At 46.1% G+C, this 288,358-nt stretch overlaps 1 gene segment (V, D, J or C); it reads left to right on the top strand.

Annotated features, from left to right (window-relative positions):
* The first annotated feature begins 84,418 nt into the window (after positions 1-84,418).
* Positions 84,419-218,806, top strand: LOC138296148 (immunoglobulin lambda constant 3-like). The segment is given in 3 exon segments: positions 84,419-84,532; positions 120,138-120,247; positions 218,345-218,806. Coding segments are annotated over 2 exon segments (327 nt in total).
* The last annotated feature ends 69,552 nt before the right edge of the window (positions 218,807-288,358 follow it).

The raw sequence follows: 288,358 nt of genomic DNA on the forward strand, positions 1-288,358 counted from the left end.
GGGATGGGGGCCAATCACTTTGACGGTGCAGTTGGTAATAACTTCCCTTTTTCCCCTGTACATTTCATGTAGGTCAGCGCCCACCAGAAGAAAGATATTTGGCATGCCATCGCCAAGGACGTCTGGTCCCTGGGGGTCTACCACAGACGGAGCACCCACTGCCGGAAAAGATAGGAGGACATTCGCCGCTGGAGCAAGAAGACGGCGAAGTCTCAGCTGGGTATGGTCTCCCAACGTGGGAGGGGTGCCCGTCGCACCATGACCCCCCGGATGTTCAGGATCCTGGCGGTGGCCTACCCGGAGTTGGATGGGCGCTTGAGGGCATCACAGCAGACACAAGGGGGTGAGTACACTCTCATTCTGCTGACTTTGCGCGCAGTGGAGCAGTGGAGGTGTCTGGGTGGGGGAGCTGGGCTGTGGGTTTCCCTAGGCTAGGACGAGTTCCGTAGGCAAGGCCCCTCCGTAAGGCAGGCCATGTGGCAACCCAGCCCACCTCTGTAGAGAGCCAAGTACAACTAGTCATGCCCCTGTGTCATCTATGTGTGCAGATGTCGTCCATAGCCTTGTAGGCCATTTCCCAGAAATTTAATAGTGGAGCCCAAGAGTGCAGCGTAGTGCAGGGGGCTTTTGTGTCTGTCGTGTCCGCCAACGGTAGCGGTAATGCATGCCCTCAACATGTCTTTCTTCTGTCTCCCCCCCCCTTTTTGTGGTCTCCCTGTTCTTGTGTGCATTAGCATCATCAGGTGGAGGAGCAGTGGCTCCGGAGCACAAAGGAGCTGCATCTCACAGGGCCCTGGAGGGCGACACCACGGAGTCTGATTTCACCAGTGGGATGGAGGGCGAGGGGAGCTACACGGCGGGGGACAGGAGCTGACACCAGCGACACGGACTCGTCCTCTGATGGGAGCTCCCTTGTGGTGGCGGCAACATCTGTGTTCCCCGCATCTACAGGTACAGCCCCCCCTACCAGCACCGCCCTCCCAGCAGCCCCTCAGTGTTTGCCCCGTGCCTGCTCACCCAGGAGGGTGGGCATCACCTTTGCCCCAGGCACCTCAGGCCCTGCCCCAATCACCCCTGCTGCCCTCAGTGAGGAGGCCATTGACCTCCTCAGGTCCCTCACTGTTGTTCAGTCTACCATTTTGAATGCCATCCAGGGTGTATAGAGGCAGTTGCAACAAACCAATGCATTCCTGGAGGGCATTCATTCTGGTCAGGCGGCCCTTCAGCAAGCTTTTCAGACTTTGGCCTCAGCAATAGTGGCAGCCATTGTCCCCATCTCTAGCCTCCCCCCTCCAACTTCCTCCACCCCGACCCAATCCCCTGTACCTCAGCCTATCCCAAGCATACCTACAGACCAACATGCACACACCTCAACACCCAAGGGAAGCTCAGGCAAACATAAGCACCACACATCCCACAGGCACTCACGCAAGCATCACACACATGCTGACACACCAACATCCACTGCCTCCACTGTGTCCCCCTCCTCGTCTCCCTCCTCCCGCCCAGTCTCGTCTACACTCACACCTGCATGCACTACCTCTACAGCCACTACGTCCCTCTCCAGCACACCCACCACCACACCCCGCTCATGTGCAGTTACCACCCCCACTACCATTCACACGTCCCCTGTGTCCTCTCCCAGTGTGTCTGTGACGCCCCCTCCCAAGATACACAAACGCAGGCACACACCCACCCAACAGTCATCCACCTCACAACAGCCTCCAGCGCATGCACCTTCACCCAAAGTCACCAAACGCACACCTCCTACAACCACCACCTCTTCCTCCACTCCCAAACCCCCTCCAGCTACCCATCCCAGTGTGTCAGAAAAACTTTTCCTGTCCAACCTTGACCTCCTTCCCACACCTCCCCCACCCCGTCCATCTCCTAGGTCCCGAACTAGCACCTCAGCCACAACATCTCCGGGACCAGTGGTGCCTGTAGTCACCGGAATCTGGAGTGCACCGGCCACCAGGGCAGCCAGTGTGGCACAGAGCCACAGCACAGACAGTCCCCCACCTGTGAAGCATCGGAAGTTGGCCAGTGCCCGAAGGGAGAGGGGGAAGACTCAAGCCACCAAAGCCACTCCCAGGGTTCCCGTTGGGAGTGTGGAGTCAGCTGTGACACCTACCAAGGTGGGGAAGTGCCACAAGAAACCCGGAAAGTCTGGGAAGGGCAGCACGGCGGAGAAGACTGCCATCAGCCCAGCTGCCTAGGAGGACGCCGCCAGCACCAGCCCAGCTGCCCAGGAAGCCACCACCAGCACCAGCCCAGCTGCCCAGGAGGCCACCGCCAGCACCAGCCCAGCTGCCCAGGAGGACACCGCCAGCACCAGCCCAGCTGTCCAGGAAGCCACCGCCAGCACCAGCCCAGCTGCCCAGGAGTCCACCGCCAGCACCAGCCCAGCTGCCTAGGAGGACACCGCCAGCACCAGCCCAGCTGCCCAGGAGGACTCCGCCAGCACCAGCCCAGCTGAGCCATGAAGGACCACCAGCAAAAGGCCCGCTGGGCCATGAAGGACCACCAGCCCCGCTGGGCCATGAAGGACCGCCAGCAGCTGAGACCCTGCAATGGAGATCGCCATCTCAAGCACCGCTGAAAACGGCACCACCATCTCAAGCACCACTGAACAGGGCACCGCCATCTCAAGCACCGCTAGCCCATGAGCAGTGGGGGCACTAACGCAACTGAGTCCGTCACGTGGTGAATGATCCACTCTGGGCACTATGCCCCCTCCAGAACCAGTGGAGAGATACATCCACTACCTCTGTCCTTAACAGGATGAAGCACTCTGGGCACCATGCCCCCTCCAGAACCAGTGGAGACTGTCATCCACTTGTGAGACTGTGGCTTTGCACTCCCCAGGATGGCATAGTGGGCAACCCACCCACTGTAGAGACTTGTGAGACTGTGGCTTTGCACTCCCCAGGATGTAACAGTGGGCAACCCACCCACTGTAGAGACTTGTGAGACTGTGGCTTTGCACTCCCCAGGATGGAACAGTGGGTAACCCACCCACTGTAGAGACTTGTGAGACTGTGGCTTTGCACTCCCCAGGATGGAACAGTGGGCAACCCACCCACTGTATAGACATGTGAGACTGTGGCTTTGCACTCCCCAGGATGGAACAGTGGGCAACCCACCCACTGTAGAGACTTGAGAAACTGTGGCTTTGCACTCCCCAGGATGGAACAGTGGGCATGTGGCCCCCTCGTGGATTTGGCGTCGTGCACTCTAGTGGCTGAGGTGCCCCCCCCTTCCCCTCCCCCTTAGGTGCCTGTTTTATTGGTATCTGATGCCCCTGCAGTGTTCTCTCCGTCATGGTCGGGGATCTTGTGTGGGCCTCGACCATACCATGTGGTCCCAGAGTTCCACGGACTTTCTTAGTGCACTACCTGGACTACTATGCTTGGTATATAATTTGTACATGGTGTATATATATATTTCTGCCTACTTGTTTTTAATATATTACAATGGTTACGCTAATTTTCTATTGTTTTTGCATTCTTCCTGGGGTTTTGGGGGGGTGTAACTGTGATGTATTGATATGAATTTGTGTGTGTTGTAGTGGGTGAGGGTGGGGGTGTTGTATGTGTACGTCCCTGTTTTTTGCCTCCCCCCTCCCCTGTGTCGTAGGTGCAGAACTCACTGTGGTCTTCGCCGCCTGCGTTCGTGCTCCTGGTAGAGGAGCAGGAAGACTATCGCAGGTAGAATTTGGAGTTCCGGGTCCATGGTGTCCTCGTTCCTCATGGGGTGTGTGGAGGTGAGCGTTTTCCCTTCGAAATTCCTGTTTCCGCCGTGTTTTTATCCGCGTTGAATCCGCCCCGGAAAAGGTGGAGGATTGGCCTGTCATAATAGTGTGGGCGGTACATTGTCCTCCGCCTGTCTGTTGGCGGTGACCACCGCACTGTTTGTTTGTACCGCCGTGGTGGTTGGAGTGTTAAAGTGGCTGTCTTTGTTGGCGGTTTCCGCCACGGTCTTAATTGCAATTTTTTTACCGCCGGCGTGTTGGCGGTCTTACCGCCGCTTTAACACCAACCGCCAGGGTTGTAATGACCACCTAAGTCCGAAGGTAAACTTTTGACCAAGGCCTCCCGCTTGCTGTATCCAAGCAGGGCTCCATTGTGGTCGGCTTTTAGCTTTGACTTTGTCCCGTCGAGGTGCGACCAGATATCCTGAGTGGCACTTTTAGTAGTTTGCTAAAAACATGAATTCTTAAAAAATTCATATCTCTGGTCCCTCCTAACCAATTTTATTCATTTTGGTTATAGATATAAATATCTTCTATTTTTATAAATTGTTTTTTGATTTTTAATTTGTTTCCTGTGTTCTATTTTTTTTACTGTTTTGTGATACTTGAGTGCTTTACACAGTTTGTGCTTCATTATGACCCTGGCGGTCATGAGACCACCAGAGCCGCAGTGTCACCGCCAAAGGGCCAGCAGTGAATACTGCGGTTTAGCCAAAGCCAAACCGCAGAGCCTCCACCCATCCCACCACATTACCACGTTCCGCTGAGCTGGAGGTGAGCACCTCCAGCATGGTGGATGGCAGGAGACAGCCAGCATTTTTCTGCTGGTTGCACCACCAGAAAAAGCTTGCCAACATGCACCCTGGCAACAGGAATATGCATTCAGGTCACCAGAATACACTCTCACACATGACCACATACCGGCACACATGCACTCACATACTCCCACAAACAAACACACCCCCACTCACCCACACACTCGCGTCATACACCCCCATTCGCACTAACACACATACACAAACACTGCACTCACACACGCATTCACTGCCCCTCTCCCAGTGCATACACGCACTCACCCACTCTCCCCGTTCACTCACACAAATACACTCCCCCACCCCATCCACTTACATAAACACTCACCCCCTCCCCAACCACTTACGTACACATGCACAGGCATACACGCACTCACACCTTCCATCCGCTCAATCGCACTCACACACTAAATCGCTCACACTCACGCACACACGCACTCACTCACTCACCCCTCCCTATTGACAAACACTCACTCACCCCCTCTCCCCTCTTCCCACCCACAAACACTCACTCACACACACAGACACACACCCACAAACACCCCCATCACCCCGCATTCATAACATTCACACATGCACTCACATACGCAGACACACACACATACACACCCTACCCTGTCGGACGATCCATTTACCTTGTCCATCAAGGAGGTTGTCCTAGACGGGACTGGTCCTGGCACTTTCACTGCTGTCAGCGCGTCACCATCTGGACACCGCACACCATATTATGGGTTGTAATACTGTGTGCGGTCTGTTTTTGGTGTGTCGGTACCAGTGGCGGCACCGCCTTTGCACCGCCCACCGTCAGCACGGCTGATTTCGGGCAGAATTCACAGAACAGTCATATTAGGATGGTCTTAAGACCGCCAGCTCTGGCAGTATTTCGGCACTGGCTGTTTTTCGAAGTCGTGATGAGGGCTTTGTCTCCTAAGTTAAGCCTTTTTACTTGTTGCCAAGCTACCAAGGCTAAGTGTAGGTACTTACCTGCCCTTCCAATATCCTACGTTCCAAAAAAAAAACATTTGGGGTGAACATCCATAATCATGTCAGGTGCTTCCTCTTGATTAGCCATGTAAGACAAAATGGGTTCTAGGTCTTGATAAAGTAAGTCATGCTTGGACTCATTGTCCAAAATGCTCCCCCACCTAATTTCCCGCAGATTGTTACTGACTGAAAGGACACATCCAGGCAATTGGGGAGTCCCACTCCCCCTTCGCTACCTCCACAGAGGGAGAGGAGAAGAGGGAGGTGGTAACTCTCATATCTAGGCAGGACTTCCATATGAATAAGATTTGCCCAGAATTGGACATCTAGTAAAAAGGAGTCAATACAGCTCTGGTACAGGTTTCTTTTAAAAGTAGGACCCAACTCCAGATCAGATTTAGTTCTGCCTTTGCAAGACCTCAAATGGCACATCATACAAAGATCCAGGATTTGTGGGGACACCTATGGGAGTAAGGTTAAGAATGGATTCGAAATTTGGGGATTACCCCAATATTAGTCTTGTTCAAAAGATGTTTCATTATAAAATGCTGATGGTTCAAAGCATACACTGAGAAACAATAACAATATCCTATATTCTAGTCTAAAACTACATATTGTAACAATTCAATTTAGCAAACAGATCAATACATGCTGTAAAATAGTTCTGTCTGAGGGGGTCATAGAAAAGGGACCACAATAGTACAGCAGGATATAATGCTTAAGGTGCATTAGCTTCTCGTTGTTGGTGCAAAAAATGTTATAACAAGTGGGATTAGGGCATCAAAATCAGATTTAGATTACAAATGTTCTGAAAGACTACAAAAAGGGACAAAAGGGTGCATAAAGGCCTACTAGCTATTTGATACTGTGCTGAAATGTACAAATTGATGATGGTAAAAATCAAGAATGCACTTTAAAGCACTGGAGTTACATATGATATACAGCTTTGCCCTCAGCATATTACCTAGATGTAATTGATATTTTTATATTGCCCACCATTCTGCTCTTGCGTTGACCATTTCTAAACGAAATTCCAAGTTTAAAACATATTCTTACATTGTCGCAATTCATCATAAATGAAAACAACTCGTTTACTTTCTTGATCTTGAGCTGTCCAAAAGTAGGAAGCAAAATCCTCCTTCTTTCTAGTAGAAAAATTGTGTAGAATATAATTAAAAGCTGTAGTGTGGCTGAGACTGTTTGACAAAGTGGCGTGTGATTACTCAAGTGGAACATTTTTTCACCGACATTTTTATTTCTATAAATAAGGGAATTTGCCCTAATCTCAACTTTAACACTCACACTTGATGTTTCTATCTTTATTATCTTTTAGATGTGGCTGTAGTTTCCCACAGAATTCTGTTTCCATCAGGTGAGTAAGTTGCTTTCTATTTCCACAGTTCAGTAGATCGTTTTTAATAGAAGACATTTTTACCAGGTGTTTAAGATTGTTATTGAACTGCAAGGATTAAGCATCACCAAGAATATGCTTAGATTGTCAAGCTGTGATACTGCCCTTCCAGACTGAAGGTGAACTTTTATCACACACACTTCGGTGGTTCCATGGCTGCTGTTACTATACAATACCAGTAATTCATTGTTCTTTGGTAATATTTACATTTTTATATTCATCAAGCCCAGGTCCAACCTTAGTGCACAATTGTCTGTGTGCCTTGTGAGATAAAGCAAGTTCTTCAAAATGTTAATCTCCACTTTCTGAATTCACTTAATGTCTTTCTCTTCTTAGATTTCAATCCTGTGCAACAACAGAGATACCTAACAGGGCTATCATGCAGTAGTTGTTGGGCATTCCTTGTAAGTACTTTTTATGGATTTTTGCACCCTTATAATGCCCCACTAGTTGTCAGGGGTTATACTTGCTTTAATAACTGCTTCATAAGACGAGGTAAGAACTTGAGAGCACAAGTTGGGGTTTATCTTTAGTATGTTAGATAGGCCTTTGGCATTATTAGTTTCTTTATTGGTTCTTCTGTCTTTTACTGCTGGAATCAAAGCTTATTCCGATACACTGGGTAGATTGTCATTTTCTTCTTTGATGAGAATATCCAAAATGTTATAGTTTACTTTTTGTTTTACTCTATACAATATTGATATATACTTAACACATACTTACTCCTCAATAGGATTTTCTTGTTGCAGTTCCAAGATGTATTGATTCACAGCCATCATGGTGGATCCTAAAACAGAGTCAATTCCAATATTGTCTGTACCATACACCTGATGGAAGTAAACATACCATCATCCAACAGTATACTAATATTTTCACTTGAGGAATCAGTTATATAAGGGAAAGGGACTCTTTTTTTCTTTTGAAGCCAGTACTTATTGAGTATTTTGGTTTTGTGTGCTACCTGCTTTTGGTATGGGGCTTGAATTATTCTAACTTCTCATAGTTCAAATTTGCCAGAAGGCATCAAGCAAAGGGGTGTATCCACCAAATCCTTTAGATTTGGAACACAAATGTTTTCAAAAGAGATTTATCACTCTCTATACTACAATCAGGGGAGACGGACGCTGACGGATGCTGACGCCATGCTACGGAGATTTCGCAGACGCAGGAGGATGCGGACGCAGTCACAGGCCTAGTCACAGCCCGATACATGGTGCAGGGGGATACTCCATCCCACTGCGACTTCCAGGAGGACAACGAAGAGGGGGGGCATGGTTTTTGAGCCGCTTTTGAGCAGTTTCTGAGCCTCAGGAAATGACTTCAGTTGCGGTTTGCAAGGAGAAACTGCCTGAGCTGCCATCCGCCTTGCTTGTTTCCTTTCCTGCGTGCGGCTGTTGTGAGCTGGAGATGCCGCGGACACCAACTGCACAAAAGAGGCATAAGGTGGCACAAGGAGGCCACTAGGATACAAAGACTCAAGGACAAAAAGGAAGACACAAGGAGGACACGAGGTAAGGGTCTGCGAGTTTGTGAACTTGCGAGCGCGGCAGGCTTAGGTGCCCATTGCAGAGTGTTTGTCCCGACCCCCTTGCGGAAGTGGCCCATCCAGGTCTGGTTGCATCTTGCGTGTGGGGGGGCCTGGTGAATCCTACTCACCTTAGTCCACAGTCCTACCTGAAGATCAGTGAAACTATGCCACACCAAGCCACACTAAGTAAAAGCTCAGCAATCAAACTAATCCAAGTGAGCAAGTAGGCAGCTAGGACACCTCTGCCACTCAACCACATTTGCAATCATCAGTTCTACCCCCATCCATCAAATATATTGGGAGTGGCATAAGAGAATTACTGTGTCACTGATGAAGGTAGCTGCATAGCCCCACCTCTGATCACTGTGGTCTTTTGGACTCCTGGGCCCCTGTAGTAGCTACTAAAGCATCTCGGACTGCCGATTATTGAGAAATTAGATCTGGTCAAATAAGAGGTAAGACCTAAACCTCAATCAAGAGGAAGATAAAAGAGGAGTCAGTACTAATGGTAAGCACTTCTTTATTTCATTTTGTGAGTGATTTCAGAATACAAGATCATCCAGGTAGCAACCATAACCCGCAAATAATTATAGTTAAGAGCAAAGTTCATATCCAGGAAGAATCAACTCTCTGTAAGGGTGAGCTCCGTTCTGAAGATTTAAAGAGACTAAATGGAGTTCCTGTTCGGTTAAAACACAAGCTTAGGAAGCAGTTGTGACCCTGAAAACGTGGCTAACAAACCTCAGAATGTAGTTGCCATAGGGGAATCATTCTCACAAAACCTTGTTAATCAATATTTGGCAAATGGTAGGTCTAGGGGTGCATACCTGGGACATAGTAACAACATACGTATGCCTCATGCAGTACGGTTGAGGAAATCGATGGTGAATAGACTTTTGAGGTAACTGCGGAAACATCTGGAAGATGGATCCATCCTAAAATCTCTATGGGAGGAAAGGAAGCTCCTAAAACCGAACATTTGGCTTTTAAAAAAATAGAAACAAGAAACGCTATGGGCAAAACTACATCATGCATCCGCATCGTTAAACTCTAGACACTTCTGGAGATTAGTTAATAGTATTGAAAATGGCCCTAGGGCAGCCAACAACACAAATATTAACAAGGAGTTATGGGTGGGATACTTGAAATCCCACTAAAGGAATCATCCTCGGCATATGCTGGACCAGCTCAATGGGACAGTGACTCTGGTGGGTCTGAGGCCCAGGACCCCATCATGTTTACCCCACTTGAACTAACTAAAATGATAGAAAAATCATGTACAGACTGTCAGTTGGCCCCAACGGTCTACCCCAGGCCCTGTTTATACAGTTGACAGCAAGATGTGTGGTTTTCTTTACTGCTATGTTTAATTACATATGGGCAACAGGTATAACCCCAGACAGCTGGAGGGGCTTGATAAACTATCCTGTTTATAAGGGAGGGAAAGCGTCCCAACCATCTAACTATTGCCTAATTGCCCTACTGGATGTGGATCTCACACACCTTCCCACAGGTCTTCTGCAGCACTTAGAACAGTGTGCCTCAGACAGTGGTATGCTCCCCATTAACCAAACAGGCTTTACTAAGAAGCAGGGTACTCTAACCAACCTTATGGCTCTTCATTTAATAATTAATAGAGCAAAGGCTACAGGGACGCCTCTTTATATGTGCTTTGTGGATTTAAAAGCCACATTTGATTGTGTTCATCGAAACATACTGTGGGAAAAATTACAGCAATGGGTGCTCCCGGAAAACTTCTTGAATGCCATTATTATGCTCTACTCAAATACCTGGGTAAAAATCAAACTTGGGGATGGCTCGCACCCTCTAGGTCTATTAAGACCACATCTAATTGAAGCAGGGTTGTGTTTTAGCTCCACTCCTTTTTAATCTATATGTAGCAGATTTATCTCCAGTCCTAGATAATCAGCCAGCCCTCTCCCCTTCTGTTTGCGGCCTCCAAATATCTAACCTGCTTTATCCAGATGACCTGGTGTTGTTTAGCAATTCTAGAATAGGTTTACAGAAACTTCTGGTCAGTTTAGGAGGATATGTGCAGGTCAACGATCTGGAAATAAACCAAGATAAAAAGAAAATAATCCCCCTTAACCGTAAACCCTCTCTATCTTATAAGTGGTGTTTAACCGGGTGCCATATAGAGGAAATGGCAGCACATACATATCTGGGGGTCAGGATCAACTAAAAAGGTACATTTGGGGGTGGGGCCAACCAACATGGCTGATCGGACGTGAGCTCAGTCGGTTCCGTCTAATTTCCCCTAGGCCCGATGCAGTGAGGCGGTGGGGAGACGTTGATGGGCCTCCCCCAAATCAGGAATCGGCCGCAGATCCCCGGGAGAGGCGAAACCCGGCGAGACTGCCGGTGGAGAGGGGGGTGACACGGCCCTGCGGCCCCACGCTGGACAAGCGGGAGCCGGCTGGAGCCGGAGAGGGGCGGCTGCCCCGAGGTGGAGGACTGACGGCGCGAGACCCGGGGACAGGGGGAGAGCGACACCCCGGACGCCAGAGACGCAGATGAGCGGCGGTGGGCCGTGTGGAAAGGACCACACCCAGCCGCGATAAGGGCGAGGTGAGCATGGGGAAGGCATCCCCTTCTACATGCGGGGAGGCGCGGCCGGGGGAGGCCCAGTTTGGGATAAGCGGCTGGAGCATGCGGAGGCCCCCCACCCGCTAGAAGATATAAAGCGACAACGGGAAGGTAACTAACACCTGAAATATTCTCCTGGCTGAGATGGCGAAGCTGTGCATTTTGAGGTCAGAGGAGGACTATTGGAGGCCATTTTGAGAGGCACTGAGTGGTAAAGCCTCCTCTACAGGAGACTCAGAGAAAGTAGAGTTTTCAAGGCGAGTGCGGGCCCTGACTGGCGGGTCATTGTCACTGGGGGCAAGCCCACAACGGGGGAGAGAGCCCACCGAGGAGAGAGGACATAGCTCTGAGACAAGGGAGAGGGGACATCCCTGCCCCCCAGACGTGTGGAGCGATGGAAGGGCGAGGACCCAGAGGGGGCCTCTGCAGTGAAGGAGTGTAAAGCGGAGAAGAGGGTGAGATCCCAATGATAACACCGGGGCCGGGCCCTTAACAGTTTCACATGCCATGACGCAAAATCCAGGCCAATCGGGTCTCCAGCTATTTCACGCCGGCTAGAGTGGAGAGTTCTGACCAGACACAGGGTGAGGAGATGGCGCTTACAAAGGAGGACCTCTTGTCCTCTCTCCGTGCCTTTAAAACCGAGTTGCGTGAAGAGCTCACAACAGATATCAGTGCGACACTAGAGGCCTTCCAGACGGATGTCAATGGGAAGCTAGCCACCCTCCAAACAGATGTGGACTCGTTGGGGTCCGCACACTGGACTTGGAAACGCACATACAGAACTTACAACAGAAAGTGGCCCCGGTGGAGACTGATCTGGCAAATGTAAAATCGCAACTACACCTCACCACAATGAAGTGCGGGTACTTGGAAAATCGAGCACGCCGAGATAACATACGGGTGAGAGGCCTGGAGGAGGGAGCAGAGGGGCCCAACCTAGAGGCCTTTGTGGTGGGGCTGTTTTCCTCACTACTGGGAGAGGAGCAAGCGGAGGTACAAGTGGAATGAGTGCACCGTGTGGGCAGCAAAATCATGGGCGACGGGAGGAGACCGAGAGATATTCTGGCTAAATTAAGCTAATTTAAAGTGAAGGAACGGATACTTCTAAGGGCGAGACACCAGGACCCGTCTCCTTCCAGGGTTGCCAATGCTCACTCTTCCAGGATATAGCGCCAGCAACTCTAGCTCGACGTCAACAGTTCCGACCAGTGGCGGAGGCACTGAGAGAGAAGAAGATAAAATATCAATGGACCTTCCCCTTTGGCGTAGCGTTTGAACTCCATAATAAAACGTGCCATTTCTTAACGGTGGATACGGCGGCTGCTGCACTGGGTCTAGAGACTAGAGGAGAGAGGGGTGCTACCGACTTTGAGGCGGGAGGGGTGCAAGAAGAAGATGCCCCTCCTGTTTCAGCGGACTAATGAAACAACAGAGGAGAGGTAAAAAGACCCCTAGAAAATGAAGCTGTGCGGTAATCCGGTAACGACTCGGACAGGGGGCGGCCCCGGTGGGGGACCCCCCGGGAGTTCTATAGAGACGGGGGAGGTCCCCCCCCTCGTCGGGAGGGGGTGGAGCAGGTCTGCTCACTCCGGATCCTGGTGTCGCTTGCTACTCAAGCATATTTTATCTCTGCTAGTCACCGGGGGTGTGGGGCCCCCGCCTTTGCGATGCCCGTTGGTGTGATTGGGCCTGGGGGGAGAGATGAGACGGAACTGGATCCTGTCCACGACATGAAGACTGTAAGACACTTGGCGGTTGTGTGCTGCTAGGATAATGTCTGTATTTCTTTTAAGAAATGTTTTCTCAAGTTGTTTGATGTTTACCATCCGTGTCACTGTTCAAGGAGTCAGGGGAAAGCGTCACAGCTGATGGAGTATTCCTGGAGAGGGAGGGTGAGAAACACGATGAGGGGCACTGGAGATTTTACTGGGGGTCTGGATGAGAACATTGATGCTACACAGAGATAATGCTGGAACTACTGACATGGAACGTGAAGGGCCTCAACTCCCCCAATAAACGGTCTCAATTGAAAAAATACCTTGAGGAGCATAGGTATGACATAGTGGCCCTACAAGAAACACATTTGAAGAGGGGGAGGGACACCGTCTTCGTCACAAACACTATTCTCAAATTGCCCTAGCATCAGCTCCCACAAAACACTGTGGGGTGGCGTTACTATTTAGCAGATCATTCCACTTTAAGGAAACAGGGTCCAAGAAAGATAAGGAGGGACGATTTCTGATGTTGAAAGGCAGCCTGGATGGGAAACTTTGTACGATAGCTACTGTCTATACTCCTAACAGTGGTCAAACCCAATATCTGTTATAATTTCTGAGCGAGCTAGAGGGCTTTGCGGGGGGCGAAGTTGTCCTGATGGAGGACTTCAACCTGGTGTGGGACTCAACATTAGACACAGCGCACCCACAGAGATCACAAACGAGTGCCTTTGCCAAATCAGTGAAAGCCTCTTTTTGCCGTTTGGGGCTGTTTGACTCCTGGAGGGCCCTGAAGCCTCTGGAGAGGGATTACACCTTCTCCTCACACACTCATCGCTCATACTCAAGGATTGACTATGTGTTTATGAGCAAACCACTGCAACAGATCCTTACGACGGTAACTATTAATCCAATTGTCATCTCAGACCACGCTACGGTGGTGGTAGGTTTAAATTGGTCACTAGCACGCAAACCATCCAAGCGTCAGTACTTTCCAGGGGTGATTACCCGGGACGCAACATCCCGCAAAGATTTGCGATCAGCGATTAGGGAATACTTCCAACATAATGGGTCGGGTGATACTAACCCCCATATCCTCTGGGAAGCCTTTAAAGCGGTTATAAGAGGTAAATGCATCACGCTCGCCGCTGCCATGCACAGATAAAAAATTAAAGACCAACTCCTTTTGGAAAGCGAACTTAGGGTGGCTGAACGCGAACATAAATCATCCCCGTCCTGGCAAGCTCAAAGGAAGGTGGTAACCCTCAAGGATAAATTACAGGCTATCTATACGAATAGGGCAGAGATGACCTTGTTGAAATTGCGGAAAGCCCACTATGACAAGGGCAATAAAATAGGCACCCCCTTAGCTAGACAGTTGCGAGTCCAACAGGCCAGCGACTACATTGAGCAGGTCAAAGACGAGCACGGGAACACTTCACTGAAGAGTGAAAGGCGAGGTCATTTAGACGATTCTATGAGCGTCTTTATCAATCGGACACGCCCAAGAGTCCTATTTGCGCTCAGTCCACCTACCGCAGGTCTCCCAGGAGACGAATTACATGCTAGAGGTACCCTTTACAGCGGAGGAAGTACAGGCGGTAATCAACGCCCTTCCCCTGCATAAGGCTCCAGGTCCTGATGGTTTTACATCCCTTTTTTATAAGACCTTCGGGGCAGAAATAGCAGGCCAACTCGCGATACTGTTTAATTATATACGGGGAGGGGTGCAGTGTCCACATCCATGGCGGAGGCCCTGATAACTCTCATACCCAAGGCCGGGAAGGACCCTCAACTCTGTGCATCATTCAGGCCCATTGCCCTGCTAAATCTAGATGCCAAAATATACTCTAAAATCCTGGCGCAGAGGATGGAGGATGTGATGCCAGAGCTGATACATCCAGACCAGTCTGGCCTTATTAAAGGTCGCCAGACTCATGACAACTTAAGGCGTGTCATATACTTAATGGAAAAGGTACAAAAGAAAAAGGTCCCGGCACTCTTATTGGCTTTAGACGACGAGAAGGCATTTGACAGGGTTGAGTGGTCCTTTCTAGTAACAACCATGAGATAGTTTGGATTTGGGGAACAATTTATTTCCACGGTGATGAGCAACTATGCCTGCCCCAGATCCCGCGTGCTGGTCAATGGGGTAACTTCTGAATTCTTCGATCTATCCCGAGGCACAGGGCAGGGATGCCCCCTTTCCCCTCTGCTCTTTGCGCTCAGTGTTGAGCCCTTGGCGGTGTGGGTGAGGGGGTGCACGGAGTTCCCAGGCATTACATTTGGTGCAGACTCCCATAAAATTTCCCTATTCGCGGACGATATTTTATTATTTGTCACTGAGCCCCGTGCATCCCTCTCAGCCATAAAAAAGAATTGACTCGGTTTGAACAAGTTGAGGGGTTCAAGGTAAACACGGGGAAATCCTATCTCCTAAACCTGACACTGCCCGAGGGTGTGATGACCCAGATAGCCTCCATGACCCCATTTACTTGGGCTAAGAAAGATATTACCTACTTAGGCATTCGGATTGTTCCCCAGGTGGCTGGGTTGTTTAGAGCAAACTACCCCCCTTTGATTAGGTCTCTACGAGAGGACTTCAAGAGGTGGTCCCCGTTATGGATATCCTGGCTAGGGCGCATCAATAGTATTAAAATGACGGTGCTCCCCAATTACTATACCTCTTTCAGAGCCTCCCCGTTGAGATCCCGCCAGATTTCTTTGTGGAGATTGGAACGCTTTTCACGAAATTTATTTGGCAGGGTACTAGAGCTAGGGTTTCATACAGGGCACTGACGCGCCCCAGAGGGAGGAGAGGGTTGGCGCTCCCAGATCTCCTGCTATATTATAGAGCAGCACAATTACGCGTACTAGCTGAGTGGTCCCTCCGAGAGTCAGATAAGATTTGGCTGCACATGGACAGAGCGGTGACAGGCAAGACCTTGTGGGATATTCCATGGAAGCCCAAGGGGGCATGACCACCAAACGCATACCTTAGCACACCCACCGCCACCACCCTCAGAGTGTGGGACAAAGTTACTAAACTCTATGGGCTTACGTCCTTTCCCTCACCATACATCCCTATCCACCTTAACAAAGCATTCCCACCAGGGGACCATTTGATCAATGGAGAGAAGGGGGCTGCTTATGCATTGCAGACCTATACCATGGAAACCAACTTAGGACCTTCAATAATTGCTGTAGGGACTTCCAACTCCCACAATCCGAACATTACCATTATACACAGTTAGTGCATTGGGTCACACAGCCACATATAAAGGAAGCAGCTACAAGGGATCTTCTACCAGTGGAGAGATTTGTGCAAAGGGGAGGAGCGACAAAAGGCAGTATCTACGCTATACTCTATATTAGCTACAGCACAAACAGCACCGACCCCTCGACACATACCCTTTTGGGAGAAAACCTTGGGTGTCTCGGTGGAGGAGGAGCAATGGCGCTATCTTTACCACAATATACTCAAGCACAACCGGTCCATGGCAGCTAGAGAGGCTCACTATAAACTACTCTATAATTGGTACCTGTATCCTGAGAAACTTAAGAAGCTTTATCCCCAGGTGTCAGATAGATGCTGGAGGGGCTGTGGCATGTTGAGAGACTTTAAACACATATGGTGGGACTGCCCATCGATCCACCCCTATTGAAATGAAATTCTCTTTCATTTTAAAGAGATGCTGTGTTATCCCATTCCGATCACGATGGAACATGCCCTCCTGGGCCTTCGAGCCCAAGAACTACAGCATCAAACATACGGGGACCGGGCTATCATGTGGCTGGCTTTAGGGGCGGCGAAGACAACTCTAGCCTCTTTCTGGAAAAAAGCGGACCCAAAGCCTATAACTCTGTGGCTCACGCGATTATGGAAAAGCCTTGCCATGGAGCGTCTGGTTGATAAAGGGGAGGGTACACGCAGAAGTTTTGATTACGTATGGGATCCCCTGGTCAGGTTCCTTTCCAGGGGACTTTCCCTCACGACTTGTAGCCCCAAACTAAGGGCCTTGCACCTCTTCCATATATAGAAACCGGAGTCTGAGACGGGGGAGACTAGAGAGGACCCCACATAGGCCCAGAGATGGGGGCACGCAACCACTGACTTCTCTTAGCTACTCTTAATTTGCCGAGAGACATATGGTTTGTTGTATGTTAACTTGTTTAATATCAATTCTTTACACTGTTTCATGTATGGTATGAGCTGGCTATACTTACAACCTTGCATGATGATAAATGTCCCTTAAAGTAGAGTATTCTTAGTGCACAATGTAACACTTACTCCAGCTGAGGACAAAAGACAAAGGAAACGGTGTTGTATGGAATAATCTATGATGCTTCTTGATTAAGTATGATTGTACTGTATCATAAAATGTCAATAAAAAGAAGATTACAAAAAAAAAAAGGTACATTTGCAGGCCACAGAGATGTAATTAGGGAGAAGGACCAAGCCCTAAATTGTGCTTTTGGGAATCTAGCAACATCACTCCTTGGGCACCCTCTTAAGCTGATGACCATGGTTATGAGAGCCAAATTACTACCTACACTCTCCTATGGTACAGAAATAATGAGGGGAGAGGAGGTGACCCTGTTAGATAGGCTATTAGTTAAATCATATAAACAAGTCTTATGGCCACCCCGATCGGCCTCGTCGGCTCAAATTAGATTGATTTTCCCTAGTAAAGCAATCCCTGGATAGGTCGGCCGCTTTTACTAAGGCTTGCTATAAATTATGTTATGTTACTAAGGCAACGCTAGCTAACTTAGTCTGGCAGGAAATGTATTTTGAAACAGGTTATAGTAACTTCAAGGAGCATTTGGAAAAAAGCATAGCGCATTTGGAGCTGGGTGATCTATGGGGTAAATCATTGCTGCCCTCTGCCTTTAACAAAGCAGTAAATAAATCAGCTAAAATCTTAAACTGGGAGCAGGGGATGCCACTCCATGCCAAGGTGTGCGAGGGACACAAATGTTTTTAAGATAAATTTAGGCAAAGTGGGGAAACAACCTACTAAACAACTGCCCCCAGCTCTAGAGACATGCTGAAGCATCTAAGAGAGGGCCAGGCCGCATTTTCAATAACACTGTCTTGGGGCACCAGGGCTTTTATTATGATTGTGTTCTTAATTATGATGAATTATTGTTTTAATGTTGGGTACCGCTGCTATTTGTGTATTGCATTTTGGTATTGTGAGAGTAACAGCCCGGCTTGCAAAGACCAAATGCAATTTGTAATGTTATAATGGACAGTGGGATCTCAGCCTAAGAATTGTTCCTCTGTTTTAGGTATTCTTAATATGAGGTATTTTTAATATGATTACGCTATGATATTTTAGTATGTACATGTTTGCTTGACACTTATGCACTTGCACTTTATTGAGTACAAGAGTTTTGCATATTCACAGAAGAGGGTTATGGGTGAATGGGCAAGATCACCCCTGGTATTGCTAACTTGGTCTGTCATTTCCAGGCATTTTATGGTTTTTATGAATTAATAAAGTACTTTTTCATTCATTCATTCATTTCATACTACAGTCAGACATTTGTTTTGGGGTCACTATAAGTGCCTTGCATTCATCTTTCCAATTGATTCAGCCCCCTAACTGATACTGGGTTCTACCTCTAAAGTTACTTGCTGTGTTTATGTTTTGAACATCATTTGCCATATGCCCCCATACTGCTGATGTTCCTGACAATTGAGGTATTTGTCTGTTGAAAAGTTGTTTATTAGAGTCGGAGTGTATTTCAGCCTGAACCTCAAATTGTTGTTTATTTCTCCCAGGCGTGCTTACAGTAGCCACCTTAATATTGTGGTTATGGTTTCAATCTCAGCTTCTAATTCTTGAGCCTAATTGTCATTAAAACACATTGATTTAAAGGTTAGAGGCTCCTAAGGTCCCTTTGCCAGACTCAATCACTTACAGGTTTAGCCTATTTGTGGCTTACCTTCCACATCTGGAGTTTCCATCAACATCAAATCTGGCATTTGATCCTTTCTAGTCTATACATGTTATTTTATTGGCCCTCTATTTATTGATTCTTTTACTTAAGTTCAGATTTTCCCAAATATTGGTATCATATAATCAATAGTGAAAATCTTTCTTCAGCAGTTATCTCTTTGTAGGGTTCATTTTCAGCTGGTGGGTGACTTTGAATCAAATCAAATCAAATCAGGGTATAAAAAGGGCAAATGCTCACCTGTAAGGGTCATTATTCATTGGTTCAACAGTTCTTGGGCCCCAAAATTCAGATGAGGACCTTTCCTGAGGACCCTAACTCCATTGAAAAAACAATATTTGTTTCAGATCAGGTTACCCTGTCTGGTCCATTTTCAAGCAGCCTTTAAGTTTCATCTACCTTGGGTTTTCTTTTCCTCAAACCATGTGTCTCTGGCTCAGCTTTACAAGGTTACTTTTCACACCCATGATACGCGTGAACTTAGTCCAATGCACCAATGATGGACGCGAAAGACAAGTTATTGTAGCGACCCATGTTTTTGGATTACTAACAGGGAGCAATGGTAATCCAGATAATAATTTTTTAACGATTTACACACTCAAATCACTAGCAATAGAATATATATTTCAACATACTTTTTTTTAAAATAGAACAATGCTGGAATCGAGCACATAATATTGGTATTGTCACAGAAGATGATAAAAAGCAGCTAAGCTTTCTGTAAACCAGTGAAAACTGGGAAAAATTGTGACGTCAAATTTTATTGCCCTTACACCCTCACTGTGTTATCTCTAAGCACTATGTGAGTTACAGCAGATGAATAAATAATATGGAAGAGTTTCAGGAGTAGTGCGCATACATGGACAACAGGGTTTGGAATAGCTTGTCAGCTATTTTGAGCACAAGGCCAACAGCTAAGAGACTATGCTCACGAAAGAAGACAGTCCTGGCCCCAGTTATTGAAGGCAGAATGGAATGCATTGCAGAGCTTTCAGGAGTCTTGCTTTAGGCTCTTTCAGTCGGGGTGGAATCTGGTGCCGTGCTCATCTGGATCTGATATCTACTTGTGTCTGCGACTTGGGTGAGGTTTGTTCCCTAACTAAGTGGTGACAGTCCTTATGTACTGAATCTTATCAGAGATTGGAATTTCTGACAAAAGTTGAGGAGTGTCTGACCTAGATTATGTGCTTCAAGGTTTACATTCCAGACGTTTCCTTATGGACATACAAGATGAAGGAAAGTCAATTTAGACTACAATATTTTGGCTATCGATGTTAAATGACCTTGGCAACGGCACCTGTCCAAGACTGATGATGCACTGGGGGTTTTGTTGATGTCTATATCTGAATGAATTTATATTTTCACAGTTCTTTGAAAGATAGGAACAAATTAGGTCTTCATCAAAGGCAGATATGTTGATAATTCTGCATATTTTGAGGAAATTGGCAGCCTCCATTGTCCAAAATGGCCGCCTCAATTACCTAGGATGGATTTGGGGCCTAAAAAAAACAAGCTGGACAGGCTAGCTAAAATGGTACCAATCTTGTATGTGTTTCAGAACCTAACACTAAAAGAAAGAAGCTTAAATGCAAGTGATTAACCCATTTGGGGTATCGTACGGCTTCGAGCCATCTGAGCACACGTTGGGTCCATACCTCATTTGATAACCCACAATCTGGAAAGGGCATTCTATTGGATGAGAGAGTTGGGCCATTGGAACTTTGCATCCTGAATCAACTGCGCACACTTTGGGCATTTGTACAGGGTAGCTTAAAGCCATGCTTGCACCCACCATGGGGTAGCACTGGTGCTCTCCTAGTGGGCCGCCCCTCTAAACCTCTTTTCCAGGGATGGCAGCAGAAGCGCTTCCGCTGCCACCCTGACCTCCTACCCGGAGCATCTGATGACATCAGTGCGCACGGTGCGCCAACATCATTAGAACCTGCTGGGAATGTCTGGAAGCCATTTCCTTCCACTGCATTGGAGAAGTAAGAAGTAGGTTTATCCTCTGGGAGGAATCCCCACTAGCCCACCAAGGATGTTTTTTGGAGGTTGTTTCTTGTTTTAAGGAGTGACTCCTCAGGAAAGGGTCACTCCCCTTTAGGGGTTTTATATTTTGGCCATTTCTGACCCCCTTTGGAGCAGATCGGCCATATTTTTAGCACAATCCACCCCCAAGGGGGACAGAAGCCACTAGGTCACCTGGGATGTTTTTTGAAGGGTATTACTTGTTTTGGGAAGGGGCCCATTGGGCAAAGATCATTCCCCTTTAGTGGGTATATATTTTGGCTGTTTCTGCCTCATTTGAGGGCAGGTCAGGTGTATTTTTAGGGGATCTGCCCCTGGAAGGGGGGGGGGGGCAGAAGCCACTAGGCCACCAGAGCTGTTTTTGGAGGCTGTTTTTTCTTTTGGGGAGTGGGCTCTTGAGCTAGGGTCACTTCCCAATAGGGGGTATATTTACTTATATGGTGGTGGTAGCATCCTTTTAGCAAGGGTCACTCCACTTTATATGGCCATGCATTTTTGCTGTTTCTGCCCCCCCTTTGGGGACAGATTAGCCATATTTGTAGGCTCACCTGCCCCCAAGGGAAGGAGTGGGAGGGAGGGGGATGGAAAGCTAGTAGACACCATGAATTGTACTTATTTGTTTTATATGTCGGGGCATGGCCCCTTGGCAAGTGTTGATCCCCTCTACTGGGACATGTATTTTGGCCAAGAACAAAGGCATCCTTCAATGGTCAATCCTTCAGAGCAGTAGGCTTAACTTCAGAGTTCTAGGTGTAAAGTATTTGTACCAACACACACAGTAACTTAATGAAAAACTACAAAATGACACAACACCAGTTTCGAAAAATAGGAAATATTTATCTAAACAAAACAAGACCAAAACAACAAAAATTCAACATACACAAATTCACGTTATGAATTTTTAAGGATTAAACTAAAAAATTGCGCTTAGAAACACAAAATGCTTCGGTGAGGTGTTAACACAGCGTCGGGACGGAGTCGTTCCCAACAAGCCGACACCAGCGGCGCCGGACACGGAGTCGCGTAGACCCCCAAGTACAGTACCTTTGGTGAAGAGTGAAAACAAGTCGATGCGCGAAGTCGGGGATCGCGGCGTCTGTACCAAACGTTGAATCTGTGCACTTCGAGCGGCGTCAGTCACGACGTGGTGCAGCGACTTCCACGGAGTCGCGGACTTCAGTGGGGCTGCAGCGGCAGTCGGGCCTGCGAAGGGCGTCGCATTCCAGTTAAGATCACGTAGTCGTTGCAGGCGGCGTCACCCGATTCCGCAGCAGCGACGGTCCGAAGTCGTCCAAAGTCGATTTCCTTGGATTTCCACCAGCTTTCCTTTCAAGGGCCCAGGGACTGGATAGGGCACCACTTGTCAGAGCAGGAGTCTCTTCAGAGACTCCAGGTGCTGGCAGAGAGAAGTCTTTGCTGTCCCTGAGACTTCAAACAACAGGAGGCAAGCTCTAAATCAAGCCCTTGGAGATTTCTTCACAAGTTGGAAGGCACACAAAGTCCAGTCTTTGCCCTCTTACTCTGGCAGAAGCAGCAACTGCAGGGTAGCTCCACAAAGCACAGTCACAGACAGGGCAGCACTTCTCCTCAGCTCTTCTCCAGGCAGAGGTTCCTCTTGATGTCCAGAAGTGATCTAAAGTCTGTGGTGTTGGGTGCCCTTCTTATACCTAATTTCTCCTTTGAAGTAGGCCTCCTTCAAAGTAAAGTCTCTCTTAAATGTGAAATCCTGCCTTGCCCAGGCCAGGCCCCAGACATTCACCAGGGGGTCGGAGACTGCATTGTGTGAGGACAGGCACAGCCCTTTCAAGTGTAAGTGACCACTCCTCCCCTCCCTCCTAGCACAGATGGCTCATAAGGAAATGCAGACTACACCCCAGCTCCTTTTGTGTCACTGTCTAGTGTGAGGTGCAACCAGCCCAACTGTAAAACTGACCCAGACAGGGAATCCACAAACAAGCAGAGTCACAGAAATGGTGTAAGCAAGAAAATGCTCACTTTCTAAAAGTGGCATTTTCAAACACACAATCTTAAAATCAACTTTACTAAAAGATGTATTTTTAAATTGTGAGCTCGCCCCCGAACTCCACATGTCCATCTGCTCCCAAAGGGAATCTACACTTTAATCAGATTTAAAGGTAGCCCCCATGTTAACCTATGAGAGGGACAGGCCGTGCAACAGAGAAAAACGAATTTAGCAATATTTCACTGTCAGGACATATAAAACACATTACTATATGTCCTACCTTAAAGGACTGCACCCTGTCCTTGGGGCTACCTAGGGCCTACCTTAGGGGTGTCTTACATGTTAAAAAAGGGAAGGTTTAGACCTGGCAAGTGGTTATCATGGATTAACCAATCAATAATACAATTTACACAGAGAGAATATGCACTTTAGCACTGGTTAGCAGTGGTAAAGTGCTCAGAGTTCAAAAGCCAACAGCAACAGGTCAGAAAAAATAGGAGGCAGGAGGCAAAAAGATTGGGGATGACCCTGCATAAGCAAAAAAGTCCAACAGTATCCATATCACAAAAAGTGAAGCTGAAAAATGTGCTATGTCCATATTGTGTTTTTGGCCTTCTGCTCTTGTGGGCACTAGGTCTACCCACACAAGTGAGATACCATTTTTTTCAGAAAATGGGGAATTCTGGGTAGAAGGACGTTTGTAGCTCCCTGCAGATTTTAGAACTTTCCATCACAGAAATGTTAGGAAAATGTGTTTGTTTAGTCAAAGTTTGAGGTTTGAAAGAGATTCGAGGCAAAAAACATGGCGAGTGCCATGCAAATCAGCCCACCCTAGATACCTTTGGGTGTCTGGTTTTAAAAATGTACACGTTAGCTATGTTACCCTATATGCCAGCTGAGCTAAGCCCCAAAACCTAGAGCTATCCACATTTGAAAAAGTGATTCATTTTTTTTGTGGAAAACTGCACTGCATCCATGCTGTGTCTTGTGTCATTTCATGTCACAGGCAATGCGTCTACCTAAACAAGTGATGTACCATTTTTATCAGGAGACTCAGGGAAATGCTGGGTAGAAGAAAGTTTGTGTATCCCCACAGATTCTCGAACTTTCCATCACAGAAATGTGAGGAAAATGTGCTTTTTAGTCAAGTTTTCAAGAGATTATGGGTAACAAAACGTGGTGAGAGCCACTTACTTGCAAGTCAGTCCACCCTGTGTACCCCAAGAGGTCTAGTTTTCAAACATGTACAAACTGGTAAGGTTTCCGTAGGTGCCTGCTCAGCTAGGGTCCAAAATCTAGAGCTACTCACATTGGAAAAGGTTTTTGGGTAGAAAACGTGATGCATCCATGTTGCATTTTGGGTAGTTTCCTGACACACTCACTATTCCTACCCACACAAGTGAGGTACCATTTTTACCAGGAACACTTTTGGGAGTATAGAATAGTAGAAAATTTGTTTCTACTAATTCGATTTTGCTGCATTTTTGCCTTTCAAATGTAATCCAGTAAATAAGAAAGATGACATTTTGAAAAATACGCTCCATATCAAATGCTAGTATGGGTGCCCACAAATTCTATTTCCACTTTGCCTATTTCGCTTTAAGACTTGGTCATTACTCAATTAAAAACCATAGTACAGAGCAGCTCAGTTTTTTGCTCTGGGTACCTTGGGTGGGTTCTTGGAGAACAAATCAATCAGTCAGTTTATCTGGAACACTTTTCCCTTTTTCTTTTAAAAAAACTCAAAAGTTTGCTACATTTTGGCTATTTTCTCGGTCGCTGCCTTGGTAATCCACAAGCCCTAGGTATCTTTAGAATTTGCTGGATGAAACAAAAGGATGCAAATTGGGCATGGATACACTATCTGGAAAAAAAGTTATAGAGCCCAAAGCACAAACTACCCCAAGTAGCTAAGAAAGGGGTCAGCACAGGTGGAGGCAGGAGGCCTAGCACCGAAGGGGTTAAAAAAAATAGAATTATTGAGGGAAACAGTTATAAGATTCATGACATTTCTGGTATAATTTCTAAGCCAGAGAGTTACTAAATTATCACTAAGTGTTTTTAATTCATCTTGCTTATCAGACATACTCATAATACATTTACAAAATAAAAGCATGTCAGGAACGTGTATTTGATGAGATAGCAATACATCACTTGTTACATGCTCAATGACACATCTTCAAACTGAAAAGAAAAAGTGGTCTCTGTGCTGAAAGGCATGATCCTTACAACAAAAATGTATGATAAACATTTTTGTTAAATTTGTGTCAAGTTCGCTTTTAACCCTAACAGGCTTTTCACTAAACATCTTTCTTCCATGTAACCACTTTCTAATGTGGATCCAGTAGTAGATATAGAGCCGTTAACTTTATCGGTTTTTGTGGACACACTCCTAGGTTTGTGTTTAACCATTATTTGACCTGCACCTTAAATACATTTCTAATCATGCTTCTCATCAGAGACACTGTTGCAAAAACATGAAACAAATTATTAACTAATCAAATTTTGAACTGGGCAGTGTATTATGATATTGGGATAATAACGGGTTGAGGAGTTTTTAGCCACACTACGCCTTGAAGTTGCAGAAAAATGTCTCATGGACCCTACTATATCCTTAACTCAATGGCACTCTATAGATATTAGTGAATATTGGTGTAATGTTGATTAGGTGTACAGCTAGTGACAACAGTTGTAACAATTGGTTACAAGAAAGTCTACGCTGCTCCATTATTAAGCCTCATCATACTCTTGTAAAGTTTTTGTAGAGTGTTTATCCTGATGTGTAACCCAGCATTTATCTCAGCATTTAACCAGGGCCTGTAAATGATGTGAGTGCCATTATCCAGGCGTAGATAACTTTTCATAGGCTGCACGGGTACTTCCTGCACCTGCTAACTCACCAACTATCTCCACAATCGTCAGTTGGTCCACCAACCTCAAACCCTCTGAAGTCCCCCCTTGCCCCTATAATATTTGCGTTGGCTGGAAGAGACCGGCAGAGTGGGTTTGTACACCACTAACTGGAAGGGAGGCAGTAGAGCTGCAGGACCTGGCAGGACCACACCAGTTCTGTGGTGCTCAGAGCCCATTCAGGGCACTCAATGCTCACCTGACTCACTCCACCACTCAGCTCTTCGGACTCACAGCTCCTCCAGCTCCACCGCCCCTTTGATGGGCCATGCTCACTCACCTAGCCAGTGCTGATGCTCCCTGGCTTCTATTGCCTCTTACCCCAGCTCTTGTCTACTTGCCCTGCCTAGCAGCTCTAGTTTGGACAAGCAAAACTGCCAGGTCCACCAGTCTGCTAGCCAACCATCTAGCCAGGGAACTTGAATCGGGATCTGAAGTGAGAACCAGCTTGTGACACAATTTGATTCCAAGGACTCCCGTGTCAGCGCTGAAATCCCTATCAATTCCTCCTCCTCACGTCAGCACATCAGCACTATGGGATGTTGGGATGGAGAGAGAATAGTAAGTCAGCACTCCTCAGAATTAAACTCTTTTCTCTATGGTAGTAGGTTTGGAGACAGAATAGCAAATCTGTACTCCCCAGAATTAAATGTTTTCCCCAATGAGCATGGGTTTGGATTTACAAACGTATATTGGAACTCCCCAAAATTAAACACTTTCCTCAATGGAGGTTGGTTTAGAGTTTACAATAATAAATCTAAATTCCCATAGGGTGTAAATGTTTTTAAAATGGAAAAGAAAAATGTTATTTTTTTTAGTTTTAAAAACGACAGAATTATAGATGCGTTCTATTTGTAGTTTGTTTTTATGGTTTGTCAATGTGTGTATTGTGGTTTAGATTATATTGGTGGTTAAACAATTGTTGCTAGTAGTGTTGTACTTAGCTGTTTGGAAGGAGTAGAAGTTTGATAGGTAAAATTCCATGCATTTGGCAAGCTTGTTTAGATGGTCTAGAGCTTGGACAAGCACATGCTTTTGGAGGGTCGTGTTGTGTGTTCTTATCTAGCCAGTTTGGATGAGGAGAGGAGTAGGACTGTTGTGTACTTTAGTTTCGTCTAGAAGCTGCGTCGCGAGGTGAGCGGGTCATGGTAAAGGGTTGTGTCTATCCTTAGAGATGGGTCAGGGTGAGTGATGTTGCATTATGCCTGAGTAATAGGAATAATTATGGTAATTTCGCAGTACTCGTTTGTTGCAGAATTATCCAAAATGACTCAATTACGTGTCATTGTTTAATTATGTGTAATTTGGTACAAAACTCCTACTGCAGGAGCACAGGAACAAGCAACTAAACAAGCGTGAATGGCTGCTGGCTGCTGCTGTTCATGTCCTGTTGCATTTAGCACTATGGGCCAAATGTATCAAAGGGTTTTACCCATTCTGTGTCTATGGGAAAATATGTTCGTACATTTGACCCTATATTCTTAAAACAAAATGTATACTCATTCCATTTTGGGCTCAAGGGTGTATTTTGTGCTTAAAAAAACAACAGAACTAAATTCCTGGGTCATGCTCCTTGTGTAAAGTGCATCTTGTAATGTTGTTGTAATTTTGGATAATTATGCCACTCCAAATTATGCGCATTAAGCCCACTCCTAGTCATGAGATCAGTGGAGTGGAGTTTTCTGCTTGTTTCATCTGGTGGTTATATCAGGAGGTGAATAAGGTTGTGCTTTGTGCTTTAGTTTCACCTTGGAGTAGTACTGCTACTTACTACATGAATCAGTGTGTGAGGTGCCGAAAGGCGATGGATTGCAGTAGCTGTTTTTTATTTCAGTTGGTCGAATAAAAAGGGTCAACATTTGGAGGCCTTTATCTTTTAAGGCCAAACTAACCTTGCATTTCACCATTCTTTACGTTTGGCATCCTCGGGTTTGTAGTCCTGCAGAAGGCAGGTAAACCACTTTAGGGCCTGATTACGAACATAAGTGCTATTTGTTGCACCTGCGAAATAATGATACCACTGGGTATAGTATTTACCTGGTGCCAAAAATATCACCTAGTGCAAGCTTCTGCAAACTGATATGCAGATGTGTGTGTTTAATGCACCAAAATCCGCATGATATGGTAAATACCAAATGCCTTTCCTCTGTTAAATTTCGGCCTAAATTTAACAAGGTGTTTTTCGCATCCGATATGTTTATCCGATGTGTTTCGGATTCCGGTCCCTGAACCAAGAAGGGTTTATGCAGGGGTCTGAAAATAATAACCCATTTGTAATCAGGCCCTTAGAAGTGAGACATCTTAGCCTTGTAGGGAGTGGTAAGATGTGGGCTTATAACCAACAGGTTTGCTGAGAGATCTTAAACCAACAGGTTTGCAGAGCTGTATCCAGTCAAAGATTCATCACCATGAGGACTGCAAGGGCAGTACTTTTTATACGTAATGAGTGTTGTAAAACACAGATTTTTGTGTTGTCTGTCTGTTTCTTCATTTGCTGGATGTAAGTGCTGCAGATGGAGCATAAACCTTGGGACAACCCTGATACTGTGGGGCAGATGTACTAATGTCAGGCAGCTAAAACTGCTGAGCTGTGTTGCGTGACAGGGAGGGAGCAGGAGAGTGCCATATCGCCAGAGGTAGGGCTCTCTGTCCCCTCTCTCTAGCACTGGTGCTGATTTAAGCTGCTATGTGCCACATACACACCTTTGCTCCATAGTGCAAGGGTGTGTGCGTGAGCCTAGCATAGGTGTTGTACAGGAAGGGTAACCTTTCAGTACAAAATACTTAGCCTAGACAACATTCAAAACTTTTCCTACTTTGTATATGTGCTGCACAGTGCCGCACACATGCAGAGTAGGAAAAGAAAAGAGACATGATAAAATTTTAACTCCTGGTTTTAAAAGGCATTATTTTTTTACACAAAACCCTGTCTCACTTTTTTGGTAGATAAAGATTTGCATCAAAAAGGGTGGGTAGTTGCATGGCAATGCCCATGTGACACCCCCTTGATGCTAATTCTTTTAGTTAATTTCCAGCGCAAAACAAGTTATGTGCTGGAAAGTAAATAATAAAAAAACACTGAGTGCTTGATTGCGGCACTTTTTTAACGCCAATCTAGTGCAAAATATTAGTAAATCACTCCCTTTGTCTTTTATTCAGTTCTGGAGCCCTCTTGTGGAGTGTTGTGTCCAGCTTTGGAAACCAAGTAACACAAGCAAATCGTATGTTCTAAATTACATTTTCATCTATCAATAACACTCCTTTAACCTTTGTTTTTTTCAGTGAATTTCTAAGGTTTTTTAATGTAATGTAAGATATAATTATAATTCCTAATTATAACTAAAACCTTTGTTTTTTCAGTAAATATGTATATGCACACACACAACTTGTACAACTCAATATTGACCACAAACTTATCGTAGAATAAGAATATCCTGAGAAATATCTATTTACTCATCAGTGCCAAGACAGTGACATTTGTGAGCATCATCACATACTACCAACTCTCTTATTCAGTACAACTACATGTTGGGCAATTAAATCTGTCTTCTGCATTTACACACTTTGCTCTATTGGACTAGTTATATATACATATTCTGGATTTTTTTTTGGTTCGCCATAAGTGCTGTATTTCCAAGGTACTCTAGTCACTATGAGCACAACGTTAGTGTGAACAAAACATCTGTGACTTTAATTTGGAAATTTGCCCTCCATTGTTCAGCTGTTCAGATATAAAATGGAATGCACAAAGTGCTTTTAACCGCACAAGGAAAGAAGTGAGAAATGCTTGCCACACAGCAGGACCCTCAATTGAAACTGATAGACAAGTTTCTAAAATGAAGGGGCAGATTTATGAAACGTGGTGCAGCTCCTAGTGCAGCGCCACTTTTCTTGCACCCCTTAGCGGCCCTCTAACGCCACCATGTGTGCGCCAAATCGGTAGTCAGGCGTACTAGCGTCATCATTTGTTACACTAATCCGGCGCTTCCCAGGATTAGCATCCAAAAAAATTTACGCTAATCCTGCAAAGCACCCAGAGGCCTATTGAAAACAATGGGAGACTCCTTTTAACGCCTACTCTTAGCAGGCGTGGAAAAAGGAAATAAAAATTACACAAAGAAATCTCTTAGATTTCTTTGCCCCATTTTTCCGGCTGCCGGAACGCCCCCTTGCATACATTATGCCTGGCGCAGGCATAATGTGGCGCAAGCGGTTACAAAGTGGCACAATGCAAGCATTGCACCACTTTGTAAATATGGTGCAGCATTTTTGGCCTCGCACAAAACCAGGTAGAAAGAACAGTGTTTAACAAGTTGGTGGCATAAATTAAGAATTTGAATATAATGATATAAACCCCTCCACACGCAGATGGAAGTAGCACAACCTATTGCTTTTAGCAATGTAACGTAGAAATGAACAGCAATGTGAACATTTGTTAATGTGATAATGTACAATTCCATGACTGCTTAAGATGGCAATGATGCAAATGTACAACCTGACTGACTCCCTTCCCAGCTCTTCAGGGTGTGAACAGATGGCCTAACGTTAGCATGTCTCCTTGGACTAGATTTAAATTAATTCAAGCCTTTGGCTTGCCCTTGGCAAGGGTGATATATGTGTGCAGGATTTCAGTTACTTTAGTGCAGATTCCCAGATGGCATGCAATCTTTTTTCAGGGACTGGCAAAGAAATAAGTACAGATGGGCTCAATTTTATTAGTTGTATGGGAACATAAATCTGAGGCATTCCGAACAATTTATAGAACATAAAATTACATATTCGAAACAAGGCAATCGCCTTACGGATGGAGGTAAAATCCACAGTTTGTAGGTTGTTTCTTAGGAACCCTATAGAAAGTTGGCAGAGACGGTGTTCAATGGAAAAATTATAGGGGACACTAAAACAATATAGTTTCTCGATGGACTATAAATCGTATGAGACCAAGGAAGTCAAAATTAGCACGCTGATGTTGCAAAGAAGCAGTTTTTATAGCAACAGGGAGAATAAAATCCATTTGTGCTTCAGTACAATTCTGAAAAAGCAAAACTATTGTTTTCAAGAAGGGACACATCTTGCAAGGAAATAATGGGGTGCATTCTTCATAATCTGCTTCTTTTTGACCAACCAGAGAAATACAAATTCACTAATAGAATTGAAATCATTTCCAGGAATGACCAACGTTTAGTGTTAGTAAAACATGCATTATTCTTCTTTTCAGTAATGTCCACAATTAGCCAACTAAATTGCAAAAAGGCTGTAGGGCGCTGGGTGCTGGCATCAGTCACATAGTTCCTCCACCAAAGACTCTCACCAAAGCAAGAAGGATTGAATAGTTGATATGTCAAAACTCAGGGGTTACTGAGCACAACCAAGATGGTTGAGGCCTCATACCCTTGATGTCCTGGGCCCTTCCTACTACTACCCATCAACTGGGTCAAGCACCCCCTTCTGCACCTCTCAGTTAGTACTGTAGCACAAGTAGCCAAGACTCCCTCGTAGGTAAGTGTGGCACAGATTAGTAAACATGACTCATAACTCAACGTGCAAACAGCGCACACAATAATCAATGTCCAAACAAATACTTATTTTGTTTAAAAGAAGTATTTTAATTCTAATTCTACATGTGCAGAGGTAAGCAGCATTCAAAAAGTAATATCACCTCTTGAGGTAGCCACTCTAGTAGTTGTCAGGCCACTCCCAGGCTACCTAGTCCTCATTTAACGGGTGTGTTGTTAATTACCATTCACACACGGCAACATACAAGAAATGTAAACAATTAGGTCCTGTTCATGGGTATCCCCCTCTCAGACTCAGTTGGTAAGTTGTAATCACTTAAAGTCAAGTAGGGTTGCAAAAAATCAACGGCAGCATATTCCCCAGGGCCTGGTAGGTCCAGTTCTCTGCTTATGTGCTCCAGCAGCATGAAACCTGGCATCGATGCAATACGGTCATGGCCCAGATCCGCAAAGTCGTGCTGCATGCATTCACCTGAGAACTCCTGGCAGGCGCTGGATTTCTCCTGAGCTGCGCTCACAAGCATCTTGATGAGCGGATTTGCAGCGGCTCTAGCCACACCCGGTAAGCCTTCTTCCTCCTCGCTTCAGGATGGGGACAGGCTGTTTGCTCTGGCAGGGCTCCTAGGGCATCTCTCTGTCCTCGAGCCTCTTCGGATTCAATGCCTTCCTCGTCTTGGTTGTAGTAGCAGTATTGAGTCATAGGCAACTGGACTTCTGGCCTCAGCGCTCCAAGTGGCACCTCCTGGCACACACCATTGCTCTGATGAACCTCACTGTCGGGTCACACAGGCAACAGGTTGCCTCTCCCACGGCCTCTCCTGTCATGCAGGGTCATGGCAACTTCCCACACATGGATGATGGCCTGACCGTTCCTTGGCACACGGAGAACCCTCCTGGCATACGGGGTCGCCAGCTTCCACAATGCTGCACATGGGAGACGGCCTGACTGATGCAGCACTTATCCTTGATGCTAGATGGCCCCTCCTGGCATACAGAGTTGCCGTACTCACAACCCTGCACACGGGCAACAGCTTTATCAATGCGGCATTGCTCTTCACACCCTGCTTAGGAGCCTTACACATCTGGGCTCTTTTACAAAAGGAAACGCCAAGCTAATGGAGTAATTAAGTACTTAAGAGTCTAAGAACTTTTAAAACTCTTCTTCCCTCTACACCTAATCAATGTTCTAATATTGCCACTTTTATTTTAGCAACAAATGTATCTCCTTCTATGGCTTTTAAATATGCTTCAAACATATCTCTCCAATCCTCCCATGCAATACTTGGAGGTCCTGGCTCCGGTAAAAATATAGGTGATGCCGGTATTGACTGACCTGTCCTGTTGTAAATTATCTGTATTTTTAACTTCAGCTTCACAAAAAAAATTCTATAACCCTTACCTCAATAAATACTCTACAAATAAACATATACCATGTCAAACAACAAACGTACCTAATTGAATTCATTTTGCAATTTTTATATATGAAATATTACTGTATTTGCGTGCAGTTTGAAAATAGTCACTTTTAATTTGTGAAATGCTATACCAGTAGCCACTGATTTACCACCATTGACTAGACAACTTACTCTCTGCCTCCAAATTCTGATGAGTTAGTGTACTAGATTCATCACATCTTCCAGTTCATAGGCTAATGATGCAAGATCACACAAAATTATTGATCGCCACATTCCACTGACTAATGGGTCCTCAGTCAGTATTACTTCCTCCGTGTGTTAACATACAAGTCTTTACCAGCGGCTTGATTATGCCCCCTGAATAATTACCAACAATCTTCTTCACCACAAACAGCATTCTAGTAGGTAGCTAATTGCCATGCACAAGTATGAATGCACAGCACCAGTCCATGACCTTGTACAATACTAGCCACACAATGCCGGCGCAAGCCTCAGTGAACCAACTCCCTGTCAAACTGCACTGACAGAAACTGTGCACCACAGTGTGAGCAGTTCCACACTCCCTTTCAACCTTCCTCCTGGAGGATGTCTGTCACAGTAGGCAGGGCTCTGAAGCTGATTAACCCACAACAAGGTTCACAGTAGTGACCAGAATTCACATCTGGATGTCAGCCACAGTGATGGGTGCATCAAAGGTTAATCCTGGGCCCTCAGCCCTGCCCCTTATGATTCTCTTGTCAGCCCCATCTCTCTCTTCCTGAGATGTCTCCAGGGCCCTTCCTTGTGATCTGTCACTGAGTCAAAGAGCCCTTTAAAATGCACAGGGAGAGCTTGTCTCCCCCTCATTCAGTGCTTGTCCTACCCAGCTTACTGGAATGAAGCAATATACAATTCTGCTTGGGGACATTTCTCTACTTCTCAAGGTCCTCCATGTAATGTACTAGTGCAGGCACTTCTGAACTCGTTGCACATTCACAGCACACTCCACTAATACTGGTGTGCCCATGTGCCATGCTACCTCCATCATTCCCACATGCAGCAAACAACCTCAATCTGCACACACTGTTCAATACTATAGACTGTACTGCACCAGAGTGTATCACTTTAACCATACACTGCCAGCGCACACACATTTGCCGTGTTCACACTGTTCCACACTGTACCCTCTGTGTACTGTGTCTTGTGTGCTCACATGCATTCAGCACATGTTATCATCATGCACTTCCATATCAACCTGATTTAGGCAGAGGGTGAGTTAAACGAACGGCAGCTGAACTTTTAAAAAAACTAGTGACTGTAGTACTCACACCAGTGACAGAGGGAAAAAAGGACCTGTTCACTACTACTGATCACTGAACCAGTCTTCCACCACTATACGGGTAGTGCTTTGGCCCCTCTACCGGCCCAACAAGACCACAGTCCATGAGACAGGACTATGTTATGGCACACGTGCATGACACATTTTCGCCTATGACAAGAAATCAGCATTAGGGATCCAGACAAAAATATAGTTGGGCTCTCAGGGCAGGCGGCCACATCTCTCACCATGCAGAGGGATTTTGCCATCCCAACAATACACAATAATTGTGTCTTTGTGTATGTGTGGCAATCAGCGTTGGTTGAAGGTATTTTAAATAGCTTATGGCTTGGATTCTGTAGAGCATGTCAAGTGAGGTTGAAGAAGAAACATCTTTTGATATAAATACTTCAAAGGCATCTGTTGGAACTTTCTTGAGTCCTTCTAACTTCATCTCTTGGTGTGGAAGTGATTGCCAGTTGGGATGTAAAATGTTTTAGAATGGTGGAGGTGTTACAATCCACAAACTTTAATGAGACTCTTTAATTTGAAACAAGTATGTTTTTTCTGAAGGTTGCGATTTCGCTACACCAGCACATGGTTAAAAGCTGAAATTTTAGCAGAAATACATAAAAGAAAAAATCAAACATTTTCAAATATTATTGTCCATATGTATCTGTCATTGTTACATCACCAACTAACACTTTCTATTACTTGAGCATAAAGTTGAATCATATATTGCATTTTACAGCACATTCACCCTAGCATACATATTCATTTTGGTGGTAATTACTAAAAGCATATTAGTAGTAGTTAACAAATTTCTAATTGTGGATCCTATGAGGCAGATTTGGACATATATGTGAACTTAGAGGGAACATTGCTATTAAGCCTTTGCTAGGCCCCAGGCTTTGTTTTAGTTGAAAGACTGATGAATAGTTTACAGCACTGTATGTGAATACCTGATGATGGGCAGCATTGGTAATAACTGGGCTCAAAGACGATATTGCTGTGGTGTGATATCCACTGAGGGAGACATCAATGGGCAGATATGGTTTTGAGGGCCGCACCTATAAAGAATGCAGCTGACCACATCTCACACTGGGTGACATAAAGAGGGTACAATGATTAATGGGGAACACACCAGGGCCCATATTACAGAAGTGCCCCTATGGCGTGACAGGCATTTGAGCCCGATTTGTGCGCCCCAGGGCACAAACATCTGTGACCCCTACTGTAATACAGAGATCGCTGGCGCACATGTAGAGCCAGAGCTATCGAGAGAGGGCATTCCCTCCTTTCCATGGGGGCGTGGCCCCATGCAAATGAGGGAATCTTTTTGCCCCTGCACCCGCACTGTCTTCCCAATGTGGGTGCGAAGCAAATATGCCTTTAGGAGGCGCACTGAAAGTGAGCTACAAAAGGTGGTGCACTTTCAGTGTGCCTCCTAAAGGCAGCCCTCTGGAGGGCAGAAAGAGAGTTCCATGCCCCCCCCCCAAGATATCCTCTTGCAGGCGGATGCAGTCGCTCACTGCACCAGCTGCAAGGGCATCTCTCTTCCCCTCTTGAAAGTGCAGATGGGTTGCAGCACGCACAGAGAAACACTGAGCAGCTTTTAAACAGCTGCTCTGTATTTCTCTTGAATGTGCTGGGGGCAGCAGGAGATCGTGGCTTCCCTGAAGGTAGCACGTGCTTCCTAATTGGGCACACTTTCCCTATTTGCACCCAGCGCATATACTTTAAGGTACACAGTGGAAAACAGGTTCATACCGCTTCAGTTTTTAGTCTTATGAAACATATTACAGTAGAAGGACAATGTAACATGAAATGAAATGGTGCAAAACTAGGCCTAGTTGGAAAGGTAATTCTGCTCACGGAGTTGGTGGAATTTCGGAATTTCATGCTACACATATAACACGGAGTTCCTGCTAAATTCTGCCATCCAGTGTGTGGCAGAATTAGTTTTCCATTCACACGTGCGACTCTTGTTTTGGAGCATGCTTGAGAGCACAACAAGATTTGTCGGGCAATAGCAGGCACAGGTGAGGTCTGCTGGCCAGGTAAATATTCTACATAAAAGGACCATTCATGTTGTTTTTAAATGAAAAAAGCCCTTTTTTAGTTTACTTTTTTTTCAATAGGAAAGTGACCCAGAGACCTAAACTTCCTCTTCCTCTACAGCAGGCTCCTCCCAGTGCTTTGTCCATCTCCTGGTCACTTGGAGTTTGAGGTAGAAGGATAATTCTCTCTGCAATTCCTGCTGCATACATACCATTGGATTTTAATGAATTTGATTTTTTGATATCACAAGTAAGTCTGAAGACTTTTGTAAAAGGGTGTTGTTTGTTTGATAGAGGACATTCACCAGAAATGTTTTGTATGTTTATTCAATGTTTAAATTTGATTGTGGTTGGGGAGGGTAGCCTGAAGTTTCAGTAGGGGTTTACTTATTGTTATTACTTTCCATTTTTTTTTTTTAATCTTTTGTAAGGGAAAAAGGTTGCACACTTCAGTACATTTTCTCTGTTTGTTAAAGTTGCACTATTAATGTATTTTACTATGTGGACTAGTCTGCCAATGGACCATCTTGCAAGTACTTGTGTTGGGTACATGAAAAAACTGTTTCTGAGGTATATGTTGTTTTGAAACATCGTTTAGGCCACGGATGACATTGGATTGAATTAAACATGTGTGTTTATTTGTATTTCACAGTTTTTTCTGCTAAAGGTGCATGTTGGTGGGGCAATACTTGATGTCTTGGGAAGATGTATGTTGTTTTATATTTTTTTAAAGCTCCCTTAGTTTTTGTTTTTGGCATTGCTGGATCAATTGCAGTGTTTTCGTCATTGTTACCATGCCTCCTTTAAATGGCCAGTATGTGTTTGGTTGCCACAGGCCACTATTTATCTTTGTTTATTCTCCATTCCCTGTGGCCAGGGGCCATTTTGTACAGTCAGTGTTCATAGAACTGCATGTGTTCTTTGTTATCCATGCCTTCTTGCTTGTTGGTTGACCATGTGGCCGGTGGAAACCAACCACAACCATTTTGTGGAGCCAGCCAGTGTGCTTTCCCCTTAGGCCTGCATATGTTCTTTGTTCCCATGACTCCCTGCTTGCTTGTTGTTAGTTGATCATGTGGCAGGCGGCCATTTTGTTCAGACAGACAGTGTAATTCTTTTTTTCCAGTTTTCAAAGCCATTTTTTGGGGAGATTAATAGGAGAAGGCTATGCCTTTTTGTTTTTGTTCATTTTTTAAAACCTTTCTTAGATATCAGTTTAACATGCTGGAGAATCATTGTAGCACATGTATGAACAGTGTTTAATATTATGTGCACTTTTTCTATTTTTCACCAGCCTCTCCTTACCTTCCAAATCCCAATGGTTTCCGCATAGGCCCTTAGTACAGCAGATTTTCTTTTTTTTAAAACATTTTATTATATGTTTATTTATTTTACCTTTTTAATTCCTCCATTCACCCACTGCCATGGGTGCCTGCCACACACCAGCATTCATTTTTAAGGATTGTCATGACTCATTTCCCCTGGACACCCTGCCTGCAAATAGGTGCACAGCCACACACACAGCAGTATTCTTTTTTTAAGAATTATTCATGTTTTCCCTGGACCACCCTGTCTGCCACAGGTGCACATCAGCATTTCATTTTTTTATTTAAGGATTATTCCATTTTCCCCTGGGCCCCCTGCCTGCCATAGACAGGATTATTCTATTTTTCCCCGCACCCCTGCCTTCAACAGGTGTCTCCCCTTAGATGCACCTGAAGCAAATGGCTACATCTGTATGTTGTTATCCTGATTGAAAGTTAAATCTTTTATGTTATGGTGGTTTGTCTTTGGAATGGATATACTAACCACACTGTATTATATAGGCCCTCATTATGACATTGGCGGTAAATCCCGCTTACCGCCACGCTGACAACCACCAACGTACCGCTGCGGCAGCGGTTATCCGTTCATCATATTATGACACACACACACCAAATGGACAGAATTCAGCCACAGACACAACTCCGCCAGACCAAAAGTCAGTGATAAAGTGGCGGTAACAAAACCCACACCGTTATGCCAGCAGAACAATGCCCACCACATTATATCCCACGAATCAGCACAGCAGACATTCAACGGCGATAAACCATTGGCAGTACATACCGCTGAGCTCACTATGGACACCCATATACAAAACAACACTACATTGTACAATTCACACACCTAACACCCATACACACACCACACCCACACCACTATAAAACACACACCCACATTACCCACAACCCCTTACGAATATAAATCAATGGCACAAGACTGACACCAAGACCACTGACACAACTACATACATACACCACATACACCCATCCATGCCTCACACACCCCACTTCACACACCCGAACACATTACCCAACACACCCTTACCAACACACATCACATAACACCCATGGTATTACAAAGGTACCCCCGTTTCACTTAGGAGGAGCTAAGGGTCATGGTAAAGGAAATTGTCAGGGTAGAGCCACAGCTATTTGGAGCACAGGTGCAGCAGATATCAATAGCCAGGAAGATGGAGCTATGGCGGAGAATCGTGGACAGGGTCAACACCATGGGGCAGCATCCAAGAACAAGGGATGACATCAGGAAGAGGTGGAACAAGCTACGGAGGAAGGTACGTTCCATAAAAGCAAGACATCAGCTCGCTATCCAGAGCACTGGCGGTGGACCCCCACCTCCTCTCCCACAACTCACAGCATGGGAGGAGCAAGTCTTGGCAATACTGCATCCTGAGGGCCTGGCTGGAGTCGGAGGAGGACTGGACTCTGATAAGTCAACTCTCTACTATTATCACCCCCCAACCTGCATGCCATCCCATACCCTCACCCTCACTCCCATCGCTCCACTAATTCCCACACACTCAACCATCACATCTCTTCAATCCCAATGCCAAGCCCTGCATGCTGTACCAATGCATGGTCACCCCCCACAGCCCTGCATGGACACTCATCACTAAGGCATGCACAGCATAGAAAACTAACAATACCACCATACACCAACATACACAAGTAAAAGCTGGCAGGGTAACACCAACCATAGAGGGGAAGCCAGGGATGTACAATATGTCATTCACATTAACCATAACACATCATTTACATCCCCACAGGTACCCCAGCCAATGTCACCGGAGAGGAGGTGCCAGCACTATCCAATCCCCCAACTGAAGAGGCCCACCGTGATGACAGTAACTCTGGTCTTCAGGATATGGATGATCTACCTGGCCCATCAGGGACCACTGGACAGCCGGTTACCCAAGCCCAGTCACAGACCACCACAGAGCCTCCCCCTTCAGGAACCAACATCATAGCACCCACCCAGCATCCCCAAACCTCTGTCCCCAGGACACGTCAATCAGCAGTGTGCCCACCTGTACAGGCCACACCTTGCACCCAAGACAATCATGGACCTGGGGTCGGTGGCATTGGGCACACAGTTTAGGGGACAGAGGCACAGGCCAACAGGGACACTGGAAGTACCACTGTGCACCAGGGGGAGGAAAGGCCCAGGGAATCGACTCTCCAGGAGGTGCTCTCTGAGATCCTGGGAGCCTATCAACATTCTCAGGACACGATGGGCCAGATCCTAGACAACGTGTAGGAGAACAGGCGGCTGCAGGAGGGACAGTACCAGGGGATCAGGAAGGACTTGCAAGCCATTAACAACACCCTGATCTTCATAGCAGGGGTGCTGGCAGACATGGCCAACATTATGAGGGAGGCAGTGTCACACCAGCAGACCCCTGCCACTAGCCAGTCATCTGAACAGCCTTCCACTTCCCCTGCCACTAGTGGCTAGGAGGCCCCGCCACAGGACTCACAGGCCACCAGCACCTGTTCCCTGCGATCCAGACAGAAGCCAGAGACACTTGCCAAGACCCCCACCAGGAAATGAGACTCTCCTGATTGTCCCCCTTGTGTCCCACTCAGTCACCCTGTCCACCTTGCACTGCCATTGCTCTCCTTCCTATGTCCCCATGGACAATGCACCTGTGCTACAAACAGACTGGAACAATATCCTGGACTTTCCTCCATCATCACCCCATCACTTTGCACATTTCCCTCTATATATTAGCACTACAATAAACACCCTTTGATATAAATCGATTTCAAGTATGCCATGTATTTCAAATATGTATTGATTGAAACAAGTACAACCATTGTGAATGAAATGTACATAGAATGAGCATAGAATTAATGACCTGTAGCTGTCTGTTGTGATCACACCAGGAGTATTTGTCAAATCATCAACATCTGCAAAATGAATAGCCAGAGGGAACAGTAAGTGGGCATAGAAGTGGGAAATACCAGCATGCCAATGCCACACAGAATACAACCAAAGTCACTGAAATGTAAAGTGCCATGTCTCACCTGTGTGTCATTGGAAGTACTGATGGATTACAGATGTTCTGTTGTCCATATCCTCATCCTCTGCCTCCTCATCCTCACTGTCCACAGGGTCAACTACTGCCACAAGGGAATCTCCGGTCACCTCCTCCTGCAGAAAAGGTACATGCGACTATGGAGGCACAGCTGGGGATGGCCTCCCAATGAGGAAGGGGTGCCCATCAAACCCTGACTCCCCTGATGGCCTGCATACTGGCGGTGGCCTATCCAGAGCTGGATGGGCACTTAAGGGCATCACAGCAGCCACAAGGGGTGAGTACAGTGGCCATCATTGAAGGAAACGGCTGGAGACGTGATATCCGGGTGGTGGGTATATGTCAGTGGGTGCCCCTAGGCCAGGCCAGACCTGTGGTGGCTAAGGCTCTGAAGGTGAAATACTGCCTGCCTAGCTTGTTAGCATCCACTACTGGTCAGGGCTGCGTGGGTCCCACGTGTGCTGCAGTTGGCGGTGTGTGCTCCTCCTCATGCCTTGGTGGCTAGCAATATCATTGGTAGTGAAATGCATAGTGCTTAGGCCTGTCCCCTGTGTGTGAGTGTGCTGTGTACGCCAATGGTGGTGTTAGTGCAGTCATTGACCCAGTGTATCCTTTGTCTCTCTCTCCCCCTTTCTTGTTTGGCATCCTGCCCTTATGTGCATTATCATCATCTGGCGGAGGAGCAGAGGCACCGGTGATGGAGGGAGCTGCATCCCACAGGACACAAGAGGTCCACCGATGCTGAGGGCACCAGTGGGATGGAGGGCGAGGGGAGCACCACAGCGGAGACCGGAGGGGACAATGCAGACTCTAAAAAGCTTTTCCTTTCCTAGTTTGACCTCTTCCCTACTCCCCCCCCCGGCCTGCACATATAGCAAGAGTATCAAGGACCCAGCCAAGCACCTCAGCCAAACAGTCCACGGGCCTAGTTTCATCAGCACCTACTCGTGGTTCAAAGGATTCCAGGCCACAAATACTGAAGGGGAAGGAGCCTGCACCAGCCAGAAAGAAGGAGAAGGAGCCTGCACCAGCCAGCAAGAAGGGGAAAGAGCCTGCACCATCCAGCAAGAAGAGGAAGGGGCCTGCACCTGTAGCTGTCACAAAGCCCCCACCGCCAGCCGTGGTTGTGCAGCCATGAGTGAGCGCCGGGGATGAGCAGGAGCCTCCCACTACCACCACCACCACCACAGTGAAGCCATCAGTGAGTGCAGGGACTGAGCAGGAGCCTTCCACAACCACCACCACAGAGCAGTCATCGGAGGGTGCAGGGGCTGAGCAGGAGCCTCCCACGACCACCACCACAGTGCAGCCATCGGAGAGAGCAGGGGCTGAGCAGGAGCCTCCCACAACCACCACCACAGTGCAGCCATCGGAGGGTACAGGGGCTGAGCAGGAGCCTCCCACTACCACCACCGCAGTGCATCTGTCACCGCCAGTGGACGCCATATGATCCAGCCTCCATGGGCTGCTGTGCGGCCTGCCACCACCAGAACCCGCCTGAGAGACTGTGGCCTTGCAGTCCCCAGGACCAAGCACAGGGCATGTGGCCCCATCCAGAACCAGTGGGAAAGTCACCCACTCGAGAGACTGTGCCCCATCACTCCCCAGGACCAAGCACAGGGCATGTTGCCCCATCCAGAACCAGTGGGCAAGTCACCCACTCAAGAGACTGTGGCCTTGCACTCCCCAGAACCAAGCACAGGGCATGTTGCCCCCTACAGAACCAGTGGGCAACTCACCCAATCCAGAGACTGTGGCTCATCATTCCCCAGGACCAAGCACAGGGCATGTTGCCCCCTCCAGAACCAGTGGGCAAGTCTCCCACTCCAGAGACTGTGGCCTTGCACTCCCCAGGACCAAGCACAGGGCATGTTGCCCCCTCCAGAACCAGTAGGCAAGTCACCCACTCCAGAGACTGTGGCCCATCACTCCCCAGGACCAAGCACAGGACATGTTGCCCCCTCCAGAACCAGTGGTCTTGTTTCTGCATCCAGCTGAGGTGCCCCTCCTCCCCCTGAGGTGCCTGCCTATTTGCCAACTGATGCCCCTGCAGTGTGCTCTCCGTATTGGTGCAGGGATCGAGTGGGGCCTTGGACTTTGCCCTGTGGCCATGTGGCCCCTGTGAACTGAGGACTGGGCAGTGTCCCTTTTTTGTACATTTGTACATATCCGTTGCATTGCAACATCGACTTATTATTTTTGATGTTGATCTTATTACAATCACTTTAGTCAATTCCTGTTGTCCTTGCATTATTCAGCCAATATACGTGGATAAATAGTTTTCTTGTGCAGCTGATTGTGTGTTTGGTGTGTGTGTATGGGGTGTGTGTTGTGCGTCTGTGTGTCACTTTCATTTTCCTCCCACCCTCCCTTGTGTGCTAGGTGGCTGTACTCACCGTCATCGTCTTCGTCGGTATTGGTGTTCGTGTTCGACCATAACGTAGAAGATCATCGGAAAGACTTGCAGTTCTGGTTCCATGTCAGTGTGGTTCTTCCCTGTGTCTCCAATGGTGAGTCCTTTGACTTCTGAGCTCTGTTTCCGCCAGGCTTTTGATGGCATTGGTACCGCCCTGGAAAAGGTGGCAGATTGCCATGTCATAATATGGAGGGTGGAACTTTGTCTTCCGCCTGGCTGTGAGCGGCTATCGCCGTGGTGACTGTTGTTTCCACCCTGGCGGTCGGTGTGGTACATTGGCTGTCTTTCGGGGATATCACAGCCGTGGTCATAATTTGGTGGTAGTTATCGCCAGCCTGTTGGCGGTATTACTGCCACTTTATCACCGACAGCCAGGGTTGTAATGAGGGCCATAGTCTCTACTATGAATAATTAAATCTGCAAAAATGTAGGTGTGGGCTATAAACTCTAGCCCGCAGGTGGCGTTTGCAGAGCTTTGCCATTCACTGAGTTTTGCAAAAACTCCGTCCACTGCTGTATAGCAGAGTTTACCGGAGCCCACTCCTACTTATTACAAGGCAAAGCGTTTGCAGGTGCAAAAAGATCAAGGCTCAATCGCAGTTGCTGCTGCTTCGGTCTGCCCTATCCTAACCCTAGGAAGAACAAAAGACCGGCTATCAAGGTAATGAGTCATCAGTATCAGAAAACACCCTTCAAAAGAAGCAGCACTTTCAAATGCACATAAACTAAAACATCAGTCTACCAGCGCCTCGTTAACCACTTACAGGGCAGTGATGAAGTCCCTCCCGAAGTAAGGAGGCATTTTCTTCTGGCCGGTTGAGCTGTCTTTCCTAGGCAGAGCCTTTCATTGTAACCAACTGCAAGATGTGTAGGGCAGTCCAGATGCCCACCTTCCGTAGTGTTGCTGCTTTGCCTGCCATAAGTGCCAACTAGCTTTCCATTGACACTCCCTGCCTTCAGAATTTAAAGTCATTTACAGTCGAAGGCCAGGTAGAGCCAATCAGATTTTAACAGATTCTCCGTCCAGAGGCAGGAGGTAAGCCCTATGCTTTGGAACCTCCTGCCTAGTTTGGGAGGCTTGTAGTGTGTGCCTGGGGATTACAGCATGAGCAGCTCTGTCTGAGTGCATGATTTGTCATGCCTGCCACCATTACACTATGCCATTGTATTTCACCCAAATTTGTCTCTACCAGACAGCCCTAGGCTGGGAGTTTGGCACCGTCCAGCACTACTAATGCAGTTGGGCATGTCATCTCATATCTGTTGTCATTCCTACACCACTGATGTGAGAGAGAGGATTTGATCTTGCCCTTAATACTGATCCGACTGTGGACATATACCGCATGAGTGTATACCTTCTTATTTCACCTTCATCTAAGCACCTGTAATGCACGAGGTGTCATGCACACTAAAACTTCCATTACCAGAAACCTTCATGTCTACTTGCGGCTATTGGGGACCTTTAATGCAAGTCATTGGTCTTATCATGCCTGCTTCCATCTGTGCAGAGGGTGGACGCCTCTCATCTTCTCCCTGCCACGCTCCGGCACCGGTAATGCACTCGGGTGCCATTCATGCCTTTGCATATTAAGCCAGTGCTAGTGGGGTATGTGGGTCTGTCACCTCATGCCTACCATCACCACTAATCCAAAGAGCAAAGCTTGTGCTCTCAATGACCTATGTGCAGTGACGACACCATGGTCAGCTCACTACAGGTGTCTCACCCGCACTTTCGGCAGTTTTGACACTTTTTGGGTTGGGGCCCACACAAACAGGGAGACTTCACAGATAAGGAAGAGGGTGCCATCCTAAACCTGGACAGCTACCCTAACCCTGAAGCTTCCGACAGCAAGCCCTGGTGGAAGCAGAGTGGAGCTAAAGCCAGGAAGCCTGTGCAATGGAAATGGTTGGCCGGTGCCGCACAAAGGTACAGAAAGGCAAGGAGCATCAACGTCTGGGGTGCCCTGTAAGATGCAGGATGTCACTGGGACTGTTCTCCGAGTAGCATCTAAAGAAATTCAGAGTAGAGAATTCAGTGGTTGTGAGCATGCAGCATTAAGTTTCTCACAGTGAACTCAGTGAAAACCTAACAATGTTTCCATCAATAGCAAAGTTGGGAAGAATTCTGCTGAGTTTTTATGCAACTCTGTGGAATTCCACAGAGTAAAGCTCCATGGGTTCCACCCACCCCTACACAAATGCCACATTTCACTAAATGTTTTTCTTGCTTATTTGCTTTTAGGTGCACAAGAGACATCACCTGCAGAGTCCTGCCAATGAGAAGGCTGCCACAAATTGTGACCACAACACGTGAGTCCTCCAGGATCTTCCACGTGTGCAGCTAAGTGCCACTGTCAACTGACAGAGCTTAAAGGTGGCCCCAAAGAAAGGTGCAGCCAAGAAAGTGGCCAGTGAGGAGGAGAGGAAGAAGTAGATTTCCACCACTGGAAACCTTTTTCAGGAAATGTGTGCCTGTCGTACTGTCCTCTGGCCAGCAAGCTGGGATCAGCACTCTCACATCCGTGACACCAACCTATCTAAGCCCAAGCCATGTCTCTCAGCGAGGCAGCCACTGAGAACATGGAGATGAGCAGTGAGCCTGAATTTGAGTTGTCTCAGCCACAAACTAGTACCTAACCGTTACAGGAAACGGAGCAAAGTGGGCAACAGGAGCTTCAGCCAGCAAGCCAGAAGGAGGAGCAGAACAGGAGATTGAGCTTCCTGCTGAGCAAGATGTACCTTTCTTGAACCATTGGCTTCCTGATCTCCAGCAAGAAAAAGGAAGAGTGCTCTACTATTTTTTCCAAGTCCCCCTTCTGATAATCTGGACATGGACTGGACCCAGCTGAGTCAGAGACCCGCGACAAGAGACAAGGGAAAAGGAAAGCTCCTGAAAGTCTTACAATTATATAAGGGGATGAGGAGGATGAGCCAGTCATTGTCGTGGAAGGTAGCTCAGAGGGCACAGACATTACCCCTCCTATTCAACCTGCTGCAAGGGATATGACACTGGTACTATCACTGCTACCAAACTCAATATTTGTAAGGCCCGAGCTGAGATCTGCATCCACCACTACCTCAGTTGAATTACACACTGCGGAGAGGCAATTGTCAACACATCTGCCTACCACCAGTTTTCCAGGCCAATGGTCCACTAAAAAAATGTTCCTCCCCAGTTTGGGACCACTTCACGATTAGCTAGCAGGAGGATAACACTGCAATATGTTCCATTTGCCACATGAAGAAGTGGGATTTTTAGAATTTGTGGCAAATTATCTGCCACAAATGGAAGGTTTCCAGTCTGATCTATTTTGCCAGAGTTGCTGTTTCAGTGCTCCTTCATGATGTGCTGCAATTGGTTTGGCAAGCTTTGCAGCAGAGTGCTGTTCACACTATCCGCCTGACAACAGACATGTGGAACAGCAGTCAAGCAACTGATTACATGTGTATAACTGCACACTGGATCTCTTTTGCTGGGATTAGGCAACAGCTTCCTATAGCTCTCAGCACTGAAGAAATGTTTAAGGGTGTTAGGTGGCATGCAGCAGAAGCCATGATTGCCATGGAGAAATCCTATTCATCTTGGAAGATTTTAACAGAAAGGTGTTGGAATGGATATGAGTCAGAGGTCTTACAATTGGATTTGTTGCCATGGACAGTGGTAAGAACATAGTCAATGTCATGGCATATGGTGACTATTTCACGGTCCTTTGTTTGGTGCATTGCATCAACCTGATTTGTGATCACTTTCATAAAGAAAAAGACATAGGCCCTGTCACAACTCTGTCACAACGGTGATGACTATCCCGTCTGCTGAAATATAAACCCCATAGGATATAATGGAATTAATATTTTGGTGGACAGGATATCTTTCACCACTGTACAGGAATGTAAGCTGTTAGTTCAAACAACATAGCCTTTCAGTCTACGTCCTGTCTGTTGAGCTTGTTAAGAACGACTATACCCCTTCTGCACACACAGTGTTACAAGTCAATACACAAAAACAGACTCACTTTAACAAAGCCAGATTGATTGGGTCTGACTGTATTATGGATGTTTCTTTGAAAAATATCCTGGACTTTTTTGCATTAATATCTCTATCTGGTGTGCATACACACCTCCAAGAAGCTAGCCACAACAGCTACTAAGGCTCACATGGAAGGTAAGTTGTTCGGTCATTTTAAAAACTCTTTTGCGTATATGATGCAAATCCTTCTATGTCTCACCTAAATACATTTTGTGGATCACATCATTTACAGTGGTTTTCAGATGACCTATTGCTTACCACTAGTTAGGTTAATTGTCACTCTCAATTCTTTGTTTGTTATTCAAAGGCTTCCCTTTGTCTTCTTGTGTTTATTCCGCCTATGGAGAATAGCTTCTTTGTCGCGCTGTTGTGACCAGATGACTTCCATTGCTCACCTTTGGGAACTACTTTTTAGGTTGACAAAACTATTGTCTTGCTGTGGACGTAAAGCCCACCCATTACTAGTCATTGGTTGGCTTTATTGTCACGCTCATTTGCTTGCTTGCCGTGCCTAGCTTGTGTTTTTTCCTCCCCTGGAGCACATACTCTTTACTTGTGTCTTTCCACCGCTCACTTTTAGGAAACAATTTTTTTCCTTTTGCTTAAACACACTCTACGAGAGTGCATGTGTTTTCCAGCTGTCTAATACCTTGTGTGCTTCTTGCCCCATCCCGCTCCATGTTGTCTCTCTTGTCCATGTATGCCTCTCCCCTCCACTCAACTATCCCTCATCCACGCTCTTTTCACTCCCCTCCCCATGCTCTGTGTTGCTCATTCCAGCCCGTGTGCTTCTTTGGTTTCTCCCTCTTGTGCTTCATCCCTGCCCTCTGTGTGCTGTTGTTCCCCTCACTTTCCCCACCTGTTCCGCCATAAACCTTCAAAACTTGCTGATTTTTTAAAATTTGCGCATTGGTGTAAACCCAAATCCAAATACTTACTAATCCAAATAGTTCCATGTTTGATCAATTAGTTAAAAGTTAAAGCAAATGATGCCTGAGTGATGCTATTAGGGTGGCATGTGTCCTGACGCATTTGTGCAGCAGTGGAATGACATGACCACCAATACGGCATTTTTTTATTTTAACAGTGCTGCACAGCAGCCAAAATCAATTGGAAAAGCCAATAAATCCCAAAGGTGAAACATATTAGAAAATGGCGATGTTTTCTCCCTCGTGTGTTGCTCTCCTTTTCCAATACTCGCCCCACACCCTCTATGTTGCTCCCCACCCCTCCCAGTTTGTTTGTGAAAACACAGCAACAAGGATATTTTTTGCCAGACTTTGAGGATTGTTTTTGTTTTGACTGTAATATAAACAGCGGCCTTAGTATTTGTATAAACAGTTATAGTTCTGTTCAAACACTATGGCCCTTATTATGACTGAGTCAGAACTCAAAGTTATGTTGGAGTTACCATATGTGGTAACTGCTGGATGCAAGTGTTAGTGTGTTTTTCATCCATCAGAGAAATCAAATGCTTCACTGTCGAAAAAAGAACATTATACTCTGATTCGTTGATCCAGTGGCACCTCATCACGCAAAAGGGCCAATGTCCAATAAAATTATTAGTGTGTTTTCAGGTCGTAACACTCTGTTTAATTCCCAGGTATAGCCTCAGATCATCTTCTCTTTCTGTGTGATTCCAAACAGTTTTGCAACAATTTGTTTTCAATTGAAAAATTCTGTTTTCTTCCCAGGGTTTATAATATGCTTGTCTCAGTCCCATTTGAATCTGTATGTCGATTGCAACAATTTATTTCACGTTAACTCCACAGGCCTCAATGTTCAGGACCAAGATCACTAACTAAAAGTCTCTGTGCGATTGAACAAAGAAACTATTGCTACTCATGGGAACGGATCCTAGTGGAAAAATTTACTTTGGAAAGAACAATGATTCATCAATTTACATGACTGTAAGTACGAGCTCTACAAACCTAGGCCCTCATTACGACTTTGGTGGATGGAAAAGCCCATCCGCCGAGGCTGTGCAGTCAGATAACCGCCAGTGCTGTGACCTGACAGCGAGGGATACTACAAGTTTCCCGCTGGGTCGGCGGGAAACAACCCACAACATGGACACCAGCTCATAATTGAGCTGGTGGCAATGTTGCGGTGCGTTGGGTGCAGCAGCACCTGTTGAGCTTTTCACTGTCTGCTATGCAGACAGTGAAAAGGGCAATGGGGCTGTCCATGGGTACTCCTGCACTGCCGATGTCAGGTGCATGGGCAGTGCAGGGACCCTCATGGGGCCCCCGGTGCCCCGTTTCTGCCGTCTTTTACATGTAAAATCCGTCAGAGAGGGGACACGTAATCCCCAGGGCAGCTCTGCTCTGGCAGATTGAGACCACCAAAAAAGTGGCGGTGTCGGCTGTCCGAACGTGGCGCATTCACCACGTCATAATGTGGAGGCCAAACCGCTGCATTGATTCGACAGCCACTGTGAGTCTGGCAGTCCTAGGACCGCCTGACTCATAATGAGGGCCCAAGTTATGCTTACAAAAGAATTATAAATGCATTAATATACTTGGTAATAAACACATATACATTCAACTTTAATAATATATCATCAGAAAGAATAAAACATTTCATTATACATTGAAAAACCTGTTAATGCATCATGTTAGATATAACAGAGATGTGCATTTCATTTTATGGCATGTCTATTTCAACTCATATATCACACAATAAGCAATAAAGATGCTAATTGATTTTGATACTAGCAATTAATCTACAATCTAAAATACATTTTAGCATTATTCAAATTCCTTTAGCTCATTGTTAAATCCAATAGGCACAATTGCAACCACCACAAATGTAAACGTGCACACTTTTAAACTACATGTCAGTGCAGCTTTCTAAATTAGGCTGTTAAACATGAGACATAATTTGTCACCTTCTGCTGACATCTTGGTCAATAAAAGCATTCTTAAAATTCACGCTACAACAGTCTCTCCTCTGACGGCAATCTATGCTGTCACAAAAAGGACGCACTCATTTCAATGGGACAACTCAAAGTCTTGATGTCTTTTGATGGTTTGGTCTGCTGTAATTCTCAATTTTCCTGAGATTTGAATAATAAACACTTCTCATCTCCATTTCAATCTCTTCCTTCCTCTGTCTACTCTTAGCTCTTTTCTCTTTCCATAATTTGTATAGTTTGTATGATCCAAGTGCAACTAAGGCACACAAACCTACAATCAACACAGGTCTCAAAATGATTGCTACTACTCCCTTTCGTAGATTTCCGAACCACTTTCCAATAGTTGAAAATCCATTACCTACTGCCTTCCAGGCACAAGTGGCTTCTAATCCTTTCAGATCATTTTTGAGATTTGTGATGTTAGAGATAAGCTTCCTTATCTCCTTACTGTAGTCTAGTGTGTAAGTGTGACAATGTTGCACATGCAAAACTTTAGAGACTCCTCCCTTTCGCCAATAAAATGTCTAACGCAAGACGATTTAGCAAAATCACTGATCTCACAGCAACCATCTCTGTATCCATTAAAAGCATAGCTCCAGCATAGTCAGTAACATTTTATCTACTGTTGTTGGCAACTTTCTAATCTTAATATCATTCAGGATTACTCCAACTGATAGAATAAGGGCACCAAATATATCTCCTGTAATCTCTGCTGCACTAGCTCTTCTTAACTCTGGAATTTGGTTTCTCTTTCCAGACTGGATTCTCAAAATTGTCCACACAATACATTTTCAGAAATACTACTCCCAGGTAACATGTCAGCCTTTCGGCAGATTGTAATACCATTACCAAAACATACCTCTATCCATTGCACACAGGCATTCCAATGAAATCAAGTTGCATTCTGTTGTGAGGACCTCCTGATCTACCTATGTGATTCAGGTTAACCACAATGCATTTCCCCACATGAATTTGTTCACGCTACACATCTGTGACACACTGCGTCTGCAGCCAATCTGAATTGGGGGTTGTACCATATTTGTCTGAATGTTCTGATCATTGTGTCTCTGTTTATGTGTGATCGTCCATGGTAATCTCTAGTCTTCGGAGACAACAAACTATTGAGCGACACTGTGTCACGGTTCACTCATCGCTTACGGCTAGGGCCAACTGGAAATGCAGGATGGTCTCGATCCTCGTAGGTCCTGCCTTAACCAAGGTAACGGCGGCCCTTTCTGGTAGCCACGGTGCTGCTGACAATGGGATGTCAAAAGGCAGTCTGTACTCTCCAGAAGGAGTTCTAGAGTCAAAACCCCATGGGAAAAAACCTCCATGACTGGAATTCCCTGGAACAGAGAATAAGCACAAGTAAAAGATAAGTCTTCCAATAAAAAGAAAATAATAACTGGAAGAAACTAGAGCAAGTGAAGAAAAAGGCTGGAGGAAAAACAACTGGCGTGTGATCACCACCAAAGGAGCACAAGGAGATCAAGAATACCACTCCTTATATACCCTAAAACAGGAAGTGACATACAGGAAGGTAAAAGATGTCATGCTGGATTGGGAAAGGACTATAGGAGACAATAGATGAAGACGCCAGTTTAGAAAAGGAACCTAATGCATTCAGGGAAAGAGGTAGAAGAAGGGCATGCTGGGAGAAAGAAGAACATGGCTCCTATTTGGAAGAATGAAGGAAAGAAGAAAAGGTGAAAGAAGAGAAAAGAAGACAGAGAAAAGGACAGGTAAACACCAGGTGAGGGGTGGTGGTGTGCCCAATTCTAATTTCAAGGGCTCACCGCGCCCTGAACTTGCCGAGGCCCGATGCCCGATGCCCAATCTAGGGCCTTGTGGAAGATGAGGTGGAAAAAAAGGACCGCGGCAAGCCCTGATGCCAAGAAAATGAACCGCTGCCCCAGCCGCGTCCCGAGCCGAACTTCCTGCTCACGGCCACGGTGTGCCGCGGCACGACACACTGCTTTTCCCAGACTGTCAACCTAAACATCTTCATCTCTCTGAAAACAACCTGCTCTTCTCCCACCCCTTCGTTCTTCTTCTGTCACTTCTTCCTGGAAGCTTTTAACTTGTTCCCAAGTACCATTTGGTCAGCATAGGCATTGCCTAACAAGATGTAGTCATTTGACTTTTAAGGTGCTGCACAGTTAACAACTGCAATTTTCACCAGTAACTGTAATGCTATCAATAGTTGGTAAACCCTGTCGCCATTTTGGATAGGTGATCCAGAAGAGGCCATAAAGCCTCTCTGGGACCAAAACTGTACACAGTCATGAATGACACCGAAACCATACCAGCTGTCAGTGAAAATGGTCACTTTGAGCTGTTCTGAACCGTTGGTGTACAAAGCACACTCACACACAGGGAACAGCCTTACGCACTAGGCAATGCACTACCAGTCAAAATGCTAGTCACCAGCCCATGGATAGGGACACCTAGCGGCAATTGCAGCATACCTGAGACCCACAGACCCCTGCCCAGTAGTGGATGCCTACCAACTTGGATGGTGGACCTTCACATCAGAACCCTGCACAACATGGGACCTACTCTGCAATGTCAGGCCTTGCCTAGGTGCACCAACGAGGCCCACACCCCCCACCCGGATACAACTACACCAGGCGTAAGTAGTAATGAAGGGCAATGTACTCACCGCCTTGCTGCTGCTGTGATGCCCCCAAGCACCCATCTATCTCCGGATAGGCCAACACCAGAATGCAGGCCATCAGGGGGGTCAGGGTTCGTTGGGGCACCCCTTCCTCGTTGGGAGGCCATCCCTAGCTGGGCCTCCATCGTCTTCCGTGCCCAGCGTCTCAGGTCCTCCAACCATTTCCGACAGTGGGTGCTCCGCCTGCCGTAGACCCCCAGGGTCCGCACGTCCTTGGCGATGGCATGCCATATACCCATATTTCGATGGCCGCTGACCTGCAGGGAAATATATACAGGGAAAGGTATTAGTCCGACCGTCCTGCCTGTCACACTTATGACCCACCTGCCCTTCCCATCCCCATTAGCACAGACGTGCCCCAGCATACATGGTGCACTCTGCCCAGGGCCCATTCACCAACACCCCCCTACACGAGGCCTTCACACAAAGCACGCCATGCATTCATGCCCCATGCATCGTAAACGCGGTGTACTCACCTGTTGGTCTGGAGGCCCATACAGCAGTCAGTACTGGGGTAGGACCCCATCCACCAGTCGCTCCAACTTTGACGAGGTGAAGGCAGGGGCCCTTTCCCCAGTTACACGGGCCATGGTAGGTTCCAGACACAGGTCACAGCAGCACATGCAGTGTAGGTCCTCTGCTGTTGAAAGTCAAGTAGTAAGTGAGTGAACAGATGGAAAATGGTGGCAACGTCTGCGGCGGTGCGTACCGTCACTGCTGGCGTACATCACCATTGGCCACTGTATCCCATAGGGTCCAATGATAACCAATGAGGAGTTGCACGGCGGTTCTCGACCGCGTTCCACAACGGCGCACAACGTCAGCAGAATTACCTCAATTCCACCTGTCCCTCCATACTGGACATGCGGATGCCATTTCAGGGGAGGGGCAGCCCATGGATCCTAACTGCATCACAGTACACAAATTCACATTCTGGACCTATAACACCAAAATATTGTAACAATCACAATATGCATTTAACTGTAGTGGTTACAATGTACAGACAATGACCAGCTGTTCACTCTTGCCACATAGACTGCAACTGCAGCGGATGAATAGGATATGGAGACACCCCAGTGTACAAACCCCTGGTGGACTTAGCAACAATGGAGGACAGGCACATTATCCTCACCTATAGACTTGATGGGGCCACAATCACATAGCTGTGTGCCCAATTGGAGCCTGACCTAATCTCTGCTATCCGTCACCCCACCGGGATCCCATCGCTTGTGCAAGCCCTATCTGTGCTCCATTTCTTGGCAAGTGGTTCTTTCCAAGTGACAGTGGGCTTGCCAGCAGGAATGTCACAGCCAATGTTCTCAATAGTGCTGACCAGAGTGTTAGCTGCCCTGTTTAAACACATGTGCAACTACATCGTTTTCCCACAGGTGGAGGATTTGGCCACAGTGAAAGCTGACTTCTATGCAATGGGACATATCCCCAACATCATTGGGGCAATTGATGGAACACATATTGCATTAGTTCCCCCCCCTGCAGGTGTTCAGAAATTGAAAGAGTTTTCACTCCATGAATGTCCAGATGTGTGCTTGGCGGACCAGTACATCTCCCACGTCAATGCAAAGTATCCTGGGTCGGTGCATGATGCCTTTGTCCTGAGGAATAGCAGCATCCCAAATGTGATGTTCCAACTACAGAGGCACAGGGTGTGGCTAATAGGTGAGCCCTGGTCCCCACCCAGTGGATGTTGGTCTATGGGTATGGTGTGGGCCCTAAGGGTGAGTGTGTGGCTAAATGTTGTCCCTCAATATTTGCAGGTGACTCTGGTTACCCAAACCTCAGATGGCTACTGACCCCTGTGAGGAATCCCAGGACAAGGGCAGAAGAACGTTACGATGAGGCACATGTGCATCCAAGAAGGATAATCAAAAGGACATTCAGCCTCCTGAAGGCCAGGTTTCGATGCCTCCATCTAACTGGTGGATCCCTGTGCTACTCACCCAAGAAGGTCTGCCAGATCATCGTGGCATGCTGTATGTTGCACAACCTTGCCTTCCACGTCCATGTGCCTTTTCTGCTGGAGGAGGAGGCTGGAGATCGTCGTGTGGCAGCAGTGGACCCTGTGGACAGTGAAGATGAGGAGGCAGAGGATGAGGACAACAGAAGTGCAGTCATTCGGCAGTACTTTCAATGACACACAGGTAAGACATGGTTATTTCACATTTCATGTACAGTTTGATGTGTGACATTGTGACTGGCAGGCTATGTATTCCTACTTCTGTGCCCACTCACTGTACCCTTTGGCATCTCTTTTTGCAGATGTTGGTGCCCCATTATTGCTCCTGGTGTGTTCAGTGCAGCCAACTACAGGTGTCTCCCATGTACACATTACTGTACAGTTGAATTGCAATGTTTGAACCTTATGAAACAATACATTATGAAATCAATTGACATACACCATACTTGTATTTATTTATAAATTCTGTTTATTGCAGTGATCTGAAGAAGAGGGGGTATTGGTATGGGCTGGGGTGATGATGGAGGAAAGTCCAGGTTAGAGTCCGGTCTATTTTTATCGCAGGTGCATTGTCCAAGGGGGAATAGGAAGGGGAGCAATGTCAATTCAAGGTGGATATGGTGATAGAGTGGGACACAAGGGTGACAATCAGGAGAGTCTTATTTCCTGGCGGGGGTCTTGGCAGTGGTCTCTGGCTTCTGCCTGGATCGCAGGGAACGTTTGCGAAGTGGTTCTCCTTCTGCAGGGGGAGGGGTGCTAGTGGCCTGTTGGTCCTGTGGCAGGGCCTCCTGTCCACTGGCAGCAGCTGAGGTGGAGGGCTGTTCAGTGTTCTGGCTAGTGTCAGGTGCCTGGTGGTGTGCCACTGCCTCCCTCATACTGTTGGCCATGTCTGCCATCACCCCTGCAATGGAGACCAGGGTGGTGGTAATGATTTTCAAGTCCTCCCTGATCCCCAGGTACTGTCCCTCCTGCAGCCGCATGTTCTCCTGCAACTTGTCCAGGATCTGGCCCAGCGTATCCTGGAAATGTTGGTATGCTCCCAGTATCGCGGTCAGTGCCTCCTGGAGGGTCGGTTCCCTGGGCCTGTCCTCCCCCTGTCGCACAGCAGTCCTCCCAGTGTCCCTGTTGTCCTGTGCCTGTGTCCTGTAACCATGTGCCCACTGACCCCTGGTCCCTGATTGTCCTGGGTTTGTGGTGTGCCCTGGGGTCCCTGCAGTGGTGGACACACTGCTGATTGACGTGTCCTGGGGACAGAGGTATGGCCCCGCTGGGTGGGTGCTGTGCTGGTGTTTCCCGAGGGGGGAGGCTCTGTGGTGGTGTGGGACTATGCTTGGGTAACCGACTGTCTGGAGGTCCCTGATGGACCAGGTTAGTCATCCAGATCCAGGCAACCAGAGCTGCTGTCATCACTGTGGGCCTATTCTGTGGGGAGACTGGATGGTGCTGGCACCTCTTCTCCAGTGACATTGGTTTGGATACCTGTGGGGATGTAAATGTAGTGTTATTGTTTCTGTGTGTGACATGTTGTGCATGGGTGGGTTGCCCTGTATGGTTGTTATTGCCCGGGCAGCTTGGCCTTGTGTGAGAATATTTATTTGGTGGGCTAGCTGATTCTCTCTAGTGTGCCTGCTGTAGTGATAGGTGTCCATGCATCGGTAGTGCATGCAGGGCTTGGCTGTGGGATGAGTGGGTTGTGATGGTGGGGTGTGTGGGAGGTGGTGGGGTGATGGGAGTGAGGATGAGGGTGAGGGTATGTGATGGCATGCAGGTAGGGGGTGTAAGTAGTAAAGAGTTGTCTTACCAGAGTCCAGTCTTCCTGCTACTCCTGCCAGGCCCTCAGGATGCATGATTGCCAAGACTTGCTCCTCCCATGTTGTTAGTTGTGGGGGAGGAGGTGGGGTTCCACCGCCAGTCCTCTGTACTCCTAGCCGGTGCCTTGATGCTCTGGAACGTACCTTACCCCGTAGGTCGTGCCACCTCTTCCTGATGTCACCCCTTGTTATGGGTTGCTGTCCCACGGTGTTGACCCTGTCCACGATCCTCCACCATAGCTCCATCTTCCTAGAAATTAAAATCTGCTGCACCTGTGTTCCAAATAGCTGTGGCTCTACCCGGATGATTTCCACCACCATGACCCTTAGCTCCTCCTCAGAGAACCTGGGGTGTCGTTGTTGTGCCACGAGTGTAGTGTGAGTGAGGGTGTGTAGGATGATGTGTTGGGGTGTGTGATGTAAGGTGTGTGAGTGGTGTATAGGTGACGGTGGTATGTGGCTCTGGTTGTGTGAGTGCTCTAGCTGTCTCTCTCTGGTGGCAATTGTTTGTAGTCATAAAGGGCTGTGGGTGTGTGTTTTATAATGGTGTGTGTGTGCGGGTGTGGTGTGTGTATGGGTGTCACGTGTGTGTAGTTTGAATTGTCCAATGTGGTGTTGTTTTGTTTGAATGTGTCCATTGTGGGTGCAGCGGTATGTACCGCTAATGGCTTACCACCGTTGAATGCCCGCCGTGGTGATTCGTGGGTCATAATGTGATGGGCGTTTTTCTGTTGGCGTAACAGTGTGGGTTTTGCTACCACCAGATTATCACTGACCTTTGGGCTGACGGATTTGTGTGTGTGTCTGAATAGTGACGGTTTGGTGTGTTTGTGTCATAATATGGTTGGCGGATATCCGCCGCAGCGGTGGTATGTTGGCAGCAATCGGCATGGCAGTAAGTGGCATTTACTGCCAATGTCATAATGAGGGCCTCAGTTTCTTTAGTTGTATAATAATTCAGTTTCCTCCTGAACACCCTAGCTGCTGAGCACTGCAGAAAAATCAGCAGCATAACTAATTTTTTAATGATTATACCATTTCCTCTTGACCACTTTATTGCCATAGGTTTTTTAAAGGATTATTCCATTTAACCATGCACTTCTCTCTGACTACCCCAGGTGTTTACTTTAAAACAGATAGAGATGAAGCAAAGAGCTACATATGCATGATGAACTGCCTGATTTGAAATTAAATTTTATGGCGTGGCGGTGTGGTCTGACTTTACAATGTTTGATTACATTTATATTTATTACATAAAAAAACAGCCACACAGATTGCATCTGTCTGTGCTATGTTAACCTGCAACAATGCCATGTTTCACTGATAGCATGTTTTTTTTTATGCTTGGTTGCTTTTAGGTGCACAATAGAAGATACCTCATATCACCAGAATACTGCCAAAGGGAAGATCTTACAGTTACTTCGGTCCTCCAAACTTTTCCAGTTTTGCATGTTAGAGCCACTGCCAACTTAGAGCTTATGATGGCCTCAAATAAATTTTGTCCCAAGAAAGTGGCCAGGAGGAACAGGCAGCTTTCCAGCAGTAGCGTGCCAACTGCAACCTTTTTCAGGAGACGTGTGCCTGCCACACTAGCCTCTGGGGAGGTAACTGGGAGCAGCACTTCCGCATCAACAAAACCACCCCAACCTAAGCCCAAGGCCATGTCTGTCAGTAAGGCAACCACAGCAGTCATGTCGACGGAGACAAGCAGTAATGTTAAATTGGATTTGTCCTTTTCCCAAAGTAGTACCCATCATTACAGAAACAGAAAGCAGAGCAAAGTGAACAGTAGCTGTAGTCAGCAATAGTAGATCTTCCCAAAGATAGAGCAGAACCGAAGGTCGAGCTTCCTGTTTAGCAAGAACCTCCTCTTTTAGAATCAATGGCTCCCAGATCACCCACAAGAAAGTGAAAAGGTACTACTCCACCATCTTCTCCAAAAAATACTTCTGATGACGATGATAGGGGAATGGACTGGAGCCCAGCAGTGTCCTGGAGATGTCAGACGAGGCAAGGGAAAACAAAAGTTCCAAAAAGCCTTAGGATCAAGGAAGGGGGTGATGATGATGGGGATGATTATTGTGAGCCAGTCATTGTGGAAGCTGGCACAGAGGAGTCCGACATTACTATCCAACCTCCTCCGAGGGATGTGGCAAAGGCAGCAACACAACCTCCTGTATTTGTAAAGCCCCAGCAGAGACCTGCACCACCCTGTACCTCAGTAGAAGTATGCACTGCAGAGAGGCTATCGACACACCCACCTACCTCCAGTACGTCTTCAGGTATTGGTCCAATAAGAAAGTACTTCTCTCCGGTATAGGACTATTTTATGATTAGCAAACAGGATGAGAAAATTGCGATATGCTCCATTTGCCAAACAAGCATTCGTCGAGGTAAGCCTGGTTCACATTATGCTACTGGAGGCCAGATAGCCCATATGAAAAAACATCACGCAATCTTTGTGGGAGGAAGACCTTAAAAAAATGCTGAATGTGGTTACGGTGGTGAAGGTGAGGAGAGCCAGGAAACATCAGCTACAACTATCAAGGTAGAAGGTAAGGAAGAGGGTGACACCCTAATGCAAAGCAGCCCTATTCACAGCAGTGTGCCAGAGTCATCCACCTTTGTCAGGTGGAGACATCACGGCATACGGTGACTGCCCCATGACGCACATTGAGTCTACCACCACCTACATCTCAAAAGTTACCTGCATCAGTGGACCCACAAAAGATGAAAATCCAGGTCATAGTTACGGGCATGTTTAGGCAGGAGGGGCCCAACGACCACAATAACCCAATGGCACGTTTGTATAATGGGAAGCTGGCAAAAATGTTAGCGCTGGACCACTTCCATTTTTCTTTTGTGGAAAGAGTGGAATTCTTAGAGTTTATGGCAGCCATCTGCCCAAAATGGAAGATTCTAAGTTGGGCCTATTTTGAAAGAGTTGCTGTTCTAGCACCGCATCACAATGTGCTGCAAATGGCGGAACAAGCTTTGTAGCAAAGTATTGTCCACACTATCCACCTGATGACATACATGTGGACCAGTTGTCAGTGGACGGAGTACATGTGCATCATTGCACACTGGATTTCTTTTGTAGGTGTAAAGCAAAAGCTATCTACAGATCTTGGCCCTGAGAAAAGTTTTAAGAGTACCCGGTGGCATGCAACAGTGGCCATGTTCGCCATGGAGAAATCACACACAGCTGCAAACATCTTGGATGCATTTAATACCAAGGTGCCTGACTGACTGCAGCACAGAGTTCTCCGAGTTGGATTGGTTGCCACGGACAATGGCAGTAACATAGTCAAGGCCATAGCAGGCTGTGGCTATTTCAGGGTCCTGTGTTTGGTGCACTGTATCAACCTAGTTGTGCAAGACTTTCTCAAAAAGAAGACTAAGACAGCAACACATTGACCACATGCAGACAATCTGCACTCATTTCAGCCATTTTTTTAAAGTCCGGGATATTTAGAGTGGTAACAGAATACCAGTTAAAGCCTTGATACAGGAGGTGCCAACTCAATGCTATTATATGTTGTAACTTCTGTTTGAGCCGTACAGACAGATCAATGAATATGTCATACTAAGAGGAGGGAATGCAATTGGGAAAGCTATGACCACAGATGCGGACAAATAGAGCCTAGTCAAATGCCTTACACAGAAGCTGCTCCCTTTTGAGGTTTTCACGGAGGAAGTTAGCAAGGAGGACAGATTGATGGGCCAAGCTATCTCCTTCTTGCATCCGCTACAAGACCTGTTAAAGAAGGTGTCTGAAACGTTCTCACTCGGAGGTGTGAACAAAAACCCAGAAGCGCATGCCTTGGTTGAGAGCTTAAGCTACTGCTTGACTTGTAATACAAGGCAGCAAAATGACATTATCTTGTCCAAAGAGTACATCTGTGCCACCCTACTTGATCAATGCTACAAAAAAAAAACTTTCCTCTTTCATTCCTTTTTCTGAAGGGAATGTTTCAAAATACAAGAGGTGAATTGTTGAGCAAGCCGGAGAAATGGAAGAAGAGTGGCTGGAACTTGGAGTCCCACTCCACAGTTCTGGGTTGCCGCCTTCAACTTCCAGAGAGGGCAGTCTTGTCTCACAGCAGCCAACGCTGGCAACAAGAACACCAGCAACAACAGTATCAGAAGAATTAGACCCAACCTCTGCAGTGAGAAGGACCAGTCTGTCCCCTCATAACATGGAGAGATTAACCATGATCAAAAGGAACCAACAATTAATACCACCTGAATATATTGTTCCCGAAACACCACAGGAGGAGGAAGAGATAATTGGTCGCGATCAAGTGTGTTTGCTGACCAACTTCTGGGGTGAACCACCTGAGTCTGAGGACGAATTCTACTTTCTGGACTGAGTATGCCAGTAACACCATACAACATTTCAATTATTGCTCATTGAACTTCTAATTTTCTTTCTTTCATTGCAAAATAAAAAATTGCTAGTGGAACATTTAGTTTGTGTCGGATTTATGATGTCCCACCATTTTCTAGTCACATATTATTAAATGGCCACATTTGAGTTGCACCTCTGTGCAATGAAGAAGCCACCACATTCCCTTCAGGACATTGAGATGATGCCTGACTCCCTCACATGCCATTGCCTATTCTTTTTTTTTTACAACACCTAGCAGGGCCGCCTCAGAGGATCATTAATTAAAAGACTGCCAGTGTCAATGCTAAATTCCAATGTGTTGCTACTTGCTACCAATGGAGGAGATGATATTTTGTTCAACCACATGTTTGGATTAGAAGAGGTAACTACTAATTATTGCACCAATGAGTAGTGATATATTGGGTGAATGTGAGTGATGAGTGATGATATATGTGACGGCTGACAGTGTGAAAGTAAGTTCAACAAATTTGTAAACTTGATTCTGATGACTTGTAAGGTTTGGGGGCTGATGGGTAATATTTATTTCCTGAAATAGATTAGTCTTTCAAACTTAGTGAAATATAACTGCAGGGTCCACTCCCTTTTTCTGATTCTCAGACCAGACTTTAGTTACCAAACACAATCTACACAAAATACTTAAGTTCTATTTCTCTAGTTGTTCTTCAACAGCAGTGCACTTGACTACTAAGGTCTACCTCGCTCGGTTTGGGACTAGGACAAAGTTCCTCAGAATCAGGAGGAAGAGAATAGAAGGACACAGGACGGGACTACCTCAACAGCAAGAAGGAGAAAAGTATTGACTTTAAAAAGAAACCATAATGATGGTGAAGACTCAGCTCTGTGGACTGGACAGAGGTGCATTGATTTGGGAAATGCTGCTGAGTGTGTGTTTGCTGCATTGGTCAAATGAAACGCCTCTTTATGTTCTTGCTCTGCCTCTGAGTCTTCTTGGTACACTCCTGACTCCTCATGAAGCTTACCTTGCTTCCTTTTACCTTTCTCCTTTACTCTATAATACAGTTACTGTTTTTTCAACAAGCAGGCCTTCTTTAGTCATCTGCTGCACAAACAAAACTTGGTGAAAGCACAAGACTCAAGCTTACCTACCTGACTGTTTCAACCAGGCACACAAGAGTGATGGACATTCCAAGAAGAATGGAGATGAACCGCCCAATTTGGCAATACACTATAATTTTCCTTTTAACAATCATAGGCCCTCATTAAGACATTGGTGGTAAGTCCCACTTACTGCCATGCCGACTGTCGCCAACATACTGCTGCTGCGGCGGTAAACCGCTACCCATATTATGACCCACACTTAGCAATCCATCATTACAAAGCCACACACAGAAGTCCGCCAGCCCACAGGTCAGTGATAAAGTGGCAGTAGCAAAACCCACACCGACAGAAGTACACCCACAGCATTATGACCCACGAATCACTGCGGCGGACATTTAACCGCGGTAAACCATTGGTGGTACATACCGCCGAGCTCAAAATACACACACATTCAAAACAACACCACATTGGACAATTTGAATAACACACACATGACACCCATTCACACACCACAACCACACACCCACACCACTATAAAACACACACCCACATTACCCACAACTGTTTACGACTCAGAAAAATTGACAACTGAGAGAGAGAGACACCAAGAGCACCCACAGAACCAGAGCCACAGAACACCATCATCCATATACCATCCAGGCATCTTACAGTACACACCCCAACACATCACCCCATGCACCCTCACACACACCATACACACTACACCCATGGCACCACAAAGACACCCCAGGTTCTCTGGGGAGGAGCTAAGGGTCATGGTGAAGGAAATCATCTGTGCAGAGCCACAGCTATTCGGATCACAGGTGCAGCAGACATCCATTGCTAGGAGGATGGAGCTATGGCGGAGAATCATGGACAAGGTCAACGCCGTGGGACAGCACCCCAGAACAAGGGATGACATCAGGAAGAGGTGGAACGACCCACGGGGGAGGTACGTTCTGTGTTTGCAAGACACCAGATAGCTGAGGACTGGCGGTGGACCCCCACCTCCTCCCCCACAACTAACAACATGGGAGGAGCAAGTACTGGCAATACTGCATCCTGAGGGGTTAGCAGGAGTAGGAGGAGGACTGGACTCTAGTAAGTCAAATCTCTATTACCATCACCCCCCTATCTGCATGCCATTACATATCCCACCTCCATCCCCACCCCCATCACCCCACCACCTCACATATACCCGACCATCACAACCCACCCATCCCAATACCAAGCCCGGCAAGCTCCACCAATGCATGGACATCACTCACAGACCTGCATGCACACCTATCACCAAAGCATGCACATTAGAGACAATCACCTAGCCCACAAAATCACTACTCAGACAAGGCAAAGCTGCAAGGGCAATCACACCCATACAGGGTAACACACACATGCACAAGATGTCACATGCAGAAACACATGCAGAAACACATGCAGAAACAATAAAACTGCATTTACATCCTGCAGGTCCCCCACCCAACGTCACCGTAGAGGAGGTGTCAGCAACATCCAGTTCCCCCACAGCAACATCCAGTTCCCCCACAGAAGAGGCCCACAGTGATGACAGCACCTCTGGTCGCCTGGCTCTGGATGACCAACCTGGCCCATTAGGGATCTCCGGACAGTCGGTTACCCAGGCACAGTCCCATACCACCACAGAGCCTCCCCCCTCAGGAGACACCAGCACAACACCCACCCAGCGAGCCCACACCTCTGTCCCAAGGGCACGTCAATCAGCAGTGTTTCCACCACTACAGGGACCCCGGGCAACCCTACAACCATAGGACAATCAGGGACCTGGGGTCAGTGGCAGTGGGCACACAGTTCAGGGGACACCGGCACAGGACAGGATATAGGCATCATGCACAGAGCCAGGATACTTTGCATTGACTTGGGAGATGTATTGGTCTGCCAGGCACACTCTCTAAATTCATAGATTGAAAGCTCTTTCGATTTCTGGAGACCTGTTCATTTCTCCTGAGGGGACAAATGCAATATGTGTACCATCAATTGTCCCTATAATGTTGGGGATATGTCCCATTTCATAGAAGTCAGCTTTCACTGTGGCCAAATCCTCCACCTGGGGGAAAACAATGTAGCTGCACATGTGTTTAATCAGGGCAGACAACACTCTGGTCAGCACGATTGATAATATTGGCTGAGACATTCCTGCTGCCAAGCACACTGTCGCTTGGAAGGAGCCACTTGCCAAGAAATGGAGCACAGATAGGACTTGCACAAGAGGGGGGATCCCAGTGGGCTGACGGATAGCAGATATCAGGTCAGGCTCCAATTGGGCACACAGCTCTGTGATTGTGGCCCTGTCCAGTCTATAGGTGAGGAGTATGTTCCTATCCTATCCTACATTGTAGCCAAGTCCACCAAGGATCTGTACACAGGGGGGATGTCTCCATCTCCTATTCATCTGCAGCGGTTAAAATCTAGGGGGAAAACGGTCAGCAGCTGGTCAGTAATCCATACTTCCAGACACTACACTGTATTGCATGTTGTGACTGTAACAGTATATTGTTGGATAGGCCCAAATGGTGCCTGTGTGTACTGTGATGCAGTTAGGTGCCATGGCCTGCCCCCACCCATGAAATGGTGTCTGCCTGTCCTGTGTGGAGGGACAGGTGGAAATTAGGTGATTCCGCTGAAGTTGTGCACCGTTGCGGGAGGCGGTCGAGAACCGCTGTGCAACTCCTCATTGGATAACATTGGGCCCTATGGGTTACAGTGGACAATGGTGATCTACGCCTGCGGTGACAGTACGCACCGCCACGGACGTGACCGCTATTTTCTATCTGTTCTCTCACTTGTGACCTGACCTTCAACAGGAGAGGACCTACACTGCAAGTGCTGTTGTGACCTGTGTCTGGAACCTACCATGGCTCGTGTCACTGGGTAAAGGGCCCCTGCCTTCACCGCTGTGGAGTTGGAGAGACTGGTGGATGGGGTCCTACCCCAGTACCAATTGCGGTTTGGGCCTCCAGACCAACAGGTGAGTTCACTGTGAGCACGATGCAAGGGGCATGGATGCATGGAGTGGTGTGTGAGGGCCTCGTGTAGTGGGGGTTGGTGGAAGGGTTCCTAGCAGTGTGCTGCATGTATGGTGGGCAATATCTGTGTGTAAGGGGATGTGAGGGCTATGGTGAGCCATGGCTGAACAGTATGACTTACACTTATTATGTTTCTTTTTCTGCAGGTTAGCGCCCATCAGAAAAAGCAAATATGGTGTGCCATCGCCAAAGGAGGTGCGGACCCTGGGGGTCTACGGCAGGCAGGGCACCCACTGTCGGAAACAGTGGGAGGACCTGAGGTGCTGGGCAAGGAAGACGGCGGAGGCCCAGCTGGGGATGGCCTCCCAATGAGGAAGGGGTGCCCGTCGAACCCTGACCCCCCGATGGCTCGCATACTGGTGATGGCCTATCTGGAGCTGAATGGGCACTGGAGGGCATCACAGCAGCCACGAGTGGGTTAGTACAGTTTCACAATGTACTACTTGCGCGTGGTGGGGTGGTCTCCGGGTGGGGGATGTAGGCCTGTGGGTGCTCCTAGGCCAGGCAGGACATTGCAGGGTAGGTCCCATGTTGGGCAGGGGCTGATGAACACAACCTCCTACCTAGCTAGTAGGCATCCGCTACAGGGCAGGGGTCTGTTGGAGTCAGGTATGCTGCTATTGGGGTTAGGTATTTCTGTCCATGGGCTAGTGATTAGCATTGTGACTGGTAGTGCTTTGCCTGGTGCGTAGGGCTGTTCCCTGTGTGTGTGTGTGTGTCGTGTTCGCCAACGGTGGTGTTGTTGCTGCCACTGACCAAGTGTATCCTTTGTCTCTTCCCTCCCCTTTTTGTTTTATCACCCTGTCCTTATGTGCATTAGCATCATCTGGCGGAGGAGCAGAGGCACCGGTGACAGAGGGAGCTGCATCCCACAGGGCCCACGAGGCGAATCAACCGTAGGTGAGGGCACCAGTGGGACGGAGGGCGAGGGGAGCACCACGGCGGAGACAGGAGTGGACAGTTCGGACAGTGAATAACTCCTCCGGTGGAAGCTCCCTGGTGGTGGTGGACAGCTCTGTGCCCACCCCAACTACAGGTACAGCTGCCACTCCCCGTACCAGCACCGCCCTCCCAGCAGCCCCTCAGTGAGTTTCCTGTGCCCGCTCACCCAGGAGGGTGGGCATCTCCTTCGCCCCAGGCATCCCAGGCCTTGCCCCAGTTAGCCCTGCTACCCTGAGTGAGGAGGCTATTGACCTCCTGCGATCCATCTCTGTTGGGCAGTCAACCATAGTGAATGCCATCCAGGGGCTGGCAGCCCATTTGCAAGAGACAAATGCATTCCTGGAGGGCATTCACTCTGGCATTGCGGCCCAAGAGAGATCAATCGAGGCTCTGGCCTCCTCCCTGATGGCAGCCATTGTCCCTATCTCTAGCCTCTCCCCTCCAACTTCCTCTACCCAGTCCCATTCCCCTGAACTCCAACCTATCCCAAGTACACATACAGACCAGCATGTACCCAAAACAACACACAGGAGTGGCTCAGGCAAACACAAGCATCACACATCATCCCACAGGCCCTCACACAAACCCCATTCAGATGCAGACATACCAACATCCACTGCCTCCATTGTGTCCCCCTCCTCCTCTTCATCCACCACACTCCCAGTAGGGTCTACACTCACACCTGCATGCACTACATCCTCCTCCACTACCCCCATCACCATCACGCCTATCACTACACACCCCTCACTGGCAGTCACCACCCCCACATCCATGCACATGTCCCCTGTGTCCTCTTTCACTGTGTCTATGCCCCGTTCTCCCAAAGTACACAAACGCAAGCACTCAGACACCCAACAGCCATCCACCTCACAACAGCATCCAGCCCAAGCACCTGCACCCAAACACAGCAGACTGACACCTCCTACAACCACTCCCTCTTCTTCCACTCCCAAACCATCTCCCTCTTCCCGCCCCAACGTCCCTAAGAAGCTTTTCCTCTCCCCCATTGACCTCTTCCCTACCCCTCCCCCTGTCCTTCACGTCGGGCCAGGGTGGTCAGAACCCAGGTGAGCACCTCAACCACCCAGTCCATGGCCACAGTAGTGTTGGCAGCTACTGCGGTTGGGAGAAGCTCCAGGGAACCAACCATCAGCACTGACAGTGTACCTGCACCAGCTGCCAAGGGGAAGGGCAAGGATGCACCACCAGCTGCTAAGGGGAAGGGCAAGGAGGCACCACCAGCTGCCAAGGGGAAGGGCAAGGAAGCACCTCCATCTGCCAAGGGGAAGGGCAAGGAGGCACCTCCATCTGCCAAGGGGAAGGGCAAGGGGCCTGCACCTGCAGTCAGGAAGGACAGGAGGCCTGGTGCTGGGACTGAATCTGAGCCCCCACCACCAACCATGGCGGTTCAGCCGTCCAAGGCTGCAGGGTAAGGGCTGGAGCCTCCCCCCACCACTGCCTGCACTGCCACCAGCACCACTGCCAGCAGCAGCAGCCCCAGTGGGCAGCCATCAGAGGCTGCAGGGGAAAGGCTGGAGCCTCCCCCCACCACTGCCTGCACCGCCACCAGCACCACTGCCAGCAGCAGCAGCCCCAGTGGGCAGCCGTCCGAGACTGCAGGGGAAGGGCTGGAGCCTCACCCCACCACCAGCATCACTGCCACAAGCACTGCCACTACTGAGCAGCCGTCGCCACCAGCGGGCAATGTGTGGTCCTGCCTCCACGGAATGTAGTGCATCCTGGACCCTGTAAATCATGTACGTGTGACACCCAGGTGGAAGACTGTGACCTTGCACTCCCCAAGTGCTGCATCATAGGGCACAATGCCCCCTCCAGAACCAGTGGAAGAAGCCATCCACTCAGTGCATCCTTGCCAGGATGAAGCATACTGGGCACAAGGCCCCCTCCAGAACCAGTGGAAGAAGCCATCCACTCAGTGCATCCTTGCCAGGATGAAGCAGACTGGGCACAAGGCCCCCTCCAGAACCAGTGGGCAAACCACAAACATGAGAGACTGTGGCCTTGCACTCCCCAGGGTCAAGCAGTGGGCAAACCACCCACTTGAGAGACTATGGCCTTGCACTCCCCAGGACCAAGCAGTGGGCAAACCACCCACTTGAGAGACTGTGGCCTTGCACTCCCCAGGACCAAGCAGTGGGCATGTAGCCCCCTCCAGGACCAGTGGTGTTATGCCATCTTCAGGCTGAGGTTCCCCCCCCGTTCCCTGTCCCCCTGAGGTGCTGTGTATTTTCGACCTGATGCCCCTGCAGTGTTCTCTCCATGTTGTTGCAGGAGTCAAGTGGGGCCTTGGCCTATGTGTTGTGGCCAGGTGGTCACGGATATTGTGGACTGGGCAGTGTCCCTCCATTTATATATGTATATACGGTTTTGATTTTGATGCACAAATTTCTATGATTTATCTTATTACACTGACTTTAATCACTTCCTTTTTATCCTTTCATTAATCCTGAGGGGTAGGGGTGTATGTGTAATGTTACTGCATCTGGTTGTGTGTATGTTGTTGGGGGTGGGGGTGTTGTGTGTGTGTGTCTCTCTCTTTTTCCTCACCCATCCCTTGTGTGCTAGGCGGCAGTACTCACCGTGGTTGTCTTCGCCGGCGTTGCTGTTCATAATGAATGAATAAGTATACCAGAATGGGGAAGATGTGCAACTCGGGCTCCATGGCATCGTGGTTCTCCCTTGTGTCTCCAGATGTGAGTCCTTTGCCTTCATTGTTCTGTTTCTGCCGTGCTTTTGATGGCGTTGGTACTGCCCCAGAAAAGGTGGTGGATTGGTGGGTCATAATAGAGTGGGCGGTACATTGTTTTCCACCTGGCTGTTGGCGGTTACCGCTGCGGTGCTTGTTGCTACCGCCAATGCGGGCGATGCGTTAAGGTGGCTGTCTGTGTGGGAGGTTTCTGCTGTGGTCATAATTCAAGTTTTTTTTACCGCCGGCCTGTTGGCGGTTTTACTGCCACTTTATCACCGACCGCCAGGGTTGTAATGAGGGGCAGAATCCAGTGGGTTAACTCCATAATTTTTATTTTTCAAACCTAGAAGACAACATTTAGAGATATACTATCTTGAGTCTCTCTGGGACAAAAGGACTGTTTGCAATGCATTTAACTGAACTGTGTCATACTTATCCCTTCATCATTTCCTTCTACAACAAATTGATGATGTTGTGCTGCTTCACGCCCCAATGAATATTGTCATGGTTTCTTTAGTGTTATGTTTGTCTTTGTCACCTCTTTCTCCAAATCCCCTTTCCCATCCATTAATTTACCCCCCCTAATCCTCTTCCTCCGGGCTGTGTGATTTATTGAGGTGTGAAAATTTTACATTATAAATGGATCACACACTTGCTGGGGCGGATGTGGTAAAAGCAACACCAACTCACTGCATGAATTTCTATTACTTGAGCAATATTCCACACCAGACTCATCAACATCATCGTTAAGGCCTATTGTGTCGTGTGTTGCATAAATGCTTAACATTGTCCAACCACTCTTGATTCTGAGTCAACTTCTCCTGACTCCATGAGTTAATCTTCAAAGTTTCGTTTTTAATACTAGCACCCCTCCATTGCTCAGAAGATGATGTTGCTAGTTTTTATTATCATGTCATGTAGTCTTTGTTGTGTGTCAAATACCTTCATTGTGGTAGTCTGGTCCCCCTAAAGTTATGATATATTGTAACCCACTACCACCCTGTTTTATTTCAATCTAGTTTACAGTGATGGATAACCCTTTGATAAATCCTGCAGTTGGAGTTCACCTAGGTGGGAATGGCTCCCTCTTTCTTCCTTGTTAGCACACTAGCCTGCCACTACTACTACCTCCCACTACCTTAAGATGCACCTTGGAAAAAACCCTGCAGTAAGAAGACTCCCTCGCTTCATCTATTCAGAGAAGAACAATGGATTGAAGTTAACTTGTTTAGTTGGTAATGAACTCCAATTGAAGAAGATGTTTTCTGTATCTAGGTTTTTGTAGGCAAAATAGGCAATGGCAACAATCCCCTAGAGGTTAATATAGTTGCAGAGGGCAGTAGAATAAGGGTATAAGTAAATGACATGTTTTTAAAAGATTTAAAAAACAGGCTACACTAAAACATAGCAGGGCAAACTAAAACACCAAAAAAACATTTGAGGCATACATCAAGTAAAATAAATTATCCCCTTTGTATTTTGAACAAATAAAAAAACACCCTTTCCACCCACAACAGGTCCACCCCTTCCCAAACAAATAGCCCCATCCCTAAAAAGTCCAACGAAAAGTCCAAAATGAAAAGTTTCTGAAAACCCCACCCCAACTCCCTTCCCAGCCTCCCCACCCACAACAAGTCCCTCCCACCAAAACAAAAAATTTAAAAAAGGCTCAAAAGAAGGCATTGTCTATATCGGTCTGGAGATTGTCTGGTTCCGGCTCAGTTCTAGAGAGCCGGTTTTCCACTCTGTCTAGCCACTGCAGGATATGGTGGAGCAATGCCCTGTCAGAGCGGGAGGAGGCGGCAGCAGGTGCAGTCAGGGACCTGGCAGCAGCAGCACCAGTGAAGCAGTGGCAAAGAGGCTAGGAGTGGCGTGCTGCTGAGCTGGGTCCTTGGTCCGAGGCAGCTATTTCAGTCTCTTCCTACTCCAAGGACCACCACCCACCAGTATTCGGCCTGGATGTTCTCCAACCTCTGCTGCCTTAGATGGCCGCTATCTCCTGCCTGGTTAGTGGTATTCCATCAGGAGTAGCTATACTGAGAAAAACAAAAATAAAAAAAGACAAATTGTAAACAGTGCACGGAACCAACACTTCCTCAAAAGTAGATAGTGGGTGGCTGAGTGGCACTGCATTGCTGGTTCCCTACGGACATTGGAATTTGATGTGCTTATAATTAGGAGAGTCACAGGGCCAATTTTATTTGTTTACCCACACATGCCTCACATAAAAATCACTGACTGTCTAGTAGAAAAGAATTAAGGCAGAATAACACCAGATTAAAAAAAAGTGATTTAATTTTTTTTAAAGGTTTCTAGTTAACAAAAAACAGACATTTTTAATGGAAAAAATGAATTACCTCTCAAGCATGATTTAGGCATTATGCACTATGGAGTACAAGTTGTGCCAAATTAATGGAGGCATGCTAGCCAGCTCTTCGAGTACTTTGCTGTCTGCAGCTGGAGCAGCTGTAGTTGATAATTACATAAGTCCAATGGCCCTGCTCATTCCCAAATGCCTTTCACTTAGTTTCTACCCTGACTCCAAAGAGGCAGATGAATAAATAGGCTACCTCACCCATGTCATGTAGAGAGTGCAGATATATGTATCCTGTCTGCTATACGTAGATGGCGGGGAAAAGGATGTACTGCACTACAGGTAAAGGAATGGGCTATATATATTGTATTTGGCATGTTTGTCATCGAATATCCCTTATACCAAACTTGAAAGCAAATCGGGCACTTACTGGTCCCACTTTAATCACTGGCCTTGCCCACCAGTACACATACTTTCCAACAAATTAATTCCCTGGACAGTAAGGAAATGAAACTTGACTTACTCAACTGCTGAGTAAGGAAAAGGCTGAAGGTAAAACTTTTGCTATAGATGAGAGGGGTGTCACAGATCATCGATTCATCGGGTGCCTAAGCGTTGGCTTATTTAGTCACTGTAAAGACAAAAGTGTAAAGGGAAAAATCTTAACAGGCGTAAAATAAATCTGCTATGGAAAACCATGAAATACATTTTGGAAACACCTCACATAGCCAGGTGGCACATGCCAAGAATGGATTTTTTAATTTGTTTGGTAGGCTGGGACAGAAGAACTTTGGAAAGAATAAAGTAGTGAAGTTCTAGGAGGTGACTGTATGGGCGAAGGGACAACAGCACAGCTTGTGGGTTCGGTTTGCAATGCTTTGAAAACCTTGTAAATGCTGCATTAATTGAAGCAGAAGCCCATTGCACAGCCAACACTGCAGGCACAAATTGAACCATACTGCATTTCTTTGGTCGTGGGTGGCGAAATGCCATGGGCAGGGAGGGGGTTGACGAATGATGATGATGGGTGTTCCAGGACTGGATTGGACTGGTATACATATCTTCCTTGTTTAACAAATACAGTGCATCAAGGGATTAGAACACACATTAAAATACCCCCCACTTTGAACCATAGCTTTGATAACCATAAAACACAAAGTAGACGAAGCAGGTGGACAGCATGCCCCTCTACCAAAGAGCTCCCTTGTTTATTCATCCAAGCAATTATTCAGTCATGCTTTCATCCTAATATTTTCACCCATAGCCACTATGATTTAGGTTTTGCCTTCTCTCATCCAGTCTTTCACCAAAATTCACAATCCATTATCCATCCATTCAATATCTATTTTCCACCCTTTATTTCAATCATCCTTTTACCCATCCATCCGTTTACCCAATACTCACCCATGCATCCTTTTACTCACCCACACATACTTTCCTTTCACTCATTTCACCTATCCTTTCTTTTAACCTTACGTTCTTTCCCATTTCCATAAAGCCATCATTTATAAAAAGATAACAGAAATAGATTAGTGGCACAGTTGATCTCCACAAAATTATTATATAACAGGCAAATGCAGTAACATTGTACTTAAATGAGTTCGCCTATGGTACTAGTATGATTGACTATCATTGAGTTGGCTATACTCCAAAAAATCCCTATTGCAAATTTCCTTAACAAAACCTACATTTGGAACTAATGCATTGCAATGAATGAGCTTCAAATCTATTCTCTTTTCTCAACACTGATAGACCAACTCATTCGCCCTTTATTGCAATGCGTAGATGCATATGAGTAGTGCACATCACTGTGAAATTGCTTGGGACTGTACAAGCTACATAAAGTGTTTTACAGAGAATGCTAACTCACTGATTCACTATGGTGACAGGAGATCAGAGGAGTCTGCATTGCAATGGCTTCTTAAATAATCAGCCAAAGCGAGTGCCTACGAGTGTGATGATGTAGTGCCGAGCACCTGCCTAGCTATAACGGGATCACATATTAAATAATATTCTTAACGTAAACTAAACATAACTTACCTCTGAGTGTGACCAGCATGCTATTAGGAACATAAAGTTAGCATTGTAGAACACAAACAAAATATTTTAGTTAATGCTCACGGAGCCCGGAATCTCAATGTATAGCAGATCAAGCAGGTCCTGCTCGCAGTCAATGATATCCCCCCATCAGTGCGCCAGTTGCTGGGTGGTGAGCTGGACCTGGATGGTGCTTGGAACACAAATGTGCAACCTAGCCCAATGCAGCCGATGCTTCCGCAGGGGGTAACCGCTTACAGCCCTGCCACCTGCTGCCAGCATAGATGGGCGGTGACGCTGCACATTAAAAAAAAGCAGTGCTGCCACCTCCTCCTCACAAAAGATGGGCTGGGGCTGCACCCCTTGATGAGGGATGATACCCCAAAACCAGTCCCAGGATGCTTGTTTCGGGTCCAGGGAGGACCTGGCCTGGCAGTTCGTGCTGGACTGCTCCCATGGGAAACAGGGCCAAGTCTGATTCACATATGGCTGGGTCCAAACTGGGATGGCATGGTGAGCAAAAGAAAGATGGATTTAACCCACATTTGTGACTGGGGGTGTTTGTAAAGTTTCAGCACTCTTATAACTGGGGTTTCTGGTTGGCTAGGGTATGCACCTAAGCCAGGCAGAACCCACCCACTCTAGTCAGGGCAAGGGAGTTACACGTCCAAGATAACCCCTGCTCACCCCCTTAGTAGCTTGGTACAAGCAATCAGGCCTAACACGGAGGCAATGTGTAAAGCGTTAGCACAACACACACGTGATGCAAGATGTACACCACAAAGTAAACACAACTCTGAGCTATGTAAAAATAAACTGTATTGCACAAAACATATTTAGATCAACATTACACATCAGTAATACCCTGCTACCTTAGCAGTTGTCAGAACGTTACACAAGATACTAATTCTCTGCAGTAATAAGCAGTTGTCACATCAGAACACGTAAGTACTTGGGATTCTGCAACATAAGCAGTAGTCAAGAATCACAGTAAATAATGTGTGCACTTGTCATAAAAAAAATCCTATATCTCCATAAAAGGAACATTACAAAATTATATGGCAAGTCATGAGCAAAATAAACATACATCAGCCTAACATACCCATAATAGGAACATATAGTCAATATATATGATTATAAAAACAACCCTGCAGCATACCACCCTCCTAGTGTCCCCAAAAGTACCTAATTTGGTGGAATAGGGCACTCCTAGTGCCTGGAAGATGAGCATGGGGGCTCCCGGCGCTCCTATGCGCCAAACGGGGGTGAGGTATTGCTCCTAGGGGAGAGGGGGGTCTGCACCCTCTCTGGTATGTATCACGGATCAGGGTCCCTCTGGGGTCCCCGATCATGGAGAATCCCTCTTGGTCCACTAAGACCCTCCAACCAAGGGGGGGGGGGGCGGAAACAGAACAAACACCCCATCACGGGGGGAAAGAAAAGAGGTCTGGTGGCGCGGGGGCCTCCGATGAGGCTTCCTCCCACCCACGATCTCAGCTTCTAGACAAAGGAGGCTGGGACGCACAGGACTCGGCAGCCTGGGACCGCATTCTCGTGGTCCGGCTGCACAGGAGGAATCCCAGCTCCTCTCCTCCTGCGGCGATGGCTCCCACCTGGAGCAGGTCCAACCGGTGCCCGGGGGGCACTTTTCCAGGCTCACATGCCTCAGGGGCATGACAGGAGCGTGCTCACTCCTTTCCCTTCATTTGGTGGTGCCCTGGGGGCACCGGGGGCAGCGCGGCTACGGCACGCTAAAATCAATAAAGCTGGGTTGCGGCGGTGATTTTGTCTAGCAAGGAGCGCTTACGAGTGCGGGGGCATTCCAGAAAACCCCGGGTCACTGCGGCGATCGTTATACCAACCACAATGCACTTCACACAGCACGAAAGGCACCATGTGGTTCCCGGACTGCGGCGGTGATTTTGGGCAGCCAGGAAGCACTTTGAAAGTGCATAGAGCAACACTGGTGTCCCGGGCTGCGGCAGTGATTTTGGGCAGCCAGGAAGCGCTTTGAAAAGCGCCTGGGGGCCACACAAGAGTGCTCTCAAAGCATTGAAGCCATCAAAGCAGCACTCCTTGTGCTGAAGTGAGTTACAGGGGTCAAGGGCCACAACACCCTGCCTCTGGAGCCAAAAATTAAGAAGGGGGCACAGGGCTGGTGAACCCAGCTACATGCCAGTGCAACAAGTGGATGCAAGCAGTGGCAGTTCCTCCTAGTGACCAGACAGGTCACAGGTCAGCACAGCAGCAGCAGTCCAAAATGGTTTCCTGGTGAGTCCAATCAACAGCGTCCTGTGTCCAGATTCAAGTCCTAAGAATGTCTAAATTGTGGGGAAAATTCCCCTGTACTTATACTAAGTTTACAGTGTGTTTTACAATGAGGAGGAGAGGGGGTTCCAACCAGTTACAACTGGTTCAGGGAGTCCCCCTTCTCTCCTCCAGCTCAGGCTCCAAACATCAGTGGGAGGCCAGGTCACAGCCTTTACAAATGCAGGTCTGCCCGCCTCTCCCTTATCTCAGCCCAGGAAGACCATACAATATGTAGATGTACCTCTGTGAAACATCAACCCTCCTGTGTATAGGTTGTCTGAAAAGTATGCACAAAGCCCCAACTGTCAGTCTGCCCAGACGTGGATTGGAGGCAAGCTGCAAAAACACCAGAGTGATAAGCACAGATAAATGTGCACTTTCTAGAAGTTGCTTTTTTGCAACACTAATAAAAAATACACCTACACCAGTAAGCAGCATTTCTTATAACTATGACAACTATACCAAACATGCCTACGCTACCCCTCATAAATCAGACAATAACCCTTACACATAAGGCAGGGCATTTCTAATGCAATCCTATGAGAAGGCAGCACTCACAGCAGTGAGACACAGAGTTAGGCTGTTTGTCACTACCAGGACAGGCCACGCAACCTGGTACATGTCCTGCCTTTTACATACATGTCACCCTGCCCATAGGGCTAGCTAGGGCGTACCTTAGGAGTGACTTACATGTAGTAAAACAGGAGTTCTGGGCCTGGCAAGTAAATTTAGATGCCAGGTCCCTGTGGCAGAAAACTGTGCACACAAGCCCTGCGCTAGCAGGCCTGAGATAGGTTTGACAGACTACTTCAGTGGGTGGTGCAAGCAGCGCTGCAGGCCCACTAGTAACATGTAATTTACAGGCCCTGGGTATAGGGATACCACTCCACAAAGGACTTATAGGTAAATTAAATATGGCAATAAGGTAAAAGCCAATCAATCCAATTTTACAAGGGAGAGCACATGCATTTTAGCACTGGTTAGCAGAGAAAAAGTGCTCAGAGTCATAACGTCAACCAACAAAGGTCAGAAAAGTAAGGAGGCAAAAAGCAAAAAGTCTGGGGAATGACCCTGTAAAAAGGCCAGGTCCAACACCGTCCATCATCTTGTTGTGTTGCTATGTTTTCCCTAAGGGTATGCCCAGACATGGGTCCCTCGTTAACTTTGCAACTGGATTCAAGCTAGCCTGGCTGATGAGGGGTGCTACTTTGAAACAAGTCCCAGGATGCTTGTTTCTGGGTCCAAGGAGGACCCAGCCTGGCAGTTCGGACTGGACTGTTCCCATGGGGAACAGGGTAAAGACTGATTTGCATATGGCTGGGTCCAAATTTCGATGGCATGGTGAGCAAAAGAACAATGGATTTAACCCAGATCTGTGACTGGTGGTGAGTGTTTGAAATCTTTCAGCACTTCGTCCATCATCTTGTTTTGTTGCTATATCAATAGTACTATGTTTATGGGAGAGACCAAAAGCACTTTAGCACTGGTTAGCAATGGTAAAGTTCACAGAGACCAAAAGCCAGCAAAAATGAGTTTTAGAAAGTGGAGGAGGTAGGCAAAACGTGGGGGGAATTACTCTAAGGCTGTGAGGTCTAAAAACCCTTAAAGGTTCATAACCCGAAAATCACAGTATTCCCCCCTCCCCGTTCCAGATAGAAAACCATAATCTGATGGGGTATCACTCTAAATAAAACAGGTCTATTGGCTTTGTCAAGAGGCTATCACAACAACAAAAAGGGAAGCCTGTTGACTTTGGCAGTGATCACCACATTAATAACATAAGAGAAGCCTATTGGATTTGCCAAGAGTTGCTACATTAAACGGACTAATGGCCACATGCTAACAATCCTATCATGCCACCATAATCAATATTTATGATTAAATATAATAATTATTACCAATAAAGCAATTCAATGTTTATAAATGTTTATAAAAACATTGTCAGGCAGATATTGTTAATAAAGCAAATAAAATGAACATAACATTTGCTGTACCTTTCCTTTACACCTTTAGACCACAGAAATAGCAGCCATAGCCAGATGTTGTTGTACTCCCAGCTGAAGAGCAAAAGCTTTAGTCTTGGAAATGCTTGTAATAATAGTTACAGAGTCTTCCCAGGTCAACCTCCTTTGATCTGGTAGAGATAGGATACATTCCAAAATACTTTGAGGGTAGCTGCAGGGCCCCACACCATCCATTGGTAGTGCTGCGGCTCTCCAGGTCACCACAAAAGCCATAATTAGCACTTTAAAATCCCCGCATGGCTTTATTGGATGCTCCCTCCACAGAGTTATGCATATTGGGTAGGTGGCCCTGGCTTCTTTCTTGGTCCAGACCTTTATTTTCCTCTTGAGATTGGGTTGCCTGGCCCCAACCCACCTTGTGCTTTAATTGGAGGAAGCACGGGGAGCCCATTCCAGCGCTGCCCCAGCCTCCTCCCTGCCCAACTGCACCTTTGACTGCTAGTGCGTGAGCAGGCAGCTGGATTCTGCCCAGGCCGCTCCATGCAGGCAGGGATTTTTTCACGGTGGCTACCCCACACACCACAGACACTTGGAGTGGGGCGAGCCCATCAACTTTTGGGGGGTGTACAATGGCATTTACCCTTCATGCTCAATTGCAGGGGTCCCAGTGATGGGGTCCCGGGCCCCTTTCTCCTATTGCAGTGGAGACACAACAGCACTCCCCCTTCTTGCTGTGTTGGAGGCCCAGGGGTGGAGTCCGGGGTCCGTAAGTGTATGTGCCGGCTGGAGGATGGCAATTCCAGGCTTCATGGAGCTCTGGGGAGGGTACCCCATGCACACTCCCTCCTGAGTTCATTAATTATAGAATAAGCTTGTGTCGACCCACCGGGCATTGGCTCACTCCAGGGGGGTAGATTTCAAAAGTGTCACAGAGCCCCACACTCTCCATTTCTGAGCAGGGGGTAACTTAATTTAAGTAACTTTGGTCAGTGGGTGCTGGAAATGGCCTTCTCTGCAGGGTCACCCCCAAACCTTTTGCCCTTTTTCCTATACTTTTTGCTGATTTGTTTTAGTTGGCCTTAGGACTCTGAGCACTTGACCACTGGTAATCAGTGCTAAAGTGCATGTGTTCTCTCCCTAAAACATGGTTTGATTGGTATATACCTAATTGGCATTTTTAATTTACATATAGGTCCCTAGTAAATGCACTAAATGTGCCTAGGGTCTGTAAATTAAATGCTACTAGTTGTCTGCAGCACTGATTGTGCCACACACATAGGTAGTAGTTTTAGAACATATCTCAAGCCTATCATTCAGGACCTGTATGTGCATTGTTTCACTGCCTTATCGACTTGACATTTAAAACTCCTTGCCAAGCATTAAACTCCCCTTTTATTACACATAAGCCAACCCCTAAGGTAGACCCTAAGTAGCCTAGAGGGCAGGGTACAGTAAAATTAAAAGGCACAAGTCCTGATAGTGGAAAACTCTCAAATTTGTTTTTCACTATTGTGAGGCCTACCCCTCTCAAAGAATAACACTGGGGATTCCTTATCACATTTATTAAATTGTAATTCCTAATTGAGAAGGAGGAGACCTGTCATGTTTAGTACTTATGGAATTGTAAAGATAAATCCTCTTTAATGGTAAAGTCTGATTTATTATTACAATTTTGAATATGCCACTTTTAGAAAGTTGGCATTTTTCTGCTCTTAGCCCCATGTGCCTGCAGCTTATCTTCAGGCACAGGAAGGCAATTAGACGGTTTCATGCGGAAATTAAAGCAGCACAAAAAGCCTACTATACGGCCAAAATAGAATAGAGTGCCAACTCCCCTAAAGAAATATTTCAGTTATTAAGAGAAATTGCCTTCCCACATCCTCAAATTGAAGACGTAGAAGCTTCTCATAAACATAGCAATGACCTAGGTTCTTTTTTCAGAAAAAAAAATCCGATATTTATTCAGCCTTTCCGATAGCCTCCAACAGCCCTCAAGACATAGGCGAGCAATGTTTCAAGGGCTCAGTGAGGCTAGCATGGATTCCACCTCTCTCCCCAGAAAAGTTTCTAAAATTATTGGACACCCTTAACTCAGGATCTCCTCTGGACCGTGCACCTCCATCGATTTTAGCACAAGGATCCTCAACAATAGTCCCCATTTTCAACGACTTGTTGAATGTCACTGGCTAATGGTTCTATTCCCCCACAGTGGAAACACGCTATTGTGAAACCCTTGCTTATGAACCCCAACTTAGCCCCATCTATACTCAGTAACTACAGACCCATTTCCATGTTGCCAGCTTTCGCTAAGATACTTGAAAAACATGTAAACACTCATCTCTCCACTTTCCTGGGCTTTGCTTGCTGTAATTCTTGCCCTACCAAGTGGTGCCAATACAGCCCTGGGGCCTTGGAAGTGGGTATAAAGCACAGCAACTGCCAGAAGATGTGCATCGCCAATTGGGACTGCCGCATCACCTACATCTAGGGCTGCTTGGCGACACATTCCCAAGTGTGTGGCTTGATGATGACTTATTGCCTCCGAATCCTGAAGGATAGGAACCAGTGCATTGCATCTCTGCTCTCCGCATCTTGGTACTTTTTTAGAGGGACAATGTTGGTCCCTGTAGTCGGCCTGTGCTCTAAGCTTCTAAGAACTATAGTTTAATTTATTCTTTAAAAGTCCATATTTTGACTTCTACTTATTGGATTTTTGTAGTGGTATCCTTTTGTGTGGTGTTTTCACCGTTATACTGTTTGAAGTGTTCCACAAATACATTACACATTGCTTCTTGAGCTAAGCCTGACTCCTCTGTGCAAGGTAGCAGAGGGTGAGCACAGGTTAACCTATCGTGTTTTCGTGACTTACCCTGACTAGTATTGTGGTTCATGCTGGACAGGGTGCAAACCCAATTTTTAACACTGGGACTAACTGGGTCCCTGTAGCCGACTTTCACTCCATCACAGTTGATCTGAACTTGTGACTTTGTCCAGGCAGTGCTAACTTGTGTGAAAAGCACACAAAAATTAAGTAATACCATCACAAATTGCCCTGTTAAGTCACATAATTTGCCTTTTCTTGCTGCATAACTTAGCATTGCAGCATAATATAGTTCTCCACTGCAGCAAAATTTATAATGAGGCTGCTGTACTTTTACCAAAATTTAATTTAATTAAACTGCTGCTGACACTCGATGCAAAGGGAATCCAGTTTCACACATTAAAATACACATAAATAAACAAACATGCTCAGGACCCAGCCTCATGTGGATCCGGTGCCGTTGGCCAGACCTGTTCCAGAACAGTTGCTTGGGGCATCACACGTGAAATGAACGCTGCAGTGTGTTTGGAAAACAGAGGCCCTCATTACGAACATGGCGGTAATGACCGCCACGTTGGCGGTGGCGGTCATTACCACAAACGGCATGGCGGTACAGACCGCCATATAATGAACACAGTAGTGAACTGGCCAGATTCGACTGCCGGGCCAACGGTAGGCACCTTCGACTCGGCGGTGGAGGCCAGACCAGTGGTGGGATAATGATCCCATTTCCACCAGGGATTGCCTGGCAGGATACCCATATGTCACCTGTATGTGACACATCAGGTCCCCCCTTGCCACAACCCCCACCCAAGCCCCTAGAACTGCCCCCACCCCCAACCCCCCAAACCCATGAAAACCAACCCCCATCCCCTCCACCCTCCAATCCCCCTGTAGGCCTCCCCAAATCCCCCCTCACCAACTCCCACCCCACCTCCATAAAGGTCCCCCCCAAACTCCAACCCCCTACATCTACATGCACCTGTAACCCGTACATGCACACACGCATTCATACATTCAGACACACATTCCCCTTCACAAACAGACACGCACACACCCATGCACTCACACACTCAACACACACACACCCCTCCCCCCTTACCTCTCGGACAATACTTACCTGTTGCGTTGCTCTGCTCCAGGAGGGAACGGCTCCTTGGATCCTGCTCCGCCTGCATTGCTGCACCTCCATATACACCACGCCTATGGCTGCATCATTATAGATTCTGGCGGTGTCTGGACTGACGTGGCGGTGAGGGTAGAGCAGCAGCCACCCCCGCCACCGGCCGCCAGCATGGCGCATGGTGTGCTTCACCGGGAGAGGGAATATAGTGGGAGGCAAGACCAATGGTGCTTTACTGAACGGAAAAACTGTGAATTAGCATTGTTTTCCAATTGAAGGGCTTTAAGTGGGCAGGGGTCCCAGCCCCAGTAGTAAGTAAAAACAGATATTGAAACAGGTCCCTTTCAAGCCATGTATTCATGTCCTTAACTCATTATCTTTACAGAGAAAAACACGGACCTATATTTTTTAACAGGGTGTAAAAAACGTTAATGTAATTCATGCCGTTCCTATTTACATTTCACAAGCTTTACTTAGTCTTGCATTCCCTAAATGTGTTTGCTTTTTCCAGAATGTTGTTTCTCTGTACTTTTTCAGGCAGCCTATTACTGTTGTACAGTGCACACTTTGAACTGCGTCACACCCAGGTCTTTATAGTACGTCACGACTGAGTTGTGTCTTAAGGGTGGACTCTTCTGTCAGTGGGTCAAAAAAGAGTTCAGAGTACGTAGTCAGCCAAACCCTTGGCTTCTCTTCAAAGCTCTCAGGGCTATGGTCACATAAGCCAGTTGCAGCAGTGATTCTGTGGAAATGTGTGGGTAGGGTGGCAAGACATTGGAACGTTAGCTTACATGTTTAAGCCATGCCCTCAGTTGTACAGGCCATGCCAATTTAAGGGGCCGCCCCTCTTTCCTCTCTTTTTTCATCCCACTTAACTTGTTCTGTGCCTTGGACGAGGTGATCTCGTCCAAGGCACCGTTTCCCGGGTGCCTTGGACGAGATCACCTCGTCCTGCACCCGGGAACCGGGGGGGAGCGCAAGCGCTCCCCCCATGGGCCCCCCACCCACACACCCCAGCCGTGGATGGAAGGGGAATCCCTTCCCCTTCCACCCCCGACCCCTCAACCCCCGTGACGTCAGCACGCATCGCGCGCTGATTGTCACAGAGGCCTCCTCCTTCGCGCTGGAAGCTCAGCTTCCAGCGCACTCGAAAGAGAAATGCAAAGCATTTCTATTCCGATCATGTGGAGGAGGCCCAGAGAGGCTTCAAAGGGAAGGAAATTAGTTTCCTTCCCTTTGAAGTCTCTCTCAGAGTTTCAAAAGCCGGATTGTAAAGCAATCTGGCTTTTGAAACGCCCACTAGACACCAGGGAGTTATTTTGAAAATGGAAATTGGCATAAGGGAGTGACCCCTTGGGCAAGGGTCGCTCCCGGGGGGGTTGGGGGAGCATATTTATTTTAGCCCATTTCTGCCCCCCCTGGGGCCGGCTGAGCTAGAGGCCAAAATTTGCACTTTGCAAAAAACACCTCTGTTTTCTGTCAAAAAATGTGATGTGTCCACGTTGTGTTTTGGGGCATTTCCTGTTGCAGGCGCTAGGCCTACCCACACAAGTGAGGTATCATTTTTATCGGGAGACTTGGGGGAACACTGGGTGGAAGGAAATTTGTGGCTCCTCTCAGATTCCAGAACTTTCTGTCACCGAAGTATGAGGAAAATGTGTTTATTTAGCCACATTTTGAGGTTTGCAAAGGATTCTCGGTAACAGAGCCTTGTCAGAGCCCCACAAGTCACCCCATCTTGGATTCCCCTAGGTCTTTAGTTTTCAAAAATGCACAGGTTTGATAGGTTTCCCTAGGTGCCGGCTGAGCTAGAGGCCAAAATCTACAGGTAGGCACTTTGCAAAAAACACCTCTGTTTTCTGTCAAAAAATGTGGTGTGTCCATGTTGTGTTTTGGGGCATTTCCTGTCGCGGGCGCTAGGCCTACCCACACAAGTGAGGTGTAATTTTTTTATCGGGAGACTTGGGGGAACACAGGGTGGAAGGAAATGTGTGGCTCCTCTCAGATTCCAGAACTTTCTGTCACCGAAATATGAGGAAAATGTGTTTTTTTAGCCAAATTTTGAGGTTTGCAAAGGATTCTGGGTAATAGAACCTGGTCAGAGACCCACAAGTCACCCCATCTTGGATTCCCCTAGGTCTCTAGTTTTCAATAATGCACGGGTTTGGTAGGTTTCCCTAGGTGCCGGCTGAGCTAGAGGCCAAAATCTACAGGTAGGCACTTTGCAAAAAACACCTCTGTTTTCTGTCAAAAAAATGTGATGTGTCCATGTTGTGTTTTGGGGCATTTCCTGTTGCGGGCGCTAGGCCTACCCACACAAGTGAGGTATCATTTTTATCGGGAGACTTGGGAGAACATAGAATAGCAAAACAAGTGTTATTGCCCCTTGTCTTTCTCTACATTTTTTCCTTCCAAATATAAGAGAGTGTGTAAAAAAGACGTCTATTTGAGAAATGCACTGTAATTCACATGCTAGTATGGGCACCCTGGAATTCAGAGATGTGCAAATAACCACTGCTCCTCAACACCTTATCTTGTGCCCATTTTGGAAATACAAAGGTTTTCTTGATAGCTATTTTTCACTCTTTATATTTCAGCAAATGAATTGCTGTATACCCGGTATAGAATGAAAACCCATTGCAGGGTGCAGCTCATTTATTGGCTCTGGGTACCGAGGGTTGTTGATGAACCTACAAGCACTATATAACCCCGCAACCAGAAGAGTCTAGCAGACGTAACAGTATATTGCTTTCGAAAATCTGACATTGCAGGGAAAAGTTACAGAGTAAAACGTAGAGAAAAATTGATGTTTTTTTCACCTCAATTTCAACATTTTTCTTTTTCAGTTATTTTCTGTAGACAACCCTTGTAGGATCCACACAAATTACCCCTTGCTGAATTCAGGATTTTGTCTACTGTTCAGAAATGTTTAGGTTTCTGGGATCCAGCATTGGTTTCATGCCCATTTCTGTCACTGACTAGAAGGAGGCTGAAAGCACAAAAAAGTGTAAAAATGGGGTATGTCCCAGTAAAATGCAAAAATTGGGTTGAAAAATTGGGTTTTCTGACTCAAGTCTGCCTGTTCCTGAAAGCTGGGAAGCTGGTGATTTTAGCACCGCAAACCCTTTGTTGATGCCATTTTCAGGGAAAAAAACAAAAGCCTTCTTCTGCAGCCCCTTTTTCCCATTTTTTTGAAAAAAAACGAAATTTTCACTGTATTTTGGCTAATTTCTTGGCCTCCTTCAGGGGAACCCACAAGGTCTGGGTACCTCTAGAATCCCTAGGATGTTGGACAAAAAAGGACGCAAATTTGGCTTGGCTAGCTTATGTGGACAAAAAGTTATGAGGGCCTAAGCGCGAACTGCCCCAAATAGCCAAAAAAAGGCCTGGCACAGGAGGGGGAAAAGGCCTGGCAGTGAAGCGGTTAAAGTCCCGCCTGAAGGACAAGTAATTTACAACCTGCCTGGCAACAGCTGGATTCAAACTAGTCCAGACGCTCCTGTGTGCGAGCAGCAGCACTCCGGTACTTGTCAACAACCTCCTTGTCAACAACCTCCGTCCTCAAACCTACACTGCATTCTGCCCAGCTAAGCCTACGTTCTGCAAAAAAGGTAAAATATAATTAAATTACGCTGCGGTTTCTTAGGAGGGATGAAAATGTCTTTATGGTTATTCAGTGCATTTAGGTGGTATTTTGCAACTGCAGTGTGATGTGAAGCCCAAAAAAATCTAAATGCAAGAAAACACGTATTGCTTTTGGACATGACAATGCTGAATGTGTAGAGTTTTCATTCAAATTAACCTCTCAGCTGCTGGGCCTTTCCCCCCCCACCCAGTGCTGAGCCCTTTTTTGGCTATTTGGGGTAGTTTGCGCTTAGGCTTTCATAACTTTTTGTCCACATAAGCTATCCACTCCAAATTTGCGTCCTTTTTTTCCAACATCCTAGGGATTCTAATGGTACCCAGAGTTTGTGGTTTCCCGTGGAGGAGAGCAAGAAATTAGCCAAAATACAGTGAAAATTTAGTTTTTTCAAAAAAAATGGGAAAATAGGGCTGCCGAAGAAGGCTTGTGTTTTTTTCCCTGAAAATGCCATCAACAAAGGGTTTCTGGTGCTGAAATCACCATCTTCCCACCTTTCAGGAACAGGCAGACTTGAATCAGAAAACCACATTTTCAACACAAATTTGGCATTTTACTGGGACATACCCCATTTTTACTATTTTTGGTGCTTTCAGCCTCCTTCCAGTTAGTGACAGGAATGGGTGTGAAACCAATGCTAGATCTCGGAAAGCTAAACATTTCTGAAAACTAGACAAAATTCTGAATTCAACAAGGGGTCATTTGTGTAGATCATACAAGGTTTTCCTACAGAAAATAATAGCTGAAATAAAAAAATATTGAAATTGAGCTGAAAACAACAGCCATTTTTCTTTATGTTTTACTCTGTAACTTTTTCCTGCGATGTCAGATTTCTGAAAACAATATACTGTTTTGTCTGCTGGACTCTTCTTGTTGCTGGGATATAAAGGGCTTGTAGGTTCATCAAGAACCCTAGGTACCCAGAGCCAATAAATGAGCTGCACCCTGCAGTTGGTTTTCATTCTGTACTGGGCATACAGCAATTCATTTGCTGAAATATGAGGAGTGAAAAATAGGTATCAAGAAAACCTTTGCATTTCCAAAATGGGCTCAAGATAAGGTTTTGAGGAGCAGTGGTTATTTGCACATCTCTGAATTCCGGGGTGCCCATACTAGCATGTGAATTGCAGGGCATTTCTCAAATAGACGTCTTTTTTACACACTCTCTTATATTTGGAATGAAAAAATGTAGAGAAAGATAAGGGGCAATAACACTTGTTTTGCTATTCTATGTTTCCCCAAGTCTCCCGATAAAAATGATACCTCACTTGTGTGGGTAGGCCTAGCGCCCGCGACAAGAAATGCCCCAAAACACAACGTGGACACATCAAATTTTTTGACAGAAAACAGAGCTGTCTTTTGCAAAGTGCCTACCTGTAGATTTTGGCCTCTAGCTCAGCCGGCACATAGGGAAACCTACCAAACCTGTGCATTTTTGAAAACTAGAGACCTAGGGGAATACAGGATGGGGTGACTCGTGGGGCTCTGACCAGGTTCTGTTACCCAGAATCCTTTGCAAACCTCAAAACGTGGCTAAAAAAACACGTTTTCCTCACATTTCAGTGACAGAAAGTTCTGAAATCTGAGAGGAGCCACAAATTTCCTTCCACTCAGCGTTCCCCGAAGTCTCCTGATAAAAATGATACCTCACGTGTGTGGGTATGCCTAGCGCCCGCGACAGGAAATGCCCCAAAACACAACGTGGACACATCCCATTTTTTGACAGAAAACAGAGCTGTTTGTTTCAAAGTGCCTACCTGTAGATTTTGGCCTCTAGCTCAGCCGGCACATAGGGAACCCTACCAAACCTGTGCAGTTTTGAAAACTAGAGACCTAGGGGAATCCAAGATGGGGTGACTTGTGGGGCTCTGACAAGGTTCTGTCACCCAGAATCCTTTGCAAACCTCAAAATGTGGCTAAAAAACACGCTTTCCTCACATTTCGGTGACAGAAAGTTCTGGAATCTGAGAGGAGACACAAATTTCCTTCCACCCCGCGTTCCCCCAAGTCTCCCGATAAAAATGATACCTCACTTGTGTGGGTAGGCTTAGCGCCCGCGTCAGGAAATGCCCCAAAACACAACATGGACACATCCCATTTTTGTGACAGAAAAGAGAGCTGTTTTTTGCAAAGTGCGTACCTGTAGATTTTGGCCTCTAGCTCAGTCGGCATCTAGGGAAACCTATCAAACCTGTGCATTTTTTTAAACTAGAGACCTAGGGGAATCCAAGATGAGGTGACTTGTGGGGCTCTGACCAGGTTCTGTTACCAAGAATCCTTTGCAAACCTCAAAATGTGGCTAAAATAACACGTTTTCCTCACATTTCGGTGACAGAAAGTTCTGGAATCTGAGAGGAGCCACAAATTTCCTTCCACCCAGCGTTCCCACAAGACTCCCGATAAAAATGATACCTCACTTGTGTGGGTAGGCCTAGTGCCCGCGACAGGAAGTGCCCCAAAACACAACGTGAACACATCACATTTTTTCATAGAAAACAGTGCCTACCTGTGGATTTTGGCCTCTAGCTCAGCCGGCACCTAGGGAAACCTAGCAAACCAGCTCATTTTTGAAAACTAGAAACACAGGGGAATCCAAGATGGGGTGACTTGTGGGGCTCTGGCCAGGTTCTATTACCCGGAATCCTTTGCAAACATCATAATTTGGCCAAAAAACACTTTTTCCTCTCATTTCGGTGGCAGAAAGTTCTGGAATCTGAGAGGAGCCACAAATTTCCTTCCACCCAGGATTCCCCAAGTCTACCGATAAAAACGGTACCTCAGTTGTGTGGGTAGGCCTGGTGCCCGCAAAGGGAATAGATCACACAACGGTCAATGTTGGTCCTTACATGAGGCAGCTGGTGACCCTGGGGTGATCCATTCCTGACGCAGGCACTAGGTGTAGGCACTCAAGTGGGGTAGTGTTTTTATCAGGACAGGTGAGGAGTCACTGGGTGTTAGGAATTTTGTGGATCCCAGCATATTCCTGTAGTTTGTGTGACAGAAATGCGAGAAAAATAGAGTTTTTATTCAACATTTCAGCTTTGCAGGGTATTCTGGGTAAGAAAACTTTGGGGAATCCACACAAGTCACACCTCTGTAGACTCCCCCGAATGTCTAGTTTCCAGAAATGTTTGGGTTTAGTGTGTTTCTCTATATGGCCGCCGAACCCAGGACCAAAAACACAGGTGCCTGCCTTACAAAACCAGTTTGTTTTGCCATAGATAATTTTGATGTCTCCACAATACGATTTGGGCGGTGGAATTTGGGGCTGAACTAAATTGGGGAGCTCCCAAGAGAGCACTATCTCTCTCTCTCTGCTTGCTGCCGCATTCACCTGCTCTCTGGGTTGGGCTAACCCTCTATTACCCAGTTGCACAAACTGCTTGCGAAGGGACAGCAGGAATGTCCTCATCACCTCCCTCATAATGTACTGGAAGAGGAGTTATCGAATGGGATTCCTCCGACTGAAAAATCACTCCCAGAGTCTGCGCCATGGTCCTATCCCTCAGATGCTGTCTCAGTATCTGATGTCTCAGTCTCTGATCCTATGTCAGAGCTGTCCTCTATAACCTGAGTGCCGGCAGAAGTCATCCATCAAGATGCCATCTCTGCTATTGGCTAAACTGTTGCTCTAAAACACTAGCCTACGTAGACAGTCACAAAATCGATGGTGTGTGAGATACATGCAACAGTAGAGGCCACCTTACCTGCGCTTCTTCCCTCAATCAGCACATTATTTCAAGACACTCAAAAAATCACCTTGTCATATACCATTCGTCACAGTCTTTAGCACCTCCTGCGCCCAGTCCAACAATCATTATTGTTGCTCCCACTCCCTCCTCCTCGGAATCCCTCATTACCACCCAGCAAAAGTGCCCTTATACTCCCCATAGCCGCCCTCCACCCCGCACATACATTTCATTGGTATTATAGTGCAGGTAATGGCTGACTTTACTAATGTACTCAGCTATTTACATAAAATACAGATTTGCTCTTTGCAGTAGGCATATAAACCTTCTGCGCTTCTTTATGGCACTAAAACTGCCACTAGACAAGTCTGACCCTTTTGTAGCAGAAACATAGTCACACTACTTACTTGACTTTTTTATTGCTGCCTAAAAGCTGCAGTTGAAAAGCGTCAGTTGAAGTATGTGCATTGCTTTGAAGATGCAAGCTGCAACTGCAAGACAACTGGCGGCAAATCTATATATATATATATATATATATATATATATATATATATATATATATATATATATATATATATATATATATATATATATATATATATATATATATATATATCACTTTTATATGTAGGTCTGGTTTTCCTGGGGGCCGATCGCAGCCCCCAGGGAAACCACACACATATTGACAAAAGTGATATATATATATATATATATATTTATCTACATAGATCTATCTATAGATAGATCTATATATATATATATATATATATATATATATATATATATACACATATATCTATATATAGCTATAGATCTATCTATAGATATATCCATGTACATAGATATATCTACATAGATATATCTATATATATATATAGATCTATATATATATATATATATATATATATATATATATATATATATATATATATATATATATATATATATTAGTTGTTGTATGGTTTCCTTGGGGGCCAAAATGGCCCCCAGGGAAACCCTACAACAACTAAAAAAAATATTGCCCCCACAGGGAGTCGCCCTGCCACGGGCGACCCCCTGTCCATTTTTTTTTTAAAAAAATATGCCCCGGGGGGGGGGGGGGGGACCCCTTTTCCAAGGGGGTCCTGGCACAGCTGCGACCGGGGGCCAGGAAACACTTTCAGGAAGGCCTCGTAAGAAAGGGGAGACTCTCCCCTTTCCCACGAGGCCTTCCCGAACGTGGGGAAGGCCGTTTTCCCCATTGGAGCAGGAAGCGGCCGCAAGGCTGTTTCCTGCTCCAATGGGGAAATCAACTTTGTTACGTCAGCGCGCCGCGAAGGGGCGGGGGGGAGACACAGAAGCTTCCATGTCTCGCTCGGATATAAAAAAAAAAAAATAATCCTTGGGTGCGTTTTATTAACCCCCTCCCTGGTGTCGCCCACTGGTCGTGACCCGCCAGTGGCCGACGCCCGCAGTGAAGGGGTTAAAGGTTGCCCTGCATATGTTTCTAGGAGAGCAAAATGGGCCTCTTTGTCTGGATTCCTTCATCGCAGAATCTGTTTCAGAGAGAATGCCTTTTATTCTAGTCGCCTGAGTGGAATCTTTGGGGAATATATCACATCACATTTAATGAGACAAGGTAGCTCGTAGATGAAGTCCATACTGACAAAAGCTGTTCATAATCATAAATGCTCGGGTTACATGATAATGACCTACAGTTTGATGTTTTTGTGAAATGCCTATCCCAGTCCAGAGCAGAGCAGTGATTTCTTAGGCAGGTTGAAAAAACCCTCCAACATCAGCTCACCCACCTTCTTCCTAGAAGATGACCGATCACTGTTGAATGTCATTTCTAACCCAGTGCTTAACTTGAGCTGGCAATTTCCAAGACGGGGCACGGCCACTTATTTTTCTGCCTCAAGCATTTACTGCGAGCAAAAGACTCATATGGGAAAGACGGAGAAAGAGAAAAACGAAAAAGCTTCACGAAGGGAGAAAGCAGAAAGCTAATGGGGCAGGGAGTGGCTGTTCAAGAGGCCCGAGATGGCTTAACCGCTTCTGTGCCTTGGACGAGGTGACCTCGTCCAAGGCTACAGTTCCCCTGTGCCTTGGACGAGGTGACCTCGTCCAAGGCACCGGGGAACTTGGGGGAGCGCTGAAATTGTCATAAGGGAGCGACCCCTTGGGCAAGGGTCGCTCCCAGGGGGGGCATTTTTTCGGGAAGGCCTTTTCTGCCGCCCATGGGGGCAGATCGGCCTATTATTAGGCCGATCTGCCCCCAGTGGGGGCAGAAACCTCTAGGCACCAGGGATCATTTTTGTTTTTTGTAGGTTTTTTGTTTGTTTTTTAGGTGGGGAGCGACCCCTTAGGCAAGGGTCGCTCCCCTTGGGGGAAAATTATATTTAGGCCATTTATGCCCCCCTTGGGGGCAGATTGGCCTATTTTGATGAGGTCAATCTGCCCCCAAGAGGGGCAGAAACCACTAGACACCAGGGAGTTTTTTCTTTGCGTGAATTTCACGCAAGGGGAGTGACCCCTTAGGCAAGGGTCGCTCCCTGGGGGGGCAAATTTATTTTAGGCCATTTCTGCCCAGGGCAATTTTTTTTTGTGTGTTTTTTTTTTTGTTTGTTTTTTTTAGAGATGGGGAGCGACCAATCAGGTGAGGGTCGCTCCCCTGGGGGGCAAATTGTATTTAGACCATTTCTGCCCCCCTGGGGGCAGATTGCCTGATTTTAGGTCAATCTGCCCCCAAGGGGGCAGAAACCACTAGGCACCGGGGATTTGTTTTTTGGCACCAATGTCACGCAGGGGGAGCGACCCCATAGGCAAGGGTCGCTCCCGGAGGGGGGGAGGGTTGGGGGGGCAAATTTATTTTAGTCCATTTCTGCCCCCCCGGGGGGGGCAGAAACCTCTAGGCGCCAGGGCAGATTTGTGTTTTTTGTTTTTTTAGAGATGGGGAGTGACCCATCAGGCAAGGGTCGCTCCCCTGGGGGGCAAATTGTATTTAGACCATTTCTGCCCCCCTTGGGGGCAGATTGGTCGATTTTAGGTCAATCTGCCCCCAAGGGGGCAGAAACCACTAGGCACCGGGGATTTGTTTTTTGGCGCCAATGTCACGCAGGGGGAGCGACACCGTAGGCAAGGGTCGCTCCCGGGCAGGAGGGGATTGGGGGGGGGTCAAATTTATTTCAGGGCATTTCTGCCCCCCCCGGGGCTGGCTGAGCTAGAGGCCAAACTCCACAGGTAGGCACTTTGCAAAAAACACCTCTATTTTCTGTGAAAAAATATGTTGTGTCCACGTTGTGTTTTGGGCCATTTCCTTTCGTGGGCGCTAGGCCTACCCACAGAAGTGAGGTACCATTTTTATCGAGAGACTTAGGGGAACGCTGGGTGGAAGGAAATTTCTGGCTCCTCTCAGATTCCAGAACTTTCTGTCACCGAAATTAGAGGAAAAAGTGTTTTTTTGGCCAAATTTTGATGTTTGCAAAGGATTCTGGGTAACATAACCTGGTCAGAGCCCCGCAAGTCACCCCATCTTGGATTCCCCTGGCTTTCTAGTTTTCAAAAATGCTCTGGTTTGCTAGGTTTCCACAGGTGCCGGCTGAGCTACAGGCCAAAATCCACAGGTAGGCACTGTTTTCTATGAAAAAATGTGATGTGTCCACGTTGTGTTTTGGGCCATTTCCTTTCGTGGGCGCTAGTCCTACCCACACAACTGAGGTATCATTTTTATCGGGAGACTTGGGGGAACGCTGGGTGGAAGGAAATTTGTGGCTCCTCTCAGATTCCAGAACTTTCTGCCACAGAAATGTGAGGAACATGTGTTTTTTTAGCCAAATTTTGAGGTTTGCAAAGGATTCTGGGTAACAGGACCTGGTCCGAGCCCCAAAAGTCACCCCATCTTGGATTCCCCTAGGTCTCTAGTTTTCAGAAATGCACAGGTTTGGTAGGTTTGCCTAGGTGCCGGCTGAGATAGAGGCCAAAATCTACAGGTAGGCACTTCGCAAAAATCATCTCTGTTTTCTTTAAAAAAATTGGATGTGTCCACGTTGCGATTTGGGGCGTTTCCTGTCGCGGGCGCTAAGCCTACCCACACAAGTGAGGTATCATTTTTATCGGGAGACTTGGGGGAACGCTGGGTGGAAGGAAATTTATGGCTCCTCTCAGATTCCAGAATTTTCTGCCACAGAAATGTGAGGAACATGTGTTTTTTTAGCCAAATTTTGAGGTTTGCAAAGGATTCTGGGTAACAGAACCTGGTCCGAGCCCCACAAGTCACCCCATCTTGGATTCCCCTAGGTCTCTAGTTTTCAGAAATGCACAGGTTTGGTAGGTTTCCCTAGGTGCCGGCTGAGCTAGAGGCCAAAATCTACAGGTAGGCACTTTGCAAAAAACACCTCCGTTTTTTTTCCAAAATTTGGATGTGTCCACGTTGCGCTTTGGGGCATTTCCTGTCGTGGGCACTAGGCCTACCCACACAAGTGAGGTATCATTTTGATCGGGAGACTTGGGGGAACGCTGGGTGGAAGGAAATTTGTGGCTCCTCTCAGATTCCAGAACTTTTTGCCACAGAAATGTGAGGAACATGTGTTTTTTTAGCCAAATTTTGAGGTTTGCAAAGGATTCTGGGTAACAGGACCTGGTCCGAGCCCCAAAAGTCACCCCATCTTGGATTCCCCTAGGTCTCTAGTTTTCAGAAATGCACAGGTTTGGTAGGTTTGCCTAGGTGCCGGCTGAGATAGAGGCCAAAATCTACAGGTAGGCACTTCGCAAAAATCATCTCTGTTTTCTTTAAAAAAATTGGATGTGTCCACGTTGCGCTTTGGGGCGTTTCCTGTCGCGGGCGCTAAGCCTACCCACACAAGTGAGGTATCTTTTTTATCGGGAGACTTGGGGGAACGCTGGGTGGAAGGAAATTTATGGCTCCTCTCAGATTCCAGAATTTTCTGCCACAGAAATGTGAGGAACATGTGTTTTTTTAGCCAAATTTTGAGGTTTGCAAAGGATTCTGGGTAACAGAACCTGGTCCGAGCCCCACAAGTCACCCCATCTTGGATTCCCCTAGGTCTCTAGTTTTCAGAAATGCACAGGTTTGGTAGGTTTCCCTAGGTGCCGGCTGAGCTAGAGGCCAAAATCTACAGGTAGGCACTTTGCAAAAAACACCTCCGTTTTTTTTCAAACATTTGGATGTGTCCACGTTGCGCTTTGGGCCATTTCCTGTTGTGGGCGCTAGGCCTACCCACACAAGTGAGGTATCATTTTTATCGGGAGACTTGGGGGAACGCTAGGTGGAAGGAAATTTGTGGCTCCTCTCAGATTCCAGAACTTTCTGCCACAGAAATGTGAGGAACATGTGTTTTTTTAGCCAAATTTTGAGGTTTGCAAAGGATTCTGGGTAACAGGACCTGGTCCGAGCCCCAAAAGTCACCCCATCTTGGATTCCCCTAGGTCTCTAGTTTTCAGAAATGCACAGGTTTGGTAGGTTTCCCTAGGTGCCGGCTGAGCTAGAGGCCAAATTCTACAGGTAGGCACTTCGCAAAAATCATCTCTGTTTTCTTTAAAAAAATTGGATGTGTCCACGTTGCGCTTTGGGGCATTTCCTGTCGTGGGCGCTAAGCCTACCCACACAAGTGAGGTATCATTTTTATCGGGAGACTTGGGGGAACGCTGGGTGGAAGGAAATTTATGGCTCCTCTCAGATTCCAGAATTTTCTGCCACAGAAATGTGAGGAACATGTGTTTTTTTAGCCAAATTTTGAGGTTTGCAAAGGTTTCTGGGTAACAGAACCTGGTCCGAGCCCCACAAGTCACCCCATCTTGGATTCCCCTAGGTCTCTAGTTTTCAGAAATGCACAGGTTTGGTAGGTTTCCCTAGGTGCCGGCTGAGCTAGAGGCCAAAATCTACAGGTAGGCACTTTGCAAAAAACACCTCCGTTTTTTTTCAAAAATTTGGATGTGTCCACGTTGCGCTTTGGGGCATTTCCTGTCGTGGGCGCTAGGCCTACCCACACAAGTGAGGTATCATTTTTATCGGGAGACTTGGGGGAACGCTGGGTGGAAGGAAATTTGTGGCTCCTCTCAGATTCCAGAACTTTTTGCCACAGAAATTTGAGGAACATGTGTTTTTTTAGCCAAATTTTGAGGTTTGCAAAGGATTCTGGGTAACAGGACCTGGTCCGAGCCCCAAAAGTCACCCCATCTTGGATTCCCCTAGGTCTCTAGTTTTCAGAAATGCACAGGTTTGGTAGGTTTGCCTAGGTGCCGGCTGAGATAGAGGCCAAAATCTACAGGTAGGCACTTTGCAAAAAACACCTCGGTTTTCTTTCAAAAATTTGGATGTGTCCACGTTGCGCTTTGGGGCGTTTCCTGTCGCGGGCGCTAGGCCTACCCACACAAGTGAGGTATCATTTTTATCGGGAGACTTGGGGGAACATAGATTAGCAAAACAAGTGTTATTGACCCTTGTCTTTCTCCACATTTTTCCCTTCCAAATATAGGAGAGTGTGTAAAAAAGACATCTATTTGAGAAATGCCCTGTAATTCACATGCTAGTATGGTCACCCCGGAATTCAGAGATGTGCAAATAACCACTGCTCCTCAACACCTTATCTTGTGATAGCTATTTTTTACTCTTTATATTGCAGCAAATGAATTGCTGTATACCCGGTATAGAATGAAAACGCACTGCAGGGTGCAGCTCATTTATTGACTCTGGGTTCCTCGGGTTGTTGATGAACCTACAAGCCCTATATATCCCCGCAACCAGAGGAGTCCAGTAGACGTAACGGTATATTGCTTTCGATAATCTGACATTGCAGGGAAAAGTTACAGAGTAAAACGCAGAGAACAATTGATGTTTTTTTCACCTCAATTTCAATATTTTTCTTTTTCAGTTGTTATTTTCTTTAGGATCTACACAAATGACCCCTTGATGAATTCAGAATTTTGTCTACTTTTCAGAAATGTTTAGGTTTCTGGGATCCAGCATTGGTTTCATGCCCATTTCTGTCACTGACTGGAAGGAGGCTGAAAGCGCAAAAAATTGCAAAAATGGGGTATGTCCCAGTAAAATGCCAAAATTGTGTTGAAAAATTGGGTTTTCTGATTCGAGTCTGCATGTTCCTGAAAGCTGGGAAGCTGCTGAGTTTAGCACCGCAAACCCTTTGTTGATGCCATTTTCAGGGGAAAAACCACAAGCCTTCTTCTGTAGCCACTTTTTCCAATTCTTTTGAAAAAAACTAAATTTTCACTGTATTTTGGCTAATTTCTTGGCCTCCTTTAGGGGAACCCACAAAGTCTGGGTACCTCTAGTATCCCTAGGATGTTGGAAAAAAAGGACGTATATTTGGCTTGGTTAGCTTATGTGGACAAAAAGTTATGAGGGCCTAAGCGCGAACTGCCCCAAATAGGCAAAAAAAGGCCTGGCACAGGAGGGGGAAAAGGCCTGGCAGTGAAGGGGTTAAGAATTAAGCTGCCTCAGTATTCCCTGATCGCACATTTAAGTGCAGCAGCCACGAGTTTCAGGGGAGAGATTTATTTACAAATTAGACACTGTTCTAACCGCCTAGATTCTACATGAAGAGTCTCTCGGTCCTCTCGGTAGCAATGATTATAGTACTGCAACATCTGTCCAAGGGGTCGTTTTCACCAGGGCACATAGCATTCTTGCTACGCTACTGAGAGAGATAGTGGGTTTACAGATGGTAAGCATAATTTACAACAATATTTTTACCATGCAGTGCCACTACTGCACAGCCTTTACCAGACATAACATTTTCGGTGCCTCTACCACGTATTCCTTTACCATGCATTTATAGATAGATAGATAGATAGATAGATAGATAGATAGATAGATAGATAGATAGATAGATAGATAGATAGATAGATAGATAGATAGATAGTGGCTTAAAAATACATAGGTTACAGGGACAGTATAGATATGTTCTGAATTTACTCGTACAAAACCATAGAAATTCAACAGTTATAGATAGGATTATCTCAAGTAACTATAACTTGCGCTCTAAGGTAACTATAACTCTTGCCCCCGCCATGCACAGTTTTTTCCTCAATAATTCAACTTTTAATGTTTCATTGATATTTTTATTGATGTTATAAAAATTGGCATGAGTGCTGGAATTTCTGGGGTAATTAGCAGTGCATGGCGAGGGAGCGAGTCATAGTTACCTTAGGGCACGGTTATAGTTAAATGAAATAACTTTAACTATAGCTGCTGAACTTCTATTGTTTTGTGTAAGTAAATTCAGAACCTAACTATAACTTCCCTGTAACTTTTTGATTTTTAAGTGAATTTCTATGGTCTTTTTAAATTCTATTTTCTAACTATAACGTCCCTGTAACTGCTGTGGCTTGCTCCTAGAACATTACATTATCGGTGTTCTATCAGTGGTGCCTGGGTTTCATGGTAACAGGGAGAATTAAGTGACCAGTAGAGAACTGCTGGAGGGGAGAGCAGAAGTGCGTCAGCCGTTGGTGGTGGAATCAAGTTCTAAACCCACAACCGTTCACTGTGATAACTTAATATTGGCGATGATCTGGGCCTGCCGGGGGCAACCCACCAACACCCCTCTTAATTCTCCATGGAATCACAATCTACACGTAAGTGGTCTATTTTGACCTTTGTGTGCGACTGGATTTGATAGACAACAGTGTACTGGCGGCGGTGCAGGGCCCCCTGACACGGCCCTGTGCCATGCAGAAGGTGAAAAGCGAGACGGGTGCAACTGCACCCGTCGCACAGCCACAACACCACCGGCCCCATTAGGAGCCGGCTACTGTGTTGCGGCCGTGATCCCCTAGGAAAAGCGAGAGACGTGTTTGTGGAACCGTACAAATAAAGTCACTGCTTATGGCCTACGCATATCATATTTGGGTGTGAGTGCGCTGGATTATCTAGGCGTTATTGCGAAGGATATGCTGCGAGTTGGTAACCGTAATGGTGAAGTCTTTACTAGGAGTGTTGTTTAGTAATAGCGGTGGATTTTTTTTATAGAACGTAATTGTCATTGTGAAGGCTTTAGGTGAGCGCTGCTGATTATTGCTGCTATTATTATGACAAATGAGGCAAACCCAGATAACCCTTAGACCCGGGTAATTAAATATAAGAAAACAAATTAGGTCAACTCAGGGGAAGCATATGCCTAAACTCCCATGGCATTTATAATATTCTTACAGTCAGAATTCATCCCAAATAAATGTATCATACTCTCAATAACAATTTATATCATCATTTAGTGATGATATAAATTGTTATTGAGAGTATGATTCTTTTATTTGGGATGAATTCTGACTGTAAGATTATTGCTGCAGCATTCAGCAAAGAACGTTGCTCCTCAATCCTTACAGAGTCTACATTTAAAAACAAGCATTTGCAATGCAACGGGTCTCGCATTTGCTCGTGTTAGAGCTAATAGCGTTGTAAACTCCTAACCGGACTTTTCTTGCCACATAAACCATGTACCTAACTGGAAAAAGTACAATTAACTGTGTAACACGGTCGATATTATGCAAAGCGCTCTACTTCTGCCAAGCGAGATCGCGCTGTGAAAATAGAGAAAAAAGTAGTCCATGAACTGGACGGAAAACAGCCAACTGCCATGTGACTGAGTTTTTTCTCGCTCGTGACTCACCAGTGCTAAGTTGGAAAACATGAAAATTTGCATCCCCAAGCCCGAGTTTCAGGAGCTAGAACTTCTCCCTCCATGATTTGTCAATGCGAGCTGTTGTGGCAGGTCACTACCTCACTCCCTTTGAGAAAGCTGTTGCTACCTGAGCGTCAGGAAGAAGCAATGCCCTCTGGCATGCCGGTTGGTGCCCTTCGCATTGATTTTATATCGAAGGACAAGCTCCCAGTGCTAAAAATCAGTGTGAGCAGCTCGACGTACCTTGATTTTGCCACTCAAAGACATCAGGGAATCTCGCTGAGTTTTTAGGTAATTCCACAGAGTGAAACTCCACGAGTTTGCCCAGGCCAAACTACCTTTCGGGATCATGGTTTCTCTCACCTGTCATGTGCCTGAGCTTTCTGAGTCCTAGCAGCCTTGTAGGAATAGTGGCTAAAACTCAGCTAATGTGTGAATGACTCTGCCCCAGTCCACCTGACTCTCTTGTTGTCATATACTAAGGATCATAGTGTACTTCCTGCAAAGGTATACTATGTTCAAACTAGAGCTTACAGGTTCAGTTCTGAGTTGTAGCAGCCTTGCAGGACTAGTGGCTAAAACTCAGCTAATGTGTGAATGACTCTGCCCCAGTCTAGCTGACTCTCTTGTGATACACTAAGGATCAGAGTGTACTTGTTGCAAAGGTCTACTATGTTCAAACTAAAGCTTACAGGTTCAGTTCTGAGTCGTAGCAGCCTTGCAGGACTAGTGGCTAAAACTCAGCTAATGTGTGAATGACTCTGCCCCAGTCCAGCTGACTCTCTTGTTGTGATATACTAAGGATCAGAGTGTACTTGTTGCAAAGGTCTACTATGTTCAAACTAGAGCTTACAGGCTCAGTTCTGAGTTGTAGCAGCCTTGCAGGACTAGTGGCTAAAACTCAGCTAATGTGTGAACGACTCTGCCCCAGTCCAGCGGACTCTCTTGTTGTGATATACAAAGGATCAGAGTGTTCTTGTTGCAAAGGTCTACTATGTTCAAACCAGAGCTTACAGGTTCAGTTAAAGGAGGTTTCTTAGAGTTTCATCCTTTAAAGAGTGAATAAAGTATGTTGATAAATAAAGATATGTTATCACGTCACTTAGGAGCATATAGATAATAGTAATCATACGCCACTCAAAACTCTATGTTATAAAGTGAGCGACTGCAACTCGGAAAATAAAGTGAAATCATGTGCGTTCAATTATCCTTCAGCGGGTTGCACAATATATATTTTACAGGAAACGCTCGGCTTTTTAAAGACCACCCTGCTGGCTCCCTTTTATTGCCCCAGTGAGCCATATGTCAGAGAGGTGAAGATGCTGCAGAACTTTTCATCTTGCATGCTCACGTTTGATCTTTGGCCAACCTAGCCTTTCATCCTTCCATTGTCAACAAAATGTGAAATACAAATGATTTAAGCACCGAGCGGCAACCTAGGTGGCTGCGCGCGCTTCATGTACAATCTGTGTTATCCAAAGTGTTTCCCCCACTCACCGATCACTAGAGTGAAAACTCACCCGCTTGGGCACAACGTCCTTCAGTGGTCCGGTCCTTGCAGAAGGGGAGAGTGGTATTATGGCCTGGTTCCCGCACTCTCAGTATCAGACGGCGTCTTGCATGGGTTGGCAGCTTGGGGCGTTTTTCTTGGAAACTTTGGGCTGGTCCCGCAGTCTCACGATCAGAGGGCCTCTTGCATGAGTTGCGTTCTTCTTGGACTAAAACGTGGGGCTGGCTTCACACGGGGTGCACAAAGCCCCACCAAACTAAACTGCAGCAGCAACGAAGGTGTCTGGAATCGCCCCGAGCAGATGGGATTTCAGCCACCAACAGCGTGTTTTTCATCTCCACTTCGATTAAAAACCTCTTTGAAGCTTCGTTTCAGCCTGTGTGCTTGCTTTTTACTACCCAAAAAACCCAGTGAGCCCTCACTCATTCTTCAAAATATATTGCGCAACCCATTCACCAAAAGCGCTTTCGCAACTCGTCAGGCATGTGAAGCGCTATAAATATTCATATCAAACCTAAACACAAGCATTTGCAATACAGTGGGTCTCACGTTTGCTCGTGTTAGAGCTAATAGCGTAGTAAACTCTTAACCGGACTTTTCTTACCACATAAACCATGTACTTAACCAGAAAAAGTGCAATTAACTGTATAACAGGGTCATATTATGCAAAGCGCTCGGCTTCTGCCAAGCGAGATTGCGCTGCAAAAATAGAGGAAAAGTAGTCCATGAATTGGACAGAAAACAGCAAGCCTCGTATGTTTACTGTACTTGGTCCATGCGCTCGAGGAGGGCTAACCACCGGAAAAGGCATGATGTATGCGTGCCTTCCACTAAGGAAATCAAGCAGATTCTAACAGGCAAGTCCACGAACCAATGAAAGACACTGACGTCACGTGGACGGGGCTCCGAGCCCTTTTTAATTCCTAAAGCGTCTCGCTACCGAAACGCATGCGCAAGCGCATGCGATGCAGGCTCGACCCTAAAAATATATAAACAAAGGATTGCATGCAACTCAATTACCGTGTGTGCGACTTCTCTTCCTGCACTCCTGACCTGCAGCACAAGCTCAGTACATTGGAGGATCTGTAGAAAGTGAAGCACACCGTCACTGACAGGTTGTCTGGGGATTCTGGGAAATTGACAACTGGCGCACACAGGGTACAATGGAAAGACGGCACATGAAGTGTACACATTAATGACAATGTACTTGTCATTTCAGAAGCATGTAAAAAGAATACATTAAAACAGGAGTTTTTCTCAGTCAGCAACAACCCAACATATAGAAGTGTGTGGAACAGCACCTCAGCCTTCTAGTGAACTGTTGTTGGAACTGGAAGTTTGCATTCAGCGACATTTTGCATCTTTGGTGAATGATAGTCATATTGGAGCATATAACCTATAACCAACATTACCTATTTAATTATATTGTTATTTTGGCTTGTTATTTTAGTTTATTGTATCAGTTAAATATTTTAGCTTGTTGTGTTAGATTGTATTTACAGGTATTACATGATATCCATGGCAAACATGTCCCAACTCCCTCAATTTTTAACAGAGTCAGGAGAACGGATGTTGCTGTGAGAAAAGATGAAAACAGATATTTGGTTCATATTTAGTAGCTACTGAAGGAGAAATATTTTCAGTAGCAAGAAAACAGGCTATTCTCCTACATAATTAAGGAATAGAGAAGTGCAACATTTATGAGAATTTGGATGTAATTGAAATTGGTAATGCTGAAGGTGATCCAAGAGATATTCATGAAATGTCACTCCTTATGCTGGAAAAACGCTCCTGGCCAAGAATACATTTTGTATAATGAAAGACATAATTGTTTTATGAGAATGCAAGCAAAACATGAACGTGTGACAAACTACATAGCGTCTCTGAAAAACCTTGCATGCACATGTGAATTTGGAGACTTATCTGATTCCCTTATTAGAGGTAAATTAGTAAGATGCATGTAGGAGGCTGGTCTGGCTTATAGTGGGTACCCTGACGGCCCAGCGGGGATCTCAAAATGACCGCGGCGGGAGTGTGGTTGCATTGGCGGCCGCCCGGGGGTCCGATCTTGGTGGGGGGATTCAGCCGCCCGCCAAGGTCGTAATGAGGGGCTAAGTAACTTGGCACCTAACCTTCACCAATTGAGGGTTAGACATATAGGTGACTTATAAGTTACTTATGTGCAGTGTAAAATGGCTGTGAAATAACGTGAACGTTATTTCTCTCAGGCTGCAGTGGCAGTCCTGTGTAAGAATTGTCTGAGCTCCGTTTGGGTGGCAAAAGAAATGCTGAAGCCCATAGGGATCTCCAGGAACCCCAATAGCCTGGGTACCTAGGTACCATATACAAGGGAATTATAAGGGTGTTCCAGTGTGCCAATGAGAATTGGTAAAATTAGTCACTAGCCTGCAGTGACAGTTTTAAAGCAGAGAGAGCATAAACACTGAGGTTCTGGTTAGCAGAGCCTCAGTGGTACAGTTAGGCACCACACAGGGAACACATATAGGCCACAAACCTATGAACACTGGAGTCCTGGCTAGCAGGATCCCAGTTTCACATATCAAACATACTGACAACATAGGGTTTTCACTAGGAGCACTGGGCCCTGGCTAGCAGGATCCCAGTGAGACAGTAAAAACACCCTGACATATACTCTCAAACAGGCCAAAAGTGGAGGTAACAAGGCTAGAAAGAGGCTACCTTCCTACAATGCACTAATGAGAGTTCAGGGGAAACTATTGGCCAGGAATCCTTATCTTGAACAAGCTATAGAAATTGTAGAAGGTATGGAAAATACTTCTGGATGGATCAAAGAAATGTGTGGTGATACCTCTCTTATATGAGACAAAGGAATATCTGTCAATAAAGTGTCTGCAGATAATGGGCTATCTAAGAAAAACTCTCATAGTTTACAAAAAACTATTCCTCAGATAAGCATGGTAAGTGAAAACCATGGACCCTCCAATGAGACTGGTGATAAGAAAGACACAAAATCTTAATGTTTTAAATGTGGGAGATCATACAATATATCTAATAATAGTCCAGAGTGCAATGCCAGAAATGTAGTGTGTCATAACTGTGGGAAGAAGAGACACTTTGCTCGAGTATGCAGGAGCATAAAAGTGCCTGAAGTGCCAGATATTGTGGAAGGCAGTCAGAATGTAATCTTGCTAGTGGTGTCAACCTCTAATGCAGTTAAGTGAATGATACTGTTAACACCCCTGTTCACCTGTTTTGGCCAGGTAAACACTCCCCACGCGCACAGCACCACCGAGCCGTGCCCGTGTCTCCCCCACCCCGCCCTCATTGCTGACAAGGGATCGAGGCCCTCCTGGACCCGATCCTCCCTGGTGTCTAGTGGTAAGCGCTAGTGTGTTTTGCCAAACTTTTCACTTTCTCTCATTTTTCGTGTACTCTGTGCTTTTGCCTTCTCTGTGTTTCTCTGTGTTTTTTGCCAACTTCTTTCCTTATTTTCACTTTCTCTCGTATTCTGCCCTTCTGTTTATTTTAAATTCAATTGTTGCGCTTTTTTTCTCCGTTCTTCCCTCCCGCCGCTGCGTCCCTGCGGCCCGCCCCTCTCGTGCCTCTATTTGCCCACAACTCCCACCTCCCAGCTGCTCCTACCTCCCCTTCTTAATGGCGGTCGCTGCGCGCTGAGGTGAGTGACCCCTGACCTGTTTTGGCCAGGTGAACGATCCCTGCGCGCACAGCACCACCGAGCCGTGCCCCTGTCTCCCCCACCCCGCCCTCGCTGCTGACAAGGGATCGAGGCCCTCCTGGACCCGATCCTCCCTGGTGTCTAGTGGTAAGCGCTAGTGTGTTTTGCCAATCTCTTCACTTTCTCTCATTTTTTGTGTACTCTGTGCTTTTGTCTTCTCTGTGTTTCTCTGTGTTTTTTGCCAACTTATTTCCTTATTTTCACTTTCTCTCGTATTCTGCCCTACTGTTTTTTTAAAATTCCATTGTTGCGCCTTTTTCGCTTTTTTGCTCTGTTCTTCCCTCCCGCCGCTGCGTCCCTGCGGCCCGCCCGCCTCGTGCCCCCATTCGCCCACACCTCCCATCCTCTCAGCTGCTACTCCCTCCCCCCTCTCCTTCTTAATGGCCGTCGCTGCGCGCTGAGGTGAGTGACCCCTAACCTGTTTTGGCCAGGTGAACGATCCCTGCGTGCACAGCACCACTGAGCAGTGCCCGTGTATCCCCCACCCCGCCTTCGCTGCTGACAAGGGATCGTGGCCCTCCTGGACACGATCCTCCCTGGTGTCTAGTGGTAAGCGCTAGTGTGTTTTACCAATCTCTTCACTTTCTCTAATTTTTCGTGTACTCTGTGCTTTTGCCTTCTCTGTGTTTCTCTGTGTTTTTTGCCAACTTCTTTCCTTATTTTCACTTTCTCTTGTATTCTGCCCTTCTGTTTATTTTAAATTCCATTGTTGCGCCTTTTTTCAGTTTTTTGCTCCGTTCTCCACTCCCGCCGCTGCGTCCCTGCGGCCCCGCCCCCTTCGTGCCCCTATTCGCCCACGCCTCCCACCTCCCAGCTGCTCCTCCCTCCCCTTCTTAATGGTGGTCGCTGTGCGACCGCACCGCTGGCGCGCCAGAGGCAAGCCCATCGGCGCCGTTCCGAGTCTAGAGCGCGCCCAGTGCCAGAACCCCTGGACCCCGCAATAGCCACACCACCAGTCTCCATTACGATGCCAGCACCTTCCTCGCACTCAACACCGGTGGAGGCACCACCTGCTTCCAGGCTACTCCGAAACGCACACACGGACCCTTTTCCTGCCGCAACTGTAGCTTCACCTGTGACAGAGCCTATAAACCTCCCAGGACCGGAATCAACGACCTCCACTGCATACTCCTCAACACCCGCTCTGCACGCAAGCACGCCATCGAGCTTTGGGACCTGCTCGACACCACCACCCCGACGTAGCCTTCCTGACCGAAACCTGGTGGAATGACTCCTCTGCGCCTGACATCGCCATAGCCATTCCGGACGGGTACACGATCTCCCGCAGGGACGCATCAACGGAATCGGAGGAGGCATAGCCATCATCCACAAGGCCACCCTGGAAGTTCACACCCACCTGGACGACACCCTCAAGTCCGCCGAACTCATGCACTTCCAAATCCACACCGACCCCAACACCACCCTTAGAGGAACGCTCATCTACAGACCCCCTGGACCCAGGGCAATGTTCAGCAACGCCATCGCCGACCTTGCCAGCACCCACGCACTCGCCTCCACGGATTACATCCTCCTTGGGGACCTAAACTTCCACCTCGAAAACAATAACAACGTCACCTCCACCACCGTGATCGACAACCTCGCCAACCTCGGTCTCAAACAACTTGTCAGTGCACCCACCCACGCCGCAGGTCACACTCTAGACCCCATCTTCTCCACAAGCAACCACATCGCCTTCAACCGCACCACCGAACTCTGCTGGACCGACCACCACTGCATCCACTTCACCTTCAAGAAACAAACCAAACACCACCACACCGAGCGATCACCCCTTCGATGCTGGAGCAAAGTCACCGAAGATCAGCTGACCAACGCCCTAGCCCGGAGACCGCCCACTGACCCCACTGACCCTGACATCACCACCCACAACCTCAGGCAACGGATCAACAACTGCGCCAACCGCCTCGCACCACTCAAAAAGCCCACCAACAACCAAACCAGCAAGAAAGCCACCTGGTTCACCAACGACCTTGAAGCCTCCAAGCGCAATTGCCGCAACCTCAAGAAGAAATGGCTCCACGAACGCACACCCGTCAGCCACACAGCACTCAAGGACGCCACAAGCAGACATCACCAACTCCTCAGGCTAGCCATGAGATCCTCCTTCAAAACCCGCCTGGAAAGCAACGCACACGACTGCAAAGAACTCTTCAACATCGTGAAGGAATTCTCCAACCCCAGCGCCACCGTCAATGACATCCCACCCTCCCAAGAACTGTGCGACGCACTAGCCACCGATTTCCACCGAAAGATCGCTGACATCCACAACAGCGTCAACACCCCAACCACCTCAACCACCTCAACCACGCCAATCTCCTCCTCCACGAACTCCACCCGTACCAACAGCCTGACCTCAAGGACCAATGTCAACGACAATGAGACACACAAGACCATGAATTCCATCCACTCAGGATCACCATCAGACCCATTCCCACACCACATCTACAACAAAGCAGACACAGCCATCGCACCCCACCCAAGGAAGGTCATCAACATCTCCTTCGAAACAAGATTCCTGGAAAGCTGGAAGCACGCCTAAATCAACACCCTACTCAAGAAACCAAAGGCGGACCCCAAGGACCTCAAGAATTTCCAGCCCACCTCCCTGCTCCCATTCCCAGTGAAGGTCATCAAGAAAATTGTCAACACACAACTGACCCGCTACCTTGAAGACAACAACATCCTCGACCCCTCCCAGTCCAGATTCAGACGGAACCACATCACCGAGATGCCCTCCTCGCCGCCACAGATGACATCAGAAGCCAACTAGACAATGGAGAAACATCAGCCCTCATCCTCCTAGACCTGTCAGCCGCCTTCGATGCAGTCTGCCACCACACTCGGAAAATCCGCCTCCACGAAACAGGGATCCAAGAGAAAGCCCTCGACTGGACCACATCCTTCCTCTCTGGCAGAACCCAGAGAGTCCGCCTCCCCCCCTTCCAATCCAAAGCCACCAACATCATCTGCGGTGTACCCCAGGGTTCATCCCTCAGCCCAGCGCTGTTCAATATCTACATGGCCCCACTCGCACAAGTGGCCCATCAACACAACCTCAACATCATCTCCTATGCCGATGACACCCAACTCATCCTTTCCATCACCAAGGACCCACACACCGCCAAAACCAACCTCCATGAGGGCATGAAGGCCATCACCGACTGGATTAGAAGCAGCCGTCTGAAACTTAACTTGGACAAGACGGAGGTCCTCATCCTTGGGCCCACCCCCTCCACCTGGGCCGACTCGTGGTGGCCAACCTCGCTGGGGACCCCACCGACACCAACTGACCACGCACGCAACCTTGGCTTCATTCTCGACTCATCCCTCTCCATGTCAAAACAGGTCAACGCCATCTCCTCCTCCTGCTACAACACTCTCTGCATGCTTCGCAGGATCTACAAATGGATCCCAACCGAAACAAGAAAAACAGTAACACAGACCCTCAATGCAGGCATACCGTCCAAGCACCTGCAATGCCTCCAACGCATCCAAAACGCCTCCTCCCGACTTATCCTCAACATACCGCGCCGCAGCCACATCACCCCCCACCTGAGAGATTTGCACTGGCTCCCTGTTGACAAGAGGATCACCTTCAAGCTCCTCACACACGCACACAAAGCACTCCACAACACCGGACCAGCCTACCTGAACGACAGACTCAGCTTCTACACCCCCACCCGCCAACTCCGCTCGTCCAACCTCGCCTCCGTCCCCCGCATCCAATGAAAATCCTCCGGTGGCAGATCCTTCTCCTACCTCGCTGCCAAGACCTGGAACACCCTCCCGACCGACCTAAGGAAGATCCAAGACCTGCTCACCTTCAGAAGACACCTCAAGACCTGGCTCTTTGAGCAGTAGCAGCACCCCCCCCCTCACCCAGCGCCTTGAGACCCTTGCGGGTATGTAGTGCGCTTTACAAGTATAATGATTGATTGATTGATTGAACACTGGTAGAGTGGTCATGCCAAAATGGCAAGTAGATATTGGAGGAAAAATCATCATTGTTTTGACCGATTCAGGTTCTCTGTTCACTGTTGTGGGGGATACAATTTGGGTAGATGTTTATGGGAAAAGTAACATTACATTACTTCCTCCAGATATCAACCCGGAAGGTTATGGTGGGGTAAAAATAGACCTAGTGGGTTACACAGTCATGACAATACATTTCAAAGAGAGAGAAACTGCTGGTAAAATGTATGTGGCCAGGAAAGGAGACGATTTGCTGAGGTGGAGACATCAGAGAGATTTAGGAATTATATTAAACCCAAATGCTCCTAATCAGGTCATGATTATAGCCTCAGTTGGTGAAGACATTGAATTGTGAAATGAGTTTCGGGAAGTGTTCAAAGATCAACTAGGTCGACTTAATGTATTTGACTATAAAATATATTTTGTTTAAATGCTAGGCCAGTTGTGCACAAGGTGTAGGAGGCTGGCCTGGCTTGTAGTGGGTACCAGAGGTACTTACACCTTGTGCCAGGTCCAGTTATCCCTTATTAGTGTAGAAGAGGTGTTTCTAGCAGCTAAGGCTGATAGAAGGTAGCTATGGCAAAGCAGCTTAGGCTGAACTAGGAGACATGTAAAGCTCCTACTATACCATCATATGCACAATATCATAAGAAAACACAATCCACAGATATACTAAAAATAAAGGTACTTTATTTTTGTGACAATATGCCAAAAGTATCTCAGTGAGTACCCTCAGTATGAGGATGCCAAATATACACAAGATATATGTACACAATTCCAAAATTATGCAGTAATAGCAAAATTAAGTAATGCAAGCAGTGTAAAGTTACAATAGATTGCAATAGGAGCACATAGGTATAGGGGCAACACAAACCATATACTCCAAAAGTGGAATGTGAACCACGAATGGACCCCAAACCTCTGTGAGCTTGTAGAGGGTCACTGGGACTGTACGAAAACAGTGAGGGTTAAAAAAATAGCCCACCCCAAGACCCTGTAAGGTAGGTGTAAAGTGCAACTACAACCCCCAGAGAGCACAGAAGTCGTGATAGGGGGATTCTGCAAGGAAAACCAACACCAGCAATGCAACAATAGTGGATTTCCGGACCTGAGTACCTGTGAGACAAGGGGACCAAGTCCAAGAGTCGCAACAGTGTCGAGAGTGGGCAGGAGTCCAGGAAATGCCAGCTGAGGGTGCAAGGAAGCTGCCACCGGATGGAAGAAGCTTGATGTTCTGCAAGAACGAAGAGGACTCGGAACTTCCCCTTTGGACGATGGATGTCCCACGTCGTGAAGAAGCTTGCAGAGGTGTTCCCACGCAGAAAGACCGCAAACAAGCTTTGCTAGCTGCAAGGGTCGTGGTTAGGGTTTTTGGATGCTGCTGTGGCCCAGGAGGGACCAGGATGTCGCCACTTGGATGAGGAGACAGAGGGGGCGCCCAGCAAGTCAGGGAGCCCTCACAGAAGCAGGCAGCATCCGCAGAAGTACCAGAACAGGCACTTGGAAGAAGAGTGAACCAGAGTCCATGCAAAGTTACAAAAGGGAGTCCCACAATGCCGGAGGACAACTCAGAAGGTTGTGCACTGCAGGTTAGAGTGTCGGGGACCCAGGCTTGGCTGTGCACGAAGGAAATCCTGGAAGAGTGCACAGGAGCCAGAGCAGCTGCAAATCACGCGGTACCCAGCAATGCAGTCTAGCGTGGGGAGGCAAGCACTTACCTTCACCAAACTTAGACTGAAGAGTCACTGGACTGTGGGAGTCACTTGGACAAAGTTGCTGAGTTCCAGGGACCACGGTCGTCGTGCTGAGAGGGGACCCAGGGGACCGGTGATGCAGTCTTTTGTTGCCTGCAGTTGCAGGGGGAAGATTCCGTCGACCCACGGGAGATTTCTTCAGAGCTCCTGGTGCAAGAAGGAGGCAGGCTACCCCCAGAGCATGCACCACCAGGAAACAGTTGAGAAAGCTGGCAGGATGAAGCGATACAAGGTTGCAGTAGTCGTCTTTGCTACTTTATTGCGGTTTTGCAGGCGTCCTGAGCAGTCAGCGGTCGATCCTTTGGCAGAGGGTGAAGAGGGAGATACAGAGGAACTCTGGTGAGCTCTTGCATTCGGTATCTGAAGAATTCCCCAAAGCAGAGACCCTAAATAGCCAGAAAAGGAGGTTTGGCTACCAAGGAAGGAGGATTGGCTACTAAGAGAGGAAAGAGCCTATCAGAAGGAGTCTCTGACGTCACCTGCTGGCACTGGCCACTCAGAGCAGTCCAGTGTGCCAGCACACCTCTGTTTCCAAGATGGCAGAGGTCTGGGGCACACTGTAGGAGCTCTGGGCACCTCCCCTGGGAGGTGCAGGTCAGGGGAGTGGTCACTCCCCTTTCCTTTGTCCAGTTTCGCGCCAGAGCAGGGCTGGGGTATCCCTAAACCGGTGTAGACTGGCTTATGCAGAGATGGGCAGCATCTGTGCCCATCAAAGCATTTCCAGAGGCTGGGGGAGGCTACTCCTCCCCAGCCATCACACCTATTTCCAAAGGGAGAGGGTGTCACACCCTCTCTCAGAGGAAATCCTTTGTTCTGCCTTCCTGGGCCAGGGCTGCCTGGACCCCAGGAGGGCAAAAACCTGTCTGAGGGGTTGGCAGCAGCAGCAGCTGCAGAGGAGATCCCGGAAAGGCGGTTTGGCAGTACCCGGATTCTGTGCTAGAGACCCAGGGGATCATGGAATTGTCTCCCCAATGCCAGAATCTTAGACATGTTACATGGCCATGTTCGGAGTTACCATTGTGACGCTATACATAGGTAGTGACCTATGTATAGTGCACGCGTGTAATGGTGTCCCGCACTCACAAAGTCCGGGGAATTTGCCCTGAACAATGTGGGGGCACCTTGGCTAGTGCCAGGGTGCCCACACACTAAGTAACTTTGCACCCAACCTTCACCAGGTGAAGGTTAGACATATAGGTGACTTATAAGTTACTTAAGTGCAGTGGTAAATGGCTGTGAAATAACGTGGACGTTATTTCACTCAGGCTGCACTGGTAGGCCTGTGTAAGAATTGTCAGATCTCCCTATGAGTGGCAAAAGAAATGCTGCAGCCCATAGGGATCTCCTGGAACCCCAATACCCTGGGTAACTCAGTACCATATACTAGGGAATTATAAGGGTGTTCCAATATGCCAATGTGAATTGGTGAAATTGGTCACTAGCCTGTTAGTGACAATTTGAAAAGCAGAGAGAGCATAACCACTGAGGTTCTGGTTAGCAGAGCCTCAGTGAGACAGTTAGTCATCACACAGGGAACACATACAGGGCACATACTTATGAGCACTGGGGCCCTGCCTGGCAGGGTCCCAGTGACACATAGACTAAAACAACATATATACAGTGAAATATGGGGGTAACATTCCAGGCAAGATGGTACTTTCCTACACAACCCCCCCAAACGAAGGACATTAAGACTAGCCATGACCTGATGAGTCTTCATTGTCTAAGTGCAAATATCAGGAGAGTCCATCTGCATTGGAGTGGGTACTCTCAGGTCTATGTTCAACTGTATAGCCCATTCCCTGTAGAGATATGGACCACCTCAACAATTTAGTATTTTCACCTTTCATTTGTTTTAGCCAAAGTAGAGGTTTGTGGTCTGTCTGAACAATGAAGTGAGTGCAAAACAGGTATGGCCTCAACTTCTTCAGAGCCCAGACCACAGCAAAGGCCTCCCTCTCAATGGCAGACCAACGCTTTTCTCTTGGGGTCACCCTTCTGCTGATAAAAGCAACTGGTTGATCCTGGCCCTCAGAATTGAGTTGTGATAAGACTGCCCCTACCCCTAATTCAGATGCATCAGTTTGAACAATGAATTTCTTGGAGTAACATGGGCTTTTTAGGACAGGTGCAGTGCACATGGCCTGCTTGAGCTCCTCAAAAGCTTTCTGACAGCTAGCTGTCCATAATACCTTTTTAGGCATCTTCTTGCTAGTGAGATCATTAAGTGGGGCTGCAATGGAGCCATAGTTTTAAATGAATCTCCTGTAATACCCAGTGAGGCATAGGAAGGCTCTCACCTGGGTCTGTGTTGTAGGGGGAACCCAATCCATGATTGTCTGGATTTTCCCCTGAAGTGGTGCAATCTGTTCTCCACCTACTAGGTGTCCCAGATAAACCACCTTTCCCTTCCCTATCTGGCACTTTGAAGCCTTGATAGTGAGGCCGCCCTTTTGCAGGGCCTCCAAAACTTTCCACAGGTGGACCAGGTGATCATCCCAGGTGGAGCTAAACATAGCTATATTATCTAGATATGCTGCACTAAAAGCCTCCAACCCTTGCAGGACTGTATTCACCAACCTCTGAAAAGTGGCAAGTGCATTTTTCAACCCAAAGGGCATCACTGTAAATTGGTAGTGCCCTCCTATAGTTGAAAATGCAGTTTTAGTTTTAGCATCCTCTGATAATTTGATCTGCCAATGCCCTGCAGTCAATCAAAGGTGCTTAGATACTTGGCAGATGCCATTGTATCTATTAGCTCATCTGCCCTGGGTATAGGGTGAGCGTCAGTTTTTGTTACCTGGTTGAGACCTCTGTAATCTACACAAAACCTCATCTCCCTTTTTCCATCTTTTGAGTGAGGCTTTGGTACAAGCACCAGAGGAGAGGCCCATGGGCTTTCAGAATGTTCAACCACTCCTAGATCAAGCATTTTCTGAACTTCTTGCTTTATGCAGTCCCTGACATGGTCGGGCTGCCTATAGAGTTTACTTTTGACAGGCAAGCTATCTCCAGTATCAATTGTGTGTTCACACCAAGATGTGGTGCCTGGCACAGTAGAAAAGAGTTCAGAAAACTGTCCAAGGAGGTTTATGCAGTTGTCTTTCTGCTCTGCAGTAAGACAGTCTGCCAAAACTACTCCTTCCACTAAACCATCATCTTCAGTGAAAGAGAAGAGATCAGGGAGAGGGTCACTCTCTTTTTCCTGTCCTTCATCTGTTGCCATGAGCAGGGTGAGATCAGCCCTGTCATAGTAGGGTTTTAGGCGGGTGACATGGAGCACCCTAAAGGGACTCCTGGCAGTGCCTAGGTCAACCAAGTAGGTGACCTCGACCTTCTTTTCAACAATGAGATGGGGTCCACTCCATTTGTCTTGGAGTGCTCTTGGGGCCACAGGCTCCAATACTCACACCTTCTGTCCTGGTTGGTACTGAATCAGAACAGCCTTCTGGTCATGCCATTGCTTCTGGAGCTCTTGGCTGGCCTGAAGGTTTTTACTGGCCTTTTTCATGTACTCGGCCATTCTGGATCTTAGGCCAAGTACAGAGTCCACTATGTCTTGTTTGGGAGCTTTTAAAGGTTGTTCCCAACCCTCCTTCACAAGTGTTAGGGGACCTCTTACAGGGTGCCCAAAGAGGAGTTCAAAGGGGCTGAAGCCCACTCCTTTCTGGGGTACCTCCCTGTAAGCAAAAAGGAGGCAAGGTAACAGGACATCCCATCTCCTCCTGAGTTTTTCAGGGAGTCCCCTCATCATTCCTTTGAGAGTTTTATTAAACCTCTCTACCAATCCATTTGTTTGTGGATGATAAGGTGTGGTGAATTTGTATGTTACACCACATTCCTTCCACATGGCCTTTAAGTATGCAGACATAAAGTTGCTACCCCTGTCTGATACAACCTCTTTTGGAAAACCCACCCTGGAAAATGTTCCCAGGAGGACTTTTGCCACTGCAGGTGCTGTAGTGGTCCTTAGAGGAATTGCTTCAGGATATCTTGTGGCATGGTCCACTACCACCAAGATAAACCTATTGCCTGAAGCAGTAGGAGGGTCAAGGGGGCCAACTATGTCAACCCCTATCCTTTCAAAAGGAACCCCAACCACAGGTAGTGGAATAAGGGGAGCATTTGGTGTGCCACCAGTCTTGCCACTGGCTTGGCAGGTCACGCAAGACTTACCAAAATCTTTTGTGTCCTCTGACATCCTAGGCCAGTGAAACAGGGGGACAAGCCTTTCCCATGTTTTAATCTGGCCCAAATGCCCAGCCAAAGGAATATCATGTGCCAGAGTTAGGAGGAACTCTCTGTACTGCAGGGGAATGACCAATCTCCTGGCGGCTGCTCCAGGTTTTGCCTCTGTGTACAAGAGGTTGACTTCCCAGTAAACTCTATGTGAGTCACTGACATCCCCATTTTGCTGTTTGACAGGTTGCTGTCTGAGACCCTCTAATGTGGGACAGGGTTGCTGTGCCACGCTCAGCTCTTCCCTGGCAGGCCCCCCTCCACCCAAAAGCTCAGCAGTGTCTGCTGCCGGCTCATCTGGTGAAGGTTCTGCACAGGGAGGAAATTCTTCTTCCTCAGAAGAAGAATCATCGGTACAGGGAGGGATAGTGGGTAGGGATTTACCCTTGCTACTCCTAGCTTTAGGGAGCACTTGGTCCATTGTTCCAGGATCCAAGTCACCCTGTCCTTTTTGCTTTTTGGCCTGAGCCCTTGCCAAAGCAAAAATATGCCCAGGAATGCCCAGCATTGCTGCATGAGCCTCCAACTCCACTTCTGCCCAAGCTGATGTCTCTAAATCATTTCCTAGTAGACAGTCTACAGGTAAATCTGAAGCAACCACAACTTTCTTTGGACCAGTACCCCCCCCCCCCCAGTTGAGATTCACAACAGCCATGAGGTGGCTAAGAGTGTTGTTATGAGCGTCTGTCACTTGGTACTGGTGACCAAGTAGGTGTTGTTCAGGGTGTACCAGTTTCTCTATTACCATGGTAACACTGGCACCTGTGTCCCTATAGGCCTGAACCTCAACACCATTTATTAGGGTAAGTTGCTTGTACTTATCCATATTAAGGGGACAAGCAACCAAGGTGGCCAAATCAATGGCACCTTCAGAGACTAACACAGCCTCTGTGGTCTCCCTAACAAGACCAACCCCAACTAAATTACCAAAAGTGAGCCCAGCTACTCCCTTGGATTGGCTATTAGTAGGTTTGCTCCCACCACCACTGCTATTACTAGGGGCACTAGAGTTTGCAGTAGGGGTTGTGATAGTGGGAGGTTTGGTGTTTTTCTTTGGACAACTGGCATCAGTTGTCCAATGACCTTTTACTTTACATAAATAACACCAAGGCTTTTTTATTTGATTTTAAGAGGATTTGGACCCACCACCCCCACCAGAGTGTTTTTGTGGGCCTGATGAAGACTCAGTATGTTTACTTTTGTCCCCACCCTTGTCAGAAGACTTACCATCCTTCTTCTTGCCATCCTTGTAACCCCCTGTATGTACTTTTCTGTTCACTCTTGTTCTGACCCATTTGTCTGCCTTCTGAGTCCACTAGATGGTGGTGTAACAAGTCAGACACACAGTTATTCAGAATATGCTCTCTCATAATAAGATTATACAGGCTTTCATAGTCAGCAACTTTACTGCCATGTAACCACCCCTCCATGGCCTTCACTGAACAGTCAACAAAGTCTATCCAGTCTTGTGAGGACTCTTTTCTGGTATCTCTGAACTTAATCCTGTATTGTTCAGTAGTTAAGCCAAATCCATCCAAGAGTGCATCCTTCAAAACTTCAAAATTATTAGCATCACTTTCTTTAACAGTAAGGAGCCGATCCCTACCCTTTCCATTGAAAGATAGCCATATATAGCAGCCCACTGCCTTTGAGGGACCCCCTGTACCATACAGGCCCTCTCAAGTGCAGCAACCCACTTGTTAATGTCATCCCCCTCCTTGTAAGGGGTAACTATCTTGTGCAGATTCCTGGAATCATGCTCTCTCACAGGATTACTATCAGGAATACTGCTGCTGCCACCATGGGGTCCAAACCCCAATCTCTGTCTCTCCTTCTCCAGGTCTAGGGATTCCCTGTCTAGAGCCAGCTGTTGCTGTTTTATCTTCAGCCTGGTCTCTTCCACTCTCAACTTTTTGAGTTCCCTTTCTAACATGTTGTCTTCAGGGTGGGTGGGCTGGGAATGCTTGGACACTGAGGAAATATTGGAACCAACAGAGGGGGACCTGTCCCTAACAGCTTGCACTCTAACAACCTGGCCTCCAGGAACAAACACATCCCTACTATGATGGGAGCTTCTATTACTACCAGCATTGCTAGGTGGTCTGCTAAGGGGTAGATTTGGAATAGAACCCTCCACACCTCCCTCAAGGGGTTCACATGAGCCAGAGTGTGATCTATCTACCATCTTCTCAATTGAAGTGCCAGCTAGGGACTTATCATTCTCAATGAGCAAATTAAATAGAAATTCTCTTGAAGGATTCTTTCCTATCACTAAACCTCTATCAATGCAGAGACTCCTTAGGCTCTCAAAGTTTAGATTGTCATATGTAGTATTGACAATTGTAAGAGAAGTTCCTACATCAGACATGATAGAAGAAGGTTTAGAGACAGTGAGAAGAGAGAAAAAGTTTCAGAACTTTTTAAAGAACAGGAAAAAAAAAACTTTTGCAAACTTTTTGAAACTTTTAGAAAGTTTAGGAGTACTTTTCAGCATTTAGCAGAAAGTGTAAGAGAAGAAAAGCAAAACTTTTTGGTTAGGTGTACATACACTGAACTTGTTTTGTATATTATTCTCTTATGAAAAGTACAAAATGACAAAGTGGTAAGTAGTTACAAGTACTTATCCCACCGCTGCACAACCAATGTAGGAGGCTGGCCTGGCTTGTAGTGGGTACCAGAGGTACTTACACCTTGTGCTAGGTCCAGTTATCCCTTATTAGTGTAGAAGAGGTGTTTCTAGCAGCCAAGGCTGATAGAAGGTAGCTATGGCAAAGCAGCTTAGGCTGAACTAGGAGCCATGTAAAGCTCCTACTATACCACTGGTGTCATATGCACAATATCATAAGAAAACACAATACACAGATATACTAAAAATAAAGGTACTTTATTTTTATGACAATATGCCAAAAGTATCTCAGTGAGTACCCTCGGTATGAGGATGCCAAATATACACAAGATATATGTACACAATACCAAAATTATTCAGTAATAGCAAAATAAAGTAATGCAAGCAGTGTAAAGTTACAATAGATTGCAATAGGAGCACATAGGTATAGGGGAAACACAAACCATATACTCCAAAAGTGGAATGCGAACCCCCGAATGGACCCCAAACCTATGTGAGCTTGTAGAGGGTCACTGGAAGGCAAGGAGAGTGCCCAATCTGATGATTAAACCATTGCAGGAGGAATTCAACAAGTTGTTAAATTTGGGGGTCATAGAAGAGAGAGTGTCTTTGGAGCGGTTTGCTCCAGTAGTATTTGCTTCAAAGGACAATGGGGCAAGGATCCACATGTGTGTTGACTTGACAGACCTTAATCAGTGCATATGGGTAGATCACCAACCATTACCAAATATCACAGAGGCTCTTGTCACCCTCATAGGAGCAACAGTGTTTAGTGTGATATGTATCTATCTGCCGTCTATCATCAGGTCATGTTGCAGAAAGATTCCAGAACTCTTACCTCTTTTGTCACACCTTTGGGTGCGTACAGATTTAAGAGGATTCCATTTGGATTAATATCGGCAGCTGCATGCTTCCAAAGGTGTATTAAATTGGTGCTAGACGGCATTGAGTCTATAATGTTTTTCCAGGACATCAATCATGTTTTTCCAGGCCAATATCCTGGTGTATGGTAAGGACAGACAACAACATGACAAGGTTTTGAGGCAAGTATTAACCAGATTGAAAGAGAGGAATCACACATTAAAAAAATGAGAAAACTAAGTTTAGAGTAGGGCCTGTTAATTTCCTGAGACATACCATCTCAGGAGAAGGAATTAGTCCTAAAATTGAATTTGCAGATTCCATTATAGAGACACAATCGCCTAGTAACAAAAATCAAATAAGGTCATTCCTCGGCATGGCAGAATTTTACTCAAAATTCATCAAGAACTACTCAAGTGTGGCAGAGCCTATCAGAATTTTACAGAACGTGGTGCCATTTGAATGGGCTGAGGAAGCTGAGAGGGCATTCAAGACCATAAATAGTGAAATTGCCAAAATGCCAACACTGGGTCATTTCAATGTGACCAATAAAACTTTTCTCACAACAGATGCGAGTTTGAAGTGTTTAGGTACTGTGCTGTCTCAAGTGAGGGATGGAGAGTTGGAGCTTTTGCCTCACGCTCACTCAAAGGAGCGGAAGAAAGATAGTGATTGAGCGTGGGGTGCTAGCATGCACCTAAGCTATGCATCATTTCAGGTTCTATTTGTGGGGGCTTCCATTTATACTTAGGACAGACCATAGACTGTTGGTATGCAGTTGGAACATACCGTTAATGGTATGCAGGGGTGTGGATAACATTTCCTTAAGGATAAAAAGTTGGATTAGGGGTCTTATGAAGTTTAATTTTCAGGGTAAATTTCTTCCAGGGATAACAGATATTCCTGCAGATTGGTTATCAAAGTTACTTTTCATCAAACTAAGTAAAGATCATAAAGATCATACAGTAGTGGACCAAGTGATGTGGGTCAAAGAATCAGCTATTGGTGAAGAAGAGTGGATTAATGAACCTGCCAGAGATGAGGTGTGAGAACATGTCAAGGATTTAGTGTGTCAGGATGGCTGAATTTCAAGGATCTAGTGACAGAGAAAAGAGTATTTTGGAATGTTCGTGATGAGCTGTGGATTGGGAAAGGTGATCTTTTTTGTGGTCCCCTCATGGTTCCCCATCTGGTTTTGGGCCAAAATTGTTAATCTTGCTCGTATGGGACATTTGGGGAAGAATTTAACTAAAGCAATGATCAGGGAAAGGTATTGCTGGCCTGGGTTGGACAGCCAAGTAGAGAGTGTAGTGACAGAATGCATTTTGTGTGCTGCCAATAAGTCTAAACTAACCAGTACTGCACCCTTAGCACTGGTAGTGGTCCCAGAAGAGCCGTGGACTAAATTGTCATTGTTATTTGTCATCTTTACCACAAAGTGGGAGATTTGTACTGATACTAGCAGATTACACTCCAAAGTGTTGAGTGAGCACTGTAACAACTAAAAGTGTAATAGAGTTTCTCAAGGATGTTTCGGCATTGGAAGGTATCCCCAAATCGATTGTCACTGATAATGGGGTGCAATTTGTATCCAATGGAATTAACACATTTTTAAATTATCTTGACATAGTACTTAAGCACTGCATTATACTCACCACAGGCGATTGGATTAGTTGAATCTATGAACAGATTGGTTAGAGCATCTGCTCAGATAGCCATAGAAGGGAAATTTCCTCTTGAAACATTGCTCTGAGAAAAATTGCGGGCTCACCAAAATGCACCTAATGAAGTAACAAAACTTTCCCTGTTTCGGTGTCTGAGAGGGAGACCTGCCGAATCAAATCTCAATCCAACCTGGTTGAAACATAATGAGCGTTTAAAAGTTGTGGATTCTGATGTAGCAGAGAGGCACGGGGCTAGATACAAGCAACGCTTTGATGACAAACAAAATGTTTGCAAACAAAATTGGCGTGTGGGTGATCAGATGTTCATAAAAAAAATAGGGGGATTTCCTAAGGGGAAAATAAAATACTGGGGTCACAAGCACATTGTTCGAGTGAAGAGGAAGTTTGTGGTGGTTTGTGATGGGAGTGTGGAATATGTCCAGATTAGCAAAATGTGATCCTAAGAAATGGAGCCGTGACAACTTAAATAGCCCAGGAGAAATGTTCTATCCCACTGATGAGGGTCAGCTCAGTTTTTGGTCAAGAACACCACTAGCTTATGTTTCAGATAACGAATAGGGAAATCGTAGTTAGAGAAATGCACCTACAAGGAGCAACAAACTCTTGGTGTGATATGGGTCATGAATAATTTGCTTATTTGTGTTAGTAACTTTACGTGCTCTCAGGTTATGCTCTGGTACCCAGCCAGCAGATACATGAAAAATTGTACATAGTTATTTTTTTTTTATTTCAGCCTTTGTAAATAGATGTTTGGTTAATGACCTAATTTTCTTTGTTCTTTCTGATGGAATGGAAATGCTCATTATTTGTCATTGTGGTAAGATGTGCTGTGGCTTTCTCTTAGAACATTACATGTTGTAACAGTGATGCATGGGTGTCATGTTAATAGGAAAAATGAAATGACCGGTAGAGAACTGCTGGAGGAGAGAGCAGAAGTGTGTCAGCTGTTGGGGGTGGAAAAGGTTTCTGGATGCTAGTAGCTGGCTGGGATTAGGGATGCCCTGTGGCTGGATGCACATCAGGGCTCCCACCTTTTCTTGCACCAGGCCCTGAGGTATGATTAGGAGTATGAGTAATAAAGATTACTGTTAGATCATTGTGACAGTGATCCACCACAGATCACACATTGGTCCATCTCAAAACCAGCCAAGGTAAAAATATATATCTTTAAAAAGCAGCTTGGTCCCCTTGTTATGGGCTGTCTCAGCTTCTCATGTTCCCTGGACTGTAAAAGAGAACATCCTTATTTACAGCGTTGTATTTGATGATTCTGTTTCTGGTTTATGTATTATATGCTTGTAAAGATAAGGCAGTTGACCACCATTGAAATGAGGTGCATGATATATAATCGTATTTGCAGCACTTGCAACAGAAGGGTGGTCTGAAGTGTTCTAAAAAAAAAAAACAGTTTATTATTTTATTTTACAATTAAGTTGAAAAATATTTTATAGAAATACTCACATGGTATGCAATACATCAGGTCCATAGGAAGAATCTTGTCAAACGTGTATGTACCACTCGATGGCTGATGGCTCTACAAAAGGATTGTGCTTCTGAAGATATACAAGCAGTAATCTGGTTTTAAGGTAGTGTCGTTTTATCAACGAAATACATATTTTAGAAGCTAAAATGGGATTTGTGTATTTAATATCCATATCATATAGCACTACATTTACAATTACAAATATACATTTTAATAAATGGCGCCTTTCTTGTTCTGGAATGGTGCAGTTCGCACAGTCTATGATCCTGCAGTGACATATTACGATAATATGGCACACTAAGACCACAGCCCTTGTAAATGTAAATTCTATACTGCTAAGAAGTAGTATTTTTCTGAATATTTTTGCCCTTGGCTCTTTAAAGGTTTCCTCGCCTGGAAGCGACGGCTTCAGGGCTCAGAATCTCACCCCTTACAACAACAAAGATGGTAAAACCAGCACTACTTCTCTGGTTCCTTCTACTTGGGATGCAAGGTGAGAACTGACTATATTCAAACGTCGGCAACTGAGAAATAGGATAGCCATATATGTCTGTTGTTGTTTTGTTCTTAAGCATCCTACATGTGCTATAATTTCATGTCAGACATATTATTTCAGTAACATTCTCAACCCTCTTTCTGACCCACATTTATTTCAAAATCCTTGATTGCGTTTGTAGGAGAAAATGTTGCCTTGCATTCTACCTTTAGTTCAGACACGTGCTCTTGTGTATAGTGGTTCCAGCAGATACTTGGTACAGCTCCACATTGTATCTCGTGTAATGCATATTGGCCATCTCTGGTCTCCAACCGGTTCTCTGCCAATATATCTGGAACTGACTTTAATTAAAAAATCACTAATGCTCAACTAGAGGATGAAGTAGATTATGTTTGCACGGTGTGTCTGAGCTCACCTCTGATTTTCAGCAGAGGCACTCATGTACAAATCAAACATGAGTGCATTTAATTTACTCCTCCTTTCAGTATCTGCTTGTTGTGGAAAGTGTGAAGGGTTAACCAAATTAGATTTATATTCTGTGAACTGAAAAAACTGTCCCATATTTCTATGAATTTCTAGTGGGTCTGAATTTACTGAAACTTGCCTACTGCTGAAACAAATGAAAGATAAAAGAGGAACTTGAAATTAAAATTAACTGTTGAAAATCATGTGCAAGTGCTTGGAAGAGATGTGCTTTGTGTTGATGGATTCTAGCCAAGGATAGCCCTGGTGGAATTTCCTGCTGAGTTGCTACAAATGGTTTCTGCTGTATCAGGTTGCCACATACAACTTTTGAACATTTCTTTAGTAGATATTGTTTTCCCTGGAAACACATTATAAAGTGCTTCAATGAGCAAATCTCCATAATTTGTAAGACTGACCTATTCTATTGTAATTTATAGAGCACGTTGCCTCCCCAGAAAGCCTCCCAGCAGTATAAACAACCAAGCAGACTTCACCTCCTCACTTCAACAACTGAGTCAAACCATATTCCCAGCTGCAACCAAAATTACCTAGTTTACTAACAGCCTGCGTTCAACAGCTTGCTGGAAAATTACTTTGCCTCTATTTTGCAAACCCTATCTGGTAAGGAGTTGCATAGCTTAGGAGTCAGATAGGAGAAAGAGCGGCTTTACACATTTTTGGAAATTACAACCACTGTGCACTGGTGGGTGTGTAGGGGACTTTTTATAATAGGCCCCATGAGTAATACAATGGGTCTTAAATTGTATTCTCTGCTCGCTGTGTAGCCAGTGTAGGGAAGCCAATGAGCATGACACTGGTTGATGCCTAGGAACTTCTAAAAGAAGGCAGGTGGTGGCATTTCGCACTACCTGCAGTCTTTTGATTACATATTGTGGATAACCTAGGTAGAGGGAATTTCCATAGTCAAGATGGGAAAGGGTAAGCATCTGTATAACTAGCCTTCTAGAGGAAAACTGTAGGACATCTAATATTTTCCTAAGCATCTCATAACAATTTGCTGCAACCATCCTGGACTAAGTATCAAGGGTAAGTGTGTTATCAGGCCAGATGACTAGATTTGTTATGGAAGTTTAAGGGGAGGGAGGGCTTCCTAAAGACTCTGGACAGCATATTAATGACCAGCTGTTAAAGTCGCTTCCAACCACCATAACCTCAGGTTTATCACCGTTGAGCTTAAAGCAGATATGGCCCATACATTCAGCTGCTTCCTTTAGGCAGGGTCCAAGTTGGAGCCCTTTTAAAAGGTTATCTGAGGGAAGAGGACAGAACTATTTGTGTGTCATCTGCATAAGTGACTATTGAGAGACCAAGGTTTGGACTATCTCCTCCGAGGGCATACATAAATATGGCAGGGCTTAACAAAGAACCATGATGGACTCCACATTTCAAGTGAAATGCCTCCAAGTAGTAAGGGTTGTCATATACTTGAACGCTCCTATCTTCTAAAAATGATGTGAGCCAGTCCAGAGCAGACTTCTTTACTTCCATGATCCTCATCCATTCTATGAGAGTTGAGTGGGGTACAGTCTCAAATGCTGCACTTAGATCCAGATGTATGACTGCTGCAGAGCTGCTTAATCTAGAATAATGCTAAGTTCCTCCACTTGTCTCAGTATTATGCTGAAGTCTGAAACCTGTCTGGGTAGGATGAGAAATCTCATTAGCTTCAAAAAATGATGTTAGGTTCTAATTCACATGCTTTTCCAGCAACTTCCAAACACCTGGTAACAGCAAGATTGGTCTGTAGTTCTCCAATAGTAGTGAATCTAAGGTGGGTCTTTTTATTAGGGGTTTTACCACAGTGGGTTTTGTGGCGGGTACATTTTCACTCCTTATTGAAAGATTAAGCAGTTCTTGTAGTTGGGTGAAGGATTTCCTCCATCACTCAGTCCCTCACTTCATAACATAGAGAGAGGCTGGGCCGAGTGTTATTTCTAAGCATGAAATCCCATTTAATGGGGTCCAGTTTAGCCCAGGTACAGTCTGTCCTCATTGTCTGTGTTGGACGGCTGCCATTACCCTGACCTTGCAAGATGATTGGTATCAAATAGTGGTCCGACCAGCTAACTGGAAGGTGTTTTCATACGAGCGTGTTCAAGACACTTCTAAAAACAAAATTGTGGAGGAGACCTTTCTTGTACCTTGGGCCATTCATATGTTGCCTAAGCTGTATACTTGTAGATTGTGTATTAAGTTGATGGGCCTAGTGTTACTGGCATTGTCAAAATGTATATTCAAAACTCCCTATGAGGTCAGGTTGGCTTTCTTAAGAGACAGATTGTCCATAGCATCAGAGAGAGCATGAAGAAACTGAGCAGTTGGACCAGGCGGCCAATAGATCACTGCTCTGAGAATGAAAAGGTGGGGACGAAGTTTATCAAGAAGGAGAAACATTCACAGTCTGGTAATAGGTAGATGTTATTGTTTCTTTATAATCAATAGCAATCCCTCCTCCAATCTTATCTTTCTGATCATTCCTCTTAATGCTGTTGCCTGTAGGTAAGGCCTGAATTACATCCAGCAGTGAGCCTTCATGGAGCCAGGTTTCTGTAAGGAACAGCACATCAGGCAGCTCACAACAGATAAAGGAGAACAGATCTAACTTGTGGTGCGAAAGTGATCTATAATTAAGGGAAACAATGTGCCACTTATTCACTTCCTTGGAGATAAAACAATTAGGGGGTAGCACATAATATAAATCAAAAGTGCAACCTTACACTGCTGTAAAGCCAGTGCTGATGTCAATCGATTGCAGACATGCATTGCCTCTGCTTGCTTCAAGGGCTCGCAGATGTTCTGATGAGTAGAATATCCTAGTTTGAGGAGAAAGGCCATGATTTATGGCCCCTGGTCCCGGCCTAGACTGCTGAAAGGAGAGCTGAATATTCTGACATTTCCGGTGAGAGGAAACACAAAAACCCCTACAAGATAAATATCTAGTATAGGAAACTATAGAATCAGATACTTACTAAGGTGCTAAATTGCTTCGGCCAAAAGCTCAATCATGCTAAGGTACGCTTGATCAGATGAACACCTGGGCAATAATAAGACCTTTATGCTGTCAAGTAAAGGTCACATGAACATATTAATGTACCATTAAGGTTATACAAAGCAATTTAGCATAGGCAAGGGTTTACATGTACATCATCCACAATTAGCCTGAGCGTTAGGGGTCCAGAGACCTGTTCCATATATGTTGAAAGTAATGGGTGTTGCATCTTCTATGTAAGTCTCATCTATCTTGCCATGTGAGTACCTTCAGTTAACTGTTCCTTATGCCAGGGTATGTGAGTTGTTCTCCAGAGTCTCGGAAAAAATAACTTATTGATGGGCAATGAAATGGTGATCCACCTCTTTGTGGTGTTATCCAGGAACAGTAGCTGTATTGTGTAAAAATGCAAGAATGGCAGGCGGCTGTAATACAGAGACACTAATATCTGTCATACTGTAGCACATGGATGAACAAAATGAGTCTAGACTGGGACAAAACCAGAAGATATGCATCAGGTCACAGTTCAACCTTCTACATCTCCTGCAGGATGAGCCCAGAATAAGCTTGCAGAGTGCAGGGGAGACAGAGTCCAGAACCAACCTTGATTCACTTTAAAAGAACCAAATTTTAATCCAGCCTCCCAGGGACCCTTATCACATGCGGAAAACTGCAAGAGCTGGGATTCTTCATCCTATTAAACAGACAGTTTATTAATTCACAGTGTGGTGCTTTCCATAACCATTTGGTGTTTAGAACAGAGATCAAAACTCCACACAGTCCAGCCATCAGAGCACTGTTGCAGTCGCAGGTCTGAACGCACCAGTGAGGTCTGAGGAGTGTACGGCGAATGCTCCAACACACACACTTCAGATGACATGCGACCTGAATGCGTGACCAATGTTACACTGAATGGCCATGGAACACCTCTTTGACGCAGAGTAAGGCAGCACAGAGACTTGCACTGCGCTGCCTTACTCCATTTCTACAAGGCCATGAAAAGCCATGCAAAGTGGCTTTGCGTGGCCTTGTAGATATGGGTCTGCAGCCTGCGCCGCCGGTGCGTCATGAAAAGTGACCCACTGGCGGCGCAAGCCGCTTGTAAATATGCCCCAATGTTTTTAAATAGGCACGTAATGGAAAGTAGACAAATGATAAAAACAGAGGGTTGGTGGGGCAGTCCATGTATCATTCTGAAACTTTTCAAGTTGGGAGAATAAAAGGAAGAGTAGGGAGAGGATGTAGCTCAGCAGTCAGAGCGACCGCCTCGAGAGCTGGAGATATGGTTCGAGCCTCGGCATCGGGGCAACGTTCTGTGATTCTGGGCAAATCACCCAATCTCCTCATGCCCATGGACAGCTCCTTGAGACCTTCACGGGTGATAAGCCACGCTATATAAATCTACATTTCATTTCATCCCAGGATGCAAGTTGTGAGAAATACCTTTGGGGAAAAGGAAAGAGACTTGTCAAAGTAATAGCCTGTATTTTTGACACACTTGCAAAGGGCCTGGAATGGTTAGTGAGCCATCAAAATAGGGACAAGAAAGAGTTTGAGCAGCTCACTCTTTTCGGAATTGTGTTTGCTCTCATTGAAGATACGAACTCGGAGAGAAAGGTAAAGCCAGAGTTTTCAACTAGGCTGATTATGATTTGGGTGTTGTCTATATACATCATAAGTGGGAGGCTTAAATGAGGACAGCTAGCAGAGTGCCAGCGTCAAGCTAGATCCCTGTGGAATTTGGCAGCCAAGGGCTTTGAAGAGAGAACAATAGAGAGGAATGTTAATTGGCTGAGGGCGTTGATTCACGATCCAGAGTCTTTTCAAGACTTGGGAATCAAGTAGCTAAAGAAGAGGTGAAAACCTCAGTGGCGATTTTAGTTCAAGATACAGAGAGCCAAGCTTGGGGGAAAGTGTGGCCCAACTGTGTGGGACTCAGGATCAGAGCTGAAATGAGCGGACTTCAAACTGGTCTCTTCAGGTGAGGGTCAGAGAAAAGGACAAACGTAATACAATTGTAAGAAGTAAAAATAGCGTCTAAGATATGTTTAGCCAAATGGGTCAGAGCTTGTCCAAGTAAGTCCAAGGATCTGTCGGAATTTCGGTAGTGAGGCCATACCACACTTTTGGAGATAATCAATCAAGATATTGAGGGCTTCTGGCAAAAATAACCTGGAGGCTTTCATGACGTAGGGAGCCGAATATTTGGCCAGATGGAAGCCACAAATGGTGTCTATGCCTGGAGAGTGATAGGCTAAGACAGTGCTATATAGCACATACATTTCCAAAGTGATTGTCAGGAAACAAATTAGTTTTGAAAAAAAGGGTTTCTGAAAACGACAAAAAAGGAAAGCACCAGGAATCCCCTTCATTCTTTGTGCATTGACCACTCACAACCTTCTAAGAGAATAGAATTGTGTTAGGCAATGTAAGGCAAACAATGGATCACAAAGTTGTGTTCCACAATGTGGAAAACAGCACAGTGCACATGTGTAAGTGAAGGTGAGTTCACAAAACAACACATAAACAACATGTATTAACTCAAAGAAATAGCTTATGGAATATTCTGTAAATAGTCAATAAGGCAAAGTGTACACTTCTTATTTTTGCCATAAGCAGTCCATATACAAGAGCTCATAGACAATTCAGTGTCTAGGGCAAAGCAGGTTAGAGGTTAAAACAGAAAAGAAGAATGCCAGCAAACATTGTGGGGTTAGCTCAGTTCTGCTTTATAGATAAAAGTCACTATAGACAATTGCTATATCCCACCCATCATAATGAGGGGCTGGTAGAGGTAAGTGTTTTATGAGAAAGTGGGACTGCTACGGCAATATCTTGTGAAGACCCTTCACACAATAGGTTTCAGTTTCAAAAATGGTATCAACTTAATCTAGTATAAGGTCTGTAGTTTCTGGTAGAATTTATATTAAGACATCAAGAGTTGATCAGATAACATGGCAAATTCTGTGGGGGAAGCAGATTCAGGCTCATTGCATTTTCCTGAATATGGTATAGTCACCTTTAAATTATCTGAAGAGGGGAGGGTAAACCTATCACAGAGGTGTCAATAGGAATTGATGTAGCAGGATCGGAGGTTTGGGCTTCTGAGAATATTGGTCATCCCTGTTCTCATAAGCTACTGAGAAAGAAAGGAAAAATAAAAGAGAAATTCTATAAAAAAGCAAGCGATAGACTGTGATAATACAGGGTGCAATATGTCTAAGTTAAAATAATGCATAGACCATAAATACTCTCAGTACAAGAAAAATAATGGATATAAGTACAATTAAACGTTTTAGAAGCACAGATATATTTAGGATATAGTGTGTGTAGGAGGCTGACCTGGCTTATAGTGGGTACCAAAGGTACTTACACCCTGTGCCAGGTCCAGTTATCCCTTATTAGTTGAGTAGTAGTGTTCTAGCAGCTTAGGCTGATAGAGGTAGCTATAGCAGAGCAGCCAAGGCTGAACTAAAAGACATGCAAAGCTCATGCAATACCACTTATATCATATAGGTACTATATCATAAGAAAGGCACTACTCATAGTTACTAAAAGTAAAGGTACTTTATTTTAGTGACAATGTGCCAAAAATATTTCAGAGGATATACTCCCTTAGGAGGTAAGTAAAATACACAAAATATACACAACAAACCAAATCAGGTAAGTAAAACAGTCAGAAAGTAGTGCAAACACTGTAGAATACAAAAGGATGCAATAGGCCTGGGGGCAACACAAACCATATACTAAGAAAGTGGAATGCGCACCACAAATTGACCCCTAGGCTAGTGTAGTGTGTAGAGGGTCTCTGGGACTGTAAGAAAACACTAAGGGTGTCAAAAATACCCCACCCCAAGACCCTGGAAAGTAGGAGTAAAGTACTTCTATTTCCCCAGAAAAGCACTAACGTTGTGATAAAGGATTTTGCAAAGACTACAACAGACTGCAAAGCACTGAAGACGGATTCCTGGACCTGAAGACCTGTAAAGGAAGAGTCGCTAAAGTGTCTGGGGGGCAGGAGACCACTAAACCCTGGATGAAGGTGCAAAAAGGCTGCCTCCTGATGGAAGAAGTGGTGGGAAGTTCTCCTTCAAGCAGAAGATGTCCCACGGCGTGCTGGAGGATGCAGAGTTGTTTCCTTGGCAAAATACCGCAAACAAGCCTTGCTAGCGGCAAGAGTCGCGGTTTGAGAAAAAGGGTGCTGCCCGGGCCCAGAAAGGACCAGGATGTCACCACTTGGGAGAGGAGACAGAGGGGGCCCTCAGCAACGTAGAGAGCCCATGCACAAGCAGGAAGCACCCGCAGAAGTCCTTGAACACAGGTTCAAGAAGATTGAACACAGCGGTCATCTCAACACTACAAAAGGAGGTCCGACAACATCAGCGATCAACTCAGGGAGCTGAGCATCGCAGGACGGAGTGCTGGGGACCTAGTCTTGGCTGTGCATGCAGGATTTCTTGGAAATGTGCACATAAGCACTTGTAGCTGCAGAACATGCAGTGCACATGATTACTGTCTGCGGAGGGGAGGCAAGGACTTACCTCCTCCAAATTCAGACAGTTGCACCACTGGACAGTCTGGGTCACCTGGGTCCACCACCTGTGTTCCAGAGGCCACGCTTGTCAGGATGAGAGGGGTCCCAGATTTCCGGTGAATCTGAAGTTTGGTGCCTGCTGAAGCAGGGGAAGATTCGGTCGACCCACAGGAGATTTCTTCATGGCTTCCAGTGCAGGCTGAAGGCAGGCAGCCCCCAGAGCATGCACCTCCAGGAAACAGTCGAGAAAGCCAGCAGGATTAGGCGCTACAATGTCGGTGGTAGTCATCTGGCTACTTTGTTTCAGTTTTGCAGGCGTCCTGGAGCAGTCAGCTGTTAATCCTTGGCAGAAGTCGAAGAAGGAGGTGCAGAGGAACTCTGATGAATTCTTACAAGTTGTTATCTGAGGAAAGACCGACTGGAGAGACCCTAAATAGCCTTCACAGGAGGATTGGCCACCTAGTCAGGTATACACCTATCAGGAGGGGTCTCTGACGTCACCTGCGGGAACTGGCCACTCAGTGGCCTCCAGAGTGCCCTCACACCTCTGGAAACAAGATGGCAGAGGTCTGGGACACACTGGAAGTGCTCTGGGCACCACCCCTGGGGTGGTTATGGACAGGGGAGTGGTCACTCCCCTTTCCTTTGTCCAGATTTGCACCAGAGCCGGGACTGGGGCTTTCCTAAACCGGTGTACACTGGCCTATGCAAGGAGGGCACCATCTGTGCCCTTCAAAGCATTTCCAGAGGCTGGGAAAGGCTACCCCTCCCCAGCCTTTAACACCTATTTCCTAAGGGAGAGGGTGTAACACCCTCTCTCAGAGGAAACTCTTTGCTCTGCCTTCCTGGGACTGGGCCGCCCAGACCCCAGGAGGGCAGAACCCTGTTTGTGGAGAGGCAAGAGCGGTAGCTGCAGAGAAAACCCCAGAGAGCTGGTTTGGCAGTACCCGGGGCTCATAGTGGACCCCCTGAGATGCATGCAATTGGCTTCCCAATACCACATTTGGCATGGGGGGACAATTCCATGATCTTAGACATGTTACATGGCCATGCTCGGAGTTACCATTGTGAAGCTACATATAGTTGTTGACCTATTTGTAGTGCACGTGTGTAATGGTGTCCCCGCACTAACAAAGTTCGGGGAATGGCCCTGAACGATGTGGGGGCACCTTTGCTAGTGCAAGGGTGCCCTCACACTTAGTACATTTTCACCTAACCTTCAGCAAGTGAATGTTAGACATATAAGTAACTTATAAGTTACTTAAGTGCAGTGAAAATGGCTGTGAAATAACGTGTGCTTTATTTCACTCACTCTGCAATGGTAGTCCTGTGTAAAGGTTTGCCTGAGCTCCCTATGAGTGGCAAAAGAAATGCTGCAGCCCATAGGGATCTCCTGGAACCCCAATACCCTGGGTACCTAGGTACCATATACTAGGGAATTAAAAGGGTGTTCCAGTGTGCCAATTGAAATTGGTAAAAGTGGTCACTAGCCTATAGTGACAGTTTTAAAGGCAGAGAGAGCATAAGCATTGAGGTTCTGGTTAGCAGAGCCTCAGTGACATAGTTAGTCACTATACAGGTATACACATTCAGGCCACAAACTATGAGCACTGGGGTCCTGGCTAGCAGGATCCCAGTGACACAGACAAAAACAAACTGACATACATGTAAAAATAGGTGTAACATGCCAAGCAAGATGGTACTTTCCTACAGTGTGGTGCTGCAACTGTTGGCCTGCCAAAAGATGTGTTGCCCTCCAATTCTGAGACCGATATTGGTCCACAGAGCCACTCCAGCATGTACCAGTCTAGAGACTGTAGTCTTCCTGTGACCACAGGACAAAGAAAACCATATGGAATTTATGATTGCAGTAAGTTAATATGCCTGTATCTTCTGCAAACACAGCAGGAGATTTGTATGTCCAGTAATTTGTAATAAATCTATGTGAGTCTCTTGGTGTCAAGAAATATCTTACCTGGGATTTTTGGTTCCTGAGAAAGTACAGTTTAATGCCCAGAAATCTAAGTCAGTTTGTAGATGTGGCTGCATGGAGGTTAGACTCTCTGAGTTCTGGTTTACGATCTGCTGGAGTGAAGAGCTGAATCATGTTGCTGATCTCCATTCAGTAGTGTTTTTCAAACAATGTTGTGCCATAACCATTTTGATCACTTGGCCACACAGTAAGAAATATCTCCCAGACCATCTGGCAAAACTGACTTTTATTATCAGGGACTCAAATTATCACCCCCCATGTTACATAGCCCCATGTTAAGTAGTAGCTAGGATCATTGCCTTATTAATGCTATTGTTTGTTAGAGAAATAGACCTGTTACTCACAAAGTGTAGTTGGTCTTTACCTGGTTTCGGGTTGAGGGTGAATGTATAGCCTTATTAAAGTTCCTTACAGGACAACATGGACAGTTTGTGTGTTGATTTATTTTGAATATTATAGCATAGATCTAGTAACACTTCAGCATCATCAATCGTAAATTGCTTTATTGCTTTCAAAAATAGCCAGCCATAACAAATACATACAAAAATAAAACAAAATAAATAAAAACAATAAAACCCATCAAAAAGTAGATAAAAACCAAGCTAAAAGAACCTACTGCAGAGGAAAGTGATAAGTACAACTACATACATCATAGTTCAAAGCAGCAAGAAGCAATAAAAATGTCTTAACAGGTGCCTGGCATGACAAGGATAATCTCAGCCCTAGATCTATTCTAGTCAGAATCCAGGCAACCCATAAATAGCCGGCTACTGTCTCATAAATTAGCAGAATGTTTGTTCGAATATAAAGTGCCGGATTTGGAACTCAGCGAATTTGTTACTCCATCACAATGCTGACTGATATCCTGTCGCTGAAATCTAAATATCATAGAGGATAATGGGATTTACATTTCGGCAGACGGGATATCTGTCACGTTGTGATGGAGTAACCCGTCCGCCAAGTTCTAAATCAGATTCAAAATGCTAGTGCATTATTGTAAGTCAAAATCGAGATTAGTATAAAAAGGAGCAACAGCCACTTACAACACAAGAATCTAGTTTTAGTACAAAAAAATTTAAATAATGCCACAGACCTTCATGACCCTCAAACTCACTATCACAAAGTTCACTAACAAGTGCAATTAAAGAGAATTTAGACATATATACTCTAGAACGTAAGACCCTCAGATAAAATCTAAGATATAAAGTGCGGTATGCCTCAGAAAAAAACTTTTAAGGTAAGGCTGTATCACAAGTCCCCTTTATCGACAAATAGTCTGCAGTCCTAAAGAAATGATCAGCATGGGCAAGGTAAGTTTTTGTCTGACGCCCATAAAATGCTGCCTTAATTTTAAAAATCGTATCGGAGGTTACACTGGCCCAGTCAAAAAATAGCTAAAGCCCAGTTATTCAAAGTTAATTTAACTTAACGTTCTCATGTGTTTCTAGAACGTTTTGTGGGCTTAACTATTTTAACTAGCGCTTCCAAATAGGACTTTCCATAAGGATTTCTGTTGAGGTGCAGGCAATACAACACAGTAACAAGTGCAAGGCAAAATCCAATCGCCAAATATAATGGGATTAGCGGAGTCCCAGCCCCAAGCTTCAGCAAGGATTTTATGATTTTTTTTCCTACTATTTGCAGCTATTTGCAACAGTTGTATCCCCATAATTCAGCACCATATATAGCAGATGCCACCACTTTCTACCGATCATTGGAGATCTCTTTACAGATGATGATGGATGCATAGCTGTTAGATGTGGCATCCTTGGTGTGGTTTTCTCTCTACCTTTTTGTCTCCATACCTCTTGTTTTGCTGACCCTAGGATGCTGTGCACATTACCACTGCTAACCAGTGCTAAAGTGCCTGTGCTCCCCTCTTTGAACATGGTAAGATTGGCTTATACCCAATTGGCATATTTACTTTGTAAGTCCCTAGTAAGCTGACACTACCTGTGACCATGGCCTGTAAATGAAGTGTTTCTACTGGACCTGCAGCACTGATCCACCACCCACTTCAGTAGCACTTTAAACATGTCTCAGGCCTGCCATTGCCGCCTGCGTATGCAGTTTTTCACCTGTCATTTCAAACTGGCAAAATAAACCATTTGCCATCCCAGCCTTCCTTTGTAATACATGTAAATCATCCATAGGGTAGGCCGTGGACAGCTCAGAGGGCAGGGTGTACTGTACTTAAAAACTGGGACATGTATGTTTTAGTTTTACATGTTCTGGTAGTGAAAGACTTGTAAATGTGTTTTTCAGGGCTGCAGGGCCTACCTCTCCCATAGGATAACATTGGAGTTACCTTCTTACATTTCAACAGCCGTAATTTCAAAAAGAGTACAGGCAACCAATTTATGTAAGGTTGCTTTGGAATTGTAATGAACAATCCTAACTCATAGTGAAGTCAGAGTTTATATTACAATTTTGAAAATGCCACTTTAAGAAAGTTGACATATTCTTGCCTTAGCCATTTGGTGCCTGCAGGCTGTCTCTGGGTCACATGACTGGGTGTAGTTGACAGTTGGGTATTGTGTATTCCTTCTAGATACCTACCCACAATGGTGGGTGTGGCGAGGACTCGCATGGAGTAGGCAGCGAGTTTTGGGAGATCCAGGGCCCGGGTCCGCTTACCCACGTTCCCTGACCCATCCTGACAGCATTAAAGCAGGAAATATACTGTCAATCCCTCTGAGACCTTGGGAATCCCAGTGGGAGACACCAGGGTTCAAAATATGACCCAAAACTATCTATTCTAATTTCGGCGTGCGGCACGACCAAAATGGCGGCCGCCATCACAAAGTGAGAGTCGGCAGCGAGGCTGTGAGGCAGAGCGCCCTGGGAGCAACGGGGACCACCAAGTGCTGAAGCCAGACAGAAGCAGAGGCTAGAGAGCTTCTGGAGAGGTGCATGGGAGTTCTGGGGTGCGGGCTCGGCTCTGCGGAGGCTCGCGCACTGAGGAGGGTAGAGGCGGCCGAGCGCAACCCACGTTCCTTGACCCATCCAGACAGAATTAAAGCGGGGAATCAACTGCCAGTCCCACGGAGCCCTCGGGAATCCCAACGAGAGACACCAGGGTTCAAAATACGACCTGTAAACTAATTATTTTATTTTCAGCTCGCGGCGGGCCCAAAATGGCAGCCGCCACCACAAAGCAAGAGTCGGCAGCGACGCTGAGAGGCAGAGTGCCCTGGGAACATTGGGGACCACCAGGTTCTGAAGCCAGACAGAAGCAGAGACTGCGGAGCTCCTGGAGAGGCGCACGTGAGTTCCAGAGCACAGGCTTGGGTCGGCGGAGGCTCGTGTGTCTAGGAGGGCAGAGGCGGGCGAGCTCAGCCGCAGGTGAGAGCGGCGAGGCTGAACAGGCCGGAGCAGCATCCGGTGCAGACTGCGACTCGGCGGCCCGGAAGAACGGAGCAGTTTCGACTCAAGTGGAACCCGGCAGACAGTGAGAGACCACTGGACGATGTGGAGAGCGAGCACCCCGAACGACTTAGCCAGTAGGAGCGGGGCATATCGGCAGGGCCCGGGGTTGCTGCAGATTTGCACATCATAGGGAAGACACAAACCCCTGAAGACACATAAAACAAACAGCACATGTGATCCCACTGAAATGTTCCTCACCACAGGGGTACAGCGAGTCCAATAAGAGGACCAGTAGTTGAGATATCAAAACATCCTATGAGACGCTACCAAGGACCTTCAGCAGAGACAACGCAATACGCATAAGGAGTGCTCACAACCTTCGAAAGGCGAAGTGGCGTGAACTGCTAACTAAAATTGCCCATTTATTCTGTCCACGGAACTGTAAAACCAAGTCACTACACAATCCAGATTTTCAATAGGTGTACGAGCATTGGGAAATCCAGCCTTGCCATACAAATGGGTAAGACCCTCAAAAAAGAGAATGCGACAAAGGAGGACTTGTACGCCCCAGGCCGCGCACAGGGGGTACAGACCTGACCACACATAATGTGCCGGAGGCGAAACCCAACGAGCAGACCCTCCAGGATGTGCTTCAGGCCATAGCGGCATCACGAACAGCGCTGGAAGTCAAGATTGACACAGTAAGCAAAGACCTGGGCCTCTTACGGTATGATCATAAGAGGCTGACAGAAAGAGTCTCCACGACAGACCGATACCTGGCAGAAGCAATCCCCAAACTGACACTAGCGAACACCAGGCTAAACATAATAGACAACCACCTCAAAGCACTTGAGAATAGAGCGGAAGACGGAGAGAGCAGGGCAAGGCGTAATATCATCAGAATCATAGGGATCCCGGAAAGGAGCGAAGGTCCTGACATGGTGGAGTTCCTGGAGAAGTGGATACGGACAGTTGTTGCTCCGAAAGGGCTTGTCCACATTCTTCGCCCTGGAGAGAGCTCACAGAGTAACTAGCAAGGCACCACCTCCGGGGGCTCCCTCGAGGCCAGTGATAGCGAGACTTCTCCACTTTCGTGACAGGCACCATATACTGTGCCAAGCAAGGCAAAAAGGCACACTGACAATCACGAACAGCAAAATATAAATTTTCCCAGATTTCTCCTGAGAAGTGCAATGTCGGCGAGCGGACTATACTTCAGTGAAACGCAAACTTCGCAACCTGGAGATTCCTTACTCAATGCTGTTCCCAGATCAACTCTGAGTGGTCACCCTGACTGGCACAGAATTCTTTTCCCCACCAGAGGATACTTGGGCCTGGTTGGAGTCTCAAACAGCCTCAGACCCTAATAACAATTCGCAACATAGCATGAAACAAAGGTGCCCTAGATTTCGAGGACAACAGACAACGCACAGAAGCGACCCACCCCAGATGAAGTACAAAAAGAAAGACGATGGGTGGTGGAGGCTGTGGCAATACTAGGGGAAGGTACTAGGATATCGGAAATGGCTTCACCCTCGAGCTCACAGAAAGAAGATGACTACTCGGACTCCGACAACGAGGCTGCGACCTCCACCCAATCGAGTGTAGTCCTGCCTATGATTACACCTGGAACAGCAGATGAAATAATCTGAACAGGAAACGCTGATATAGCATGCCCACACCCCCACTAAACTGAGTCATCCAACAGGCAACCCATAAGACAGGATGGATTGGCGGAGGAGTGCATCTCGTTTATAACTTCAATGTTGACAAATTACATGAGGAAACTTTACTTTGCACTACCCGCTACATCGATGGAGGGCAGGGGAGCAGGACCGGAGGAACCCCGGAGCTTCCGACTTTGGGAGACTAAGCGCACCACCCACACAGCCGCTGTGGGTCACACGGCGGAACCTACGATAACGGCTGATCTACTGTTGTTTTTTAAAAGTTTGGGCGAAGACACTATGGCCCTCATTCCAACCCTGGCGGTCGGTGACCACCAGGGGAAATGTGACGGTAGTAATGCCAACAGGCTGGCAGTTCCACAGTGCGTATTTTGACTGTGGAGAAAGCGCCACGGTCATACCGCTGGGACCGGCGGAATACCGCCATGGTGGTCCCGGCGGAATACCACCATAGTGGTCCCGGTGGAATACCACCATAGTGGTCCCGGCGGTCGTAATCCACCAGGGCAGCGCTGCCAGCAGCCCTGCCCTGGGGATTTCGACTCACCTTACTGCCAGCCTTTCCATGGCGGTGAACACCGCCATGGAAAGGCTGGTGGTAAGGGGATTCAGGGTGCCCTTGGGGGCCCCTGCACTGCCTATGAACTTGGCATGTGCAGTGCAGGGGCCCCCAGGCACAGCCCCATCATGCAATCCACTGCCTGAATTACGGGTAGTGGATTGCGCGAGGGGTGCTGCTGTACCCGCAGCATGGCCACATTGCCGCCGGCACAATTAGGAGCCGGCTGCAATGTTACGGCCCTGCTCCCCGCTGGGCCAGCGGGCAGAAACTCTGTTTCCGCCTGGCAGCCCAGCGGGGTTGTCCAAATGCGGCCGGCGGGTTCCTGGCCGCATAAGCGGCCGACCGCCAATATTGTAATGAGGGCCTATGTCCTTTGTCCAGGGAAGGGGAGTTGGGGAAACAGTTGTACAGTTATATCACAAAACACGCCGTGTTGCCTGGGTAAGAAGTATATTTTTAAGTTAAGGGGAGATTACTACATGTCTGATGAGTGGTACACTGGGTTTGAAATTTCTTACGTGGAATGTTAGGGGTATGCGCTCCATGACCAAACGCCACAAGGTATTCTCTTTTCTCACTCGACGGGGAATCCACATAGCGATGCTTCAGGAGACGCACTTAGATGTTAAGGAGAGTCAGGCTCTCCAAAGGCGTTGGAGGGATTAAGTCTTCTGCACCACCTACTCGGCCTTTGCTAGAGGGACGCAGATATGGATCAGGGCGGGGGTACCATACCAACATACGGCAACCATCACTGATCCACTGGGTCGTTACACTGTGATCTCAGGAAAAATAGATGGTAGAGAGATAACAATGGGTAGTTTATATGGTCCCAACTCAGGTCAAGGAGATTATCTGACCTCCTTGTGGTCAAAGCTGGCAGGACACCTAATGGGGCTGATAGTCTTGGGCGGAGACTTCAATTGCATAGCAGATGTAACACTGGATAGGTCACACCCCCCTTACCTTCCTCCCCAACCATTCGAACGTCTCACTCATTCCGGACATGGCAACAAAACTGGGGCCTGGTAGAGACTTGGCGCGCCCAACACGCAATGGACCGAGACTATTCATAATATTCTCCCATGCACGATCTACATGTCAGATCAGACTCCTTTCTCTCCTCACCAGAGATACATGGGCTAATACATGCAAACGAAAACCTTGCTCACACAATCTCAGACCATAACCCACTCCTTCTTACCATGAATTGGTCCCGGACGAGGACACCAATACCTACTTGGCGGCTTCAGCCCGCTGTTATGAAGGACGAGGTGTTTAAACACACCATCGGTCTGGCAATATACACTTACTTCGAAACTAACGAGGGGTCGACTACTTCCACATTAGTAGAGTGGGACTCGTTCAAGGCGGTCATCAGAGGGAAATGTCTTTCTGCCTTCCTACACCGTTTGCCACTCCCTACAGTGTCAGTCTTGGACGCAACTGCGCTGGGCGTGCCAATCACAGTGGCAGAAGTGAAGGAAGCTATAACTTCTATGGCACGCAATAAAACGCCGGGCCCAGATGGGCTCCCAATAGAATTCTACTCGACCAATGTATCCAAGCTGGGGCCTAGACTGGTGGCGGTTTTTGAGACGGCAGCCGAGAGCCGGACCTTCCATATGTCTGCTCGAAAAGCCCTGCTTATTCCACTCTTGAAACCGGGGAAGACTCTGACGGACGTGCTCCTTACCGTCCGCTGTCAATGCTCGCAGCAGACTATAAAATACTGGTGCTTCGACTCATGCGTCACATGCCTCAATTGATAAATACAGACCAGGCTGGAATTATTCCAGGAAGCCAAATGGCACAGAATATACAACGCCTCCTAGCTTTGCTGCATGGTGACAGATATGATAAAGGCAGGGCGTCAGTCTTCGCCATCGATTTAGAAAAAGCGTTTGATAGCCTGGAGTGGCGCTACCTGTATGAGGTTCTCCACTTGTGGGGTAGGAAACCGTTTCATAGCCTGGACAAAGCTACTGTGCCTTAGACCGACAGCTAGAGTCCGAATAGGCCCCACCATCTCTGACAGTTATGAGGTGGCGAGGGGAACTAGACAGGGCTGCCCTCTCTCCCCTCTGCTATTTGCACTAGCAATCAAGCCATTGGCTTAGGAGGGCGGAGCTTACAGGGGTATCACTCTGGCAGATCAGACCCATCATATAGCCTTGTACGCAGATGACATCTTACTCTTCCTGAAGGATACGGAGAGTGATCTGCAAGGCGCTCATATGTTGCTAAAAGACTTCGGTGATCTGTCTGGGATGAGAGCGAACTGGCAGAAATCCAGTCTATTTCCAACTAAGGAGGGAAGGAACCCTCCCCCGGATATAGGAGAATTAAAATGGGAACCCAGATGTCTAAAATATTCAGGGGTCCACGTATACCACGATGACCAGATCCTATTCGACAGTAATATTCAGTGGGCGTTGAGGGGCATTAAAGGCTCAATGAGGTTTTACGCTACTCTGCCCATCTTGGTTGTGGGCAGAGTGGCACTTCTGAAGATGATTACCCTCCCCAGACTATTATATTTTTTCACGACCCTACCAGTGTGGATCCCAGAGATTTTCTTTAAAGACCTGAACTCCATGATCACGGGATTTATATGGGGGGTGGGGGGGAGGAGACTAGTGCTTACAGTGGTGTGAAGGGCTACTGAAGAGGAAGGACTGGCTGTCCCGGATTTCAAGGCTTATTATTTAGCAGGCCAACTTCAATGGCTGACCAGATGGATGACAGACCGCATGACGCCTGGATACAAAGTATTACCCTTTACCCCCGAACTACCCTCATTGACTAGAGTCATCTTGGGCCTCGGTCCACCTGCACCCCCTAACCCCCAGACACTAGAATGATCCATAAATGTTGGAGGCAACACCTACGTAAGATAAAATGCCCCAGGCCCTATGCCCCCGAGACACCGATGCGATGCCTATTAATGCTCCCACATAAGGGAAACTGGAGTGGAATAAATAATTGGGAGAGGACAGGAGCCACCACCCTGGGCACCTTATATAAGGCAGGCTCCCTGCTGCCCTTCGAGGACTTTCGAAGTCGCTACCAGATTCTTGCTTCACAGAGCAATTACAAATATGATGGGCAGGCACTGGCACACCGGGAACACAGAACCCCCTATCTCAGAGATAACACAGTACCTCATAAGCGCCACATGGACACATAGAGCAACGACCTACCTTTACAGAGAAATACGAACCACAATGACACACCCACTGACAAATCTCAAACAAAAATGGGAAACAAATCTGGGGTCCACTATAGAGGACAGAGACTGGGAGGAAATACTGACTTGGATCCCGAGAGCCTCTAGGAATGCTCGATTTAAATTGATCAACACATATGTCCTACACGGAGCATGTTTGACTCCGGGCAGAATCAAGAGACACTTTGGGGCGCTGGGGGCTGATTGCCCCAGATGTCACGATGAGGGTGTTGAATTTATTCACATGTTCTGGGTCCGCCCAACTCTATGGGAATACTGGCACAAGATAACGCAGCTCCTTTCCGACCTTATTGGCCGAGGAGTGTCTGAGGTCCCCAGACACTGCTTGCTGGGAGGATATTGACATCAACCCAACCATAATTACACTAATCAATTTCAAGATTTGGCCCTAGTTTTGGCCAAAAGAGAAATAGCAATGACGTGGAACGCAGCAACAGGACCACGTGTACAAACGTGGAGAAGGGAAGTCCTCAAGTGGGCTAAAGCTGAGGAGATGATTAGGCACCAGGAGGTGCGGAGGGGCCAAGGTCCCTTGGGAAGGGCCACGGCTTGGAGCACTCTGGTCGATGACTAGGAACAACAGGGAAAGGAAACTCTGGACTCCTGATCGCTCTGAAGGGTTACTTGGCTGGTAGCGCAGGCCCCCGAAACCACTTGCTCCATAAGAAAGCAATAATACACCCAGCCATGGACACACTGACCACATCCATGAACGGGACACTGAACCTGTCACCTCACAAGAGGCCACAGTCTCCAGACACTTAATGAAACATAGCACTATCCAGGCACTTGAGCGGCAACTAGGAAGGGTGGGGGGGGAGTTTGGATTCCCTTAGGGAGAGGCATACATTACGGCAGCAGGCGGAAGGCTTCATGCGCTATTACTCACACCATATGATGGCTAAACATCTAACGAATAGATACACTGCTTTCACAAACTGCTATATCTCGTCATCATTGAATCTAAATGCCCTACCTGAGGGGAAATGTTGTGTATTCTTTATTGCATATCAAAAACCAATAAAAAGTGTTACAAAAAAAAATAAGTACCCATAATAGGGCGCTTATGTGTGCCATGATGAGCCATCACTGGCAGGATGGGAGTGAGGAGCTGGGCACAGCCACACTTACACTTGAATAGGTTGTGTTCTGCCTCCACACAAAGGGCTGCATTTATCCTGTAGTTAGTCTGTAGTCAGGGAAGGGAAGACAGGAGGCTTGAGGAATTCAAAGTGAAACATCTAGAAGCTTCTCCAGACTCCAAAGGCAACAGTGTGTTTAAATATTGGACGCCAGACATAAACTCTTAAGGACTCTACTGGACCTGTAGATACTCTGCCAGGAAGCAGGACTGAGGTGCTTCCGAAATGACTGCCACTCTTCTGGACTGCTGCTCTGAAGGACTGCTGCCTTGCAAAGCCGATATGCTGCCCCCTTACCTGGTTGAGAAGGATTGGACCCGCATCTGTTGAACCCAGGACCACAAGAGTGACATCTATGGCTAGTTGGTTGGCCTCCTGACTTAAGCCCCAGGGTCAAAATGCTCCAACAAACATAAACCCAGCACCTGGACACTGCCATCTGTGAGTCTACCCAGCCAAGGATTCCAACCCCAGTCTTGGGCCCTTGAAAGAGGGCCAAGGTGCTCTGCCAGCATCTGTGGACCCAGCCCAACTAACACATCTCCTCTACTGTGTCTAGCAAACCTGAGAAGAACCGCTGCATCGCCATTTCTGTGTGGTTCTGACCCGTTACAAGGACTCGCATCAACATCATAGTCCCCAGCCTCTTTAGATCTGCCGCTGTGCACTGCATCCTCACAGCAGGTCGTTGCATCCCTTGTTGACAACAATGGACTCCACGTTGGAGCATTGCAGCTCCTCGGAACCAATGCATCGCCCGACTGCACAATGCATCCTCGATGCTGGACTTAGCATCACAAGGCCATTAATTGGGTCCTTGATGATGAAGTAGTACCCAGCATCGCAGCCTTGCCGCATCTCGCAACTGACACATGGCTTTGGCTACAAGACACATCTTCAATGAGGATCTTCACAACACTCTGCAAACTAGGCTTTAAGGTACTTTGTTCACTGGCCTTATGTGGGCCCCTGTAGCTGGCCTGTGCTCTATTGCAGTCGGTCTGAACTTGTGACTTTGTTCCAGTCTAGCGAGACCAGATATCCACAGTTGGTGCTCTGTGCTTTTTGCCACTATTTTCACTAGTAATCTTTAAAATTGTATATCTATGGTTCTCCTGATTGGATTTTTTTTCGTTTTGGTCTTGTTTTATTTATTAAAAATAACCCAATTTCTCTACCCTGGTGTGGGATCCTTTTTTTATATTGATTTCACTTTATAACAGTTTGAAGTGTTGCACAAATACTTTACACGTCGCCTCTAAGTTATACCTTACTACTGTGTGCCTAGCTACCAGAGAGATAAGCACATGTTAATTTAGGGTTGGCTTGCACCTCACCGTGACACGGACTGTGGTTGCTGCTTGATCAGGGGTCACACCTTCAGTAAACCAACAATCCAATTTTTTTCAATAGCCATGAAGTTTGTTTTTTACAGATTGATTTGAATGTCTTTCCATTTACAATATTTCTCAAAACATAATAGTGACTCGAGGAGGTCATTTTGTGTTCTTGATGAGATGACTGTGCTGTCAGCAAATAATATGGTGGCTATCTTGTTGTATAATTTTGGTACTTCAGGATGATCCTTCTCTAGATAACTCTCAGTCAGAAAAAGTGAAATGCAAGCACATATTCCTGACGAACACCAGAAGGGATGGAAAAATAGTTTTCTGCATTCCCCTGCAGCAGCGTAAGGAACAAAGGTACTAGTATCTGCATGAAAACCCTTAAGGGCATCTAACAATGTTTTTATTATTTCACATAAGAGTGAGCGAATGCCATAACTTCAATCTGTTCACCAGGAAAAAGGTAGATTTAAGATGTAAAAAGATAAAGAAAGCAGGCCCTTTATTGGAGTGGTATGTTTAGCACAAATCATATGTAGTCTGCCTCAAAGGGGTAGTTTCCAGAACTTTTTGTCTCCCCCAATTTTTTAATGATCTTGTTTTTTGTTGGCTCTAGGAATCTATGAACTTTACCACTGCTAACTAGTGCTAAAGTGCTTGTGCTTTCCTCTAAACATGGTAACAATCGCGCATTCCCAATTGGCATATTCAATTTAGTTTAAGTCCCTAATAAATTGGCACTACATGTGACCAGGACCTGCAAATTAAATGCTACTAGCGGGACTCCAGCACTAATTTTGCCACCCACTTAATTAGCCCTATAAGTTTGTCTCAGCCTTGCCATTGTAGATCACGTGTGTGAAGTTTTAAACTGCCATTGTGACATGGTGAACTTTTTGTCAGGCCCAAACCTTCCATTATAATACATATGAGTCACCCCTTGGGTAGGCCAGGTGCAATGTATTTAAAAAGCAGGACATGTACTATTAACTTTTACATGCCCTGGTAGTGCAAAACCTTTAAATTTGTTTTTCACTACTGTGAGGCCTATCTCTGCCATTCGATAACTTTGGAGTTGCCTTATTACATTTTTTAAGTGCAATTTCCAAATGAGAAGGGATCATTAGTTGATGTTTGGTTGTCTCTGGAATCATAATGTATAATCCTACCGTATGTTGAAGTTAGATTTTAAACTGCGATTCAGAAAATAGCACTTTTATTAAGTTGGCATTTTCCTGACTTAGCCATTTAGTGCATGTAGCTTGTCTGTGGTCACACGACTGGGTGCAGCTGAGTAGGCTTGAGCGGAACTCATGGAGTTTTAATCTACAGAACTCTATAGAGTTACAAAAAAAATTCTGCAAGATTCTGCAGAATTCCACAAAAAATAGGAACTTGGCACTCCTCAAGCTGTGTCAGGAGCTCATTCCGCTCTGAAAAATCTTAAGATGATTTTGCTGCCGCTCAATAAGATTTTATAGTCGAGAAGCAGCTTTCTGACCACGAATGATTGCGACTGCCCACAACCTCTAGTGTTGGAAAAATCTTGCTGTGTGCCCTCTTAGCAACCAAAAATTGCTCTATGGGACCCCAAATCTCACTTGCGCTAGTCCAGGTACCGTTTTTGACCCATGCACAAGAAAGAACTCCACCATGCGACGGTTGGTGGAATTTGGCTGGAACTCTGTTAAAAAGTAATGCAGAGTGACCAATGCTTCTCCATTTCCGTTGGCGGAGCAGAATATATCGCTCACCCATAGTTGATAGTTGAGCTTTGTGTATCCCTCCTAGACAGCCACACACAATGGGGAACTTAGGTCTGCCTGTGTAGTCCATCATTGGCAGGATAGGAGGGATGAGCTGGGCACAGCCTCACTTAGGCCCTCATTATGAACTTGGCGGCTAACACCGCCGACCGCTGTGCTGATGGTGAACAAAAGACCGCCAGTGGCGGTGAACTGCATACAGCTGTATAATGATGCAAAAAGACAAACCTCCAAAAATCTTGCAACCTCCACCCACCGCCAGGGCAAACGACGGCAGAAAGGCAGAACACCCCACCCCACCACCACCATGCAGACAAATCCCTGGCCCACCAAATGATGATGCACAAATCAGCTTGGTGGACAGTGAATGTCGAACGACGGTTGGTGGTATGGACCGCCACGGGCAGCAATGGGACCCGCCAACAACAAATGCACACATTGACAAGTTCGAAAACCACACACCTGACACACATCCACAACACTTTAAAACACACACATCCACACCCCACAATCCTTTACAACGCCAATAGCGCGACAGATATTGACAACACAACACGCATACACTGAAATAAACATCACACAAGTCATGCACACAAATATACCACCAAAACACATAAATAGCACAACCACCATCACAAGCCACACACCCAACCACACAACAGCACCCTCACCAATACACCTACAACAGACCACCCACAACACACACCATGGCACCCCCTAAGCACCCCCGCTTCACAGACAGGGAGCTAAGGATTATGGTGGACGAAATGTTCAGGGTCGAGCCACACCTATTTGGGGCACAGGTGCAGCAGACACTCTTGGCCAGGAAGATGAAGCTATGGCAGACGATTGTAAACAAAGTCAAAGCAGTGAGAAACCATCCACGCACAAGGGAGGACATCAGGAATCGATTGTTCTGCTTTCCTACTTAATCTCGTATCAGAGCTTACAGAACAAATCAAGAATGCACTTCTGAGTTCAAAGACGACCTTTATTGTTGTTAATTCTTCCCACCCTACAAGTTCGTAAGAGACGAATTATTAGATTTCAAGCACAAAAGTAGTCACAGCATTAAAACAAAAAAATATCTCAGTTGCAATGTACACAGCAGGTTATATATATATATATATAAGATATTGATAAGATATTGAATGCAAAGCAAAACAAATACTTCACCGTGTGAGAAACTGTTTACTGCTTCATCTTTCTGGGGTCTGCAAGTTGATGACTCCGGTCAACTGCGAGAAAGAGATTATTTACCCACACTGGAGACTGGCAACTGGCACCAAGTTCCAGTCTGAAGTCAGGCAGATTCGATCTAATTCTCTGAAGCCCTGAGCCACCCTTAGAAAAGCGTTCCCCCTCCTCTCAGACCCGGGAAAACTACGCAAGCCTTTGGAGACTGGCCAGATCTCCTAGACTTCTCCTCTTCCCAGGCCTGAGCAGAAAGGAAAAACACCAAATGAACTCTCTCTTATCAGGTCTAGTCTGGTGTGAGAAAAACACCTTGGTTCATCTTGTGCAAAAACACAGCTTGGAAAAATACAGCTTGGATTCTCAACTGCAATGTCTAACTCCACGTTAAGGGCAATAGGCAGCTAACCTAAATATCAAATGTAATGTCTAATGTCATGTCAAAGCCAATAGGCAGCTGAGCTGAATACAAAATGTAATGTCTAATATCATGTCAAAGCCAATAAGCAGCTGAGCTGAATACAAAATGTAATGTCTAATATCATGTCAAAGCCAATAGGCAGCTGAACTGAATACAAAATGCAATATCTAATATCATGTCAAAGCCAATAGGCAGCTGAACTGAATACAAAATGTAATATCTAATAGCATGTCAAAGCCAATAGGCAGCTAAACTGAATACATCATGTCAAAGCCAATAGGCAGAATACAGCATGTCAAAGCCAATAGGCAGTTAAGCTGAACAAAACATACAATGTGCTACTGGTGAACATTGAGCAACTAATATGCGCAGTGGTGAAACACAAAGTCATTGGTCAAACACAATATTAATCAATAGCATCACATTCCACCCTATGACCAATGAATTTTTGTTTCACATATCTCGTTTCAAACAAAAAAAAAAACATCAGCAAAAAAAAAAAAACATTATCAGAAAGTCAGATTTGAATGATCAAAGCAATCCCCGTAAAGCAATGGAAGTGGATTAACACATTGATCTCATAACCTTTCACATCAGATACATCTACACAGAAAAGACTGAAACTTTTATACTCTAAATGAGATTATAGTTTGTCTCTAAAATAGCAATTTGATGTAGCATGAGTACTACTCATGTAAAGGTGCACGGTCCACCTGAAAGGTTTGTTGGAAGGTAAGTGAAAGTCAGAGTTCCACACGAAAAAACACAGACAGTTAGCTGTTAAGGTTGATTAGTTCCAGTGGAAGAATGCAATCAAACAAGTTGAACTTTAACTGAAGGCGCCATTTGCGCAAAATGGATCCATGGTGCTTGTACTTTACTCAGTCAGGTTCAGGTTGGGGGTTCGGTCCCTTCCCCGACCCCACACGCGCACACCCAGGGGACCACACAGCACCCTCAGGGACAGTGGCGAAACGTGGTAGGATCTGCAAAAGAAACAAGTATGACTTTTCTTGCAAATAACATTTGTCATTTAAAATGTACCCTTCCTCTTCCTTTCCCTGTTTTATAATCAGCAGGATGTTTTTGGGGCCCCTTGGTATTATTTCTGCAGGTTCTGGAGGGTCACTTGGGGCTTCAGCACAGAGGTTTTTATCTGCTGCACCACAGCTTCCCTTTTCTTGCACTGTCAGAAGGGCTGGGGCAGACTCCTTCTTTACCAAACCTCCATTCACTGCACTTTTGCCAATTTGGGCCATTCTGTCTCCAATTTGTATGAATGAATCAGATTCTTTTCTAGTTATCAGCATAATTTTGATTTCTCCTTGGTAATCTGCAGCAATCACTTCCCCTAGAACCTGATCAATTTGCCATTTCTGTCCTGGTAACTTTCCTCTCCCCAACTGCTCTGTGACTGCTTGCATGACAGATTGCTTTTGTGCGTGCTGCACAGTTTTTATCAAATCTAGGGGAATGTGCATCTCACTCCTCTCTGCCCACCTGTAAGAGGCTTTTTCTCCCAGCTGTTCACATTTCTGGTGCACCCACTTAGCCATCCCCACTAAGTCAGAATTCTGGGTGAACACTTCTCTCTCTGAATTTTTCTCTTTAACATCTGCAAGGGAATTGAACCAGTTAGGTGCAAGCCATGTGGAAAACCAAACTGCTAAACCATTGGCAATGAACCAAGAATCAGCGTAAAAATGACTCATCTCACGTAGCTCTTGCGTTAAAATCTGGCACACATTGTACAACGCTGTTCCTTCTCCTGTGCCAGAAAATAACATTTCAGTCAATAAATCATTAGTCAAACAAACATGCTTTTTATCTTCAGTGGACACGAATTCAAATGGTGCACTCAATTTCACTAGTGACTCTTTTACCTGTGGTACTCTAGCCCTGTCTTGCAAGTACCAGATCCAATGTATGATCATAGCTAGGGGCACTCTTTTCTTCCCCTGTTCCTGATTTACATGTAAATAAGTGTTTCCCTCTTGCACTGCGCAGAAACCTAAAGTCTGCATTATTTCATTTGCCAAATCACAAGCGCGCAGCTGAATATCATTTTTCTTAGTGACCATATACCAAAGTGTTAGGATTTCACTCAAATAGGGGCTATTCTGTTTCCAAAAATCAAACAAGTTAATGAAACTCGGTGTCTCTTGCTTAGTGCAAACGGTAAGAAACTTTAAAATCTTTCGTTTTACTTCATTTTGCAACGGTAACTCGTAAATCACATTCTGAGCTCTGTCGTTCTCGTCCCTGTTATCAGTTAAGGAATGCACTTTGACTGCCAAAAAACCTGGCTCACACGGAGGCTCAGAGTAGCTCGAAGCTGTCTTAACCCCCTCATTACTGGAATGGGAAAATACAGATTCTTCTAAAACAGCATTTTTATACATTTCAGCATTATCTTGCATTATTGTATTCTGGCTAATTTGCTCACGTAAATTCTAATTTTCATGTTCCAACTGTCTACATTTCTCCTGCATTTCTCTGTAAGCAGATAAAAGTATCCAAACCCTTCTGTCAAAAACAAAAGGATCATCATTGCTTCCAAAAGGCACATTTTCTAAATATACTTCATCACAGTTTTTCATAGCACCATCAGGCAGTTTAACTACACATGCATTTTCAAACATGGTCTGCCGTGCTTCTGTAACTCTCCAAACAACAAAAAACAATACACTTTTAAATTGTGCACGTAGAAATCTATAATTCGCCTCTACCCCACTTCTGGTACCAAAATGTTCTGCTTTCCTACTTAATCTCGTATCAGAGCTTACAGAACATATCAAGAATGCACTTCTGAGTTCAAAGAAGACCTTTATTGTTGTTAATTCTTCCCACCCTACAAGTTCGTAAGAGACGAATTATTAGATTTCAAGCACAAAAGTAGTCACAGCATTAAAACAAAAAAATATCTCAGTTGCAATGTACACAGCAGGTTATATATATATATAAGATATTGATAAGATATTGAATGCAAAGCAAAACAAATACTTCACCGTGTGAGAAACCGTTTACTGCTTCATCTTTCTGGGGTCTGCAAGTTGATGACTCCGGTCAACTGCGAGAAAGAGATTATCTACCCACACGGGAGACTGGCAACTGGCACCAAGTTCCAGTCTGAAGTCAGGCAGATTCGATCTAATTCTCTGAAGCCCTGAGCCACCCTTAGAAAAGCGTCCCCCCTCCTCTCAGACCCGGGAAAACTACGCAAGCCTTTGGAGACTGGCCAGATCTCCTAGACTCCTCCTCTTCCCAGGCCTGAGCAGAAAGGAAAAACACCAAATGTACTCTCTCTTATCAGGTCTAGTCTGGTGTGAGAAAAACATCTTGGTTCATCTTGTGCAAAAACACAGCTTGGAAAAATACAGCTTGGATTCTCAACTACAATGTCTAACTCCACGTTAAGGGCAATAGGCAGCTAACCTAAATATCAAATGTAATGTCTAATGTCATGTCAAAGCCAATAGGCAGCTGAACTGAATACAAAATGTAATGTCTAATATCATGTCAAAGCCAATAAGCAGCTGAGCTGAATACAAAATGTAATGTCTAATATCATGTCAAAGCCAATAGGCAGCTGAACTGAATACAAAATGCAATGTCTAATATCATGTCAAAGCCAATAGGCAGCTGAACTGAATACAAAATGTAATATCTAATAGCATGTCAAAGCCAATAGGCAGCTAAACTGAATACAGCATGTCAAAGCCAATAGGCAGTTAAGCTGAACAAAACATACAATGTGCTACTGGTGAACATTCAGCAACTAATATGCTCTGTGGTGAAACACAAAGTCATTGGTCAAACACAATATTAATCAATAGCATCACAGCGATGGAACGACCTGCGCGGGTACATCGCCATACAGAACAGAACAGAACATGTACAGAGGCCTGAGTCTCCACCCACCACCAGGCAGGATGATGAAGGGCCAACTGCAAGTGGGACTGCCAGACCTTTGCAGGGGACCCAGGCACACAGAGCTAGGGACAGTGGGACGGCATCAGTGGCCCAGGGAGTGCCAAAGGATGGATGCAGCTGCCCAGGAGGTGATTTCTGAGGTCTGGAGAGCATACCACCATTCCCAGGACAGGATGGGCCAGATCCTGGCTACCTTGGAGCACATCATCAGAATGCCATGGATCAATGGAAACAGCTCAATGCCACCATGGCCTCCATTGCAGGGGTGCTGCAGCGCCAGACAAACATCCAGCCTGAGTCCTCCACCCAACTGCAGGCCCCTACCACTAGCCAGGACACTGCCCTGCCATCTATATCTGCAGCATCCACTGGACTAGTGGCACTGCCAGAGGACTCACAGGATACCAGCACCACAACCCTGCATCCCAGCTGCACCTTCGCAAACGTGCCCTCAGACCCAGATATCCTACTGAAACACCAGCCAAGACCTAGCCCAGCGCCAGGAAGTGACTCTGCCCTGAACTTTCTCCCTTGTGTGCCACTGAGCTGCCTAGTTGACAAGCCACTGCCATCTCACCAACTTCCAATGGCCCCATGGATGATACCCATGTGCAACCAACAGCTGAGCATATGTACCAGAGTATGTTGTTCACCATGTGACCACTCCCTTCCACTGTCTCAACACTCCTGTATGTTTTGACTTTGAATAAATCCACCTGTGCACTCAAAATATCTGTCCTTAATCAATATGAGAGATCAATTGTGAATCTGAATGCATTAGCCAGTTACCATCATAATGCCACTTTTATTGCAGGAGGGGATCCAACACACTGTAGTGTCTGAAGTATGTCACACTGTACAACCCATTGCGTGCACTGGCACCTGCCACTTCAGTCATGATTTCGCATTTTCACTGGTAAAGGACACCGCAGAAATTATTACATGAGTCAGATTGAAACAATGCAGTGAAGCCATCAGCATCATAGAACAGTACCTGAGAGTCATTGGAAGTATAGGCGGATTAGCTGGGTCCTGGAGTTGATATCTTCCCCCTCTTCTTCACCATCACTCTCATCCCTCCTCTGAGGTGGCAGGGCTGGTTGGAGAGCATCCACCTCTTCCAGAAGTGGAATAGCTTTTATCACAGCCAGGTTGTACAGCATGCAGCAGGCCACCACTATCTTACAAATCTTGTCAGGGACATAGCACAGGGATCCTCCTGAGAGATGGAGGCAACAAAATCTTGCTTTCAGGAATCCTATGGTGCGCCCAATCACCCTCCTAGTACAACCATGGGCCTCATTATAATTCCTCTCTGCGTCTGTCTTGGGATTCCTCATAGGTGTAAGGAGCCATTGAATGTTGGGGTAGCCAGAATCCCCTGCAAAAGTGGGTGAAAGAGGGTTGAAACACACACATGTTACTTGTATACAGCCTGGCTGTCAGCTATATAACTGATCCAGTGTCATACACACTCACCTATGAGCCACGCTCTGTCCCTCTGTAGTTGGCCGATCATTTGTGGCACACTGCTGTTTCTCAGGACAAATGAATCGTGGACTTATCCTGGGAACCTTGCATTGATATGTGAAATGTACTGATCAGCAGTACATACCAATTGTACATTCATGGAGTTATACTTCTTACGATTCCAATACACCTCTTCATTCACTCTTGGAGGTATGAGGGCTATGTGGGTTCCATCAATGACACCTATCACATGGGGGATATTAGCAAAGGCATAGAATCCTGATTTGATGGCGGTGAGATCAGCCCTTTGGGGAAACTGGACATAACTTTGCAAGTGTTGAACAAATGCATCCAGGAAATTGGACAGGATATGGCTGAACATTGGCTGAGATACCCCTGCAGCCATACCCACTGTCACTTGAAATGAGCCTGTGGCCAATAAATGGAGCACAGATAACACCTGCACAGCCGATAGCCCGGCTTCATAACAGGTTCCATTACTGCACAGAGGTCAAGGATTGTAGCTCGATTAAGTTGGTAAGTTATGATGATGTGACGTTCCTCCATGGTGGCCAGATCTACTAGGGGTCTGTAAACAGATGGGGCTCTTCCTCGCCACATGGGTCTGTACCTGAAGGAACACATTTTGAGTTTGGACATACACTTGCATCACATGTTGTCACAATACATTTCTACAATGCGACACATAGGTAAAGCACACACACACAAAGAATGAGGTAGTCCGTCAGTTTAATGTGTGGCGAGATGTCTCAGTCATAATGGCATCACAGTGTAGACACACTTCCAACCATGATTACATGTGGGGGACCATTACTCATGTCAGTACTCAACGAAGGGGAGAGAGAATGGGGCCATGGATGACGCCTGTTAGACTTTTCATCCTTGGTGTGGTCTCCCTTAATTTTTTGCCTCTGTTCCTCAGGTTGTTGATGTGTGCCGGAGTCTGATTTTGCTGTTTTTGTTACTCTGGGCACTTGACCACTGCTAACAAGTGCTAAAGTGCAAGTGCTCCTTTACAAAATGTGTATGTGATTGGTTTATCCATGATTGGCATATTTGATTTGCTAGTAAGTCCCTAGTAAAGTGCACTAGAGGTGCCAGGGCCTGTAAATCAAATGCTACTAGTGGGCCTGCAGCACTGGTTGTGCCACCCACATAAGTAGCTCTGTAATCATGACTCAGACCTGCCATTGCAGCGTCTGTGTTTGCAGTTTTACCTGTAAATTCGACTTGGCAAGTGTACCCACTTGCCAGGCCTAAACCTTCCCTTTTCTTACATGTCAGACACCCCTAAGGTAGGCCCTAGGTAGCCCCAAAGGCAGGGTGCAGTGTATGGTTAAGGTAGGACATATGGTAATGTGTTTTATATGTCCTGACAGTGAAATATTGCTAAATTCGTTTTTCACTGTTGCAAGGCCTGTCCCTCTCATAGGTTAACATGGGGGCTACCTTTAAATCTGATTAAAGTGTAGATTCCCCTTGGGAGCGGATGGACATGTGGAGTTTGGGGTCTCTGAGCTCACAATTTAAAAATACATCTTTTAGTAAAGTTGATTTTAAGATTGTGCGTTTGAAAATGCTACTTTTAGAAAGTGAGCATTTTCTTGCTTATACCATTCCTGTGACTCTGCCTGTTTGTGGATTCCCTGTCTGGGTCAGTTTGACAATTGGGCTGGGTGCACCTCACACTAGACAGTGACACAAAGGGAGCTGAGGTGTAGCCTGCATATCCTGATGAGCCATCTGTGCTAGGAGGGAGGGGAGGAGTGGTCACTCGCACCTGAAAGGGCTGTGCCTGCCCTCACACAATGCAGTCTCCAACCCCCTGGTGAGTGTCTAGGGCCTGGCCTGGGCAAGGCAGGATTTCACATTCCAAAGAGACTTTACTTTGAAGTAGGCCTACTTCAAAGGAGAAACTGGGTATAAGAAGAGCACCCAAAACCACAGACCTTAGAACACTTCTGGAAACAAGAGGAACCTTTGCCTGGAGAAGAGATGAAGAGCTGAGGATAAGTGCTGCCCTACCTGTGACTGTGCTTTGTGGAGCTATCATGCAGTTGCTGCTTCTGCCAGAGTAAGAGGGCAAAGACTGGACTTTGTGTGCCTCCCATCTTGTGAAGAAATCTCCAAGGGCCTGATTTAGAGCTTGCCTCCTGTTGTTTGAAGTCTCAGGGATAGCAAAGACTTCTCTCTTCCAGCACCTGGAGTCTCTGGAGAGACTCCTGCTCTGACAAGTGGTGCCCTATCTAGTTCCTGGGCCCTTGAAGGGAAAGCTGGTGGAAATCCAAGCAAATCGACTTCGGACGACTTCGGACTGTCGCCGCTGCAGAATCCGGTGACACCGCCTGCACCCGACGCCGTGACCTTTGCTGGAACGCGACGCTCTTCGCAGGCCCGATGCCGCTGCAGCCCCGCTGAAGTCCGCGACTCCGTAGAAGTCGCTGCATCATGTCGTGAGCGACGCCGCTCGAAGTGCGCAGATTCAACGTTATGCACTGACGCCGCGATCCCCGACTTCATGCATCGACTTGTTTTCACTCTTCACCAAAGGTACTGTACTTCGGGGTCTACGCGACTCCGTGTCCGGCGCCGCTGGTGTTGGCTTGTTGGGAAGGAATTCGTCACGACGCTGTGTTAACACCTCATCGAAGCATTTTTGTTTCTAAGCGCTATTTTTTAGTTTAATCTTTAAAAATTCATAACTTGACTTGTGTATGTCGGATTTTTGTCGTTTTGGTCTTGTTTTGTTTAGATAAATAATTCCTATGTGTGTTAAATGGTGTTGTTTCATTTTGTAGTGTTTGCATTAAGGTACTGTGTGTGTTGGTACAAATACTTTACACCTAGCACTCGGAAGTTAAGCCTACTGCTCTGCCAAGCTACCAAGGGGGTAAGCAGGGGTTAGCTGAGGGTGATTTTCTTTTACCCTGACTAGAGTGAGGGTCCTTGCTTGAAGGGGGTAACCTGACTGCCAACCAAAGACCCCATTTCTAACAACGTCCCCGCCAGGCTATGCACAAAATGGCAGCCTCCTGCCATCCAGGTATTGTAGTGTGGAAGTGACTTCATTCCGCTGGCGTTAGTCGTCATGGCGGTAGGCGGTGTTCACAGCCGTGCACCTGATCATTGGATTACATGGTTGTCAATGGGGAACCTGGGCCAATCATGATAGCCATGGGTGGTGACGGTGCACACCGCCACAGTATCTACCGCCATTTTGACAGACTCTTGACACTTGACTCCTGCATTACGTGAAGGACAGAACTCCACTGCGTGTGCTGCTGTGTCCTGACTCTGGTCCCTGAGGTGGCGTGCGTGACAGAGGAATGGGCCCCGGCCTTCACCGCGGAGGAGCTTGCGAAGCTGGTGGACGGGGTCCTACCCCTGAATGCCAAGTTGTATGGGCAAGCAGAGGAGCAGGTGAGTTGCTATTTGTCCTTCTTAGATGTGTGTCAATGTGGCGGATGCCTGTATGTGTTTGTGTTCTCTGTGTGAATGCTCACCCGTAGTGTGTCTGGCAGTTTCTGCTTGTTATTTGTTTATATGCATGTCTCCATGGGCCATGTAAGTATGAAAGGGAACAGCATTTGTGTACGGGGCACCCACACTGACATCTGTTTCTTTATTCTGTGTGTCCCATACAGGTCAGCACCCATCAGAAGAGGGGACTATGGCAAGCCATCGCCAAGGAAGTGCGGACCCTGGGGGTCTATAACCGGTGGAGCACCCACTGCAGGAAGAGGTGGGAGGCCCTGAGGAGCTGGGCCAGGAAGTCGGGAGAAGCCCAGCTGGGAAAGGCCTCCCAACGAGGGAGTGGTGCCCTGAGGACCCTGACCCCCCTAATGGCCCGTATTCTGGTGGTGGCCTATCTGGATTTGGAAGGGCACTTGAAGGCAGCACAGCAGCCACAAGGGGGTGAGTAACAACACTGTTGTGATGCCACTATGATGAGTGTAGTTAGATGCTAAGTGGTGCATGCATAGTACTGCCAGGCACATAGACATTTGTGTCCCTGCAGTCCTGCCACCCTCCACATCCATGGGATAGTGTCATAGCTAGTTTTGGCAGGGTCTGTAGGGCTTTGAGGGGTCCCCTTTTTGTAATATTGTATTCAATATAGCTTCATGAACTTGTAGATGTGTTGGCTTGGCATTGTCTCTCATGGGTTCAGTTCACAAAGTGTATCAGAGTAGTGGTTCAGGATGGGAATGTAGTGTATTCTGGGCACATGCCTACTAGTCAGGGGCACAGTCATAACATGTGTTGTATCTGCTGAGGGTTTGTGCCTGAGCTTGGTGGGAGTGTATGCGTCCTAACATGTACATATTTCCTGGAATTTACATACTTTTGTCTTGTTTTGTATCCCCACCCCTGTGCTCTTGTGTCCCTGTGTACGTTTGCATCATCTTTAGAGAGAGCTGAGGCACAGGCGAGTGGGGATGCAGCAGCCCACAGTTCCAAGGTGGCAGAGTCGACCAACTCCAAGGGGACCAGTGGGTTGGAGGGCGAGGGGTGTACCACAGGGAGGTAGTGACTCTGATACCTTCTCTGATGGCAGCTCCCTGGTGGTGACGGACCCTACTGGCCCCACCCATTCTTTGTCATCTGCCGCCACCCCCTATACCAAGATCGCTCTCCCAGTTGCTCCCCACTGAGTTGCCTGTGCCTGATCACCCAGGAAGGTGGGCATGTCCCTCGCCCCAGGCACCTCATCCCCTGCCCCAGTCAGCCCTGCTGCCCTCACAGAGGAGGCTTTTGACCTGAGAACCATCTCGGTAGGGCAGACAACAATTGTGAATGCTATCCAGGGGCTAGCCTCCCAGATGCAGCAATGGAATGCATTCCTGGAAGGCATTCACGGTGCCATGTGTGGCCTACAGAGATCTTTTCAGGCTCTGGCCTCCTCTTTGATGGCAGCCATTGTCCCTGCTCTTTCTGTCCCCACTCCCACCACCTCTACTCCTTCCAGCACCCCACTCCCTTCCCCCATCCCAAGCACCAACTTCCTTCTTTTGTACCTCTTTCCGCCATCTACTCTGCATCCCATCCCTTAACCATCTGCACTTTCAATTATGTCCTTCAAAGTGCCCTAAATCCAGCCTAAGCACTATACTGACAATCAATATAACAAGATGCGCCGAGTCCTTAGTCTTCGTACCCTGCTTTCCATTTAAATGTCCCTCTCTGCATATCCTTTCTATTTTCTCTCAGTGCTTCAAAGGGATCCATCCGCGATAAGATGTGGTCTTTCCATAGAAAATCATCAGAACATAATAACGGAGTCAATGACATACCTGAGCTTGGGACACACTCTGTGAGCTCATTCAATACGGAAGCCAATAGGGATAATTCACAATGCGCTTTTGTGTTACCTACTAGAAAATCTTTTAGATACCACTCCCCAACCCACTAGCAGGCTCCTCCCCCCACAACCATCAACCTCTATGTTAAGATGACCTTGGAATGTACATTCTAAGAATTGGGGTGACAAAAATTACATACAAATGCTCCGAAGGTGACCTGAATGATGTCTCACTCAGTTATGGGAGCCAAACCTTAAGGGACTCGTTTGGTGTGTTCAGTGTGTTTTTTTTCTTTTTAGCTGGATGCAATCTTTTTGTCTTTTATTTTCTTTTATATTGCTAGTTGTTTTTGCAACTTTGTGTATTTTCCATTTTTTCAAGTATACTCGTTTAGAGCTTTTAGGCCCTCATTCCGACCCTGGCGGTTTGAAACCGCCAGGGTGGAGGGCAACGGAAGCACCGCCAACAGGCTGGCGGTGCTTCCAGGGCTATTCTGACCGCGGCGGTAAAGCCGTGGTCAGAAAAGGGGATCCGGCGGTTTCCTGCCGGATTTCCCCTGGCCCAGGGAATCCTCCATGGCGGCGCTACTTAGAGCGCCGCCATGGGGATTCCGACCCCCTTCCCGCCAGCCTGTTTCTGGCGGTGAAAACCGCCAGGAACAGGATGGCGGGAACGGATGTCGTGGGGCCCCTGGGGGCCCCTGCACTGCCCATGCCACTGGCATGGGCAGTGCAGGGGCCCCCTAACAGGGCCCCACAAAGATTTTCACTGTCTGCTTAGCAGACAGTGAAAATCGTGACGGTGCTACTGCACCCGTCGCACCCCTGCAACTCCGCCGGCTCCATTCGGACCCGGCTTCCTCGTTGCTTTCCCGCTGGGCCGGCGGGCGCTCCTTTGGCGGGCGCCCGCCGGCCCAGCGGGAAAGCCAGAATGGCCGCCGCGGTCTTTTGACCGCGGTGCGGTCATTCGGCGGTGACCACATGGCGGGCGGCGACCGCCGCCCGCCGCAGTCAGAATGACCGCCTTAGTGTCCTTTGCTGTGAGTTGAGCTAGAATCCTGCAAACATTCATGGTTATAAGAAAGCCCCTTTTTTATAGTACCTATTGCACTGAGGGATATTTGCTTGCTTTACTATGGTGTTACACTAAGTGCTGTCTTGCCTAGCACAAAGTGTTGGCCAATGAAACCCGATGGCACAATACAACTATACAGGCTTGTAAAAGCCGACCATCTGTAAACTAAAGAAAATTCAATGCTAAGCTCTGTGGGAAAATTATAACAAAAATAAAATTGAAAAAAGCAACACATTTTGTTAATGACAAGCTGTGAAGACTTCTGAATTTCCAGAAGCATTTCTAGTATGTGCCATGCCTGTTAAACAAAGGTATCTTCTTGTGTTAACAGGAGAGGATGCTGCTCCTGCAGTGTCCATCTTTCCGCCCACGGATGAGCAACTCAAGATGGGATCAGTCACCGTAATGTGCAGGATCACCGGCAGGATCACCGGCTTCTATCCAGAAGATGCATGGATTGGTTGGAAAGAAGATGGCAAGGTCATCACCAAGGGCGTGGAAAACAGCCAGAGCAAGCCAGATACGGCCTCCAAAGTCCAAGCGGAGTTGGACAATACGTTCTACAGTTGTGAGGTCATGACAAGCCCTTAGCATCGCCTCTCATAAAAAGAAGTTTATAGAAAAGAGTGGCCCTAGAAGCAACAGAGGCACCAATGCATGTCACCTCTAGTCTTATATAGCATTTAATGTTACTTGAAGTGTAGTATCAATTCCATTGCTATACGCCAGCGTTAGGTTAATATTCACATCTCTGAAAGTTCCGCTAATACCACTCACTCCACTAAATAATAATAAACAATTCTGCTGATAACATTGTGTATTTCAGTAGTTTGGAATTACATTTACTGGGACAATTAGTAAAGTGGAATATTTATTGGGTTATATTTTCTGTACAGAGCTCCACATGGTGAAGATCATGCAGAAGAAGCTTCAACTGGTCAAGACAAGGCATAGCAATATGATCACACGCACAGATGACATTTACAATTAGAGATGCACCATGGGAGGCTAGTGACTTATGCCTCCTCCTCCCCCCATCAGCTACCCAGCAGAAAGAATTCCAAAATGGTAATCAATAAACATATAATAGCTTGCTAAAATGCCTCGTTAGGTTCACACAGATATGATTTTGACACCTTAGCAGCCTTTTAAAAAACAAGCTAATGTTGGTAGGCCTTCAACACTTTTGATATCAGTCACCTAGAGTTCTTACCTATGACTTTGAATAAACTGCTGAGAAACACAAGTCTTCATAATCTCTGGTTAGAATATTGCTATTCTCTATTCACGGTCCTTCAAAATGCGGACATGACCCTCTGCAGCTTCATCAGAAAGTTACTCCCACATTAATAGCTCGCTCAAGATACAGCACACATATCTCACCAACATTACATCATGTGCACCCCACCGGTACTTGACATGAAAATCACAGGTCAGTAATCATCAGATCATAACCAATGTCTTTCACAAGGTTGCACATTCAACCTATTCCCTTCAGTAGAACCTCCTCATTAAGAACCAACAGAGCATTGATGCTGCAGAACCCCAGGACAAGCCAAGCTTATCTGGTGGCCCCATCTCTGCAATACACTAACATACTAGGTCAGGAACACCTGTAATTTCCTCTCATACAGAGAGCTAACATAGCCAGACCTACTCACAAAGGCCTTGGGTTCACCACCACCCCTATAGCAAACTACATCAACTTCAACAGTTTAGCTGCAATCCTAACAAAGTGCATCCTTGTTTTTAAAGCTTTCATTCAACTACCACTACTATACTTAGCTGTATTGTCCCAAATTCCCCTTTGGTACCTTTAAGTACCTTGTAATGGTTAACAATAAAGAGTAAAAACTGTTGTATACAAGCTGTTGTTGTTCGCTCTAAGCATCTCTTTGAGCAAGAGGGATACAAAGCATGCATTAGTAACCCACACTGCCCAAAGGATGGAATGCACTCCTTAATGCGTGATGCACAGCTTTTATCACAGGTCTAACCAGGTTATCTAATAACTACATTACAGCACTGTAGGGCACGGTGTGTCTTATACTAAATAATCTCTTGTGGTTCCTATCTTCACAAAGAAACATACCTGGGGTGTGGCACTTTCTGCCTTAGTAGTGCTCTCTGGAAGGAAATTTGCTTGCCACTAACAAATAGATAATCTCTCCGCTTTATGACTCTCCCCTTTTAAACTCAGTATATTCAGACCTGTTTCTGACTTCATTTATTAGTTTTTTTAGCTCAAACTTAACCCGAAGGTATGGGATCACTTTACATGAGCACCAGTTACATTACACAAAAATGATCTAATATTGAGCCTACAACGGGATATGAACCTGGTTCCCCAGCTCTAATGTCCGCAGCTTTGGAACATCAGGTAGCCTTCAACAGCAAATGCACTGAATAAAGCAGGAATGAAAAACAATCTCTGAGTACCACGGTGAAAGTGCAGTGATGCACCCCTGCCATCTGCAATACCATGCAAAAGCCAATTACAGAAATAAAATATAAAATGTTTTAATATTGCACACCAATCAAGGGGCTGGTGTCTACATGAGAAGACGTCACTAATGTATAATTAACTAGCATAGCACAGAGTGGACACTAAACCCATACAGTGATCCCTCTCTTGTCAATTACAGGGTAAACCTAGTACCTTATTGCACATGTTAAACAGAAATAGACTTTCATGAGAATTGCAAACGCCCAGTTAGGACCTTTCAATATACCCTGTCTTTAGAAAACAAATTGCGATACATTGGAGCATATTTACAAAAACTGACGCACTGCTGCAACAGGGTGCATCAGAAAAACATGTGCTGCGGTACAATAGCTTTAAAAGCCTTGGATGGGTTGTATTTACAGTACAGAGCACCATGGCATAAGATCCCATACTGCTTTAAAAAAATGACGCATCCCTGGTACGATTGCTATAGAGAAAACTGACGCATGTGCAACAGAAGTGATGCTAGGCTGTGCTAAGGGACGTAAAGCAATGCAAATCAGCCTTGCGTCATCTGTGAGTGTGTAATGCATCATAAATCTAACTGTGACATATTTGGAAAAAAAAGCATTTCCCCATACCTCTAAAGGGAGAAATGGAGCAGGCAACAGCAGCCAGGACAACAATCCCAACAACCCCAGCAACAACCAGGATGTCCAGACAGATCCCCATGGAAAGAGGAATAGTAATTTTAGTGAGGAGGAATATCAAATCCTGACAATGACTTGACAAAGTATGAACATCAGTTCATTATCACCTCCAAAATGCAATTAGGGAAGAAAGAGGCCATTTGGTAGTCCTTAGTGAACAAGATCAACAGTGCCGGGCAAGCTAAAAGGACAGTGACAGACTGCAAGTTGCGCTGGCATGATGAAAAGTGCAGGTCCAAGAAGAAACTGGCCAACAACCTGAAGGCAGCCAGGAAGACTGGAGGGGGAGAACCTGAGGTCGCAGGGGCGCTGACGTCTTTGGAGGAGCAGGTGGCAGCAGTCATCCCAGCAGAGTTGGTGACAGGAGTGGGAGAACACATCAGTGCTGGCTATGGGGATCAACAAGACCTACTGGCAACAAAGGACATTGTGACCAAAAATGTAATGCTCTGCAGTGCAGCAACCTACTTTCCTTCACTGCAGTGTGCTGAGTGCAAGGGAAAGGGATGGAATTGCTCACATGTTCAGTCATACATCATAGAAAGGTAAGTCACACTAAACAATTCTCATGTTGCACAGTGCAGTCCAACTCTGTCAAGTGTGTCCAGTCCTTGTGTGATGTGCAGCCCCTTTGCATACCCAGACTTGCAGTATAATGTATAACATTAATGACCAGGACTGCAAGTCCCACAATACAAAGCAAAAAACAGGGACTGGAACACCACATCATGCTGGACACTGGAACCTTGCACACCTTGACTTGGATAATGCCTGCCCCCTTGCAACATGAGGTTAGTGTGCCTGCCTTGGGGCCATGCAGCCAAATCTGGACTGCAAAGCAAGGGAATGGAATGGGGTTGTCAGAAAATAAACTTCTCACCTGAGAGGTGGGTCAGATGTTGGGCATGTGAAGTATCACCAAATAGGAACATGTGAAGAGCCAAGTGCATAGTCATTAGCATGAAACTACATTGCACACAACTGTCCCGATGTGCAGGGTGAGAGCACACAGGTGTTGCCTGTTGTGATAGAGACCATCCTAACTCTTGTTATATACACATTCATTCTTGGAGGGGGGAATGCATGTGATGCACACCAGAGGAAAATGTGTGTTTGTTTTAACAACAGATGGTGTGTTAGTCTGGTGGGCCCTGGTAGTGCTGTGCAATGTAGGTGTCAATGAGCACTGGCACTGTCTAAATGGGGAAACATTGCATAGCAAAGAGGTGAGAAGTGGTATGTGTCCTGCAAGGTAGCCTAAACAATACACACACACTTCTGTGTCTGATAGTGTCACACTAGTGTTGCAGCTGGGAAGTGATGCCTTCGAGGAGGGCATACGTGTTCTATATCCTACATGTGATATGGATCTGATTGAAGATGTAGCAGAGATGGAAGAAGACATGTCTTAACAGGCCACATTTGTCAAAGCAGGAGGATGTCGAACAGGGAATTGTGAAGTGACAGGATGAGCTAGGTTGATGGGCCTAGTTGTGTGGTAAACCAGGGTAGGTACATGTCACTGATTATCATCACTACAAGCATGTTGGGTATAGCTTGACCCATAGCCCTCAAATACATGGAGGTGTGTTGGGCAATTGGAGGTGGTGACTCATATTGTAGGACTTGGTGTTACATGGGAGTCAATGTATGATTTGTGTTCCATCAGTGTGTGACAGTAAGTGGAGTACCTGGCCCTAAATGGGAATTGCCACAGGAGTCATGTGCATGTACAAGTGAGCAGGGATGAGCCAAACAATGTGTGATACTCTGCAGATAACCAACTCTGGCAATGATGAAATGGGATAAGTGTCATTTCTAGCAACCTAGCTAGTTTGCCTGGGTATATCCCCTCAGAGTTCGCACACACTGGCAGCTGATTTGAAATATGGAGCCAAATGTTTGTGCGTAATGAAATCCCATAAGTATACACCAACAGCACAACTATGGTAAGTACATGCCCTTACACATTTCTGCAGTGTAGCAAGGTTGCTAGCTGTGTAGTGTAGTATGGATGCATGACTATTATGAACCCTTGGCCACATGAATGCACAATGTGCATGCGAGATAGCACAAGGCAGACTCCTGTGGTGTACTGTGTGAAAGGGAGACTGCAGGATCAAACAAATACATGACCAAACCCAGTTCACTTTCCCAGGAGCTGTGGTCTGAGTAGTAGCCAGAGGGAAGGCATGACACCCTGGTAACTTAGTGCAATGTGCACAGTGGTGCTGTCAATATATGAAAACACATTCAGTATAGCCATCATGAAAATGCTAATCTCCAAGGCAGATCAACTTACGCACACTGGAAGGGCAGGCCAGCAGGCTGTGTAAATCTGTTGCAATGTGTAGTATGACACAAGCTATCACCCTTGTCACACAGTGGTGCATCAACAATGCAGAGATACTGCCCTCCGAAAGGCAACTACAGTGCCACTTGGCCTCAGTTCCTACAAGTCACATAGGTCCTACATATCAATGTTGAACTGAAAGAATAAAATCTCTATGTGAGCCACATTACTCATGTCAACATCTAGCATAGATCACCACTGACATATCTCTATTTCATTGGAGAGGGAGAAAATGCACCTCCTGAGCACTGCCTGCCTTGGATGACCAATCTGCTGGCAATGACATCCTATCCCCACCCCATGGATGAGGACACTTTTCAAAATTCTAGACTACATTGCATCACCTTCTCTGGTTGCTGGAGGGGCTAACCGTGTTGATGGACCTCCAGATGAACCACCTACCACGGGACACCCCTGATCTGCCAGCCCCAGCACAGCCCTGATTCCAAGGACCCCCAAGTTGTCTTCCGACAGCAGTCGCAGGAGTTCAGCGTCAGCTGGTAGATGAGGTGTGGGGTGGCGATGAAGACTATCACAGTCATCCTAGAGGGAGTTCTTAGGTGCCTTAGTCCCAATAAGGACACCCCTGAGACAATAAGAGCCACCTACCATCCACTCCAGAGATTGAAATAGTTCCTGGCTGATATCACTCGTATCATGAAACAGAGACAAGAACAACAGCCCTTCCAATGTGACAGCAGTGAGGCTGCCACCCAGCTGGGGGCTATATGCACCATCCTTGATTCTATAGAGTGGAGACAGGGCCCCTATTTTCAGCAATGGGTGCCTTTCACTGTGACATTGTTGCTGTGCTGACAAATCAGCAAGATATTCTCAGCTCTGTTCTGCATCCTCGCTGGCAAAGGCATATCGTGCAGGTGACCGGGGAACCACATCTTCAGCCCCTGAAGTGTGTGTGTCTCAGAAGCCTCCTGCATACACCACCACAATCAGGGGAGGTGCAACACACATCAGAGGAGGAAGATGTGAACTTTACCAATTTCTGATGAAGGACTAGCCAGTAACATTTGTCTGTGGTCTTGTATAGTTTCCTATTGGAGCTGTGTTATTTATCATGTCATTGCCCTTATCACCTGGTACTGTCTCCTTTATGTATACCGGCATGTTAGTGTGATCCATTTGTGGAGTGTCGATGAGGCCTACCTTTCCTAATGGCAATTTGGACCTCCTCCTTATTGGAATACTACTCTCCTCCAAATGCCACATAACATGTATTCCCCATTGGACTCTGTCTCAACATCCTTTGGCTCTCAAACAATGTTAGGGTTGTTACTGCAAGAACTGCTACTGTGAACCAGCCTATGAACACACCTGTAAATAAATGCACTACCTTGAACCTGAGTGTTGTATGTCTGTTGCAGATAAGACTAACTGGAACATGGTGAATGTGCAGACACGAAAGGCCCTTCCTACATCTAAAGGGAATTGTGTTACAGTCCCTATCACATGCTCTTGTTGGGCAAGGTCAAGCATCATGGACCTCTCCTGCCATGGCTTTATGTTGCAAATCTTCTTGAACTATTGAATGTCATGGTGTGGCAATAGCCAGTGATACCTTGAGTGCCACACAGTGAATTAGGCCAACTAACCACACAATTGCAGGATTGCACAGATGACGGGCTGTGACGCAGGTGAGCCACTAACACATGCTCACACATCCACAGATATTTAGGTCAGTTATCACAACAATGTCATCACGCACATTTGTCAGTTTCAATGCTTACACAGAAGATATCCTATGAGTACTATCATAATGCATGCACTGACAATACGCTGATAATAATGGACAGACTCGTTCAGTGTAGCGTCACATCTATGCCCATCAAGGATGTAGAAGCTCAGTGCTACACCTTGGATGTCATTAAACATGAACTGGAACTACTATTTGTGTTCCTGTGTCAAATGAAAAATGGAGTATCAGGCACACTGAGATAGATAGGGACAATATGTGCCTTTGGCATTGAGCGCCCTCACATGCATTAAGCATGAGTGTAACCACACTTGACATCAATAGTACTATATACCCACATGACAATATAGAGGAGCCACACCACAGACCTTGGAAACAAGCTACATATCCCTAGGCTGAGAGGAAATGTCAGACAATTGTGTATTCTAAATTAGCAAGTAGTTGCACTAATTCACATGCAGGAAGTGCCACACTAAGCAAGTACTCAATGCCAAGGATTGGTGACGTTTCCAATCAGATGGGGGCAACTTTTATGGATACAAACCAGCCAACCACAGTGATGTAGTAGTACAATGCTGGAAGGGTGAGTGAGTAAGTGTCAGTCATCAGTGTGTATACACATGCTGGCCACACATGGCCATGATTGTGTACCATTTGGAGACAGATTCATCCCTCCAGTACATGTATCTTAACTTGCATACAGTGCTACTGTAGGTGACTATCTGTGTTGGACTGTGTGTCCAGTTACACAAAGAGGACCACTTACAGTGGCCAAAGAATGTTGAAGATTCCTAAGTGATTCCATTGCAACGTTGAATGACTCTTGTCCTTAGGCCTCTCACTACGTTGCACATATCTACAAAGACTGCTGGCCATTATACATCATGTACTCAAAACAACGTTACCAATCATGGCAAGTCTTGCACAGTAAATTCTTATGCATTTGGGAAAGTAGAAAGTATTTTAATACATGAATATCTTAAATATCGCTAACTAAAACTAACACTATTTAACCTACGCCTAAACTAAGCTATCCTACACTAACTTATCTTGACACTACCTTAACATACCTAGACTTAGCCTAATCTGTGCTATACATGAAACACAACAGACATGTTAAACATCAGTCTCTTACCCCTCTTAAAACACATATATCTGCACTACACAAAATACAAAAACATATAAAACAAATAAATTTAAATAAAGATATATTTGTTTGTATTTTTTGTTTTTTTTGTTTTATTTCCTATTTCTCACAATCATAAAACACACACTATACATCACGTCTATCCCCACTAAAAAACATACACAACCATATACACCCAAAAACTACACACTAATAAAATGTTAGACTAACTTTGACTACCCTAACCTATACCTATGCTAAAAGCTTTTCTAACCTACGCTAAAAAGACTAAACTATAGAAATAGCAGGGTAAAAGGAAAAGTCAGAGGAAGAATACAATCTGGGCCCTGATCATGTCCACTGTCTGCTGCAAGGTCTGCATCATGGCCGGCAGACTAAAGAAATGCCCCTCCATGGAAGCCATCTTCTGCTTAAGTCTTTGTAGGTCCATCAGGGCCTGTGTCTCAAAAGTTGAGTGTCACTACAGGGGTCATGAGCATGGCCCGGCTTTGCAGTTGATGTGCTTGGAATCGCAAATGGGACTCCGCCCTGGTGCTGGCCCACATCTTGAGGTGTTGGTGCCTTGGAAGGTCCTAGTTGCCCTTGCCAGCCTGACTTCCAGGTACCAGCTGCCTTCCCTTCCTCAGTGAGACTTCCCATCTGCTTGTAGGCCTTTGCCACATGCCTGATATAGTGGTAGCTCTTCAGCCTGAAGATATGGGCTTTCTCCTCTTCTTTCGGCATGTTGTGTGGTGGAGACAAAGGAAATATGTATCAGCCAAAGCTGACATCGTACATGTTGTCAGCAATAATATTTTCTAAACATCACATGTGTCATGTCCAGCCAAAACCACATTTTTGGACGGAGAAATGAACAATGTTCCTTCTAAACATATACTTCACCTAATGTATCAAGGCAAACATACTCAAGTGCTGGCAGTGTAGGTATACAAAATTGCAGTGTACACATGGAATTAAACACATGATTCACATAGGGACTGCCTGGTGTTGGTTATGTTTACTTTAGAACACAAGGGACAACCCACAGGTACAAAGGGACCGGGGCAAGTATTTTATAAAGGAACATGGGTTCCTTAGACAAAGAAACTTTAGACTGAATGCAACATAGATATACAATGAGATCTATGGAAACTACTCACTAAGGCCCTCATCATGACATTGGCGGTAAATCCCGCTTACCGTCACGCTGACGGCCGCCAACATACCACCACGGTGGTGGATAACAGTTCGGCATATTACAACACACACACACCAGACCGACAGAATACAGCCACATACACAAATCCACCAGCCCAAAGGTCAGTGTCAAAGTGGTGGTCCCAATACCCATGCTCTTATGCCAACAGAACAACGCCCACCACATCATGAACCACGAATCACCACGGCGGACATTCAACGGCGATAAACCATTGGCGGTACACACCGCTGCGCTCAGAATGGATACCCAAATACTAAACTGCACAACATTGCCCAATTCAAAGAACACACACCTGACACCCATACACACACCACACCTACCCACTCACACCACTATAAAACACACACCCACATTACCCACAACCCTTTACAAATACAAATCAGTGCCACCAGACAGACTTCAAGACCACTGTGACAAATACACACACACCCATACATCCCTCACGCACTCCATTACGCACACCCAATCACACCACCCAACACCCACACACTCACACACATCACACTACACCCATGGCCCCACAAAGGCACCCCCGTTTCAAAGATGAGGAGTTCAACATTTGTAGAGTGTGCTACTCATCCGCTAGGGTCTCAAGGCGCTGAGGGGAGGCTGGGGGAGTTGCTACTGCTCGAACAGCCAGGTCTCGAGGCATTTCCTGAAGGTCAGCAGGTCCTGGTCTGTCGAAGGTGGACGGGGAGGGAGTTCCAGGTCTTGGCAGCGAGGTGGGAGAACGATCTGCCACTGGCTGTAGTTTGGTGGATGCGAGGAACGGTGGCGAGGGCGAGGTTGGTGGAGCGGAGTTGACGGTTGGGAGCGTAGAAGGTGAGTCGCTCATTGAGGTAAGCAGTGCCGGCGTTGTGGAGTGCTTTGTGAGCATGGGTGAGGAGCTTGAAGGTAATCCTCTTGTTGACGGGGAGCCAGTGTAGATCTCTCAGGTGGGCTGAGATGTGGTTGCGGCGTGGGATGTCGAGGATGAGGCGTGCGTGGGTGTTCTCTATACGTTGCAGTTTTTTCTGGAGCGTTGCTGTAGTCCAGTCTGTTGCTGACGAGGGCCTGGGTGACCGTCCTTCTGGTTTCGGTGGGGAGCCAACTGAAGATCTTGCAGAGCATGCAAAGGGTGTTGAAGCAGGAAGATGAGACGGCGTTGACTTGCTGGGTCATGGTGAGTGATGAGTCCAGGCTGAAACCTAGGTTGCGTGCGTGGTCGGTGGACAGCGGTGCGGCTCCTAGGGTGGCTGGCTACCAGGAGTCGTCCCAGGCAGAGGGGTTGGAGCCGAGGATGACGATCTCCACCTTGTCTGAGTTCAGTTTCAGGCGGCTGCTCTCCATCCAGTTGGTGATGGTCTTTATTCCGTTGTGGAGGTTGATTTTGGCAGTGGCGGGGTCCTTGGTGAGTGAAAGGATCAGCTGGGTGTCATCGGCATAGGAGATGATGTTGAGGTTGTGTGATCAGACAATGTTGGCGAGCGGTGACATGTAGATGTTGAAAAGGGTCAGGCTGAGTGAGGCTCCTTGGGGAATGCCGCAGATGGTCTCGGTGGCTTCAGAAAGGAAGGGAGGGTGGCGGACTCTTTGTGTTCTGCCGGAGAGGAAGTTGGTGATCCAGTCTAGGGCTTTGTGGCAGATCCCTGCATCGTGGAGGCGTGTGCGAAGGGTGTGGTGGCAGGCAGTGTTGAAGGCAGCAGAAATATAGAGGACGATGAGGGCCGCAGTTTTGCCTTTGTTGAGCATGGTCCTTTTGTCGTCAGTCTCTGCGATGAGGGCGGTCTTGGTGCTGTGGTAGCTACGGACGCCGGATTGAGAAGTGTCCAGGGAGGAGGGAGATGGAGCGGTAGTTCTTGAGATCTCTTGGGTCTGCTTTGGGTTTCTTTAGCAGGGCGTTGACTTCAGCGTGCTTCCAGCTTTCCGGGAAGGTGGCAGTCTCAAAGGAGCTGTGACGATCATTCGGAGTTGGGAGGCGATGATGAGCTTGCTTTTTTCAGGTCATTGCGGGTCATGGTGGAGGAAATAGTCAGGGTAGAGCCACAGCTCTTTGAAGCACAGGTACAGCAGATATCCATTGCAAGGAAGATGGAGCTATGGCGGAGAATTGTGGATAGGGTGAATGCTGTGGGACAGCATTCAAGAACAAGGGACGACATCAGGAAGAGGTGGAACGACATAAGGTGGAAGGCACATTCTGTGGCAGCAAGGCACCATCTCGCCATACAGAGGACTGGCGGTGGACCCTCACCTCCTCCCCCACAGCTCACAGCATGAGAGGAGCAAGTCTTGGCAATACTGCATCCTGAGGGACTCACTGGAGTTGCCAGAGGACTGGACACTGGTGAGTCAACATTTACTTCTAATCAGCCCCCATAGCTGCAACCCATCTCAGCACCTCACCCTCACTCCCATCACTCCATTCCATCCCACACAATGCACCTACACATATGACTAACCCCAATGCCAAGCCCTGCATGCTATACCAATGCATGGACAGCCCTTCCAGCCCTGCATGTGCACCCATCACCAAAGCATGCACAGCATAGGGGAGCTAACAATCCTGCAATACATCACCAGACACAATCAAAGGTGGCAGGGCAAAAGCAACCATAGAAGGGAAGATATTGATGTACAAGATGTCACAGGCATGAAGCATAATACATCACTTACATCCCCACAGGTGCCCAAGCCAATCTCAGTAGAGAGGAGGTGTCATGACTATCCAATCCCCCAACAGAAGATGCCCACAGCGATGACAGTAACTCTAGACTCCAGGATCTGGATCAAGAACCTGGCCCATCAGGGACCACTGGACAGTGGGTCACCCCAGCCCACTCACGGTCCACACAGAGCCTCCCCCATCAGTATCCAACACCACAGCACCCACCCAGCATCCCCACACCTCTGTTCCCAGGACACGTCAATCTGCATTGTACCCACCTGTACAGGGACCCCAGTCCACACCTCATACCCAAGACAATCAGGGACCTGGGGTCAGTGGCAGTGGGCACACTATTGAGGGGACAGGGGCACAGGGCAACAGGGACACTGGGAGGACCGCCATGAGCCAGGGGGAGGACAGGCCCAGGGAACCGACTCTCCAGATGGCACTCACCAATGTCCTGGGTGCCTACCAACAATCCCAGGACACGATGGGCCAGATCCTGAACAACATGTAGGAGGACAAGCGGCTGCAGGAGTAACACCATCAGGAGATCAGGGAGGACTTGCAGGCCCTCAACACCACCATGATCTCCATAGTAGGGGTGCTGGCAGACATGGCCAACATCATGAGGTAATAGACTGCATAGCAGCGGGCCCCTACCACTAGCCAGTCTATTGACCAGCCCTCCACTTCCGCTGCAGCTAGTGGACAGGAGGTCCGCCAAAGGATCCACAGGCCACCAGCACCCCTCCCCCTGCAGAAGGTGAACCACCCCACAAATGTTCCCTGTGAACCAGACAAACTTGCCAAGACCAAGACCACCACCTGGAAATAAGACTCTCCTGACTGTCCTCCTTGTGTCCCACCCTGTCACCTTGTCCACTTTGAACTGCCATTACGCCCCTTCCTATGACCCCTTTGACACTGGACCTGTGCTACAAACTGACGTGAGCAATTCCCTGGACTTTCCTCCACCATCACCCCATTCCATTGCACTTTACCCTTAATTATATAGCACTACAATAAACACCCTTGAACAAACTTTTAGTAACACTGTTTTATGTGGCTTAAATGTGCATTTGTGGGAATAGTCACATTGAGTGCAAATGATCTGAACACTGTGATACCTAACAAATAATAACCTGGAACAGTCTGTAGTGATCACATCAGGACAATGTTGTCATATCACCAACATCTGGAAAATGAGAAGCCAGAGGTGACAGTAAGTTAAGATGCAAAGGAAATGAATGCCATCATGCCACAGGCACACAGCTAAATCAATAGTCACAGTAATGGTCAGTTCCACTGTCTTACCTGTTTGTCATTGGAAGTATTGTCATATAACTGATGTTATGTTGTCCTCAACCTCATCCTCTGCCTCCTCATCCTCACTGTCCTCAGGGTCCACTGCTGCCACAGGGTCATCTCCAGTCCCATCCTCCTGCAGAAAAGGCACATGTTGTCTGAGGGTCAGGTTGTGCAACATACAGCATGCCACTACTATCTGGCAGAACTTTCTGGGTGAGTAGCACAAGGATCCACCTGTCAGATGGAGGCACCTGAATCTGGCCTTCAGGAGGCCAAAGGTCTTCTCGATTATTCTTCTGGTTCACCCATGTGCCTCATTATATCGGTCCTCAGTCCCTGTCCTGGCATTCCTCACAGGGGTCAGCAGCCACAATAGGTTTGGGTAACCAGAGTCACTTGCAAGTATTGGGGGACAACATTGAGCCTTATACAATCCTATGGGGAGAGCACCTGAAGGCATACACTGACATACAGTGGGTGGGGGATCTGGCTCACCTATTAGTCACCCCCTGTGCCTCTGTAGTTGGGCCATCACACTTGGGATGCTGCTATTCCTCAGGATGAAGGCGTCATGCACTGACTCAGGATACTTGGCAGTGATGTGGGAGATTTACTGGTCCGCCAGGCGAACCATTTGCACATTCAGTGAGTGAAAACTCATGATTCCTGAACACCTGTTCATTCTGGAGGTGGGGCTAACGCAATATGTGTACTGTCAATCGCACCACATATATTGGGGATATGCCCATTGCATAGAATCCTGCCTTTACAGTGGCCAAATCTTCCACCTGGGGGAAAGCAATGTAGTTGCACATGTGATTCACCAGGGCAGACAAGACCCTTGCCAGCACAACAAAAAACATTGGCTGTGACATTCCAGCTGCCACGCCCACTGTAACATGGAAAGAACCAGTTGCCAGGAAATGGAGCACTGATAGCACTTGCACAAGAGGGGGGATCCCAGTGGGATGACGGATAGCTGATATCAGGTCAGGCTCCAATTTGGCACACAGCTCTGTGATTGTGGCCCTGTTAAGTCTATAGGTGAGTATAATGTGCCTGTCCTCCAGTGTAGCCAAGTCCACAAGGGTTCTGTACACAGGGGTTCGTCTTCTTCTTTCATTCATCCGCAGCGATAGGTATCTAACGGTCACAAGAGTGAGTAGGCTGTCACAATTTGAACAATGGATCCACAACCGCAGTGTACATGTTACATTTATGTGATGGGACAGTGGGAATGACAGGTATGTGCAAATCTAGGCAGTGACGCAGTCAAGTTTAATCTGATGATTGTCCATCATCATGACATGGCAACCTCCTGTCCTGTATGTAGTGACAGGTGGAAGTGAGGTAGCTCCACCGACGTTGGGCGTCGTGGCAGAAAGGGGTTTTGCACCGCCGTGCAATTCCTCATTGGAGAACATGAGGGTCTATGGAGTACAGTGGTCAAAGGAGATCTGCGCCGGCGGTGCCGGTGTACACCCCCGCAGACGTGACTGCCATTTTCTATCTGAATCCTCAATTGTTTCCTGACCTTCAACAGGAGAACACCTACACCGCGTGTTCTGCTGTGACCTGTATCTGGAAGCTACCATGGCCCGTGTGACCGGGGAAAGGGCCCCTGCCTTCACTGCGGAGAAGTTGGAGCGATTGGTGGATGGGGTCCTACCCCAGTACGGACTGCTGTATGGGCCTTCAGACCAATAGGTGTGTACACCTTGGGCACAATGCATGTGGGAAGGATGCATTGAGATGTGTGTGCAAGCATCGTGTCATGGGGGTGATATAATGTGGTGGTGTACATGGTGTGTGGCAGCCGATGTGTGTGCCAATGGTGAAGGAAAGTGGGATTGGTGGGCCATATGTGTGACAGGCTGGATTGTATGTGTAATGGTGTCCTTCTGTCTATATCGCCTCTGCAGGTCAGTGCCCATCAAAAGAAGGGATTATGGCGTGCCATCGCCAAGGACCTGTGGACCCTGGGGGTTTATGGCAGGCGGAGCACCCACTGTCGGAAACGGTGGGAGGACCTGAGACGGTGGGCACGGAAGACCATGGAGGCCCAGCTGGGGATGGCCTCCCAAGGAGGAAAGGGTGCCTGCCAGGACCTGATCCCCCTGATGGCCTGCATACTGGCAGTGGCCTACCCAGAGCTGGATGGGCAATTGAAGGCATCACGGCAGCCACAAGGGGGTGTGTACAGTGGGCATTACTACAATAATTGGTAGGTGGCATGGGATCCGGTAGTGGGTGTCAGTTAGTGGGTGCCTCTTAATGCCAGGCCAGACATTGCAGCGTGATCCAGCTCCAGGATAATAGTTGAGAGGGAAAAGAAGGTAACCTAGCTAGGTTGCATTCCATGTCAGACAGGGCTTAGTGGGGCCCAGGAGACAAGCAGTTGGCGGTGTTTGGACCTCATCTTGCTGCGGCATTCACCCACAGCAATGGCAGTGCAATGCATAGTGCTCAATTCTGATCCCTATGTGTGACGGTGCTGTGTATGCCAACAGTGGTGTTGGTGCAGTAATTGACCCTGTGTTCTCTCTACCCCCCTTTTTCTTCTGTCATCCTGTCCATATTTGCATTAGCATCATCTGGCGGAGGAGCAGGGGCACCGGTGACAGAGAGAGCTGCATCCCACAGGACCCAGGAGACAGAGTCCACCGACGCCGAGGGAACCAATGGGATGGAGGGTGAGGGGAGCACCACGGCGGAGACAGGAGGAGACAACACATACTCAGATACCTCCTCCGATGGAAACTCCCTGGTACCAGCACCGCCCTCCCAGTAGCTTCTCAGCGAGTTGCCAGTGCCCGCTCATCTCCTTCACCCCAGGCCAGCCTCGACTCTAGCAGAGGCTGGCAGGATGACACCACCACCAGTGGCCAGGAAGCCCTCACTTTCAGCTGAGACAGTACAGCCTACTCCTCCTGCGGAGGCTGCCCAGGAGGCACCTTCACCTGCTGACATAGTGCAGCCCTCACCTCCAGATGAGACAATTCAACCCTCACCTCCAGCAGAGGCTGGCAGGATGACACCACCACCAGTGGTCACGGAGGCCTCACCTCCAGCTGAGGCAGTGCAGCCCACTCCTCCTGCAGAGGCTGCACCTCCACTGGCTGAGAGAGTTCGGCCCTCACCTTCAGCAGAGGCTGCTCAGGAGGAACCTTCAACCGCTGACATAGTGCAGCCCTCACCTCCAGATTAGACAGTGCAGCCCTCACCTCCAGCAGAGGGCATGTAGGCTACCCTCCAGCGACTGCTGTACAAGGAGCCCCCTTCAGAACAAGTGGGCAAGTAACCTACCTGAAAGACTGTGGCCTTGCACTCCCCAGCACAGAGAAATGGGCATAGACCCCCTTCTAGAACCAGTAGGAAAGTCACCCACCTGAGAGACTGTGGCCTTGCACTCCCCAGCACAGAGAAATGGGCATGGAGCCCCCTCCAGAATCAGTGGGAAAGTCACCCACCTGAGAGACTGTTGCCTTGCACTTTCCAACACAGAGAAATATTATACAAATTATAAAGAAAAGCAATAATACATAGAAAATGCAGTTCTAATGCCGACACAAGTGGCCAAAGAACAAGTCCTGAGGGTATATATATATATATATATATATATATTTATTTACATATACATATATGTATATAGACCCTCAGGACTTTATACTTTGTATAACACTGCTAATATGGAATGTGGTATGGATTGGGTCATCATACGAGTGTATTGGCATTTTCAGTAATTGTTTTAATTTTTTAGATATAAGAAATCCCCTTGATTTACTACTTTTTATATACATATATATATATATATATATATATATATATATATATATATATTTTTTTTTACATATATATATATATATATATATATATATATATATATATATGTGTATATATATATATATACAAGTTTCATAGCATATCCACTGTCGACAATTTAGAGGATATCAACCCTTGGAATGGTGCATAGTATAAAAGTAAGTCAAATCCAAAAGAGCTCCTCATTCCCAGAAACACAGATCCGCTGTTCCAGAATAAATCCTGTATCCGGCAGGTCAAAGGCCTCAAACGAGTGCCTTCCCATACTCCATTTTATTCAAACCAGAGTGTAGACTATTGGTGCGCAATATCCACTTGTTCAGCAGAGCACCTATATCTGCGCCCCTCTGTGGTGGTTTGACAACAGTGACTACCTGCCAGCGGAGGTCATCTGTAGTTTATCCTTTCTCTATAAAATGATCCACCAGTGGACCATTAGCAACCTGACATCGTAGACGACAGCGGTGCTGGCAAATGTGGATGCACATCTTTTACATTGTCTGGCCAATGTAAATCTTGTTCATGGACAGAAAATAGCATATACAACACTTGTAGTGTTACAATTAGAAAACTGCTTCAACTCAATCTTGATATTGCCATATGCAAATTCCTTAGACTCTGTCATAAATTGACATACAATACAGTTCCCACATTTGAAGTTTCCCACCAAGGGAGGCAGACCCCAAAGGTCAATGAGACTGGAAGTTGTGTCTTTTTGTGTCAAACTGGCTCTAACCAAATGGTCTTTCATGTTTTTAGTCATACGAATGCAAACAAGGGAGGTTCTAGATTCAATTCACCCGCATTGAGCACCGGCCAATGCTTGAGGATACATTTCCTCAATACTGTGGAGAAGGTAGTGTTAAACGGTCATTCCCTACCCTATTCTTCGGGGTCAGAAGCATATCACTCGGGCAATACCATGCCCTCGTCAGGGCTTGTCTTACTAATTTGCAGTGATATCCCCTGGCATTCAATTTATTCACCAGGAAAAATAGCCTCTGAAAAGAAATCTTGCTTGAAAAAGCAATTCCTACAAATACAAATGAATTGTGAATATGACAAGCAATCTCTCAGGGCCTAGGGGTGATTGCTTTTATATGAAAGTAGTGTATTCCTTTCAGTAGGTTTGCAATGTAGACATGTGACCAGTTCTCCATCAACACATTTTATTTTCAGATCTAAGAAGACAATTTCCGATCTGCTGCTGGGTGTAAGTGTAAATCTTAGCCCTTTACAGTTGCTTTTAATCCACTGATTAAATTCCTTAAGGGGTTCTTCCAAACCATGCCAAATCAGAAAGATGTCAGCAATATACCATTCCCAGACACTAATATTGTCCTGGTATGGGATATTGTGGGTGAGAATTTGGCGTGTCTCGAGATTGTCCATCAACAGTATCTTAAAGTTGGGGGCAAAGGGGGTGCTGGTTATGCAGCATACAACAGGGTCTATTTTATGGTCAATAACCTATGTGAAATGAGTTATGTCAAGCAAGTACAGGTAGTGTGCCTCAGCATTGGTTAACTCATATGGCAAATAAACAAGGCCACACACATTGCTTCATTGACTGACTGTGCCAGGTAGTTAAAACATAGATGATGGGCGGCTAGCTACCTCCCATAAAACAGACCTGTTGGACATTTCTCCAATTCTCCAATATTGCCTCAGGGAAATACCAGAAACCCTAACACATAGCTTTCCTGCAGAACCATAGGGACCTTATCCTAGTGTCTGTCCACACATGTCAACAAGGCTTCTTTCCTTCATGCACAATAACAAAAAGCATAACCATGTAATGAGTGGGTGCATGCATACCGCAAATCTCATGTTTGCAAGTACTTTGTGTTGTATCTTGCAGGTAATCTTCCACTATAAGTCAAGGGTGACAGGTTTGGTGCTAGCCAGTAGGGATAATGCCAACAGTAGGCGAACAGTGTAATGGGCTGTTTGCTGACAACAGAGTGCAGACCTGCATGTGGTCTTTTTCTCATTGTAACTAAGTTGAAAAACTCACTGCAAAGATAAGATTATTTTTGAAGATTAGGGGGTTGGGTATATGGGGCCTTGAGTCAGGCATTTAACTGCATTTCCATATGTGGACTCGTGACATGTGATACATGTACCCATAGCTATTCTGTCTGTACTGAGGTAGGATTCCTCACATACTGTCAGGACCTCCCAGGCTATATACCTTGCCACATCGACAACTACACTTGCAATGTGCATCAGACAGGCAGTCTGAAGATGAGCCATCCAATCCCATGGTCAAATAGAGTTTTTCTCCTATATCCCTACATTCCCCATGGCATCTTGGTAAATGCTCCTCTGACACCCCATAATGGAACCCCTGTTAATGATATGGAGTACTCACTGGGATGCTCAGGTACCCCTGAAGCTGGATTACATTTGCCATATCTCAGGATAATTGTGGCCTAAGTGGTAAAATGAAGTAAATGATTCCAACAGACAATGGATCTACACCCTCATGACAACACACAGTGATATGATATCTAGACACTGTGATTATTCTAAGCAATGATTATGTTTAAGGCTACCTGTTTTACATTTTTGCTGATTTTTACAGAATAATACAGACAGAAAAACATTTATTTTTAGATCAGGATTTTTTTTTAAATGTGGACAAAAACATATGAACCACAGTACAATGACTTCACAAATATTTGGTATTCTTTGCACGCTGGACGTGTGACAAAGTTGACATGGCTTAATAATTGACAGATATATGCCATGTGGGAGTGTTTGAGGGCAATCTCAAACTAGTCATATCACTGGTGCACAGAGTGCAGAGTTTGAGCAAATCATCCTTCCTTGCTACATGGTGCAAGAGTGCATGCCTCTGATAGCTATATCATCATTCAATTTTGGAAGGCCAACACTCTGTAAGTTATTAAATTGGCAGGGGTGTGCCCAACTCTATACATGTGCTGAATAATGCAACACAGTTCAGTACAAAATGATAGGTGATTTTCATTACTTTGCTTCTTACATGTTACAAGTACAGGGTACTTCAACATTAAACATTCCTGCTCTGTAAAGGCTCATTTGTGAATTGGGGTCATGTCTACAAATACATGCATGTGAAATAATTTGGTGTGAACCAAATACCATGTCCAGCCAATGGTGTGACGAAATAAGAGTGGGCATCCTCGCAATGTATATGACATGCGGCCCCCACATTCTGAACCAAGTCAGTAGCTCTCAGGCCACATTAAACATTCCTGCTCTGTAAAGGCTCATTTGTGAATTGAGGTCATGTCTACAAATACATGTATGTGAAATAATTTGATGTGAACCAAATACCATGTCCAGCCAATGGTGTGACGAAGAAAGAGGGGACCTCCTCGCAATGTATATGACAGGTGGCCCCCACATTCTGAACTAAGTCAGTAGCTCTCAGGCCAGGGGACAACACTTCCTGCAGAGGGCCAGAAGGGCCACCGGCAACCTCTGGGCCTCCCCTGCACTGCAGGGGTCAGCAGGAGCTATTGTTAGGTCACAGTGAGCAGCCCCCTGGGCCATGATGTTACCATTTGACAGATTTAGGGTGTCATTACGACCACCAGGGTCGCGTGGTGGACTGACCACTGCCAAATTGGTGGTCCGACCGCTTTAGCGGTGGTCTGACTGCCACATTACGACCATGGTGGCTGCGCCATGGTCGGACCGCCAGTTTCCCCCCACAGGAGGTGCTGGCGGTCCTAATCTGCCAGGAGAACACTGCATGTAGCTCCGTCTTGGGGATTACGACCCCCCTCTCCACCAGCTTTTATATGGTGGTAGCACCGTCATGTAAAGGTTGGCGGAGACAGGGCGCAAGGGGGCCCTGCACTGCCCATGCACTTGGCATGGGCAGTGCAGGGACCCACATTGCCAGCCCCATCATGCAACTCACTGTTTGCACAGCTTGACGGGTGCTGGTGCACCCTATGCACCGCAACATTTCTGCCAGCTCAATTATGAGCCGGCATCAGTGTTGTAGGTTTTTCCACCCGTTTCCACCCGCTGACCCAGCGGGGAATAATGGGGCCCGCGGGAAGGCACCTGCACTGGTGGCAACCTGACCGCAGGAGTTTGGCAGATGGCGTTTTCCGTTCTCCAAACTCAAAATGACCCCTTTAGTCTCTATTATGGCATGCTACCCCTCAAAATATATACCCCTTCCTGTTTATAAATCGATTGCATAACTTTTCTAAGGACGCACAACTGCAAGCAGATGGTATATATGTATTAACCAACGGTACAGAAATTGGTACAGAAATAGCCAATGCGGGATTAACACACAAAGTATGGCAATACACAATACATTGTTTTAAGGCATTGGCATTGATGTGTGGCTTCCATCTTACGCACTGGGTGCAATGCGTTGAGCAAATGGTCAATGCGTGGGTTCTGACCCATGCAATTTACCTATTGTGTGTGATGCAGTGTAGTGAATTGTGCAACGCAGGTAAACGCATCTTGTGCTCACTTGCATTCCTCTTATTTTCTTACCTGACAGGCTTGAATACTTGGGATGTGTTGCATGTCTATTGTAAACATGCGCCTATTTGTGAGACGTTGAGTTCATTGTGCTGACATTATGAGTGACAATATATTAATGTGAAAAACACATACATTTTGTGATGTGTAGATACTTTAAAGTTATTTTTTTGTCTTACAGTTTGTAGTATGCTTGGGTGAAGGTAGGTAGCTGCGAAATAGGCACCTTTTCATTTGAATATATTGCAGTGCTATGCAAAGTAAATACACAATTTTATACATGAGTATGCAGAAAGCCTAAATTCTGTGATATTCCATGTAATTAGACCTTGACATCTTATCTTTACTTTGATTTTCTTTGTGGCCTGTTTTCAATTATATACATAGATGAAGCAAAAGGACTCAAAGCATCATTTGGTGAACAGTAAGACACACCATCCCAGTCACATCCATTCCTGCATGTGACAGATGCATTCTTGCCTCACAGGGCAAATGTGCCTGCGTTGGGCCTAGGTAGCCAATCTAGCAAAGGCACAGCTCAAGAGACAACATTTATAAGTGTTAGATAAAATAACCTACTCATCTTGCTATGCGCTTGCAAACACTGATGTGGCATAGGAATACTATCTGTGCTGCAGTGTGTGGCCATGCACCCTATATGACACTCTGTTTACACTCACAGGACAACATGTAAACTATACTGTGAATGACCTATGTAAGACGGCAACATACATCATGTAGTGTAGGACACACTCTCAGTTGTTGCACAGTGTTTGGGAACTACACTCTCTTTATACTGTGGCAGAGGGTTTTTAGCTGAACACGCTGTAGCAGCGCACACAGTCTCTTGATGTGCAGACAGTTACACATTGCAATATTTTGGTTGTTAAAGTATTGGCCAGGCCCACGTGTGCCGCACATGGTGTTGTCATGACTACTTATATCATGAAACATGATGTAGATGAGTGTGTTACACAGCAACAGACCTTTAGAATAGGGGAATTAGCCATCTGTCACCCCTGCAGTAAGACATCTTTAATAGTCCATTGTACTTGTGAAGTTCAATTAACAGGATGCTGCCATTCACATATGACCTGTATCTTACTTCTGTCAATGTTAGTAACACTATATAGAGTCTGAGGGCAGGGCTTTGATTGTGCCTCCAGGACCAAGGAGATTCCTTCCCCCGACACAGGCATATGTAATGGGACATACTCTACTTAGATTTCACCTTTGGGTGGATACAAGATTTGTGAGCCACTCTACTAGGCACTTGTACAATCAGGTCAGAGGACCTATTACTTGTTATGCAAAGCAAAGCTCATATCGAATTCTGTACATCTAACCATGTGCAATGTGTTTGTGTGTATGCACACAAATATTTTTCTGCCTTTTGATCTATGTGTAATCCCTCTCTTGACATCCCAGTATTCATCAAGTGTTCAGATGTTAGCATATTACTGATCCAATGTCATACTGGTCTGCCTATTCATGGACTGTACGATGTCATCTGCTCATATTGTATTTTTACATGCCTTAGGGCCACATGTACGAAATACAGGTTTTACGACTTGCAAATTGCGAATCAGGGCGACTCGCAATTTGCGAGTCGTAAAACCTGATGCACAACAGTGTCAATGACACTGTTTGCAATTCCCAATGGGGTCGCAAATGACCTACCTCATGAATATTCATGAGGTAGGTCGCAATTTGCAACCCCATTGGTAATGGCCGCCCTCACAGGGATGGTGGCCTGCTGGAGACAGCAGACCACCATGTCTGTGACTGCTTTTAAATAAAGCTGTTTTTTTTTATTTATGCAACCCGTTTTCCTTAAAGGAAAACGAGATGCATTTTTAAAAACCAAAAAATAAAAGTTTTCTTTTCATTTTTTCAGAGCAGGCAGTGGTCCGTTCACAAAGGGGAAGGGGTCCCCTGGGGACCTCTACCCATTTGCAAATGGGTTAGCACCAGTTTGAAACTAGTGCTCACTACGATTGTTTTGCGACCTCATTCGTGGTCACAAAACAATCATACATGGGACTATGACTCGCAATTAGGAAGGGAACACCCCTTCCTAATTGCGACTCGCAAACCCTTTTTGTGATTTGGTAAATGGATTACCGAATCGCAAAAAATGGGTCTGTACATCCCAAATTGCATTTTTCAAGTCGCAAACAGCCTGATTCGCCGATAACGACTTGAAAAATGCTTCGTACATGTGGCCCTTAGTTCCTCATTGCATTGCTATGCAATGCATGAAAAATGTATCCTTTATCTACTATAGCATGATGTGGTACATGTGAGAATATAGCCAGCAAAAGGTTCAAATGTGCTGTGTTTTGTGGTAAACCACACATGCATGAAGGGGTTCATTACAAGTGGCAGCTTTTACATGTTTGCATGATACTAGACCTTAGTTCATGACAAATGTCACTCATTATCTCATTTGGTATCTGCACCAAAATTAGTTCCAGCAAGATGCTGTCATTTGGCATGTTTAAGCATGAATGAGAAACACTACATTGCGAGGTCATTCTCTGTTATGGAAGTTGGAGGTTTGTTATCCAAAAGTGCTATCTGTTGTACACTTTCCTGCTGCACAACACTGCAAGACTGCTAGTTGTGCTGCTCTGCACTGGTCACGTGCAAGGGGAGATTGATGATCAATTTGGAATTTGTGATGGTGCATGGCTTGCATGTCCCTTAAATTGAGTGCAATGCTTCACATAGCATTTCTGTATATGTGTAATTGATAGATGTGAGGAATGGCCACATGTTGCTCAACCGGTCTGATGAGATGATTGTTACTATTTGAGGCCTACTTCTAGTTGACTAGATGTGACTAGATGTGGGTAAGTTAATGTTTCCTGGGACTGGGACATAAATGCAAAGGCAAATAATGGATTCAAACATTTATTTGCATGTTGGACCTTCCAAATATGTCTGGATATGCTCCATTACATTATATGTGCTTCAGGAGAACAAGCGTTGCACAAAGTGGGTGTGTCGCCTATTCCCAGCCACTGTATTCTGCATCTTTCCACCATCCTCATCCTCATCCTCTATTGGGTCCTGCTCTTGATGGTCCCTATCCCATAGGACATTTGTCCAGACACAGATATTGTGAAGAAAGGCACATGCAAGTATTATTTGTAGGATATAGTGGGCGAATAGAACAATCTCCCTCCTGTCATGTCTAAGCATCTGAAGCGGATCTTGAACACACAGAAGGTTCTCTCAACAATGTTGCATGCCTTGGTCAGTGCCTGGTTGTATTTCTGTCCAGTTTAGTCTGGGACTGTAGTATGGCGTCATGAACTGTGGCTAGGGTTTTGCTCTCTGTTTTCAGCTACATTCCTGTCCATGAGTGTTATGTGTACAAAAAATTCCTACACATTTCTCACAGTATTTCACAATATGTGTTACTTATTCAGTTTGCCATATGTTAACACATGTCTACTCAATTTCTCATTGTAAAGGTAAATGCTGAGTTTACAGTTCTACATCCTGACATTCATGGTAATGCAGTAGTTTTCTGTGATGGCTATTTGGTGATGTTCCTGAACAATCTATGTTATGTGCACTCACTACATGTGTGAAGTGACAGATTACCGGTCAGGTATTTGGCTTGTTGCTCCTCCCTCGGTAGATAGTGACATTGCCAAGATGTATTAAACTCACACATACATAGGTCCATGATAAACCACTTATGTTGTTGTTGGCATTGGAACATCTGATTCAGAGTACAATTTTGTGTACATGTGATTTAGAGGCACACAAGTTATACAGTTCACACATGTCACATGGATTGTTATGCTAGTCATTGTCAGGCTTAAACTAATTTTTTTTGCAGAGGAGTTGTCATGGTGGATTTTGATTAACACATATATATTGCAATGAGGGTCACATTCATGTGGGACACACTGATGATGTTACATGGAACTGAGTACTACAAAATTAGACACAGTGCATTGATTTGTCACATGTATGTGTATGTCTCTAACCTGTAGGGGTTTGTGCACTTCTATACCATCTTTTTTCACCATTTCTGTGGCAAATTAATGTTGACCTTAATATCCTTGCACTGGCTGATGCACGCATAGGAAGTTGGAATGACTTGTCTGCATTCTGCACAGTTTCCTTTACTACATATCACCTGTGGAACCCAATTAATTTATCACATTCCAAAGGCCACCTGGTGTGGGATACATGGCATGCCTCATGAACCATGAGAGTTGAATGGAGACCCCCCCACACCACCCATGGAAGCCCTTCCTTGCACACAGTGATGCTAGACTGCATTTTGGCCAGTGTTCCATTGCTCTGTACCTTTACGCCATACAGTGGCATAGAAAGTAGCTTTGCATGTCTTCACAAGTGTGACTTAGGGGTTTGCATTACATCAGTAGCAAGATGCATAATGTATGTATAAGGCCAACCGGTCAGACTTATGGCCCTATCTTTGTCAGCAAAGACAGAGATGACTAATATGGCATACATTTGTTACTTTTAGTAGCTGTGCAATGTACTTAATTTTGCTTACCAACAAGTAGTCCATTTACATATTGGCCATTTTAGAAGCTGTCATTGATGATGGAGTGCTTGAAGATGTTGGCATCATGCGCACTCCTTGGGTATTTTCATTGGTACATTAGTAAACATTTGCTGATGGTCCACGATGGCCTGATGTCGATGAAGTATGTGTGCTTCCAGTTCCTGTATAGATGTGTGTTGCTGCAGGTGGAACCAGTTACACATGTGTGCAGTCAATGTCCCCCATGACGTGGAAACCCAGCAATGTCATAGGAGCTTTGCTTGGTGTCCAGCTGTTGTTGTTATGTCATGAGGAAAAGAAAGTACTGGGGTGTGAGTCTGATGATGGCATTCAGGACGGAGGGTCGGAAGGCAGAAAATGATGGCTGGGACATTTCTGCCAGTCTGGCAGTTGTGGTCTGGAATGAACCAGATGCCAGCATGTGGAGGACTGCCATCAGCTTGACCTGTGGAGGGATGTTGGTAGACTTGTCAGTTGTTGGCTGCAGCCTTCGTGCAATCTGGTTGAGCAGTTGAGTATGGACTCCCTCCTGAGTCTGCATTATGTGATGACCTCATCCTCCCTGGGTTTAATGAGGGAAATCAGCTGGTGGTAGACACTCTCCCTTTTCATGCACTGGCTACGTGGCAGTGGTCTCCTTACAATGCCCAGCTGAAGAATGACCACCTCCATAGTATAGTTGAGCTTGCCAAACTCTTTTTTGTGTGTTGTCCTTATGTACCAGATCCAATGCGTCATTTCTAATGCCTGGGTTTCCGATGTGCAGGAATTTTGTATGCATTTCGGTTTCTGCCCCTAGCTTGTCAATGATGCTTCACTTTTCCAGAAAAAATGAATGTGAATGTTACAGGATTCTCTTTAACAATTCTTTATATAGGCTTTGGGCTTGATTTTAAGTGTGTAAGCAACAGGGATATTGGGTGGGAAAATATTAGCATGCAGTCTGTAGTCTTCTAGAGTATTGAGTTTTAAGTCTACCAGTAAGTAATTGTGGGGTTTCTCTGTAGCATCGTTAAAGGCTTCCAAAAAAACTGGGTGGTTCTGGAGTATATCTCTTTAGCTGTAATGGATATCTGTTGTTTGTCTCAGGGGTTTTAAATAAAACCAGGAATGAGGCATTGAGAGCTATAGAACGACTGCTCTTACCCTTATGAAACAAGTTCTGCATGATATGACATATGCTTAGATTGTGATAGTGTGAATATTGAGTAAAATCTTTCTCTATCTCAGGGTGATCCCCCACCTTTGCTCATAAGGTCATCTACAATCACCATGTTTAGAAGACCTGTAGGCAACAATGCATCATCGTTGAGATTATTCGGTATGCCTTCTGTAAACTTGATATGTGGGAATCTTAGGGATAGCTCTGTATAAGGATCTTGCCAGCACAAATAAAGCCACACAATATTGTTAGGGGTTTAGGTTAAACACTGGGAGCATTTTCTAATAGTTTCTTTATAAAATAGCTTTTACTGCAATTTGAGGGTCCTGCTAGAATGCAGGAGAACAGGTGCTGCCACCTGGTGTCCATAGCCGGGGTTGCAAGACTCCAATGCACCTTCAATATTTGTACGGTAGGGTTTTGTAGTCCTCAGTCAGGACCCTTTTATCCAACACTACGTGCAAGGTTTAATGCAATGGCTAGGTTGTAATTTCCCACTGTTTTTGGACCGGACTATGCTAACTTGTTTTACAGCAATTGTTTTATCATTTTCATGGTCGCTCATGGTAGAGTATTCATTCAGCAGATCGTTCAAACTGTCAATATTGAGTTTGACGCTGTTGTTTATATTTACGTTTACATACTAAATTGTCAGAAGTTCTGTAATAATAGGTCTTGGGCCCAGATGACGTGAACTGGACTATGTACTCATCCTTTTCTAGCTCACCCGTCAAATTGCCTAGGTAATCGCTGAGTTGGGGATCTTCATACCCTAATTTGCTCACAAAAGTAACAGAGTTGGTTTCATGATACAGACACTGTTCCTGAAGTTTCTCCATCACATTGTAAAGCTCTAAATGAGCATGAGCGGTTGTGAAAAAAGCAATGAATGTGTTTATATTGTTACGACTTGTGGGGTACTCTTTTGTTTATTTTCAACATAGCGGGTGGTTGCATCGTCAATAAACTTGCAGCTAGACACCTCGTAAACACGGCACAAAAAGATATTTAAACAGTTCGGGATCTGTGATGATGATAAGTTTGTATGCTGTGCAAACTTTCCCCATAATGAATTGAGGCACAGCTTGGCTAACTCTTGTCTGGTGGGGTTGACTTTGATGAACTTGGGTCTCAAGCATATACCCTCATGTGTGTAGTAATCATCAATGTATTTTTGCTTTGGTGCCTTGTTAATGCACCATTCTGGAAACCCTGATGCCTCCTGTTTGTCTCTGAGAAATAAGTTAATATACTCAGAAAAGAGTTAGATTGTAGTTCTCTCAAAGTGCCAAATTTTGAGTACTTCTCCAAGTCGGTATCCTTACACTATGGCCAAATGTACCTAAGTGCTACGCCAGGTCCCGGTGAGCACCCTTTGCTCCTCAGTGTGTCTGCACTCACTAGTCTCTTTGTAGAGTAGTACGGGGAAGTAACGCATCCGGGGTTGGTAGGCTTGACATTTAACTAACCCAAAGTGTTAGTCTTTGGCTTTAAAGTCCCTAAATATGATGTTGGTTTGACCTATGAGGTATAACTTCATCTTGTTCACAAATGAATACAGACTTGTAAAATCGTAGTAATGTATTTTCTTACCCTCTCCCACAGCTCTGTACAACTGTATAGCATTTCTACGACCCCCAAATAAGGTGTTTTTGTGGCTCCAAAGGTGTGGTTCACTAATTACTCTTATTGAAGGAGCAGAGTTGCGCATCTGATGCTAACATATCTAGCCACTCATGCTCCCAGAGGGATCTCAGAACAAAACTACAGTTTTCATCATATTGTGCCTGTAATATAGTACCCCAAGTTTAAATTTGCTACCCAACAGCTTAATAAACTTGGGTGTGTAGCAGTGGGGACAAAAAAGCCACTGTTGTATTTAAAGGCCATTGACACGCCGTTAATTACAGCATACCCATCTAGGAATTAAGGGCCTTCACAGTATTCACCACCCTGTAAGGCATGTTGGATGAAGATGTTTTCATTGTCAGACATGTACATGAGCCATTGAATAGAGGGGATAGAATTACGCTTCTGTTTACCATTATAGAGGTTGGGCGGCACTAGAGCTATGCTTTCAGTTTGTAAAAACATGTGCTCATAGATAGACATACACATGGGAGCCAGAGTGACGTGTTGAAAAGGGTTGATATACTCTCTGGATTTTTTCATCTTGGCAGTATTGGGTTTCAGAACCTTTTCTTGTTTTGTCATTGTTACAACAACGTCTCTGAAAAGATTGCAAGCTTTTCTCAAGATCATTACATCTGCCTGACTGTAAGCTTTCAACTCAGTTTGAAAATAAAATTAGTTTTTGTGGTTTTCGCGATACCACCGTAGAAAGTTTTCTTTCTCCTCTGGCATCATATACTCAACTCCATAGCTGTCGGGAAGAGGAATGGGACCCTCATAATGATTGGCCTAGGTGTTAAAAGAGTGGGGGAAACAACCTTTACAACCTGGAAAACCAAAGGCTTTTTGCAACTTAGGCAGAAAATTAAAGTCTATAAACATAATGTGTGAAGGTTCAGCCATTAGCAGCATTGGTTTGGAGCCCTGGGTGATGAGTTCTACAGGGTTCTTTTCACGAATCATATTTTGCAAAATAAAGAACAAGTCATACACTTTTGAGTTATGGGCCATCAAGGTGTATCCTTTGAATTTTATCAGAATGAACGTGCTAAGGAATTCATTCATGCAAGAAGGGCATTCAAACTCCCAGTTTTCATCAGAAGTTGGATGGTGCATGAAAATATAGTTAGGCTTGTGCACTCTGGCCTCTTGGATACACTCAAGATTGAACACTATGTAGTCTTCTGTTTTGGTCTGTGGCTGGACTTTAGTAATGTGACACACGTGTTCTGTTCCTGGAGAAAAAGACGCCTTTCACCAAGGGCATTTCATACCTTTGCATTCATGATCGGCAGCTGTGTAGCACCCGCACCCCGCACAGTCTTTTTTCAGGGTGTACTTAATAAACCAGTGTGTATGCTCAAGCAGTTTTGCAAGTGACAGAATAGATTACATCTAGGACATTTCACCTTCTGATCAGTGACTATGATGCAGCCATCTCTTTGACACATTTTACAATGCACTTCACACTGATGAGCTGTCTGTGTGTTGTAGATGTGATCGCAATGGGTGCACACATACTTGGCTCCTAGAAATCCTTTCAGGTTCAAGATACCTTAAAAGTGATCTTCATGATGGAGAATGTAAACTGTCTTACTGTTCACAGGCTCGCCGGATGTGAAGTATTTCCATGAGCTCCTGCAGTAAAGAACTTTTACCGTGATGGCAAAATAGTTTTCAAAAAGACCCAGTTCTCCAAAGCCTACCAGTCTGTCGGGAGGTATTTCAAGTGTGGCATGGGTTTCAACTGCTCTAGACAGGATGACAGCATCAGTAGTGTTGTGATCCATTAGTAACAATACTAGCGACCAGACACGTGTTGGTCGCCCCCAGTGTTAAAGTTGAGCAACCACCGCTGTTTTTTTTTTTTCAATGACTTTACTGTAGAAGATACTCTTTAAAGGTCTTGAAATGCACCACTCGCAACTCTGAACAATGAGGGCGACTATTCTGAAGGTTCCAAATGCTGCTATTTCTGCTGTACTCTGTAAAAGTTAAGAGAGGTTTTCTAAAAATTCCACAGGATCAAATACATGGAGGGGCATTCATCTGGTGAACAAGGGGCTGTAAATACCCTGCCCGTGGAAAAGGGGCTGAAATAAATCATCTGGCCCCATATCATGTTACAACCACTCTATGAGCATTTGTATGGCCTAGTGAATAGCTTAAAATTCATAATCAGCTAGGTTCTAAGTTAACAAACCGGAATTCTTCGTAATACTCTGTAACATTAAGGCCCCGATTTATACTTTTTGGTGCAAAACTGCACTAGCACAGTTTTGCACCAAAAAGTTTAGCATCGGCTTGCACCATTTCTTTGCACCAACCGGGCACCATATTTATGGAATGGTGCAAGCTGGTGCAAAGGGTAGGCTAGTGTCAAAAGAATGACGTTAGTCGGGTGGGGCTGGTGGTAAGGAAGAAGCAGGGTTAGAGTCAAAACAAACCTGCCTAGGGTCATTTTCTGATGCAAAACCATCCATACCACATGACTCCTGCCTTAGAAAAGACAGGAGTTATGCCCACCACCCCAGTGGCCAGCATAGGTGACCAGGGTGTCCTGGGCATGGCCGTTGCACCCTGTGCCATGTATGTTGGCCTATTTCAGGCCCCCCATGACACTATAAAAAATAAAATAAAATACTTACCTGTACTGACCTGCACTTAACTGGGATCGGGTCCCCCATCCTCTGCTGTCCCTCTGGTGTTGATGGGCGTGTCCCTGGGCCCTGGGTAGGGCACCTATGGACTTTTTCCATGGTGTTGCACCATGGAATTAGGCCCACAGGTCCCCTAACGCCTGCCCTGACCCAGGAGTTAAAAAATGGGGCAAAGCAAGCTTTGCACCATGTTTTAACCCCCCCCTCCCTCCCGTGCATCATTTTTGTACTGGAGTATAAATATGGCGTTAAGGCCATAGAGTCATTTTTTGCACGGGAACACCTACCTTGCATCTCAGTAAGGCAAGGTAAGTTTCCACATCCAAAAAATTACTTTAACTCCATAAATTTGGCACTAGACAGGTCTAGCGCCAAAGTATAAATATGGAGTTCATTTTGCACTAAATTAGAGTAAAAAAAATGACACTAATTTGCTACAAGCAGAGTATAAATATGCCCCTAAATCTTTCTACAATTTGCAGGTACTTTCTGATTCTCTCTAAAAACACCATCTTTGAATCCTCAGTCTGGGAGTTTTCATTGGATTTTGAGCTCTCTGACTAATCAGAGGGGGCTGACTCTGATTCTGAGGCAGTGTATTTTTAAGCCTCATTGTAGCACAAGTTCTGGCTTTCTTTAATTTACTGATTAAAAGCCTATGTTGCTTAGCACTATTAGCCCACTTTTGTTTCTGACCGGTCCACCTATTTTAAGCAGTCCCTCGGAGCAGGTTTGAAAGGTCTTGTGAGTATTTACTGAAGATGGCCTTCCTGATTCCCTGGCTACAGCCTTTACCTCGAGACCATCTTTGTGTTTGGCGTATCCGAGTTTCTCTGCTTTTATCCCTCAATGCTTGAAACGCCAGGGTTGCCTGTCCATGCCATTTTAGGATGCGCTGTCATGGTCTTCTTTTTGCCCATGCACAGTTGTAAGAACTGTTGTGCTTTAGTAAAGATGTCCTGTACCTTCTTTTTATATTTGGACCTTTGGACTGAGTTATTAAGATGCTGGAACCCCCGCTCTTGAAGGGAGCACCGCAGACCTCGTGAGGATGAAATATCTTTTATGTCTGCAAAGGCTGATTCACAAGATTGTAACCCCTTTCTTCCACACCGTTGTTTCCTCTGGATTATATCCCCCTGTATATCCCTCAGGGGGTGCTTCTCAGTTTCTGTCTTCACAGTTTTAGAGTTCAGTTTGGATTTTAGTTTTCTGACAACCTATTGTATGTATTTCACATATGACCCTAGTACAGCTTTTTGGGCTAAAAAGCCATATTCCGGGGCATTATCTGTGACGGTAGGGATGGGGCGTATGTTATCCTGAATCTCCCTGAGCACTGCTCTTGGGCTACCACCACAAAAACCGTTCTGAAGGTCAGGAATTGGGGGGATCAAAAAAGCGGTTCCTAATCCGAACACCCAGTGGTTGCTCCCCTGGATGCCTCACCACTATACACTGTTTAAGAACTCTGATTATGATATCTGCTACATCTCGTTCTTCTGGCGGGGTATGTTGAGGACTGTGATGGAGGTTTTACACTTGATGCGGGGTTGGTGGGATAGTACGCGTCTGGAGGGGTAACCGTAACCAGTGACATGGGATATGGTGAATTAAAATTTTTCTCATCATGGCTCTGTGCGGTAGAGGAGTAGGAAACCCTGGGGCTAGGAACAGGTCAATGCTACCCCTCAGGGGTCTACATTAGAAGGAAAACTGTGATTGGCTATGTTTTCAGAACTTGCTGGCTCTCCTGTCAGATCCTTGAGAAACCCTGTACCTACATAAGGTATGTCCATTGGGAAATTATCATTTTTAAGCCCCTCATCAAATAGAGTTTGTGAGATTTTCATTAGGCCTGGGTGGAGTGTGTGGTCGTGCTACACGGAACTCCATAAAGTGGTAAAAAAACTACACCATGCTATGCGGAGTTCCGCGTCAGGGCGGGGTTCTCTGTGGTGCTTGTTTGCATTGCATTTGATGGCAAACGCAACGCGAAGTACGTATTTGCATTGAAAATCACGCAAGAGTGGCACCACATGGTTTGCAAGGGTGTGACCATCTTGTTTTTCACTGTGGCTGATTTTTTCATCCCTGTTTATCTTTGTAATCCTCCACCCTCTGAATTAATCTACCCCTCTTTTTTTATATGCACAAAATAGGAAGAAATACATAGGAAAAAGCGCTCACAGAAAGTCTCCACATTTTAGATAAAAAACATTGTAGGCACGGTGCTCGTGGCAAGAGGAACTTCCTAACTCCTCTAGTGTTTCCTAGGAAACTAGTAACAATAAGAACAAATTGTCACGGCACTCGTGTATCAGTATTTAGTATTTAGGTAAATGTTTCCTGGTCCAATTTACATATCTGGTGCCAAAATATTCTGATAAATTTAGCTGACGCACAGGAACTCATGAATGAGTATAACTCAATTTATTCTTTCGGAAGAGCAGATCATTGCGGAAAACGAAAATGTTCATTGATTCAATATTCACGAATCATCAACAGCAAAACGCCAACACGTGTTTCGTCCAATAAGATAATAATCTTAAAGACTTCATCAGGGCTGAAATAAACAAAACAGTAACTGTAGCTATAGTATATGCAAACCAATTCGCGTTTGGTTAACAGAAAAAGCAGAAAAAAGAATTTTACATTACAAGGATGATCTGAGCCCTTCAGCCCGTGACAGTTGTGTAAACAAAATTAATACAAGGTTGATTATTTGAATGTGGGAAAAATGAATGATTACCAATAAAACAAGAAAATAGAAACAAAAATAGAGACAAAAATAGGAGGTTCCCCAAGCATCCACATGAAAGATTCGACATGATTTAGTCTTCTAGTCGGAGTGTTGTGAGGACACAAGTGCGCAAGTCCAATAAAAACTATTTGGCTAAAATAGCCTATCACGTGACAACATCACTTTGAATCAGAGAAGGAAAGTGCAAAACACCCTATGTTAGTACTGCAAAACCACTAGTAATGTGAGAAGAAACCGAGAGTTTATAGCCCCAGATTTATAAAAAATGCAATAAGTCAAACCGCCGCTGTGAACCAGAAAGAGGAAAGTGCAAAACACCTAGTAGTAACACTCCAGATCCTACTAGTGATGTAAGAAGAAACCAAGAGTTCGTAACCCTAGTCTTATATAGAGTATAACAAATCATCACGCCTACCTTAATCAAAATGTCTACATAGCCGGAAAGACCAATCCTTATATTATAGTGAATATCTATAAATAATGATAATGAGAAACACCCATAAAGTATCCGCTACCTTTACATAGAATAAGATGAACCTAACCCAATCAGGAGGTCTAATAACAATAAATTCACAAACTAACCTTGTTAAATCCATATTATGTATCATAATATGTGAAGAGGGAATGTACAAGTAATCCTAAATAAAACCAAAACGAAATGTTGTCAAGGAAAAAGTAAGAACAACAACATGTATCAGAAAGCGAAAATTAAGCCCCTAAAGTGATATTCTCTATTAAAATTATTCCTACGATAATATAAAAAGCTCAATAACTCACCTATCAACTGGAAATATTATTAAATGCAACCCGTGTTTATATCCTGACACGGAGTTGCGGAGTATCAGCCGGTAAATTCAGTGCCGAACACAACTTGCGGCCGCCATATTTAAAACGCCGACCTGACGTACTGAGAAAGAAAATGGAAAACGGACCAAGTCCGCTCTCGCGAGCGCCATCTTTGAGTAGTGGAAAGGTACTCGTACCAGAAGAAAGTGCCAAAACGGGTGAAATTCAAGCCCCGGAAGCATAGATTAGAAATGGCTCCCTTAAATAAATCAGTTCCTGCGCTATGAGAGGATATGTAAATCTACACCCAGTGTGAACAATGTACTATAGTCGAAAATTATAAATCTAAAGAGAATGGATATATAGATCAAACGGTGAAAAGGTGGTCATACCGAAAAAGAAAAGGGGCAAAGACAGTTATTTGTGAAAAAAGACAGCATATAAAGAAGAGTAGCCGTGACCAATTTAGACCAATAGCTATAGTAGAATACAGCACAATTATGTACAGAACAACAGTCCGAGTAGATTACAGACAGCATACAATAATATAAGGGAAAGCAATTCGTTGACAGTGATTGCAAATGTTAGAATAACCCATGAGAATAGACATAGGATCAGACCTACATGGTATAAAAAGGACAGAGTCGCATGTAAACAAAGATATTTCTTGAATACCTGTTCATTACATATGTTAGAATTAATACTGCTATCACAGCATGGAAATGTATAAGAACTATGAACATGACGTGAACATCAGTGATTTCTTATGATCAACATAGACATGTGTATCCATAGATTAACAATCTTATAGAGTTGGTAATATACATAAATCCAGCATCTCCATAGGTGTTTTATTTGTCACCCAAAAAATATTCCATCTCAAAATTGGTGTTAAGGCCCTCCTCTACCGCTCTCAGTTTCAAAATCCAATAACATTCCTTTTTCCTGAGGGCCAATTCTCTGTTGCCCCCTCTGGGGTCCCTACCCACATGGTCAAATCCAAAAAATTCAAAACCACATACGCGATCTTGTTTCGAACATTGCCTCATATGACTCACTATGGGGTATCTGATATCCTCCTGTCTTAGTGCTCTAAAATGTTCACTGGCCCTCACCTTCAATGGTCTAATAGTACTGCCCACATAGTATAGGCCGCATTTGCAAGTAATCATATAGATAACATAATTACTATCACATGTAATGTTCTGGTTAATGTTGAAATGTGCTCCGGTGGAACTCTTAAAAGTGGATATTCCTGACTTGGCCCATCTACACATGCCACAGTGTCCACATTTGAAGAAACCCTTGTTACGGCTAGTAAGCCAATTATCCTGGGTCAATTTAGTACGATAGCTGGGGCATAACATATTCTTAAGGGTTAAGCCCCTTCTAAAAGTCAATACTGGGGTATCTGGGATGATCTTCTTGAGAGTGGAGTCTGACGTTAGTACGTGCCAGTGTCTCTTCATGCATTTCTGCAATAAAATGGCTGTTTTAGTGTAACTGGCTATACAATGAATACTGCTGTCTTTTGGCCTAGATTTCTGGCTGAGTGTGTCTGATCTTTTCAAGTGCAAGATTCTTTTACGCGCTTTATTAATTACGTGAGAGGGATATCCCCGTGAACCAAATCTATTACTCATATCTTCAATACATTTCACAAAATCATCCTGTAGACTGCAGTTTCTCCTTGCTCGTACCATTTCCCCATATGGTATAGAGTCAATTTGATGTTTAGGATGTGCACTCTGCATGTAATATAGAATTACATGAAGTACTCTTCCTATATAAGCGACTCTCTACTCTATTGTCCTGAATGAAAAGCTCCACATCGAGAAAGGCAATGTTAGTAGTGCTGTACTCCGAGGTAAACTGGATATTGAAGTTATTATCATTCAGGTAAACAATGAATTCATTCAGTTTTTGTAGGTCACCCGTCCAAATCATTAGGCAATCATCTATGTAACAGCCCCAAAAGAGTATGTCTGAGACCCACGTGCCACCCTCTTTGCTCCAAGTTTTGTTTTGCTCAAAATAACCCATAATTTACCGGCTGATACTCCGCAACTCCGTGCCAGGATATAAACACAGGTTGCATTTAATAATATTTCCAGTTGATAGATGAGTTATTGAGCTTTTTATATTATCGTAGGAATAATTTTAATAGAGAATATCACTTTAGGGGCTTAATTTTCGCTTTCTGATACATGTTGTTGTTCTTACTTTTTCCTTGACAACATTTCGTTTTGGTTTTATTTAGGATTACTTGTACATTCCCTCTTCACATATTATGATACATAATATGGATTTAACAAGGTTAGTTTGTGAATTTATTGTTATTAGACCTCCTGATTGGGTTAGGTTCATCTTATTCTATGTATAGGTAGCGGATACTTTATGGGTGTTTCTCATTATCATTATTTATAGATATTCACTATAATATAAGGATTGGTCTTTCCGGCTATGTAGACATTTTGATTAAGGTAGGCGTGATGATTTGTTATACTCTATATAAGACTAGGGTTACGAACTCTTGGTTTCTTCTTACATCACTAGTAGGATCTGGAGTGTTACTACTAGGTGTTTTGCACTTTCCTCTTTCTGGTTCACAGCGGCGGTTTGACTTATTGCATTTTTTATAAATCTGGGGCTATAAACTCTCGGTTTCTTCTCACATTACTAGTGGTTTTGGAGTACTAACGCAGGGTGTTTTGCACTTTCCTTCTCTGATTCAAAGTGATGTTGTCACGTGATAGGCTATTTTAGCCAAATAGTTTTTATTGGACTTGCGCACTTGTGTCCTCACAACACTCCGACTAGAAGACTAAATCATGTCGAATCTTTCATGTGGATGCTTGGGGAACCACCTATTTTTGTCTCTATTTTTGTTTCTATTTTCTTGTTTTATTGGTAATCATTCATTTTTCCCACATTCAAATAATCAACCTTGTATTAATTTGTTTACACAACTGTCACGGGCTGAAGGGCTCAGATCATCCTTGTAATGTAAAATTCTTTTTTCTGCTTTTTCTGTTAACCAAACGCGAATTGGTTTGCATATACTATAGCTACAGTTACTGTTTTGTTTATTTCAGCCCTGATGAAGTCTTTAAGATTATTATCTTATTGGACGAAACACGTGTTGGCGTTTTGCTGTTGATGATTCGTGAATATTGAATCAATGAACATTTTCGTTTTCCGCAATGATCTGCTCTTCCGAAAGAATAAATTGAGTTATACTCATTCATGAGTTCCTGTGCGTCAGCGAAATTTATCAGAATATTTTGGCACCAGATATGTAAATTGGACCAGGAAACATTTACCTAAATACTAAATACTGATACCCCTCTTTTTTTGTTATTTCATTACCGTCTCTTTCTGAATCTGTATTTTTCATTTTTTTAAAGTTTTTGTCATGTTTTTTCTTGACTTTTTTATTTTTGTTTATTTTTACCCTATTTTCTTCCTTCCTTCATTCCCCTCTTGTTTTCTTTTCATCTTCTTTACCCCACCCCACCCAGCACCATGACAGAGCAGGGACGCAGCAGCAACAGGACCTGCTCAAACTGCTAGGCATCGAGGTGTCAGGGCTTGGTGATCAATAGTGCTGACTCTCAGTGGTAAGTGGTAAGTTACATTTATTTAGTAGGTGATGCAGTTTGAGTTCGCAAGGTGGATCAGCGGCAGAACTTCCTAATTACACTTGTGGGCAGGCATTTGGGCTGGTTATTTAAGAAGCAATGCAGACAGAGACTCCTCCTGTCACCACCAGGAAGAATAAGGTAGTGTTAATAGTAATAAGTAATAACAGTGAGTTAGCATTCCCTTCTCTGTACCTTTCCTTATGTAGCTTATGCAGTTCTGCCCAATCACAATCATCAGGTGAATTTTTATTATGATATCATCATAGTATGTATTTAGCTATGCACTGAAAAAAAATGGAGGCTGAGTTGCCCCATCAAAGGTGGTGGATGAGTCAGAAGCCTATGCTTACCAAGCAGAGGCATAAGGGGGATGCAATGAAGATAAATACCTTTATTTCTTCTTGTCTTTTCATTTTTCTATGTGTACTGGAATCTGCAGCACACACAGAAAATGGAAAAATTATCTTGTGATTGTTTTTTTGCAGGAAGGTGTCCCTGCAAAAAAAAAAAAAATCATCCTCTCAAAACAGACACCCTTGCAGCATGGTGCAGTGGTGCCTACATTGGTTCATGACAGCCCATTGAGCGCCAATGCAGGGGAAAAGGACAGGAATGTGTCATGTCTGTTGTAGATACAGCACATTCCTGCCCTCCCCGTTTGGAGCAGGGCAGCACTGCGAGTAGATTTGCGGCGCTGCCCTGCATCAAATGTTTGTAAATATGGCCCATAGTTTAGGATATTTTGGAGTAGGGCTTAGGTGTAGGAAATAGGAAAGTAAAAGTAATAGGTCAACTTGAGTTGAGTTCATCATACTGGGTAAACTGATTTAGAAAAGTACAATGTTACTGTGTCTGCCTCTGCTTGTCAAAAATATTTCTGAGGAAATTAAGTGTACCACAAATCATTTTTTATTATTTTCTTTTATGTCTCAACTCTGCACCCAAGAGGAAGAAGAGGGCAACATTGTCGGCGGGTCCAGGAGGAGACGAGGATGTTAGTGCCAGTAACAGTGCGAATGCTGGCAGGTCTGCTGGCCCCAGTAACACTTCCTGTTATAGTATTATTTTCCTAATTTTATATTTCACCTCTCCTCATTTCAAATAATTTTTCTTTTAGTTTTACTTTGCCTGTCTATTTTTTTTGTACTTATTTTTATTCTATTTAGACTTTGTTGAATTCTTGTGACCCCTGCCTTTATCTATTTTACATGTTTCTTCTGTACCTAACTTCCTCCTGTTGCTAAGCCTATCTTTCCCTTCTCCCTTTATATATCTTGCAGACTGGTAATTAATACTAAGCAGGCAGATTTTTTGGACAGGTACTCTACTGACAAGATTGCATGTCCATGTCAGCTTTTCTACGCTTCTTTATGAAGGTTTTCTTTACCTTGCTAATGCCAATTGCATTTGCCAACCAAGATCTCACAATAGGTTCTCCAGGATTAACCAAAGTATTCCACCCCTTTATTGCGCTTCAGTGACTTAGCTCTGTCCCCGCATAACAAAACGTTTGCTGTTGATTTGTCTACCTTGCTTTTCTAATAGCCGACAAAATTCCTAAAGAGAATGATAGAAGAAGATATGGGGGGTCATTAAGCCCCAGGACAGTTGGTGTAAATGTGGCAATAGTACCGCCAACAAGATGGCGGTACATACCGTCACATTATGACATTGTAGCCAACCCACCAATGCACCACATCGACCGCCATGGCGGTAGCAGCCGCCGGGCTGGAGATAACAATCTCCAACCCGGTGGCTGCTACTCTCCTGCCTGCAGCATTATGACCCTGCCTACCACCATGGTTTTCGTGGTGTTTGTAACGCAACGAAAACCATGGCAATAGGCCCTACCAGTGACAGGGAATTCCTTCCCTGTCACTGGTAGGAGGCCCACCCCCCCAACACTACCCATACAACCCCGAACCACACCTCCATCCATGCTCCCCCTTCAATCAATCGATCAGTAATTTGTTTAGCTTTCTACTTACCCGGTAGGGTCTCAAGGTGCTGGGGGAGCGGTGCTACTGCTCGAAGAGCCAGGTCTTGAGGCGCTTCCTGAAGGTCAGGTGGTCCTGGGTCAGATGTAGTTTGACAGGGAGGGAGTTCCAGGTTTTGGCAGCAAGGTGGGCGAAGGATCTGCTGCTGGTTGTGGTACGGTGGATGCGGGGGATGGTTGCGAGGGTGAGGTTGGCGGAGCAGAGCTGTCGTGTCGGGATGTGGAAGTTGAGACGCCCGTTCAGGTTGGCAGGTCCGGCGTCATGGAGAGCCTTGTGAGCGTGGATCAGGAGTTTGAAGATGATCCTTTTGTTGAAGGGGAGCCAGTGGAGGTCTCTGAGGTGGGCTGAGATGCGTTCATGGTGAGGGTGGTTGAGGATGAGTCATGCTAAGGCGTCCTGGATGCACTGTAGTTTCCTCTGGAGCTTGGCTGTTGTTCCAGGGTAGAGAGGGTTGGTGTTGTCCAGTCTGCTGCTAACGGGGGAATGGGTGACCGTTCTTCTGGTTTCACTGGGGATCCATCTGAAGGTCTTGCGAAAAATGTGAAGGGTGCTAAAGCATGAGGAAGTGACGGAGTTGACTTGCTGGGTCATAGAGAGCGATAAGTCCAATATGAAGCAGAGGTTGCGTGCGTGGGTGGTGGGTGTTGGGTCAGATCCCATGTGGCAGGCCACCAGGAGTCATCCCATGCTTATCTGTTGGAGCCGAAGATGATGATCTCGGTCTTCTCCGAGTTCAGTTTGAGGCAGCTTGCCTCCATCCAGTTGGCGATGGCGTGAAGTCCGGTGTGGGGGTTGGTCTTGGCGGTTGCGGGGTCCTTCGTGAGAGAGAGGATGAGCTTAGTGTCGTCCACGTAGGAGATGATGTTAAGGCCGTGAGTTCGGACGATGCTGGAGAGCGGTGCCATGTAGACATTGAAGAGGGTAGGGCTGAGTGTGGATCCCTGGGGAACTCCGCAGATGGTCTTGGTGGCTTTAGACAGGAACGGGGGGAGGCAGACTCTTTGGGTTCTGCCAGAGAGGAAGGATGTGAGCCAGTCCAGTGCTCTATGGCGGATTTCGGCATCGTGGAGGCGTGTGCGAAGGGTGTGATGACAGATGGTGTTGAAGGCTGCGGAAAGGTCAAGGAGGATGAGGGTAACGGTTTCACCTTTGTCGAGCCTGCTCCTGATGTCGTCGGTGCAAGCGATAAGGGAGGTCTCGGTGCTGTGGTTCTTGCGGAAGCTGGATTGGGAGATGTCGAGTAGGCTGTTGTCCTCCAAGAAGCGAGATAGTTGGTTGTTGACTATCTTCTCAATGATCTTCGCAAGAAAGGGGAGTAGGGAGATGGGCCGGTAGTTTTTGAGGGCTTCGGGGTCAGCTTTGGGCTTTTTGAGCAGGGCGTTGACTTCGGCGTGTTTCCAGCTCTCCGGGAAGATGGCAGTCTCAAAGGAGCTGTTGATGATGGTCCGGAGCTGGGGAGCGATGATTTGGCTGGCTTTATTGAAGACGTGGTGAGGGAAGGGGTCGGCAGGTGAACCGGAGTGGATGGTGCTCATGGTCTTGGTGGTTTCCTCGTCGTTGGTGGGGGTTCCAGGCACTCAGGATGTTGGTGTGGTTGGGTGCGTCGGGTCGGCCTTGGCAGTGGTGGTGGTGGGGGGTGGCAGTGCGAAGTTGCCATGAATGTCTGTGATCTTGCGGTGAAAAAATGTGGCAAGGGAGTCGCAGAGGTCTTGCGAGTGGATGGGTCGGCAGAGCAGGACTTGGGGTTGGTGAGTTCCTTAATGATGCTGAAGAACTCCTTGCTGTTGTACGTGTTGTTGTCAATTCGTTCTTTGTAGAAAGATCTTTTGGTGGTCCAGATGAGCTGGTGGTTTTTGCGGATGGCGGATTTGAGGGGGGCGTGGTTGCTTTCTGTTTGTTCTTGGCGCCAGATCTTCTCGACTTTTCGGCATTCCCGTTTGGAGGCCTGAAGGTTTGCGGTGAACCAGGGAGCTTTTTTGTTGGTTCCAATCCACCCCCCATACACGCACACATGCAGGCACACACCACGCTTTCACACACTCACTCCCACAGGCATACACGCATTCATACACACATGCATCCATTCATTCATGCACACATCCATACACACATCCAAACGTACACACAGACGTGCATTCACTTTTCCATTCATTCACGCATTCTCACACATGCACACACACACACACCAACAGTACACACTCATACGTGCACATACTCACACAGACATGCACACACCCCCATACACACACACACAACACCTCACACCCCCTCCCCTGTCGGAAACCCGACTTACCAGAATCCAGGGGTTCTTCCAGCAGGGGAAGGGATAGGGCACTCCTACTGCCAGCAGCGCCCACCAGCAGAACACCGCCAGGCCGTATTATTTGTCAAAATACGGCTCGTGGCCGTCTACTGGTGTGGCGCCGGTGGTGGTAGCAGCGCCACCTTAACACCATCCGCCAGCATGGCCACTGCCGGATTTCCTCCCTTCTTGTGGTGGAAATCCATCTGTGGTCATAGTGTGGCGGACAGATGTTAGCTGCGGTGATGGTCTTTTTGCGGCCATCGCCACATCGATAGGCAGTACTTATCGCCAATTTCATAATGAGGCCCATAATCTACTGTGGTTGTATTTATTTTGTTGGGACTAAATTGTATAAGGTTTTTTCCATTCAAACCAACCACTAGTGCCGGACCAGCGGCAGCACCAGTGCACCGAATGTGGCAGCGATCTGAGAACCGTCGGCAGCAGGAACAGGTGCTGGTAAGTCATATTGCTCTTGCTCATTGGCAATCACTAATATACTCACTGCAGTGGCAATGCTTATGAAGCCCCTGGTTTAGCAGCTGCTGTGGGGATTGAGTTCTTAATGGCCTCTTCTCTCTGCAAATCTGCAGACAAAAGCTCATGATGAATTGACGCTAAAATGATGGCTTGATGGAAAAGCAAACAAAGGATGGATGGCTAAAAGAAAGAATAGGTGAAATGGTATATTAGTGAAAGAATGTGTGGGTGAAAGGAAAAGATGCGTAGGTCAGTGATAGGAGATGCATGAATGGGTGAAGATAGATGAAAAGTGTGAAAGGGGTGAAAAAATACCTCAGTGGGTGAAGGGTGGATGGGTAAGAGCTGATGCTCGGGTGAAGAATGGGTTGATGGATGGTAATGAATGATACCTGGGTAAATGGACAAATAGGTGAAAGGAGGGTGTTTGAAAGAATGGATACTGGAAATGAGAGTCAATGGATGGACAGGTGGATAAATATGGATGGCTGCATTGGAATAATGAAAGATTGGAGGAGAGAGTGTAACCTTCAATCAAATGGTGGGTATCAAAGCAGGATGAATAGAATAGATTAATGCAAAGATGAACGTATAGTTGCTTGGATCAAGAAATAAGGGAGCTTGTTGTGGAGAGGGACGTTTGAACCAAAGCTTTGGTTCAAAGTGGGGGCATTTTAATTTTCTGTCTTCTCCCTTAACTCACTGTAGTTGAAGCGAGGCATCCTCCCACCCATCATCATAACATGCTCCCCATTAATCACCAATGCTACTATGACTTAATGGCAGCGTGGCAGTGTACAATAATTTTTACTGTGAAATGTGTGCATCTACTTCAGTTGATGCAGCATTTACAAAGTTGTTAATGAATTGCAGACCTAAGGTGTGTTTTGCTTCCACCCCAGTGCCCACTCTGTCACCTCCTAGTACTTCAGTCCTTCATTCTTTTCAAAGTTCTGTCCCAGCCACCCCAAAAAAACTTTAAAATTCCTTTTTGCATGCACCATATTTATGTATAATTTAATATTTCCCGGCTTTGGATTTAAGGCATTCAAATTTTACCCTTTTGACATTCGTCCTCTACAAAGAGGCATGTGTGGGTAATGGCCCTGTGAATCTTCGCATTCAGCCACATCAAATTCCAATGGCCCTAAGGGACCAGCAATTTAGTGCTAGTGTGCCACTCTACTTTAAAAAAATTGTTTGCACAGAGCATGGTTTATAATTTGTAATTTTCCTTTTTCTTTCCTGTTTTAGCTACTCCTGGTGGACATCATCTAACTCACCAGGAGATTGCAACCTGGCTGCGGCGGAAGAGGCTGGAGGGTATCTGGAATAAATATCAGTGGCTGGTGACCCTTCAGGAAGATGAGGCTGAGGCAGCAGTGGCCACCGGCACTGGCCGTGGCTCCCCCACATGTCCACTAGCGCCTCCAGCCTCCCAGGAGTACCACCATTGCAGCCGCCAGCCGGCATCAGCCCGAACATGTTCCACCACTGTTGCCCCCCCTCGTGCTCTGACCGCATTTTCCAGTGGCATGTCCTCCAGCACCTTGCGCATCTAGAACACCAGATGGCACACATGGAGGCAAGCCTCGAATATCTCTAGAACCATATTGAAAACTCCCTCTTCTAACTCTTATTTTAACTTTCTGTTTTGGTGGGAGGGACACGTGTTGTGGGTGGAAAGGGTGAGGAGGGAGTTGAGGTGGGTTTTTTCGAACATTACATATTGGACTTTTCGTTGGACTTTGGGGACTGGGCTATGTCTTTGTTTGGGGAGAGTGGGTGGACCTGTTGTGGGTAAGAAGGGTAGGTTTTCGTATGTGTTTAAAATAAAGACGGCAATTTATTTTACTCAATTTAGGCCTCACATGTTTATTTTGGTGTTTTAGTTTTCACTGCTGTGTTATAGTGTAGCCTGTTTTTTAAATCTGTTAAAAAAAGTGCTTCTCATTTACTTATAGCCTTCCTCTATTGCGCTCTGCAATTATATTGACCACCAGGGGATGATTGCCATTGCCTATTTTGCTTATAAAAACCCAGATACGCATAGACAAGTAAGACAACATCTTCTTTAGTGGGAGTTACTTACTAACTAAATAAGTTCACTTCAATCCGTAGTTCTTCTCTTACCTGAATAGATAGCGAAGGAGTCTTCTTAGTACAGGGATTTTCATGATGGCATCTTAATGAGGTGGTAGGTAGGTAGTAGTAGTAGCTGGCTAGCATGCTAACATGGAAGACAGAACTTCACAGACGGTGCCGTTCCCACCTATGCGAACTCCAACTACAGGAATTAATCAAAGGGTTATCCATCACTGCCAGCTTGATTGAAAGAAAACAGAGAGTTAGTGGGTCATCATCATAATATCATAACTTTAGGAAGACTAAGGAACACATTCAGCATTCACTGTGGCTGCAGGACAAGCCAGACATTTTATTGCCAGCCTGCTGAGCTCTGGCCATTGGTGCATCTTCCCATTCCAATACACCAATGAGTTTTGATCCACATACACCTCTTTCAGGTCATCCCGATAGTCCTGGAACATCCTCTAAATCAGGGGTCTTCAAACTGGGGGGCGGCCCCTGCTAGGTGGGCCTCAAGTGATCCGGGGGGGTACCAGGCTCTGGCCAAAAGAAAGATTATACAGATAATAGTGCTTTGTTTAAAGCAGAAACATGTTTCTTTCATTTGTAAAAAGATAACAGATCTTAGCTGCAATGTTTAAATAAGTCTAGACTTTTTTTAAACATTGCCAACTTAATAGAATAGTTTTGAAAAATTCTGAGGGGGGCCTGACAACTTATTTTTTCTTACTGGGGGGGCGCGGCATTAGTAAGTTTGAAAACCACTGCTCTAAATGGTAATTGGTGCTGCCACCTGCTCAACCACTTTTTCCTTCAAATCTGCACTGAATTTAAGAGCTGCCACTTGAAACCACGCCGAGGTTGGGTCCAATTTTTCTGTTGCTGCTGTCACCAGTTTTCTTGTTGGTGAAGTTGGCAGATGTGAGACAAGACTGACCTCTCTGGAAGTTGAAGGCAGCACCCCAGAACTGCAGAGTGGGACTCCAAGTTCCAGCCGTTCTTCTTCCAGTTTTCCTGCTTTCTCAACAATCTACTTCGTGTATTATGAAACATCCCCTTCAGAAAAAGGAATGAAAGTAGAAAAAAGTTTTTGTTTAGCGGGGGTCAAGTAAGGTGGTACAGATGTACTCTTTGGACAAAATTATGTCATTTTGCAGCCTTGCATTGCAAGTCGAACTATAGCTTAGGTTTGCAACCAAGGCATGCGCTTCTGGGTTTTCGTTCGCACCCCCGAATGCAAACCTTTCAAACACCTTCTTTAGGTGCTCCTGTAGCAGATTCAATAATGGGATACCTGGGCCCATTGTACTGTTCTCCTTGCTAACTTCCCACGTGAAAACTTCAAAAAGGAGCAGCATCCGTGTGGGACATTTGACTAGGCCCCATTTGTCTGCATCAATGCTCATGGGTTTCCCAATTGCATCAGCTCCTCTTTGAATGACATAGTCGTTACCACGCTGAATAATCCGCAACTGTTTCCAGGCTTTAAAAGAATGGCTGAGATGAGTGCAGTTGTGTCTGTAGGTGGTCAATATGTTGCTAACTATGTCGTCTTTTTTAAGAAAATCTTGCAAAACTGGGTTGATGCAGTGCACCAAACACAGGACCCTGAAATAGCCACTGACTGCCATAGCATTGACAATGTTACTCCCATTGTCCATGGCATCAAATTCAATTCGAAGACCTCTCGTTTCAGCCATTCAGACACCTTGATATTCAATTCCACAAGATGTTTGCAGCTGTGTGTGATTTATCCATGGCTCACATGACGACTGTTGCATGCCTTGGAACCTTCCATTATGGTCAGAGGGTTGCCACAAACTCTAAGAATCCCACTCCTTCCACAAAAGAAAAGGAGGAGGTCCAGCACTAACATTTTTGCCAGCTTCCCATTGTACAAATGTGCCATTGGGTGGTTACAGTAATAGGTCCCACCCTGCCTAAATATGCTCATAATTGTAGCCTGGATTTTCTTCTTTCGTGGGGACGACTTTTGAGATGTAGGTGGTGGTACACTCAATGCACATCGTGGTGCAGTCACTGTATGCTGTGGTGTCTCCATTTGACTCTGAGGCTTCCTTTGCCATTGTGAGGTCGCTGAGGCAGGTGATTCTGACACACTGTTGGGGACCGGGCTGCTTTGCATGAGGATGTCACCCTCTTCTTCCTCACCTTACACCGTGATTTGACCAGTTGTAGCTAATGTTTCCTGTCTCTTCTCACCTTCATCACTGCGACCACGATGAGCTATTTTTTAAGGTGCTCCTCCCAGTGGTTTGTGTGATGTTTTTTCCTATGGGTCATCTGGCTTCCAGTACCATAATGTGAACCTGCCTTACATTGATGAACACTTGTGTGGCAAATGGAGCATGTGGCAATGTTCCCCTCCTCTTTGCTAATAGTAAGAAAGTCCCAAGCTGGGAGGAGTACTTTCTTATTGGGGCAATGACTGAAGAAGAACTGGATATAGGTGGGTGTGTTGATTGCCTCTATTAAGTACATACTTCTACTGAGCTACAGTGCAGGTCTCTGCTGGGACCTTACAAATATGGGAGCTGGCAGTGCTGACTATGTCACATCCCTCGGAGCAGGTTGGATAGTAATGTCCGACTCCTCTGTGCCAGCTTCCACAATGACTGGCTCATCGTCATCATCCTCCTCATCATCCCCTTCCATGATTCTAAGGCTTTCTGGAACTTTTCTTTTCCCTTGCCTCTACTGGCGTCCCCCAGACTCTACCGGGGTCCACTTCATGTCCCTAGCATCATCATCAGAAGTGGTGCTTGGAGATGATGGTGGAGTAGTACCCTTCCTTTTTCTTGCTGGAGATCTGGGAGCCATTGATTCTAAAAGAAGAGGTTATTTCTCAGCAGGAATCTCGACCTCCTGCTCTGCTCTAACTTCAGAAAGATCTGGCTACAGCTGCTGTCCACTTTGCTATGTTTCCTGAAATGATTGGGTACTACTTAGCAAAAGGGACAAATCCAATTCAACATCACTGCTCGTCATTGTCACCATGAGTGCAGTGGCTGCTTCACTGACAGACATGGTCTTGGGTTTGGGTTGGCGTGGTGCTGTTGTTAAAGGAGTGCTGCTCCCAGGTTCCTCCACGGAGGCCGTTGTGGCAGGCACACGTCTCACAAAAAAAAACTGCAGTTGGCACGGCACTGGCAGAAAGTTGCATCTTCTCACTGGCCACTTTCTTAGGAGCAACTTTCTTTGGGGCCATCTTAAGCTCTAGGTTGGCAGTGTCATTAAGATGCACAAGCAAAAGAGTTTAGTGCTTGTGGACCAAAGTAACTGTAAGGCCTTCTCGTTGGCAGTGCTGCATGTGATGTGGGATCTCTTCTATTATGCACCTAAAATCAACCAAACAAGAAAGACATGTAGTTGGTGAAATGTTTGCATTATGGCAATTTGAAATAGTGCTGAGAAATGTGGTTGGTTCCTTATGTAATACCTATTTAATCAAACATTCTAAAGGCAAACCACACCCTTACAAGATTACATATCGAATCAAACAGCACAACAGGCAGATCTAGCTATCTGCTTTACCTCCATTTGTTTTAAAGAGGACACCTAGGATAGTCAGAGAGAGGTGCATGGGTAAATGGAATAATCCTTTAAATAACCTATGGCTGCAAGGTGTTCAAGGGAAATGGAATATTCATTAACAAAATTAATTATGCTGTTGATTTGTCCGCTGTGCTGCGCAGCCAGAGTGTCCTAGAGAAAATGGAATTGCACCTAAAGAAATTGAATGTTGTAGTACAGCTGCGCGTCTTTGGTGGATAGATGGATAGATGGATGGATGGAGGAATGGATGGATGTGGCTGGATGGATCAAGGTAAAATGCAGAAATGAATAAAATTAAAAATAAAAATAAGAAATTATAAAAAATAAAAATAAAAATATAACAATTAAAATAAAAAAGAAATTCAAAAATGTAAATTAAAAATGAAAGTAAAAAAATCAAATAAAAAAGCTAAAATAATTATACAAAATATGAAACTGAAATATAAAAATAATAATAATAATAAAAACATGAAATAAAAATGACAACAAATTACAATTAAAAATTAAAATACAAAACAATTGGAAACTTAAAAAACAAATGATCAATAATTAATGATGTTTATATGTAAGGCTATGTCAAAGACACACTTGCTGCATGGACAACATGGCTGTCAGCAAGCCACATGGTCTAATAACAGCAGAAAGTAGGAGGTGTGAAGAATAAAGAACACATGCAAGCCTATGGCAAGGGACACTGGCTGGATGGTCAAAATGGCTGCCAGCCAGCCACATGGTCAAAGAACAAGGAGCAAGGAGGCGTGGCAAACAAGAAGACACGCAAGCCTATGTCAAAGGATACTGGCTGGATAGACAAAATAGGTGCTAGCCACCTGGTTGAACAACAACAACAAGGAGGGATGGCAAACAAAAAACACAGGGAAGCCTATGGCAAAGGGACACTAGCTGCATGCACAAAATGGCTGCCAGCCACATTGTCAAACAACAACTGCAAGGAGAACAAAGAACAACATATGCAAGCCTATGCTAAAGGGACACTGGCTGGATGGACAAAATGGCTGCCACCCCCATGGTCAAACAACAACTGCGAACAAGGAGGCATGGGGAACAAAGAACACATGCAAGCCTAGGGCAAAGGGACACTGGCTGCATGCGCAAAATGGCTGCCAGCCACATGGTGAAACAACATCCTATGTCATCGGCTATTACCCCACAATATATACACTTTTTGCAACAAAAAAAATGAAATGCAAATGATGGCCAACATTTTAAACTTAATCCAATGCCATCCCTGCCCTAAAGGAAGTTTTCAAAACATATACCGCTGAAACATTTATTTCATGCACTGATGACTACTAGTAATGGGCCTACTGGCTTAATGGCCCTTTTGGAAATCTAGGCCACATACTAAAATAATATTGCAAATGTTACAAGAATACACAAAAGGTACTGAGCTGTGCAACATTATTCCTTTACACAAGGTGAAAAATCACAGAAATGCAAAATAAATAAAAACTAGGCCTCTACTAAAACTTCAGGCCACCCACCACTATAAGATTAAAAAGTCTAATTCAATTACAAAGACATACTGGTCTATGGCCAAGGAAACAAACATTGCCCTCATACAATAGTTTTTTAACTTACTTGTGTGATTCAACAAAAACAAAGTCCTCAAATCCATAGGTATACCCAGGAGACAAAGCACTGCGAGGAGCCTGCTGGACAGGAACAGGAAGTTAGCGTCTCTGACGCACTTCCTTCCTGTTTGAAAAAAAAAAGGCTTTCAATCTGAAAAACAAATTTCAGGGTCCATTAGAAAGTAAATCTAGCCCCAAACACTTTTTAACTAGATTTAGTGGCTCTGGAGTAGAACATTTGCTTCAGAAGTGAGTTTGCACTCATGAGCAGCCCTGTTTTGGCCGTCGGCACGAACCAAAGCAGTGCAAGCAAATGCAAAGTCCTGTCCCTGCTTGCTAGCAGTCAGGAATTATCTTCATGCTCATGAGAGAGCGCAAAAACCCATTCTCATGAGCGTAAACGAACTCCACTCCGTGCCATAGTGCGGAATTCAGGAACTCCGTGCTACTCTGCATAGTCCGAAGTGACCAAATTCTCCAAACTCTGCTGGTGAAGCGGAGTTCTACGCCCGGCCCTAATTTTTATGTGTGGTTGTGGCTGACCTGTTAGCCCCCTGAGAAGCCCTATACATGCAGAATACTGGTGCAAGCTGGGATGATTGTTTTTTGAGGATAGATCTAAAGGGAAGGTTTGTAGGTCCAGGACCGTTGGTTTCTTCTTCTTCTTTAAGGAAAGACGACTGGAATTTTGACCCAGTTGGTTTTTACATGATCCTAGCATTGTATGCCTGTGGCTGCAAGTGAGCACCATTTGAGGTTTACACCCTCTAGCCAAAACTGGCCTTATTGTATGCGTGCTCACTGTACTGGTTGTGGGTTTTGCTGGTAAAGCAGTGTAGGGGTTAGAGTAACAAGTGTCTCTAAGGCCTGAGTTTGTGGGGTCCACGTACGGTTTGTTAAACCGCACTGGGCGTCTCTTACTGGTTGGTGACATTGGGTTGTTTTGATGGATCTTTGTGATGTCCTTTAGCAGTGCCGATGTATGCTTAACCTTTTGTGGTACTCCGGCACCGGTCTTTTGTGTTGGTTCTATGATGGAAACAAAAAAAACACACTTAACTATTGCTTTAAATTTTTTTTATTAACCCCGAATAGATGCTGGAGCAACATGATGCTTGAGACATAAATACATTACGTTTTTTTTGGGTGCTACGTTTTGTAAAACATACTTGCTTTGTCCCTTTGTCCCTTTGTGGAACCCCTTTCTCTATAGTCTGTCCGTCTATAGGCCCCGAAGTCTTCCTTTTTTAGAATGTTGTTGCAACCTTTCCAGGACTCGTTGATGCTCCAGCCAACAATTTTGCTGGAGGGTCTACCTTTTGCTGAGGTTTGGCCTAATTGTGAGCTTCCAGGGGAACTGTGAAGAAAAATGAATCATTGTCACATTTCCAAAATAATACACAACTTTAGCACACATTCAAAGGATGTTGCTGACCTTTAGCTCCTGGCAAACCCATGGTTTAAACAAAGGATTTTATTTGTACATTTTCTAAACAAAACACTGATTTTTTACGTAATCAATGGAACACAATAAAACAAATGACATTGTTCAGCTACTGTGCCCTCAAGGGCTGCCTTGTCAAAAATTTACACCTTTACATAAGCATGTTACTGAACTGCTCAAAGCATATGAGAAAATCAACACACATTTTACATCAGAGCAACTTGTGCTATTTCACAGAGTAAGTACAAATACATATTCAAGAGCTAGAGTATTCTGTGCATTAACCCCTGGCAAACCGTGGTTTGAACAACAGACTTTATTTCCACGCGGCCTGCAGCATCTTAAGCAGGTGCAACACAATGAAACAAATGACATGCTTCAGTGACCGTTCCCTAAACCACAGCAGATGTCCTTGAGCCCTTGCCATTAAAAGAAATAGCTGTCCCTCTTACAGCCCTATTTTACACTTGCATTATATGAATTACAGGCTGCTACCAAGGGCTGCCTTGTCACAATGTACACTTTTACATAAGCCTTTTACAGAACTACTCAAAGCATATCAGAAATAACTCATAATCAATGCTTACACTACAGTTTTCTTTCTCTACCGCCTCCCCTCCTGCCCCAGTCCTATTGCTCAGGGCTTTTGAAAGCCCATTCAAAGCATGTTGCTGACCTTTAACCCCATGACAATCCCTTGGTTTAAACAACAGATTTTATTTGTACATGTTTTAGATTCCCTGATTTCCATGCGACTTGCAGCATGCTAAGCTAGCCACTATGAGGTTCAGCTAATTAACTGTTTCATTCAAACCATAAAAGAAGCAGATGTTTTTCATACCAGGAAAAACAGAAACTGGGCTTCCCTATGTGTAGGAAAATACCATCTTGCCTGGCATGTTACCCCCATATTTCACTGTATATATGTTGTTTTAGTGTATGTGTCACTGGGACCCTGCCAGCCAGGGCCCCATTGCTCATAAGTGTGCCCTGTATGTGTTCCCTGTGTGATGACTAACGGTCTCACTGAGGCTCTGCTAACCAGAACCTCAGTGGTTATGCTCTCTCTGCTTTCTAAATTGTCACTAACAGGCTAGTGACCAATTTCACCAATTCACATTGGCATACTGGAACACCCTTATAATTCTCTAGTATATGGTACTGAGGTACCCAGGGTATTGGGGTTCCAAGAGATCCCTATGGGCTGCAGCATTTCTTTTGCCACCCATAGGGAGCTCTGACAATTCTTACACAGGCCTGCCACTGCAGCCTGACTGAAATAACGTCCACGTTTTTTCGCAGCCATTTACCACTGCACTTAAGTAACCTATAAGTCACCTATATGTCTAACCTTCACCTGGTGAAGGTTGGGTGCTAAGTTACTTAGTGTGTGGGCACCCTGGCACTAGCCAAGGTGCCCCCACATCATTCAGGGCAAATTCCCCGGACTTTGTGAGTACGGGAACACCATTTCACGCGTGCACTATACATAGGTCACTACCTATGTATAGCGTCACAATGGTAACTCCGAACGTGGCCATGTAACATGTCTAAGATCATGGAATTGTCACCCCAATGCCATTCTGGCATTGGGGAGACAATTCCATGATCTCCCGAGTCTCTAGCACAGACCCTGGTACTTTATGGGTCCCCGACACTCTAACCTGCAGTGCACAACCTTCTGAGTTGTCCTCCGGTGTCGTGGGACTCCCTTTTCTGACTTTGGGTGGACTCTGGTTCACTCCTCTTCCAAGTGCATGTTCCGGTACTTCTGCGGGTTCTGCCTGCTTCGGTGAGGGCTCCCTGACTTGCTTGGCGCCCCGTCTGTCTCCTCATCCAAGTGGCGAAATCCTGGTCCCTCCTGGGCCACAGCAGCATCCAAAAACCCTAACCGCGACCCTTGGAGCTAGCAAGGCTTGTTTGCGGCCTTTCTGTGTGGGATCCCCTCTACAAGCTTCTTCACGACATGGGACATCCATCCACCAAAGGGGAAGTTCCTAGTCCTCTTCGTTCTTGCAGAATCCACAGCTTCTACCATCCAGTGGCAGCTTCTTTGCACCCTCAGCTGACATTTCCTGGGCATCTGCCCACTCTCGACATTGTCGCAACTCTTGGACTTGGTCCCCTTTTTCCACAGGTACTCAGGTCCGGAAATCCATTTGGTTGCATTGCTGGTGTTGGTCTTCCTTGCAGAATTCCCCTATCACGACTTCTGGGCTCTCTGGGGAATATAGGTGCACTTTACACCTACTTTTCAGGGTCTTGGGGTGGGCTATTTTTCTAACCCTTACTGTTTTCTTACAGCCCCAGCAACCCTCTACAAGCTCACATAGGTTTGGGGTCCATTTGTGGTTCGCATTCCACTTTTGGAGTATAAGGTTTGTGTTGCCCCTATACCTATGTGCTCCTATTGCAATCTACTGTAACTTTACATTGCTTGCATTACTTCCTTTTGCTATTACTGCATATTTTTGGTATTGTGTACATATATCTTGTGTGTATTTGGCATCCTCATACTGAGGGTACTCACTGAGATACTTTTGGCATATTGTCATAAAAATAAAGGACCTTTATTTTTAGTATATCTGTGTATTGTGGTTTCTTATGATATTGTGCATATGACACCAGTGGTATAGTAGGAGCTTTGCATGTCTCCTAGTTCAGCCTAAGCTGCTCTGCTATAGCTACCTTCTATCAGCCTAAGCTGCTAGAAACACCTCTTCTACACTAACAAGGGATAACTGGACCTGGTACAGAGTGTAAGTACCCCTTGGTACGCACTACAAGCCAGGCCAGCCTCCTACACTATGCAACACACTGAATGGAAAAAAATAATTTAAAACTTCCAGTTGCTCCTCGCAATTCAGCTCAAGGCTTTGCTCCATCTTGCTTGGGGCCCCTCAGTCCATAGACTTAAACTAAACATTTCCTTGCTGCTTCTGATTGTGCGTGTGTGTGGCCTTTGGGACAGCATTATATACTTAATAGCGCTTGCTAATTATGCATGGGTCCACTTTTGGGAGTGACCAGTACCAGCCATCTGAGTATCAGCTCCATTTCATTGCAGTGGGATGCTTCTGATTGTGTGTGTGCGGCCTTGGAATGGCATTTTATACTTAGTAGAGCTGGCTAATCATGAGATGGAAGCATTTTGTGGGGTTGAGGAGTACCAGCCATCTGCGTATGGGTTGCATTTCATAGCAGTCTTGATTCAATTATGAACTTGTCTAGTCATTTCTAACAAAAGATCTTTTTTAAGTCAAATGTACACCCTCCAGGTAAGACAGATGGGCGGAGGGAGGCAGTGGGGCCCTGGGGGGTTCCACCTATGTATTTGCCCGAGCCTCTCATTGGGGAGCCCTCCAGGTTTCTCATCAAGATTTCACGACCGCAGACTGTCTGAACATGCCCTGGCTTGCTTTATTAGCGACTTACATATTGTGCACCCGAGAGAGAGTTGCAATTTTGCCTCTGACAAAGCCCTAGACACAGGGCAATGGGGGCCCATACCTATTATGACAGCATCCTAACCATGTTTCAGTATGTGACTAGCATGTGACCAGGGTGATGTCATAACACATGTCACCCAACATGGTCATGTGACCCCCAAGAAAGTGACGTCACTGCTGAGGGGGGACCCTCAGGGGCCCGGAAGTCCCAGTAACAGAAGTGATGTCACTTCTGGGCCAACTGTCACTTTTGCATGATGGCAGAAGGGATCCATACTTACTACTGGCATGTGTAGTACATATATTTAGAATGTTTTATTTTAAAAACAGACAAGCATGTTTGGCAATCTGTAAATGTTCTATTGGTAAACTTTCAGCTGTTAGTTAACCATTCTTGTGTTTTTATGGAACATATTAAAAAATAAATCATGCTTTATCTAGAGCAATTTAGGCAGTACTTTATTTCCATACAACTGCAACGGCATAAAAGTTAGGTAGCCTCTCAGTATCATGCTCTTTGAAGGATAGTTCTCTTTTTCAGAATTAAAAACGTATTTCTATATAGAGCACTACAAACTCCACTTTTCCCACTGAATGTTACCATTGCCCAATTTATGGTACCCAATTTAAAAACTTTCTCGAAGAGGAACAGCCTCTAATAGATGACAAAAGCCTTAAACTATCTGACTGCCACATGAAAATAGGTCTTATGTTGAAATTACCAAAGTATAGATTTACTTAAAATATTGTTCAGTCAATGAAGCTAAATAAAGTAAAATAGAGTTTTCGGTATCCTATCACCGCTGCTTACTATTTTGTAACATGTTTGTTCATTTTTATACAAATCACTGTGTTACAGTGAGACACAACTTAGTTTGCAAGATTGAATCACTATAAAAAGGAATCATTCTTTAAAGGATTGGTAGTAATATTATATATAGTTAATTGCAAGTGAAAGACATGTACATGTACAGAACTATATTAGGGGTCAAAAAGAGACTTAGGCCCTCATTATGACCCGGGCGGTCTACTGACCGCCAGGGCCACAGTGGTGGTTTCACTACCGAATGGCTGGTAGTAAAGACCGCCACATAATAAGTGTGCTGGGTTGGCCTCTGCCAACCTGCCACATCCCTGCCTGTACCGCCAGGGCGGTTAGACCCGCCAGGCCCGAGATCAGCATCTCCGACCCGGTGGTCCAATGAAGACTGCCGGTGGTATTTGGAGCCAGCTTTCTACCAGGGTTTCCACGGCGATAGCACTGCCACGAAAACCCTGGCGGAAAGGCTACCGGTGAGAGTAAACATTTTTCCTGTCACCGGGCAGAATACTTCTCCCCCCAGCAAGCCCAAAACCCCTCCCACTCCCCCTCCATACCAGAGCTCCGCACCCCCCTTCTAGTGCAGCGCCACACCTCTCCTTCTAATGCAGCATCCCCCACATGTACGCACACAGACTCGTACACGCACTCTGCATACACTTATTCACGCACCTCGCATACACTCATTGTTAGACTTGGCAACATTGGCATGGTCTCCCCTAACCTTTTGTCTCTACTTCCCAGGTTGTTTCTGTGTGCTGGACTCTGTTACTGTTTTTGTTTGCTCCGGACACTTTAGAATTGCTGACCAGTGCTAAAGTGTAAGTGTTCCCTGTATAAATTGTATGTGTCCATTGGCCTGTTTGAATTACTAGTAAGTCCCTAGTAAAGTGCACTAGAGGTGCCCCGGGCCTGTAAATCAAATGCTACTAGTGGGCCTGTAGCACTGGTTGTGCCACCCACATTAGTAGCCCTGTAAACATGGCTCAAACCTGCCACTGCAGTGTCTGTGTGTGCAGTTTTAAACTGCCAATTTGACGTGGCAACTGTACCCACTTGCCAGGCCTAAATCTTCCCTTTCTTATACATGTAAGGTGGGACCTAGGTAGCCCCAGGGAAAGGGTGCAGTGTATGTTAAAGGTGGGGCATGAATTTTTGTGTTTTACATGTCCTGACAGTGAAATACTGCCAAATTAGTTTTTCACTGTTGCAAGCTCTATCTCTCTCACAGGTTAACATGGGGGTGGCCTTTAAATAATATAAAGCGCAGATACCCTTTGGGAGCAGATAGACATGTGGAGTTTGGGGTCTCTGAGCTCACAATTTAAAAATACATCTTTTAGTGAAGCTGGTTTTTAGGTTGTGTGTTTGAAATGGCATTTTTAGAAAGTAGGCATTTTCTTGCTTAAACCATTCTGTGACCCTGCTTGTTTGTGGATTCCATGTCTGGGTCAGATTGACATTTGGGCAGTTTGCACCTCTCCTCTAGACAGTGACACAAAGGGAGATGGGTTGTATTCTGCATATCCTGATGGACCACCTGGGCTGAGGGGAAGGGAGGAGTGGTCACTTACATCTGAAAGGGCTGTTCCTGCCATCACACAATGCAGTCTCCAACCCCCTGGTCTGTGTCTGGGGCCTAGCCTGGGCAAGGCAGGATCTTGAAAACAACAGAAACTTCTGTTTGAAGTAGGCCTACTTCAAAGGCAGAAAGAGATATAAGAAGAGCACCCAAAACCCTTGCAAATCAGATTACTTCTGGAACCAAGAGGAACCTCTGCCAGGGTGAAGAGCTGGAGAAGCTGGAGGAGGAGTACTGCCCCTTCGCCTGTGACTGTGCTTTGCTGGGTTGGCCTGCAGTAGCTGCTTCTGCCTGAGAGGTACAAAGACTGACTTTTGTGTGACTTCCCACTGGTGAAGAATCTCCAAGGGTTTGAACTGAGCTTGCCTCCTGTTGAAGTCCCAGGGACAACAAAAACTTATCTCTGCCAGCAGTTGGGCTTTCCGCTGAGAGTCCTGCCTGCCAAGTGGTGCCCTAACCTGTCTCTGGGCCCTTGAAAGGTGCTGCTGGTGGAAAAGGGCTGAATCTACGCAAAGACCGCCATGCAGGGAAACTTTTGACGCATCGCTCTTTTGCGGGAGAGAAGAAACGACGCACGCTGACCCGACCGGAGGAGGAGCGACACACATTCTCACTTGTGAGCGAGTAATCGATGTATCACTGGCCTTTTCGGATGCACACTTGCCTGTGCGGCTTTATTTTGACGCTACTCAGCTACTTGTGTGTGCTAACAGAATTCTCACTGTTTTCTAAGGATTTAAGACTCTTATTCTTTTTAAAATTCATATCTTGACTTGTGTATGTTGGATTTTTTCATTTTGGTCTTGTTTTGTTTAGATAAATATTAGCTATTTTTCTACACCTGTGTTGTGTCATTTTGTAGTGTTTTCACTGAGTTACTGTGTGTGTTGGTACAAATACTTTACACATTGCTTCTGAAGTTAAGCTTGCCTGCTCGTGCCAAGCTACCAAGGGGGCGAGCGGGGTTAACTAAGGGTGATTCTCCTTTACCCTGACTAGAGTGAGGGTCCTTGCTTGGACAGGGGGTAACCTGACTGCTAACCAAAGACCCCATTTCTAACACTCATACACCTACACTGACATACACGCATTCACTCACAAGTATCCATACACGCACTCACCTCAACATTCATACTCTCATTCACCTCAACATTCATACACGCACTCACCCCAACATTCATACACACATACATTTGCATACACACTAACATTCACACACACAGACAACATCCACTCACACACGTCAGACTAAGGACCTACTTGCCTTCAGGAGACTTCTCAAGACATGGCTGTTCGAGCAGTAACAGCCCCCCCCTCAGCGTCTTGAGACCCTCACAGGTGAGTAGTGCGCTTTACAAATCCCATGATTGATTGATTGACACAGGCACACAGAACACCCACCACCCTCCCCTGTCGGATGATCGACTTACCTTGTCCGGCGAGGAGGTCTTCTGGGAGGGAACAGGTGCTTCCACCACTGGCAACGCCCCACCATCAAGACACCGCCAGGCCATGTTACTGCTCGTAATACGGCTGGTGGAGTCGATTTGGGTGAGGTCGGTGGTGTAACCGCCCATGCGCTTCCGACCGCCAGCACGACTACTGGAGGATTTCCAAACAAAATGTGGCGGAAATCCTTCTGTACTCGTGATCTGGTGGGCAGAAGACCGCCAGCACTGGCAGCCTTCTGGCACCCGCAGCTTTGGCGGTCTTGGCAGAAGACCACCAAAGTCAAAATGAGGGCCTTAATCCGTCTTTGCCCCCAAAACCAGTGATCATGATTTGTTCAAACTCTAAAAATGGCAAATATTTTCAGAAACAGAGCACACCCACTCCCCTGTCGAGAAGAGAGTCATCTTCTTTAACTGAGATGTTACCATCTTAATGGGTTGTGCCCAGAGAATATCTCTTTCTCAGTTGGTTTTGTTGGCACCTCTTCCTCTGTTTTCCACCCCCATGCTCGGCCATCAAGGATTACACTTTCCATATGTGTCTTCTTATTTCACCATCTTTTCATCCCATAGCACTTCCATGGGAGTCTTCCCTCTATTCATAACTTCCTTCATTTGTACCTCTTTCCGCCATCTACTCTGCATCCCGTCCCTTAACCATCAGCACTTTCAATTATGTCCTTCAAAGTGCCCTAAATTCAGCCTAAGCACTATACTGACAATCTATATAACAATATGCTCAGAGTCCTTAGTCTTCATACCGGCTTCCCACTTAAATGTCCCTCTCTGAATATCCTTTCTATTTTCTGTCAGTACTTCAAAGGGATCCATGGGCGATAAGATGTGGGCTTTCCATAGAAAACCCTCATGAGCACAATATAACGGTGTCAATGACATACCTGAGCTTGGGACACACTCTGTGAGCTCATTCAATACGGAAGCCAATAGGGATAATGCACAATGCGCTTCTGTTTCCCTCCTAGAAAATCTTTTAGATACCACTCCCCAACCCACTAGCAGGCTCCTCCCCCAACAACCATCAACCTCTATGTTAAGGTGACCTTGGAATGTACATTCTAAGACTTGGGGTGACAGAAATTACATACAAATGCTCCAAAGGTGACCTGAATGATCTCAGTTCAAAACGTCTCACTCAGTTAGCTCAGTTATGGGAGCCAACCCTTACAGCCCTTAAAGGACTCGTTAAGTGTGTTGAGTGTGTTTTTTTCTTCTTTTTAGCTGGATGCAATCTTTTTGTCTTTTATTTTCTTTTATATTGCAAGTTGTTTTTGTATTTTCCATGTCTTTCAAGTATACTCGTTTTGAGCTTTTAGTGTCCTTTGCTGTGAGTTGAGCTAGATTCCCGCAAACATTCATGGTTATAAGAAAGCCACTAATTTTACAGTACCTATTGCACTGAGGGATATTTGCTTGCTTTACTACGACGTTACACTAGGCGCTGTCTTGCCTAGCACGAAGTGTTGGCCAATGAAACCCGATGGCACAATAAAACTATACAGGCTTGTAAAAGCCGACCATCTGTAAACTAAAGAAAATTCAATGCAAAGCTCCGTGGGAAAATTATAACAAAAATAAAATTGAAAAAAGTAACATATTTTGTTAATGACAAGCTGTGAAGACTTCTGAATTTCCAGAAGAATTTCTATTATGTGCCATGCCTGTTAAACAAAGGTATCTTCTTGTGTTAACAGGAGAGGATGCTGCTCCTGCAGTTTCCATCTTTCCGCCCGCGGAGGAGCAACTCGAGAGGGGATCAGTCACCCTAGTCTGCAGGATCAACGACTTCTATCCAGAAGATGTATGGATTGGTTGGAAAGAAGATGACAAGGTCATCACCAAGGGCGTGGAAAACAGCCAGAGCAAGCCAGATACGGCCCCCAAAGTCCAAGCGAAAAGTGCGCTCACTGTGGGAGGGGAGGAGTGGAAGCACCATAAGGTCTACAGTTGTGAGATCATGACAAGCCGTTAGCATCGCCTCTCATAAAAAAACGTTTATAGAAAAGAGTGGCCCTAGAAGCAACAGAGGCACCAATGCATGTCACCTCTAGTCTTCTATAGCATTTAATGTTACTTGAAATGTAGTATCAATTCCAATGCTATACGCCAGCGTTAGGTTAATATTCACATCTCTGAATGTTCCGCTAATACCACTCACTCCACTAAATAATAATAAAAAATTCTGCTGATAACATTGTGTATTTCAGTACTTTGGAATTACATTTACTGGGACAATTAGTAAAGTGGAATATTTATTGGGTTATATTTTCTGTACAGAGCTCCACATGGTGAAGATCATGCAGAAGAAACTTCAACTGGTCAAGACAAGGCAAAGCAATATGATCACGCGGACAGATGACATTGACAATTAGAGATGCAGCATCAGAGGCTAGTGACTTATGCCTCCTCCTCCCCCCAAAAGCTACCTAGAAGAAAGAATTCCAAAATGGTAGTCAATAAACATATAATAACTGGCTAAAATGCCTCGTTAGGTTCACACAGATATGATTTTGACACCTTAGCAGCCTTTTAAAAAACAAGTTAATGTTGGTAGGCCTTCAACACTTTTGATGTCAGTCACCTAGAGTTCTTACCTATTACTTTGAATAAACTATTGAGAAACACAAGTCTTCATAATCTCTGGTTAGAATATTTCATTTCGCTATTCACGGTCCTACAAAATGCGGACATGACCCTCTGCAGCTTCATTAGAAAGTTACTCCCACCTTAATAGCTCGCTCAAGATACAGCACACATATCTCACCAACATTACATCATGTGCACCCCACCGGGTGAAAATCACAGGTCAGTAATCACCAGATCATAACCAATGCCTTTCTCAGGGTTGCACATTCAACCTATTCCCTTCAGTAGAACCTCCTCATTAAGAACCAACAGAACACTGATGCTGCAGAACCCCAGGACTAGCCAAGCTCATCTGGTGGCCCCTTCTTTGCAAGACACTGACATACTAGGTCAGGAACACCTGTCATTTCCTCTCACCCAGAGAGCTAACAGAGCCCCACCTACTCACAAAGGCCTTGGATTCACCACCACCCCTACAACAAACTACATCAACTTCAACAGTTTAGCTGCAATCCTAACAAAGTGCATCCTTGCTTTTAAAGCTTTCATTCAACCACCACTACTATACTTAGCTGTATTGTCCCAAATTCCCCTTTGGTACCTTTGATTACCTTGTAACGGTTAACAATAAAGAGTAAAAACTGTTGTATACAAGCTGTTGCTGTTCGCTCTAAGCACCTCTTTGAGCAAGAGGGAGTGCCCTGAATCTTTTGAAGCTTGCAGAATTGGAGTTTTAGATGTACAAAGCATGCATTAGTAACCCACACTGCCCAAAGGATGGAATGCACGCCTTAATGCGTGATGCGCAGCTTTTATCACAGGTCTGGGACAGGTTATCTAATAACTGCATTACAGCACTGTAGGGCACGGTGTGTCTTATACTTAATAATCTCTTGTGGTTCCTATCTTCACAAAGAAACATAGCTGGGGTGCGGCACTTTCTGCCTTAGTAGTGCTCTCTGGAAGGACCTTTTGCTTGCCACTAACAGATAGGTAATCTCTCCGCTTTATGACTCTCCCCTTTTAAACTCAGTATATTCACGACCTTTTTCGGATTTCATTTATTAGTTTTTTTAGCTCAAACTTGACCCAAAGGTATTGAATCACTTCAAATGAGCACCAGTTACATTACACAAGAATTACCTAATATTGAGCCTACAACGGGATATGAACCTGGTTCCCCAGCTCTAATGTCCGCAGCTTTGGAACGTCAGGTAGCCTTCAACAGCAAATGCACTGAATAAAGTAGGAATGAAACACAACCTCTGAGTACCACGGTGAAAGTGCAGTGATGCACCCCTGCCATCTGCAACACCATGCAAAAGCCAGTTACAGACATAAAATATCAAATGTTTTAATATTGCACACCAATCGAGGGGGCTGGTGTCTACATGAGAAGACGTCACAAACGTATAATTAACTAGCATCGCACAGAGTGGACACTAAAGCCATACAGTGATCCCTCTCTTATCAATTACATGTTAAACCTAGAACCTTATTGCACATGTTAAACAGAAATAGACTTTCATGAGAATTGCAAACACCGAGTTAGGACCTTTCAATATACCCTGTGTTTAGAAAACAAATTGCGATACACAGGGCATATTTACAAAAACTGACGCACCACTGCAACAGGGCAGTTATGCATCAGAAAAACATGTGCTGCAGTACAATAGCTTTAAACGCCTTGGATGGGTCGTATTTACAGTACGGCTCACCTTGGCATAAGATCCCATACTGCTGCAAAAAAATGTTGCATCCCTGGGACGATTGCTATAGAGGAAACTGACGCATGTGCAACAGAAGTGATGTTAGGCTGTGCTACGGGACGTAAAGCAACGCAAATCAACCTTGCGTCATATGTGAGTGTGTAGGCCCATATTTATACTTTTTGACGCTAAACTGCGCTAACGCAGTTTAGCGTCAAAAAGTTTTGCGCCGGCTAACGCCATTCTGAAGCGCCATGCGGGCGCCGTATTTATTGAATGGCGTTAGCCGGCGCAAGCAGACCGGCGCTGCCTGGTGTGCGCGAGAAAAACCACGTACACCAGGCAGCGCCGGCGTAGGGGGAAAATGGCGCATGGGCGTCTTAAAATGGGGCAAGTCAGGTTACGTCGAAAAAATCGTCGTAACCCGACTTGCGCCATTTATTTTCGACGCCCATCCCCCATCAACATGACTCCTATCATTGTAAAGATAGGAGTCATGCCCCCTTGCCCAATGGCCATGCCCAGGGGACTTCTGTCCCCTGGGCATGGTCATTGGGCATAGTGGCATGTAGGGGGGCACAAATCAGGCCCCCCTATGCCACAAAATATTATTTAAAAAAAATAAAAAAAAAACTTACCTGAATGTCCCTGGGGTGGGTCCCTCCAGCCTTGGGTGTCCTCCTGGGGTGGGCAAGGGTGGCAGGGGGGGTCCCTGGGGGCAGGGGAGGGCACTCTGGGCTCATTTTGAGCCCACTTGTCCCTTAACGCCATGCCTGACCCAGGCGTTAAAAAGCGGCGCAAATGCGCCGTTTTTAGCCACGCCCACTCCCGGGCGTCTCTTTTGCCCGGGAGTATAAATACCACGTAAAGGCCTGGGAGTCATTTTTTAGACGGGAACGCCTCCCTTGCATATCATTAACGCAAGGAAGGGGTTCACGCTAAAAAATGACGCACATTCCGGGAACTTTGGCGCTATTCGCCTCTAACGCCATAGTATAAATATGGCGTTAGTTGGCGTTAGTTTTGCGTCGAAATTGCGTCAAAAAAAACGACGCAATTTCGGCGCAAACGGAGTATAAATATGCCCCGTAATGCATCATAAATCTAACAAAAAGTGACATATTTGGAAAAAAAGCATTTCCCCATACCTCTAAAGGGAGAAATGGAGCAGGCAGCAGCAGCCTGGACAACAACCCCAACAGCGACCAAGATGTCCAGACAGATCCCCAGGGGAAGAAGAATAGTAATTTTTTGTGAGGAGGAATATCAAATCCTGACAACAGAGGTGACAAAGTATGAACATCAATTCATTATCACCTCCAAATTGCTATTAGGGAGGAAAGAGGCCATTTGGTAGTCCTTAGTGGACAAGATCAACAGTGCCGGACAAGCTAAAAGGACAGTGACAGAGGGCAAGTTGCGCTGGCATGATGAAAAGTGCAGGCCTAAGGAGAAACTGGCCAACAACCTGAAGGCAGCCAGGAAGACTGGAGGAGAAGGACCTGAGGTCGCAGGGGCGCTGACGTCCTCTGAGGAGCAGGTGGCAGCAGTCATCCCAGCAGAGTTGGTGGCAGGAGTGGGAGAACACATCAGTGCTGGCTATGAGGATCAACAAGACCTACTGGCAACAAAGGACAGTGTGACCAAAAATGTAATGCGCTGTAGTTCCTTCACTGCACTGTGCTGAGTGCAAGGGAAAGGGATGGAATTGCTCACATGTCCAGTCATACATCATAGAAAGGTAAGTCACACTAAGCAATTCTCATGTTGCACAGCGCAGTCCAACTCTGTCAAGTGTGTCCAGTCCATATGTGCTGTGCAGCCCCTTTGTATACTGAGACTTGTAGTTTAATGTATAACATTAATGACCAGGACTACAAGTCCCACAGTACAAAGCAAAAAAAGGGGACTGGAACATCACATCATGCTGGACACTGGAACCTTGCACACCTTGACTTGGATAATGCCTTCCCCATTGCAACATGAGGTTAGTGTGCCTGCCTTGGGGCCATGCAACCAAATCTGGACTGCAAAGCAAGGGAATGAAATGGGGTTGTCAGAAGATAAACTCCTCACCTGAGAGGTGGGTCAAATGTTGGGCATGTGTAGTATCACCATATAGAAACCTGTGAAGAGCCAAGTGTATAGTCATTAGCATGAAACTACATTGCACACAACTGAAGTTAGAGACCACCCTAACTTCTGTTATATACAAAGTCATACTTGGAGGAGGGAATGCATGTGATGCACACCAGAGGAACATGTGTGTTTGTTTAAACAACAGATGGTGTGTTAGTCTGGTGGGCCCTGGTAGTGCTGTGCAATGTAGGTGTCAATGATCACATTGAACTGGCACTGTGTCTATTTTTTTTTGTGAAAGCTTTTTATTGGAAATTGAGAAATGGTACAGAATGACACAGGGTACGGTATGGGGCAGCGCCAATATGGTTATGACAAAGGTTGGAATCTCAGTTGGCATACATATTAGTTTAACAGGAATAGAATATGTGCATTGGGGTATGAGGCAAGAAATAAAGAAGGGATGGGAGGGAGGGAGAGGGGGGAGGAGGAGTAAAATTGGGGATGGGGGATTGGGAGGTAGGAGTAAGGGGAGGGGGGAGAGGGGAAAATAGGAGGGATAGAGGGGGGGAAAGGGTAAGGGGAAGAAAGTGGGTCCATGCTTCGGGGTGGCTCAAAAAGTGTGGTGATAGTTTCTTTTGTGGTATGAGCTGTCATGTTGGGTATTGTGTAGATATGAACACATGGTATGAGAGATAGGATCTAGGATAGGAGAGTAGGGTAATGGGGGGCTGATCAGGAAAAGCCTTTATGTGCATCCTCTAACTATGTGGGGCTCAGGTTTTCTTGTGGTCTAGTCCTATGGTTCAGTGTTGGTATATCTTAAGAAAAGTTAGATATAGAGAGGGAGGGGATTGTGGAGGGAAGGGGGGGGTGGGGTCATTGAGGTCCAGAGGGAGGAGAAAGGGAAACGAGGTTGTAGATTGAAGTTTGGGACATCGCGGAGGTGGGGGAATGCCATCCGGGGTGTGAGAGCCGGGTATCAGGAAAAGAGGGAGGTGGAAAGATTGGGGAGGAAAGGGGTGGTAGATTAGAACAAGAAACCGGGCTGTGTGATGTAGTATATGGGTGGGGGAAGAAGAGAAAGAGGAGGGAGGAGATGAGGGGAGGGTCATATTGGCATCCTCCGGCTGTCCACCAGCTGGTGCATATGGGTGGGACGGGAGTGAAGAAAGAGGTGGTGTGAGTAACGAGGACCCCTACGATCCTGACAGAAAAGGGCTCCAGACTTCCAGGAATAGAGCCGCTTGATCTTGTAGGTTATAGATTACTCATTCATGCGTGGCAGTTTGTATCATAGCTGTCATTCATTCTGTCGGTGTGGGGGCCACGCTAGATCTCCAATGTCGGAGTATGCAGATTTTGGCTATAGCTAGTGCCGTGTGCAGTAATCTCTGTCGGGGCGCGGTAAGGGAGGGTACGGGCGCATGTCATGGAGGAGGATGAGCGACGATGGGAACGGGCACGGTATCTGGAGGGTGTCCTTTAGAGCGTGGTGCACAATATCCCATAAGGGTTGTATCAAGGGGCACAAGATGTGTAATAGGTCTCAGTGGGGGTCTGTACATCTCCAGCATTTTGCATGCAGTATTAAACCCACCCTGAATAGCCTCATGGGGGTCCAATACCAGTCTTGGAGGATTTTGAATAGGCAGAACTTCAGCCGAGCCTCTCGGGTGCCCCTATCGAGTGCTTCCAGGATATCTGACCAATCCTCCTCGGTATATGTCGTTCCAAGCCGGTCTTGCCACCTGCGGCGTAGGCTGTCAAGAAGGGGTTGCGAATAAAGGTGATTGATTAGTACTCCGTACAAACCTGCCATTACGCCTTTCTGGAGGCCCCACGTCTGCAGATAGGCAACAATTGGTGAGGTTTTGACTTCCCACGAGAGGGTTCCCAGTGTTTTGTGTAGGCAATGCTTGAGCTGCAGGTATCGCCATTATTGACTCTTGTGTATGTCAAACTCGTCTCTTAAGGTGGTGAAGGACCGGAGTCGTTCGCCATCTACGATTTGGGCTATATTGCTGATGCCCGCGTTGCTCCATTGGGGCAATTTTAGGATGTTACCCCCTATTTTAATGGTTTTGTTCCCCTCTATAGGGGCTTGTGAATGTAAGAAGGGGTGTACTCCCAAGAGACGATGAGCCCTATGCCACGCCGCATTTGTCGCCGTGAGGACCGGGTTTGGCAGTTGGGGGCGGTCTGCATATACCCCTCCTAATCTTTCGCAATGCCCTCGTAGGAGATTCTCTGTGGCTACCCCTTGCGGGGGTCAGTGTTTCCGGCAAGTAGACATGCCAGTTGCGACAACTGCAGGGCCAATGAGTAGTGCTCCACTGAGGGGAGGTCTAAGCCTCCGTGGGATCGTCTTGCCAGTATTTTTGCTGGTGTTAGTTTCGGGCGGGCACACGAACGTTCATATTGAGGCATCTATCCCCCAGAGCAGGGTAAGAGGCACGTGTAAAGGGAGAATGCCAAGTATATATGTGAAGCGCGGAAGGGTGACCATCCTGATCACCTGTGTCCTGCCCACATCGAGAGTCCCAGCAGCGACCACTTGGCGAAGCCCTGTTTCATCCGATATATGAGAGGGTCTAGGTTGTCCCTGATCATGTACTCCAAACCTCGGTTGACAAGTGTCCCCAGATATTTGAGGCGTGTCAGTGTCCATTTGAATGGGAGCCCATGGATTGCGGCCCTCATTGTCATTCCTGAGAGGGGTAATGATTCGCTCTTGTCCCAGTTCACTTGGTATCCTGACAGGGATGCAAATTCCCCTATGATCGAGAGTAGTGCTGGGAGAGACCTTTCCAAGTCTGATAGGGTGAGCAAGATATCATCCGCGTAGAGGTAGATTTTGGAGGTCCCCCCTGTTAGGGGGATGCCTTGTATCTGTTGGGAATTTTGTATGGTGGCCACTAGGGACTCCATCGCTAGTAGAAACAATAACGGTGACAGAGGGCAGCCCTGCCTCGTGCCTCTACTGATGGGGAACGGGTCCGATAGAACCCCCCGCAGTTGACTTGCGCTGTAGGATGATCACATAATAAGCGGACTTTGGAGATAAACTGTTCTCCGAGACGGAAGTGTTTCATGGTAGCGAATAGGTAGGGCCATTCAATACGGTCAAATGCCTTCTCTGTGTCGAGGGCCAGGGCCAGGGCCTCTTCCGGCAGGTTGAGAGATTCATGGAGAGTATGACTGAGGGTACGCATATGATTTCTGGAGGTGCGGCCCGGTACGAATCCCACTTGGGTATTATGGATTAAGGACGGTATCACTTTCCGTAAGCGGGCTGCCAATACGCTGGCCAAGAGTTTGACATCCCCGTTTAGGAAGGAGATGGGGCGATAGCTGACGCAGAGTAGGGGGTCCTTGCCTGGTTTAGGCAGGACAACCAAAGTGGCCTTGTTAGATAGTACGCCAAAGGAGCCCTCCTGGCATGCCTCTGTGAGAGCTTCGTGCACTGCAGTGATCGCCTCCTCCCCCGCCCATCTATAGAATTCAGCCAGAAAGCTGTCCTCGCCTGGGAATTTGTGGTAAGGGAGGTTTTTGATGGCTTGTACTATTTCCTCCCTGCTTATGTCACCCTCTAAGAGAGCCCGGCCTGCCTCCGTAAGATGAGGTAGGTTGGCCGTGGTGAGGAAGGCCTCCGTGTGCTCTGTAGTGGTCACTGTCTCAGAGGTGTAGAGATGATGGTAGAAGGCCGCAAATTTGTTTACTATGTCTTGCGGGCGGGTTAGTACTACTCCTGAGGGGGACGTAATGGCCAGGATGGCGGAGGCAGCCTCTTGTTGCCGAAGTTGTGCCGCCAGAAGTCGTCCCGCCTTCTCACCCTACTCATAGTGACGGCCGCGCAATCTTTGCAGTGCGTATTCTGCTTGCGAAGTGTAAATCTCGTTGTGGCTCATGCAGGCTTGTTCGAGAGAGCGGCGTAATGCTAGGGATGGTTGGGCGGTATATTGTCTGGTAAGATTCCGGATGTCATTTTCGAGGGTTCGTTGGCGTGACATTCTGTCCTCATTGACTAATGCTGCGTCGTGCATCATGTTGCCTCTTAGGGTTGCTTTTGCCGCAGCCCATAGGACTCGTTTGGAGGACACAGTGCCAGAGTTGTCGGCCATGTATGTGGATATGTGGGTCCTTAGTTGTTCTTTCCCTTGGGGGGAATGGTACCTGTGTACCGCAAAGTGCCATGGTTTACGGCCGGGGGAGGCAAGGCCTGTCTGGATCTGGAGCAAGACAGGAGAATGGTCTGAGAGTCAGCTTTCAAGTATACTAGAATCGTGGAGTTGGGGAACTATGGTTCGCGACACAAAAAAATAGTCCAGACGGGATTGGGTACCGTGGACTGGCGACAGGAATGTATATTCTTTGTCTTTTGGGTGTAGTAACCTCCAGTAGTGCCTGCATCCGTGATGAGATCCGTTAGCAACGCTCTGTCGTGATTATTGCCCGTGTCAATATGCCCCGTTCTGTCTAATATACGTCCTGGGCGAGGTTCCAGTCTCCTTCTATAATGTAGCGGGTAGTCCCTATTTCCGTCAGAAGGAAGTTTAGCTGTAGAAAAAAAGATCGTTTAGAACCAGTCGGCGCATAGACTTAGCCTACGCACAGGGGAGTGTCTCCTACCTTCGGTTTTCCAAATACATATCTCCCCTCCGGGTCATTCCATGTTTTAATGATTGTAACCTGGAAGGTTTTGCATAGAAAAATCGCTACTCCGCTTTTGCGGGGGGTGCCTCTTCCAGGCCCTCATTCTGCTGGACAGCAGCTGAAGGAAACTCTTCCCACCCAGTCCCAGTGGAGCTTTCTGGTCTCCGCATTATCCAGATGGGTCTCCTGTATCAGGGCTATGTCCGCTCTTTTAGATTGGAGAAAGGACAACACTTTTTCCGCTTTATGTAATTTGTGATGCCATGCACATTCCATGAGATGATTCGTAGTGGGGGTGTCGCGCCGGGGGAAGCTCTCGACATATTGGATATAGTTGTTAGGACTCTATGATGCAGAGGATAGTGTGGGGAGTCTTCTTTTTTGTATTGAGGCGGGGAGGGTGTTTTTATGGTATTATGGGGAGGAGGGAAGGGGATAGCCGGTGGACGCCGGATGAGCTTTCAGAAAGGGGAGAGGGGTAGATAGAGCTAAGAGAGAGACGGGGAAATAGGAAGGAAGGTAGAGGAGAAGGGGAGCTGTAAGCTTAGAGGTGGGTGGGGGGAGGGAGGAGGGAGAGGAAAGGAAAGGTGTGGTCGCAAGGGAGGAGGGGCAAAGGAGGAGGGGAGCGGGGGTGAGGAAGAGAGAGTGGGAGGAAGAGAGAGAGAAAAAGAGAGAAGGAAAGGCAGAAAGGAAGAAAGAAAAAGAGAGAGGGAGAAAGAAGTAATAGGAAAGGGTGATAGTGAGGATACAGGTACGGAGCTAGGAGAGTTAGGGGAATAAAGAATTCCCCTAGAGGGATGGATCTGTAGGCTACGGGTCCTTTTCCTTTAGGGGCTCCTGGTTCCGACGGTCGGGTACCTGTCGGGGAGGGGGCGGGGAGGAGAGGGACGACCGCCATCATCTTTTATTGAGAGGCTTTCTATCTGGCTCCAGGGGGAGGAAGAAGGAGTATCGTAAGTATGTCGCGGGGGGTCATGGGGAGGATTGGCCATACTGGGGTTGTCTTTTGTCGAGGGTAGAGGGAGGGGAGGGAGGGAGGGGGGATGTAATGAAAGAGGAACGGTATGCATATGTTCTGCTTTCCTGCTCTTATCTCATAACCGAGCTTACAGAACCTCTCTGGAATGCACTTCAGACTTTAAAGAAGACATTTATTGTTATTATTCCTTCACCACGAGTTTCTTGAGAGACGAAATTAGTAGATTAGCAGCACACGTTCAAAAGCAGTCGCAGCAATGAAAGCAAAATATATCAAAGTACTTCTCAGTTGCAATGTACACAGCAAATACATGTGATTATATTATAGCATAACTTCAAAGCAAAGCATAAAAGTCAAAATTCATCACCGTAGGGCCTATAGCTCAGCTTAATTTTTCTGGGGTCTGCAAGTTGATGACTCCGCTCAACTTCGAGAAAGAGATTTTCTACCCAAACGGGAGACAGACAACTGACGTCTCCGCTCCTGTCTGAAGTCAAGCAGATTCAATCTACCTCACCCTGCCGTTGTCCAGAGCCATCGTTCCAAAAAAGTGCCCCCTCCTCTCAGACTCGGGAAAACTACTCAAGCCTTTGGAGACTGGCCAGATCTCCTAGACTTCTCCTCTTCCCAAGGCTGAGCAGAGAGGAAAACACCAAATGTACTCTCTCTTATCAGGTCTAGTCTGGTGTGAAAAACACAGCTTGGTCTATCATGTGGAAAAACACCGCTTGGAAAAACACAGCTCATCTGCAATATCTCAACTGCAATGTCTAACCCCACGGTAAAGCCAAAAGGCAGCTAACCCAAATATCAAATGTAATGTCTAATGTCATGTCAAAGCCAATAGGCAGCTAAACTGAATACAGAATGTAATGTCTAATGCCATGTCAAAGCCAATAAGCAGCTGACCTGAATACAGAATGTAATGGCTAACGCCATGTCAAAGCCAATAGGCAGCTAAACTGAATACAGAACATATAGGCCCTCATTATGACCGAAGCTGCCCACCAAGATCCGACCGCCGGGTGGCCGACAATGCAGTCGCACTACCGCTGCGGTCGTTTTGAGATCCCCGCTGGGCCGGCGGGCGGAAATCTGGTTTCCGTCTGCCGGCCCAGCGGGGATCTCGGCCGCAACACAGGAGCCGGCACCAAATGGAGCCGGCACCAAATGGAGCCGGCGGTGTTGCAGCCGTGGGACAGGTGCAGTTGCAACTGTCGCGCTTTTCACTGTCTGCTATGCAGACAGTGAAAAGCTGCATGGGACCCTGTCAGGGGGCCCCTGCACTGCCCATGCCCCGCACCTCCCCGTACCGCCAGCCTTTTCCTGTCGGTCGCGGACACGTAATCCCCTGGGCAGCGCTGCTTGCACCGCCTGGGCAAATGTGGCGGGAAACCACTGGCCCCGGCGGTGCGACCGCGGCGCTTCCGCTGCGGTCGTAATGACCTTGGAAGCACCGCCAGCCTGTTGGCGGTTCTTCTGTCACAACAGCCCTGGTGGTCTTGGACCGCCAGGTTTGTAATGACCCCCATAATGTGCTACTGGTGAACATTGAGCAACTAATATGCGCAGTGGTGAAACACAAAGTCATTGGTCAAACACAATTAATAGCATCACAGCATATTAATGGTTGTTGTCAAATTAGGGTCTCGTTATGTTAATGGTGGGGGGAGGGGAGGCAGCTAAGTGTGGACATAGAAGGGGGGTCGTTCTATTGATGAGTAAGAGCTGATGTTATTTATATATATTTATGTTATCCTGACAATATAGTGGGGGACCTTCTTGTCTGCATATTGTTACTATGCAAGGTTCTATGTTGTAGGGGCAGTATGGCGGATGGGGAGGGGGAAGATAAGCAGGAGGGGAGGGGGACAGAAGGGAGGGGAGGGTCAGGGTGGAGAAGGCAGGTCAGACCAGCTGCGGGTCAGGGGAGGGCTTTCAGGATATACAAGCTTATACATGTGCATACATTACATTACATCCTACATTGATAACATTTATTTTTTGTTGCTTAGTGTCATAGTTTTGCATGGATGGTGTTGGGTTGAGTTCTGGGGCATACCCGAGGTCCATGGGTAGATAGTGGAAGTATGCCAATTTTGAATCTTGATATAAGCAATATAAACAATATAAGCAATGTAACCACAACAATGGGACAGAGGTAGCATCTATTGCAGTATTGTTACACCGTAGAGGAAAGTAGAGGCGAGCGAGCAATGGTATCTTAACATCTGCTTAGGGTGTAACCCATAAACCTGTCCTTTGCGTAAGCAGCAGATATCGATAAGGTCTGGCTTAGATACTAGAGAAGAGTGTACTCATTTGAGGCTCGGTCGTGCACATATGTCTCATCCTACGCAGATAGTGTCTCTCTGGCTTAACCTCATAACAATATCTGAAGAACATTATATTTTATATTTTAAAGTTAATCCCTGGCCTATGTATAATCTATGGGAATAAACATTTCATAATCTTAATATAGGCAGTTCAAACCCGTTTTAAGGCCAAAGGTAGCTTCTACTACACTGTCACTGCATCCTGTTTTCTATTAGAGAAGGTATAAACAAACAAACAGACTATGCATTCGTAGCCTCAGTACATGGCAGAAGCCTGTCTTGTACTTGAACAGTGGGTATCAACAGAGTCTGGTCTGAGTACAGGTATTGTATTCTCTGGGTTGAGCTGTAGGTGTCTTACATTCTAACATTGCCTTGTAAAGTCTCATATTACAGTGTAGAGAACGGGACTTATTAGCTTTATAATAGCAATTTTATCAGAGGCGATAAAGGAAATGTGGAGCATTAATCCAGAGTCCGAACAAATACTCATCTGTCCACCGGTGCTGTTGGCCGCCACACTCCATGACTCTCAACGCTGTCTCGGTGAATCCCCTCAATAGCCCCTGAGGCTGAACAGTAGCTCAGGGGGATGTGAGAGTCGGTTTCAGTGGTGAACGGGATTTGTCTCTTTCCGAGAGCTGGGTGTGTGCTGCCACGGTGTGTAGGACCTGTCCCCTGTCATCATGTGCCCTGGTTAGTCTCTCCAGGTCTCTGCCTCTGGGGCAGGTATCTGGGTTGTACCGGTCCGTGCTTCCCTTCTCAAGCCCAGAGGAAGGAATGTGGCCATCGTCTTCCATGGTGTCCTGTAACCGGTTCGAGGTAGTAGGGTCTTTGGTCTGAGTTTGAAAGGAGTCCAGAAAGAGTCTCAGGTCCTTAGGACTGTAGAAGTCTCTGGAAACCCCATTTTTGGTGACCCACATTCTTGCAGGGTCGAAAAGGCTGTATTTCATCTCCAGCTGGTGGAGTCTGGGTCTTAAGGTCAGAAAGACCTTCCTGCGTCCGTTGGTGTCCTTAGAGTAGTCGGCCATTATACGGACCTCAAATTTATCTATCTGGAAGGATCCGTGAGTTCGTGCTGCTTGAAGAAGTTGACGGGTCTGGGTATGACATAGCAGACAATGATCGGGTCTGGGTATGACATAGCAGGCAATGATCGGCCGGGGTCTTGAAGCCCCATCAGGGCGCTTCGGGCCCACTATGTGTGCTCATTGGAATTCCAGTGGCGGGTCGAAGGACAGTGAGGTTAGCTTGGGTATAACTGAACTGAGGAAGGCCTATACATCTGGACCATCTTCATTTTCTGGGATCCCGAGAAGGCGGATGTTATCCCTCCTGCTTCTGTCTTCCAGATCCGTCACTTTGCTCCGTAGGTAGGAAAGATCTTGGTCTCTGTCCTGGATAGTGGACATGTGGGTTTCCAGGGTCCCCAAGCGGTGTTCCAACCCCGTCACCTGAGAGTGGAAGCTTGCGATGTCTGTCCGTATGGATTTGGTCTCCAATGTAAAAGAGGAGATAGAAGCGTCCATCCCCTCTATCCGACGGTGGTAAGCTCCTGCAGTATCTGTTCCATAGTTGCAGGTTGGTCTCCGTCTGCCATCGTGGAAGGTCGGTTTGGCGTTGGGTCTGTGTTCGGTCGCGCCGTCGGAGACGTAGTACGTTTATGTTGAAGCGCCTCTGAAAATAGCGATTGTCGTGCCGGTTTGCCTGTGGGTTTGTGGCCTGATTTGCCTCCGGGCATCTCAGTGTTAGTCTGTGGAGGAGGCCTTATGAGGTCTGAGGCCCTTTCCTCTCCCTCCTTCCTTTCTAAGGAGCTGATGGGAGCAAGAGAGCATAGACTGGTCTGTGCCCGGCCCCCCCTGTTAGCTTTACAAGATTGTGTTCTCCGCAGTGGGGCTGCACTTTCTTTGGGTTGCTGCTTTGTCCTATTTTCAGCGCCGCGTGGGGTCGTTCAGCAGAGTTCTCATCTTACCCTTAGCAGACCGTAGGGGTGTTGATTTATTCGCCTCGTGGTAGCAATGAGGACTCAGGCTATGAAGTTAGTGTTTGTGCCATTGTAGTTATGCGGTTGGTTGGGGTACTGAAAGGGGTAACCAATGTTGGTCCGTTTCGATATTTCCGTTGCTCCCTTGTGTCTCTGTGAAGGTGGATGCCGTTCCCCCACTGTTCGCCTGTCACTATTCTCTGATGGCAGAGGGGAGACTCAGTGGGGGAGATAGCTGTGCCTAGGTATGCAGCCCTGCTCTGCTGGTTGCTGATGTTGGAAAAGGGCTATGGTCCTCGTATCTGGCAGGCCAGTTCGTTCAGGTCTCAGGAGGTGTGGCTCTGCCCCCTGTCCTCTCAAGATGCAGTGGCCCTTTCTGGCATTGTCTCTGGGCCTTCTCCCTTGAGATCAGGGCTTCTTAAGTTTTGAGTTTTTTAAGTTTTTTTTAAAAGTTATTTTTTTCCTAAAGTTTTTTTTTTTTTTTAGGGGACTCCAGGGGCATTATGGTGCCTTTTGTTATGGCTGCCGTATATGCGCTGTCTTCCCGCCAGCCAAAACTGACTCTTGTGCTCTCAGGGGATGATGATGGTAGGGAGGGGGTAAGGGCGAGAAATGCGGCGTCCAGGGGATCGTGCGGCACTGTGTGCACTGTTGACCAGTTGTAGGAGGGCAAGGGAGGAGTCGCTATCTTCCTCCTGCCGGGCTGATACTCTCCGGCCTCGGGAGATGCGACTCCTCCCCCAGGGCAGGTCCTGCTTGGCAGTGTGCACGGTGGTCTTCCCCGCTGTTGTTGCTGCTCCGTTCTGCTTGGATTAAAGCTCCAGTGATGCAGGGAGCCCTCCCGCCGGGCCGATACTCTCCGGCCTCGGGGGACACGACTCCTCCCCCAGGGCAGGCCCTGCTTTGCAGAGTGCGCAGCGGTCTTCCCCGCTGTTGTTTCTGTTCTGTTTCGTGGGGATTTGGAGCTCCAGTGTTTCAGGGAGCCTCCAGAGGATTTTCAACTTGTTTAGCGGCCGCCGCACGGCCCCCGCCGCCACCTCGAGTCCGCCTCGACACAGAGCTCCTGGGTTAGGTGGCCATCTTCGTTTGAGATCCTGCCACGCCCCCCTGGCACTGTGTCTAAATGGGGAGCATTGCATAGCAAAGAGGTGAGAAGTGGGGTGTGTCCTGCAAGGTAGCCTAAGCAATACACACACACTTCTGTGTCTGATAGTGTCACACTAGTATTGCAGTTGGAAAGGGATGATATAGAAGAGGGCATAGGTGTTCCACATCCTACATGTGATGTGGATCTGATTGAAGATGTAGCAGAGATGGAAGAAGAAATGTCTTAACAGGCCACATATGTCAAAGCAGGAGGATGTCGAACAAGGAATTGTGAAGTGACAGGATGAGCTAGGTTGATGGGCCTAGCTGTATGGCAAACCAGGGTAGGTACATGTCACTGATTATCATCACTACAAGCATGTGGGGTATAGCTTGACCCATAGCCCTCAAATACCTGGAGCTATGTTGGGGAATAGGAAGTGGGGACTCATATTATAGGACTTGGTGTTACAGGGGAGTCAATGTATGATTTGTGTTCCATCAGTGTGTGACAGTGAGTGGAGTCCCTGGCCCTAAATGAGAAATGCCACAGGAGTCATGTGCATGTACAAGTGAGCAGGGATGAGCCAAACAATGTGTGATACTCTGCAGATAGCCAACTCTGGCAATGATGAAATGGGGTAAGCGTCAGTGCTAGCAACCTAGCTAGTTTGCCTGGGTATATCCCCTCAGAGTTCTCAAACACTGGCAGCTGACTTGAAATATGGAGCCAAATGTTTGTGCATAATGAAATCCCATAAGTATACACCAACATCACAACTATGGTAAGTACATGCCCTTACAGATTTCTGCAGTGTAACAAGGTTGTTAGCTGTGTAGTGTAGTATGAATGCATGACTATTATGAACGCACAAGGCAGACTGCTGTGGTGTACTGTGTGAAAGGCAGACTGCAGGATCAAACAAATACATGACCAAATCCACTTCACTTTCCCAGGAGCTGTGGTCTGAGTAGTAGCCACAGGGAAGGCATGGCACCCGGGTAACTTAGTGCAATGTGCACAATGGTGCTGTCAATACATGAAAACACATTCAGTATAGCCATCATGAAAACCTCCAAGGCAGATCAACTTACGCACACTGGAAGGGCAGGCCAGCAGGCTGTGTAAATCTGTTGCAATGTGTGGTATGACACACGCTATCACCCTTCTCACACACTGGTGTGTGAACAATGCAGAGATACTGCGGTCTGAAAGGAAACTACAGTGCCTCTTGGCCTCAGTTCCTACAAGTCACATTGGTACTACATACCAATATTGAACTGAAAGGATAAAATCTGTATGTGAGCCACATTACTCATGTCAACATCTAGCATAGATCACCACTGACATATCTCTATTTCATAGGAGAGGGAGAAAATGCACATCCTGAGCAGCTGCCTGCCTTGGATGACCAATCTGCTGGCAATGACATCCTGCCCCCACCCCATGGATGAGGACACTTTTCAAAATCCTGGACTACATTGTATCACCTTCTCCGGTTGCTGGAGGGGCTAACACTGTTGATGGACCTCCAGAGGAACCACCTACCACGGGACACACCTGATCTGGCAGCCCCAGCACAGCCCTGAACTCCAAGGACCCCCAAGTTGTATTCCGACAGGAGTCGGTAGGAGTCCAGCGTCAGCTGGTAAATGAGGTGTGGGGTGTGGATGAAGACCATCACATTCATCCTAGAGGGAGTTCTTAGGTGCCTTAGTCCCAATAAGGACACCTCTGAGTCGATAAGAGGCACCTACCATCCACTTTAGAGATTGCAATAGTTCCTGGCTGATATCACTGGTATCATGAAACAGAGACAAGAACAACAGCCCTGCCAATGTGACAGCAGTGAGGCTGCCACCCAGCTGGGGGCTATATGCACCATCCTTTAATCTATAGAGTGGAAGCAGGGCCCCTATTTGCAGCAATGGGTGCCTTTCACTGTGACATTGTTGCTGTGCTGACAAATCAGCAAGACATTCTCAGCGCTGTGCTGCCATCCTTGTTGGCAAAGGCAAATCGTGCTAGGGACAGGGGAACCACATCTTCAGCCCCTGATGTGTGTGTGTCTCAGAAGCCTCCTGCATACACCACTACCATCAGGGGAGGTGCAACACACAGCAGAAGAGGAAGATGTGAACTTTACCAATTTCCAATTAAGAACTAGCCAGTAACATTTGTGTGTGGTCTTAGCTAGTTTCTTATTGGACCTGTGTTAATGATCATGCCATTGCCCTTATCACCTGGTACAGTCTCCTTTATGTATACCGACATGTTAGTCTGATCCATTTGTGGACTGTCGATGAGGCCTACCTTTCCTAATGGCAATTTGGACCTCCTCCTTACTGGAATACTTCTCTCCTCCACATGCCACATAACATGTATCCCACATTGGACTCTATCTGGACATCCTTTGGCTCTCAAACAATTTTAGGGTTGTTGCTGCAAGAACTGCTATTGAGAACCAGCCTATGAACACACCTGTAAATAAATGCCCTACCTTGAACCTGAGTGTTGTATGTCTGTTGCAGATAAGACTAACTAGAACATGGTGAATGTGCAGACACAAAAGGCACTTCCTACTTCTAAAGAGAATTGTGTTACAGTCCCTATCACATTGTCTTGTTGGGCACGGTAAAGCATCATGGATGTCTCCTGCCATGGCTTTATGTTGCAAATCTTTTTGAACTATTGAATGTCATGGTGTGACGATAGCCAGTGATACCTTGAGTACCACACAGTGTATTAGGCCAACTAACCACACAATTGCAGGATTGCACAGATGAGGACCTGTGACGCAGGTGAGCCACTTACACATGCTCACACATCCACAGATATTTAGGTCAGTTATCACAACAATGTCATCACACACATTTGTCAGCTTACATAGAAGATATCCTATGAGCACTATCATTATGCATGCACTGACAATATGCTGATAATAATGGCCAGACTCCTTCAGTATAGCATCATATCTATGCCAATCAAGGATGTAGAAGCTCAGTGCTACACCTTGGATGTCATTAAACATGAACTGAAACTACTTAGTATTTGTGTTCCTGTGTCAAATGAAAAATGGGGTATCAAGGCACACTGAGATAGAGAGGGACAATATGGGCCTTTGCCCTTGAGCGCCCTCACATGCATTGAGCATGAGTGTAACCACACATGACATCAATAGTACTACATACCCACATGATAATATAAAGGAGCCACACCACAGACCTTGGAAACAAGCTACATGTCCCTAGGCTGAGAGGAAATGTCAGACAATTGTGTATTCTAACTTAGCAAGTAGTTGCACTAATTCACATGCAGGAAGTGCCACACTAAGCAAGTACTCAATGCCAAGGATGAGTGACGTTTCCAGTCAGATGGGGGCAACATTTATGGATACAAACCAGCCAACCATAGTGATGTAGTAGTACAATGCTGCAAGGGTGAGTCAGTAAGTGTCAGGAACCAGTGTGTATACCCAGACTGGCCACACATGGCCATGATTGAGTACCATTTGATGTCAGATTCATCTCTCCAGTATATGTATCTTAACTTGCATGCAGTGCTACTGTAGGTGACTATCTGTGTTGGGCTGTGTGTCCAGTTACACAAAGAGGACCACTTACAGTGGCCAAAGAATGTTGAAGATTCCCTAAGTGATTCCATTGCAACGTTGAATGACTCTTGTCCATAGGCCTCACACTAAGTTACACATATCTACAAAGACTGCTGGCCATTCCTACATCATGTACTCAAAATGTTACCAATCATGGCAAGTCTTGCACAGTAAATTCTTATGCATTTGGGAAAGTAGAAAGTATTTTAATATATGAATATATGAAAATCTTAAATATCACTAACTAAAACTAACACTATTTAACCTAAGCCTAAACTAAGCTATCCTACATTAACTTATCTTGACACTACCTTAACATACCTAGACTTAGCCTAATCTGTGCTATACATGTAACACAACAGATATGTTAAACATCAGCCCCTCACTCCTCTTAAAACACATATTTCTGCACAACACAAAATACAAAAACATATAAAACATATAAATCTAAACAAAGATATATTTGTAGTTTTTTGTTTTTTTGTTTTATTTCTTTTGTCTCATAAAAATAAAACACACTATACATCACGTCTACTCCCACTAAAAAACATACACAACCATAAACACCAAAAAAGTACACACTAATAAAATGTTATACTAACTTTTACTACCCTAACCTATACCTACGCTAAAACCTCTTCTAACCTACGCTAAAAAGACTAAACTATAGAAATACCAGGGGAAAGGGAAAAGTCAGAGGCAAATGGGACTCCGCCCTGGTGCTGGCCCACATCTTGAGGTGTTGGTGCCTTGGAAGGTCCCAGTTGCCCTTGCCAGCCTGACTTCCAGCCAGGTACCAGCTGCCTTCCCTTCCTCAGTGAGTCTCCCCATCTGCTTGTAGGCCTTTGCCACATGCCTGATATAGTGGTAGCTCTTCAGCCTGATGATATAGGCTTTCTCCTTCTTCCGCCATGTTGTCTGGTGGAGACAAAGGAATTGTGTATCAGCCGAAGCTGACATCGTACATGTTGTCAGCAATAATATTTTCTAAACATCACATGTGTCATGTCCAGCCAAAACCACATTTTGGATGGAGAAATGAACAATGTTCCTTCTAAACATATACTTCACCTAATGTAACATGGCAAACATACTCAAGTGCTGGCAGTGTAGGTATACAAAATTGCCCACATTATCAGTGTCCACATAAATACACTTAAAACCATATCCATCCACCGACAAAGTTTGAAGCATGATGTAGTGTACACATGGAATTAAACACATGGTTCACATAGGGACTGCCAGGTGTTGGTTATGCTTACTTTAGAACACAAGGGGCAACCCACAGGTACAAAGGGACCGGGGACAAGTATTTTATAAAGGAACATTGGTCCCTTAGACAAAGAAACTTTAGACTGAATGCAACATAGATATACAATGAGATCTATGGAAACTACTCACCAAGGCCCTAATCATGACATTGGCTGCAAATCCTGCTTACTGCCACGCTGACGGCCGCCAACATATTGCCGCTGTGGTGGATAACCGTTCGGCATATTATAACACACACACACCAAACCGACAGAATACAGCCACATACACAAATCCGCCATCTCAAAGGTCAGTGCTAAAGTGGCAGTCCGAACACCCATACCGTTAGGCCAACAGAACAAAGCCCATCACATCATGACCCACGAATCACCACGGCAGAAATTGAACGGCGGTAAACCATTGGCGGTACACACTGCTGCGCTCATAATGGACACCCAAATACTAAACTGCACAACATTGGCCAATTCAAAGAACACACACCTGACACCCGTACACACACCACACCCACCCACTCATACCACTATAAAACACACACCCACATTACCTACAACCCTTTACAAATACAAATCATTTCCACCAGACAGACATCAAGACCACTGCGACAAATACTCACACACCCATACATCCCTCACGCACTCCATTACGCACACCCAATCACAGCACCCAACACCCACACACTCACACACATCACACAACACCCATGGCCCCACAAAGGCACCCTTGTTTCACAGATGAGGAGTTGCGGGTCATGGTAGAGTAAATAGTCAGGGTAGAGCTACAGCTCTTTGGAGCACAGGTACAGCAGATATCCATTGCAAGGAAGATGGAGCTATGGCTGAGAATTGTGGACAGAGTGAACGCTGTGGGACAGCATCCAAGAACAAGGGACGACACCAGGAAGAGGTGGAATGACCTACGGGGGAAGGTACTATCCGAGGCAGAAAGGCACCAGCTCGCCATACAGAGGACTGGTGGTGGACCCCCACCTCCTCCCCCACAGCTCACAGCATAGGAGGAACAAGTCTTGGCAATACTGCATCCTGAGGGACTCATTGGAGTTGCCAGAGGACTGGACACTGGTGAGTCAACATTTACTTCTTATCACCCCCCCATACCTGCATCCCATCTGACCCCCTCACCCTCATTCCCATCACTCCACTCCATCCCACACAGTGCACCTACACATATGACTAACCCCAATGTCAAGTCATGCATGCTATACCCATGCATGGACAGCCCTCCCAGCCCTGCATGTGCACCCATCACCAAAGCATGCACAGCATAGGGGGACTAACAATCCCACAATACATCACCATAGACAATCAAAGGTGGCAGGGCAAAAGCTACCATAGAGGGGAAGATAGGGATGTACAATATGTCACAGGCATGAAGCATAATACATCACTTATATCCCCACGGGTGCCCTAGCCAATCTCAGTGGAGAGGAGGTGCCACGACTATCCAATCCTCTAACAGAAGATGCCCACAGTGATGACAGTAACTCTAGACTCCAGGATCTGGATCAACAACCTGGCCCATCAGGGACCACTGGACAGTCGGTCACCCCAGCCCACACATGGTCCACCATAGAGCCTCCCCCATCAGTATCCAACACCACAGCACCCACCCAGCGTCCCCGCACCTCTGTTCCCAGGACACGTCAATCAGCAGTGTACCCACCTGTACAGGGACCCCAGTCCACACCTCATACCCAAGACAATAAGGGACCTGGGGTCAGTGGCAGTGGGCACCCCGTTCAGGGACACAGGGCAACAGGGACACTGAAAGGACCGCCATGAGCCAGGGGGAGGACTGGCCCAGTGAACCGACTCTTCAGGAGGCACTCACCAATGTCCTGGGTACCTACCAGCAATCCCAGGACAAGATGGGCCAGATCCTGAACAACATGCAGGGGGACATGCGGCTGCAGGAGGAACACCATCAGGAGATCAGGGAGGACCTGCATGTCCTCAACACCACCATGAGCTGCATAATAGGGGTGCTGGCAGACATGGCCAACATCATGAGGGAATGGACTGCACATCCTCGGGCCCCTACCACTAGCCAGTATATTGACCAGCCCTCCACTTCCGCTGCAGCTAGTGGACCGAAGGCCCCGCCACAGGACCCACAGGCCACCAGCACCCCTCCCCCTGCAGAAGGTGAACCACCCCACAAACGTTCCCTGCAAACCAGACAGAATCCAGAGACACTTGCCAAGCCCAAGACCACCACCAGGAAATGAGACTCTCCTGATTGTCCCCCTTGTGTCCCACCCTGTCACCTTGTCCACTTTGAACTGCCATTACTCGCCTTCCTATGGCCCCTTGGATACTGGACCTGTGCTACAAACAGATGTGAACAATACCCTGGACTTTCCTCCACCATCACCCCATTCCATTGCACTTTACCCTCAATTATATAGCACTACAATATACTCCCTTGAACAAAATGTGAGTAACACTGTTTTATGTGGCTTAAATGTGCATTTGTGGGAATAGTCACATCGAGTGCAAATGATCTGAACACTGTGATAGCACACAAATAATGACCTGGAACAGTCTGTAGTGATCACATCAGGACAATGTTGTCATATCACCAACATCTGGAAAATGAGAAGCCATAGGTGACAATAAGTTGAGATGCAAAGGAAGTGAATGCCATCATGCCACAGGCACACAGATAAATCAATAGTCAGAGTAATGGTCAGTTCCACTGTCTTACCTGTTTGCCATTGGAAGTATTGTCATATAACTGATGTTCTGTTGTCCTCATCCTCATCCTCTGCCTCCTCATCGTCACTGTCCTCAGGGTCCACTGCTGCCACAGGGTCATCTCCAGTCCCCTCTTCCAGCAGAAAAGGCACATGTTGTCTGAGGGTCAGGTTGTGCAACATGCAGCATGCCACTACTGTCTGGCAGACCTTTCCGGGTGAATAGCACAGGGATCCACCTGTCAGATGGAGGCACCTGAACCTGGCCTTCAGGAGGCTGAAGGTCCGCTCGATTATTCTTCTGGTTCGCCCGTGTGCCTCATTATAACGGTCATCAGCCCCTGTCCTGGCATTCCTCACAGGGGTCAGCAGCTACAATAGGTTTGGGTAGCCAGAGTCACCTGTAAGTATTGAGGGACAACATTTAGCCTTACACAATCCTATGGGGAGAGCACTGGAAGGCATACTCTGACATACAGTGGGTGGGGGATCCTGCTCACCTATTAGTCACACCCTGTGCCTCTGTAGTTGGGCTATCACATTTGGGATGCTGCTATTCCTCAGAAGGAAGGCGTCATGCACAGACCCAGGATACTTGGCAGTGACATGGGAGATGTACTGGTCCGCCAGGCCAACCATTTGCACATTCAGTGAGTGGAAACTCTTATGATTCCTGAACACCTGTTCATTCTGGCGGGGGGACTAGCGCAATATGTGTACTGTCAATCGCACCAAGTATATTGGGGATATGCCCATTGCATAGAATCCTGCCTTTACAGTGGCCAAATCTTCCACCTGGGGGAAAGCAATGTAGCTGCACATGTGTTTCAACAGGGCAGACAAGGCCCTTGCCAGCACAACAGAAAACATTGGCTGTGAAAGTCCAGCTGCCAAGCCCACTGTCACTTGGAAAGAACCAGTTGCCAGGAAATGGAGCACTGATAGCACTTGCACAGGAGGGGGAATCCCAGTGGGATGACGGATAGCTGATATCAGGTCAGACTCCAATTGGGCACACAGCTCTGTGATTGTGGCCCTGTCCAGTCTATAGGTGAGTAGAATGTGCCTGTCCACCAGTGTAGCCAAGTCCACAAGGGTTCCGTACACAAGGGTTCGTCTTCTCCTCCCATTCATCCACAGCGGTAGGTATCTAACGGTCACAAGAGTGAGTAGGCTGTCACAATTTGAACAATGGAACCACAATCTCAGTGTACATGTTGCATTTATGTGATGGGACAGTGGGAAAGACAGGTATGTGCAAATCTAGGCAGTGACGCAGTCAAGTTTAATCTGATGGTTGTCCATCATCATGACATGGAGACCGCCTGTCCTGTATGTAGGGACAGGTGGAAGTGAGGTAGCTCCTCCGACGTTGGGCGTCGTGGCGGAAGGGGGTCTTGCACCACCATGCAATTCCTCATTGGATAATATGGGTCTCTATAGAGTACAGTGGTCAATGGGGATCTGCGCCGGCAGTGTCTGTGTACACCGCCGCGGATGTGACTGCCATTTTCTATCTGAATCCTCAATTGTTTCCTGACCTTCAACAGGAGATCACCTACACAGCGTGTTCTGCTGTGACCTGTGTCTGGAACCTACCATGGCCCCTGTGACCGGGGAAAGGGCCTCTGCCTTCACTGCGGAGGAGTTGGAGCGATTGGTGGATGGGGTCCTACCCCAGTTCGGAGTGCTGTATGGGCCTCCAGACCAACAGGTAAGTACACCTTGGGCACGATGCATGTGGGAAGGATGCATGGTGATGTGTGTGCAAGCATCGTGTCTTGGGGGTGATGTAATGTGGTGGTGTACATGGTGTGTGGCAGCCGATGTGTGTGCCAATGGTGAAGGAAACAGGATTGGTGGGCCATATGTGTGACAGGCTGGACTGTATGTGTAATGGTGTCTTCCTGTTTGTATCGCCTCTGCAGGTCAGCTCCCATCAAAAGAAGGGATTATGTCATGCCATCGCCAAGGACATGTGGACCCTGGGGGTCTATGGCAGGCGGAGCACCCACTGTCGGGAACAGTGGGAGGACCTGAGACGCTGGGCACGGAAGACCGTGGAGGCCCAGCTGGAGATGGCCTTCCAAGGAGGAAAAGGGTGCCTGTCAGGACCTTATCTCCCTGATGGCCTGCCTACTGGCAGTGGCCTACCCAGAGCTGGATGGGTGCTTGAGGGCATCACAGCAGCCACAAGGGGGTGTGTACAGTGGGCATTACTACAATAATTGGTAGGTGGTATGGGATTCGGGTGGTGGGTGTCAGCTAGTGGGTGTCCCTTAATTCCAGGCCAGACATTGCAGCGTGATCAAGCTCCAGGATAATGGTTGAAAAGGAAAAGAAGGTAACCTAGCTAGGTTGCATTCCATTTCAGACAGGGCTTAGTGGGTCCCAGGAGGCGAGCAGTTGACAGTGTTTGGCCCTCATCTTGCTGTGGCATTTACCCAAATCAATGGCAGTACAATGCATAGTGCCCAATCCTGATCCATATGTGTGACGATGCTGTGTATGCCAATAGTGGTGTTGGTGCAGTAATTGACTATGTGTTCTCTCTCCCCCTTTTTTTCTTCTGTCATCCTGTCCATGTATGTATTAGCATCAACTGGTGGAGGAGAAGGGCCACCGGCGACAGAGGGAGCTGCATCCCACAGGACCCAGGAGGCAGAGTCCACCGATGCCGAGGGAACCAGTGGGACGGAGGGTGAGGGGAGCACCATGGCGGAGACAGGAGGGGACAACACAGACTCAGATACCTCCTCCGATGGAAGCTCTCTGGTGGTGGCGGACACCTCTGTGACCACCCCAGCTGCAGGTACAGCCGCCACCCCCGTACCAGCACCGCCCTCCCAGTAGCCCCTCAGCGAGTTGCCAGTGCCCGCTCACCCAGGAGGGTGGGCATCTCCGTCATCCCAGGCACCTCAGGCCCTGCCCCAATCAGCCCTGCTGCCCTGAGTGAGGAGGCTATTGAACTCCTGAGATCCATCTCTGTAGGGCAGTCAACCATTGTGAATGCAATCCAGGAGCTGGCATCCCAGATGCAGCAATGCAATGCATTCATGGAGGGCATCTACAGTGGATTGGCGGCAGCAGAGATCGATTCAGGCTCTGGCCTTCTCTCTGATGGCAGCCATTGTCCCTGCCCCTACTGTCCCCCCTCCAACTACCACTTCCCAGTCCCAGTCTCCTCAGTCCGAACCCATCCCAAGCACACATACAAACGAGCATGCACACAAGAGAACACACAAGAGGGGCACAGTCAAACACAGGCACCTCACTTCAACACACAAGCACTCACGCAAACACCAGACAGTTGCAGACACAACCACATCCACTGCCTCCAATGTCTCCGCCTCCTCCTCCATCCTCCACCTCCCTCACAGTCACGTCCACACTCACACCTGCATGCACTGCTTCAACAGCCACCACCAACATCACAACCCCAAACAGCACACATACCTTACTAGCAGACACCTCCACAACATCCATGCACGCGTCCCCTGTGTCCTCTCCAACCGTCTGTCCCCCCTCCTAAAGCTCACAAACACAAGCACTCAGACACCCAACAGCCATCCACCTCACATCAGCACACTCCCCATGCACCTGCACCCAAGTCCAGCAGACATACTCCTCTAACAACTAGTCCCTCAGCCTCCACTCCTATCCCTCCTCCCTCTTCCTGCCCCACCGTTCCTAAAAAGATTTTCTTTGCCCAACTTGACCTCTGTTCCCCCCGTCCTGCCCGTAAGAGCAGGGCCCCAATGACCCATCCCTGCACCTCAGCCAAACAGTCCAGGCGGACAGTGGAGGCACCTCCCTCCTAGTCATGGAGATAAAACAGTGATGGTTCCCACTCCACCAGCCAGGAAGGGTAAGGATCCCACAGCCACTGCCATGAAGGGGAAGAAGCCTCCTGCCATGAAGGGGAAGGAGCCCTCGACTCCAGCAGAGGCTGGCAGGATGACACCACCACCAGTGGTCACGGAGCCCTCACCTTTAGCTGAGGCAGTGCAGCCTACTCCTCTTGCAGAGGCTGCCCAGAAGGCACCTTCACCTGCTGACATAGTGCCACCCTCACCTCCAGATGAGACAGTTCAGCCCTCACCACCAGCAGAGGCTGGCAGGATGACACCACCACCAGTGGTCACGGAGCCCTCACCTCCAGCTGAGGCAGTGCAGCCCACTCCTCCTGCAGAGGCTGCACCTTCATCCGCTGAGAAAGTGCAGCCCTCACCTCCAGCAGAGGCTGCTCAGGAGGCACCTTCACCTGCTGACATAGTGCAGCCCTCACCTCCAGATTAGACAGTGCAGCCCTCACCTGCAGCAGACGGCATGTAGGCTACCCTCCTGCGACTACTGTACAAGGAGCCCCCTCCAGAACCAGTGGGAAAGTCATCCACCTGAGAGACTGTGGCATTGCACTCCCCAACACAGAGAAATGGGCATGGACCCCCCTCCAGAACCAGTGGGCAAGTCACCCACCTGACAAACTGTGGCCTTGCACTCCCCATTGGAGCCCCCATCAGAACCAGTGGGAAAGTTCCAGATTTCGGCTGAGGTGCCCCCCACCCACCTGGTGTGCCTGCCCACTTACTGCAGAGTTCTGTGCAGTTGATGTTAGGAGACAAGTTGGGCCTTGGATTGTGCCCTGTGGCCATGGGGGCCCTCTGTACTTTGAACTGGGAATTGGCCCTTTGTGGACAATTGTACATATCATGTTCATGTAGTGGCTTTTCCCTTGCTAATACATTTTCAGTACTTCCATGATCTGGTCGATGTTTTATTGTGCTGTGTGTTGTGTGTGATTGGTTTACGTGTGCAGCTGGTTGTGTGTATGGGGTGTGTGTGTCTGGTGTGTGTTGTGCGTGTGTGTGTCACTCTTGTTTTCCTCCCACCCTCTCTTGTGTGCTATGCGGCTGTACTCACCATCGTCGTCTTCGTCGGCATTGGTGTCCCAGGTGGAGCATGGCATAGAAGAGCATCAGGAAGACTTGCAGTTCCGGTTCTAATGCGGCGGTGGGGTGCCCTGTGTACTTGTTGGTGAATCTTTTGTCTTCGATGTTCTGTTTCGGCCAGGCTTCAGATGGCGTTGGCACCGCCCCAGAATTCCTGTTGGTTTCCTGTGTCATAATATAGTGGGCGGTACTTTGTCTTCCGCCTGGCTGTTGATGGCGATTGCCGTGGTGTTAACGCTCTGGCGGATGGTGTGGTACATTGGCTGTCTATGGGAGTTCTCACCACCAGGGTCATAATTTGGCAGTAATTACCGCTGGCCTGTTGGCGGTCTTTCCGCCACTTTATCACTCACCGCCAATGTCATAATGAGGTCCTAAATTCATATATTTTTCCAAACGAAGTCAAAAACACTGTAGTGGGAAAAAAAACAGACTTAGTGAACCAGAACAAATTATAACTGCTCAGACATGTCCCATGTGACAAATATACACAAATGAAGTCACAGCTTCACAGTACTCTTTCTCCTGTTGAATCATGCATTATCATAGAGAGACAAAGTACTAAATATCGACGACGTTTCAATCCCATATTTAAATATTGGGACCATCATCAGAACATGAAAGTTATGCCTGAGAGGAGCATGTATGGTTACTGGCTATGTAACCGAAACCTGTTAAAAGCAAAGAAAGAAGGAAAGGTGGAAGGGGCAGAAGAAGAATGGAGAAAGAGTATAAAGAATTAATTAGATACTGCTATGTATCAAAAATAAAAATAAAAAATAAAAATGAAAATAACCCTGCCACAGCCTGAACCACTGACGTGAATGACTCGACATGTAAAGGCATCTTGCTGTTGCCATCTTATTTTTCCAGATGATGTCCTAGGACAATAAAGAGACAGAACCAGTGTCACAAATAATTGATCTCACTCCATGCTTGCGCAAATTAATCACTTTTGTTTTGAGAACACAGCAATGCTAAATATTGTGCCATAAAGCAGCAAAAGTACTCCATGCTTAAGCAAACTAACCACTCAGGTTTTGTTAACACAGCAGTATAGAATTACTTATGCAAAGGTGCTTGATGTTAAAACCCACCAGAATTAATCTCCATGAGGACATCTGTCACAAAGGGAATTTTCCAAGTAGTACAGGGAGTGCAGAATTATTAGGCAAGTTGTATTTTTGAGGATTACTTTTATTATTGAACAACAACCATGTTCTCAATGAACCCAAAAAACTCATTAATATAAAAGCTGAATATTTTTGGAAGTAGTTTTTAGTTTGTTTTTAGTTTTAGCTATGTTAGGGGGATATCTGTGTGTGCAGGTGACTATTACTGTGCATAATTATTAGGCAACTTAACAACAAAAAAAAATATACCCATTTCAATTATTTATTATTACCAGTGAAACCAATATAACATCTCAACATTCACAAATATACATTTCTGACATTCAAAAACAAAACAAAAACAAATCAGTGACCAATATAGCCACCTTTCTTTGCAAGGACACTCAAAAGCCTGCCATCCATGGATTCTGTCAGTGTTTTGATCTGTTCACCATCAACATTGCATGCAGCAGCAACCACAGCCTCCCAGACACTGTTCAGAGAGGTGTACTGTTTTCCCTCCTTGTAAATCTCACATTTGATGATGGACCACAGGTTCTCAATGGGGTTCAGATCAGGTGAACAAGGAGGCCATGTCATTAGATTTCCTTCTTTTATACCCTTTCTTGCCAGCCACGCTGTGGAGTACTTGGACGCGTGTGATGGAGCATTGTCCTGCATGAAAATCATGGAAGGATGCAGACTTCTTCCTGTACCACTGCTTGAAGAAGGTGTCTTCCAGGAACTGGCAGTAGGACTGGGAGTTGAGCTTGACTCCATCCTCAACCCGAAAAGGCCCCACAAGCTCATCTTTGATGATACCAGCCCAAACCAGTACTCCACCTCCACCTTTCTGGCGTCTGAGTCGGACTGGAGCTCTCTGCCCTTTACCAATCCAGCCACGGGCCCATCCATCTGGCCCATCAAGACTCACTCTCATTTCATCAGTCCATAAAACCTTAGAAAAATCAGTCTTGAGATATTTATTGGCCCAGTCTTGACGTTTCAGCTTGTGTGTCTTGTTCAGTGGTGGTCGTCTTTCAGCCTTTCTTACCTTGGCCATGTCTCTGAGTATTGCACACCTTGTGCTTTTGGGCACTCCAGTGATGTTGCAGCTCTGAAATATGGCCAAACTGGTGGCAAGTGGCATCGTGGCAGCTGCACGCTTGACTTTTCTCAGTTCATGGGCAGTTATTTTGCGCCTTAGTTTTTCCACACGCTTCTTGCGGCCCTGTTGACTATTTTGAATGAAATGCTTGATTGTTCGATGATCACGCTTCAGAAGCTTTGCAATTTTAAGAGTGCTGCATCCCTCTGCAAGATATCTCACTATTTTTGACTTTTCTGAGCCTGTCAAGTCCTTCTTTTGACCCATTTTGCCAAAGGAAAGGAAGTTGCCTAATAATTATGCACACCTGATATAGGGTGTTGATGTCATTAGACCACACCCCTTCTCATTACAGAGATGCACATCACCTAATATGCTTAATTGGTAGTAGGCTTTCGAGCCTATACAGCTTGGAGTAAGACAACATGCATAAAGAGGATGATGTGGTCAAAATACTCATTTGCCTAATAATTCTGCACTCCCTGTATATCGTAATCTTCATCCTCAACCATAGCCCACAGTAGGCACATATCAGTACATCAATGCTGAAAACTAAATGTCTGGTTTCTCCCAAAATAATAATGGAGATGGAACAGCATGCAAAATACAAACTGGACCTTCAGGCAGAAAATGTTTCAGGATGGAATAGGACATTGGTTGTCCACAACAGAAAACAATGATCTTGGCAACCGTAGTCTAGAAAATTAGCAGATCATGCCAATTAGTAAGTAAGAGAGACCCGTTGTTTCGTAACAAGGTAATGTTGACTATGTAACTCACCCTAACAGCATACAGGTGTTCTTACATGCCTGCATGCAAGGGAATAGTTGTGTAGAACTGCCTGGTACCTAAACAGATGCGCATACAGAAGATGCGCCTGTCATGTGTAAAACAAGGAGAGCATCTGAAATAGCGTGGCGGACATTTTTAAGGGTAGTGAAACAACATCTTAGGTTAGAAAGTAAAGTAAAGATGCGTGGCGGCCATCTTAGAAAGGTAGTAAATCAAGGGGATTTCCTATATATCAAAAATTAAAACAGTTACTGAAAATGCCAATACACTCTTATGATGACCGAATCCATACCACATTCTATATTAGCAATATTATCCAAATTATAAAATAAAGCAATAATACATAAAAAAAATGCAGTCCTAATGCCGACACAAGTGGCCAAAGAACAAGTCCTGATGGTATATAAAAAAAAAATTATATATATATATATATATATATATATATATATATATATATATATATATATATAGTTAGAAATGGGGTCTTTGGTTGGCAGTCAAGTTACCCCCTGTCCAAGCAAGGACTCTCACTCTAGGCAGGGTAAAAGAGAATCACCCCCAGCTTACCCCCTTGGTAGCTTGGCAGGGCAGTAGGCTTAACTTCAGAGTGCTAGGTGAAAAAGTATTTGTACCAACACACACAGTAACTTAATAAAAACACTACAAATTGACATAACACAGGTTTAGAAAAATATGAAATATTTATCTGAACAAAACAAGACCAAAATGACAAAAATCCACAATACACAATTCAAGTTATCAATTAAAAATCAAAAAGAGTCTTTAAGTAGTTTTAAAAACACACTAACACTGTTAGCGTGAAAATATACCTTGGTGCGTCAAAAATAACCCTGCACGGGCGAGTGTGCGTCAAAAAGGGCTTGCGATGCGTAGATTTCACTCACGAGCGAGACCTTGCGACGTTTCGCCTTTCGTCGGGTCAGGGCGCATCAGGGCACGTCGTTTCTTCTCTCCGCAGGAGAGCGATGCGTCGATCTGGTCAGCACTCTCGGGTCCGGGCAGCCCTTGCGTTGTTCTTACACGCCCAGCGGTACTTGCGTCAGAAATCCAGCTGCATGATGATCCGAAAACCACGCAGTGCGGGTTGTGATCTCCCAGCCTCCGTCATCAATGCTGCGCGTCGTTTCTCCAGTTCCGTGCATTGATTCTTCGGTCGTGTTTCCGGCAAGTGCTGATTTTCAGCTGCGGAGCCGGTGACGCGTCATTTCTTCAGCCGCAGATCGGAGTTGCGCCGATCTTCTCCCCACACGGCGCTCTGTGCATGGATTTCCTCCTCTTAGGCTGCCAACTTCTCCTTTCAGGGCCCCAGGAACTGGATGGGCACCACAGGTTAGAGTAGGAGTCTCTCCAGAGACTCCAGGTGCTGGCAGAGAGAAGTCTTTGCTGTCCCTGAGACTTCAAACAACAGGAGGCAAGCTCTAAATCAAGCCCTTGGAGAGTTCTTCTCAAGATGGAAGGCACACAAAGTCCAGTCTTTGCCCTCTTACTCTGGTAGAAGCGGCAACTGCAGGATAGCTCCACAAAGCACAATCACAGGCAGGGGAGCTGTTCTTCCTCAGTTCTTCAGCTCTTCTCCAGGCAGAGGTTCCTCTTGGTTTCCAGAAGTGTTCTAAAGTCTGTGGTTTTCTGTGCCCTTCTTATACCCAATTTCTCCTTTGAAGAAGGCCTACTTCAAAGCAAAGTCTCTCTTGAATGTGAAATCCTGCCTTGCCCAGGCCAGGCCCCAGACACTCACCATGGGCTTGGAGACTGCACTGTGTGAGGGCAGGCACAGCCCTTTCAGGTGTGAGTGACCACTCCTCCCCTCCCTCCTAGCACAGATGGCTCATCAGGAAATGCAGACTACACCCCAGCTCCCTTTGTGTCACTGTCTAGTGTGAAGTGCAACCAGCCCAAATATCAAACTGACCCAGACAGGGAATCCACAAACAGGCAGAGTCACTAAAAGTGGCATTTTCAAACACACAATCTTAAAATCAACTTTACTGAAAGATGTATTTTTAAATTGTGAGCTCAGAGACCCCAAACTCCACATGTCCATTCGCTCCCAAAGGGAATCTATACTTTAATCAGATTTAAAGGTAGCCCCCATGTTAACCTATGAGAGGGACAGGCCTTGCAACAGTAAAAAACAAATTTAGCAATATTTCACTGTCAGGACATATAAAACACATTACTATGGGGGTCATTCTGACCCTGGCGGCCGGTGGCCGCCAGGACCACCGACCACGGGAGCACCGCCAACAGGCTGGCGGTGCTCTCACGAGCATTCTGACCGTGGCGGTTCAGCCGTGGTCAGAAGCGGAAAGTCGGCGGTCTCCCGCCGACTTTCCGCTGCTCGGGGGAATCCTCCATGGCGGCGGAGCGCGCTCCGCCGCCATGAGGATTCAGACACCCCCTACCGCCATCCTGTTCATGGCGGGAAACCCGCCATGAACAGGATGGCGGTAGGGGGTGCCGTGGGGCCCCTGGGGGCCCCTGCAGTGCCCATGCCAATGGGATGGGCACTGCAGGGGCCCCCGTAAGAGGGCCCCAAAAAGTATTTCAGTGTCTGCTTTGCAGACACTGAAATACGCGACGGGTGCAACTGCACCCGTCGCACCCCTGCAACTACGCCGGCTCAATTCTGAGCCGGCGTCCTCGTTGCAGGGGCATTTCCTCTGGGCCGGCGGGCGCTCTTTTGGAGAGCGCCCGCCGGCCCAGAGGAAATGTGTGAATGGCCGCCGCGGTCTTTTGACCGCGGTGCGGTCATTTGGCGGCGGGACTATGGCGGACGGCCTCCGCCGTCCGCCATAGTCAGAATCAGGCCCTATATGTCCTACCTTAACCATACACTTCACCCTGCCCTTGGGGCTACCTAGGGCCTACCTTAGGGGTGTCTGACTTATGAGAAAAGGGAAGGTTTAGGCCTGGCAAGTGGGTACACTTGCCAAGTCGAATTTACAGTTAAAACTGCACACACAGACAATGTAATGGCAGGTCTGACACATAATTACAGAGCTACTTATGTGTGTGGCACAACCAGTGCTGCAGACCCACTAGTAGCATTTGATTTACAGGCCCTGGCACCTCTAGTGCACTTTACTAGGGACTTGCTAGTGAATCAAATGTGCCAATCATGGATAAGCCAATTACATACACATTTTATAAAGGAGCACTCATACTTTAGCACTGGTTAGCAGTGGTAAAGTGCCCAGAGTAACAAAAACAATAAAATCAGAGTCCAGCACACATCAACAACCTTGGGAACAGAGGCAAAAAGTTAAGGGGACCACACCAAGGATAAAAAGTCTAACATATATATATATATATATATATATATATATATATATATATATATATATTTTTTTTTTTTTAAGTTTCATATCATATCCACTGTGGACAATTTAGAGGATATCAACCCTTGGAATGGTGCATAGTATCAAAGTAAGTCAAAACCAAAGGAGCTGCTCAGTCCCAGATCTGCTGTTCCAGAATAAATCCGGCAGGTCAAAGGCCTCAAATGAGTGCAGTCCCATCCTCCATTTTATTCAAACCAGAGTATAGACTATTGGTGCGCAGTATCCACTTGTTCAGCAGAGCACCTATATCTGCGCCCCTCTGTGGTGGTTTGGCAACAGTGACTACCTGCCAGCGGAAGTATCTGCAGTTTGTCCTTTCTCTATAAAGTGATCCACCAGTGGAGCATTAGCAACCTGACATTGTGGCGGTGCTGGAAAATGTGGATGCACATCTTTTACATTGTCTGGCCAATGTAAATCTTGTTCATGGACAGAAAATAGCATATATAACACTTGTAGTGTTACAATTAGAAAACTGCTTCATCTCAATCTTGATATTGCCATATGCAAATTCCTTAGACTCTGTCATAAATTGACATTCAATACAGTTCCCACATTTGAAGTGTCCCACCAAGGGAGGCAGACCCCAAAGGTCAATGAGACTGGAATTTGTGTTTTTTTGTGGCAACCTGGCTCTAACCAAATGGTCTTTCATGTTTTTATTCATACGAATGCAAACAAGGGAGGTTTTAGATTCAATTCAACAGCATTGAGCAGCGGCCAATGCTTGAGGATACATTTCCTCAGTTGATTGAATACTGTAGAGAAGGTAGTGACACATTTTAAATGGTCATTCCCTACCCTATTCTTGGGGGTCAGAAGCACATCACTCGGGCAATACCATGCCCTCTTCAGGGCCTGTCTTACTAATTTGCAGTGATATCCCCTGGCATGCAATTTATTCACCAGGAAATTAGCCACTGAAAAGAAATCGTGCTTGAAAAAGAAATTCCTACAGATACAAATGAATTGTGGATATGGTAAGGAGTCTCTCAGGACCTGGGGGTGATTGCTTTTATATGAAAGTAGTGTATTCCTTTCAATAGGCTTGCGATGTAGACATGTGACCGGTTCTCCATCAACACATTTTATTTTCAGATCTGAGAAGACAATTTCCGATCTGCTGCTGTGTGTAAGTGTAAATCTTAGCCCTTTACAGTTGCTTTTAATCTACTGATTAAATTCCATAAGGGTTTCTTCCAAACCATGCCAAATCAATAAGATGTCAGCAATATACCATTCCCAAACACAAATATTGTCCTGATATGGGTTATTGTGGATGAGAATTTGGCGTGTCTCGAGATTGTCCATGAACAGAATCGCAAAGTTGGGGGCAAAGGGGGTGTTGGTTATGCAGCATACAATGGGGTCTATTTTATGGTCAATAACCTATGTGAAATGAGTTATGTTAAGCAAGTACAGGTAGTGTGCCTCAGCATTGGTTAACTCATATGACAAATAAACAAGGCCACACACATTGCTTCATTGACTGACTGTGCCAGGTAGTCAAAACATAGGTGGAGGGCGGCTAGCTACCTCCCATAAAACAGGCCTGTTGGACATTTCTCCAACTCTCCAATATTGCCTCAGGGAAATACCAGAAACCCTAACACATAGCTTTCCTACAATACCATGGGGACCTTAGCATATCCTAGTGTCTGTCCACACAAGTCAATAAGGCTTCTTTCCTTGATGCACAATAACAAAAAGCATAACCATGTAATGAGTGTGTGCACGCACGCCACAAATCTCATGTTTACAATTACTTTGTTCTCTATCTTGCAGGTACTCTTCCACTATAAGTCAAGGGTGACAGGTTTGGTGCTAGCCAGTAGGGGTAATGCCACCAGTAGGCAAACAGTGTAATGGGCTGTTTGTTGCCAACACAGTGCAGACCTGCATGTGGTCTTTTCCCCATTGCATCTAAGTTGAAAAACTCACTGCAAAGATAAGATTATTTTTGAAGATTAGGGCGTTTGGTATATGGGGCCATGAATCAGGCATTTAACTGCATTTTCATGTGTGGACTGGTGACATTTGCCACATGTACCCATAACTATTCTGTCTGTACTGAGGTAGGATTCCTCACATCCTGTCAGGACCTCCCAGGCTATATATCCATACCTTGCAACGTGGACAACTACACTAGCAATGTGCATCAGACAAGCAGTCTGAAGATGAACCATCCAATCCCATGGTCAAATAGAGTTTTTCTCCCACATGCTTACATCCCCCATGGCATCTTGGTAAATGCTCCTCTGTCACCCCATCTCACATGTTAATGATATGGAGTACTCGGTGGGATGCTCAGGTACCCATGAAGCTGGATTACATTTGCCATACCTCAGAATAATTGTGGCCTAAGTGGTAAAATGAAGTAAATGATTCCGACAGACAATGTACCTACACCCTCACAACAACACACAGTGATAAACTATCTGGACACAGTGATTATTCTAATCAATGATTATGTTTAAGGCTCCCTGTTTTATATTTTTACTGATTTTTACAGAATAATACAGACAGAAAAACATTTATTTTCCTATCAGATTTATTTTTAAATTGGACAAAAACATATGAAGCACAGTACAATGACTTCACAAATATTTGGTATTCTTTGCACGCTGGACGTGTGACAAAGTTGACATGGCTTAATATTTGACAGATATATGCCATATGGGAGTGTTTGAGGGCAATATCAAACTAGTCATATCACTGGTGCACAGAGTGCAGAGTTTGTGCAAATCATCCATCCTTGCTACATAGTGCAAGAGTGCATGCCTCTGATGGGTATATCATCATTCAATTTGGGAAGGCCAACACTCTGTAAGTTATTAAATTGGCAGGGGTATGCCCAACTCTATACATGTGCTGAACAATGCAACACACTTCAGTCAACATGATTTTCATTACTTTGCTCCTTACATGTTACAAGTGCAGGGTATTTCCACATTAAACATTACTGCTCTGTAAAGACTCATTTGTGAATTGAGGTCATGTATACGAATATATGCATGTGAAATAATTTGGTGTGAACCAAATACCATGTCCAGCCAATGGTGTGATGAAAAAAGACGGGGCCTCCTTGCAATGTATATGACAGGTGGCCCCCACATTCTGAACCAAGTCAGTAGCTCTCAGGCCAGGGGCCAACACTTCCTGCAGAGTGCCAGAAGGGCCCCCTCAACCTCTGTGCCTCCCCTGCACGAAGGGGTCAGCAGGGTCTATTGTTAGGCCATTGTGAGCAGCCCCCTGGGGCATGATGTTACCATTTGACAGATTTAGGGTGTCATTACGACCACCTGGGTCGCGTGGCGGTCTGACCACTGCCAAAGTGGTGGTCCGACCTCTTTGGCAGTGGTCTGACTGCCACATTACGACCATGGTGGCTGCGCCACGGTTGGACCGCCAGTTTCCCTCCACAGGAGGTGCTGGCGGTCCTAATCTGCCAGGGGAGCGCTGCATGCAGCGCCACCTTGATGATTACGACCCCCCCTCTCCGCCAGCTTTTATGTGGTGGTAGCACCGTCATGTAAAGGCTGGCGGAGATGGGGTGCAAGGGGGCCCTGCACTGCCAATGCACTTGGCATGGGCAGTGCAGGGGCCCCCATTGCCAGCCCAACCACCAACTTCCCTGCCAAGGTGATTGAGTATTTCAGCCTTGTCGATCACCACATCCACCCATCGGTGCTTAGCTGGTGTACGGTGCGGAGGACACCAAAGTCCCGGCTCATATACCAGTGCACTTTCTCCCAACGCACCTTGCGATCCTTTGTGAGGTAGCCTTGGCTGACCCCACGACCCATAGCTATCATTTTCAGCACCATGTGCCATCAGTCAAAGCAGTCCCCAAACTCTCCCTCTGACAGGTTTTTAGTGTCACCCTTCTGCAACATGGCCCTATCTGCACTATACTTCCTTAACACTATCTAAACTAAAACATAACCTTACTCCTGCCCCGAAAACTACAAAACCCCTAAATAAACTGACAACTACCAATACAGTGAAAATAACAATACTATTGACAAATGCAACACACAATTAACAAAGTTGGTACACAACAGGGACAGCACAGACAAGACCAAAATTCTCTAAAATCACTAAGACAAACCACAAAACACCTCCTACAGTCAGAATAGACAAAAATAATGTAAGTGAAATTGAAAGCAGCTTCAAACTTCCTAGTTTGAAGCATGCCAGAGCCATTGCATCATTTCCTGAATGTATCCTACCTGTTTTCAACAAATGTGTAATTTTTTATGATGCATTGGTAGAGAAATAGCCAATGCGGGGTTAACATACAACGCATGGCAATACACAATACATTGTTTTAAGGCATTGGAATTGATGTGTGGCTTCCATCTTACGCTCCGGGTGCAATGTGTTGAGCAAATGGTCAATGTGTGGGTTCTGACCCATGCAATTGACCCATTGTGTGTGATGCAGTGTAGTGAATTGTGCAACACAGGTAAACACATCTTGTGCTCACTTTCATTCCTCTTATTTTCTGACCTGGAAGGTGCATATCCAGGTCTATTGTCATATCCATCTATCTAAATGTAAACATGCACCTATTTGTGAGTCATTGCGTTCATTGTGCTGACATTATGTGTGACAATATATTAATGTGAAAAACAGGTACATATTGTGATGTGTAGATACTTTAAAGTTCTTTTTTTGTCTTACAGTTAGTAGTATGCTTGGGTGAACGTAGGTAGCTGTGAAGTAGACATCTTTTCATTTGAATATATTGCAGTGTTATGCAAAGTAAATACACAATTTTATACATGAGTATGCAGAAAGCCTAAATTCATACTATCTAATATACACTGGCTGCTTCGGCCAGTCTACAGTGTATGTGGAATCCAGCTCACAGAGTGACTTGAAAGATATGAAAGGTATGGTGTGAGGCCAAATTGACACCCATGATTGTGGGGCAGCTCATCATTTACCAGACTAAATTAGCCGATGACCACCCTGGAATGTTGTGGTACAGACACATCTGCTGTCTGGGCTTTGTGTCATGAATAATACGATACACCTGCAAAAAAGTTAGCTAAATATATTGCCTATAGTTTGTTCATCACAATGCCAGCTTGAGTAAACCAGACACGTGTGATGAATCCCAAGTGCCACTATATTTTTCATTTCCCTGCATCACATTATTCTGCACCAGAGAGGGGCTCCTGGAACTTTGAATGTGGCTAGCCATTCACACAAGATGGTCATATGTGCATTTAATGTCAGATGGCCCCATACAAACATGCAACACTTCAATTGCAGGTTGACAGAAGTGATATTTTATGTAGTTAGACCTTGACATCTTATCTTTACTTTGATTTTCTTTGTGTCCTGTTTTCAGCTGCACACATAGATGGAGCAAAATGACTCAAAGCATCATTTGGTTAACAGTAAGACACACCATCACAGTCACATCCATTCCTGCATGTGACAGATGCATCCTGGCCTCACGGTGCAAATGTGCCTGCATTGGCCCTAGGTAGCCAATCTAGCAAAGGCACAGCTCAAGAGACAACATTTATAAGTGTTAAGTAAGATACCCTACTCATCTTGCTATGCGCTTGCAAACACTGATGTGGCATAGGAAGACTATCTGTGCTGTAGTGTGTGGCCCTGCACACTATATGACCCTCTGTTTACACTCACAGGACAACATGTAAGCTATACTGTGAATGACCTAGGTAAGCCGGCAATATACATCATGTAGTGTAGGACACACACTCAGTTGTTGCACACTATTTGGGAACTGCACTCTCTTTGGACTGTGGCAGAGAGTTTTACACTGAACTGGCTGTAGCAGCACACACAGTCTCTGCATGTGCAGACAGTTAAACATTGCAATATTTTGGTTGTTAAAGTATTGGCCAGGCCACGTGTGCCGCACATGGTGTTGTCATGACCACATATATCATGAAACATGATGTAGATGAGTGTGTTACACAGCAGCAGACCTTCAGAATAGGTGAGTTAGCCATCTGTCAACCCTGCAGTAAGACATGTTTAAATAGTCCATTGTACTTGTGAAGTTCAACTAACAAGATGCTGCCATTCACACATGACCTGTATCTTACTTCTGTCAATGTTAGTAACACTACACAGACTATGAGGGCAGGGCTTTGATTGTGCCTCCAGGTCCAAGGAGATTGCACTTCCCGACACAGGCATATGTAATGGGACATACTCTACTTAGATTTCACCTTTGGGTGGATACAAGATTTGTGAGCCACTCTACTAGGCACTTGTACAATCAGATCAGAGGACCCAATACTTGCCATGCAAAGCAAAGCTCATATCGAATTCCGTACATCTAATCACGTGCAATGTGTTTGTGTGTATGCACACAAAGATTTGTCTGCCTTTTGATCTATGTGTAATCCCACTCTTGACATCTCAGTATTCATCAAGTGTTCAGATGTTACCATATTACTGATCCAATGTCATACTGCTCTGCCTATTCATGGACTGTACAATGTCATCTGCGCATATTGTATTTTTACATGCGTTAGGGCCACATGTACGAAATACAGGTTTGACTTGAATATTCATGAGGTAAGTCGCAATTTGCGACCCCATTGGGAATGGCCGCCCTCACAGGGATGGTGGCCTGCTGGAGACAGCAGACCACCATGTCTGTGACTGCTTTTAAATAAAGCAGTTTTTTAAAAAAACTGCAGCCCGTTTTCCTTAAAGGAAAACGAGATGCATTTCAAAAACAAAAAATGAAAAAATATTTCCACTGCCATTCACAAAGGGGAAGGGGTCCCATGGGACACCTTCCCTTTTGCGAATGGGTTAGCACCGGTTTCAAACTGGTGCTGACTGCGATTGTTTTGCGACTGCATTCGTGGTCGCAAAACAGTCATACATGGGACTGCGACTCGCAATTAGGAAGGGAACACCCCTTCCTAATTGCAACTCGCAAACCCTTTTTGCGATTCGGTAAATAGATTACCGAATCGCAAAAATGGGTCTGTACATCCCAAACTGCATTTTTCAAGTCGCAAACAACCGGATTTGCCATTTGCGACTTGAAAATTGCTTTGTACATGTGGCCCTTAGTTCCTCATTGCGTTGCTGTGCAATGCATGAAAAATGTATCCTTTATCTACTATAGCATGATGTGGTACATGTGAGAATATAGCCAGCAAAAGGTTCAAATGTGCTGTGTTTTGTGGAAAGCCACACATGCATGAAGGGGTTCATTACAAGTGGCAGCCTTTACATGTTTGCATGACACTAGGCCTTAGTTCATGACAAATGTTACTCATTATCTCATTTGGTATCTGCACCAACATTAGTTCCAGCAAGATGCTGTCATTCGGCATGCTTAAGCATCAGTGAGAAACACTACATCGTGAGGTCATTCTCTGATCTGTAAGTTGGAGGTTTGTTATCCAAAATTAACTGAGTGCTATCTGTTGTACACTTTCCTGCTGCACAACACTGCAAGACTGCTAGTTGTGCTGCTCTGCACTTGTCACGTGCAAGGGGAGTTTGATGATCAATTTGGAATTTGTGATGCTGCATGGCATGCATGTCCCTTAAATTCAGTACAATGCTTCACACAGCATTTCTGTATATGTGCAATTGATAGATGTGGGGCATGGCCACATGGTGCTCAACAGGTCTGATGAGATGATTGTTACTATTTGAGGCCTACTTCTAGTTGACTATTTGTGGGTAAGTTAATGTTTCCTGGGACATAAATGCAAAGACAAATAATGGATTTGAACATTTATTTGCATGTTGGACCTTCCAAATATGTCTGGATATGCTCCATTACATTATATGTGCTTCAGGAGAACAAGCGTTGCACAATGTGGGTGTGTTGCCTATTCCCAGCCACTGTATTCTGCATCTTTCCACCATCCTCATCCTCATCCTCTATTGGATCCTGCTCTTGATGGTCCCTGTCCCATAGGACATTTGTCCAGACACAGATATTGTGAAGAAAGAAACATGCAAGTATTATTTGTAAGATATAGTGGGCAAGTAGAACAATCTCCCTTCTGTCATGTCTAAGCATCTGAAGCGGAACTTGCACACACAGAAGGTTCTCTAAACAATGTTGCATGCCTTGGTCAGTGCCTGGTTGTATTTTCTGTCCGGTTTAGTATTGGGCTGTAGTATTGAGTCATAACCTGTGGCTAGAGTTTTGTTGTTTGTTTCCAGCTACATTCTAGTCCATGAGTGTTATGTGTACTAAACAAATCCTACACATTTCTTACGGTATTTCAAAATATGTGTTACTTATTCAGTTGGCCATAGGTTGACACATGTCTATTCAATTTCTCATTGTAAAAGTAAATGCTGAGCATCATCTGATACACTTTACAGTTCTACATCCTGACATTCATAGTGATGCAGTAGTTTTCTGTGATGGCTATTTGGTGATGCTCCTGACCAATCTATGTTATGTGCACTCACTACATGTGTGAAGTGACAGATTACTGGTCAGATATTTGGCTTGTTGCTCCTCCCTGGGTAGATAGTGACATTGCTAAGATGTATTACACTCACACATACATAGGTCCATGATAAACCACATATGTTGTTGTTGGCCTAAATTACATTGGACCAGCTGATTCATAATACAATTTTGTGTACATGTGATTTAAGAGCACACATGGGGTGCAGTTCCCACATGTTACATGGATTGTTATGCTAGTCATTGTCAGGCTTAAACAATTTCTTTTTAGTAGAGGAGTTGTCATGGTGCATTTTGATTAACACATATGTTTTGCAATGAGGGTCATCTTCATGTGGGACACACTGATGATGTTACATGGAACTGGGTACTACAAAATTAGACAATGTACATTGATGTGTCACATGTATGTGTATGTCTCTAACCTGTAGGGGTTTGTGCTCTTCTATACCATATTTTTTCACCATTTCTGTGGCAAATGAATGTTGAGTTTAATATCCTTGCAACTGGCTTCTGCACTCATAGGAAGTTGGAGTGATTTGTCTGCATTCTGTACAGTTTCCTTGCTACATATCACCTAAGGAACCCAATTGATTTGTCACATTCCAAAGGCCACCTGATGTGGGATACATGGCATGCCTCATGAACCATGAGACTTGCATGGAGACACCCCCACACCACCTATGGAAGCCCTCCCTTGCACACAGTGATGCTACACTCCATTTTGGCCAGCGTTCCATTGCTCTGTACCTTTATGCCATACAGTGGCACAGCAAGTAGCTTTCCATGTCTTCACAGGTGTGACTTGGGGGTTTGCATTACATGTGTAGCATGATGCGAAATTTAAGTATAAGGCCAACCGGTCAGACTTATGGCCCTATCTTTGTCAGCAAAGACAGAGATGGCTAATATGTCATACATTTGTTACTTTTAGTAGCTGTGCAATGTTCTTAATTTTTGCTTACCAACAAGTAGTCCATTCCCATATTGGCCATTTTAGAAGCAGTCATTGATGATGGAGTGCTTGAAGATGTCGGCATCATGCGCACTCCTTGGGTATTTTCACCGGTACATTAGTAAACATCCGCTGATGGTCCACGATGGCCTGGATGTTGATGAAGTATGTGTGCTTGCAGTTCCTGTACAGATGTGTGTTGCTGCAGGCGAAACCAGTTCCACATGTGTGCAGTCAATGTCCCCCATGACATGTGGAAACCCAGCGATGTCATAGGAGCCTTGCTTGGTGTCCTGCTGTTGTTATATCATGAGGAAAAGAAGGTACTGGGGTGTGAGTCTGATGATGGCATTCAGGACGAAGGGTAGGAAGGCAGAAAATGATGGCCGGGAAATTCCTGCCAGTCTGGCAGTTGTGGTCTGAAATGAACCAGATGCCAGCATGTGGAGGACTGCCATCAGCTTGATCTGTGGAGGGATGCTGGTAGACTTGTTAGTTGTTAGCTGCAGCCTTCGTGCAATCTGGTTGAGCAGTTGAGTAATGGACTCCCTCCTGAGTCTGCATTATGTGATGACCTCATCCTCCCTCGGGTTAATGAGGGAAATTCGCTGGCGGTAGATACGCTCCCTTTTCCTGAACTGCATATGTGGTGGTGGTCTCCTTACAACTCCCAGCTGAAGAATGACCACCTCCATAGTGTAGTTGAGCTTGCCAAACTCTTTTTTGTGTGTTGTCCTTATGTACCAGAGCCAATGTGTCATTTCTAATGCCTGGGTTGCCGATGTGATGGAATTTTGAAGCATTTCAGTTTCTGCTCCTTGCTTGCCAATGATACTTCTCTTTTCAAGAAAACCATAAATATCACTGCGTCAATTTTAAGTTAGATTTTTACAAGGGAACGCCTAGCTTGCTTATATTAAAATCTGTGTGGCACAGCCGGTTTTGACTAAGGAATTTTCTGACACAGGCCTACAAAAACTGATGCATTGGCCCAGGTGCGTCGCCTTGTAGATATGAAGTACTGACTGCGCAGCTACAGCATTAAAAAAAAAAAGACTCAACAGGGGCACAGCCTGCTTGTAAATATGGCACATGTGGTTTACTTGTGCAAATGGCATTCAGGTGAAATGCATGCCAGTACTCCATTGCATCCCAAAAAAAACTGCAAACGTATTCTGAAATGTCTCCTATTCCACTTTCCACAGCTGGAAATCAAATAGAGTCCTGGAAATTTTATGACTGCCTATTGGATTTTGGATGGGGTATAGAGAGGACAGATTGACACTAGAGTCACAATCAATTCAGAATAAATTAAATTGGAATTAAACAGCATATGAGGTAGAGCGAAGAAACCACACTTCCACTCTTAGGCAGACATCAGTATTTCGCTTAAAGGTAAGTACCTGAACTTTTCCAATCGGTGCACTTACAAAGTATTTGGAAAAAACAGAAGAGACTCTTGGGCAGCTATTTTCCTGTAAACATCTACACGTTTGGTTACATAGTGGAGTTTACATTTATGCATTTCATGGCCAGTCACAATATCAGGCATGTGTTATCATGTAAAGAGCAGAAAGCATGCATGTCTGAAAGTGATCGGTTGTAGAGCTAAGAGTGAGTTACAGGCCATTGTTTTTTTATTATAAAATCTTACACAGCGCATAGCTACCCAAAAAGGGGTTCCTAGCACTGGACAAAGGTAGGTAACTAGTCAGAGAGAGAAGAGAGAACCAGAACAACCAGATTTTGTTTTTTTTGTGAAAGATAGTTAGAAATTGGCAGCTTCTCAGTGAATGAGGCATCGTGTTCCAATGATTGGGGCCCAAGTATGAGAATGAGCGACCTCCCATACGGGATTCTTTTACTTTTGGAGGTTGCTGGAACAGAATGCGTGATTTGGGCAGTACTGTTCCACAAGCTGTTGTAGATAAAAAGGACCAACATTTGACCTAGCTTTATGCATATAGCCTAGGGCTTTAAACTGAATATGTCTGTCCACCAGAGGGCAGGGAGATCACAAAGCAGATTAGAGATTGAGGAGTGCTTTGGAAGATAAAATAAAAGCCTGGCAGCAGAGGTTTGAATCACTTGTAGGCATTTGATAGAGGAAGTGCCAGTCCCTAGATAAAGAACATTCCCATAGTCAAGTTTGATATGAACTATTAAGCCATTAATGGCATTCTATTGATTTTTCAAGGCTTGGATAACCATCCTGTGAGCCAAGAAAGGGAGCATCTAAATGATCTGCTCATGCAGATCATTCAGAATAGCATGCCATTAATGGCTTAATAGTTCATATCAAACTTGTTTTCCTTTGAATGCTAAAAGAATTCCAACCCTTATTAAAGGCCTCATACTCAGCACCAATGTAATGAGTATAGAGGTTGCCCACTTGTCCCGGAGTGATGGTAACACCAGGGGGAATTGCCAGTTGATCACAAGTACAATCCTTATGATTCCCTGAGAAACTGAGGATGGAATCAATGAGTAATTCCTCATAACACCCTGCCATTCCCGTGAGGTTTTTTCTTCCAAAAATGTTTACTTACTTAGAGGAGGTGAAATCCGATGGAGAAAAGCCATTGGGTGTGCAGTAAACTCGGGAACCTTGTAATCCTGTTATCTTACTCATCTAAAACTGAGTAACTTTTTTTGAGTTACTTAGAGTTGTTAAGCCAGATTCATAGACATAAATTAACAAAGACTCACTCTTTCAGATGGTTCATGTAAGCATTGCACAAACCATCTCAGGGGCGTCATCCCAGAGCAGGGCAGTAGGTTAAAAAGTAAAACAGGCATGTTAGAATACAGCACGTTCACACAGAGTGGATGATATTAGGAGCAGAAGCTGTGCTTAATTTGTGCTTGCTGTTTCCGGTGAGGAGCACCGTCACTTATTTGTGAGGGCCGGCGCTTAATTTTCTGCCTCAAACATTTATTGTGAGCAAAAGACAGATTTGGGAAAGACGGAGGAAGAGAAAAACGAAAAAGCTTCACAAAGGGAGAGAGCAGAAAGCTGCAGGAGTGAGCTAAAGGGGCAGGGAGTGGCTATAAATGGGGTAAAGAGGCTCGAGATGGCTTCAGGATTACGCTGCCTCAGTATTCTGTGTTCGCACATTTGATTGCAGCAGCCGAGTATTTAAGAGAAGGGCTTTGGGGACTGGCACGTTTTTATTTACAAATTAAGCACCGAGCAGAAGAATGGATGGGATATTTTGAGTAAAGGATGAAACTATGAGTGCAAATTGAGAAGGATTTATAGTACAGCATTACTAGGAAGCTGATCCCTCATTCAGGATCTTATTCCAATAGCTAGCTATGAAATTTCCAGAACTCAGGCTATCGCAGCATATCAGCAGTCTCTGACTCTAACACACCTCTTAGTCTCTATGGTCTATCAGTCCAAAGTGGCCTTGGCAGAGAACCCTTCCCAGAATGCAGGCTCACAAACTCAGAGCCAGGTCCCCAAAGATCAAAATCAACTTCAACTTTGCTGATGCTCCTGCAGAGCTACTTTGTCTGCAAGCCTCCTTCTATTGTAGTGCACAAATCCCAAATGACACTGGTTCAACAGATGTTACATCCCTTCCCCATTTCCCCTCACCTTCTGACACACTCACATATATCCAAACAAGAAGGAACACTTAGGGGCATATTTATGAGCCCCTTGCGCCACCCAAGTGTCCCTTTTTGTGACACTCTGATGACGTAGACTACAAAAACATTTCTTTGAGCCCACACAAAGCCACTTTTCCTGGCTTTGAATGGCCAGCACACATCACTATGTTGCCTTACCCTGCGCTCAGGAGACATTCCATGGGTGTTGCGGTGGGTGTTTCGATGCAACACCCATATATTTTGACGCTTACCCAGATTTACTTTCAATGTGTGCTGTAATCTGCAGCACACATAACAAGAGGAAAGCACCTCTCAGGATTGCTTTTGTGAAGGAAGGTACAATGCTGCTGACAACACAGGCACCTTTGTACCATGGTGCAAGAGTGTCTGCGTTTGCACTATGCTGCGGAAACAGCACCAGCGCATGGGGAAAGGACAGGAATACACCGTATTGCATAAATACGGTGCATTCCTGCCCTTTCACTTTGTCGTAGGGCAGCTCAGCAAGGTGACTTGCTGCACTGCTCTACACGAAGTCCCCATAAATGAGGGCCTAAATGTACAGGCAGAGTATGACAGTACTATATATCCAAGTAGCACTCGTAAAGAATACAGCATAAGTATCAAGACTAGCACATAGTAAGCTAGGTGACAGGGGCCCTATTAGAAAACATGATTTTTTTTCATTCACTGCTTTCGTATACCACTGGGGCAATTCACAGGCCACTTCAAAGTGCTTTAAATTTAGTGTTATGGAAAGCAGAATAAAGGGTAGCCAGCTATGACAAAGTCAAAAGGATATCGCGAAATAAAGGCTGAAGGTCAGGAGATGGAGATGCCTTTGGGAAAAAGTATGGCTTCAGAAATGTTACACAATTTTAGAAAATTGTTGTCCGCTTGAAGAGAGAAAAGAAGCAAGATCTGGAGAGAGGCACCTTGAAAATTGAATGATCTGCCACCAAAGCATTTGCATCTTGCTGGGTGAAGGTTGAGGACAGTTTGAGGCATCCAAGTTCAGGTGCCTGCTCGGTTGGTAAAGTAGCAGAAGTATTGTGTGGTATGAGGCTATTACGTACAAGTGACCAGTGACTCACCAAGAGTTCAGAGGTGATATGATTGACACATTGAACATGAAATATAAGCAGCATAATCTTGGGCTTTCAGCAGTTTGCTTTTAGTAGTTAGTTCTGCATAGATACAATTACACACATCTAATGTGGAGATCCCTTCTGCCAAGACAAAGGCAATACCTTGGGGAAAAGGATGTAGGCAAAGTGAATTTGAACACTCTCAATAGATTCTATGACATTTAGGTGATTTAATGAAAGCCCTTGACTCAAAAAAAGGCATTCACATCATAAAGATATCTGTAGTGTGTTTGGTAAAACACACAGTGAATTCTTTTTATGTTTATTGTGTGCAAGTTTAAACCGTATCATTATCCCAAACAAAAGAGTGTTTTTATTGTTTATTAAGAAAATACTCTTAGAGCAGGATATAGGGTCAGCGCATAAAGGATTTGCTTAAACTGCTGTCTGCACTAACACTCAAAGCCGATCAAGTACTATTTCCCTCAGAAACTGATTAACAATGACATTCGTAGCTGTATAAGATGACTGGTTTCTTAGGGCCATATGTATGAACACATTTTCCTATAGACACAGAATGGGTAAAACCCTTTGCTACATCTGGCCCTTAGTTTTCTAAGTTTGCTGATAGAGCATTTTTTCTATACCATGAAGCACTTAGCTGTTTCCCACTGTTTGTTATCTGTCTGATAATCGATCAAGATTGAATCTACGGTCCTCATTATCAGCAGCCCGGCTTATTGTAATGTTTGTGTTAAGTCCTGTCATCACATGTATTGCGATCATGAGTTTTGTGATACATATGGGCAGGTCAAACCTACCAATATTTATCAGGGTAAAAAGTATGGGTACACGCAGATTTTGGTGCCTGCCACCAAACTCTGCATACTATTCCTTAAAAGCTAGTTATGGGTGGAATTTATCACACCTGATAAATTCCAAGTCAGCTGAGTATAATTTTATTAGGTGCCATACTGAGGATCTAAGGCCCTTATTCCGTTTTTCAAGTTGATCAGAGATTTCTGATTCTTCAACAAACGCCTAATTGCGCAGGAGGTCAGAATTCTGAGTTTGCCTGTATTTACCACACCAGGTAATTATAGAGAGTGTTAAATACGCCACCCTTTTTTAATTGCAGCACGTCAATTTTACTTGACTTTTACAAGGGAAAATTGTATGGTGTTGATCATATCATGCAGGGGAGGAGCTATGCCAATAAATAACATACTTCATGGTATAATTATTTAGCTGGCTCAGTAACTAGCACATTTTCCTCTAGCAAATGCAGATTCGGGCTTAAGACTTGTAAATATGACTGCAATTAAAATGAACTTTAGGAAAAAACTTCCTACGATCAAGACTAGCTGTGATTTATTTTTTTATTTAAAAAAACATTTTTATTGATGTTGTATCTGAGTTTTATTTTTAACTGTAGTCATTATCAAGATAGCTTAAAACGTATTCGTACATACTATTAAAATAACTGAAATTATGGGGCATTATTCTTGGATATTTATTGTTGCTATGGTACTTCCTTAAATGTATATGTTTAAGGAAACTATGCAATAAAGGGTAAAGAGGGCAATAGGAGCGCACCTACATTAGTGCTAAATCACATATAATCCAGTTACCCATTCAGTGATAATCTCTTTATGTTTATCAACAATGCTATGCACACAAGCAGTCGCTAAAACTTAAACAATAATGGTAATGAACAGGAAGATTATAATGGTCATTTGTGTAGGATGAGATGATGATGGCCACGTGGAAGAACATGACAGTCTGAATGAAGTGCCACAAAACTAAATCTAGGGTCAGTGGACTTGATGCTCGCAACATGTAATGTGGTACTGTCTGTACATTCTACTCCCGAGGGTGAGGATGTTCAAGAATTTGCTTCACATACAGTGGATGCTGTAGACCACTTTTTAAAATTCACTACTTTGGCACCCACAGCACTAATGCCATTAACGTCCATTCTTTCGTAATAATGTAATTTATTTTATCTGTGGAACTAGAAGGCAGATGTACTTTCTTAGAACGATATCCTACTCAATGACACAAAATTAGAGCCACAGCAGATAAAAAGGGATGTGGTATCTAGGTTGCACTCACATGCGATTAATGCTCTTCTCTTTCTGGGTGCAAAAGATTTGGGTTTCCTCAAAAAGCTGGCTCGACTCTTGGCGGTCCCAAACTCTGAAACTGAGCTTGAATGGTGGGAGGCTATTGGGTGAGGACTTAATGCTGATGCAGGAATGTCACCACTTCTTGCACCGATCCAAACGTTCTCGTGATCTGCTTGAATTGTAAGTGAAATGTGGCTGGGAATGAGAGATTACACCGTAAATAAGGTCCTTTCAGAAGCTATTAGTTTTAAGATATATAGGGCCTCATTATGACCCTGGCGGGCGGCGGAGGCCGCCCGCCAGGATCCCGCCCTCCAAATTACCGCACCGCGGTCAAAAGACCGCGGCGGGTATTACGAGTTTTCCCCTGGGCTGGCGGGCGGTTCCAGTTAAACCGCCCGCCAGCCCAGGGGAAAACGACCTTCCCACGAGGATGCCGGCTCGTAATCGAGCCGGCGGAGTGGGAAGGTGCGACGGGTGCTACTGCACCCGTCGCGTATTTCACTGTCTGCAAGGCAGACAGTGAAATACATTTTGGGGCCCTCTTACGGGGGCCCCTGCCGTGCCCATGCCATTGGCATGGGCACGGCAGGGGCCCCCAGGGGCCCCGCGACCCCCCCTACCGCCATCCTGTTCATGGCGGCTTTCCCGCCATGAACTGGATGGCGGTAGGGGGGGTCAGAATCCTCATGGCTGCGGAGCGCGCTCCGCAGCCATGGAGGATTCCAATGAGCAGCGGAAAGTCAGCGGGAGACCGCTGACTTTCCGCTTCTGACCACGGCTGAACCGCCGCGGTCAGAATGCTCATTGGAGCACCGCCAGCCTGTCGGCGGTGCTCCCGTCGTCTGTGGCCCTGGCGGCCACCGGCCGCCAGGGTCAGAATGACCCTCACTGTCTGCATCTCCCTGCAAAGGTCAATGAATAATCATTGAATATTCTTGTGGTGTGTAACTTTCACTTGTTTTCCTGCTACTCTTTATGGCTAGAATCTCTCTACTTTGTTCTGTTTGTTTTGTTTAAGAAGCATAGCATGTGTCAGGGATCAGTAGCATATTTAGGAAATGTTATCAGGAAGCCTTCCAGATACTGAGTTTCATCATTTTTAGGCAGGCTTACAGAAGAATGTTACTAAGTCTACTTTCTAGGTTTGTGATGCCAAGTCTCACAATTCACCAAATAACCAGACAGATATGTTCATTTTTGCACTAGATGCGTATTTATCTGCCTCCACCCTGTATTCGCTGATTTCTTTACTTTCAGGAGTATGGCATCCAATTTGTATGACTGTTTCTGATGATTCCTTCCATTTATGTTCTTGTCCTGACCATTATTTGCTGATGCCTGAACCAATGCCATATTTGTAAAACAATGACACATCCAGTTTGTTATTTTTGTTCAAAGAGGCAGATTGCACTTTGCAGCCCACATAAATATTGAGGTACAAATGCAATTGTCACTTTAACCCATCAACATGAAGGCCATCCCTTTTGTACATATAAAATAGCCACAAAGTTTGGGTTTGCGGGTGGTCGCTGCTGGAGTAATAGATTACCAGCGAAGTGCCAGGAAGTCTTTATTATGTGAGGGCTTAGACAATTTTTTGTTTTAAAAAGCTACACCATAGATTAGAGCGAGAAATGTGTATTGCCTTTACAGCTGCTGTCCTAGTAGGAAGTCACTCCTACCCAAGGTCTGTAGCTTGTTCTAGAAACTATCACACCCATAATAAAACCTGCCCATCTGAGTACTTTCTTTTCCAACGAATTTAGCAAGTTGCCCTTATGAGTTTGCATCATATCGCTGATGTTTAGACGTGTACATAGTTATGCAAAAGTGACAGGGGAGTCAATAGCTAAGAGTTTAGTACTGTGAACAGTCAGGGAGTTTTTTCTTTAAAGACACCAAACAGTGGAGGTAATGTAAGTTTTGAAGACTAATACTAACGTTTGTGCACCTGGATAACTAAGATTAGAGATGATGCCTAGTTGAAGTTTAGCTGCAGTCTCTTAAGTGAGATGTTAGGAAGTACCTAGGGTAAGATGTTGAAACACATTATCTTAAACATTTTAGGTTGTTAGTGGCAAAGAAGGGTGTTGGAAGCACCCCGTTCTGCCTGGCTGTAGCGGTGCCCGAGCCAGTCAGAACTTACCACTCTCATCAGGGGTGGGTAATTACACTCACTCTATAACCTGAGCTCACCCTTTGGTAGCGTGGCACTGAGCAGTCAGGCTTATCACAGAGGCAATGTGTAAAGCATTGGCACAGCACTCCCATAATAAATAAACTGAGCGTCACAAAAGAGACTTCACACGTGTGGTATGTAACACACACATTAATTAACAAAATATGAACATTGTCAACTTCTGGGCATATATCACACTCAGAAATATTAGTAGCAGTACTAGGATCAAACCCTGGTTAAAACAACATCAGTAGTATGCACACTGGCGAGAGATAGTACGTTACCCTCCTAGTATCCTTATGTGGTGCGTAACATTGTCAACCATATGCCCTCTCTGACAATTATTATAATGCAATACTACACAGTTTATGGTGCACTCCAGATCGCAATAATATCAGAAATGTGTACACACAGATAATGACAACATTTTTAAGACGCACCCTGGGCCAAGGCCACACAGCTAAAACCAATGTCAAACTTAGTATTCTGTTGGCAAGAAATCAACATGTAAAGCAACACTGCGGGACAATGTAATTGCTAACAGATGGTAGTCAGGCAGACACTTCCCCATACCCTTACTCACTCAGCACCAATCCACAGTGCCCTGAATATCAGGCAAGTTCGGATGGAACACACTCGCACACACACAAATGCAGCACCGTAATGCAATGCAACTGATAACTGGCAGGCCAATTGATAGCACAATGCAGACACCATGGGCCAAGCTTTCCTCCAGCCTCCAGCTCACCCTAACTACCCCACATCCACTGGCTTGAGAAAAATCACCCTCCCCCTGTTACCAGGCTAAATATGACCGGAGTCACACTTAGTCAGGATCCCAGGGGAGAAGGTGGGGAGCAGGGAGCAGGACTGATTAGGAGGCAGTTGGCAAGTGAGGGGTTTGCCACCACTCGGGAAGTTCACCCCGAGGATGCAGAGTAGAGGCAGATAAGGGCAATAGTTTGTTCAAACCAAGGTTTCCGTAATGTGCCTTCCGGCACTAGCCCAGTTCTGCAAAGCACTGGTGAGGGGGGTCACACCGTCTCTTGACCCGCTTCTGTTCACCCTTGGAAGCATTCATTCAGCCCAGTCAATTACTCTCACCACCCAGGCCCGGTCCGGGCAATACTACCTGGCAACACAATGTTGTAAATACCCAGGTAAGGAAAGGGCAGGTAGTTCGCCACAAGGAGGGCACAAAAGGAACTAACAATGAAGGGGAATGTTGCAGGGGAGCCTCTTGGAAGAGAAAGGCACCCCATCAGGTACACATCAATTAAAGTCACACGCAGGCAATCCAGGCACCAGACAGTTCCGATCACACACAATGAAGGGTTATAAATTCTGTGCTTCCCTGGAAATGAGGCACAATGCCTGGTGTTGATATGGGTCACACCAGACAGTTCCGATCACACACAGCGAGGAGTTATAAATTTCCTGCCATTCGGGAAATGAGGGGCAACGAATGGTGCACATTGATACGGGTCGCACCAGACACTTCTGATGACACACAACAAAAAGAGATGCACACTCTGGGAGGGTTGATATGGGTTGCACCAGACAGTTCTGGTTACAGATGGAAGTTGAGCAGAGCCGCAAGAGGTAGAATGAGGCACTACAATGGGTGCACCCTCACCTCCTAGGATCGCCCCCTGTGAATCGGATACTGTGAGAAAGTAGCCTCTTTCTAGCCTTGTTACCCCCACTTTTGGCCTGTTTGTGAGTATATGTCAGGGTGTTTTCACTGTCTCACTAGGATCCTGCTAGCCATGGCCCAGTGCTCATAGTGAAAACCCTATGTTGTCAGTATGTTTGTTATGTGTCAATGGGACCCTGCTAGCCAGGACCCCAGTGCTCATAAGTTTGTGGCCTATATGTGTTCCCTGTGTGATGCCTAACTGTCTCACTGAGGCTCTGCTAATCAGAACCTCAGTGGTTATGCTCTCTCTTTACTTCCAAATTTGTCACTAACAGGCTAGTGACTAAATTTACCAATTCACATTGGGCATACTGGTACACCCATGTAATTCCCTAGTATATGGTACTGAAGCACCAAGGGTATTGGGGTTCCAGGAGATCCCTATGAGCTGCAGCATTTCTTTTGCCACCCATAGGGAGCTCTGACAACTCTTACACAGGCCTACCACTGCAGCCTGAGTGAAATAATGCCCACATTATTTCACAGCCATTTTACACTGCATATAAGTAACTTATAAGTCACCCTTATGTCTAACCTTCACCTGGTGAAGGTTGGGTGCCAAGTTACTTAGTGTGTGGGCACCCTGGCACTAGCCAAGGGGCCCCCACATTGTTCAGGGCAATTTCCCCGGACTTTGTGAGTGCGGGGACACCATTACACGCGTGCCCTACACATAGGTCACCACCTATGTGTAGCGTCACAATGGTAACTCTGAACATGGCCATGTAACATGTCTACGATCATGGAATTGTCACCCCAATATCATTCTGGTATTAGGGAGACAATTCCATGATCCCCCGGGTCTCTAGCACAGAACCCGGGTACCGCCAAACTGCCTTTCCGGGGTTTCACTGCAGCTGCTGCTGCTGCCAACCCCTCAGACAGGTTTCTGCCCCCCTGGGGCCCAGGCAGCCCTGGCCCAGGAAGGCAGAACAAAGGACTTCCTCAGAGAGAGGGTGTTACACCCTCTCCCTTTGGAAAAGGTGAGAAAGGCTGGGGAGGAGTAGCCTCCCCCAGCCTCTGGAAATGCTTTGATGGGCACAGATGCTGCCCATCTCTGCATAAGCCAGTCTACACCGGTTCAGAGATCCCCCAGCCCTGCTCTGGTGCGAAACTGGACAAAGGAAAGGGGAGTGACCACTCCCCTGACCTGCACCTCCCAGGGGAGGTGCCCAGATCTCCTCCAGTGTGCCCCAGACCTCTGCCATCTTGGAGGCCATTGACCTCCTCAGGTCCCTCACTGTTGGGCATTGGATGGCAGTTTGAATGCCATCCAGGGTGTAGATAGGGAATTGCAACACACAAATGGATTCCTGGAGGGCATTCATTCTGGTCAGGCTGCCCTTTATCAAACCCTGCAATCTCTGGCCTCAGCACTGATGGCAACCATTGTCCCCGTCTCTAGCCTCCCCCTCCAACTTCCTCCACCCAGACCCAATCCCCTGTACCTCTGCCTATCCCAAGCACACCATCAGACCAGCCTGCACACACCTCAACACACAAGGGAAGCTCAGGCAAACATAAGCACCACACATCCCACAGGCACTCACACAAGCATCACACACATACAGACACACCAACATCCACTGCCTCCACTGTGTCCCCCTCCTCGTCGTCTCCCTCCTCCCTCCCAGTGTCGTCTACACTCTCACCTGCATGCACTACCACTACAGCCAGTAGGTCCCGCACCAGCACACCCACCACCACACCCCACTCACCTGCACTCACCACCCCCAATACCATTTACACGTCCCCTGTGTCCTCTCCCAGTGTGTCTGTGACGCCCCCTCCCAAAGTACACAAACGCAGGCACACACCCACCCAACAGCCATCCACCTCACGACAGCCTCCAGCGCATGCACCTGCACCCAAAGCCACAATAGTTAAACCTCCTACAACCACCTCCTCTTCCTCCACTCCCAGACCCCCTCCAGCTACTCATCCCAGTGTTCCTAAGAAACTGTTCCTGAGCAAGCTTGATCTCTTTCCCGCCACCCCTCCCCTCCAATTCATAGGTCCCGTACTAGCACCTAAGCCAAAAAATCGCCGGTACCAGTGGTGCCTGTAAGAGGTATGTGGAGTCACCGGGCACCAGGGCAGCCAGTGTGACACGGAGCCACAGAACGGCCAGTCCCCCCCTGTGAAGCACCAGAAGTTGGACAGTGCCCGGCGGGAGTCGGGGAAGGCTCCAGCAGGCAAAGCTGCTCACAAGGGTCCCGGGGGGAGTGTCCACTCAGCTGTGACTCCTCCCAAGGTGGGGAAGGGGCAGAAGAAATCGCCAAAGTCTGGGAAGAGCAGCACGGCGGAGAAGACCGCCATCATCACCGCTGCCCAGGAGGCCACCGCCAGCCCCATCGTCACTGGCCAGGTGGCCACCGCCAGAGTCAGTGCCCAGGAGGGCAGCACCATCGTCACTGGCCAGGACGCCACAGCCAGAGTCAGTGCCCAGGAGGGCAGCACCATCGTCACTGGCCAGGAGGCCACCGCCAGAGTCAGTGCCCAGGAGGGCAGCACCATCATCACTGCCAGGAGGCCACCGCCATAGTCAGTGCCCAGGAGGGCCCCGGCAGCCACAGCCCCGCTGGGCAATGAAGGACCGCCATGGCAAGCACCGCTGAACAGGGCAAGCACCGCTGAACAGGGCAAAGACTGCCATGGCAAGCACCGCTGAACAGGGAAAGCACCGCTGAACAGGGCAAAGACCGCCATGGCAAGCACCACTGAACAGGGCAAGCACCGCTGAACAGGGCAAAGACCGCCAACTCAAGCACCGCTAGCCCATGTGTGGCAAGGGCAGTGACGGAACTGGGACCGTCACGGGGATAGTGATGCACTCTGGGCACCAGTCCCCCTCCAGAACCAGTGGAAAACAGCATCCACTACCTCTGTCCTTCACAGGATGAAGCACTCTGGGCACAAAGCCCCCTCCAGAACCAGTGGAGAACAGCATCCACTACCTCTGTCCTTCACAGGATGAAGCACTCTGGGCACCAGTCCCCCTCCAGAACCAGTGGAGAACAGCATCTACTACCTCTGACCTTCACAGGATGAAGCACTCTGGGCAAAAAGCCCCCTCCAGAACCAGTGGAGAAAAACATCCACTACCTCAGTCCTTGGCAGGATGAAGCACTCTGGGCACAAAGCCCCCTCTAGAACCAGTGGAGACTATTATCGACTTGAGAGACTGTGGCTTTGCACTCCCCAGGATGGTACAGTGGGCAACCCACCCACTGTAGAGACTTGAGAGACTGTGGCTTTGCACACCCCAGAATTGTACAGTGGGCAAACCACCCACTGTAGAGACTTGAGAGACTGTGGCTTTGCACTCCCCAGGATGGTACAGTGGGCAAACCACCCACTGTAGCGACTTGAGAGACTGTGGCTTTGCACTCCCCAGGATGGTACAGTGGGCAAGCCACCCACTGTAGAGACTTGAGAGACTGTGGCTTTGCACTCCCCAGGATACATCAATGGGCATGGAGCCCCCTTGTGGATCTGGTGTGGTGCACTCATCCGGCTGAGGTGCCCCCCCTTCCCTTCCCCCTTAGGTGCCTGTTGTATTTCTATCTGATGCCCCAGCAGTGTTCTCTCTGTTTTGATCAGGTATCTGATGTGGGCAACGCCCGTGCATTTTGGGCCCAGTGGTCCACGGACATTGAATGGTGCATTACATCGTGATGTATATTTTGTTGAATGTGTATATTTATCTGTATATATTTGGTTACTGTATTTTGATATATTACAATGGTTGCACTCATTTCCTTTTGTCTTTGCATTCTTCCGGGGGGTTTGGGGGTTGTTACTGTAATGTTTGGATATGCATTTGTGTGTGTGTTGTAGTGGGTGATGGTCGGGGTGGGGGTGGGGGTGTTGCGTGTTTTTGTCCCTGACTTTTGCCTCCCCATCCCCTATGTCGTAGGTGCAGTACTCACCGTTGTCTTCGGCGCCAGCGTTGATGGTGATCGTACAAGAGCAGGAAGACTATCGCAGGGAGTATTTGGAGTTCTGGTTCCAAGGTGTCCTCCTTCCTCGTGGAGTGAGAGGTGAGTGTTTTCCCTTTGAAATGGCTGTTTCCGCCGTGTTTTTATCCACGGTGAATCCGCCCCGGAAAAGGTGGCGGATTGGCCTGTTGTGATACTGTGGGCGGTACTTTGTCTTCCGCCCGTCTGTTGGTGGTGACCGCCAAGCTGTTTGTCTGTACCGCTGTGGCGGTCGGAGTGTTAAAGTGGCTGTCTTTGTTGGCGGTTTCCGCCACGGTCATAATTCCCATTTTTTTTCTGCCGGCCTGTTTGCGGTCTTACCGCCGCTTTAACACCGTCCGCCAGGGTTGTAATGACCCCCTCAATGCCAACTGTAAGAACTTCCTGACAAGATAAACATGACCAGCACCACTACGGTACTGACTTTGCATTCATCTGCACTCATTCCTGCACATCCACTCTGCATCGTCGTGCAGTGCCATGGTTATCAGCCAGCGCGTGCACACACTTACTCGTATGTACTCACTCGCGGCACCCTAATGTGGTGCCATGATATCCAGATAGTGGATGCCACTGTGTTTGCAAGCAACCTGCGTCACAAACCGCCCCTCACCCATCAACCAGCTTAAGCTTTCCCGCCCCTCCATCAACCAAAGATTGCAACAACTTTTCCCTGGTTACTGGGCCGCTCGCGGCTAAGTCACAAGTCTCAGGGTTCCAGGCTCAAGGTGGGGGAAAGGGAAGACAACAGCCGGTAAATATTTAAGGAGGAGACGTTCGGGCTCCCCACAGGAGGTTCACTCAGAGGTCTGCCAAACACAGGTGGAGTGTCACTGGGGCCTCCGTTAGTCACCCTCAACACTTCCAGTTGCATAGGACAGGTGACTAGACCCCCACCTCCTATACCAGGAGATGCGGCGTCTGGGGCATGAAGACTCAAGTGACCCCAGAGGTACGATTCCACATGAAAAGTCTTAAGTGCTCTACCACCACAAAAAGGAGGTGCAACTTCAGGGGTCCACTGATATGAGTCGCCCTGTCCGTACGATTAATCACAAGCCAATTCCCAAGATGGTACCTCCTTGGACAGAGGCACCAGTCTGGTGTGCAGCAGAACCTCCCAGGCTGTCCCACAAAGGATGTAAATCCCTCACCCCTCTGGGAGACACAATGCCTAGCACACGATGACTTGAATTGCACTAGACCATGCGGTCACACTCAGAACTTGGTTTCCGTACCTCTCTGGAATGAGGCACACTGTCTAGTACGCAATGACTTGTAGTTGCACCAGACTCCCCAGGCACACACTTCAATGCATGTTCAGTTGTGCCATACAAGTCTAAGTACAGCATAACGCAGGTTGCATCCCATCTCTGACGGTTGCAACCAATGAACAGGGCATCGCACACAATGAACATGCAGCCGAGGCTCACACGAGAGAAATGCACTCTTAACAACAGCAGGCCCACAGGGTCCTGTTCACACCAACAAGACGGTGTGCAGTGGTCCCCATGATGAAGGCAGCGCAGGCAGTCCTTGGCAAGCGCCACACCAGGCAACTCCCATCTCCAGACACAATATTTAGGCCATGCTAACGCCACTGTTTCCAGGTGAAGTCCAACACACAATGTAGATCTAGCAGAAGGCACCACTCTCCAAATAATACTGGTTGTCAATGTAGTACCTCTCAGGAGGTCTTTGATGTCCCTGAGACCTCGTCAGAGAACAGGGGGCATGCCAACCTGCCCTTGGAAAGTTACCTTTTGGGATGATACACAGCAGCAGGCAATCAGCCCCAGGCCAGTCTCATAGCAGGATGGGGAGTGCAGATTCCCTCCTCGGGCAGTTATCCTCCTGTGTACAACAGATTCCTCTGACTGTGTGCCCATATGGCCCAGCAGGACCAGCCCTGCTTCACCGTAAAAGTTACTCTGCCTTGCAGATGTTTTTATACTAGATGGTTCCTTTGAAGTTGGATGTGGTTCAAAGGGTTCTCCTTTGAACTAAAGATGTCTCCCCTAAATTTACTCCCTGTCTGCCCTGAGACTCTGCAATGCATATCCTTATCTTTAGTGGGGCCTTGCCCTGGCTTTGAGAGGCCCGGTGTCAAAACCTCTTCCCCAATCCATTTATCCAGACCCCAAAAGACAGGGATCTGTCATTCTATGCAAGTCACCTGAGGAATGCACAGATGTGCTTTACCCCGTGACCTGTGGAATAAATCCTAATTCACAAAGCACCCGAACCAATTCAGCACCTAGAAATGCCCACTTTCTAGAAATTGCATTTCTAAGGCATTGATGACAAAATCACCTTTCCCATCTGAAGGGGTCTGTCGTCCTGAGTCCAATGATACTAAACAGCAAGAGGCTGCTCCCCTGCAATCCACTATTGCAGCCAGACTTAATAAGACTCATTCTCCCATGTTACCCACATAGGGGGTTCTTCCATGCCCGGGAAGGGTTCACCTTTGTATTCGCGCCCTGCCCATGCCTACCACCAGCCCCGCTGTCGGGTCCCTCTGGGGAAGGTTTAAGATAGCTCAGAGTTGGCCCCTGCATCGGGACTGCCACTCTGAGTGCCAGTGTGCTAGCACCCCTTTGGGCCTCTTCCATAGTCCTAGGACATGGTTAACGGGGTCACCTAGGGGGTGGCCCACCTAGTGCTCGCCACCCTAGTAGCCAGGGCTATACCCCCAGTACGTGGTATACCTGTTTCACAGAACCCTCCTGGGTACAGCACCTCAACCCTGTCCTCACCTGTCCCTCCCTAACATAGGTAGGACGGGCGTGCCCACTTTCCAAGTGCCAGACAGTAGGGATGTGCCCAGGGTCCTACGGTCAGCAGAGATTGGGAGAAAAAAGCTGAACGTTTCAGAAAAATTCCCTCAGAAGGTGAGGGCGCGAGTTATAGTTACCTTAGGGCATGAGTTATAGTTACTTGAGATAACTCTAACTGGTGAATGTCTATGGTTTTGAACGTTTAAAATGTGAGCCTAACTATAACGTTCCTGTAACCTTAGTTTTTTCCAGTAAATGTTGATGCTTTTTTTAACATATAGAAATGTTCAGTACTTTAGGTTAATCCAACCACACGCTCCCCCCCCCCCGCATTTAGTTGTGGCCAGGGCCCGGGGGTCACCGGGGCTGTTCTGGCCATGATGCTCATTGCACAGAAATTAAAACTGGTCAGGAAGCACTTACAAATATAAACATAATAGGTGCTTCTGTTGAAACTCCACTTCTGTAAAGGACAAATGATCCTAATTCCGACATTTTTGTTGGCGATTCCATATTGATAAACGATCTGAAAGCCTTCATTGAGGTGAATGCATCATTGATCTATTGAAGCGCAATCTGTTTGTGACTACTACGAGTGGATTCCTTTTTTGTCCTCTCCTGGTGAGACCAGAGTCCATGGTTCTCCCTTTCAATTGCTATGAGTATGCAAATGTGCAAATCACCTGGAAGCTTTATCAGTTTGACCCCACCCCACCCATCTTACTTGCATCCAAAGGTCTTCCTGCCTTTTGCCAGGATGTTGGAGAGCTTAACAAGCGGCCCCCTGCTCGTTACCTGCTGATTTTGGTGAGGAGTTCTTGATGCCGTGGAATATGAGGACATATCCACCTAACAAAGAAGCACTTACTTCATATAGTGAAGAGGTAGGACTCTTGCTAGGTGGAGACTTACCTCTTTGTACTCTCATTGTCTTCTCTCTAGGAGGATTTATGTTATCACGTATTTCTTGATAACACTCACACTCACTGGATGATGTCATCAGTGATGTAATTTGAGATGTCATCAGTGAAGTCACTGACCATGTCACGAGTGATGTAATATATGGGGTCATAAGCAGTGAATTCCAGTGGTTTTGTATGAGTGAAATGTGAGCCTAACTATCACGTCCCTGTAACCTTTGTTTTTTTCTGTGGAAAAAAATAATATATATATATGTATATATGTATGACTTTTATCTTGCATAGTGCAATGGAAATTCAGAAAAGAATGTGTAGATGTAAGGGTACAAATCACAAAAAATGTGGTATAATACGCAAGCATCAGGATAAAGTAAGTGACAACTATCACAAGAAATGACACAATGGCCCATATTTATACTTTTTTAGCGCCGCATTTGCATACTTTTTTTGCACAAAAGGGGCGCAAACTTACAAAATACAAATATATTTTGTAAGTTTGCGCCGCTTTTGCGTCAAAAAGTGACACAAATGCGGCACTAAAAAGTACAAATATGGGCCTATATGTGTGTATGCCTGTGTTAACACTTTAAAGCCAGAAAGACTGGTTTTATCACTGCTCTGGTGAATTTAGGAACTCTGAGCAGTATATAGGTGTAAGCAAGGTAAGTTATTATTAGCAGAGAAAGACGTCGTCCAACTGCCTCCCAACATCACCTACCAGCTTCTGCCACCCAATGTCATTTTTCATCATTACATCCTGCATAACATATACAACATTGCAAGGGCATGTGTTACAGCTATCACACTAAACTTACACTTTTGTATAAGTTTACAATTGTTTGCTATTCACAAAGACATTTTACCAGTAGTATCTTTACAAATGTGAGTCTCCGCACATAAAAAGATAAGACAGTCCTGTCTTTTTATGTACAGAGACTCCACAGTCATAAACATACTACTTGTAAAATACCTTTGTGAATAGCAAACAATTGTAAACTCACACAAAAGTGTAACTTTACCTTCAGGAATCAGGTCTCCTATCTTGTGTTTTACATATTTACAGACATGGACAGAGATGGTATAGGTATATGCATGAGGATTGTGTTTATAAGAAGATAATTCTTTTTGCCCTGTTCTGTAGATTCCAATGATCAATATGTTCAAGATAATTAACAATATTTTAAATTATCCTTTTTCTGTTGATAAATGTGAATGTTGGGTCTGTCTGTAATTGGATGCCTAGTAGCTTGAAATTCCTACCTCTGCTAAGAAGGAGACATCATTGTTCACCATAAGATGCATAGTTCTAGATAGGTTGTCTGATGTAAGAGGAGAATTGTTCATTTTAGTGTGAATGATTATTTGCTTCCTGCTAGTTGTGCACATATCCAGTAGCCCGTAGCATATTCTAAAATGTGGCTTGTTAGCGGTTTTCTACTTTTTACTTCTTTGAAGTTGAAAGTTGAATTTACTACCCTTGTTGTGCTGTTGAAATTACTAACCCTTCAACCCATTTCATGTTAACTCCAGGCTGTGGATCAACAGACTACCAGAACCTTATTTTCTTCATTTTAGAGTGTTTGTCTCTACTTATTTGATGACCGATGGTACGTAGGCCTAACAATGGATTAATAAGCTAGCAGAAGTGTCCTCCTGATGTTGTCCAAGTACATGTAAAAGTGGAAGGCAAATGAGCATAAACCAACTTCCAGTGGACATCATAAATATTAGAAAGTGTGAGCTTAATGACGTTCTCAGTGGTACTTCACAATGCAGTAACCTGTATTCAGATTGAAAAAGGTTGAAGAGAGGCAGCCATTTATCTTCAGGTAAGGAAAATGTTTGCCTTTTGAAATCATTGTGTGGTGTTGCTGGAGAGGTTGATATGAGCCAGTAGCGTTAGGAGCTACAGTATCGCAGGCCATAGCCAGATCTAATTAAACAGGTGCTTCGGCACTGGCTCTATCCATCAGTAACCTGACATAATCTTATGTGGCCACCATGGAAGCTTCTATGTGATGACGTGGGCTGAAATCAGGTTATGCAAGATTAAGAATGGAAGAGCATCAATAAACATAGAAAGGTGGACGCTTATAGGCTTTTGTTAGATTTTCTGATTTTCACACTGAACAGGAGCAGGGAGATGAGATGCCAATTTTTCAGACCTTCAATGTCAACAGTGCTGTCCTTTAGCAGATGCCCTACCACAGACTGTATAAAGGATGATGAAACAATACTGGAGGCTAATGAGGCAATCAGTATTCTACCCAAGGCAGGAACAAAAATGGCAGCCACTTTCTTAAGCTAACAAAGGCAAGGATCATTGTGAATACTGTTTTGGTCAGCTAGAGACTCCATGTGAGTCTTCAGATGCGTGAGAGGTAGACCGAGATAGAAAGGTGACCTTTGATATAAATTTCAAAGTTTGGTGGAATTTTAAGCATTGGCACCTTGAAGGAGGTGGAGAGCATTTTGCAAAATATTCTTTTTACAGATTGGTTCATTGACATTTGCCTTTCAATGATTAGTGGCTGTGCTACTACACTGCTGCCAGTTTTGGCCATGTGCTGTGAAAATGCACTCTTGTAAGGCAGCAAGCTAGTTGGCATTCTCTTATGAATCATATAGCTTTCAGCAGAGGAATTCTATTTTTTGTAGTATATTTTCAGCATAAATTTTCTATGGAAAACCATAGTTCGAAAGACGCTCCCACTTAGATGTGAAGTTAAAGGCAAAATATGATTAATGGTCCAAGTGTTAACTTTTCATCAGAGTTTCGCTGGGTAGAAAGAGTGAGATGAGAAGTAGCTAGGTAATTGTGAAATATAAGGGTTAGTTAGTTTGGATCAGGGGAAGAGTGTGAGCCGGTGAGCTCAAGTAATCAAGTAATCAAGTAATCAGGATGAAAAAGTAATAGGTTGATTCAAACAAGACATGGGGGGAGCATTGGTGACTCAAGCTGCAATGTTGGATCAGAAGAAGATAAGGTTTATACTATGTCCTTCTTTATGTGTCAAATATAATTATGCCAGTCAGGTGACCAGGCATGTCTTACCAGATGTTAAAGTCATCTAAAAGGACAACTTGTGTGGCAATAGCTATGTGAGGGATTAAGAGTTCCATCAGGTGTTGTCTCATTCAAATGGACATATTAGGGGAGTGATTGAGAATAATTCCTCAGTTACTTACTGGTAATCTTCCTTACTCTGAGTCCATGCCTTCCTTGCCACAGCATTTACTCAATAAACATTGGCCTCCAAGTCAAAAGTTAGTGTACCAGCTTCCCATTCCTCCAGTATGGCTGACTTCACCTTCCCCCTTCATTATATAAAAGAGAAGTCAACCCTACCCACATCCTGTTTACAAAAGCCTACAACAAAACAAAAAATTAAGCCATTCACAACAGTGCAGAGAGGGATGGGAAACCTTACTGTTGCGAGGAAGACATGGACTCGGAGTAATGAAGATTACCAGTAAGTAACAGGGGCATTACCTCCTTTTCTGTCTTACTTTTCCCAATATTTACTCAATGAGTTGATACCAAAGCTAGAATTGGTTTCATTATTAATGCAAAAAAACATATACCCATGGAAGATACTACATCATACATGATTAAATCTAAAAGCTCACAATATGTTCCATGACATATACATCGAACTATCCTTGAACTCAGTACAGAAGTAGCAAAAGACATAGAAGCACCCCCTCACTTCAAACCTATAGTGTTTCATAAACATTTGAGGAGTCGCCGATGTGGCTGCATTGCAGATGTCCCTCATTGATACTTTTTTAAATGCAGACCAAGAAGTGGATATGGATCTAGTTGATTTCCCCTGAACCAGACTCCCCACCACCTAATCTTGAGATTCAGAAGCCAACAGAATTGCTTGCTTAATCCAAGTACAGGGTAGAATTCAGGAGTTTCAAACCATTTCCCATTGGCCCAAAAGTTACAAATTTATTTTGCCCACCTTCCTGAAATTCTCTGCCCTGTAAAGGTAAACCAACAAAGCTTTTTCACATCCAACAGATGCAAGAAGCTCTCATTCTCAGAATTAGGATCAGGAAAAAACACAGGCCGTATTACCTCCGCAGCCCTGTGGAAACACCTTAGGAATGAAAGTTGTGAGCTTTCAGAATCACCTCATCTGCCAAAATCCTTAAAAAAGGTTCAGAGCAATTCTCCTGGCCGAAGAGATGGCCACCAAAAATACCACCTTAAGGCCCATATTTATACTTTTTTAGCGCCGCAGTTGCATAATTGTCTGACGCAAAAGTGGCGCAAATTGACAAAATAAAATTATATTTTGTAAGTTTGCACCGCGTTTACGTCAAAAAATGACGTAAAGGCGGAGCAAACTTTTCATAAATCAGGCCCTAAGTGTCTAAAGTTTTAAGTCTACTGACTCCAGAGGTTAAAAAGCCTTCTCCTGAAGGGCTTTTAACATGAAAGGCAAGCCCCAGGATGGTGCTGCCGCCATAGGTCTAGCCCTTTTCAAAGAAAAGGACTTCAACAATCATGGTAAGAGAGGCTCTAGATGATCAAACTAAAGACTTTTAAATGCCCTAAGTGCCGCACACTGAGCTCTAATAGTGGAGGTGGCCAATCCCAAAGCAAACCCATCTGATAATAAACAAGCACTTTCATGGTTTCAACATCATCAGACTCAAAACCCTTTCTCACACACCATTTCACAAAATTCACCCAATGCTTGGCATATGCTTTTAACGTGGATCAAATCTGCCACTACAGTAGAACAACCTCTAGCCATCAAACTCAGCCTTTCAACAACCAGGCCTGTTGATGCATTGTTTGTAGCATGGTGACTGTGAGATGGGGACCCACCAGTGAATACAGGTGACATGGAATCTCCACTGTGGCTGAGCAACCAAGTCTAACAAGAGGGGAAACCACAGGCGCCTCTTCCACCCATGAACAACCAAGACTACATAGGTCTTGTCTATTCTGATTTTCTGTAGCACGTTATGAATCAAAGGAATCAGGAGATATGCATACAACAGCCCTGTTGGCCATTTGAACGACATTGCATCCAATATTACAGGCGTCCTGCAAAGGAATAATTTTGCAAATTCATGGCAGCTTCGCCTTTTCCTTCGAGGTGAACAAGTCTATTCTTGGGATCGCAAACTTCCTCTGCAGCTACAAGAATACATCCATCATCAAGGAAAATGAGTTCATTGAAGGAAAAACAATCTACTCCCATTGCACTATAAGGGAAGTTGACATCAGGCCTGGAGTCTTGACCTTTGTTTTATTGGGGACATTGTTCTTCCAATATCCCTTGGACTTCTGTCACCAGAGTCCATTTCCATCCCATTGGCAGAAATACCTTCCCCACTAATGTCCTGAAATGTGCTCCAATGAAAGTCAAATTTTGAGATGGAGTGCAACACGATTTCTTGTGATTCACTAAGAACCCATGATCGTGCACCATACTGCAAACCTCCTTGATCTGGTGTTCAGCCTTAAAGAAAGAAGAAGCAGAAATCAGCAAATCAACCAGGTAAGGAAATATTTGAATCCCCTTTACAGAGCATGTCTGCCACCCATTTCTCCTTCCTGAGTAAGCAAATCTGTGTCATAGTCTAGAGCTCTTGTCCTGCCCAGCTGCAAATATCCTGACTTAGTTGGCTGAGGGACTAGTTCCAGCAACCCACCTGGTGATTCACATATCCCATGACCACTCTGTTGTCCATCCGGAACTGTATTTAATGATTCGCCAACTGAGGGGCCCAACTATACTGCCGTCAGGTCCCTGTAATTGGATGAGCAAGCAGATTGCACCTTCAACCATCTCCACTATGCTGACAATTTTTCTAGTGTTGCATCCCAGCCCTGCTTGCTTGCATCCATGGTGATAATCTTGGAGGGTACTAAATGGAACTGATGCCCTTTGACAGATTTGCAATGTCTACCCACCAGCTCTAACTCTCCCTCACTCGTGTTGTCGCTGGAATATCCTGAGTGTAATCCTGAGAACTCGGCAACCAGTGGGTCAGTAAGTGATTGATCATAGGGTACATAGGAAGGTGTGCCCAAGGAAGCACTATAAGGGAAGTTGACATCAGGCCTGGAGTCTTGACCTTTGTTTTATTGGGGACATTGTTCTGCCAATATCCCTTGGACTTCTGTCACCAGAGTCCATTTCCATCCCATTGGCAGAAATACCTTCCCCACTAATGTCCTGAAATGTGCTCCAATGAAAGTCAAATTTTGAGATGGAGTGCAACACGATTTCTTGTGATTCACTATGAACCCATGATCGTGCACCGTACTGCAAACCTCCTTGATCTGGTGTTCAGCCTTAAAGAAAGAAGAAGCAGAAATCATCAAATCAACCAGATAAGGAAATATTTGAATCCCCTTTACATGCATGAGACCTATCAGGGGAGCCAAAACTTTAAGAAAAAAGCCTAGGTGTAGAGCTTAAACCAAAAACCATACCTTGAACTGATAAAGTTGACCCTGTGCATAAAACCAGAGGAGTCTCTGCAAACTCTGATGGCCTGGGACATGCAGATACACATCCTGTAAGTCCAAAGATGATAGGAAATCCCCCTGGTTGATAAATGGGAGAGTATTTTGAAGAGACATCATTTTGAACTGGTTCAGCCATTTCAGATCTACCTCTGGTCTGAATTCGCCTGAATGTTTTTTCAGCAGAAAGAGAATAGAATACACACCTTTTCCCCTTTGTGAATGCAGCACAGGAATGTTGCTCCTTTTAACAGAAGCATTTGAATTCTGTCCTGCAGGGCTTGCCTTTTTACCCCATTCACTGGAAATGGTGTTGCCTGAAATATATCTGGTTAGGAAGTTACAAAGCCAATCTGGAAACCTTGTTTTGCCACTTGCAGTACCCATTAATCTGATACTGTCCTTTCCCAAACATGGCAGAACAGTGAAATTCATCCCCCAACCTGGTTTTGTACATTGGTCACTTAGTCATGGTATTGTGGTGGGCTGAAAGTATATAGCTTGAAACCGGGATTTATCTGTGAAAAGGCATCCCGGTCCTCGCCCCTACCCTGAAAGGGCTGATTGGGCTTCCCCTGCCTGGCTGCACCAAACACCCTATTATTACTAAATAACTTCTGCCTCATCACCTTCTCTGGTGCCATAAGCTTGCAGTCCTCCACTGACTCCTTAATCATCTCTTCTAAGGCTGGGCCCAAAGAGTTTAACACCAGAAAAGGGAATTTTCTTCAATAATGCCTTTTGTGCAGCGTCTGCTTTCCAAGACCTTAGCCAAAGCTGCCATCTGACTGCTGTGGATACCCCTACTGTGGACCCAGGGAATTAAAGGAAATGCCTGATAACAGCCTAACCTGCTGTTCCAATACGGCCAGTGTAGGAGTAATATACCCCCTTGATCCATCAACTCCTCAGGTGACTGAAAGTGTTTCATCAGAGACTGAATAGCATAGGATGAATATGCTGCTGCTCTAACAACAAAGTATGATGCTGCAAAGGTATTTTACACTGCAACATCCACCCTTTATCCACTGGCAATAAATGATCGTACCGTGCAATGCCAATCCTGCCA

This window comes from Pleurodeles waltl, chromosome 1_2, assembly GCF_031143425.1.
Source record: "Pleurodeles waltl isolate 20211129_DDA chromosome 1_2, aPleWal1.hap1.20221129, whole genome shotgun sequence".
NCBI lineage: Eukaryota > Metazoa > Chordata > Amphibia > Caudata > Salamandridae > Pleurodeles > Pleurodeles waltl.